The 288,358-nt window shown below is 38.8% G+C and overlaps 9 protein-coding genes and 1 long non-coding RNA gene across 29 annotated transcripts in view; 4 read left to right on the top strand and 6 right to left on the bottom strand.

The window, feature by feature from the left end:
• The window catches only part of LOC148651470 (uncharacterized), a 38,333-nt gene extending 17,633 nt beyond the window's left edge, over positions 1-20,700 (bottom strand). The window contains exons 1-3 of the long non-coding RNA XR_015925756.1: positions 20,403-20,700; positions 20,055-20,090; positions 14,055-14,112 (exon numbers count right to left, since the gene is read on the bottom strand). This is a non-coding gene — a long non-coding RNA (uncharacterized LOC148651470). The remainder of the gene's footprint in view (positions 1-14,054; positions 14,113-20,054; positions 20,091-20,402) is intronic.
• On the top strand, positions 13,559-26,125 carry slc39a4 (solute carrier family 39 member 4). The gene is made up of 12 exons (XM_088601780.1): positions 13,559-14,035; positions 15,972-16,262; positions 17,460-17,670; positions 17,974-18,095; positions 19,282-19,456; positions 19,662-19,834; positions 20,918-21,076; positions 21,345-21,440; positions 21,885-21,939; positions 22,208-22,360; positions 23,018-23,205; positions 23,881-26,125. The coding sequence occupies exons 1-12, from the start codon at positions 13,823-13,825 to the stop codon at positions 24,007-24,009; spliced, it is 1,965 nt and encodes a 654-aa protein (XP_088457906.1). The 5' UTR covers positions 13,559-13,822; the 3' UTR covers positions 24,010-26,125.
• An 802-nt stretch (positions 26,126-26,927) lies between these two features.
• On the bottom strand, positions 26,928-69,045 carry mroh1 (maestro heat-like repeat family member 1). Of its 3 annotated transcripts, none has more exons than XM_088601778.1 (43): positions 68,903-69,045; positions 67,730-67,832; positions 66,562-66,707; positions 65,159-65,290; positions 64,556-64,718; positions 64,018-64,116; positions 62,933-63,084; positions 62,313-62,453; positions 61,080-61,172; positions 60,541-60,619; positions 59,545-59,658; positions 59,187-59,260; positions 58,398-58,517; positions 57,922-58,029; positions 57,310-57,454; positions 56,651-56,691; positions 56,426-56,567; positions 55,543-55,595; positions 54,867-54,974; positions 53,583-53,702; positions 52,600-52,722; positions 51,909-52,055; positions 50,912-50,938; positions 48,788-48,910; positions 47,924-48,003; positions 46,397-46,532; positions 45,990-46,085; positions 45,088-45,192; positions 43,334-43,469; positions 42,897-43,009; positions 41,362-41,514; positions 38,222-38,376; positions 37,369-37,534; positions 37,079-37,281; positions 35,909-36,046; positions 35,104-35,218; positions 34,283-34,429; positions 32,730-32,918; positions 32,275-32,424; positions 31,533-31,667; positions 31,312-31,414; positions 30,777-30,842; positions 26,928-29,363 (listed from the first exon to the last, which is right to left on the bottom strand). In XM_088601778.1, exons 2-43 carry the CDS (start codon positions 67,749-67,751, stop codon positions 29,281-29,283), a joined length of 4,941 nt encoding a protein of 1,646 aa, XP_088457904.1. In that variant the 5' UTR covers positions 67,752-67,832; positions 68,903-69,045; the 3' UTR covers positions 26,928-29,280. The 3 variants fall into 3 exon arrangements, with proteins under 3 accessions (XP_088457904.1, XP_088457903.1, XP_088457905.1); XM_088601777.1 differs by having other exon boundaries at positions 68,730-68,988; XM_088601779.1 differs by lacking the exon at positions 50,912-50,938 and having other exon boundaries at positions 68,730-68,988.
• Positions 69,046-71,516: 2,471 nt separating this feature from the next.
• recql4 (RecQ helicase-like 4) lies at positions 71,517-94,840 on the bottom strand. The gene is made up of 24 exons (XM_088601776.1): positions 94,424-94,840; positions 92,227-92,260; positions 91,666-91,790; positions 90,840-90,986; positions 88,775-89,868; positions 88,539-88,638; positions 88,155-88,302; positions 87,107-87,223; positions 86,621-86,770; positions 86,112-86,204; positions 85,860-85,996; positions 85,347-85,430; positions 82,148-82,336; positions 81,140-81,322; positions 80,187-80,385; positions 77,866-78,143; positions 77,429-77,566; positions 76,551-76,737; positions 75,758-75,887; positions 75,013-75,179; positions 73,850-74,045; positions 73,079-73,247; positions 72,654-72,762; positions 71,517-71,839 (listed from the first exon to the last, which is right to left on the bottom strand). The coding sequence occupies exons 1-24, from the start codon at positions 94,505-94,507 to the stop codon at positions 71,718-71,720; spliced, it is 4,380 nt and encodes a 1,459-aa protein (XP_088457902.1). The 5' UTR covers positions 94,508-94,840; the 3' UTR covers positions 71,517-71,717.
• A 340-nt stretch (positions 94,841-95,180) lies between these two features.
• hgh1 (HGH1 cochaperone) lies at positions 95,181-102,928 on the top strand. 3 transcript variants are annotated; one of them, XM_088601773.1, is made up of 7 exons: positions 95,181-95,278; positions 96,194-96,816; positions 97,465-97,565; positions 98,874-98,972; positions 100,224-100,315; positions 100,713-100,835; positions 101,961-102,928. In XM_088601773.1, the coding sequence occupies exons 2-7, from the start codon at positions 96,275-96,277 to the stop codon at positions 102,159-102,161; spliced, it is 1,158 nt and encodes a 385-aa protein (XP_088457899.1). In that variant the 5' UTR covers positions 95,181-95,278; positions 96,194-96,274; the 3' UTR covers positions 102,162-102,928. The 3 variants fall into 3 exon arrangements, with proteins under 3 accessions (XP_088457899.1, XP_088457898.1, XP_088457901.1); XM_088601772.1 differs by having other exon boundaries at positions 95,248-95,314; XM_088601775.1 differs by lacking the exon at positions 95,181-95,278 and adding an exon at positions 95,320-95,339.
• A 752-nt stretch (positions 102,929-103,680) lies between these two features.
• On the bottom strand, positions 103,681-110,909 carry LOC148651465 (testis-specific serine/threonine-protein kinase 5-like). Of its 3 annotated transcripts, none has more exons than XM_088601769.1 (8): positions 110,481-110,909; positions 109,446-109,553; positions 108,695-108,897; positions 108,145-108,200; positions 106,618-106,750; positions 106,258-106,373; positions 105,224-105,394; positions 103,681-104,449 (listed from the first exon to the last, which is right to left on the bottom strand). In XM_088601769.1, the coding sequence occupies exons 1-8, from the start codon at positions 110,679-110,681 to the stop codon at positions 104,034-104,036; spliced, it is 1,404 nt and encodes a 467-aa protein (XP_088457895.1). In that variant the 5' UTR covers positions 110,682-110,909; the 3' UTR covers positions 103,681-104,033. The 3 variants fall into 3 exon arrangements, with proteins under 3 accessions (XP_088457895.1, XP_088457896.1, XP_088457897.1); XM_088601770.1 differs by having other exon boundaries at positions 110,486-110,909; XM_088601771.1 differs by lacking the exon at positions 103,681-104,449 and adding an exon at positions 104,456-105,078.
• Positions 110,910-143,787: 32,878 nt separating this feature from the next.
• On the bottom strand, positions 143,788-221,026 carry bop1 (BOP1 ribosomal biogenesis factor). The gene is made up of 16 exons (XM_088601766.1): positions 220,886-221,026; positions 219,039-219,290; positions 211,080-211,229; positions 161,943-162,097; positions 161,317-161,434; positions 159,466-159,567; positions 157,775-157,987; positions 157,181-157,342; positions 156,935-157,015; positions 156,185-156,254; positions 149,744-149,876; positions 148,349-148,529; positions 146,740-147,028; positions 145,972-146,056; positions 145,558-145,665; positions 143,788-144,857 (listed from the first exon to the last, which is right to left on the bottom strand). Exons 1-16 carry the CDS (start codon positions 221,000-221,002, stop codon positions 144,704-144,706), a joined length of 2,370 nt encoding a protein of 789 aa, XP_088457892.1. The 5' UTR covers positions 221,003-221,026; the 3' UTR covers positions 143,788-144,703.
• Positions 181,554-192,393, top strand: scxa (scleraxis bHLH transcription factor a). Its single transcript, XM_088601765.1, has 2 exons — positions 181,554-183,345; positions 190,886-192,393. Exons 1-2 carry the CDS (start codon positions 182,830-182,832, stop codon positions 190,922-190,924), a joined length of 555 nt encoding a protein of 184 aa, XP_088457891.1. The 5' UTR covers positions 181,554-182,829; the 3' UTR covers positions 190,925-192,393.
• Positions 221,027-221,320: 294 nt separating the features above from the next.
• On the top strand, positions 221,321-247,315 carry hsf1 (heat shock transcription factor 1). 2 transcript variants are annotated; one of them, XM_088601767.1, is made up of 14 exons: positions 221,321-221,776; positions 227,313-227,421; positions 228,876-229,012; positions 229,544-229,668; positions 234,619-234,694; positions 235,012-235,073; positions 235,397-235,493; positions 235,835-235,971; positions 236,245-236,448; positions 238,728-238,799; positions 240,597-240,702; positions 241,107-241,172; positions 241,332-241,395; positions 241,537-247,315. In XM_088601767.1, exons 1-14 carry the CDS (start codon positions 221,645-221,647, stop codon positions 241,731-241,733), a joined length of 1,584 nt encoding a protein of 527 aa, XP_088457893.1. In that variant the 5' UTR covers positions 221,321-221,644; the 3' UTR covers positions 241,734-247,315. The 2 variants fall into 2 exon arrangements, with proteins under 2 accessions (XP_088457893.1, XP_088457894.1); XM_088601768.1 differs by lacking the exon at positions 238,728-238,799.
• A 518-nt stretch (positions 247,316-247,833) lies between these two features.
• On the bottom strand, positions 247,834-281,397 carry LOC148651461 (uncharacterized). 13 transcript variants are annotated; one of them, XM_088601752.1, is made up of 43 exons: positions 281,325-281,397; positions 279,481-279,545; positions 278,782-278,850; positions 278,255-278,290; positions 276,605-276,646; positions 275,156-275,197; positions 274,920-274,964; positions 274,740-274,775; positions 273,756-273,806; positions 273,606-273,650; positions 272,249-272,287; positions 271,292-271,348; positions 270,934-270,972; positions 269,205-269,249; positions 268,944-268,982; positions 268,400-268,444; positions 266,556-266,600; positions 266,330-266,374; positions 265,503-265,547; positions 265,261-265,305; positions 264,612-264,656; positions 264,480-264,509; positions 263,676-263,714; positions 262,872-262,910; positions 262,377-262,415; positions 260,583-260,624; positions 259,790-259,834; positions 259,631-259,681; positions 257,797-257,859; positions 257,519-257,563; positions 256,995-257,039; positions 256,621-256,665; positions 255,838-255,882; positions 255,491-255,523; positions 253,985-254,026; positions 253,611-253,649; positions 253,402-253,449; positions 252,596-252,640; positions 252,334-252,378; positions 250,619-250,654; positions 250,303-250,338; positions 249,102-249,146; positions 247,834-248,370 (listed from the first exon to the last, which is right to left on the bottom strand). In XM_088601752.1, exons 1-43 carry the CDS (start codon positions 281,333-281,335, stop codon positions 248,336-248,338), a joined length of 1,863 nt encoding a protein of 620 aa, XP_088457878.1. In that variant the 5' UTR covers positions 281,336-281,397; the 3' UTR covers positions 247,834-248,335. The 13 variants fall into 13 exon arrangements, with proteins under 13 accessions (XP_088457878.1, XP_088457879.1, XP_088457887.1 ...); XM_088601753.1 differs by having other exon boundaries at positions 252,596-252,631; XM_088601761.1 differs by lacking the exon at positions 252,596-252,640.
• Positions 281,398-288,358: the final 6,961 nt, after the last annotated feature.

Below are 288,358 nucleotides of genomic sequence, written 5' to 3'. Positions count from 1 at the left end.
TTTAAAATTGAACTACTGTCCCACTAGTTGTACAGTATATAAACACCAATAATTGCTCAGCATCATCATAACTGGAACTGAGTAATGAAATGGATGGATTAGGAGTAAAGACAACAAAAATATCATATTTCAACTGTCATATTCAACATCATATTCAATCATTCTTTGCTTATTTAAATCATAAGCACAGAATAATCAAAACTGCTTACTGTTTCTGACAAATGTTTCTGACTTCTTCCTGTTTGAAATAAAATATTTATTTGGTATAGTACAGTTTGGTATACCACATGGTATAACACGGATTTCAGAGTTCAGCTTGAACAGTTGTTTTCCACAGTAGCTTTACTATTTTTTCAGTTTTTATTTATCTTTATGACACTGAAATTGGGTTTTGAAATATGGGGGATTTGACAGGGAAATTACAGAACAGACTTAATAAAATGGTCTACAGCTCCCTCCTGTGGTCAATACTGGTATTTTCCTTTGGTTAGAAGGAAATGAGAACAACGTTCAAAAAAAGTACACGAAATCCTTAATTTTGTGACCTGATTGAATTACACTGCAGAAACACATTTGTTGATAACAGCTGGCACATCGTACCCATGAACTCTACTGCACGTACAAGTCAAATATGTGCAGTATGTGACGAATATGTGATGTTTTTATTATTGTACCTACAAGCATTGTCCAGGACTGTAAGCAGATGAAAAATTGAGCTAAACACCCTTTACAGACCACATTATGGGCACGGCTAACAGCTCCTGGACAGTCTACCAATAACCACCCAAGATATCAAAACAGAAGCTTGCCAAGTACACAATGGTTTCAACTTTTACCCTTTGGACCAAAGTCCTGGTACGATGGAACCATAAATCCACATCACTATGACACACAATGGTGACATAACAGAGGAACAGAGGGAACACAACAGAAAAGGGACTCATATAACAACTGCATATAACTGCATATAACAACTGCAGATACTATAACTGTGGAAATAATTGCAAACAGTTACTGTTGGCTGACAGTAAGATCAACAGTTCCAGAGGCCTTTCCAGCTCATATATCTACAAAGCAGTCTGGGGAGAGATTGGGAATTCCCAATTTATTTTGTCACAGTGTGCCCAAACACTTTCCACTATGGTGCAGGCCAAGGCTTCTCTGCACCCAGTGACCACAGCTTGTGTCCTGCTCTACTGGAGCTATACTGCCCAGTCCCTCAGGACTAGTTGTATCCTTAATGGGGTTCTATCAGATAGGCTTCTTCATTCTTTCATTCTCCTAGTAACACCCATAAAGAGCTACAGTTAGTAATCTGTGTAGTGTCTCTACTCACCTTTCTTCATAGATTTTGAAAAAAAAAACAACAGCAATGCCAGCAGCTGAAACTAAAAAGTCAGATATTACCTGTTTCTCAGAAGTGACAAACTGTTGGAAATGTGTTAAAGTAACCATTGAAATGGTACAGCTAAAGTCGAATACAAAGATTCACCCTTTAAGGAAAGCAGACAATGAAGGAATGAGAGAGAGCTTAAGAGAAGTTGAATAGAATTGTCCACAGTAAGTATGCAATCAATCAAGAAAACAAATTGCAACAACTTATAGCTATTGTGTAGATTTCTCCCATGGAAATGTAAATCAAAGTCTGGAAGCAATACATCAAAAGGTTAAATAAATCAATTTAGAATATAATGAGAAAGCACTTTTTAATGCACTGAGAAAGAACAAAGCTTAGTTAAGGGAAATGAGTATAATGAGCTGCAGGCACAGATTAAAAAGGATATCTGAAAAACCATAGGAGAGAAGAAGGAAAATTACAATGGCAAATAAATTGAAAATTTGTGGTATTGCAAAACAAAAAGAACTGTGAAGTAAACTGTCTGGAAATTAAAGATGGGAATCTTTTCTAGGTGACAGAGGCGGGTGTATCAAATGAATGTTTCACGCATGTTTCAAAAAGGAGCGCAAAACCTGCCTCAAACCTAAGAAAAACAAAGCACCATAATAAAGAATGCTAGCATGAAAGAATCAGAAGTGTTACAGGTACTCAACGCACTTACGATAAAGAAATCTCCAAGGCCTGATGGTATTCTATGAATTGTACTTACTGAAATAAGAGATGTTATTCATAGGCCATTAACAAAACACTTCCAGCAGTCTCTGGAGACAAGGGTAATACACACTGACTGGAAAATTGCTAATGTACTGTAGCACCATCATTTGTAGACATCATTTTCTTCTTCCAGACAATGGGAGGAGGCAATAAAAACCCAAACAAAACATTAGGGTATAAATCAAATCCAGGGATGTTCTGTAATATTAAATCAGTGGAAACCAGTCGACCTTATTTAGAAAACAATGCACAATTTTGCTCAGCAATGCACAAGAAAGAAATCGCTGCGTTGGAGTATGTTCAGAGAAGAGCTAGCAAATATAGACATGAGCTCAAATGAATGTCTTACCCTGACAGGTTAAAATAATTTAACCCCTTTAGTCTTGAACAGAGAAAACTAAGAGGGGATCGGTCTCAAGCGTTTAATAGGCTCGGACTGTAGGTTTTGACAAACTCAGTCCTTTGACTTTTTCAGAATCAGCACTGCTACACAAACAAAGGGACGCATGTGGAAACTACGTGGAAGTGAATTTAAAAACATGAAGGAAAGAGATTTGGTTACACAAATGGTTATAGGAGTACGAAACAAGCTGCCAGGACAGATTTGTGAAGATGATACCCTGGAGTCCTTCAATAAATAGTTGGATAAGATCCTTGGATCAAATATCAACTGAAAAAGATAAATAGCTAGATGGACCAAACAGACCCCTTTTGTTTGTAACCATTATTATGTTCTTAAATGGAGTAACAATTGGCCATAGTAAAATAAATAAACAATAGTGCTCCTTCCCCAGCCTAACTTTGGACAGTTTTCTAATGTTATGTGTTAGTTTGTATGTTAATATACATTGCCATGCAAACATATTCAGAGCCTTGCAGCTTTCCAATTTTGTTTCTCAAAAGCTTGTAGTCATGACACTTTGAAGCAGTAATTAACATTTCTTATACACACAACCTACTCCACAGATTCAAAGTAATAAGAAACAAAAAGAAAGAACTAGTGTACTTACATGGGACCTACATAAACACAGAGACAGTACAGAATAGTTTTCAACTTCAACAACAACAATTAGAATAATACCCGAACTAAGATGATGTACGGTTTCCTTTCTTCCTTAATATTGTTAATCAAACCAGTTTTCAAAGTTCTCTTAATTGGTTACCACACTAAACGTATTTGCTGATAATAAATATCTCCTGCTTGTTCCTTGAGACACCTACAGTATGACCACATTCTAGGTAAATTACTGTCATTCCAATCCGGGCACCTGGCTAAATTATCAAGTATTTGGTGTTTACCTAGGGCTTTGACCTACAGTATGTAGGGGCTGGGATCTGAATAGTAATTCCACAGATGCAAATTTACCTACTGCAACTGCAAAGATTTTGAGTTTGTTTCTAATACAGTTAAGCATAATATAGTATGTACAGTATGAAGGCAGCATTGTGGTGCAGTGATTAGCACTGAATCCTTACAGCACTGGGCTCTGTGTTCAATTCCTGGGGAGCTAGTCTGGAGATTGTATGTTCTGCCTATGTATGTCTTTCTTCTGGGTGCTCCAGTTGCCTCCCTCAGGGAGGAAAAAAGACATATCGGAAAATTGGGCCTGGTGTGAGTGTCAATGCTAATCGCTGTGCTGCCCCCACTATAAATGTTTTCTAGAAAAAAATATACCTCTTTATTCACTGCCATTGTTTGTAATTTCCTGCAATGAAAATAATACATACTGTATACATATACAAAGTAAATAATCTCAAAGGAAGCTAACCTTTTTTCTTTTGCAAATCAGAGGGTCAATTTCTTCATTTAGGAAGGTATTGATGCAGATGTTATAGGAAGAGAGGGAAATAGAGAAATATTAGGAAAAGGTAGGAGATAGAAGTAAAGAGAATACAAGAAAGGGTAGGGTGTGTCACAGGGAGACTAAATGGATTGAAATCTGGGGAACAGATTTTGATGGAAGTCTAAAATTTATAATATAGAAATGAATAGGAGGATTAGTCTATAAATTGATATGTTACCTATTATGAAAAGTATTAAATGTCAAACCACGGTCAATGAGTGCAATATTTCTTTATAGCATTTTTGTGGCTACTTATTAACTTCTTTAGAACATCTTGAAAATATTTAATTTTTATTGCTATCAAGTTCTTTTTTTATTACTGTAACTTGCACAGCATGTTGGTACACTTCCAAAGATGCAAACGGCACTTGATTCCTATCCTGCCACCGAGTAGAAGCCTTTTGCCAGAAATACTGCCAGTGTCAGTTCAATACCTGCCCAATACAACCTCTCCTGCCAGGTTATACACACTGTAGCTATTTCGATCTGTCATAAAACGTTATATAGCAAAAGATTAAAAAAATGCACCACCTTCTCTGGGCAGGCACTTCTGTGGTAGAATTAAATGGTTCTGTTTTATACAGTAGGTGTGGCAAAATTATTTATACAGACTTCTATTGATAATAGAATAGAGGTCTTCTCCCTTTGTTAACCTTACCCAATTTAACCTAATCTGAGATGTTATAAACAACATATTATTCAGAGAGCTTTGGCTGTTTGAGAGTTGTTGGACGTGTTCGGGAATTCTGAAAACAGTCACTTTTCATGTGAAACAAGTAATTTTAAAATAAAGTGTAAAAGCCTCCTTATCAGAGAGAGCCTGGAGAAAAAGCCTGCAGAATGCAGCACACCTGGACTAATTGTATCATTAGCACTCAGAGGAAACGAGATTCCACAGGATGGAAAGGAACTGATCAAATAGGCTCTGTGTGGGTGTGGCCACTCCTTTGGGCCAATTAAGAGATCTATATGAACAACGAGGACAGTGGTTCCCAATACAGGTCCTGGTGATCTGCATATCTGCTGGCTTTGATTCCATCCAACCTTAATTACTGTAGATAATTGAAGCTTTACTTGATCTAAGAAGTTGCTTCGATTGAATAGTTTGTTTCTAGTCACAAGTTTGGGATTTTATTTCACTTACAAAATGCAATGGCTAAGGCTCCAATATCTTTAAGAGCTGGGAACAAACAGTTCACATTAAACTTATTACTATTATTATTAAGTCAAAGGAAGGATTTGATTGTGTGACTGAGGGCTAGAACAAAAACCAACAGGTGTGTGGGTAACCAGGACCAGGGTTGAGAACCACTGAGCTAGGAGTAAAAGGGTTTGGGTCTTTGTTTAGGCTTTAGTCTTAGGGGTGAGAGCTCCAGAGGAAGATCTCATAAGTAAAAGACTGAGCTGGATTACAGGCCTGTAGGACTAGGCAGAATGAGGGATGCTTGAGAAAATATCACTTAAGCTGAGGAGGAATCACAGGTGTTGGACAGATAGGTGTGTTAACTCCGCAAAAGACCAATGAAGGTGAGAGAAACAGTGTAAAGATGTCCTGAAAGGCCTGAAGATGAGGGAGGGACATCCTCCATTTCTAAGGTGTAGTAGTTCAGTTGCCAGGCTCGATGGAAAAGGAATAGGGCTGGCCAGCTGAGCCAGGGGTGATGAGAGATGTTACTACCTGGAGGAGTAAGGTCGTGCCTGGCAAGGTAACAGCATACCTTCTCCCACAGCTGAGGGAAGGGAGTCTAGACAACAGATACTCTGTTTTTACCATGCAGCAGACAAGTGAGCGGTCTTGAAGAGCGTGAGAGAAGAACTCGCAGCTGCAGTTCCAGGAGTGCGAATGTTCATTTCTAGAGAGGCGTCTCTACATCAGATGGTAAGTTACTGCTTGTGAGTGAAGATCTGGTGCTTGCTGAAAACAAAGGAGCAAGTATTTGAGTGCAAGTGAGCATTTTGGTGAACTTTATGATTGGGCAACACAGAGGGAGTCTAACTGAGCGGTGGCTCTGTGGCTAAGGATCTGCGCTTGTGGCTAGAAGGTTACCGGTTCAAATCCCGCAGGGGGTGGAGGAATCCTATTCTGTTGGGGCCCCTCAGCAAGACCCCAACTGCTCCAGGGGCGCCGTACAATGGTAGACCCTGTGCTCTGACACCAGGCTTCTCTCCCTGTCTGTGTGTCTCATGGAGAGCAAGCTAGGGTATGCGAAAAGATAATTCCTAATGCAAGAAATTGTAAAGGGTTAATAAAGTGATGTTAACCTAATACTCCAGAGACTGGTGACTAATGCAGTGAAGAGCTACTGTAATGTGAAGGAATAAGACTGTACAGACCTTTGATTGTGAGAAAAGAGTGCTGAGATCCCAAAGTGGGTTCGAAAGATGAATGTCAGGTCACTTAAATTATGGAAAAAATGAAAGTGACACCGTTGGAGAAGAGATAAGGGTAGTGTGTGTGTCAGCAGTTGTCACACTTGTTTAAAAACTCAATGCATGCTTTAAGATGTGTAGTCAAAAGATGTGATTTTATGGATTTTAGTAGAAGGCTGACTTGCACACCCTTTTTATTTTAAAAAATTTTAAACAATAAGCAAACCACAAATTATAGAAGTATTTGTGCAATATAGCAGAACTTCTCTAGAAAGGGAAGAAAAGCACAACACAAGCTTTTAAAAATCATTATGCTGTGTTGGATTACAGAATGCTAGTTTTACATACTGTAGTGGAGGGGAGACCCCATTACCTGTAAAGCACTTTGATTGGAGTGCCCAGAAAAGTGCTATATAAGTACAGTATAAGGAATTATTATTATATGTGTGGCTGCTGCTAATGTCAATGAGAAGCATTTTTCATTTCCAAAAAGTTTAAATGATTTAATTCCTTTTCACTTAATTATAATTGCACTTACTACTACTTATTAGATTGTATATTTTATTCTTTGGGTAGATCTCAATTTCCTACTGTATTTTAATAAAGAAGTACTTGAGATTCTGAAGATGGCTAAGAGGTTACAATGAGTGTTTTTATCCTATCGTAGAAGAGTTGAGTTACTTTTTAAGAAAAAATTATAAAAAATATCACAGCTTTTTTTGTTTGGGGATCACAAAGGGGTATAAGGGGTAGGTTGGCCCAGGTTGGGTATTATGCTACCATGGTTAATTTCAATCTACTTTGTGGGAAAAGTGTCCTTAACAGGTAGAAGATAGACTGATGCTCACAAGAGAGACCCTCCAGGTGATACCACTAGTTGCACTGTTCCAAGATCAAATCAAAGAGGGCGATAAATCCAGCAAAGAAAACATACTGTACAGTATATCAAGCAGGTAACGGAGGCAACCAATGTCTATTTATCAACTGATAATAGAAATGGGCGGAGGGCAGTGGTTCTTTGTCTAAGGATCTGTGGCTGGAAGGTTGCTGGTTCAAATCCTGCAGCTGGCAGAGGAATCCTACTCCGTTGGGCCCCTGAGCAATGTCCTTAACCCCAACTGCTCCAGGGGTGCTGTACAACAGCTGACCCTGCGCTCTGACCCCAGGCTTCTCTCCCTGTCTATGTATGTGAAAAGACGAATTCCTAATGCAAGAAATTGTATGGGGCTAATAAAGTGATGTTATGTTAAAAATGTTTGAAGAACAGAGAAATGACACAAGGCAGAATTGTAATCTGTGTATTTCAATAGCTTCATGATTTGTGACACAGGGTTTCTAAAACTGAAAGATAAACTGTGCAATTCCATTTTGGGAGAATCTGAATTTTAAGAAGCTCTATCTTCTCTCACTAGAAAACCCCTTTGACGGATCCAGGGAAATGATTTGCCAGGTTTTGACCTAATAAGATGTGCACTGACTTTTAGCATTTGCCTGAAAAACAATCAAAGCCTTTTGCTCAGGGGCTAAAAATGTCTGGATTTTGAAATGTAGTTCATTTTGCACATTGGCTTTAAAGCAGTAGTCACAGTATGTAGACAACAGCTGCTTGACTATGCTTGACAAAGACAAAGTTAGATCATTTTAAAGTGTAATTGGGTTCACTTTCATCCTTACAGCTTCAGTATGAAACAGATCTGGGATGAATATTGGAATGGTCACAGTGTCAGATGCTCTGACCTAAGCTCATTTTCAACACTAAGTCAGGAGCTACTCCAAGTGTGATATATAGTATGACAGAGAAGGAGAAGTAAAAATGTGCCTTGTGGTTGAAAAGGAAGTCTGAACAGGTATTCTGGTAGAAATCTGTTCTTTCATTACAGGAATGTGCTTCCTGTACATTTACCAAACTACATTGGTCCTAAAATCAGGTTGGAAACAGGGGACACATTTTGCTGTAATTTCACTTTAAATCTTTTCCCAGTAATATTATCCTCTAGTTAGCCATCATAAGGGGGTAGTGTAAGACTGCCTGTTATTGGTTTCCATTACAGCTACATTTAAGCTGAAAGGGATCTCAGCTCATAACTGAAAGACTGTGATTGTTACACCGTCTCTCACTCTCAGACCAAACACTAGAAGTATTTAACAACAATTGCAGTGAGGGCTGGATATTCCACATTCCTCATTTCTTGCTTTTTGGGTTGTGGTGTTAAGGCAAGGCTGCAGGTACAGAGAGCTCCTACCACAACACATACTTTAGCTAATCGTGGCGTGTATCCATAGATGCTTATAAAGATTTTATTCAGCGTGATGGAAAGGCTAAAGTTGTGTAAGATTGAATGAAGAACCGTAATCAATAGATATTGAAAATGTAAACTAAAGACGGATAAAGAAACAACTGAAAATCAAGGCAGTCTTATTCCGATCAAGACTCTACATGCTGATGTTTGATGCAAGTCTTTGCTGAAATGAGGACGGTATTAAATGCATCCACAGCACAAAGACTTGGCACTTATTTTCAAAAGTACATTGTTTCATACAGTATGCCCATTACTGTTCTCCAATGTCAGCACATTCTGTTCTCTGATATTAAGAACAGAACGCAGAAAGAAATCTATACCAGAGGCTGTGAAACTGTGTAGTTCTTATAATAAAGGTGATAAAGCAGCTTTTTCTTGCTGGATGTACAGTGAGGAGATATACCCTTTCTTGAAAATCCTGCTATACTGTTCATGAATACATATTAAAGGGAACGGTTCTTGAAAGGAATAGACCAAACATAAACTTTGAAAGGGATGTGACCAAGGAGACTTTCAGAATGGATAAGAAGGAAAAAAATGTGACTTATCCGGACTCATTATAAAGACTCGGAGTACTCTCCACGTCCTTTAAAACATTTTGGTTGCCAAATGAACTCAACTAAACTCTTAAGTTTTTGCTTGTGCTTAATACTGCAATAACTCCTGCCAGTTTTTGGCTTATGTTACAGTTACATTTAAGAACACTAGAATATAAGAAGGATTACAAACGAAAGGAGACCATTCAGCACATCTCTCTTGTGGTCTTGTCTGTTTGAAGACTGGAAAGTGTCAACATTACCCAGCAGCCATATCACCCTGCAACTCACAACTGGCAACCCACTGAAGCTAAGCAGGTGTGAGCCTGGTCAGTACCTGGATGGGAGACCTCCTGGGAAAAATGAAGGTTGCTGCTGGAAGAGGTGTTAGTGGGGCCAGCAGGGGGCGCTCACCCTGCAGCTCATGTGGGTCCTAATGCCCCAGTGTAGGGACGGGGACACTATACTGTAAACAGGCACCGTCCTTCGGATGAGATGTAAAACTGAGGTCCTGACTCTCTGTGGTCGTTAAAAATCCCAGTAGGGGTGTAATCTATTTGGCCTGGCCAAATCGGCCTTTATCAATCATCCTAACAATCCCCCTCTATGAATTGGCTTCATTACTCTGCTCTCCTCCCCACTGATAGCTGATGTGTGGTGAGCTAGTAGTTCTGGTGCACTATGGCTGCCGTCATATCATCCAGGTGGATGCTGCACATTGGTGGTGGTGGAGGGGAGTCCCCATTACCTGTAAAGCGCTTTGAGTGGAGTGTCCAGAAAAAGCGCTATATAAGTATAATTATCTGTAGACTGTTGTAGGATATTCCTTTGAGCCAGGGACTGATACACGGGACTGATACAAGTTTAGCATAACATTCCTAGATTCCTAGATCCCTAGATCCACAGTGTGTACTATTAACTCTTATATAGCTGTATCCTAATATTTTTATACTTACAATTTCTCTAAATTGTGTTGGACATAGAACTGATGTCTCCATAAATACTGCAGTCATTTTCACAAGTAACTCTTTCATTAGAGTTTTCTATCTTATGCTTAAATGGTGCACAGATCGTAAAAATACACTCTGCACTTCCGTATATTAAATGTCTTTTGCTTGTTGTTTGACTAGTCTTCACTTCTGTTTTTCTGCTACTCCTCCCCTTTTGAATTTGGCAAATTGCACTAGTTTACAACCTATACCACAATCTGAATCATTGGTGTACTGTATATTAGGATGAGCAATATGAATCCCTGTAGTACTGTGCTACTTACACTCCTTATTTGTACTCTCTATTAACCAGTCCTTAATCTATGTACATGCATTATTGTGAATGCCTACCACCTGCAATTTTAAAATTAATGGCTTATAAGGAACTTTACAAAAAGCTTTCTGAAATGATCAATTCACCCTGTCTTATCTGTTTGAATTTACTACTGCGGTTACTTGTTCGAAGAACTTTTACAGTACTAGTTAAGCAAAGCTAGTCTTTTCTACACGTTATCTCATGAAACCATATTGCTATACAGACGATCCTTCTAGTGTAGTTCTTCTTGGTTTTTATAGTTTTGCGTATGATTGAAGCAAGACATATTGGTCTATGATGCAAAGGAACAGGTAAAGGTTTATTTCATGATGAAAGGAAAATAGACACAACAGATGTCTCGGATGTAAAGTCTTCAAGTGTGAACAGACCCTCATACCTGAAAAAGGCCCCACACTGGAAATATTGTGTCTCTTCTCTTTTCCTTTCAGAGTGGAATAAACATTTACCTGCTCCTTTTCACCCTACACATGATGACGCAGCTACCTACTCAAACGTCTTTGTCTATAATTACTTGGTTCAGTTTTGCCACCTTTTTAAATAAAATTTCCATTTTGAAACATGAAAAGAAAAAAATCTTTAGCCACTATCGGAAGTATTTTGTTAATTGCCAAGTATTTTTGTTAAACACCATTAATTTCTAGAGATTTATTTTAAATTCATCCAGTACCTGTAACACGACTTGTCTCGTCTTTGTTTTGAAAGAGGATGCTCTCTGCAGTCATGTTGCCAACATTTCCAATGACCAACTCTTTTTACACATAGATACACAAAATAGCGGCCAACTGTCCGTGACGGTTTATGGAGTTTATTTAATGAAAGTTCGGGAGGGATGACAACAACCTCGCTCAATCATTCCCAGCTGTCAGTGATTAGCAATCACTCCCTTCGTCCTTCCTCCACCGAACGCTGTAAATACCAAATGCGATATCTCCCTCCCTCGCATGCGACTTTTGCATTCCACCTCCACCCCAACTCCACCTCTGCAGCTGCCCCTTGGTTACCTTGCGGGGGGGTCCTGGCCTCCTCGGCCTACGGCCAGGGGGTCGGCCCTCAGCCAAGCGTGTTAAGCCAAACACTCGCTCCATAATAGTTCATTACGCTTTGATTTGGGGCGCTTTTTCATTCCTCGTGAACCAGTAATCGTATTCTTCTGTTCCAGGTACAGGTGGATCTAGAGGACTCAATCCCCCAAAGTGAAATATTATTTCAGTTAGGTTAGATTTCAGAATATGATAGAGGAACGAAATATGTTGACCATATTTTGAGTGAAATATTATTTCAGTTAGGTTAGATTTCAGAATATGATAGAGGAACGAAATATGTTGACCATATTTTGAGTGACTCATCTAGCTGAGGGTGTGCCAGCCCAGCCATGAGATTAAGGCTTGCCTAAACTTCCCTTGACTATTGTGAGAACTACGCTTAAGAGTTGCTGCAAGGATGTAGGTAGGGTGGTGGGAGGGGTGTGAGTGAGATTTGAGATGTGACATTTGGGATGCGTGATTTATATACACACTGCAGGCAAGTGGAAATGTGTAAAATTAGGATTTAACCTTCCTGCAGGACTTCATTTAATACAAATCTTTGTTTTTGTTTCTCATTTTGCTGTCAGTTTTTGAGTTAAATATTCATCTAATAAATTTACCATGCCCTTGCATCATCTAAGCATTTTCTATTCCTATCCCTCAGACACTTCATTTACTTTTCCTTTCCTGCTGTAATACTTAAAAAGTTTGTTTTAGCTCCCATTGTATTATATTCCTGCTTTTTCCTGTATTCTGGAGAATTTAAATTGTATAAATGGCTTTCTTCTTATATCTTTCTTATTTATATATTAAAGAAGCTGGACTACAGCTTTATTAGCATTGGATTTACTCATTTATCTTGTCCAGTCCGCTTGAAAACCACAATAATTCAAAGTTTTGATGTAGGCCAAGATTGGGATTTAGTACAGTTTCCAAATATATTTGAAAACACCATATGATGATCATAGTTTTCTAATGAGTCTGTCACCTGTGTGGTACTTATTTTTATCTAGAAAAGACCAGATCAATGCTGATATTTCCCCTAATAGGTGCTCTTTCATGGCTATTAACCATGTGTATTTTCAGTTTCTGACTCAAATTAAATCCCCCATGATAACAGCTTTTACTTACAAACATGCTAATGATTTAATTATATGGGTTTAATTACAATTGATATCTGAAATATCCACAAAAGTAGCTTACCCTATTAAACATTAGATCTTTGCAACATTACAATTAAACAATATTTTATGTAACTTCCAAAGCTTTTACAGGCACAGTACCCAGACTGGTTGATTCTATCGGAATTGAATTCTATTGAAATTGGAATGAAACAGTATAGGTACTGTAAATATTTACATATTGAGCAAATACACGAGTGCAATACTGCAATCATATGTGACAGCTTAGTCACGCTCTGCATATAACTAGTTGCTTGCTTTTCAAACCTTGCAATTCCTAAAACAATGATATCTTCACACTGTGGTAATTCAACAGTAAACATCTACAGTCTGGATGCTGACATCTCCTTCCCAAGACTTATTGCAAATAGAGGCAACACAAGAAAGGTACTGTACACCAGAATTTTTTTTACTGTACTGATATATATAAACCTTTTGACCATGCTTTTGTTTTTATTAAAAATACATAAAAATTAAAAAAGTAAATAACATTTTTTATTCTCAAGAAGATGCCTTCTTTGTTTTAGAATTCTTCATTAATGAAACAACATGAATCCGTTTCAACACTAGTTCTAATTTGTCATTCCCCTTCAAGCATAAACGAGAGTAACTACATCACTAATAAAATATGGTTTGTTTTGATATCAGTTCCAGTGAGAATACAGTAAGTCTGCAGAAAACAACCACAAACAAAAAGAACCTTAATCTGCTGTCTGACCAGCAATATGAATAAGCACATTGAATGGGTATTGTATTTAAAGAATGTAGGGAGGGGAGAATAGTTCACATTTTTTTTTATTTGACTAAGACTGGCTTGGAAGAGCATTAGTCATTGAAGACCGAACAAAATAGTTGTAGGGTCTCATTTCATAATCTAGGTGAAGTTTTGCAGACCTTTCAGTTTTATGGAACAGAGAAGAAGCATAAAGCTTCCTCTGAGCCAATCACATGAGAGTGAGGAAGAAAGGGAGAGAGAATACTTGTTGGAGATTAGATATACAGAAGTATAAGATTCTGTAAAGGGACAAAAACGGTCTCAGAAGGACCCAGAATTCCATCCTAAATTCATTGGAAGGCATCTTTCTTCATCACATTTTGTCTTCTTTTGCCCCAAAACCTTCATATCAATGGCTTTACTACAGGTGGTTTTCCCATTTTTTCTGTGGTTTCTTGTTTCTTTGGACATGTACAGTGGTGAGCAGTCCTCTAGAAAAGAGGTTTTTGTAAAGGTGGTGGACCTGTTGTCAACCGGAGAAGCCTACTTGAACGAGAATGCTGTTCACTCCTTTTTAAATATCTTGAAGAAACGTGTGCAATGCTCTGATGTGTCGTGTGAAAAGGTAAACTATTTTTACTCACTTCAGCTCCTTCTAGTCGGTTGCAGAGAGGTCGAGGTCCAAATCGCCAGCCAGCTTGGCTTTCTTTGCCTCGAAGGGTAGATAGTGCACACTTCAGAACAGATTTTTAAAGACTTCTGCTTACAATAACCTGACATTTTTATAGAAAATCCCTTGCAACCAGTCATTCCAAACAGTGACACTTTAAGCCATCTCTTAACAGTCAGATCCTATAGCAACATCTTGAAATGTTGTGATAAAAAAACTGTGCCAAGCCCAAAACATGGTATATTTTTTAAATAAAAGTACTGTACTTTTTTTAATATTGCCAAAGAAGCCTGAGTTTCCATTGTATTCTATGAAGAAAAGCAAAAACATTTTAAAAAATGAAGAAAGACTGCATATTGAAGGCTGATGAATTTGTGAAAATGATAAAAATGGACAAAATATTCCTAATTTTTTATTAAAAACTCTTCTATTACTGCTTTGGATTGATGTTGCTAAGTACTGTATGTATCCTCTGCATTGAAACATAAATGTATTTTAATTATGTATTAAACCTAAAAATGTAATTGGGGAAAAAATCCCTCCATTTTATAGAACTTTGTATATTTTTGTTTTCCTCATTTTAAACAGGAGTATGTTATATATTATTGTGTTATAAGTATTGAGACTGATGTTACATTATAAATACAGTTATGTGAAAATTTGTGAGGACAAACTATTAGTTAAAATGTTTTCAATGTTAAAATTAAAACTAAAACCACAGCCTTACTTTTCCAGGAAAGGTGTGCTAGATATCTTAGATATCTACAGTAGTATCTTGTTGCAAAATGAAAAATGTGAACTTCAGAGGTTGATACCCATGTTTAACTGGCATACTGCACTGGTGTACTTTCTCATACCTAATACTTCACTTTATACAAAAATGGATTACTAACCTCTTAAAACAAGATCCACTACTGTGACTTCATGTCTGACATCTTAAATGATCATGAATAATAATCAATATCATACACTCTTGCACTCATGCTCAGTTTTGCTCTCAGTGTGGTTTTCATCTCCAGTTGCTCTGATCAAACACATTATCATTTTAGTTAACACGCAATTTCACAATAAGATAGCTAAAGTTTTTTTAACCTGACTTTAAAGGCATCCACAAAGACTAATAGCTGTAGGAAATATGTAGGAAAGAGATGATGCTTACAAACATTGACACATGATTCAGAAAGTATGGAGACAGTAAGATTCATTGGATCAAACATCCAGATATATCCAGACTGTTCTATTTTCCTCATATTTTGTTCCCCCTGCTATTTGGGTCATTGTAGAGTTAACCAAAATCCTTTTTGGGTTTGGCAGAATAATATTTAACTAAAGAATTGGCTTTATAATTCCTTCCCAGCCGGACTACAAAACGTTAGCTAAAAATTACCCTAGACTGGCCATGAACTCCAATGCAGGTATGAAGTATGTATTGATTTTACGTAATCAGAAAAGCATTGTTTGGACAGTCCAGGATATAGCAATTTGTCAATACTCCCACATCCAGGCAACTAATGAACATTTTATTTCTCATACTACTGAATGGCTTGACTGCTCAGTGAATGGAATAGTGACAAATATGGAGGCATTTCACTTACTGTGGAGCTCAAATCACGAATATTATTAAAATATAATATTTGTGTTTTAGAAAACTTCTTTTTCAAATTTAAAAATACAAAAAAAAATAGAAATAAGCAATTATCTTTCTTAAACATGCCTATTGGGGGTTACAATTGGAGAGCTGATATTGAATTTCATATATAGTGATAGTAAATAACCATATGAAATGTAGTAAAGTGCTTAATGGTTTGTCCAAGGTAGGAGAACAGCAGCCTGAAAATAGTGATTTAATGCTGTTTTTTTCCCCAATTGTTTTATTTCTGTTCGCCTCCAGTGTCTTTCTCCTGCTGATCTGGCTCAGCTTTATCCTGGCTTTTCAACAGCCAGTAGACTGGACAGTGAAGGGTTTTTCAAGGTCGCGCCTGGGTTGTGCTTCTACATGAGCGATCCAGCTGAAGCGTGTGCTGCTGTGAAGGAAAACCGGTGGCAGAGGGAAACCGAGGCATTCGTGCAGGGCATTAAAGCTACAGGCAACCAAGGAGATGGTTTTGACCTCAGTCCTGTTGAGTTAGATCACATGCTCCATAAAATTGAAAGGCATTGCCTTGCAATGGGCAAAGATCAGGTAAGTACAGTGCTGATTCAGTGCATTACACAGAGAACTTCCAGCTAAAGGCCTTGAACTGCCTGCAGCATTCCGCTGAGAACTACTGCATGCACGTTCTCTAGATTTGTGCATTACCTGTATGTGTGATTTGATTTGCTTATATTGCAACAACAGGCTTATCCATACCCTGAATATTTTTAATCTCTCCTCCCTAACTACTCTGCTGTGGTTTCTCCCTCAAGCCATGTTCTGCTTATATATTTGGTTGTATAAAACATGAACGTAACAAATGAAGTAGGCATGTTGGCGGCAGGATTGAGCTCTCAAGGTACTCTCCAGATACAACAATGTGCACACAGGGGAAAAGGTTTGAAAATGTCTTTACTGAAGACCGAATGTATTTCTTTGCTGGAACCTGTATTATTTAAACACCTTGTCTAAGGTAACACATCTGAAAGGCTTGTCTTTTTAATGTGGATCTCGTCCAAGAGAAGGAGAAAGCCTTCTCACAAGTATTGTTTTCACATAAATGTGACGATGAGTCCAAGTTACAAACTGGGAGAATTAAAGGTCACTCCTTCTTCATTCCCAGGTATGAATATGTCAGTCATAGTAGATCAAAATATTGAAGTCATGGCCAGGAGGGTTCATGTTGGTGGAAAAGTACATGATACAGCTTGCAAATATATATTTTTTGACTATTGACCCACTAGCAGTACAGTTATTAACCTACTGAATAACATAAAATCCCAGTGGTGTAAAATATTTCCACAGTTTCATTGTAGGAAAAAAAATGCTTTCTCCATAGCAAATCAAAAAGAACTGTGATTCGATCATGTTTTACCAATGATGAAAACTAGGCCTTCACTTTCTTGGTAGTAGCAGTCTAGATTTGCATCACAATCCACTTTCTGTACCAGATTAAAGAAATGACAGGCTGGAGCACACTGAAGTGGACACATTTCCTTTTTCTAAATTTCACTTTTTCAGATATACAGGTATGTTCAATTGAATGTGCCCTACACACTGAATATATTAGTCTTCACCAGCTGTCATTTACACAGATGCAAGCAAGCAAGTGAGCAAAATACACATCCATTGAGAATAGCTGACTTTGTTTGGTTTGTTGATAATAGACTTAACTGAAATTGAAAGGAGACAGGGTGGCATCTTTTGTAATTTGAGCTCAAACTAATCTACTGCTAATGTCTGTAGGACTGTTTCACGGGACGTCTTATTCTCAAGGAAAGCAATGTGTCTTCGACTGACAAATTCCTACATGGAATTGAGACAGTCTTTGGAAGCATTGTTTACCACAAACTCAGAGGGGATTGCATGAGCGTCCGTGTGTTGCCAGAAGCTCAATATTTCCTGGATTACATTTTCCATCACTTTCAGAATGGATCTGACATCATGACACTGGAAGGTAAAACATCTCAGAAAAGTGCTGTTCTCTGTGTACCACTGCTGGAATTAAGTTTACAAAGTTACAAACTTACAGGTACTGTATTATGCTGCCTGAATAAATTAGGATAAAGTTTGTTTCTTGGTATGATAATCCTGGTAGCTTCATGGCAGCATAAAAACTGATTTGTAAAGCTTTAGATGTGACATAAGGTTAAATATACATGGAATATTATAATACTGGGGAGCTTTGCATGTAGGATGTGACGGAGTTCATTTTCATAGCACTAATGGTTGTTGCACATGCTGTAATGTCTCCCTATAGATTTGACACATCTCATGCTTGAGCTCGATCTGGGAATCTCCAGAAACGGCAACGGAGACCATGAACATCAGCTGAAGCAGAGTCGCTCTGAAGTTCATCAAGGAAATGGCAGCTTTGACTCGGTACTTACTGTAACAGGGTGTCATGTGTCGTTAGACATTGGTCGACCTGCTGCACTGAATGTGCCCCTGAACACTTAACTGTTCAGATATAATGATTTTGCTTAAGCCTGGATTGAATCCATGCTACCACTGGGTCTTAAGGTAACATGCATGTGTAAAGCTTCATTTATTACTGGCCCTTCTGATTTTCAGTATTGGTCAGTATTTAGTGTGGCTTTTCCTCCAAAATGACAGCTTTTCTTTCTTTCTTATTAGAACCTTCTTAAAAGCAATATCTGTTTCAGACCCTTTCAGACCCTGTTTCAGTAAATGGCATGTCAGTGTTACTGTAAATTATTAAATGATACTCGATGTGACATGCATCCATAGTCTTCTCTCTGGTTTTATTATAAAAAGGTAATGATGTGTTTTTCTCATTTGTTGTGCCATTTTTAAATGTTCTAGCCTAGCCTAGAGTCTAGCCTCTTCTTTTTTGGCTTTGTCGTCCACATCACTCAAACTGTCACTAGAACTGAAGGCTAAGGAGCAATCGTCTCTGATGTCCTTACGGCTTTGCATTACGTGATCAGGAGAGGCCTCAGAATGCTTTTGACATTCATTTCACTTCATTTTGTATGTTTAGTCCTTGATTGAACAATTACTGGTTTTAAGTTTTAACCTACAAACTCATTGTGAGGCTGTCAATCAAATCGCTTCTGGCCGACTAAATGTGAGTTGCGTATTTCCAGACATCTCTTAATGTTCTGAGAGCAAGAATGAAATAGCTGTGTGTGGACATTATTATGGGTTTTGAATTTTGGTGTTTTCCTCTAGCCTTTCTACTCCCCTGTATTTATTTCAACTGATCCCACTGTAACTTTTACATAGGTATTAATAGCACAGTTGATGTATTGTCAAAGGTCTTTACATCTTTTAACAAAGTTCAGGGAATATTTAGTTTCTCATTTTATTGACCCTTGAAAGGCTTTTTTTCTGCTTGTTCCATTATCTTCAGGCTTATCCTTGGAAAATCGCACACAATGTTAAAGATGCAAATGGTTTTGCAGTGACGTATTCGTGAAATTGTCATTTTGCTTCACTTTGGAATGGGGGCATATCTGACATTATTCTTAAGTGGTCTCTTAACTGACCTGTGAGAAGTTAGAACTCTGGCAGCTAAAGTTGTGGTTTTGTGTCATTTTTTCAGATGTGTTTCTCGGCCAAAGAGATATTGGAAATTTATCATGTTAATAGCAGCTCTGAAATCTCAGCCGCCCAATTTACACAGCTAAGCCCAGCTCTCATCCAGCAGTTGCTCAGCCAAGCATGTACCCAGATACCTGACCATTCGAACGCCAATGGAGACCTTAGCGTTATCGAAAGTAAGTACATGTCTTTTCTCTTGGAGTGTTGTTGAAAATGTCTTGGTATAATGTAATTTATACCAAAAGATTGAGGCTCTGCAGGCAGGTTAAAATCTTGTATTCATTGGTTATGGTACATTTATGGATGGCCCATAAAAACAATACCTTTTATTTAAAGCAACAATGACTGGTTCATTAAACCAATTCTATGCTTACCTTTCAGGGTACATTTATGCATCTATTGCAACTTTGGTGATTTGTCTGTTTGCGCTTTTTGGGATTGTGGTTCTGCTGTGCAGCTCCTGCAGTCAGGCCTACCAACACATCATCCAGTTCTGCATCAGCCTGGCTGTGGGCTCTCTCACTGGGGATGCTATACTGCATCTCATGCCTCAGGTAGAGAACCCAATCGGTTACCTTGTACTGCAGAACTTTGTTACAATGTTACATATAGTACAGACAGAAATTTCAAAGTTTCTTTCATAGTATGGGCTAATAGAAAAATGTATTTTTTATATTGTTTCAAGTGGCTCTCTCGGCTTTAAAGTGCACAGGAAGAGAGAAGCACACACCTTAGGCACAGTAATGCCTTGTGAAATTGTGATTAAAGTTGTACTCACCAGCTTTTCAGTTTGTAAGAGGGTCAATGATGCTATCCAAATAAAACAGAAAAACAAGGAATTAACATAACATACGGGCTAGTAAAAGGACATACACAAACACTAAGGCACAAATTAACAGTGATCGTACAATAGTGCTATTGCTCGACACTATAACAAATAGTGCTGAGCCTATAACAAAAAGTAAAATAAGTAACTCATCAGCAGAATACACATAATAAATGCAGTGTAAACGTTTATAAGCACTATAAAATGCTGAAATGATCTTTAGGCAGATTTTAGTAATGTCAATAGGCTTTAGCTTATTATGTCTGGATGCTAACCCTTCTGATTTGGAGACTTACAGTTCAAAGCCTTTGAATGCAATAGAGTAAAGGTAAGGTAGTTTAGTAGCACATCAGACGTTCTGCTGCTGTTCAGATCATTGCAGATGTGAGTTCCACACCACAGATATTAGGTAAATATCAAGTTTCAGTTTTATAGTAAACCAGTTTTGTAGTTTCATAATGTTGTAGGATAGTCATCTTTTCCTCTAATTTTTGCATTGTGATACACCAATAGCCAGCAATTGGAGTGAATATTCAATTGGAGTGACTTGACTGGTAGACTGATGCTTCTAACTGAACATTCAAGAGATTGACATTCAAATATTTCTGCGACTTTTGGAGCATCTACTTTCACCCCAAAAGATGAATGTGTTAGTGAGGCTCCCTTTGCTAAGTCCTTTGGGATAGCCATCCTCTGGTAAATACAGCGATGATGTTAATATGACACCATTCAACTGACGATTTTGTACAAGCTAATGGGTCCACAGATGACAGGACATTGAGTTTCTGTATTCTTCTGTTTGGCTGTGCAGATTCTTGGTCTTCATGTACACTCAGACGGGGAGCACCATGATTCTGGAGACAGCACAAATTACATCTGGAAACTGGTTCTGCTCCTCGGGGGAATCTACTTTTTCTTCCTGATGGAAACTCTTTTCTCCATCATGATCCAAGAAGATACACAGCAGTCCGTATGTGTTGTGCACCACTAATCTAAATCTATCCACCCATAACTACAGTATCTGACCGTCTTCTTATCATCTCTGTTAAACTACAATGCCATTGGTGGAACCAAGATAATGTGATAACATGGTTTCTTTCTACGAATAATTATTATGCTGTACTGTATAACCCCCTGTGTTCTGTAAGGAGTAATCATTAACACCAAAGTTGGCAGGACTGCCAATGTATTAAATGGTTGTGAATGATAAATGCTGTGTGTTGTGTTTCTGTTTGCAGGAGGGATTGGATACCCACCACTGTGATCATGGAACAGTTTTGCAAGTCTACCATAATGAAAGAAAGAGCCATCAGTCCTCTTCACAAGCTGACTTGGTAAGAGGTGGTTTCCCTTCAGGTTATGTACTGTACAGTACATTCTGTGGCAACAGACGGCTTCTAATACAGTTCTATCTCTGCCGCACCGCAAAACCAAAAGATATTTTGGACTCTGATTTTAAAAAGTAAAAAAAAAAATATGATTAATGGAAATATTAAATAAGAATCTAAGTTCAATTTCTGTCAGAGTGCTTTTTCTCTGAAAAACTAATAGCGCAGGTCAGTTGTTTTCAGCCAACGCACAGCTCAATGGTGTGCAGACAGTACATGATTCATCTGGTATTAACAATTCATGTGCCCATGGTTCTTTCATCGAATGCAAAAGTGGGAAATTTTGTATCAAGTTTCAGTGTGGGCGGAAAATAGAGTCAGAATAAAATATTCAGGGAAAAACATAAATCAATAAAACTGGAATTAACATTACTATTTCTCCTGAACTAGGTTAAACAAGAAAAGACAGAAAAATCCATTCCAGCCACAGAGTACAGCAGCAGAGGTAAGATTAGTGGTGCTTGAGCAAGGTCTTACTACTTGTTCCGAGGGTGGTCACTATGGTTTAATTTTTAGTGGATATTTTGCTCATTTACAATTATGTCATTTGAACAACATCATAGTAAGGAACTGTGCCTTACAACAATATTGTAATACCACAATGTTGCCATTTCTCATATATTATTCTAATGTAATAACAAGAAAAATATTGGCAGCCGCGTGACTGGTTTTCAGTACATCTGGTTTGTTGTTCATTATATTTCCTCACCCAGAGAATCGCTTACTCCCCTACATGATCACAATTGGCGATGGGATCCACAACTTCGCTGATGGCCTTGCAATTGGAGCCGCTTTCTCTGTTTCGTGGAAATCAGGGCTTGCCACCTCCCTGGCTGTGCTCTGCCATGAAATCCCTCATGAGCTGGGTAAGTCTGTGGTCAGGGCTTCCTTGAGCTGGGTGTTTACAGCTCTACATCAGGTATATGAAAACCAATGTATTGAATTCCACTGTATTAGCATCAATGCCTTGCAGTGCTGAGGCCCTGGTTTCAATTCCCTGACCTGGGGTGCTATCTGTGAGGTGTTTTTATGTTCTCGTGGTTCTCCCCCAGGTGTACCACTTTCCTCCCACAGTCCAAAGACATGTTGATAAGTTAAATGGCCTCTGGAAAAACAGGTTCCAGTGTGAGTGTGTGTGTTCGTCTTTACCTGCCGTGTGGTGGACTGGTGTGCCATCTAGGACATACCCTGCTTTGTGCCTGTTGTTTGGCGGTAATAGGCTATAGTTTCCCTGTGACCCTGTCTTGGATAAAACGGTTCAAAAATGGATGGAGTTCCACTTAAATATTTAAAGATGTTTTTTTTGGGGGGGGGAAAAGCTATAAAATGCATCAGAGCCTCAAATCTTCATCTGTGTTTTTGAATAAATGCCCCTTGAAAGCAAAACTACTTTACAATTTAAATCATATACAACGCTGTGAGTGTTTCTATTTGTATTTTGTTGGCCCTGCTCACCTTGAGAGTGCTTAGGTTTGAGCACAAAGCTGAAACATATTTCAGCTCGGATATTTGTTTTTTCTTAGGTGACTTTGCTGTTCTCCTCCATTGCGGAGTGTCCGTAAAGAGAGCTCTCCTGCTGAACTTGGGCAGTGCCCTGACATCCTTCATTGGACTCTACATCGCCCTGTCAGTCGCCACCAACCCATCAGCCAAGGACTGGATTTCTGCATTCACTGCTGGTCTCTTTCTTTATGTGGCTCTTGCAGATATGGTAAGTCTAAGGATTTCATTTTGTATTCCTACTGCAACGTTGTACACTATACTGCATGGGAAGTATTTTAGAAGATTAGTGAAGTCGTGAGACTGGAGATGAAACTGTGTAGGACAGTTACCAGTTATCATACCAGTAGTTCAGGTGGGTAGCTGCGTCAGCATGCGTAGGCTGCAAAGGAACAAGTAATAGGTTTATTCCATGCTGAAAAAAAAGAAAAAAGAAAACGCAGCGTTTCAGCCGTGGAGCCTTCATCAAGTGTGAGAAAGACAAGGCAGTAGGCAAAGGTAATGAAGCAGGAGAACAAAGGATGGGAGGGAGGAGGAGTGAGAGGCGGGAGCAGGGGACAGAAAGAGAGGCCAATCAAGATGTGTGAAGTCAGAATAGGTGTAGAGAGGTGTGAAATGAAACTTCCAATGGGGAAAATTTAGAAGGAAAGTAGTCTGTCGTTAAGAGAAGGGGGAAGGTGTGATCCTAGCTGCAGGATAATTTGGGTTTCTGTAGTCTTTCTGACGTATGAGTCCGGAAAACCGTCTTTGAGATCACAGACGGAGAGATTAGAGTGGTCATGGCCATAAGTGGCCATCATACCAGTAGTACCACTTATTCACGGATTTCTGTGCTCAGTGCTTCAGAGTAACATGCTTCCCCATTCCGTATTTTGTTTCTCCCCAGCTGCCTACCATGATGCACGTGAAGAGTAGGAGCCCCTTGTTTGTTTTTTTCCTTCATAATCTGGGACTGATGGTCGGATGGGGAATCTTGCTACTCCTCTCTTTCTATGAGGATATCATTGGCTTTTAAAGACTCCAGCAAAACAGGGGACTTCTGGCACATGTGACAGGCAAAGGGTATACTGCATAAAGGTTTAAATGCATTCTACAGAATGTAGCGTCTACACAAGACCCACTTTTTATATTTTCAAAACAGCCCAGCAATGTTGATACCACCAATGACCACATTTAAATGCACTTGTTTTTGCCTCCAAATGATACCTGTTTACATGTAGCATGAATTATTTTTACAGAGTCTTTCACTTACAATCACGGAGCATCATCCCCCATGTGTTTTGTGCATTCCCTTTCATATTTTCCGGTGATGCGCTTCACTTTTTAACACCTTTCTCAACATAGAAACAAAGAAAATATATTTACTTGGAGTAAGTCAAATAGGCTAAAGCTTCTTGGAGTTACTGATCACGTCTTGGTCTTGCAGAAACCAGAAACATTATCTGTAAATGTTAGGAAAAGGAAACTTCAAAATAAAAAATAAAATAAAATTAACAGCTGCAATGTACATGTAACGATATGTACTTTATACAGAGTTTGAGAAATGTTATACAGTGTAAGTATTGTTTTACAAGATAAAACACTTTGGGGGAAAAAAATGAGCAAAATTACATTTTTAATGTTCCCTTTAAACCCCCTCAAGGAATAATGTGGCATTATTATGCACACCAAATCCTTGCCTGAAAGTTTTCTTTAGTATCTTTAGTCCAAAGAACTGCATAATAATCTTATCGTGTCTCCCAGCTTTACCTGTATTGCCGTGTTGTACTGTATTGGTTTATATGGGGGCATCAGGAGATATGAGCTTAAAGTTCATGTCAAAGACATCTTTGTAAAGATAAAATCAATGCAATCAAAGGCAAAGGAAGAAAGCTAAGACAACAACATTATCACAGCAATGCTAAGATGAAACAAGACTCTCTCACAAAACCCTTTAGGGCAGGCTGGCTAGGAGTCCAGTTCTCAAGCTATTAAAAAACTGAATTGCTTCTTCTAGAGGAAGGGTCACACTTAGAGCTGTGACATTTTAAATCGAACAAGACCTCCACAAAAAGAAGGAGGCAAAAGCCGACAACACCCTTTAATAATCCAAAGTTCAATGTTTGTTTCGGGATTTCTTTTCAACGTCATGCCACATTAAAGTTAAAATTAAAATATCAGTAATTAAATATTTAAATATTTATATGCACTTGATCTTGGTACATCTCTCAGTATATTTGCTCTGTACAGTAGATGGTTTGACTTGCAGGAAAAATTCCTACTTAGACAATTTATGATTTAGAGATGGTCTAGTAGTAGCATATACTTGTATAGTACGTTTTCTTCATCATTAAACCTTCTGTTCTTATTGATCATTTATTAGTTTCTCAGACTAAAATGTGCATTAAGTCCAAGAATTACCATTCTGAACTATGTTAGAATATGTGATAACACTGCTAGATGGTCGTGACTTTTCACAAACATTCATTTGAGTTTATTTTGATGTCAAGAAATGTATTTCTCCTGTTTTATAGAAACTGTTTGTTTTTGAATTATGTGGCATTTAAGAATGGTAGACTTATAGACAATTTCTATTTTACATTATTTATCCTTGTTCTCCAAGTGTCTGAGTTCTTATGGGTTGATCATGCTTTGTTTACTATAGAACAGTTCTTACTCCTGGTCCTGAAGTTGGCAAGTTCAGGTGACAGGGTACTGTATAAAGTTCTATGGGCTGAGGTTGTTTGAAATAATGCACTTTAACTACGATATTTTTTAAACCAAGTGAAGAAAAGACTAAACCAGCACACAGATCAGTTAGAGGTACTAATTTGCACTTTTGATTAAAAGAAAACAGCAGACACTGGTCCAGGATTGAGCATTACTATTTTGGACCATGCTGAAATGGTTGTTTACAGCTATGAGTAAAATGTTTATATTTGAAACTTAAATTTTGGACAGAACTATAGCGCTAAATGTTTTGTTGTTCTAAAACGGAAAGTGAAAATATTTTAATACAATATGACAGAACAAGTGGAAATTTAAAAAAAAAATCACCCAAACTTGCACAATACTGTATGTTTATACACAAAAAAGCAAATGCTTCTGATCCAAATGCCAAAAAATAAAGGAATTACTTCTTGCAAGTTCAACAGTGCCAATGTATTTTATTTTCTTTCTTAAGTCATAATTAATTGATAGTAATGTGGGACTATCTACGTCAGTGCTCTTCTGTTAAAGTAGAACAAATCTGAAAAATACTGGTTTACTTAGTGTCCAGTTACAATCTTAGTTTCTACATATTTATTTACAATTGTACTCAGTTTCAGTCTCTTCAAGCACAATGGTGTGTTGACTCCATAATTATCGTATAACAAACATACATTTTGAAAATTGTGGACCTATCACTTCTCACACCTGAAATGAATTCCTTGAGGTTAAACCTTTTCAGAATGCACAAGAATGAAAACACTAGTAAGCAGGTCTTAGTGTTAAATTTACCTATATAGCCTGACATAAATTACACAGACGAATGCTGAGGAGGCAAAACATTCCTCCTGTGCCACAACACCAGAACAAAAATTAAACAAAAGCAAACACTGAAGAATGTTATAAAAGGCGTTTGTGGGGATCTTAAAGTTACAGAATCACTGTAGTGTGTATATATTCATAAAGTGTGAAATATACAATACTTCTTCACAATGTAACACGTGCACAGGACATTGCAGTAATCTAGACTTCCTCTGATTTTGAAAGTTGTCGTTTCCTGCTGATGTCAGTGGAAAAACAGCTGTTTATGAAGTAGTTTCTTTTGCATAGTTAACACACTTATACAGTACATTGCCACCATATGTATTACTATGCCCCTATTAGAGGGAGCTTAGTAATAGGTATGGAGGCAATGAGGACATACAGATTTTGAAATAATCAATGGAAAACGACTGCAGACTACACCCAAGTTAACTGTATGCATTTAATAGTTTTGAACAAAATTTGTATCATATGCAGTTCTGAGGCATTCAGTACAATTCTTAAATCACACATACAGACACTCAAGTGCACCGTGTAGCACATACAAGCAACACAATGATAAAATATTGCACATTTCTTTGAAGTGATATCTTTGTATGACAACCCAATCAACCAGGTCTACAATGCACTTAAGAAGAAAACCTTGTAGATGTTTTAAGGGGTAAAATCATAATCTTAAGATTAACTGAACTTTCGACACTTTTCAGAAGTTATTTCAGAAACTGTGGTAATGGTGTTAAATATGTTCAAGTTAGATAATGCTAACCCAACAAAGCACATAACAAATTTCATGTGCTAATAATGTTTTAGCCATAACTGTACCTGATGACCTGACGTACCAGTTGATTCCTTTATATCTGGTTTTATAAAACCCTCCCCGCTTTATTTCATGGTAAAATAAAACTAAAAGAGCACGTCTACGCTATAAAGCAAGCCCATCATAGCCATACTGGACCAGTTTTGGAATGCCAGCAATTCTGACCATGTTTGAACAGTCTCTGGCTCGTGGGGACCAACCTATGGTTTGGCTGCAACACTCAGGAATGCAAAGATATGACATTTTAAGGGCTCTTCTGGAACAGAATAAATGGCAGTTGTTCTTTATCTTAAAACCAAAAGCTGCAACCTTCCAGCATAAATACAATTAAAGCTTAGTACAGATGTATCTAAATGGGTTGTCATTCCACTGAGATTCTACTCATGCATGAAATGTGTGTTTTGTAACATTTATTATGAATTTAACCACCTTGTAAAGGTTATTATGCAAAGAGATTGATTTTTCGCACAGTAGGCTACTATTTAGTGGAAATAAAAGACTTTGAGTCTCCGTCATCATCACTTCCACAGTGAAATCAAAACTAACACCAATCTCACCTGAACTTGGAGCAAAGAGTTCAGTTCCGTTTCAGACGGAACCAGCACACCAAACACAGGGAAAAGAAACAAGTTTAAGGCGGTCAAAATGCAGCAATGGAATTCAACGGAAAAAAGAAAAATAAAATCAAACAAATTGACAAAAAAAGTGCCTTTTTCATACTGTTGCTGCATTGTATATCCAAGATCAAATCAACATCTAAAGGTTCCCATGACTAAACCCTTTTGGTCATGTCGATTATTTAAAATGGTCTCTAGACTAGCACACCTCTGACAAAAAAGTTAAAAGGTCACAGATTCTCTCCTCTTGAAACAAGCAGACATGAGATACCAAAATACTTTGATTTGTACAAAAGCCAGATCATTCCCCACCGTGAAACATAAAGGATTGATAATTAACACAATGCACAGCTGTGAACATTTAGAATACATACTTCTGATAAGAGATTGGTTTACAGCAGGTCAAGAATGCTACTTTTTAATTGTACCGACAGTGATGTCAGGGTTAGAGAAGCCCTGTTTCCTCTTCATTGAGCAAGAGCAAGGAGGCCTGCATGTGAGGCCAAAGACAAAGTACTGGTATTGACCAGAATACTGAACAATATGTATAATCACAACTACAGCCTTGTGGAGAGTGCAGCTACATATAGAAAACGGGACTACCGCTGAATAATGAACACCAGGACGGCCATTATGAGGACCAAATCTCCTCCACTACGGCTCTCCCTCTCTTAGTATGGCACTTTCTCAGCTGGCAATAGACTACAATTTGCTACCCCATGCACACGGAAGCTTGAGAAAGTCACCACAAATAAAATGTGAATGCTGTCACGGTGCTGTCACCAATTCTCACAGTGCTTGGAAAGGCTTCTAAATGAAGAAGTCCAAAAAAAGGCATCTGGCTTTATGTTTTCCTATACCATCTTCTTACAGTTATGAAGCTTGCTTCCATACTTCTGTTTTGTCAGTCACACAATGCCCCTTCCTCTTTTACTACTACTGGTTTTGACAACCTAAGCAGTTCTCCGGCTATTTTTAAGACTCAGTAGATGATGCATGATCCCATTCACTATCACAACACTCGTATTAGGTACTGCAGGTTTCTCTGTGGTGCTGAGATTAATAGCTCAGACTGCAGTTCAGCCCATCACCAGTTCAAAGGAATACAATTATATTTTCTGTCACCACAACCAGCCTAAAGCTCTGGGATAAAAAAAAAAAAAACAGTCACAGTATGACAAAATTATTTTCAAGGGGCAGGAATGATAATGTCCTTCCTATTTTGTTTGTAAAGACAGTCTTTGGTCACTATACTGAATGAGGGGCGATTTAAGTACGACGCGAACTTCTATCACTTTTTTTGTGAAGCAATGTTGCTCTTGAATCGGTGATCCTGTCGGTTTTAAAACTGATGGAAATGTCCCATGGCTTCTGCAGCTTTCGCACGAACCAAAGGCTCAGGGTCTTGAAGTAACTGAACCAGACCTGAAAGGAGAAGAAAGTAAAGTCAAGACCAATGCACTGTACTTATCTCCCTGGTAACCATGCAGAGTAACTGACAGATTCGGATCGAACGTTTCATCTTTGAAGGAGATCACAAATAGAATATGCATTCCCATTACAACAGTTTTTGATATTTTAATCGTTTAATTATGCATTTAAAACACTGCATTTTTAAAATGTCCATAGTTTTAGTCCATCTAATTTCCAGCTGTGTAACATCATGTGATTTATTTGATCGTGCAGAATGAAAATACACCGTGAGTCATTAAGGAAACAGGCTCCTGTATGTCTTAAACAGTGAAGGCTTTCATACAGGCCTTGAGCACTGCTGTAATCATACAGCTGATTGGAATCTAAGCTATTTCACTGTCCAGGAGGTCCAAAACCACAGCACACACATGGCTAAGGTTTAGATGGCTTGAGTCAGCCAGGATGTCCTTTTCTTGTTTCTCATCCCCAGTGACTCACTCGGTGCACATGTGAGCGAACACTGAGCTATTCCTCCACCGGATGCAAAGTGTGTAGTGTAAAACTTCACGCCTGCAAGATGTGCTGTCAGAAAATGGCGGAGCGGTGTGCGAACTGCACTTTTTGGAAGAGAGACTGCACTCTCCTCATCTTCCTTGGTCTAACACCAAGGTTGAAGTGCTAAGGTCAACCTGGTCGCCAAAAGGCAGTCCTGAAGACCAGGGCATAAAATGATGGATGGGGATTCCACATTTAAAATTAGAAAGAACACTACAAAACCCAGCAATCAGCTCATTTAGCACAATATGCTCCTTTCTAAGTTTTAGTTAATTCAGATAAGATAAGATCACTTTATTAACCATATACAATTTCATTAGGAATTTGTCTTTCCGCATTCCCCAGCTTGCTCTCCATGAGACACACAGGCACACAGACGGGGAGAGAGAAGCTTGGGGTCAGAGAGCAGGGTCAGCCATTTATACATATGCAAAACCATATCTCCAGTTAACTCCAGTCCAACACTTTGGACCTGTCTACAGCACTGTTTACATGAAATCACTGGCTCTTGGCCAATGACAAGTAAATGACTAATGTTCTCGGAACCGGTCTTTGAAGGAGAGCAATATTTGCAATAGCTACATGACGCAAAAAGCAAACTTCGGAACTACTGTAAGAACAAAAACACAACAGTGTGGAAGCGTCAGTATTATCCGATATGTCAGTAAAGATTTCTTGGAGATGTAGCAAGTAAGCTCTCTGTGAAACAATGTGTTATTACTTAAACAACAGGTAAGTCATCACTTTTCAAACATGCTGTAAGTTACTAAGCATATTGAACAAACAATAAAAATTGGATTAGCTACGCAGCTAGGAATGCCAGAAGAAATGTCAAAAACAGCTACTCTACAAATAAAAAGAAAAACCTACCCTTGGTAACATTCCCCATGTTCATGTGTGAGAAATATTCTTCTGGAAGATTTGCCAGCAGAAATCCTAGGATTTGCAATAAGAGAAGAAACAAGTTTCTCAATGATTTTTATTACAAGTTTTTATACTCACAGAACAAATGTGCAGTACTATAACAATGGAAGTGATACAAGATGTTCTGAAGCCCATTACAAAACCATACAATTACTTGTCAGTATCACTGATAGTTGAAACTGGAAAAGATCAGCATAAATCTGCACTGTGTTAAGGTCTTTCTTAACAAAGTCCACTTTACATTTGCTAACGGAGTATGTCTGATCTATCCATTATGCCATAAAAGTTGTACACTAGTTGTTTAAAGGAAAAGATCTGGTCTGATTCAGTTATGAGTTCAACAGTACAGCTTTGGCGTTTTTATTCATACACGCTACAAGGTTTCCCCCACCTAATGTGGATCTCTTCCTGAAAGGACAACTAGAAAAAAAGAAACATGTAATCATGAGAAAATCAGATTTTTCTTAATCATTCTTCTCACCTATGAACATCGCGGCGCCGGCTCGCACTTCAGCCCAGTTGCTTTTGAAGAACTGAATAACTGTGATATGGTAGAAGTTCAGCATACCAGGGAAGTCCTGAATCTACAGATAGATAGACATAAAAAGAAAATGTTCTATTTTTAAAACACCGCTAGGAGAATCAAACAAAAAAAAAGGTTCATTGTCATAGAAAAATGTCTCCAAGAAAAAAATACATTACTATGTATTTAGTCAGGTCATTAATGAACTCCCCGTAGTGCAATCCTTTGTCTTCATGGAGGTGGTTTTGAAACATGGCTGTGATCTGCTCAGACCCCACAACTGGAGCGCACACACGCATAGCAAACTTACAGGCCTGGTAAAGAAAAAGAAATGGCAATATGAACGCTCACACTGGTCAGCCCTTTCTTTAGCGTCCAGAAGTCGCAACATTTTTATACAATGGTTTGTAAGTTGGGGGAAAAAATGGGAACATCTAAAATTCTGTGAAATGACAGATGGTAACGAGATGTCTCCACAATACAGTGCAAAAATAAGTACAATGGCAATTTGCGCTAAGCTATCCAACTGTACCCCGTAGATCACAAAGTTCAAATCTGATACAACAACTAGTTACAACAAATAATTCATAAAGATCACTAAGACATTTTAGCATTTGGACTTAATTTCAGTGAGGAGGTTGGGCTACTTAGTTTAGAAATTGCTTGTTTGAATCTTTTTCATAGGACAAGAGATCACAACTCATGGATTCCAGTTACATGGATGAAAACAACATGCATAGAACGTAGAACATCTCCCCTTCACGTTTACATTTCACCAACTATGTTTATTTCAAAACAAACCTGTTTGTCCTGTTATGGACAAACCTCTGTTTAATTTAACATAATGAAAAAGGGGAAATGTGCCTTTGGTGTAAAACAAGGTGCTGTGAATAACACACATATGCTTTTAGGTGTTCTCACCTTGACCACCTCCGGGCTGGGGTCGTTGAGGTGCAGGAGGAGGCTGACCAGTACATTGTGGAGCTGGTCTTTAAAGACAGGCTCTCCTGCTCCAAACTTAGAGAGGTTGCCCAACAGTGTTATGGAGGCACATCGGATTTCATCATTGTCCTGTGAATTCACAGCAGTATTAGGTTTCTTTTGGTTTTAACGGCCCTTATCTTTTACAAAGGCTAACAGCTGGAGCAGTGTTCTTAAAAGAAGGACCAAAGCCAAAGCACAAAATGTTGTAACAAGGCACAAATTGCAGTGTCTTTAAAACACACATTATGATATTTGCAACAGGACACCAAAACGGAAAAAGTGGTATTGTGTAAACCTTTCTGGGATGCTTTAAGATGTTTAAAAAGGAAATCCATTTCTGTAGGTTTTTTTTCTTAATTTACCAGTTATTGTATAATGGGAACAGAACTTACATTTTCTAAGAAAGGTTTAATCTTCATGAAGATGTACACCACTAGGAGCTGGACGTTTTTCTTGTCCAGGTATACCAGGACTTTGGAGAGGCCAGACATGGCCTCAAGGGTGATCTGTTTATCGGGATCATCTTTCTCCTCCATTCCTGAGCTCATTGCCGCCAGCAGCTCTTTGGCGTACTTGTTCACCTGTTAGTTTGGAACAAAGAGCCGTGTCAGGGTCCCCCCATGGCTCGTGTACAAATGGAGCACATTAAAAAAAAACAAAACAATAAAAGGAAGATTATGGATATAATACTTACGTCACCGCAGTTCATGTGAGACAGATATTTCATTACAGTGAATATGAAAGACATGCACAGTGCTGAGAAAAAGTGTGTAAACCCCCAAAAGAATTAGAGGAATTACACATCTTTACAATGATTCCCTTTGTTTAACAGAAACCAGTTAAACTGCTTTTTTCTTAAATAAGCAACAGTTTATATCTACCCAACGTTTTGAGACACAATGTATAAAGCAGAAACAACTAATCACTTAGAAAAAGAATATGTGAACTAACAAGCACACCCTTAGCAGAATTAAGGCCGTAATTAGAATCAGGGCAATAAATAATTGGATGACAAGTAAACAAAAGAATGAGGCTGGCCATCTCCGTTCCATACAAACTTGGTATGTGGACACGTCATGCACAATCAAAGCTCATAGCAGAGGGCAGAAAAAGAGTTGCTGACACTCAGTCTGGTCAGAGTTAAAAAAACATGTCATCCTTCAAGTGACAGATAGACTGTCTACAAGTGGAATATTAAAGACCATGATGTCTACCTAGGACTCCCCAAACAGCCCAGAAAACCATCAGAGTAACATCAGTTACTCAGAGTAACATGGATCTTCAGGTCTTTCTCACAGCAGTTTATGACAGTGTTTATGTGTTAGCTAACAGAAAACTGAAAAAATGAATTAATTTTGTTCTTGGGAGAATAGCCAGGAAGAAACCATTGCTCTTTAACAAAAGAATCTTACCACACATCTCTCACCAAAGAGATGCTCACCAAAGAGCACCCAGACAATCCACAAGACTACTGGAAACAAAATGTATTTTGGATTGGACAAGTCCAGCCTTAAGCCCCATTCAAATGTTATGGTAGATTCTTACATAGTCTGTGCAAGGAAACCACCAAATGTCTTGAAACATTCTGTAAGGAAGAATTGGCCATAATTTAAAAATGCAAGATCCAGGAGACTAATACACAGTTAAAGCAAAAGTCTAGTTGAAGGCATTGCTGTTCAAGGGAGATTCACTAGTTACTGAAACTAAGGGCTTACACATTTATTCACACAATATTTAATGATGGATCATTTTGATGATTAAACCTATCTTGTACATGTTTAAGCGGGTTATATTCATCTATTTAGACATTTGTGATGATCTTATTCCATTTTAAGTGAGGACCAAATTAAGGAGTTCATACACTTTTTCTCTGCACTGTTCATGCATTACTCCCTTTCTTGTCTTACAGAGGAGGCAGCTGAAGACCAAGAGGATGGTACTGTACCTTTTCCGGAGATCCTACAGCAATGTTCCCCAAGCCTCGCACAGCCAGCATGCGGACTACACCACAAGGATCAGAAATCCTTTCCATCATGTTGTTCATGAGCATGTCCATCATCATCAGCTCTGTCACAACGTGGTGGTTCAAAAGCTTAGGAACGAGAACATTGAAGGAGTGAGAAAACAGCTCGTTTATACAGTACCTGCCAGTTAAGGTACTGTCTCAATGCAATCTTGTACTAGACTACAAATTAACTGAAAAAGAATGGATGGATTTTTCACACCACATCTCTATGTAAAAAAAGCACTTCAAAAGAACACAGAATGCCAATAAATAAAAGAGAGACTACCACTTCTAACACAAAAGAAGTCATGTTGGCTACCAATCTACAAACAAGGACCTCTTTAAACAGGAAAAAAAATCAGGACCATGTCCTTAAGTTAAAAGTAAATAGGTGTGTTAGTATTTTATTGTGATATCTTGCTCGGTTTTCATCTGTGATTGTTTCTAATCAATTCCATTCATATTCATGTAACTTCCATTTTCAAATGAGGCACTGCGATGGATATATACTGTATGGCACAGATCCCTCCCTCTATCCCCACCCCCAATCACTAAGCAAAATTTGTAAGAAATTAAACATTTAATAAGAAATACATTTAGGCATATAAGCATTTTACTTTTGAAAGTATAATTCGGTAGGACTTTCTCGATACTTGGAAGATGCTAAACTAAACTGAAGTGAAAACCTGACTGTGACAAAAAAATAACCTTATTAAATAACTACGGTTCACTGCTCTCTCATTCCCAACTTCCTCACTAACCTCTGAGAAGAAAGCTGTGATGGTCACCCTCTGGCACTCATAAATGTTGCTAAGGCTTGGGCACAGGTTTTCCACAATGCCAGGCAGACGTGGGCCAGCATGTTTTGCCATAGCCCTGTTGATAAATAATCACTCAAACTCACTTTGCTGCACCACTGAAACAAACTGTTAAAAAAACCCTCTACAAAACTGTTAGGAAACTGTAGGCCTTCATCAAAGAGGCCCTGTTGAGCATTAGATTTCTGTAATTACAACTGGTACAAAATCTTAAAATGTCTGCACACCATGGTGCCTAAAAATCAAGATTTAAACTGTAAACAACATGATTCACCTGTGGAAATTGCAGAAGGCTTTTCAGCATGACAAAAACCAATTATATTCTCTTCGAAAATGATGGAAAATGGACTTTCTTTAGAATTACTGCACATGAACTCGCACGCTAAGAAGAAAAGCAAACACGCTGGGAAAAGGTTGTTGAAGTGGACATTGCAAAACAAAGTGAAATAAGTAATGCTCATGCTTCCAATATTGTATGTGAACAAACATTATGGAAACAAAGAAGGCAAATATCTGTACTATGATAAATACTTGAATTTTGTTTAATGTTCTCTTTAAGTCAACTGAAACAATAAATTGAGTTACTGGAAAAGAGAGACACATTCCCACATTTGAAATCCTTTCCTCGGGAAACCTACCTGGCGAGTTTTCGACATTCCATGCGGCAGTGTCTTCCTACTTCGGGGGTGGTTTCCCCACAGAAAGCGAGTTTACCCTTGCACGTTTCTATCGCACGAGTCGCTCGTACCTGGCCAGAAGAGTAACGCCAGCCGTGTGCTGCGGAGGATCCTTCATCTTCTCCCAGGCTCCCTCCAGGTCCAGGGGCTTCACCACCTCCTCCAGCTGAGCACGGGCCAACAAGATACGCAGGGCCTCCACTGCCACGCTGCAGCAAGGACAAGCACGGCCCAAAAATGTTGACTTTGGGGTGACTGTTACACTCTTACCTTACCAGAGGCTCAAAAATGAGAAAAACACTCCACAGCTCTATAGTGTATACTTCCCAGGCAGGGTAAGGCAAACATAGACCAGCACTGTTCAATCCAGCGTATTGTGTCTTTAAAGCAGAAGCTCCTGAAGAAGCTGTTTAACTGGTCAGATTAATAATAATAATAATAATAATAATAATAATAATAATAATAATAAACTTTATTTTATATAGTCCCTTTGAAGGTGGCATCTCAAAGTGCTTTACAGAATGACAACAATAAAAAAAATACACAAGATGTACACAATGTAAATACACAATGAGAGGACATGGTAGATGGTGATACTTAACACAGTAGGAGCAGAGGGATAAATAAAAGAACCGGATAAGTAAAGGCCCTTCTAAAGAAGAAGGTTTGAGTCTGGATTTGAAGGAGTTTAGGAAAGGCGACTCTCTGATACCCTTGGGGATAGAGTTCCAGAGCTTTGGGGCATAACAGGACAAGGCCCTGTCACCCACAGAGTGTAGAAGGGCTTGGGGGACAGTTAGGAGATGAGAATTAGAAGAGTGAAGGTTGTGAAGTGGGGAGTAGGATGACAGTAGGTCAGAGGTGCAAAGCCATGCAGAGCCTTATAGGCGACCATGAAGATTTTGAAGTCAACATGAAACCTGACAGGAAGCCAGTGCAAGGACTCCAGGACAGGAGTGATGTGATCATTCCTTATCACTCATTAAGCCAGTAACCAGCTGGTTTAGTGCATTAAAAGCATCAGGTTAAGGATCGGCCAATCCTGATGTGGACCATTGAAGGGCCACGTGGATACCTTGTGGTGAGATTGTGTGTTCTAAAAGCAGTCAGTCCATAGGAAGTAAAGAAATCAAAATGCAGTCTTTGCTATTTAATTTGAAATGGGAGAAAATCCTTTTTGCTAGGACCGCTTGAAAGATCGCAGTCCAGGTGGAGGGATCATAGATTTGAGTAGCACTCACCCACACACATCAAAGGTAGCTGGGGGCTTGCCAGACGACCTCCGGTCTTGGCTAATGCAGTTGCTGTTGATGTCCTTGGGGAGCTGAACCCCAACGCTTGAGCCTAGGCGCACGAGCAGAGCACTGAAGAGCTGAGGAAACATGGCCAGGACAGCCTCCTGGGTTTGGCCATTCAGCATCATCTCACGCAAGGCACACGTCATCTGTCAAAGGCACAGAGATTGAATTGGGCACAAATGCAGTCTTGACTGAAAAACTCAAGAGTCTGAGACATTTCCACGATTACTTACAGCTAAGGGATGACTGGTTGCTAGTTTTGCTACAGTGGATCTCAGCATGGATTCCTTCTTGTCCACAAATGGCACCATCACATTTAGCTTCTCAATTATTAGCTCCATGATCTGAGATGCCAAAGTGCTATCAGCACCCAGAGCTATCCACATTTCACAGCACCAACTTAAGAAAAAATAAAAGAAACTAATCATGTAATATATGTCATTTCTTTTCAGAAGAGGCACAACAAGAGTACTTTGATGCATTTAATTAAAATGATGAACCAAAATTCACATTTGGAGGTGTAGCAGATCCTGGGCAGAATTTACCCAGTGGGTAAAAATGCTTCTAGCTCCACCAAACTAGCTCACTAATATTAGAGTAATAAAAAACCTTAAAAGAACGTAACGGCGCATGGATTGTACAGAGTACTTCTAAGCACAATGAAATTGCCATATTTAAGAGAAAAACAGAAGAGAAGATCACTTTATTAGCCATATATAATTTCTTTGTCTTTTTCGCATACCCCAACTTGCTCTCCATGAGACACACAGACACACTCAAACAGACAGAAGCTTGGGGTTAGAGCGCAGGGTCAGCCATTGTACAGCGCCCCTGGAGCAGTTGGGTTTAAGGGCCTTGCTCAGGGGCCCAATGGATTAGGATTCCTCTGCTGGGTGAGGGATTTGAACCGGCAACCTTCCAGCCACAGGCGCAGATCCTTAACCACAGAGCCACCGTTCCGCCCATTTGTTTTTTAAGAGAAGGAAGATAATATAAATTGTGCAAGTTAAATAAGGCTTTTTTCAAGGAAGCTACAAAATGAATACTAAAAAAATCGTACTTGGCTTTGGAATATTCAGTTCTTACTTGTCAAAAGGCAGAGGGTAGGAGATAAGGGTGTTTACGACAGTCTGCAAGTGCTGGGTGGCCAGAATGAGAATGGACTGGGCCACAGCTACTTTCACTTGCTCCTCTGCAATCGACTGGAGTCGAATGTGAAGAACCTCAAGGATTTCAGGAACCTGTAATAGATCAGAAGAGATCGACTTTCCCGGTTACTGAGGGCTGATTATACGGCATTGCCGAAGCCCGAATTGGTTACAACTTGGGTTTATTGTTAAAACAGTCTAAATATAAATCCAGTAACAGCAATTCTGAAACACAGGGTAAAAATCAAGGACAATCTCTGTGAAATCAATTAAAATTTAGCAGTTTTGATACTTATATCTATATGTTAAAATCAAAGCTGAAAGTTCTAGGTGAAGCCGACAGAATGAACCACCTGTCGATATCCCATAATAATCCTGTCAATGTGTTCTCAATGATGGCACAAAGTCTAGTTTTCAGAGAGGGCAAGCTGACCTTTTACAATATGTGGCAAATACATTTGATGTGCAGTTTTGTCTTCCAGCAGAAACCTGGAAAAACACAGAGTCAAGCTAATCTAAAGCAACACAGCTCTCCCTTATCTTCAACATACAATCAAAATCACCGAATGCCAGGGATATCCCAATGTAAACAATGTGATTTTCTGTACAGAAGCTGCTTACTTCCCATAGACATTGCAAAATGCAGTGTAATGTCTGGTGTGTGTTACTGCGTGCGAATTCTGCAAATCAAGTGTATTTAATTTTCTTTTTCATAAATATACAGTGCTTTAAACCATTCAAGTGAACTACAGGAAGATCCGCATTAACCTGTATTGTACAATGCATTTTGTCAAACATGGACAACAAAAGCTATAAAATTACAGTATATATTTTCACAATGTTTTCTGAAATTGTATTAATGAAACATAAAACAAAACAATAACTAAACCATTTCAATATGTCAAGAAAAAACACAGACGTGACACAAACATGAAAACATCATTAAACTGTTTATAAATGCTAGAAGTGTGTAAAAAAAGTATTAAAATGTGTAATAACTCAATTTTTGTAGCAAATTGCGTGAATTTCTATCCTATGTAGTAAGTTATGTTCAATGCTTATTCTCTACTACAAACAAAAGACAATGGCGCCCCCTGTGAAACCTAGAATGTATTTTAAATGCCATTTTTTCTAGAAGCAAAAGAAATTGTACTCACTAGTGACTGTGAAATAATACATACAGTAACTTGCAAAAGTAGATCTTTGCACATTTTTCACATTTTGTTTTTTCAAAGCAAAAACAAAAAAGTAAATAATTCATATGAAAGAAAAATGGAAAAGTCGTGATTGTATAACCCTTTTGCTGTGGCCAACGTGACTTGTGGTGAAAAATTACCTCAACAAGACAGACACTTTTAGCTAAGTGGTCTCCGTCTGAGTAACAATAGTAGTTCACACAATTTCAGAATACTGTACAAATGTCTTTGTAAGGTCCTTCAGCCAGTGAATTTCAAGCAAAAATCAAGGCAATTTCAAAATAACTTAGGGATAAAATGGACTTTATCGCTTCACTTTGATAATGAGCTTTAAGAAGCCATCTTAAAGGAGCTATATAAAATAAACTTTTACAGAATGCCAACAACAACAACAACAACAAAAAAAGACAAGATATGCACAATGAAAAAACACAATAAGAGGAGACAGTAGATGGGGGTACTGAAAACACTAGGACCAGAGGGGTAAATAACAGAACCAAATAAGTAAGGGCCCTTCTAAAGAAGAAGGTTTTGAGGCTAGAGAACGTCTTTGAGAATGGTGAATTCAATTATTATGAAGTGGAAGGCACCCAGACACTATCCGAGTCTATCAAAGGCATCACGAGGCCAATAGCAACTCTGAAGGAGTCCAGTGGCTAACAAGGGAGAAAATATCCAGGGGTCAACATCTCTCAATGAATCCAAAAACATTTAACATAACTTTCCACATAGTTTGTATGAAACTGAAAAAGAAACCCCTCAAAATCTCAAATCCCACACGAGGTTTGCAACAAAGCATTACTGCAAACGTGGCAAATCTTTTGGTTGAACTAAACTGGAACCGTTTTGGTCTAAATGCAAAGTGTTGCATCTGACACACAACCCAACCCCAGTGCATCACTCAGTCAACACCAGCCCTACTGTCAAGCATGGAAGTTGTAACATTTTATTTTAGATCTGCTTCTCATCAGCAGGGACTGGGAAGCTTGTCAAGACTGATGGGGAAAAAGATGAAGCAAAGTACTGGCAAAGCTTAGAGGAAAATCTGTTTCAGACCTTAATCTGGGACAAAAAAAAAATCACCTTTCAGCAGGACATTGATCCAAAGCTACCCTGGAGCGACTTAAGAATAAGAAAGTGAATATCCTTGAGTGAAGCAGGCAAAGTCCTGACTTGAATTCTACTGGGAATCTGTTGAAAGACGTGAATATTGCCATCTATAAGTGACCCCCAAGTAAACTGAGTTTAAGCAAATCTGCCAAAAAGAATGGGCAAAAAATTGCAACAAGCTCATGTTCAAAATTCGTTAAGACTAGCCCAAAAACACTTGTGGTTGTAAATGCTGCCAGAGGTGCTTCCATCTAATATTGAGGTCATGGATCTGAGTCATTTTGCAACCAACATAATTAACTTTTTTCTTAAGATATTACTGACAATCGGTGTAACTGTATCTTACCCTTCTGATCAGTCCTCAGTTTGAGCCTTCAGGTTTGGAGTAAAATATTAAGATGAAAAAAATCTGTATGCATCAATTGAGGACTTCACAAAATGGGAGAACACAGGAATTGTCCGAGAGCTTTTTCGAGACACCGTATATATTAAAATTAACGAAAATCTCTCCTTCACTCTTCTCATTGATACACATTATAATCCATGGTTGAAGTTATTGTCCACTGACAATATTTTGATGACACATTTTAATTCAAAATAGACCATTTAAGCCTCATAAGCCTTTTGGTATTTACACCCATAATTTTTACATATACAAATAAATGCTACAAAAAAAAGGTCATGCTTACCATGCATTTACAGCACCAAGTTCTTAAAGCTGCTGAACACAACAGGGGAACAAATTACGGGAGACAGAAAATAATTCGCTCACCAGGTCTTGCAGTCCAGCACCACGGGTTTTGAGAATAGTGTTTAAAACCACACTCGAAGCTCGAGAGCAGTTGGGCTGCAAATCAACCAGGCCTTCAAAGAGCATGAAAATGAGCGTGTTCAGCTGCTGTTGGGGCAGGCGCTTGCTGATGATCTGAAGGTGAAGAAAACACGTTACCGACAGGAAAACGATTAAACTCCAACGCAGCGCAAAAATTCTCCCACGAGATGCGATTGTGTCGACACGGTTTTGGCACCGTGCTTAGGAAATTCGGAACTGGCAGGTCACAGGCTCAGATCCCTGACTGGGATAGGGCCGCTGTACCCTTAAGGAAGTCGCTTCACTTAAATCGCTTCAATAAAATATCCACCTGTATGAAGGGGTACAGATGTTAAGTCCATATTACTTAATGTGTCAGTCAAGTAAATTAATAATACACACACGCAGCGGAGAAGAAAAAACTGAAACACCAATGTAAAGTCACTCAAGATGGCACTGGGCCATTGCATGCAGCCATTACAGTCTGTATAGAGTCCATCAGTAACTGGAATTCAGAAATAGGGTTGTGACACCATCAAGTCAATCAACTCGCACCTGGTTGATAGAGGTAAGAAATGGTGTCTTAGGCATTTCACCAGAATATTCTAGAAATGCTCAAATGGCCATGGATGAATAAGATCAATGTTATTCAAGCCACTGGGAGACCACATATCTCTGCGGATCTGAGCATTGTGATTCTGGAGATCAGCCCTCCCAACACAAAAGAACATGAGGTGAAGATGACCACTCAGTACATTATGTAATGATAAGCATTGACCAGGCCTCCTAAGGGAATGATTGCTCCTAAACCATGCCAGGAAAATGCGAGTCATATCATTAGGAAGGTTGGTGCCACATGTGCACTCATCTGCAACATGGTGAGGAGTCTGATATCACATTCCTCCCATGCTTGATAGCGCATTGCACTCAACGAGCAAATATGCTCTGAGGAGTAGTCAGATGAGTAGTTTTGATCAAACTAGCTGCTCTTGCCCCAGGTCGAAATTTGTAGTCAACCGATCTGCAGTTGCTCACCCATTTTGACTTGCAGTTCCAAAAAAAACCACAAGGACATCCTGATCCTGAAGTATGTGTTTCAACCGACTGCTGCCCTTTATTGCTGATGTCTATCCCTTGATTTCCAAGCTGACAATGCCTTAGACACTATCGCTTCTGAATCATCATGCTGGGCTGTCTTGGTCACTGAAGCTCCACACCAATGCACCCCAGCATTGAAACCCTCTTACAAAGTCACTGATATCTCCCCTCTTGCAGCCAGACTAAGTATAATTATAGGCAATGAGGCCTGTTCGGCATTTTTATACCTGACTTTGAGCATGCTGGGATGTTATCTGTTTAATTAGCGCATGAGCCAGGGCTTTGAGGAAGCCCTTGCTTTCAATATACTTGATGTCTCTGCATCCATTTCCATTTTGTTTTAACCCACTGCCTGTATAAACACATATCCACACTCTTAACAGTACTGCACTCTTTACCTTTGTGAGCTCAGAACATGTTTTGTACAGGACAGAAGGGTCAGGATTGTCCAGTTTATCTCTCAGGATAATCAGGCTTTCAACTGATTCATCTTTGTGGTCTAGCGCAAACCCTGAACAAAATAAAATCTCAGTTAGTGGTCCACAAGGTGAAATTCCTAATATTAAGGAAAATATCACAACTGTTCTTTGTTTCATAACTGGGAGCAGGCTCCTTTGTTAGAAATGTATTTCTACATTGTTACACACAACCTCCAAAAGTGAAAAACAAATGCTGAAAAAAGTTATGACAAATGAAATCCTAGGCTGTGAGGCTGCAAAATGTGTTTCTTGGTTAGCGGTATGCAGACCTCCTATAGTCACTGTATCCTGGAATACAATTTTGAGATACATTTCAGTATTTTAACCTACAATAATTATGCGTTTGATCCCCATACCTTCGTAACGAAGCTGAATGTTGAGAAGAGTGTAGATGCAGTCCATAGCGGCCTTGCGGACTACCGGATGTGGATCGGTACATCTCGGAGCCAAACGGCCCAGCAGGGCACCCAGGTTATGAAAAGATACCATGTTCTACCGACAGAAACAAACAAGCTGTTAAACTACTGATTTATAATACACTAGTGAGTCCGGATATTTGCAACACTTACCACAAAACAAAAAAGTAAAGTGAGTACTACTTTATTCATCACTGCATAAAAAGACTACAACTGCTCTTCATAGTAGTTCACCCTTTATAAAACCATTAAATGAAATCTGGTATGTAAAAAAAACCCAAGAAATTAAAAAATGTAATAATTCTGACTGGAGTCGACATCACATAAATGGGCACTGGTGTTCTAGATTCAGTTTAAAGAAAAGCATTAAGGTTACCTTAATGGACAATACTTTTTTGGAAAATCAATCTGTATAAACCTATGCACATTTTGCACATATTCTATTGTTTTTACAGTTACTATGATCATCATATTTTGCACACACCTATGTATTTATTTTAGATTTATGTTGTATAATTTTTAGTCTATTCTGATGTCTGTTTTTGCTTGTTTTGGGCTGGACTGCTGTAACACATCAATTTCCCTTCGGGATCAATAAAGCCTTATCTATCTATCTTACTGCCTGGACTTAAAACATTACATGTCGATTTGGCCGAAACTCTTTTGTATTGAATAGCGGGAACTATGTGTAGATGTGAGAATTCTGAAAGACGGTTCACAAAGTCAACCCACAGGACTACTTTAGGACTTCAGGAGAAACGAGAACCCACGCATACATGTGGACATTAAGAGGATGTGCAGTGAAGAACAAAAGGGAGGTCACAAACGAGAAAGGTCATTTGGATCACGTAGCTTGTTTGGTTTCAAGGTTTAAATCCAGTCAGTTCTTAAAAGAAACCAAGGGTACCAGCTTTAACAACATGTCTGCCTACAAGCTTTGTTTGTCTCACAGCCTCTAAAATAAACTTCCTCGTATTTCCCAGCTGTGCCTGGTTCATGCTTGACTGCTGCTCCTCAAGATTCCCATTGGGTTGACTTTATCAATGTCTTTGTGCCTACTTGAATGAACGTCACTCATAGTCATACCTATTTAAAGTTTAAAAAGTGTTATACTTTCACAGAAGGACATTTCTTTAAACCTAGAATGTATGTGGTTGCTCTTCTCTGGACTGATTCCGGAAGCAGTGATGTTATTTTTAACAGCATTTTAATCAAAAATGTACTCAAACGTCTTAATTTATCTTACAAGCACATTGAACAATAATATTGTAATATCCCTATTCTAACTTTAAATTATATATACGAACATTTTGGTTGCTTTTTTTAATTGCTTCCATACAGTCTACAAGATGAAAATGAGGCGCCAACACAAACCTTAACTCTCAGACAGCTTCTTCAAGTTCAATGTTTAGCATCTTTTCTTCAGTCTGTATTAAAAGTGTGTTGTAGATGCAACAATGGAATTCTAATTCTTCAAAAAACTACAAGTTGAACACCGTTATTATAATTGAAATGAGCTAAATGGGTGAAAAATCTACTTTCTAATGTTTTTCTTCCTTCTGAATATGAAAGTCCAAAAAATATTACATACAAGGTTTAAGGTATACAAGGTGAAGTGGATAATCTACATGCTTATTAACTAAATACACACCTGCATTTATCAACAAATGGGTTTAATAATGAGCTGCTCCTACCTTGACACTGAGATTCTCCAGATAGAAATCCAGCATCTCTGCTGTCATCTTCACAGCCCTTTCACGCTCAAAATCCTGCGCCGAGCTCAACCACCCCTCAATGTGCTTAAGGAGCAACACCAAAGTGGACTTTAAAGTAGCGCGATCATGGAACATATACTGTGCAAGATCAGGATTTGAGTGTACAGGCATCTCTTGATTTCCAAACGTAATTTGTTCAATGAAAAGTATTTGTAAGGAAAAATAATTAATCGACATTTAATTCCAATTAGATTATAGGAAATTCTTTGCTACAATTTTCAGACATACTTTTGTGTAGTACTTGAAATAAATTAAAATTAATTACATAAATTGAAGTAAAGAACGTTAAAATACGGTACAGCTTTCATTATTACAGATGCAGCCATTCAAAGTGTTAAATTTAAGGTTTTACTAAGGATATAGTAAACTGAACACTTTCTAGAAAGCTGACCTTGATAAGCAGGAGTTATGAAGGAAGTACTCTCGTTGTGGCAAAACCAAGTTTGTATTTCACAAAATATGTACAGTCTAAATCTGGACACTTTGTAACACATAGTGCCCAATTAGGATGCTTTGACCTACACTACTGCACCGAAGTAAATTCCTACAGTGGGATGCTCAACAGCAAAGTAATTTTGTTAGCTAGATCCAAAACATGCTCATTGGTTTAAAAAAAATCTGTATTAATTTCCACACTGATGTAGTAAAAATTTGTTAATCAGATGGTCAGAAATAAAGAGATACCAGTTATTTATAAGCTGTATTAAAACACATTCCAACTGTTATTTTAGTGTAAGCAGAAAACAATGTTACATTCAAGAAATAATTAGAATAAACCATATAGCACTTTACAGACATATATATTTCCTCAGCGTTCTTACCTTAAATATGTTCTGGAGACCGTCAGGACTCAAATCGTGAGCCAGAATGTTCTTTAATAAATCCTGTAGAGCACTGAATGTGTCTGCGTACAGGGCCTGTTAACAAATCCATGCAGACAGACAAAGCTAAGTAATTACAACAGATCTAAAATAACATGTTTCATCTTCAGGTTAAAACTATAAGACGATGGAAGGGATTTTTTTGCAGAACTGCTAGTTAAGTATGTGGTTATCTATAAAGTCACTGATTTAAACTGTGAAATGTCCACATCTAAACTGCAAGGTTATGATTTTATTGCCTCCGGTCTCTTTCAGGAGCTCTCGGGAGCTTGGTAGTGTCAGGATAAAGAGCCACTGCATCAGGCCCTTCCGAAAATATCACTACAAGGATCATGCTGAAACCTCACCTCTCTCTGCTGAAGGTCGTCGGCTTCCTCATCCTTCCCCCTGTCTGCATCCACAGGGGGGAGCCCAAACACACTGTTTAGACAGGTGCGTAACATGTCAAAGTTTTCATTTTCTGTCAGCGCAGGCTCTAAATTGCTGCTCCATGAGTCAAAGACAAACAGCTGTTTTTGTCATAGATAAAAATGAAGGCTGACTATATATATATAATTTAAGAAACCGTTATTAAAACTGCATCCTCCATATGGCTTTGATAGGTACAGTAGATCATTTTTAGTACCAATGATCCATTGGTTTAAGAGTAGTTTAAATTACATCCTCCCTCAAAGACCAGTCACCAGACAATTAAAACAAACTTAGGATTAATATTTTTTTCAGCATGGCATTAACCTGTGATTAATTAAAACCAAAACGGATCTTCCATCCATCCATTTCTAACTGCTTTATCCAATACTAGGTTGCAGGAGAGCCGGAGCCTATCCCAGCAAGCAATGGGCACAAGGTAGGAGGTACCACAGATGGGAACGATCCATCATGGGACACATAGAGACAAACATGCACACACTCACACTAGGTCCAATTTTCCCAGAAGCCAACCTACAAGTACGGTGTGTTTTGTGTAAATATAACCCAAAAAAGTATTCCTTTCTTCAAAGGAACAAGTAATAGGTTTATTCCATGCTGAAAAAAAGAAGAAAGAGAACACAACGTTTCGGCCGTAGAGCCTTCTTCAGGTGTGAGAGAGACAGGGCTTCCTTCAGCTGAATTCTGAAGTGAACAGATGCAAATTTTCCTTAAAAGAACACCTTCAATGTATAATTTGCATAAACTTCCAGTATTTGGTATTAGTAAATCCTGTATGTGATTTATCGAAGGGAGAGACAAGGTGACTGCTGGGGTTCAATTCCAGACTTGGAGTGCTATCTAGGTGGGGTTTTCCTCTGGGTTCTCCAGTTTCTGCTCACTATCTAAAAACATGCCAATTAATCTACCGGCTTCAAGCTGTGAGTGTTTGTGTCTGCACTGCGATGGACTGACGTCCCATCCACGGTGTATCCCACCTTATACTCATTGCTTGCTGGGATAGGATCTTAAACTGGATTTAGCAGTTAGGAAATGGATAGATTTCAAACATCTCTTGGTGCAAAAAGCACCAAAGATGGCCAGGTAACGATTGAACATGGAACCTTTTTTTGACATGATGCTCGTTTCATTCATGAAAATTATTAGCTATTTTATGGTTCACATTAAACAGACCCTTTCAGACATCTAGCTATATGGGCAGTGCAAAATGTGACCTTTGTTTCACCACAGATGTAGAGTACAAAGTGCTTCTTTTACTTTGACCGCACAAGACTAAGAAAAGCCATTTAAAGCTACACAACTACTGAAAGAAATTTGTTTTACAAGACAGGCTTCCATTTTGACATATACAAACATGACATTTTTTGCCAGCAGCACTGAAAGTTTGAAAGGTCTGAAAGTTTCTATTGAGGTTTAAGTATTATTTGGTCACCATGTAAGGATACATCAGGTTGGCGCAGGTGGTCATGGCCTGGTGGCGAATGGGAGTCTTCAGCACTTCTACTGGTTCACTTTTAATGAAATCCTTTGAACAGGGGGAAAAAAAATCAGGAATAATGATCAACACACAACAGTCACTCTTCTTTTAAAATAACAAAAGGCAATGCATGCTGTCTGTCCTCTTTTGTGAATGTGTATATATACGGGGAAGAAGCAAATTACATGAAAGTAAGGAAAACCGGTTTTCCTAAGGATGGAATTCATACTGGTTACATTTTTCTACTCACACATTGATATTTGTTCATTTGTTCTCGGTTTAATGCTGAAGAACTGAAAATGAACTGTTTACGTCTTTGTATTTCATCACTTTTAATATAAATTCCAATACACACAAGATTTGTGAGTCACGTTAACATGTTATTCGGAAAACATGTACTAGAGCAACGTATGTCTGACAGCTCTTATTGATACATCATTTAAAATACTTAGGAGCTGTTTTTCATGCTTCATTGATTCTAAACCAATATTGGTTTCTGCGAAACTGGGTGAATAGGACCATCATACATGGAATGGATTAATGAAGCAGTGTTACAGATTAAATAAGAAAACACAGCTAATTGCTTGAAGAGGAAAAGTGATGAATTTAAATGCGTATAGGGCCCATTAGAGGCTGACCTGAATGGCACCAGGCACACAAACATATTGCAAAAAAGACTGAGAGAATATGAAAAAAAAGAGAAAACAAACAAAGTTGTTCTCCTAAGATTGGAAGTAGTGGAGGAAAAAAAAAAAAGATAAGAACTCCCATCTGCTGATCTATATGGTCTTGAAATCAGGGATGAAACTACATTCCCGTGAAATATACTGACCATCATGAGACCCATCAGCTCCTGCTTTCGGGAAAACATGTAGCTCTGTCTCCGCACACAAGCGCTGATGGCCCTGGCGATCAGCCCCACACTCTTGATCAGGCTCAGCTTCATGGTCAGATCCTGCACAGCGTCAAACACACACACATACCGCCTCAGCCTGATATTTCAAGGTAAGCGACCGCAGAGGCTTAAAAACAAGACTGTGGTCCTCGCAACATTGCAATCTATTGGCAGGAGGAGATTCATTCAGCAAAAGGCTCTGGAAATGTATTTAATATTACAGACTCGATGCAATTAAAGAACAAAACCTTTAGTCCAGGTTCTCAGTTAATTTGTGGGATCAAAACCTGATGTTCAAGTGCACAGGAAGGAAAGAAAAATTCAGTATCCCTACTGACACATCACCCTTAAAAACAAATGACGCATCAGGTCAGGCACTTGGCCGGAGTCTCCTGGCCAATCTCTCCTCAAAGACCAAAGGGATAACAAAATTCACCTCCAGGTGTGAACAATTTAGGAGAGGAAACGCATTCAATAGAGTTCGTTGGTTGTACTGTAGTGGATCCTATAGGGCATGCACCTGGCGAGACGAGTTAAACTTAAGGTTTCTAGTGTTTATCTAGGCTGATCATTGGGTCTGCCAGATGCAAAACCAAATTTGTAAAAAAAAAACGTATAATGTTTCCTTAATTCTCATTTTACTTGCCAAGAAACTGGCTGAAGAATCAGAAACAAATGTCACAATGAAACTTCTGTGTAGCGTTTCCGATTCGATTTAAAAATTGTTGTTGATTAATGTTAGACGCTATCATGAATTACAGGATTTCTGCAGGTGATCAATTATTTTTTCCATTTTTGTCATTTATGACCACACACCCTTAAATGGAATCCAACGCAGAGATCCTGGCTTCATTTTAAATTGTACACACAACAGATTTCCATCGCAAATCGTGCATTTAAAAATGTAATTTTAGATATGAAGGACACCAAAAAAATCTGTTCTTTCTCCAACAACAAAGGTGGCCACAGAAAATGCAAGCTTCAACTGCACTTAATGCTACTGGAGGAAAGATGTGTAGAAGAAGAAAATATTGCAAAAGTAAAACAATAAAAGCAAATACGAATACCAAACAGTCACCTCCTTACCTGTATTACATAAACTCAGGTTTCCAGAATATTCATTTTGTTCACAGTTACATTTCGATCTTTTGATCATGGTTCTTACTTATAAATAAAATTTAGCTTACACATGGACAAAAGATAGTATGGCTGAAAGAGATCTTTAGTAAAGCTTGAGAAATAATCAAACAAAAACTAAAATATTAACTTCACATTTTAATACTTTTCTACAAAATGTATTCAGATTCTCTAAGTAAAAGGCAAGGATGTAATCTGAAAACATAAATTAGCCATTTTTAATAAAATTAAATATTTTATGTAGGCATCCCATTGGTAAAGCTCACCTAAAAGGTGACTATTTTTTAAATCTAAGGAATTAGTAGAAAACAGAGAAACTTTGAATTCATTGGGTTAGTAAGATGCAATAAGATTGAGAGGGCTCTCTTACAAAACCAGCAAATTCTTCTGAACTTCCTAAAATGCTATCTCTTCTCAAATATTTTGGTTTCTATGGGAAGGTTAGAAAAGAAGAGATAATTATTCCATCGTGTTTTCATAGATCAACAGAATACAGTAGAACGTAGTTAACTTGGAACTGTCCGAGACACAGGTGGTCAATATAGAGAAATTCTTGCCAAGATGTAGTATGATTCTTTCGATCAGTGAGCCTCAAATATAAATGAATCCATAAGACATTAAAAACAGCATGTGGTTCTCACTGTGTTATCCTCTGGCTGTCGGTGTCTCCCTTCCAATTATAACAGTTTATAGGATGACTTCTAAAATATTGCACGTCTTTAAAACCGGCAGTTTGTGTTTTCTTTTCTTTCCACACAGGAAATCCAAAGTAAATGCAGGACATGTCCATTAGCCGTTTTAGGAAGCTCAGAAGCATACTTCTCAGACCTTGCTACCCTCATACCAAGATTTAGAAAAGCAATTTAGAGACAGTTAAGATTTTAGTGAAGAAAAAGACTTTGTGCACATTTCCTCACACTGTACCTTGGTCTCTACTTTAATTCCCAGAACCTGCATAACATAAAAGCAACATTTAAAATTCACATTCACATTCTTTTGACCGAAACATATGTTACTGAAAAGATTTTTGTTGAAAAAGTTTCTTTTACTTTCATTCATTAGCAAAGTAGCCCCTTTATATCTACATTATTGATCGGCAAATAGATATTAAACTCACTCAACAAAAGCAAGTAAAGCTGAGCTTACAAAGCAGACATATGAACTATTCATTTATTTTAGTTAGGAAAATACTTCCTCAGTAAGAGGAAATGACTGATGTACGTAGCCACTAAACCACAAAAAAAAATTGAAAAGCTTCCTTTAGTTACATTTAATGGGTTCCTACTTTTTGGACAGAGTGGTTCTTTACAGTAATTTAGTAGGTGCTTGTTACTAATGTATTATGAATTGTAAGTTAGTATCTGTTTAGTATCACATGCACATAATATTCACAACCCATTTAATAAAGCTGGTCTGCAAGCTTTGTAAAATGGCTACGTTGAAAATACCTACTGTATTCCTATACTGGTATGTTAATATCACTGAGTATTTGATCTGCATTTAGTTAAACCTCACTTCAGTTATATGAAGTCATCCAGCAGAAAGCCAACTAAATCAAGAGCAGTGTTCCAGCAGCATTAAAAATTGATTTTCAAGCATAATGTTAAACCACAGTCATTTTGACAATTTTCCTTACCATTTAGGAAAATATTACAGCGTTACAGCAAAAGTCATAGGTATCTGCAGGCCTATTTTTAAGCCACCAAAAATGTACTATTATTATGATATTTTTACATAACCAGAAAACTACAGTCCAAAAGTGCTCAATTGTACAAACCTTTTTTTTCTTCTATTTTTTTAGCACATGACAATTTACTAAAGAAAAACAGTGTCTATCCATGGATAAAGCTCAAGTGGCAGTTAGTTATGGTGGCTCACAAGAGCCTTTTAGTTTTTCTAAGTCCCAGTGTATGTAACCTACCTTGGTGTTAAAGTGTTTCCCGATGCTGCGCAAAATGTCTGAATCAATCCGGCCTAGAATCTTATCTTCCGGGGCACGAAGAGCTACATAGCCGTAACATAAAATTAAGGTGCTTTTCATCTTCTCAATATCCACATCATTTTTGTCCTATAATAGAAAAACATTTCAGATATTACTGCTTTAAATAGAGTGAGGTTTGTTTCCATACCATACGTGTAATACCAAACATGTAAACCAGGCAATTCAAGAATTTACATGTTCCACTACTAGACAAAATTCTCACACTGTATCATTGTAAGTTCAATACATCAAGCATGAGGAGCTTTATGAGTGTGGCTAACAGGAAGCAACTTTGAACTGACATGCCTTTGTGGACTCTTGCCCAACAGATTCATAGTTACAGAAAGACATTCAAGAACAAGCTGCAAAACTGGCATTTGGTTGGACAACAGACCAATTTCATTAGCCAAATCTATTGCCAATGCAAAGGAAAATCACCATCAAATACTGTCATGGAAATCTGCGATCAGATCATTTGAAGGTTGGATTTAATATGAATTTTAAAAAAGGACAACAGTGAAATGTTACCAGGAGATATTTGATCCGAAAAATTAACAAAAGGACAGAAATGACACATACTGTATCTAGCACAGCCAAAACTATTAGTTTGATTCAGCCATGTTTCACCTACCTTTAGAAGACCAAATATTCCTGAAGCTTTCTTAAAGACATCAGATTTACCAAAATCTTCAAGCTTTGCCAACACATCATCAAGATGACTACTGGCACAGAGTCCAACTCCCATTGCAACCCCCTGTAAATCGGTTATTCAAAACACAAATTGTTTCATTAAACCTGATAAGTCTGGCCATGGTAATATCCTTGCTGTCTTTCACTGCAGATTTAAAAAAATCATCATTTTCAGTATTCTCAGAAATTAAATACAAATCCTGAAGCTACAACTAAGGCCAAGAAGACAAGAGAATAAGATTCTCTATTTGAGAGAAGCAGTCACAAGCTTCCATTCATGAAGCAATTAAGCTGAGAGGCCATGGGACAAGAAGAGGACCATCCTCTTATCTGCAAAAACTATAAACAGGAAATGTATTACTGTAAGTAAAAAAACAATCTGCATTGTTTAATCTATATTTAGCTCTATTTAATGGCATGTGCAGCTGCATGCTTTGCTCTGTGGTCATTAAAAATCCCAATGCGTTTATCGAAAAGAGTAGGGGTGTAACCCCTGGCCAAATTTATCATTGGCCCTTACCAATCATGGCCTCCTAATAATCCCCCTCTCTGAATTGGCTACATTACTCTGCTCTCCTCCCCACTGACAGCTGATGTGTGGTGAGCGTTCTGGCGCACTATGGCTGCCATCACATCATCCAGTTGGATGCTGCACATTGGTGGTCGTGGAGGGGAGTCCCCATTACCTGTAAAGCACTTTGAGTGGAGTGTCCAAAAAAGCGCTATATAAGTATAAGCAATTATAATTATGAGCAGAACCAAACAAAAATCAACAAAACAAGAACCCAGCCCAGTTTAAACAAGTTTTAAAAAGAGAGAAAATAAAAACTTTTAGAATAAGACACAATCTGTATTTACGTAGTTGTATTCACAGATTATGGCAAGAATGAGAATACCAGTGGCTCGGAAGTCGGCGTGTTTTACCTCTCTTTCAATGGCATCATTGTGTCGTGCATTGACCAGCATTTCCTGCAGCTCTTTTCTGACAACATCGTAATTGTAACACTGCCTGAGGGTCACTCCGATGCACTTGTAGAGAAATCTCTATGGTGGTGAGGACAGAGAGCAGGTGCACTTGAACATACTTTTTTTTTTACATTTAAATTCAACAGAATGAGTGTTCCATCTTTATCTGAGGTGAGCGATAGTCTTTTCCTTTACCACATACAGATACAGTATTGACACAGACAGGAACATAGCTTCAGGTGTGGATATAGGGAGAGTACGTATATAGGTACAGGTATCAACACTGACTTTACATGCATGACCACGACATACTCCGTGTAGAAGGAAAAGGAAGAAAAAGGAGAGAGGAGAAAAAAGAGCACTAGTTACTTCAGAAGCAGTTTCTATCATTCCCCTCTTCCTTTTTAGTGCATATACGTCCATATGAGAGAATAGTCAATTTTAAAGTGTTAATGAATGGAACTAATTATTTTCAAGGTGTACAAATCTGATTCTTGAGAGATGCAATTCATTCTCTCCATTGAAATGTATTCTGTAAGAAGGCTAAGCCATTGAAAATGTTTAGTCTCTAGATATCCAGTTTAAGAGGACACATTTCTGAAAGTAGCTACTGTACATCGTGCATAACTCCAGCAACTCATAACTGGCAACCCACTGAAGCTCAGCAGGTATCAGTACACGGGTGGGAGACCTTCTGGGAAAGCTAAGGCTGCTGCTGGAAGAGGTGTTAAAGGGGCTAGTAGGAGACGCTCACCCTGCGGTCTGTGTGGGCTCTAATGCCCCAGTATAGAGATGGGGCACTATACTGTAAAAAAAGCACTGTCTTTAAGGTGAGACGAAAAAAAGCAGTCCTGACTCTCTGTGGTCATGAAAAACCCCAGAGTGTTTTTTTTTGTTTTTTTTAAAGAATAGGGGTGTGACCCCAGTGTCCTGGCCAAAAGTTCCCCTGGACTTTGTCATAACAATCCTATGAATCCCTTTCTATGAATCAGAAGTTCTATTCTCCTCCCCACGGATAGCTGATGTGTGGAGAGCACACTGGTGAAGTTTGGCTGCCATCACTTCATCCACTGAGATCACTGATGTCCTCTTGTAAAGAATTTGATGGTCCTTGTAAGTATAATCGTATATAATCTGAAAATGTTTTCATTTCATACACTGACGGACAAAAACACAAATATCTGAAACGATAACCACATTCGGCATTACAGTGGTGCGACTTCTTGCTTTAAAGACACGTACCTTCTCCTCCAAGAAGTTGTTGTAAGTTGTGTGACATTTGGTCATCTCTGAAGCCAGCTGACAGGTCCATTTCTCATCGGAGATAGTTTGAAGAGTTTTGGAAAGGAACTACAATGAAATAATAAAACTAGCCTGAGCATACTTTGATGGAAAGCACTGCCTTTTTTTAAACGTCTGTTTCAACCACCGTATTGTAACTTAACACATTTCCCTGCCTATCAACACTCATTTTGTGAAACACATTTGGCTTATCTGTGAATTGTACCTGATAAGCTTCATTTTTAATGTTTCACTTGGTAATTAAATTTTCAGGTAAAGACTGAATGTAATATTGCACTGTCAATCTTGAAATCTGGAAAAAAAGTGTAAAGCTAAAAGAAAATTACACATTTTCTTTGAGATAAAAAAAATCTTTATTAAATTCTGAAAGTTGTTCCCACTTAATGAAAAGATCATGATTAGATTCACATATCAACTTAAACTGCATCCCTAGGAGACAGTGCATTTAAGAATTTGCAATTTACATATACAAAGGGATGGCTTTAAAACGTTCACAATTTAAAAGCAATATAGCTACTGCATTAATGTGAAAAAAATGTATTGCGGAACGAAATAACTGTAATTACTGAATTACTGGGAGCGAGTTTATTTAGGAACAAAAGGAATAATGCCACACCTCAAGCAAGCTTTCCTCCCATCTCTTCATATTTATTGTTTCCTCAGTTGATTCTGAATGCCAAAAAAGAGACAACTTTAAGACGATATCCAGATGCGTAAAGATGGAAAAATGAACAAGAATTTAAAAAAAGTGTAAGGCAGGACTACATTCCCAAGACACCTGACCATCACAGGGCTGTAAACTAAGCACTGCAAATCAAATATTTATTTTCATGGGGGAAACAATTAATGGCACAAAGCCAGGTGGCTGCTTGTGCAGACGAGCTTCCTTTCACTAGTTTAGCTTTTTGGACATCTTAGGAAGAAAGCCTAAAATCAGAAATGTATAATGGTGTTGGTGATGATGATGATTATTTTGTACTATCATCATCATCATCATGTAAAGCCTTTTCCTGGTTTAGTAAGAAATTAAATATATAATGAGTATCTTAAGAATCACTACTTATCAGTTCCTTTCCGTTCACCAGCTCTGATATTCAACAGCGTCAATGACCTCACCTTCTGTGCCCGATCGACTCTCTCACTAATGAGGTAATTCAGCACCAATGCGACCATCAAAATCACTCGGGTGTTATCAAAAGTTCATCATGCAATGATCAATTAATTAATGATTCCAAAAATGATTCTTATAAAAAAACCCTGCACTTTCTTCTTCCAAAAATATAGAAAGAGAAATTGAGTGAAATGGTTTCTTTAAAAGCTCAGTATATATTATGTAAAATGTGGATACACTGTATGCTGGTATATACTGCATTAATAAAGGGGAGATTATCAGCAAGTCTTCCTTTTTTGCATAAACAACCTTATTTAGGCATGTCCCAAGTAATAAAGTAATAAACTTTCTGTTGTATTCAGTATGCATTCAGTTAAAAGGCCTTTACCTTCCAGGTAGTGTACCAAGACAGGGATCTCAGCCTCCCACAGTTTCTCTGTGAGAGGGTGGATGTTGGGGCTCATGAGCTGGAGCAAGTTTAGAGAGGGAATACCCCGACCTCTGTTTTGGAATGGGAAAGAGGCAATGACCTAAAAAAAACATTCAAATGCCAGAGTTACTTAACATTACCAAACATTTAGAGATTGTTTTATTTATTTTTTCCTTCACTTACCAACAGCCTGGTCATTAATGCTTGTGGTGAAGGAAGGTGAGCTAAAACACAAAACACAAAACAGTCAATTATAATCTTGCATTGCTTTCCACTTGTTAGTCATTCTGTTTTCATTATGGAAATGGCTTAATCATTTCATTTTTGTTCCATCAGATGTGATTCAACTTTCATCACCTTTTGATGGGCTGCAAAATAAGGTTTTGATTTTTATATGTAATGATTGTTTCTGGGGGTTCAGGCTACTGAACTACTGAAGATGCTTGTTCAAGAGCTCATTGTGCCTTACAAGTTTGAATGTGGGCTGGGTCATTAGACAGCTATGAGCAGGACTTCAAAGCAAAAACAACATTATCCACTTGAAACCAGTTAAGGCAAAATGAAAACAGAATCTTAGGCTTGCTGTCAAATAATGTTGTCAAATACACATTTGTGTCTGGTAAAGCGCCATAATAAGGCTGTATTATGGATTTTTAACGTGTCACAATGGGTACAAATGCATTGAATTTGTCTACATTGAAGTCTCCCAACTTGGCTTTTGGTATTCTCCCAAAAGTCATATTTTAAAGCATTAAGTGTCTTAACACACTGTTGCTACAGTGAAAAGTCTCCCTATAGAGAAGCTACCATAGCATGGCTATGAAACCATTATAAAAAAATACCTTGCTCATTGAAGTCAATAATAAAATTCGACTCTTGGGCGGCTTTCTTCTTGTTCCCCAGCAAGATAAGGCTCTTGCACAGAGGAGTCAGAGCATTCGTACACTGGACAGTGGTCAAGTAACAAAGTAAGCTGGGCCACAGCACCTAAGAAGGAAGACGGAGAAAGCAGCAAGAATAGACAATTCATTCCACCTCAAAAAATCTTGTTTGTAATTGCTTTTCCCCCCAATATTACCTCCACTTAACCTGCAACAGAATATAATATATAAAGATGAAAAATAGATATAATCCATGTATCCATTTTCTAACCACTTCAGCTGGAGTAGCTGGAGCCCTGTTCTGGTTAGCAATGGGTGCAAGGCAGAACACACCCTGCTAACGACTTCATTTCTGGGCAAGACCCCGAGAGGACCAGTCCAAAATGATAAAAGTGCAAAGCAATAAAACAGAGAGCTGATGAGCCCTGCTTTGTTTTTGCTTCCGATGGGGTTTTTTTTTTCTTTTCGAAGAGATTACTTCAAATAATTCAAAGAAATGTAACAACATGGCCTTTTCTTCCTTCTACTGTTTGGTACTTGTGTTGCGGGCTGACAGAGGACTAGACTACCTACATCCGTCATCCTGCCCACGGTGGTCGTAAAGAGATGCAGAGTGTTTTCACACATGCTCCGGAGGGACTCGTTGGACACGTACTCAGGATCGGGTGGACGCTGGCTGTGCTAAAACACAAATGAGAGGATACAAAACCCAGTTTCAAATCTTAGGACTACAAAAACCTGGAATTGGGTCGAAGCGCCTGTTCTTGGCCTTTGAATAGCCCCCAGCTCTGCACTGTCTCCTTTATTCTGCCTCTGTTTTGTTCTAACCTGTTTCTTGTCTTGTATTGCTTTGGTTCCAGTATATACAGCGTTTATCTACACATTATAATCCCATAAGAAACTTCTACTGCTTCAAATTAGGAAAGACAGTTTTTAGAAACCCTTTTTGTACTTCTCAAATTGAATATTTTTTACTGTACTTAAGAAAGGTATAAATCGAACAAATCTCTTTGTACTTTATATTTTTACACAAGGAGAGCACAAAATACCTCTGTGTCTGGAAGAGCACAGTGAAACACAATAAATTTCACCAGCATTTCTCCACCCTCAAGCTCAAGGAAACCATGGTGAGCCATGGCACTGATCACCTGGACAACCATCTTCTTCACCTGCAGGAGGCAATGAACAACACTCTGAATAAAGAACAACAATAACGCACGGAAGGCTTTAAAATAGGATTACATGTCATTGTTTTCTTGTATTTAGGTACAGAAAAGTCTTTTGGAGAACAAAGTCAGAACAATTGCCATCTGTTATATTAAGTTTAAGTACAAAAAAAGAAAAATATTTGCCAGGTTTATCATCACACAGCCGAGAAGAACTAAGTGCAATACGGCACACTGATGCATGTCTGAGTAAAAAGACCTAGCTGTGCAAGAGCATGGTTTTTAGTGCCTTCACCATTCTTGGGGCTTGAGTCTAATTGCAGACCGGATGTGTGGAGTTTGAATGTCTGAACCTTAACTTCACCCAGTTATCATTTCTGCTACTCTCAGGGCTCTGAAACTAATTTCCTTTAGCAGTAAGCTGATCAGCCATCTGTACTGAATAAGCACACAGGCTTAAACTTAATGGTTTGTTCACTGTAATTTCCATATTATCATGCTTAAACCCAAGGGATTCTTATCTTTGGGCACAGCGTAAAGAACTAGTGTAAACTGCAGAACTGAAAATGCCAATTCACTCTACAACTTTGCCAAGCACATAAAAGAAGATAAAAGGGAAATATTTTCTGTTGATCTGGCCAACAGATATCTTCTAGCCGAGCGGAACTCTACCTTATTACTTTGGTCCTGCAATGGCTGCTTAATGCTGGCTAGGATAAGAGGTTTCTTGATCTCCATAATTGATGCTGGAAAACAAATGCAGATCAATCCTTGAGAATTTTTCAAAGCACTTCTAACCACATTGAAGTAAAAAAAACAACAACACTTTAGATAAGAATTTTCTCTGCTCAAAACCAAAGCTGTCTATTTCTTGCTACATCTGCAAGAACACATTTTCAAAATAGCAGCGGTAAAGTAAAACTCTTGGGGAAATCATCTTTTCGCGACGCTGAAAACATTTCACTGCTGTCGTGTGTGATATCTGAGTCTTCCCTTCAGAAATGAGCAGTTTCCTTGTTCTGGAACTTACGAGTGGAATTGATGAGGTGCCTCAGTACTGCGAGGGAACCGATGCGATTTCGCTCGTTGCTGTTTTCCAGCTTCTGGAGGACAAATCCTATTAAGCGGTCAGGAAAAGTGTTGGCTGTCAAAAACAGAAAGTTAAAAAAGGTCAACGGACACATCTTATAGAACACAAATATTTCAATCACCCCTATTCGCAGCTGAAGTTTTCTTTGGAGGTGCTACTCTACAGTTTATTCAGCGCCAAAGAAAAATGAGCTCAACTATTCTTTTTAAAATACTTTGGGTATCTGTGTTTATAGTTTAAAGCTGTTAATGTGCACACGTTTGAAATAAAAATATGTTGGAAATTCAGTACTAAACGTATTAGGTCTTATTTGTACATATATTGTTGTAGGCCTTATATAAAAATCCAGACTTTCCTGGAAGCACACAACTGAATACCAACAGAGGTGTTTATTATAAACAGTTGTAACATACAGACTTTAAATCTCATGACTTTATGGACATTACATAAAAAAACACATCATGAATAATATTGCCTGCTAATTTGTTTTATTTTTAAATGAAGGATCATTAACTAATTTAGAATATGTTCTATATTTGTGACAATAGCTGGAATTTTGAAATGTGTTGCACAATGTGCACAGAACTGCACTCTCTTCAGAAATAAAGTCACAAAGTGGCATGGTGTTTCCTCAGAGATCTATTCCATCCATTTTTAGAAAGCTGTTTATTTGTGCCAAAGGATGTGGCAACCAGGAGCCTATCTGGGTAGTGTAAGGCACAAGGAGGGAGAGAAGAAGGAGGTTCATCACAGGACAGACGCACATGATGTAACCAAAAAAATGGTCAACTGACTATGACTAAGCACAAAAGTCTGCACGTTACTTAATAGTCAACATGTAAAACTAAATTCATGACCTAAACAGTAACATAACCAAGTCTGAATTGTATTGTATGCTATACATTTTTTAAAAATGTCACAACATAAAACACCTACCTAATATGCTGAAGCATCGCAATATCTCATTATGATTTTTCACAGTTGGTGGATTACTGTAATCAACTGGGGTGCATACCTAAAGCAGTAAAACAGTTGCATTGAAAGTTAATTGCTTTGCATTTGTTACTTTTTAAACTTCTTTGCTGAAATAAGCTTACTGCAATACTGTATTAGAATTCTAAAATTATTATAATAATAATGCAATTACTGAAAACTCCCTTCCCTCTCAATTCCTGCCCTGTGCCATTTTTAATGCATGCAATGTTTAAATTGCACTACTATAAAGGATTTCATTCTGCTGTTTGAGTGTCACAAGGCACAATCCTTCCTCTTCAGTATTTTCTATAATATAATTTCAATCAGAAAATGTATAGTTCATGTTAAGACTTCAACACCTGGCTAAAATATTTAAGTATGATATCTGACATCTTAGTTAGACTATCTACATTTTAATAGCTCATGAATAATGTGAGTACTATAAAGAGGTAACGTATGGCTCATTAGCAGAACGGTTTGTTTTTTCTAAATGCATTTACCTGCTGATGTAAGGTGAACAGCAGGCTGTCTATTTGAGTCTCCAAAATACGACTGCCCATGTTCACAGAGGCATCAAGAATCTGACACAGACTCTGCAGACAATAACAACAACGAATGATGTTCGTTGGTTAAACAATTTAACCGGTACCGAGATTTATTACCTCAACATTAGTAAACCCATGCAGCAACACACAAAACAGACACACCAGCATAAGCAGTCACACATTACAGGAAGTTTCGATATACTTCAGGGTTGGGGACCAGAAAGTCACGGTGTATAGCAGAACAACTTATAACGTGGAATTTCTTCCCATTAGAACAATGTAAATATGGAGGGATTTAGGACAATAAGAGAGTAAACTTTACCCATGTGACTTCAACCAGGAGGCTGCTTCCATGAGAACTGAAGGAATATAGTCCCTACACTGATTCTAAGTTAGACTGAATGTTTCACCTGTTGTTAAAATACAGCACACAGGATCCTCATGTTCCTATAGAATGCAACTGCTAGCACAATCATTCTGGGGAATTAATATCCACAAAGAATAATATAATTAGCTTGGGATACTTGAGATTCTTTTATAGATTTAATGTAACTCAAATAAAATAGAATAGAAATAGGTCATCAATGCCTTTCAAACTGGGGTATTGTCAAAACCAACAAAGTTATTCACCGCTTCAGAATAGATATTTTCCACACACTGTTCATGCATTTAATGTTAGAATAACATCTTGATCCACTGAATGAATCAGCGACGCAGTGTGTGGTGATAAAAACTCAGCTTGGATGCTGGGGCCTCACTCCTAATCGAAGCCATGTGGCAACAGATTGGTTTTTCAAGAAGAAGAATTATTCATGTTAGATTTTGCTCTTCACAATTTTTAATCAATTCCCGAACAAAATGATCCACAAACTGTCTATGTTGCTGGCTTTTGGTGCCTTGAAAAAATACATATGAGGGGAATTTGTAAGATGTCGGTTCTCTCCATTCATCAAACACATAAGTGCAAACCAATGTGTAGCAGGTTGACTGCCTGTGATAACGTTTTACGAAAAAAACTCTCAAGACACATCTGCACTCACCTTAATACTCTAAGGCAGAAATATAGCTATGTATTCACTTTATTTCACTACAGAACACTAACTAAACAAGGCTGCAAGACTTGTCTTTGTTCAAACATATTTCAAAACCTCCTAAGCCAACCTTGCTTACAAAACCACAGAAACTGACCTTGCTTAAGATGTAATGCTCCGAGTTCTTCTTATACAGAGAGAGCACTGTGGGGATCAGCTTGGGCAGTTGTTCTTCTAGTTTATCATGGGCCATCAGGTGACTCATAGGACCCAGAGCCTCAGCAACAGTCAGCCTCAGCTTGAGGACAGATTACAAAAGACCTTCAAGATCTTATCAACATGCACAACAGTCATGGCATATGTGATATCTTCTTAACGATATGAAAACAGGGAATATTTTGATTATTTTTTGTTTTGAATTTCTAGGGAAACAAAATTGTATCCAGCACCTTCACATAAGTATCAAATTCTTTGTCAACATGTACGTTATGAAGCAACTAATCAGCAGGATCACCCACATTTTAACAAGGTTCAAAGAAGAAAACTTCCACAAAGTGAAATCTACAAGTTCTTCCCTATACAGGAGCTTCACTTAAGCGAACTAAAACGGAAGATTAGTTCTTGACAGCGTGACCTGCTGTGAAATTACTTCTTCGCATTCAGTAAAGCAAAGAACAGACGGGCTTTCACAACTGGCAATTCGGTAACAGAAGCGCTGTTGAAAAGCGTAATCAAGTCATTGCAAATTGGTCCCACTGCATTTCTAATTTCATGTACCTTAGCCTCCCTGCTCTGCAGCCAGCTGTTGAAGAGGATGTCGTATGCAGCGAAGATCTCACTGGAGAAAGTGTCCTTCCTCACTGTGGGGTCAGGAGCTTTATCCAGGTTTGCCAGGTATTCCAAAATACTCTCACTGAAACGTGACAGCGCTACAGCATAAAAAGGAAGTACAAAAATTCCATTATCAGATACCTTTGCTATGTGCCTTGGTGAGCACCTAAGCCTTTACAACATGCATGCTTTGTACGTATCCACTATATGGCGTCTGAAGACAGGATCCCATGTATATCAAACTAAAACACCCTTAATTCACAAAGATACAAGGTGCTTTTTCCTCTTCTTAAAATGAAATAACTATAACTCTTTGTAAGGAAACAAGAAAGACAAGAGTCTTTTTTATAATCCAGGAGTTTCAAATTTGATTACCACATTTCCCTGAAACTAATTCCTGTGGCATTACACTGTATAATTCACTGGCCTTTAACTTTCTTCAAATTCAGACCCCCTAATTACCCCCTACAGTATATACATTATTGCCTGTTACTGTATGTGTCAATTAGGATCCTTTTATCAAGGTTTCTGCTTAGAACATCAACAATTAAGTTAAATATTTAAGCCCAAAGAATGTCAGAAAAAGATTTTTAAAGATTACTACCTAGGAATAAACAGAGATAGTATGTCAAAAAGCTGAGATCTAGAAGAATAAGTTTAGACCTTTCAAAACCTCATCACAGATCCCTGTAAAACCCAACTTGCATTAATATTAGTATTATCTCCTCAAAAAAGTTAGGATGCTAACTACATATTGTACACAGATTATTCCAAACATTTAATAAATCCTCACTTTCATTCAGTTCTAGTGTTTCTTGGACACTCTGAAAAGCACTCTGAGGGAGAGTGTGCTATAGTTTTAAACGTATATCAGTTTCATATGATTAATTTACCAAGCTATTTTTTATTTTAGTCATTTATAAAGTGTATTCATTATTAATTAGCTGCGTCCATCTTTTTATTTTGTATATAGTATGTTTAACAGCATATCTCTGCAGAAAAAAAAACATGTTTCGTGTTTTTGCTCTTACCTGAAGAGAACACCCACTTCATGTTGTCTTGCTTGGCCATACCTAACATGGGCAGCATGGTACCCAAGATAGCATTGAGAAAAGGCACCATGCCATAAACTGTAGGGAAAAAAAAAGATAGTGTTGACTTAAGTAGACTTGCCCAGAAAAAGTTGAATTCATATTTTCTTTACTACTCTGTTGTTCAAACGAAACATAAAAACAAAGCTGAAGTGACTATGTGAAAATTACAATTTCATCAACAAATACATAATCTAATACTTAAAATTCCATCAAATTAAATTGTCTACTCATTGCCCAATGCTCACAAAAGGCCTTATCAAAATCCATCTTCATGTACTGTTTCACTATGCCCTTTGAGCAGTGTATAATGATTAAAATTAATACCTCAAAAGCGCACTTTAAATTAAGAAATATTTAAATAATTAGAACCTTACTACAATTTAAGAAATCTGATTCTGAATCCTATTTTTTCTTATACTTCACCTGAGGTGGTATAAAAAAAAAGACAGGGTGTCTTTAAAAGTACTTTGTTTACCGTTTGAATCAGACAGATTTGCTAGTGTTTGAACTACAAAGAAATGAGGCAGGACTCCTGGCTGGAATTTACTCAGAATTTCCTCCATAATATCATTGATGTGTTTGTTGCCCACAGCAACCAGAATGTTGCTAGCTGCCTGTTGCCAATCAGGGACAACTTCCTAGGTGTAAGAAAAAGCACAAGTCACAACAGGGTTAATTGGCAGCCGTAGGTATACGTTTTATTGTACTATTGTATATTGCTCTCTATGGACGGAACAAAGGAAAATCCCTCATTACAGATCACAATGCAAAAACCGTTTGTAGAAACAACCCAGAATATGGGGAAGTCATGCCAAACTCAATGTAATCTTGCATATATAAATAATCAGAAGTACAGCTATACTTTGAAAAGAAAATAATTAACTTATAATAATGAAAAATCTCAGTTTCTTTACTAACCTAGGAGTCTCCCAAAAGAAATTACAGTTCCCCTGAAAGGTTTTGGAACAGTTAAGTATAAACTGGGATTTTCAATAATAATTCTAATTCAACCAATTTTTTCCCCATTCCCCATAAAAACAACTTGAATTAAAAAAACCTTGCAAGTATCAAGCCTTACCTTTGACCTTGTCATTTCATCTGAGGCAAAAGAGATGACACTCTTGATTTTTTTATAGCTGATTGCATCCATCTTGCACTTTACCACCAACTCAATGGTTTGCAGTATTATAACCCGATGCCCTATGATGAGCTGAACATATAAAATTAAAGCAGTTAGTGTTTATATGGAGATTAAACTTTCAAGAAAAAACACTTTCAAACATGTATATGCATAGCATACCTAACTGTACAAAAAAAGAGGTAGAAATTACTGTTATGTAGTGTGAGGTTAATGCCAAAATAAAGATTTCAGATTTCTAATCTACTGTATGACTGTGCTATCAATAATCACTCTAAGTCTAAAATTCTGTTTCAAAACACCTGTACCATTCCCTTGTAGGTATAGCAGATATCATCTGACTCACTTCAAATTTAAACTCAAGACGCACCTTTTTAATAGGGCCTACAGTATGTCTGATTGCGCTACCTTCATTCCTGTATGTTTTTGTTTGATTTGTTCTTTTACTTTTTATTTTTTTTGTCTTTTTTCTTTAGAACTATGTACAGCATCCTTGGGCTTGCAAAGACGGTTTATAAATAAGTTATTGTTTTTATTATCTTCACCATCATACTGAAATTATCTTTGTCAAGGTGAAGACATTCATTCTAGGCCAGATCAGCATGCTAAACCTGCTTCATACGAGTTTCTTTTTACCCTGACAGAAGTTGCTGAAATTGAAACAGAAGTGCCAAGTTTCCCCAAATCACCTAGTGAAGGAGGAACTGCAGAGAAAATTAAATATCAATATTTCTGTTTGGCACAGTAGCCCTGGTGTCTCTCTTCATAACACCATGAGTTCCCTTTTCTATAACTATGAATATCACATGAATCCCACGCAAGTGCAGATTTGAATCATCAGCAGAAGAGACTGATGAGTGACAGTCTTAAACTACACAAGCCAAAGCATGCTCCATAAACAATAAAAATACACCTCTGTAGAATTCATGCCAAGCTAGAACACACAACACTCGGCTGTCACAACATTTGCAATCCATTTTCACACGAAAGGACGAAACAAGAGAAAAAAATCATGTCAATCCACTGAGGGTTTGCAAATGATTACAATTCATGGATGCAAATTAAAAATAAAATTGGGCGGAGTTCTCTCTGAACCTCCGAGTTCATTATTTTATTTTTATTAAAGAGGTTTAAAAAATAAGTTTCCATGTTTACAGCAAAATCCCACCTTGCATGTTTGTATGTTTTTTTTTCCCTGCATTTTTCCAGACTGGAGTGTCGGAGCGACGGACAATTACCACAGTGCAACTATAACTGAGAATACGGTCGCACTTCACTAGAGAGAGGTAGATATTAGGGAATTTCTAACAACAAAATCGGTGAATGATAGAGACTTACAGTACCTTGGGGTGTTTGATGAGGTAGCCCTGGCACATGCTCAGGATCTTGTCAGGATGCTGTCTTCCCAGAGTCAGCAGTGACTTCCTGACTTGGTCCTGGACAAGAAGATCCTTGTCAATGGCCGCATCCATCAGAGCAAGACATATGTCTGAAGAAAAAAGGGCAAACATGACTCGGAAATGTAATTTTGTCCTCCAGGAAATTCGTTTGTAGAACCTACTAGCAAGTAAGTCTTTTTTTTTCTCATCCAAATTAAGAGTGCCCAGTTAAAAATGCTGTGGGAAATGTATTCCTGGGATCCATGATTATCCAACAAATAGGAGACCATGAAGTAAAAAAATAATAATTATTCTTCTTAAAACTTATATTGGCACATAAAAACAAATAACAGATCAGAAAGACACACAAAAGTTCAGTGTTGCAAAAATGGCTGTGTTCTTGAACCTTCTGACCAGAAGACAGAGAACATCTCTAACACTGTCAAATAAGGCCTCCTGCAACAACACATTACTTGCCAAAACTGAGCTGGGTGTGGCTTGAAGGGTATATGTCACGTCTTGTAGTCGAGCATTGCAACACTTGCCTTGTTACTTAACATAAGCATGATGGCCCAGTGTATATAAATCGTAGGTTCAGAGATAAAATTAATTACAAGTAGAAACTACAACTTGAAGTACTTGTAGCAGTAAAAAAAATGTTACCTTCTATCAATGAAGGTTATATACTGGAAAAAAGCTCATATATTAAAATGAATAGTAAACTAAAATAAGAATTTGCATGTTCCCTGCCCCTATGTTTGGAGACTTTAGGCCAGAAAACCCTGAAGGTATTTCTACGTTACTGAAAAGTGACTCCAGGACATTTCGTGAACATTTACATACTGCAAGGAAAAATGTCAGGTACAGTACACAACTCTCTGTAAGAGCATTTCCAAGATGAGCAGTGCATCAGTTCTTCTTCCTGACTACTCTGCCACTTTTTTTATACTCCTTCCAGATTTTGAACAGCAACAGAAAAGTGATTCATTGCGAAATAAAATGAAATGGTCACATCCTATCTTTGCTCACAGATGGCCAACTGGAAATGTTTCTTGTAAAGAAAAAAAAGAGGGAAGTTCAATTCATCAGCGTCATCTTTTACATGAAAGCAGCCAGGTTGATATGTACTTACGCTCGACATCCGATTCCTCCATTTTCCCTGTTGAGAGGCTTCTCACAGGAATTCAGGAATGCATCTGTCACCCTCAGAAGAATTAAACCTCCAAAGTGTTTAGCTTTAAATGGGAAAAGGTTAGGCACAACACAAAACGAGTTACTTTTTTATCTGTAACTAAATGATACAATGCCAGTAAACATTACAACCCCCTAAAATATACCTGTACACATCCCAACTGTGTTTGTAACATTGAATACCCTAGTTTCAAGATTGGTTTGCAAGGGCAGTGCACTCAAACCCCTAACTGCTTTATCTAATTTTGTGATTCATTTTAATAAACAAGGCTAATTTCGAGAAATGCATGACCCAGAAGAAACCTAGTGGAAATGTCCATGCCAGCTGTTTTTTTTCGTTGTCCCCTATTACTTTAGGATGGAATAATTCCAAGAATTAAAAATCAGCCTAGCAGATAAGCACTGATTTCCTTAGCGTGGGTAAAAGGTTGTACTGCTTCCGTGCCCCATCAAAACACTTGTTTTCGCTTCTATAGATAGGGAAAAAATATATTTCAAAATAATGTATAAAACAAATATGACTTATTGTTTTAATAGAAAGCACAGATACGAATCCTAGACGTACATGAATATACAGAGCGTATTATTTGAAGAACAATTAGCAAATTACACTACAGTTTCTCAAACGACTACAAAGGCGATATGGCTGCAGCACAAAAAAATCCAGACGCTATATTTAAAATCATAAAAAGGATTTGTCTCACTTTCCCCTATTGAGACTGTTATCTTTACACTAGCTATGTCTGGCTCCGCTGTGCACTTCCTCGAGTCAGGAACGGTGTGTACTAAAAGTGGGATAATGCTTTTATCGGTACTGCATTACGTGCTCCTTATTTAAGTTGTAAAACATTCAACTACATGCTTCGTGAAACCAGAAGTGTTTATTCCGTTTATCTTGTTTAATCGATAGGTTGATGCAATGCAGCAGAATCGCTTCCTACCTTAACGAAGTATGCACAAGACCTACCAAACCCTCCTCCCCCTTTTAAAGCTCCACTGGAAAAAAAAGGCTGATTTCGCAATGGATATAATCGTTCAGATCTCCGGAAATGCAAAACCGTAAATCCTAAACCGAAATTGTTACACGGAGATATTCGGATTCTTTTTTACACACATTTTACTTCTCTCACATTCCCTGCTCGGTACTACACCAGTTACGTTGCAGTTGCAGTTGCAGGATCGCAGGTAAACACGCCTAATCATGTGCTCTGAGTCAGCAGGGACGTACAGAGGAGGCGTGTCGCCATCGCAGTCCGCCAGCCGGCCTCTCGGCAGCGTTTTCTAGGCACCATAGAGCTCGGAATTACGCGTGTACGCACTTCCGCTACTTTAGTTTTTAATACGCTACTTAATACAGTCTGAATGTCGCTAAAGGGAAGGTAGATTAGTCTCTGAGATGTATTTAGAGAAAAAAAAAGAAGCCTGCGATATTTATCTTGGAGCGTCTCTGCAACGGGTTCATCATCATTCAAAATGTTTCTTGCAACTGAAGTCTGAAGTACAGCGACATGTGAACGTGTTCAGTTTTGGCTGAATAATGAAAGCTTTTCGAGTTAACAAAATCGTTTTCAGTACACGCTTTCCTTTTAATTACAGTTCTAAAATAAAACAAACTTGAGTTTTTGCCAAACTTTCCAAATCGTCTACAAGAAGTACGTTTGTAATCTGAATGTGATCGTTGATAAAGCCTTGGGAGCTGAATGCACAATGAACAAAACGTTCACTTTATTCCTCATTTCCTTAATCCGTTATATTACTCAGATTAACATATTTCAGCGTTACAGTACCCACACCCCCTTTCACAGGATTTTACATTTCACAAATTACAATAATTGGCACACTTAAGGAAATTAAACTGGGTTATATAACTTACACGTGTAACTGAACTCAAATGAGTCAATACATCTGTTCGCTCTCCTGGATTTAAATACTAGTGTAATTTAATCATTTGAGAATTTGTGCTGGCAAGTCAGTTACTAAAGATTGGATATTCTGTAAATGCTAGATGATCAAGCTTGGTCCAGGAGAGAGACAGTCTCAGCATATCATCAATTTGTAAAGATGTGAAATAGAACAAGTAATAGGTTTATTCCATATTGAAAAAAAAAAAGAGAAAAAACACAACGTTTCGGCCGTGGAGCCTTCTTCAGGTGTGAGAGCCGTCAAATGTGAAATATATCAGTTTTGATTAATTTATGAAGTTACATGGTTCCATTAAGGCAGATGTGTCCAACTGTGGTCCTTGAGAGATACAGGGTGTTGTAATTTTCTTTTTTTTTTAAATAACCCATTTTAGGGTGTCATGGCAGCACAGTGGTTAGGACTGCTACCTCAGAGTGCTCAGAGCCCGAGTTCAATTCCAGACCGATAGTGCTATCTGTGTGGAGCTTGTATGCTCTCCCATTCCTCCAGGTGCTCCAGTTTCCCACTGTAGTCCAAAGGCATACTGGTAGGTTAATCGGCTTCAGTAAGTGAGTATCTTGCCTTGTGCCTGTTGCTTACCAAGATAAGATGGCTCCTCCCATATCTCTGTATTGGATGAAGCAGTTAGAAAATGGATGAATGGACAGATAACCTCTATCAGGGCAGAGCAATAGTGCAGTGGTACTGTAGCTCTGCTGCCTCGCAGCTCTTGGATCCTGGGGTGCCTTTTGTGTGGAGCTTGTGTGTTCTCCTCACAACCCTGTGCATGGTTTTCGTAGGCTTCTGCAGTTTCCTCCCCTCATCCAACACGCTGTTCAGCTCAGTTAGCATCTTTAACTTGCCCCCTACAGGTACGAGTTTTAGCACTCAGCCCAACCACTTTGCCCCGCCGACTGCTTTTTTAAAATTTATTTTTATCAGTGATGACATTACTGTAACAGATTATGTGGGTGCTGGAGTCTGCTCTGTCCCATCTTGTAACCACTGTCTGTGAGGCTAGTCTCTGTTTCGCTGCAACCCTGAATTGGACTGAATCGTAATATTAGAAAGTATTTAGAAACTCAGTGATTTACAAAGACAGCTAGATTAGGGTGATCACCCTATCTTACGAAAAGGTGTAAAACAAGACTAGTGCAAATTAACGTTTGGCAACCTTTTTGCAAATTTCTGATGTTTACATATAAAAGGCCAGTGAGTCTGCTATTAGTAGGCCATTAATCCCCCGTCAATGTTAAATTAAAACCGATAATTAGATTTGTTGTTATTCAGGAGAGGAGATGGAATGGGAATTTGTTCATCCCAGGTTGAAAGAAAGTGGAGAGGAGGTCTCTAAGGATGTACTTCAACCTGGGAGGTGAGGCCAGACGTACTGTAGTAACCTGGCTGACAGGCATCCAGTTTCAGGTGATTGGGGAATCGCCAGTATCCCAGGAAGAAAGGTTAGTGGTGGCACAGGAGAAGCTCAGAAAGCTCCAGCTTTTGGTGGATAAGCGTGAGACGTAAGGGTGGGGAGTCCTGGTTCCTCACACCAGTTGGTACGGAGGGCTCAGAGGTTTCTCAGAATTTCAGGGACAGCAAGGAAGAGGCTGAGGGAGAAGATGGGTCAAGAGCCAGAGGTGCATCGCAATGTCTATGGAAAAGGAGAAGTGAGGACTGAGCTAGCCACCCAGCTCCTGCCTGCTAATCAACTCTGTCTGCGTACATTTCACAGGGTTATCAGTGTGACTCGTGACATCTAGTGAAGATAAGATCTCACCTGATTCATGATGGGAAGCTGTTTGCAAGAAAATGCACTGTATCCCAAATTTTATGTTAGAAAAATAATTTAATACTTGCATAATGACATGAAAACAATAATATAACTGTGAAATGCAAATACAAATATACTTCTCAGCTGGTTCAAATGAGCCAGAAAGTCCCTTGAGCATGTGTAAAATAATTATTACAGTATCACAACTTGGTACATGCTCACTTTAATGTCTCTTTTATAAGAAGTCTAGTTACTTTTACTTTGTTCGTATTATTTCTTGAGTTGCCATGCGGATGATTTCATTGAAATCAAAGTGAAGGTATTTCCTCCAGAATCTTCTGTCCTTGCCAAATGTCTGAGCTGGGTAACAGGGGCTTCCTGCAGATTGAATTTGAAGAGGGAAGTAAAAAAAAAAAAGAATGAACAGGTTGTAAATAATTACTTGACAAAAGTTTGAGTTTGTAGCCGTGCTGGCATCCGTAGGCTGCAAAGAAACAGGTAAGGCTTCATTCCGTGCAAAAGGTGAGGAAAAGAAAATCGTTTCAGCTGTGAGCTCTCTTCAGGTGAAAAAAGCAGGAGCCACCTGAAAAAGGCTCCGCAGCCGAAACAATTTGTTTCTTTTCTTTTCAACATGGAATAAACTTTTACCCGTTCCTCTACCTACGATCTTTACATCTTAATCGTATTCCGCCAGAATGGCTGTTTCCTTTAAAGTTTACAACTAAGAACCTCTGTATTTACCCAAAAATATTCCATAAATCTCAACTGCTATGATTAAAAGGTTTCAGAAAAATGACAGAAGTTTCCATCCATGTTTTAAACTCTTCTTCCAATTCGGTGTCGCAGGGAAGCCAGGGTGAGAACCATCTGGTGGACAGCCTAACCAGTCCATCACAGGGCACACACAGACACAAACATGGTCACACTCACACCAGGGCTAATTTTACCAGAAGCCAATTAACCTTCTAGTATGTTTTTGGACTGAGAGAGGAAACTGGAGCATCCAGTGGGATCCCACATGAATATGGGGAAAACAAACCAACTCCACACAGAGAGCACCCCAGGTCCGGAATTGAACCCAGGGCCCCAGCGCTGCAAGGCAGCAATGCTCACCACTGCGCCACCCTATTAAAAAAAATAAATAACGCCTCGATAACGATAAAGTCAAACCAATGTCTTTTGGACCGCTCACCAATTCCATGAAAAACCCGGGCAACAGCTCTTCCAGAGAACTTCTCATCACTGTGGCAGGAAAGGAAGCTTCGGATATCGGCTCGAATCTGATCTTCCCAGTCTTTGAGCTGAAATTATAGACTCCGTTTAAGAATATGTTTTATTCTCTCCTCAACGTTTCTTCAACAATGGAACAGTTAGCAACTATGCATACTTTTAAATGCAAAATGTCCAGAGAATGAAATACACACTAGGAGGTAGTTTTAAGAGGGCTCTCTCAGTCTTTTGGCACATATCATTATATACAGGTCTTTTTAGTAAGACGGTGGTGTACATGCAGTCTATTTAGAAAAGAATATCTTAGAAAATACAATTTATGTGCATTTATCAAAGAGTAGAAAGCTTCAGCCGAGGCCATCTAAGGCCACATCACACAAATCAAACCTTGGATTCACTCAGCTCCTCGTCTTCTTTCTCTTTATCTTCCTCATATTTTTTGCTCAGGTCTAGATCCATCTTCTCATCGAAATAGTCCCTTAGCAGCTTCTTCAACTTGAGGCTCCTTTCCTCGTCCATCTCATCGGTGCAGAAGCTGCAGTTTCGATACGCGACGCTGGGAGAATGGAAGAAATAAAACCAAAAAATCTTGCTCAGGCTGACCAATTTCTAGGGTTTCCTTTAAAGGCTTGTTTGAGTGGACCTATATCCTAAACACATAAATACATGCATGGAAGCACAGGAAATTACTGTGTGTATTAAATTAATAATTAAAATGAAACCGATTAACTAGAAATTTGCAAGCAGCTTTAAAGCCTTCCAAGAGGTCTTCCCTGCTCTCTTACTTTAACAGTCTAAGCGCACTTCAAGTCAATTAATGGCTAATTTACACTGGGAGAGTTTGCCCATGGGGAGTCAATGCTGTAATCCATACTGAAAACCTGTGGGTCTGCATCCTATTGTGTATTTTTAAGCTTCACGTCTATTTTCAGGGAGCACAGTAGTTAGCTTTGCTGCCTTGCAGTGTTGGGGTCCTAGGTTCAATGCCTGATCTGGGGTGCTATGTGTGTGCAGTTAGTATGCGTTTGTGTGGGTTTTCACCGGGTGCTCCGGTTTTATCACTCCGTCCCACACTGGCCCACACTACACACAAAGAGAAAGTCATCTGCCAGTATCGCTGTGTAAAGCCCATCGGTCCTGCTTTCCTGTTGCTCTTACCTGCGGAAGGCTTTGAAACAGGCTTTCAGCTGGTACAGTTGCGTTCTCTCCTGAGCCAGCACTCGCCGATGCAGAAACTCACACACCCCATCCAGCTCCTCGGGAGTCAGGTCACCATAGGAACGGAAGTGGAAGGAAAGATTCGAGAACTCCACCAGAACCCCACTCCTTCCTGTGCCACTGGATCCATGAAAGCCTGGACAAAGAAGAAATAAAAGCATAAGGTGAATCTCTTTATATTCAGAGGACATAAGCAGTTGTCACCTGCTGATGCTTTGACCAGGATTTTGAAGCTATTTTGTTACACAGCGATAGGGTATGTAACAAAACAATATGTATTGTCTGTAATGAAACTGAGTTGCATACTGGATTTCACCTCTCGTCCAAGCTGACCTCTGCCGATTTCCTGCTACTTCAAGCAATAGGCTCCAACACAAACCTGGTGGCTTATGGGGCCCAAAGACTTTAAAACTCACAATGACGTGAAGAAGTACAGAGAAAGTAGTCTTTATTTCATCCAAACAGTAGCAACACAACTCTCAAATTACCATACTCAAGTTACCCAACTATTCTACAGTGTCCAATAAAGTTGCTTCAAAAAACCAACTAACACTAAAACCCTTTATGTACCCAACCATCCCTAATCACATCCAAGTGAAAACGTGTCTTTCATTCACATTCACAAATTAATCCAGTTCATATTTGCGCGGTGTGTCTATTTACAGTGATTAGAGGTCTTTAATGGCCTCTAGTGCTAGGTCTGCTAAAAATGTCCTAACTTGGCTTTCAACACTCCAGTCCTTCTCTTAACAAATGTTCTCCTTGTTTTCTCCAAGGATCATGAAATTGCTGTTCACAAGGAAATTGTTTTAGGTCTTGAACTGTTTAGGAGATGTAGTGAAAATCTCTCTTTGTTCCGTTTTCAAACAATACTGTCAGCCCACTGTGTATCTGTGTAACAATTTTCAATTATTATATTGTTTTCCCTTGTGCAAAAGTAACTTGTACTATAAAAGAGTACCCATTTCCTTAAAGGACGACTTGGTCCTGACAGTAACAGTTAACATTTTAACAGTTGTGTCCCAAAAATGAGCTTCCTGTGGTGAAAAGAAAGGCACGAGAGTGGGAGCAGCCCAAATAAAAAGGACAGAAGGAGTCTGTACCACTCTGCATGCTCCATTGGAGCTGCCTCAGCCCTCTCTTCACGGGGACGAGCTCCCAGCCCATGGTGTCAGCCAGCTCCACGACATCGAACTCCACCGAGCTGCAGTGCTCCACACGGACTCCTGACAGCCGCATCCGCGCCAGGGTCACAGCTACAGGCGGGCAGCTGAGAACACAACACCCAGAGGTGACCCCACCTGGCAGGCGACAGTACTGCGCACTGAATGTTCCTAGGACAGCTGAACATCCACAGGATTTTGGTGGTGGGGAAAACTCTGAGCTCTTTTTTTAATAAATAAAAAATCACAACATAAATCAGAGTTTTATTTTTCTTCCCTAGAGATAAAAGAAAAATCATAACTTGAGAAGAACAAAAGGGACAAAAATAAGTAAATAAAAGCACAGTAGATTCAAAGTTCAAATACCAAAAAAATTCTATAAAGCAAACTTGGTTTAAGGAAGAAGGAAAATCTTAATATCGCAATCTTACTGCGCACCTTTCCATATTCTGCATGGTAATTACTGTATTGCACATACACCTTGTTTAATCAAACAAGTCAAGCACTGAATAGTGTCATGGGAAGTCTACAGAATGCCAGAGTGCACTCTTAAGACTACTCTAAGTGTTCTGTGTAGTAATAAAGCCCAGTGAATTGTCCATTCAGCATTTTCTGCAGGCCCATTGTGTAGATCGTTTATCGTGGCACCATCCTAGGACAACTCAGATGAATAAGATTCTCTCACATTTTGGTGAGCTTCCTGAGCTGCTGGGGCCCACCGTAGCAGACCAGGCGGCAGCTGGAAAGAGTGGGGTGCAGCAGCTCAACCCACTGCTGGGGATGCAGCTCCAGGTAACACAGCATAGTCTCTATACCTGAGGGGAGACACACGCACACGAAAATCCTACTGTCTTAGTCTTTAGAAAACCTCACCGGTATCCGTTAAATACCTATATTTCTATATTTAACACAATCTGTACGCCTCTATTTTAAAACCAGGCAAACCGTTCAGGAGAAAACTAGCAAACGCATCTCATGTACTCAGAACTTGTTGGTGACTGTTATAGAGGATTGTGTCTTCCTTGAACTTGCAGAACTACAAAGCCAGGACTGAAGCCTTCAAGAATCCAAAATAAACTTCCGTCCATCCATTTTCTAACCACTTTATTCAATACGGGGATGGAGAGGAGCCAGAGCCAATCCTGGCAAGCAACGAAAGCAAGGTGGGATACACCCTGGAGGGGGCGCCAGTCCATCACAGGGCAAATAGACACAGCAACAAACACACACACGATCACACCAGAGCCAATTTTCTCAATTTATGTACAATGTTATTGCACTGCAGGTGCAAATTCATACAAACCCAGGGATAATATACAAATCTCATGCAGATAGCACCCCAGGAATTAAGCCCAGGGTCGAAGTGCTGCCCAAAAATAAACTTCACAACATTAACAAGGAATTCCAGGTTAATGAACCATCCATACATGCTCACAATAGACTGGAGTTTCATTCGTTTTTCAGAGCGAACTTCCCACCTTCCTCTGTGATGTCAAGCGTCTCCACCGTTTCTTGGATAGGAATGGCCCGTTCGTGTGTGAGGCACACTCGGGACACAGGCTGGCCGTCCTCGTTCGTCTCTGGCTTCTGCTCCTCTTGCTCGGGACTTGCGTCAACGGGGGGATCTGCCAGTTCCAGCATCTCCTGGTCATCCACCTCTCCAGCCTGAAATCACAACGCACTCTTCCATGAGGCTCCTGAGGACCGGGATTTCTCTCTTGGACCACCCATGACGCTAAGGTGGCAAATGTAAAAACAAGGGTTCAATTTTGCCTGCACAATTCCATCCATCCGTTTGCTAATCCCGTCTTGGGGGGGGAGAGCCAGAGCCTATTCCGGCAAGCAACAGCCCCTCGGTTAGGATACACCTGGACAGGACACGCCAGTCCATCTCAGGACAGACACCGCCCACACACACCAGGGCCACTTCTCCCAGAAGCCACTTAATCTACCCGTATGCAGCTGGACTGTGAAGGAAGCTGGAGCTCTTGGAAGGAAACCCACACAGACAGCACAACAGGAATTGAACCCAGAGCCCCAGCGCTGCGAGGTAGCAATGCTTACCACGGCACCACCATGCTGACTGTTCTCCACACTTCTTACTAACTAGAAAATTGGTTCTACTTGTTATGCCTATATTTTGTTTTTACCCATAACCAAACAAGTGAGTCCATTCGATGGGTAAGCAAAACCGTTATAAAAACTCAGGATGATAAAAACTGACAGGATGATAAGTCAGAGTATAAAGACTACATAGCAGAAAACTGGAAAAGCTTTTTTTTTTTAAACAGAGAACCGTATGCAAGAACATCAAGACGATGTTAAATACAGAGGGCAAGGCCTGTCTTGATGTTACCTGCATCATGCTCAGCTGCTTCTGGTGGATCTGTCTGCACTTGCAGGGAGGAAAGGCCTTCTGGACGAGTTTCTTGACTGTAAAGTAGTCAACTGTGTCAGCATAGATGTGTCTGCGAAGCTCATGGAGGTCTCCGCCCTGCAGGGAGAAGGAGTTACAGGATTTACCGTAGGTCCAGCGCTTACTGAAGTATACTCCTTACTCAAACCTACTAATTTTATACACACTGTAATGTTATGACACTTACCTACATGGCCTTGTTTCGTGGTCAAAGAACATGTCAGAAAGAAACGTTTGCTACATGCGTGAACTAACACGCTGAACACCTGACAAAGCAATGCAAACACTGTTGTGGTCATTTGGGAAAAGCCATAAGGAAAAGCCCACTACTGCCATTCAGGTTTTTCCCCAGACTGCTGTGCTAGGCTTTAACTTACCTCTGGATCCAGAAATAAATGGCAGTGGGCTGGCTCTCCATCCCTCCCAGCTCTGCCGATCTCCTGCACATAGCTCTCAAAGCTCTTGGGCATGTTATAATGGATAATTCCCCGGACGTCTGACTTATCCAGGCCCATGCCGAAGGCCACCGTCGCAACAACGATCCGCAGCTCCCCGCACATGAAGTTGTTCTGCACCCTACGGCGCTGAGCGGCCGACAAGCCAGCATGGTAGGACTCCGCTATCCACTTCAAGGGCTTGCGGATCTTTTTCTTGGCTGTGGAATAGAGAAGGTGAGAAAATGGATCGCAAACGCTAGCGTCCGAAAGCTCTTTTTTTATTTATTTTGAATTTCCCTGCATTCGTAAAATAGCAGCTTCCATAGGCTATTCTGTTGTCCTTGTTCAAGCCAGGCCACAGAAGCAGAAGAGGCCAGAATGAATATGTATTTTCATTCTCCCACAAAAATAAAAAGTTTCCACATCAGAGCCCAAAACCTACAGGCAAACAGCTACAACCCCGTTGTAGGAACCCTCAAGCAACATGGCTGTCACAGTTGAGGTTTGCATGACACAGCTCATCACTGATACCAAGTTTTTACACGTTCCTTAACAATGTCATCAGGATAAGTCAGGACCCAGTAATGCCAGCAGAAGGAATACCGGTCTCCCAATGCAGAACCAATAATTTTTCAGATGCAGTCAAATCAGGTACCTAAATTTGTTTCTGCCACCAGAGGCCCAGTTGTTTGGGAAAAAATGGAAACCAGAAATGTCCCCATTTAGAATAACAGACAAACCGGAACAAAAAGTTTCTAGAGTGCTATCTGTAGACACACCTAACATGTAAAAATGTACCGAAAGGATCCTCTAAAGTGTATTCAGGGAGCTAGACAAATCACCAAAAGATAAGTCTATAGAAGGGGTGAAATACAGACTTAATTTTCAATGATAGAGAATTAGTATTTCACCAGGAATTGACATTATCTCCACCACTCAACTCCCTATTTAAAATGGTAAACACTTCCAGGGGTATACAGTATATGAAGCCTGTGATTGAAAGCTATAAACAGAAAAGACAGATTGCTTATTCTGAATCAAACAGGTTATCCAAACACCTCACCCCCCAGGGGAATACCAGGACTGTCAGGAGATGAATAGAAGGATGAGACTTGATAATAATAATAATAATAATAATTGCTTACACTTATATAGCGCTTTTCTGGACACTCCACTCAAAGCGCTTTACAGGTAATGGGGTCTCCCCTCCACCACCACCAATGTGCAGCATCCACCTGGATGATGCGACGGCAGCCATAGTGCGCCAGAACGCTCACCACACATCAGCTATTAGTGGGGAGGAGAGCAAAGAGTAATGAAGCCAATTCATAGATGGGGATTATTAAATGGGAAATTTGGCCAGGACGCCGGGGTTACACCCCTACTCTTTTCGAGAAACGCCCTGGGATTTTTAATGACCACAGAGAGTCAGGACCTCGGTTTTACGTCTCATCCGAAGGACGGCACCTGTTTACAGTATAGTGTCCCCATCACTATACTGGGGCATTAGGACCCACGTGGACCACAGGGTGAGCGCCCCCTGCTGGCCCCACTAACACCTCTTCACTAACACCCCACTAACACCTCTTGATGCCTTTATTGCAAAGAAAGAAGTATTGTTTATAAGGAGTCCATGATGAAAACCAAAAGAATCTGCATGACATATATCCACCATAAAGTTGGGAAAAACTCACATACAAACTACCCCCAGTGGCATAACCCTTTGCCAAAATGGCATACTGGCAATCCTCTGTGCTAGCAGATTGCAGAAGCCTAAAAAAAGTGGCATAAGTGAAAGAATCACCCAAAATGTGCTAGTATCCACAAACAGAATTAAACTTTGCAAGTCACACGAGTATCTTCAAACCATGCCCGAGCTACCGCTCTTCATTTTAATTTGACCACATCCTTACCACAACTACAATGAAACTTGAAGCCAGAGAGCCAAAAGAGCTACTCCTGGTGATTGCAACAACTGATATTGTGTTATGAAGACAAGGAAACATTTTTTTTTTTAATGGGGCTCAGTACTTCAGAAGAAACCATTCCATTTCAAGCACATTTCATGTTCAGTTAAATTGCATTTAAGAATATAAGAAACATACTGGATGAATGGTTACAAATGACGCCATCTATCCCATCTGGTAGTTAGTAGTTAATGGATCCAAGAGTCTCCCCTAGACATTTCTTGAGAAAATGGTAGTTTGTTCCATACTCCCACAGCCCTTTGGGTAAATACATCACCTAATACAAAAGCATACCGAGAGCTTTCTTCCTCTTCCCTGGTGTGTCCTCCTCCGTCTCCCCACTGAGCGGTCTGGACGACTCTCTCAGCATCACCCCCTGCAAGCAGGTGCGCAGCAGAGCAGAGATTCTGGTGGTCTCCTCTCGTCGGGTGCAGTAGACAATAACAGAGTCCAGGGACCCAAACCGCTCCCCTTTCAGCAAGGACACCAGCGACTGGGAGAGTGCAAAAAGGTGAACTTCTACCACACTATTGCACACAATTATGAGAGCGTCTTTTTCAAGTACAACAGCCTTTTCCACGTTTTCTCACTTAGGTCTTAAATCAGTAATTAATTCATCTGTTCTTCCAACGTCTAGGTTATTTCTCAATTGACACTGTTCACCTTTCAGAGTCACTCTGAAAATGGGGAACACTTTGTTCTCTTGTGCGTGAAACTTTACAAATCCACGAAGCCAGCTTTCTTAAAGATGACAAGAAAGCATCTTTAGTGTTCCTGTATGCTTCTACCTAAAAACAAAGACATTCCATCCATCCATTTTCTAATTATTTTATCCAATACGGGGTCACCGGGGAGCTGAAGCCTAACTCAGCAAGCAACGGGCACAAGCCGGGGTTACACCCTGGATAGGATGCCAGTATATCACAGGGCAGATACAGACATGAGCCCACTCACACCAGGGGCAAGTTTCCCAGAAGTCAATTAAATTACAAGTATGTCTCTAGACTGTGGGAGAAACCCGGAGCACCCAGAGGAAAACCACATGAACACAGGGAGAAAATACAAATTAAACGCAGATAGCACCCTAGGAATAGAACCCAGGGTGCTAGCGCTGCGAGGCAGAAATGGTACCACCATGTCGGCGCACACAGACATCCGTTATTCAGAATTCAGACATTCTTGGTTCTCAATTCAGGGTGTGGAAGTACTCTCGGCTCATGCCCAGGGACCCAGTGAGGGTGACGCACCTGATCCTTGTCCCTGTCCATTGACACGGAGAGCTGCAGATTGGGTGGGACAGCAGCAGACCGGACTGCAATGCCCTCTCTGTCCCTGATGTCTAGGTGTTGGGCTATGTCCAGGGCTGTGGCGAGCGTGGCGGTGGCCGTCAGACCCAGAAGACAACGCACCCCAAGCCGATCTCGGAGGACCTGCAAAAGAACCACAGCCGTGACTCTGCAGCTGAAGGTGAAAGAAGGTTGACGATGGTGGTATGGACACAAGATGAAACCTGGCTTTCATACATTTTTTTTGAAGAGACAACATAAAGATACATCATTTCTTTCATTCTTTCTGTCCATAATTATCTGGGGAACAAACATACCGTTAGGGGCATAACTTACACCAGGAAAAAATACTTTGAAAAAAATCCAATCTGATTGTAAAAGACCAAACCAAAAGCTGAAACGTATGATTAATTACAAAGTGACTGCGAAACACTATAAAAAAGACGCCACCCTTCAAGATAAGATGTAAAACCCAGGTCCTAACTCTTAATGACGTGGTCATTAAAAATCCCAGGGTGTTTCCAGGAAAGAGTAGGGTGTTAAGCCTGGTGTCTTGGACAGATTTTCCCCTGACCTTTACAAATCATGGTCTCCTAATATAATAATCCCCATCTCTGAACTGGCTTCATCACTCTGTTCTCCTCCCACTGATAGTGTGGGGTGAGCGTACATGTGCACTTTGGTGTAGGTGGGTGCTACACATCGATGGTGGTGGTGAAGGGGAGTCCCCATTACCTGTAAATCACTTTGAGTGGAGTGCCCAGAAAAATGATTAGTGTAAACTTAATTTACACCAAATGTATTCTTACATTTTGTTTTCAGCTATACTCTTAATTGACATGGAAGTGGGATATTAAAAAAAAATTAGGGATCCCTGGAAGAAAAACAACCAAAGACTCTTGGCTTAGCCCAGCCCGAGAGTCCAATTCAGCCGAACTTTGTCAGTGATGAGCCCAGCACCAAGCTCACCTTGCACAGCCTCAGGTAACAAGGTCGGAAGTTGTGGGACCACTCAGACACACAGTGGGCTTCGTCGATGCACGCAAAGGCCACTGGGGGAAGCTGGTCAGCCGGGGGCAAGCAGCCCGACCCTCCGTGACCCCCCCCAACCAAGGCCTCAGGAGAGAGCAGCAGGACATGGACCTGGCCGTCTTTCACCTGGAACAGCAACACAAGAACAGGCCGTTCAACACGTCTAGCCTGTTTGGCAGTTTGCAGCTTACAGATCCAAGAATCTCATCCTGCCGTTTCTTGACAGAAGCCAAGGGAAGCAGCTTCAACACCATGGCAGGGTAGCGTGTTCCATGCTCCCACAACCCTGTAGGTAAACAAACTCCTGATCTCGGTTTTAAATGTGACTTTCACATAGTATTCATTTTTGTCCTCAAGATTGTGTTCCACTGTTGATTTTGAAGAAATTCACTTCTTTGATGATTTCGCCTACACAGAGTCCTCCTGTAGTCATCGCTGTTCAAAGCTAAAAAGGTTTCGGTCTGTCATGTAGGATGGTCCTTCAAGTCCCAGAGGGGGATTTCAATCTCATATCCTTCGACTTAAATTCTACAATTTATACACTAATGTTATTTGCTTTTATTGCTTTCCACATCTAGAAAATATCTAGTAGGTCTAGAACATGTAAATGATGTGCTCACCGTTTTCCATTTTGTGTTTATCTACCTTGTCTAAATCTTGTTAACATCTTGTGTCCTTGAGTACAACTGATAAGCTACTAAAAATCCCTGGGGATTGATTGATCTTGAGTGCTTCTAGAACCCAAAACACTTCTGGATCTTCAATACTAACACTTTCGAAAATTACTTTAAAAGACGCAGTCAAAAAAGTCACATTCTGAGACAGGTTGATGACTTCTTCCTTAGTGAACACCTGATGAAATAGTCATTTAGCATATAAGGTATTCCCCCCGTCATCATCTATAAGCTTTTCATTTTTGTCCCAAATATGTTTTACATCATACGTCGGTTTCCTCCGTGCTCTGGGCTGTTGTGCATGGTTTGCAGGCTTCCCAACTCAGCCACCTGTCCATCCAGCAGCTGGGTTCTTAACACTCCTGGACTGTGCTCCCAGACCCACTTCCGAGCATGACATTAACATAACAATGTATGCTTCAAAGCACACCACGTCACGGTTACCATTCCCTATTCGTACTACCACTTCTGTTTGCTTTGCTCTGTCTTGAGCATTAACTAACATTTCAGTTTTTGCTTCTTGCATTCCTGTTGTTTTTTTTTTCCTGGTCTATGTGGGGAAAGTTGAAGTCTTCCATAAAGCTGACTTCTTTTGCAAATAAATTCATTATACAGCATTCAACTATAATTGACATCAGCATTTGGTGATCTATGGCATACTCCTACCACTGTACCTTTAGAACGGTTCTGTCAAGTTTAACCCATATATTCACAGACTCCCGACTCCTCTATTTTTAGTTCCCGAGCCGTAAGACTCTTTTTGATATATAGTGCTACTTCTCCCCCTTTTCGTTCTTATCGCTCTGAAATCTGGATTTCTAGAGTGTGTCCACTAATGTTACATTCATCCCCACTGTTTTGGTTAGAGACGTTTCTGTGTGTGTGATTCCAATAATATCACAACTAAATGCTTACTCCCCTGGGCTCTTGTTCTTCCCTTTGGTTCTCCTTTTGTGTACTCCCGAAATAACTTTGACATTTTCTTTGCCTGCTCTATTCTAGTTGAAATGTTCTTGGATTGCTTTGCGTTTCCTTGTGCCCAACCCATTGAGGTGTAATCCAGCACATCTGTACTGATATTCTTTGCAATGGAAAGAATTCTCCAGTGGTGAGGAAAGCTGAAGCCTTCTGCTGCACACCATGTCATCATTCATGTGATGTGTGGACAGATTAAGTGTAGTTTATTTTGTAGTTGTACACCTTTGCCTGGTGTTGGTAAGCTTCCTAGGAAAACCCCTAATTCAGTCCCATTCTTCAATTTGTTGCCAGGTTGGATACATTTGTTCAGGAGGGACAGAGCTGCTGGATTATATCAGCCACCTTAACTCCAAGAAGACAGCAAACAGTTGCCGTCTCATGGGCTTCGGTGCAAATCTCCATCGCAGTGTTCCCATTAATGAAGTTTCCCCAATAAGCAACACTTCTCTTTTTGGATTCTTAGTAACACCGGCTCTGGTTGCAGTCTAGTGTTTGAGGTTTCCTGGTCTGGGCCTCTCGCATCCGATTCCAAGTCTTGGAATGAGTCACATTTGTTCGGTGTTCCGAATCAGGGTAGTACTGCTTGGATGGACTGGCGGAAGTTCTTCCTTTTCACCCTCTGGAACCAAATTCTCCAAGTTAGTTTCTCTGTATTGTTTCTCTGACAGTCCAGGGTAAACACTCCCACTGTCCTGCTGGTTTTGTCACTTCTTCAGTCTCCTGGAACCCTTTGATGTCCCTCTCCAGTGTGTTAACTTTTTCAAGCAGGACCTGGATTTTGGGATGTATTACTACAGATGTAGCCTGGCTACTGGAGCTTCTCCAGAATACTCCACATGTCACGCAGACTGCCGACCACAAATTTAAACACCATTGGCAAGCATTAAATGTAGTTTATATCTGATGCAACAAAGTGTTTAAGACTTGTAGTTTTTGGAACACTGTGCTGTCTCTCTAGAGCTGCTTAAATGTTGTCTCCCTTCCTGCCTACAATAAACACCTTTTCATTTCCTCCCACATCACCATGTCGTGCTAGTCCCTAACGGTCAGCAATATATCTGCACATCCTTCTCCTACAGCATTAGACATTTCACAGTGCAATTGAAACGTTTACTCTGTAGAAACAAATCAGAAAATTGACTACAGTAACTGCTATCTGACACGGAAATTCACAAATGAAAAGAGGAACCTTTTCAGGGTTCAAAATACATGCAGTCAGAAGCTATCCTAAGCTGCGGAATAATAAATGTTAGAAAAATAAAACTAACGAATCACCTAGATTAGTTGCTCATGCCTTTTTCAGTGAAATTAACACTGACAAACTTACAAAATCCAATATCAACAATAATTAACTTGAATAGGTAAGTGAATAAGTTAAATGGGATACCCAAGCTGGACTTAAGTTTAGCTTTAATACAAGACTCAGACCACTACAGTGTTTTTCCACTGTCAATGCATTCAAACAAGAAAGAAAAACTTTCCACCTTTTCGATAGCCGCCTCCCTCTGTTTCTGTGTCATGTTAGAATGGATACAGACAGCCTTGAGCTTTGGAGGAAGTCCAGATAACTGGGGAGAAAGAAAAAAAGTTACACGCAAGAAAGAACATGTAATACTTCCCTAGTACTTAAGTAACAATGTTTTTAAATGTGCGTTATACACATTTTAAGGTTTGCCCTCACTTTCAGGATAAACTTAGACAATAACCATCTTATAACACAAAATGCAACTTAAACCCAGTGGTGTTAATATATAAAAAAACACTTTAACAAATAAATAATGGTATCATATTACATAATGTAATACATAATTTATTATATTATATAATAATTTATTACATAACACTGTTTCATTTCACTAGAAACCAATGTTTTACATTTGGACATTTTTATTGGTGGGTAGTGATTTAACTCTAGATTGACATGTTTGTGTGCATAAACATCTAAATAATCATATAGATACAGAACACAAAATTTACAAAAAGGAAGGCACTGCTACCTGATCATCCATCAGGGACACTAAAGGTGACACAACCAAGGCAATACTCTTTGACCTTTTGGCATAGAGGTAGGCTGGAAGCTGGTAGCACAGAGATTTCCCCATACCAGTGGAGAGCACCACCAAGGTAGACAAACCTGCATGTACAAAGACACTGTCAAACCCTTTTAACATTTTTCCCCAGTTCTCCAAGAGAAACCTTTTTGATTATATCATCGGTAATTCATATTTACACTTTATGTCTTTTCCTACCTGAGAGGATTCTCATGATAGCCACTTCCTGTCCAGGTCTGAAGGATTTGTAACCAAAGTCTCTGAGAGCTTCATAAACCTCTTCAGGTACATCTAAAAAAACAAGGTAATTAGAGAAGAAGCAAGTATTTTAATCATACCAACGCAACCATGGGCGGCCATTACAACCTTATGCACCATGGTATAGACTCAACCAGCATCAGGAAATTTTCCGTCAGGAATGTGGCACCATTCTTCAGGAGAAAGTCAATCAGCTCAGAATATCCCATGAATTAAAGATTCAGTTCAGATCTGGCCTAAAATACAGCACGGCTAAAGCACTGAAATTCATTTGGGAATTCCTGCAATCCCAATTCATGTTGTCAGCGACACTGGAACTGACGTGCATCTTTAATTCACAGAATAAAGATTAGGAAAGATTAAGAACAGGAATGAGCAACGGACAAAATCTTAAGGACATGCCAAGTGTTCAGCATTAATTCAGAAAAAGACAAACGCAGCTCCAGCACCTCTGACTTTGCCATCTTCCCCGAGACTGTAGAGAGGCTCCATGGACGGAGGGGGACTGGGCTTCTCGTAGTCAGGTCGGACCACATTCAACAGTACGTCATCTTCCTCTTTGACCTGAGACTCTGCCTCCTGACCGTCGCTGGAGGGCACTGGGCGGACAAGATGACAAGAGGCAGGTAAGCTCACTCCAACCGCAAAACCACTGTACCCATCGTGATTACAGCATTGCCAGGTGAAGCAGACTTTTTTGTTGATGTTTACCAAAATACGGGGTCCAACGAACAGTAAAATGACACATTTGTGTCCTGCAAAGACTCCAATATATCATCCAATAATACTGAGAGCTTACATTCACTGGATATTCTCATTCAAGTTAACCTTTTGGGAAAGAAGCAGTTTTCACTTGCTAACTTTATACACCATTAAATGTAAAAAGCCGAGCCGAGCACAAGGGAAGTTCGCTAGCAGTGCTTATGGATACACACCAATGGGATCAGAGCGCAGTGTGCTTGTGGCCCGAGCTACCTCCTCTAGTGTGGGCAACTCGAAGGGCTCTGCGTCGGCCTCTTCCGCTGACTCATTCTCCACAGCAGGGGCAGGAGCTAGAGGAACACAACATCCATTCGATCGAGAAAACCCTTGCAATTTGATGCACGAGACCTTCTTTTGGCCATTTCAAAGAGTGTGCAATGCGAGCTCACAGCTGTCGGAATTGGAAAGGCACTCGTCACTCAAGTACAGAAGACTCATGTTTTACGCTGAATGTTTTCACGCGAACCTGTGAATACGTGGTTGGCGAAGAAAAAATCCAAATTAAGAAGCAAATCCTGCGGGACATTTCCCTAATTTAAGTCTTTCACGGCACGCACCTGAGCTACATTTTGGGAACTAGTTACAGAGGCTATAGCACGCCGGTACTTTCTTTAACATGCAGCATCACTCTCAGTACAGCTCGTAAACCAAAAACCAGTATCAAGGGGAAATTCAAGTCATGAAAAGTGCCTGATTTAGGTAAAAAGTGAGTTAAGGGGTGGGAAGACGGTTACCAGTTTGGTGTTATGGCAAGAATGAATCTTCGATTTGTGCCATTAGAGCCATCAGAGACAGAGAAAAGGCTATTCGTACACAGTTATCCACCTACTGTGTTCCCTGCATTTTATTTTTACATTTGATCTATTTTGGATACTGCGCAGTACTGTATTTGCTGTACTACTATTTTCACAATACTTTAAACTACATACACTTACGATTGATTTTACATGATTTTGGGTATACACACTATGTCAGGAACCTACTGTAACTAAAGCGTAAAACACAAGTCTAATGTACAGGCCAAAACTTACTTAATTTTGATTCAGTAAAAAGGTAGTCAAACTGTTTTATTTCAGTACTGAAATGGATATTTATGAACCAACAGGAATTCTCAGCATGCGCGGCCTAGCGATGTATTCCACAGCCCCGAACGCAGGCCGAGAGGCATGTGGCAGCGCTCCGTTTGTGTTGGCGTTCGTGTTTTCAACAGTGCCCTCTCACCTCGGCCCCTGCAGTCCCGGGCCCAGTGGCCTGTGCCCCCACACTTGAAGCAGCTGTCGCCGCCGTGACCCGCCCTGGCCCACCTTCCTCTGCGCCCCCCTCCCCCGCCAAAGCGCTCGCCCTTCAGCTGGAACTTCTCCATGTACAGCTGGGACAGAAAGAGAGAGAAACGCCATTATAAAAGGAACGTTTTGGTCTAAATGCTCTTGATAACTTGCTCGTCGAGTAAGAGTCAGACGTTCAACACTACTTAACGGCGCTCAACTGCACAGTCTGTTTTTTTCGGGCTTCCATTTTTGTAATTTTCCGACATTTTCACAATAACTGACGATTCCTACAAATGAGAATCAGAGTCACGACTCTTCAGTCAACGGTCAAGCCTACCTGTTTGCGAAGAAAGGCACCTTTCAGTGCATAGCCTTTCACATGAGATTTTTTCTTCAGATTAATTTTCACAAAGTTGCCGTCTTTATTCGATGAAGCTCTGCAGGAGCAATGACACGCAAGTATTACTTTGATTTGCGTAAAACGACTGAGAAGAATGCAAAAGATGAAGGAAAGCTCACTCCCATGGCAGTCTGTAGTCCAAGGTTAAGAAAAATTGTTATGTCTGACCCTACCTTGGTCTACCTTTGTTCTGAACTCGTGTAGAAACAGGAATTTCTTCTTCAGTTTCTCCCAGGAGATTCTCTGCGGGAATTTTTTGTTTCTGTTTCTTTCTTTCTGAGCCAGAAGTTTCCTCCTTTTCTCCATCTTCCCGTTGGGATGGCCTAGCGTGGCTCTTCTTCACACGGGGAGACTTGGGGCTGCCTGAAGTTTCCCTCCTTGTCTTTCTCCTCTTTTTAGCCGTGCCTTCCTCTGGAAGTTCGGCCGGCTTCTCTCCTCCGGCCCCAGGTTCCCTCTGCCTCTTCCTACTCCTTTTCTCTGTCTCTCTCCGGCCTGTGTCACTCTTAACCGGGCTGTACCTATCCTGGGAAGGCAATTCTTTGTATGAAACTTCTTTTTTACTCTCCTTGGCCGCAACACACGCAGAAGGCAACCCCGATTCATTTCCACAATCTTCTCTCAACGTCAGCCTAGTTTCACCTTCTTTTTCTTTAACATTATCCTTGAATGTGAAAGTGCATTCACTTCGGGCTGAAGTGTCCATTTCCGAGGCAGACAACCCATTACTGAGCTGCACGCTTCCCTCTACTGTTAAAGGTTCCTCCTTGGAAGCAGTCTCTCCCAGGAGCGCAGAGTTCTGCTGGGCTGCTGCAGCAGAAAGACTAGGGTGAGCCACGTTTCTGTTGGCTTCTGTCAACGGCAACATTCCTTCGCCAGCGGGAGACAACAAATTGCCCGTGACCGGCTTTTCCGTTTTCTCGACTTCATCAAAGACCTGGCATCGCTCCAGCCAGCCCTTGTCCACTGAAGACAGTCGTTTGGTGATGGATTCACGCAAGAGATGGGCTTTGTTGCAAAATTTCTCTTTTGGAAGAACTGCAGGTGAGCTCATCTTGGATGGTGTAAACCCTGGTATAGGTGCAAATAGTTCTTCGCTTTCCTCGTGAACCGAGGTTTCTGCTGAGGTGCTGAGGTTGGGGCTGGTGTTGGCTGGCTTGAGCTGTGGAGTTGCTGGGTCCATTGAAGCTCTTGGACTAGAGCCCTCTTTCAATGACTTTAAAGGCGTTGTCTTTGGGGTAAAAGACTTCTTTAAAGAAAATGGCCGGTCCTGCAATTATAGGAAAAAATATACTTAGAAAACGATCTATTTAATTGACAAGGTAGCTATATTTATTTAATAACCTCTTAATGCTGGTCATGGACGCAAGCGCCTATGGTCTAAGAAAAACGTGACTCAAAAGGAGCATCTCACTTCATCGTTCCAAAACCACAAAATCTTTACAGAAAACCTTTTATCAATCCAAAAAGGTTCACCTAGAGCTTCACAAAACTGTTTCCAGAACCCCCCCAAAAAAACGTTCATATAATCAAACGTGTCCCATGCTTGGCGTAGTCACAAGCGTCCATGTTGTAATGTAGAATAAATGTTCTACATTTAGTTTAATAGAGACTGTAAGAGCAAACAGCAAGAAAAATAATTCCAAATATCTAGATATTAAAATCCATCAGACAACTCCTTTGGAACTAAGAGTTTTTAAAGAAATACAAATGCAGCAGAATTAATATTTCTTGGTTAGAATAGTTTAACTGCACAATAAACCAGAATACATCCAGGGGACTGTTTTAACATGCAAAGAAAGGCTACATTAAATATAAAATGCAGCAAATTAAGGTGCCTTTTAGAAATGTATGAATTTCTTCAAGAAAACATACTGTAGTAGTACACATCCAAATTAAATAAAGCATTTTATAAGTATCCCCAGAGAACCCAGACTACCGACTTTCCAACCAATTTCTTCACTGCTAATGTTACATTTTTTTAAAATTCAAGGACTGAAGCAGCAGTCCAAGTCGAACATGACTTTGCAGGACACCACACTGAATATCTGATCAACGTTATAGAGAGGCAGGGCTCACTGCACTGCTCCACCTTCCAACCTCAAACAGATATGTCCCACAAAATTGGAAAACTCATAGCACACTGATCTATCGAAATTCACAGCTGATGCTTTGGCTAGTTATGAGCTTATTAATTTATCATTAAATATAGGATTAAGAATTAATACCTCCACCGCTTACCTTTATAGAAGCCCCTAGGTTTGACTTCAGCTTCATCCCAAAGTACTGGGCTGAAGCCTTGAGAGCATCACTGTCCTTAGGTGTCAGTCTCTGGGTGGACACTGGCATGTTTTTGCGATTCAAGTGAGATCCCCAGCAATCCATCTCCTTTTCAAATAGAAGAGTTTTGAGATTGGAAAAAGCTCTGTCACAAAATAAGGCTCAAACATAACTTCATGGTTTGGGACGTTTCATAATTCTCACACTTTACCACTTAGGCAAGAAAGAATCCATAAGAGCATTAATTAAAAAGAAGAAAAAACACGTCTAGATGATACCAAATATTTATTTTTTATTATATAAGAGACTGTTATAATACAGTACTTGTGCATTAAACAAATCAGTACTTAACAGGAATGCACAAGAGATTCAGTTCCTATCTTGCACAAGTAATAACATTCACTATGCTTTTCCCTTATTTGGGTGTAAAACAGACTGCATCATTTTCAATTACATGCAAGTTTAAAACATTCCTGTCATTCTGCTCTTTACCACCACTCATTTATACTGCACTTGCTTTTTAAAGCACTTTGAATTTTACAATAAGCCCTCGAATAATAAAACAAGGTAATGCTGGAAAAAAAAAGCGTATAGACAAATTGGAATTTGTATTCATATGGTTAATCAATTCAGCCAAATCACAATTCCTGAAAAATAAAAGAGCTAAGATCTTCTGAGATTATCAGATCAATGTATAGGTCACATATTCCTCAACTGTCAAATACGTCAAAAAACATGCAGTTTCTTGCACGTCTCTTTTCCTCGGCAGCCTGTGTGCTTTGCCCACCTTTTCACCTGACTGGCCCGTCGTGGTGGGATTCTGGCTGACATTCCCAGAATTCTCTTTACAGCTCTTTCCCACACTCCCCTCTTCTCTCGCTTGCTTGAGCTCCCTGTATTCTCTGTACAGATCTACAGGTGAAAGAAAGCAAAATGATATTACAGCCCAACCTGAACATATAGAAAGACTAAGGGGAGGCCATCCAACCCTTCTAGACCGTCTGGTGGTTAGCAGTTGATCCAAGACTCTCATCCCGACATTTCTGAAAAGAAACCACGATAGCTTCACCAACAAGGCTGGCCAGCTTGCTCTAGTTTCCCACAATCCACCGGGTGAAGCGGAGGCTCATTCTTTAAGAGCTAAAAACTGCATTCTTAGAGGCACTTTCCGACAAATACTAGACATTGGCAACCTCAATTTAACACCTAAACAAAGAGAGATCCAAATGTAATTCAAAAACACATTGAAAATCGGAAGGGTATGAAGACATACGAAAAGGAATCCTTTGCTCAGTCACATGTACGCAAGACACTGCACAGCGTCAAATATTGTTTACAGCATACTTACTTTTAGTCTCTTCTGATGCTCTGTCTATGTCATCCTGAAACAAAGAAGCAAGCACTCAGAACCACATTCAAATCTGAAACATTTCAGAATCGCACACAACCCACAAATACTCCAGATCTCCATGAGCCTAAGGTATGGCCCTTCAAAACCACCTGGATTTTGAAAATCAATATGAGAGTAACTATATTGTCAACATAAGGCTAATCAAATAAATCCCTCCAGATTGATCAGAAGGCTGCTTATTATCAGTAATGGGCGGGACAACTTGGAAGTCAAACTTGGAAACAAAAATGGGATACAAGGCAGGAAATACTGCTGGATGGGACACCAATCCATCACAGGGTCCACAGTCCAAAACATGCACAAGCACTTAAAAACAGCAGTGAATCTAGTCAGCATGTCTTCGGAGGGTGAAAGGAAATTACAGCACTCAGAGAAAACCCAGGAGAACACAGAAAACTCCACAAAGAAAGGTCTGCTGAATCCCACCCAGGACCCAAGACAGGTGAAGCAGTAGCCCTAATCACCACGCCAACTGCAAACCCATAATTTAATAACGAAACGGAAAACGTATATCTTTCTCGTTAAACGCCGGCTTGATCTTGACAAAAATGCATGAGGCACACCTCACGGTGAACAACACTTGGCACAGTTTCATTCACCACGTTATAACAACAAGATACATAACCTCAAATGTGTTCAAAGATCGTTCGCTAAATTGGTCTAACAGCTTTATCACAGAAAGCTTAAAAGCACTCTTTAATCACAAGAAGGGGAGATTAAGAGGGGTTTTGATAAAAGCATTTCAAGTTCTGAGTGGTCCGAATGTGAATCCAACTGATTTCAAGTTGAGCAATGAAACTGAGGCCCAGGTACACAAATAGAAAATAAGGGATTGTGTATATAGGAAGTGGCACAGTGGCATACTAGCACTGCATAGCATTGCTGCCTCACAGTTTTGGGGCACTGGGTTCAATCCCAGACCTGAGGTGCTATCTGTGTGGAGTCTGTATGTTCTCCCTGTGTTTGTGTGGGTTTCCTCTGGGGGCTCTATTTTCCTCCCACATACTGGTAGGTTAACTGGTTTCTGAGAAATTGACCCTGGTGGGTGGGTGGGTGTGTGTGTGTGTGCCCTGCAATGGACTGGTGTCCCATCCAGGTTGTACCCCACTTTGTGCCCATTGCTTGCAGGGATAAACTCCGACTTCCCCACGACACTGTAGTGGATAAAGCAGTTAAACGATGAATGAATGGGTATGTTTTTATACTGAGAACAAGAAGTACTTCTTCACACAAAGGCTGGTGGAGCAAGCTGCCCTGCAATGTTGTTGCAGCAGATTTCACCAAAACGTTCAAGAAAAAGCTAGATGCGATCAACTATTAGTAATTAAGCAAGACGGACTGAATGACTGCTTTCTTGAGCAACTTTTGTTACTGTATGATGTTGTGTAGAAATGTTTATAGAATCTGTGAAATGATACAAAGTCAGATAAAGTTTTTTTAAAAGCTTCCCAGAGACTTTTTTTAAAAAAAAAAACTCTTTCCTAGTAAGCCATTTAGAAAGAAAATCTCACAGAGTATACTTCTCCTGAACAAGGTTGACGTTGATCTTTGAGAGTCAAAATTCACCTTTAAATAATCAATTCTAAGAAACGTGGAGCAATTTTGTTTTGAACATGCGCTCTTGTTCGCTTAAGTAATTCACAAGTATAAATACAAACCCTGTGGCTGTGAAGGACTGCTTTTGTCCCTTCCTGACTTAACTGAACCAATTAACGAATAGTGCTTATTTAAGAGTCACCTATAAAGTTGATTGTTGTTCTCTGGGGCACCGTTGTATAAGAAACATGAAACTAAAGCACAATAAGAAGCATCCATAGTATAATTAGCATGGTGAAGTTTGAACGTTAGCTCATCTTGACGCTGCCATAAACTCAAGGAAAAGATCGCATATTAAATACGAGTTATAATAATCACTTAAGAATAATTTAACAGGAAACAAAAGGATGACATCATGGATTTTTGATCCAGTAATTCAGCAGCAGTCACTGTACATTAGAAACCACTTCTGTAACCTGGTAAAACAAAATAATTGTCTACGTTGTCCACATTATTATGTAGTTATTATATAATCACTTACCTCATTAATTAATGCAGATCTAACAATGAAATGACGCACAGTTTATAAGGCACGTACCTTAGTCGGCTTTCTTTTGTTTTCCTGAACGAACGTCAGCTCCCAGTTCTTCAACAACATTTTCAACTCATTGTAACGATCCATTCCTCTTATTTATGCGCTGTGCTCTATTTGCACAACAATAAGTGCCACAATAAAAATAAACTACGACTGCCCATCAAACAATTTAAGGTTAAAGAATTGCACTCTGTCTCAAAGGAAAAGGAAAGTCCGAAAATCGAAAGAAAAATATTCACACGAGAAGTTGTGTATATATAACTGTCACAGGTTGCTGGGCTTGACTAAACTAAAACGCAAAAATATTTCCCCATTTCCAGCTACACTAAGGACAGCATTAAACATCAAATGCTGAAATCTTCATGTCAATTTCCACTGCAGTATTAAAGCCAAATTTTAGCGCGTCCTGCATGTGAATTCTGAATGTCTACCAATCACGTTTCTCGCTACTTGTCAGGAGCAGCCAATCAGATTGTGTATTCCTCATAGTCGTCACTTCATCTGACCAATTACTGCCTGCCTAAGCCCTAAGACTTCCTTTCTCTTTTCCTTCGTCCACCAAGTTTTGCCTAAAACGCGAATGAATGCAAAAATCTGGCCTTACCTCCTTAACATATATACATAATACCGCAAATTATACATCTTAAGGCTTCCCCCAGTAGCGCAGACACGGCTGGCGTGTGTTTAGTTTTTAAAACATTTGCATTCAAGTGAAAACTCCAATTCCCAGAAAGCATTGTGCCAACGAGACACGGGCTGATTAGAACAACCAATCGCGTAATCGCTGTCATCCACGTCGCGTTCTGATTGGGCGTAACTGCGTCACTCCGCAGTCCAGCGGAAGCGCGTGTAGACATGGTAAGTGTGTGACATGTGGACGCTGAATAGAGTAAGGTTAGTACAGTGTATTAATATCAAGGTTTGAAGCCACAGTTTTTAAAATAGAGATGTTGTGATTCTTGTTGTTGTTAAACAATGCAACGTGTTCATGATTTTAAGTGTAGTTGTAGTTCAAATTAAGTGTTTCAGTTATTGTCGCTAAACTGTTTTTGAAACGGCTATTAAATGCGGTTCATTGCTAAATTACAGGATAACTTTTTCACCGAGATCACAACAAAGTAATTCCCAAGTCACTACAGGAATGTAGTTTGATTTGAGCTCATTATTAGTAATATGTATTAATGCTAATGACCTAATGTTTCTGTTGTTATTACGTATAATATACAGTAAAGTGCTTAATTGTACCAGTCTATTTATGCGGTCTGTGGGATTGTATAAACAGAAGTAATGCCAGTCATAGGCTTTGCTAAAGCCAGTCCAGTCGTTTTACAGTATTGTATTGAGATGTTATTTAATTATTGGCGCAGAACTATCTTGAATCCTGTTGTCTATTCTTGCCACAAAATAGAAACTACCAAAGTGTACAAACTGCATTCTGATGGAGCAGACACGTGATTTTAATCTCACTTTACGAATAATATCATTCCTTGCTCCAGTCACCTCTCCTATATTCCAAAGACAACCGGGCAAAATCAGTAAACCTGCTTTGCACACATACTGTATTGAGTTAAGTTATGCAGTCACAGCCTCTAATGACATATATCTGTTCAGAGCATATGTAGAACACAGAATAGCTGGAGTATGCCAAGTAAAAGGCTCTTTGGGGGGAAATATGGTGATTTTCCATTACTGTTTGTTCTACATTTTAACACTCCCTTGAACAGTCTAAAAAATTGAAAGCTGTGATAATGTATCTTTTATTCTGTGTTTTAGGCCTATATTCTAACGTTTTGGATGCAGTCCGCTGTGTAATCTCCCAGAAGACTTTGTCTGGACTGCTTGAAAAGGACAAAGATGTTAAATGACAAGGAGGCACAGGACCTCCTGGGTTTTCTTACCCCGGAAACGCGGCCGGATGTCAAAGGTCAGGCCACGGCATACATTCTCGGCCTCACTGGCACGAAAGATGGCTGTAGGTACCTGCGTGGCAAACCAGACTTCCTCAAGGCTCTCCTGTCCCTGACGAGCGACGCGTCGGTGGCCATTGTGAAGGACTGCTACCACGCTCTGATCAACCTCTCTGCGGATGAAACGCTGCATGAACCAATGGTGAAAGAGGCCAACGTATTGCCACGCCTGTTCCATAACCTCTTAGATCCCGAGTATGCCTTTGCGGACCGGATCTGCACCATTCTGACCAACCTCTCACGGCACGAGAAGACCTGCAAGGCTGTTTTCCGGGTGCTACAGGAGGAAGGGATTGGCCTGGCGAAAATAGTGGAAGTGTTCTGCACAGAGGGATACAACGCAAAGGCTTCCCTGCACTACCTGGGACCTCTTCTTTCCAATCTGACTCAGCTACCCGAGACCCGGCAGTTCATACTAGATAAAAACAGGTAGACAAGACAGACCACCTGTGCTCTGTGGAACCACAGCTTTGTATTATTACTTATGGATCAGGAGAAGAGTTTTCATGCATAGCGTGTGCTAAAACGTTTCAGTAGTGTTAGATTAGAGCTGCTTTTTTCAATCTGTTCAATTGTCTGGTTTTAAGAAAAAATCTTCCATTCATATTCATGTTTCAGCATCTTCTTGCCTCACATAACTTAGCAGGCTGGCATATTTTTTGCAGTCAAAATTACATCTATGTAGATCAAAAGAGAACAATCCACTACATGCACCACCAAGATGAAACATACCTGCAAAGATAATAGAATGTTAGCAGTGTGTGTGGAGTTTGTAATCTGATCATACTGAGAGGATGGTCACCAGATAGTATTGTCTTCTTAACCTGATAATTCTATCATATCATGTTGTAAATATCATCAAATAAGCTTGTGTCAAACATTTTAAATATAGAGGAATCTGAAGTGAAGATGTCTGGAATTTTAAATGTCAGAATTCATTAATAAATTATGTTCTCTCTAAGGAAAAGGTTTTGAAATCAAAGTGTACAATATGGTCACATGGTGATCAGATGTATTTGAAGACATGAGTTGGCAGCCTGCTAACCCTTCATGTTCTGATGGTTTCCCCTGCGCCAGATGTGTGGTTCAGCGACTCCTGCCCTTTACCCAGTATGAAGCTTCGACAGTCAGACGTGGTGGCGTCGTGGGCACTCTGAGAAACTGCTGCTTTGATTATGGTAATCAATTAATTCAACAAGACCCTCTTGACCCTTTAAGTCATTTGACCTCAAAGTAGTATAATTAAGTTTTCCTTGCTGTACTACGGAAGCCTATTAGTGCCACAGAGAAAAAAAACTTTTTGCATTTAACCATGATAACATTGTGTTAAAAAGCGATAATTACTTTGTGACAATATTGTCCAATATATTAATACTGTATCTTGCTATATGCAATAATATTGTCCCATGCAAAGTGTCATTGTCTTTAGCAACATGAATTGATGTAAAGGAGTTTGTGTTCTGTTTTTTCTTTACTGTGCAGAACACCCTGTCATTGAGCATTCCTGGGTTAAACGTGTGTCTTTATCACCATTTCCTGTGAAAAGCAGAAATGACACGGCTTCACAAATGCATTTTATTCTTCACACAAACTGCAGAAACAAGCACTGTAGATAGGCTTTTCACCTTATCTTTAAAAATTGAAGAAAATATATTTACATTGACTTGACAGTAATACAGTACCTAATATTATCTTACTGTTGCCATTACTGTTGGTTAACTTCAAAAGCTTTTAGCCTATGCTTTCATCAAATACATTCGAATTTGGAATTACACAGCAAAATTCTGGAAACATCATTTTAAGGGAGAAGAAATAGTATTACTGTGTCAGTTTGCACACACATGAATGTAAAAAGATACAGGTGTGCAAAACAAAATGAAAAACAAACACAAGCCATAGTCAACAGAGTTTGCATTTGTGGTCCTGTTGCTGGTGATGCGTTTACAACACTACCTTGTTTAATGTATCACATTTAAACGCAAAAATTATCTTGTTTAAACACAAAATACAGTTTTTCCCATGTGGTGTTAATGAGCTTCCTTATTGTACACTGCAAGGCATATGAACATTTCTTTCTTGCTTTTACAAATTAGACTTTGGTATTTTATATATATATAAAGTATAGCTAGGGTAATCGGTGACCAGTATAACCTTGTGAATCTCAATATCCATAATCAAAGAAACAAATTGAGACTGGGTTAAGAAGAGACTGGATTCTGCTGGGGACATTAAAGTCTAACCCCAAATTGTGACTATGAAAAGACAGAATAATATTCATTCACTGACTCTATGTTCGGTTTCATTCTCCTCACCACAGCGCCAACAACAAAACTGGGCTGTGACCTTCTAGAATCAGTAACTAATAGTAAAAAAAGTCACATCTGCTACATTTTCTCTTTTGTTTCACTTGCCCATCATCTCCGCCCCCTGCCAGTAACTGGCCCTTCCAATCCAGGTGAATTCCTGAAAGATTTCTGTATTTCCAGCTTACCATGAGTGGTTGCTAAGCGATGCAGTGGATATCCTCCCGTTTCTGCTGCTGCCTCTGGCCGGCCCTGAAGAGCTCTCAGAGGAGGAGAATGAAGGTAAAATAAACTGCTGGCTTGCAGTAACCCGCAGGTCCCCATTTTTATTGATAGCATGGGGAGTTTTCTTAAACCATTTTAGAGATGTTTCATTTTGAGTTTTGTGGTAGCCTCATTTAAACAGGCTGTGGGAAATCCGAAAAGTGAAGTCTGTATACTGTAAGATCTCCACATTTGCCCAGCAGAGGGCAGTATGTGAGTATGGGGGTGGGGCGGGGTAGGGAAGGAGTGTATGCTGTGAGATTTTTCCTTTGGCACTGTACATGTTGTGTTGGAGCGCACTCCAACTTCACAGCTGAATGGAAACTTAAGGAGAAAGAATGCCATGCAAAGATTTATTGAAGTGTGACCACAAAATACTGTGTGTGTATAGATAGATGCAGACATATAATGTTGCCTTCTTGAGGTTCTTGTTTTCCATTCAGTGAGATGTGATGGCAGAAACAATTAGTTTTCCTTCTCCTGACCTCAGAAGGGATTGAACAAGGAATTTTTAGCTTTGTCCAGCGTTTAAAACTAATAGGTAGTAGTTATCTTCAGGGACTCTCCATTTATCCTGTTATGTTTATTATTTTATTTGGCCGAAGCTTTTATCCAAAGCAACTTTAGAGAGGTTATTATAACCTATTTTTTTATAACCTATTTGTCGCAGAAGTTCCTGTGAATTTTGCCATCCATTTAAACAGCTAGAGCTGGAGCAGTGTGAATAAAGTGTCTTGCTCCCGGGTACAGGAGCACTGTCTCCACATGGGGTTTGAACCCACAACCTTCCAGTTAGGGGTCTAAAGCCCAGCTCACTTGACAGCTGCTTATTGTACTGTCCGTTATTAAAAAGCATGACAAGTTAATCCAAAGATGCATCGACCTCTTGCTCTTCAGCATTTTGCAGTAGCTTCAAATATGAATTCAGTCTTGGAAAAACCATGGAGCTTAAGAGTCTATAAACCTGTGCAATAATTAAAGCAGTCTGTGTAGATGATCGTATCCCACACAAAACACCCTTGTCATTAACAAACAGAGCCTTTATAATCTATGGTTATGTGCAGTAATACCCAACAGACCCATTCACATCTTGCATATGTTTCCATTAATAACATGTACCTAATATGACAGTGGACTGAGTTGAGCAGCGGGTCTTCCTTAAGGAGCATTTGTTTTTCATACCTTTATACTAGTCTCTCAAGATCCTTGACTGAAACCCTTGATAAACCATGAGAAAGAATAAAGATGCTGCTTGACTGTCTGCTACAGGACTGCCTGTGGACCTCCAGTACCTGCCTGAAGATAAGAAAAGAGAGGAAGACCCAGATATCCGACAAATGCTGATAGAGACAGTGCTCCTGGTGTGTGTATTTATCAATTATACGTTAAAACGTACCAAGGAGATGTAGAAATCACATCTGTTAAATAGTGTGTATGGCCATGATCATTCCCAAACTCATGTTTATACCTTTGCAGTACAATAAAGACTGCGGTTCTAACTATAGCCTTTAAACAAATTGAAATCTGTCTTTATATAAACATTTATCTTACAAGGGAATTGTAAAATGGCTGGTTAGTTTTGATTACTTGATTGCAGCTCAAGGCTCAGATTACTGTAATTACTACTGTTAGGAATTATTCTGATTAATCTCAGTGCAATTACTGAAAGCCCCCGGAACATGTACAGTACGTTCTGGATGGAAAAAGTATGCTCTTTTTGTTACAGATGTCTCAAATCTTTTTGTTTCTTTTCTCCAGCTTACTGCAACAAAGACCGGTCGACAGATTTTAAAAGATAAGAACGTTTACCCCATCATGAGGGAGTTTCACAAGTGGGAGAAGGATCCACATGTTGTTTCTTCTTGCGAGAAGTTGGTTCAGGTAAGCATTTGGACCTTAAACTTAAAACTTTGAACCTGGTTGTTTCAAGCCATTTGTACTCCATTACATGAATGTTAATTACATTCTGTTTTCATAGAAAGGTTGTCATTTGACCAAGCACTTGCATAAAGCAAATACTGAGATTTCCCCTTGACTTTGAGCCTGTGCTGCATATTACACATGTACTGTGCTTTCTCAAACATTCTTAAGTGTCCATTGTTATGCTTGGTAAGGCACCAGATACTGAAATTAAAAACAGTATTCTCTACAGACATTTACGAGTTTGGCTGCAAACGAGATACTCCAATTTTCTGGAAAAAACGTAGTACCCCCCTTCTCCAACTGTGGTGGTGTGGCTGTCCCTTAAGTGGGAACTTCTGAATGGAAAAGATGTCACATTGTCTTGCATTAAATCTTGATAGACCTAATAACATCTGGGGTCCTTTTGAACTGTGGTCCCAGAAGCCAAGCGGAGTTGTTCCATAGTTACATTTTACCCAGCCCCTTTCATCAGTTCAATAAAACATAAAATAAGAAAGCCTTAGCCTGATATTTCCTTTCATCCTTAAAAATTAATGGACAAAAAGTCCCCCATTTTTAATACGAGGCTTTCAAGCAGCTTTTGTTTCACTTCTGAAGAAGCCTGTGAAAAACAAAGCTATAACTTCAATCATTTATTTTAATGAAATGTTTGGCTAAATGACACTTAATTCGTTTCCTGCTCATTTTGTTTGAGATTGACTTAGTATTTGTTTGTATTGGCCTGTGACATTATTCTTTTTATTTCGGTTCCCTGACATCCACCAACTTATTAAGGAGAACAACCTGAATTCTGCCATCAGCTGTCATAATTAACATTTTGGTTCATGTTTTCTTTAGAACAATTAGTTTCTAAGTCTGTTTGCATGATGCTTAAATAACCTCTGGAGGTTAAAACTCACAGTATAGTTTCACTGTGGCTTTAAAGTGGGATCACATAAACAAAGTTATTTGAATGAGTTCTGACATCAAGCTCCTGTCCACAAAACATATGGTTTGTATTTAGGAAAGCCACCATGACTTTAGACCATTATTTTTCCTGTTTCTTCTCTCATTTTTTTAAATTGTGTTTGTTAATATCCCTAGGTCTTGATTGGGGATGAACCTGAGCCGGGAATGGATAATCTGTTGGAAGTTAACATTCCGGAAGATGTTGAAGAAAAGCTCCGTCTTTGGGATGCAAAGGAACAGGAGCAGCTTGAGAAAGAGAAGGAGGAGTTTTTAAAAACCGGGTGTGAGGGACGAGCAGAATCGGAGAGCAGCAAACATAAAGAACTTCAGCCGTGAAGGCTGTATTCACTCGCATAGGGGAGTATCGCACTGTACTTCGAAAGCAACCTGCCAACTGGAAATACAGTATATAGAAAAGTCCGTTTGCTCTGTATGTACAGTCTGAAATGAAGAAAACTGCGTTATGCATAAATAATAAAATTAACGAGCGCCATCTTTAAATCAGGCTTTTCAATGTAAGTGATAGCTCCCGAGGCAATAGATTAATTCTAATTAGAAATCTGCTATTTTAAAACAGTGTTCTAGTTTTTAAGAGCAGCCTCCTGTCCCTTAATGTCATGTAATGTCACTTTAATGTTATATACAGTGCACATGTAATATTATGTATATACAGCATTAGGAAGAAGTAAGATAAGATAAAATGACTTTATTGGCCATATACAATTTTTGTTGTATTAGGAATTTCTTTTTTTCACATACCCCAACTTGCTCTCCATGAGACACACAGACGGGGAGAGAAGCTTGGGGTCAGAGCGCAGGGTCGGCCCTTTTTATACGGCACCCCTGGAGCAGTTGGTGTTAAGGGCGTTGCTCAGGGGCCCACCGGGATACGAACCGGCAACCTTCCAGCCACAGGCGCAGATCCTTAGCCACAGAGCCACCGCTCCGCCCCAAGTATGGGCATTGTGGAGAACATGAGTGTAAATGCTAATAGTAACCTAGCTGTAATCTGATACAAAATTCAGTGCATTATCAACTGTCATTGAGGCAATCATAAATTGTTTAAGGATGATGAAATTAAAGAGGTACATGTTGATATCTTCGTATTGAAGTAAAGGCTTCTTTCTGCATCAGATTGCATGAGACACTGAAGAATGTTGGTGTTGGAAGAAGAAGGAGCTGAGGCAGAAAACCTAAACTCTACAAATGATGATAAGCACCTCAGGTTGTGTTCTGCATAAAACCCAGACTGTTTTATCAATACTATATTTTCTAAAACATTCAGTTGCAAATATCAATGTTAATGTCACTGCTAGAACAGTGACACATATGTGCGAGTACAGGCATAGTCATTAGTATATGTATACATACCTATACCAGAGATGAATCACTAAAGAGGAATTCACTTTTTAAACAAATATTGAATTTTGAAGGGGTGTAAAACTAGCATCGAACATAAGGTATCCCAAACTTCATTTCAGAAGATCAGTAGTTAGCTCATTGTTTAATAATTCCATGCTGCAAAACTATTCTAAAACTGAAAGATGGCTTTCTGTTGTTTCATGAAGAGAGGCAACTTGGACTGGGCAAGTGTCCAAAAAACTTCAGTACGTCGGCAATAGACACACTGAATGCTTTGGGTTGGGAATGACATGGGGCAAAAGTAGTCGCAAGAAAGTCTCTTGCATCCTGGTCATATATAACCATGTCCTTGTGCTCACTTGACTCCTTCGGATGAAGAGATCAGTGACTTAGATTGTTAGATGCATCCTGCGTCTGCAGAAGACAGTAAATCGGGACATTTTTGTCAATGTGGCCACCATCAGATTCATTCTACTTTATTCCTTTCAAATAGTAAAGAGCAATTAGGTTATTTTTAATGGGCATTGTACAGGCACATAGGATCATAGGAATATACAATGATTATACAGTGGTCTAATACAATACGAATTCCAGCTTAGTATGATTTATTATTTATTTATTTTTTGTTTCACAGCAGATTTCCTATTTGAGTCACCTATTGTAAATCATGTCATGTATCTGCGCATCATTAAACCACAAGTGTAACCGGTAATTAGTCAGTCCATTAGGCATTTAGTTAAAGATTATCCTAAAATCATGAATCACCACGGCTTTTGGGCTCTCAATTTAAGTTATTAAGAAAAAATGTTGACAGCCGAACACAATTGGGCGACTGCGTTTCACTGTCTAGAAGTGCGCGGCGATTTTTCGAGACTGTCTGAGGCTAACTGGAGGCTCAGGTGACCCGTGGGAGAGGCTGTGCTGTTGTCTTTGAGTATGGGGGCCTGCAGAGCCAGGTTTGTGGAAGTTGGGCAGGTTGCAAAAGGGTTTGGGGCTAGAGGGCAGCCTTGGTCTACTGATGAAGAGCCTGTTGGGATTCGGAGACTGGTGTGCAGATCGGAGGAAGAGACGGCTTTGAGGGACTCCTCCTGCTTTCCGAGGGGTGTCCCATACTTCCTTCTTCTTGTCTTGCTCCTGGGGCCTCTTTCCTCCCTGCTCACTGCATGCTGTGTACCTGTGGCCTCCCTGTTTCAGGTGCCTATCAGGGATGACTGGGGCGGACTGCTGGTAGGGGGAACTCCTAGCAGTTGACGTGACAACACCTAAAAGATATATACAGGGCAAAGCAGAGTTGTCTTCTCAAAGTGTGTGACCTCTGATTACTTTTTATAGCTCCTAATTTGGAATCATCCAACCGCAGGAGGGACGAGGACCGGCAGCTACTTTGTCAGCACTGTACAATGTTTATATGTTTCACACTGCAAGTTGCAACACTGTCAACTATAAGAGTCATGTGATTGTCACTGATGTCACAAGCTCAGAAGTGCTCGACAAATCACTTCTTGCACAGCACGTTGAGGAGACTTACCAATAAAAATCAATTTATGAAGTGGGATAATAATTCAGGTGGGTATTACAGTGGTGCAGTGGTTAGCAGTGCTGCCTTGCAGCTCAGCGATCCTGGGTTCAATTTCTGGGGTGCTGTCTGCATGTAGTTTTATATGTTCTAACTCTGTTGACAAGGGTTTCCTCTGAGTGCTCCAGTTTCCTCCCACAGTCCGAAGACATACTTGTACTGTAGGTTAATTGGCTTCTGGGAGAACTGGCTTTGGCGTGAGGGTGTACAGTACATGTCTGTTTGTGTGCCCTGCAATGGACTGGCATCCCATCCAGAGTGTACCCTGCCTTGCACCCGTTGCTTGCCAGGATAGGCTCCAGCTCCCTTGAGACCCTGTATTGGATAAAGGGGTTTGTCAATGGATGGATGGATACCATTGAAGTGTTAGGAAAAGGCAAACAACAAACACCTCCATACGGACGATCATATCGTATTTGTTCATTTTGGAGCACCAGGTGTCTGGAAAATGCAGGGATACCTTTCTTCTCTTGGACTCTGTTCTTGTCAGTGATGTCGCTCCTGGATGTCCTCAGTGTGTGAAAAACGCTGGACATCGCTGGCGCCATCCAGTGGTGGATGCATATCTGGCTCAAACCCAGTCGAGCAGAGGGCTTCCACTGCAAGAGCTTCCTGATCAAATCCTGGCAGCCTGGATAGAAGGGAAAGAGTGATTGAAAAGCAGCACTACTGGGGCCAGTCTTTCCATGACCCCAGGCAAAGAGAAAACTCTCCCAGTACATTCCAGGCATGACTATCTCTACTCACAATCACTCTTTCCAATATTCAAGAAAGTGACCTTCAGATTCGAACGCGCCAAGGCAGGAAGCCAGCATTTAACAGCAATAGCTGTGAGCCCGTACGTGACTAATAATCATATACTGTTGATTTCTATTTCGTTTCCCTGCCAGTTAGTGCAAAATGTGTGCTGTCTGAGTAGATTATCATTTGCTGTATCTTGAGCTGAGTGAATTGGCTCAGGGTAGAAATTTCCACTCCAGCTCTGAGGGGCTGAGTCCCTGTTGTGAGAATTTAAAAATTTCAAACCTAATTGTTACTGGCAAAAAAATGTTTTCCTTAATTTTACATGATGAAGAGTGTGTGACTTTTACTGATGCAACTATCAGCGTATTGTACCAAGTAGTGGAAATCAACTGTTTGAATAGCAGACCTTCCTCAACATCGGTGCCAACTTGAAATATGGGCCAGTGCTTCAGCTTGAAGAGATTTCAGTTCTTTTCTTTTTTTTTTTGGAGTCTGCTTGGGGAAGGAATCGGTCTAAAATTTCAGTGATGAGGGAACTTGATGGATTCAATACTAACCCTTAATCTGTGGGAGCCTCCAGAAAATTCAGACGTTTAAGGCATAAAATTCCCTTAGCATGGGAGGCAACACATAAGGAGAGAGTCCTCAAGGTTTTTAAGGGCCATATTAGCAATTCTAATTAGCCGGCTGTGCAAATGTGATTCATTAGCGTTTCTTTTTATTTGAATAAATTGAAGGGGTGGATGGTACCGGGTGAGACTGGTTGATTGAATGGCAGATCTTTCCTCATGAGTTGGACCAGCTTGCGGGGGTGTCTTTCATGATAGGGAAGCTTCCCAGTTACCATGGCATACAGAATCACTCCTCTGCGAAGACAGACAGAGAGGTCAGAAGGCCTCAGCATAAAAATAGCACCTGGGCAGAAGATTAGAATTTTTACTCACATTTGTATTGAAATAAAAGCATCAATGCCTATTTTAAAGCAAAGGACCACAATGGTCCACACCTACTGTACACGACAATCATGTTTTAAGAAGGGGATAGAAGATGCTAAACCAGATACAGACTCTGTAGGAATAGAATGGAAGTGTGAGGCTTGCACCTACTTACAAACTCCACAGGTCTGCCTGCTCGCCGTTGTACGTCTGAGCCAACAGAATTTCAGGTGCCGTGTAAGCCACGGAGCCACAGAAGGTGTTCATCAGCACACTCTTATCCGTGTAATTGTTTGCAAAGCCAAAATCTGTTTAACAACAAAACAAGTTATTGAATTGCCGACATGTTTTGTACTGTTAGATCAAAATCATTACCTCGTGTTACCTGGTAACACATTCCATACTGTTGCTTGGAGAAAAGGAGAAGAACCTCCCTTTGTAACAAACTGTCACCGGCCAAGTGACCAGGCTTGGCTCAAAAGAAAAGAAACTCCCACAAAGCAGTCTTCAAATGCAAACAAAACCGGACTTATTGCCCCAAAAAAAACCCTCACAGGAGTACTCTCCACACCTTTCCTCCATACTGAGCTCTCCCAGTCCCTTTTATAGCCCCTCCTATCCCAGGGCCCTTCTCTCTTAAAGGGACTTGCTCATATCTGGTGGACAGTTTTTAAACAAATAAAGTACTTAATACAAATCCAGAGTAAGCTGTAAAGTTGAACAAAGTCATGCAACAGCTTTTATACCTTCAAACCAAACAAATAATCATACATTAGTTATTTATAGATGGCCTACTAGAAACCTTTCCCTTTAAGATCAGCAGTGTTTTTAGTACTGCTGATTTGGCAGTGTGGGGAACTACAAACTACAAACAGAAAGTGACTGGTGGCCATGTTGTCCAACACAACACAATACTCCAACGGGGAACACTGCAGTGATTTTAGGGGAACAACAAAAAGGGTAAGTATCATTCACACTTTCTTCGTGTCACATACACACTCTCAAACGTACCAGAAGGGTAGAGGGAAATATTGGAGTATTTCACATTGTAAAAGAAAGAGAAATAACAAGCACTCTGTCACACAAACTCACAGCGTAGTATGAATGTAACCACATTCTTCTTCGGCTTGTGTGCTATAGGTATCTGAAGATGTAAATACAAGCACATTTACAGTGGGTATCTCTCACGATCAAGGGATATCATGTTCATGATGATTGATCTCCATGAACTCAAAGGCCAATAAGGACTCTGCATAGTCTCTGGTAAGGTTGAGTAGGTGTTGTCTCGGGAGATATCTGCACAAACTGCTCATAGTGAGCTCCCTTCATCAGTCTTCCTTTGACTTCCAGTTCTGACATCCTTGGTTCTTATAGTGCTGGGCTTCATCCCAGTTGTTACTCCTCCATTTGCTTTAGTTAAGCACCATTATCTCCGAGAAATTGAGGATGTTCATGTTCGCTTTTACTATATATCGTTCTGGCCTTCTCTAGTGCAATTGTGTTTAGCAAATGACATACATGTAACCAATTCAGTCACTAATGGCAAATGATCCCAGTTTCAATGTTTGTGGTGTCAGAGAGAGTACTCAAGAGAAATGGATTAAGTTTCATTGTGTTTTTAAAAGGCTCTGAAAACCTAATGAAACTTGAATTCAATGAGAAAAGAATCAAAACAATGAAAACATAAACACCATGCACTTACCTGTTAATTTTACATATCCCTGCGCATCCAATAGTATGTTTTCACATTTTAAGTCTCTATCGGGGGAAAAAAAGCACCAATAGGGAAACCAGTCAGGATTTTCTTGTTGTGGGTTGGAAGAAGTTAATTACTCTGCATTTATACCCAGTTGAGGTCTTAAGCACTCTTCATGCAGCCTTTAATCCAATTGTGCTGCTAAACTTTAACTTTAATCAATTTTTAACACAACTTTAATCCAGTCTTTCAAATTTAAAGCATTCTGCATATTTCAATTAATTCTTAAATTACAGAAAATTATTATTTTTTTACATTAAAGGCTGTAAAAAGAGCTCTACAAGCTAATGAGTGCGAAGTTTTAATACGAAGAATTTAAAATCAAATTCAAGCCCTGCATATGTTTGCGGTTCGTTTTACAACAAAGCATGTGGGAAAAAATGAAAGCATGAAAAAGCTCTTGGTGCTTTCCTTACCTACTCTTAACACTTTATATTCACACTGTTTCCATCCTGCGACGCCACAGTTGCAGACAGACGTGTGACCTACCCCGTACCTGTGTACAATATGATTCCTATGGCAGTGCGTCACGGCACTAACGATCTGCTTAAAAAGACCGCGGGCCTCCTCCTCGCTCAGGCCAGGGCTGCCCTTGGCCCGGGACACAGCATTGACGTGTTCCAGTAAGTCCCCTTGCGACGCCAGCTCCAGGACCAGATACACCCGCTTCGGAGAGCGGAACATATCGTACAGCTGGATCTGTGCAACCGAAAGATAACCGCGTCATGCACACGAACTTGAATCTCTCCGTTTGCGTTCAAAGATTTTGAAAGCTGAGCTGCCGCTCAACCTTAAAATAAACCAGACTGATTTCCCCCTATTAGTCGTTTTGGTAGATGACCCCAAACCTGTCTCCATTTAAACCCCAAGACGCATTCAGGTGATCCTTTCAATGCCATTGTACTGCCCAAGCTGTCGTTCAGATGTTGTCAAGTGGATGCTGAACTGAGTAAACGCATGACAATAATCTCCCTCCACCGATTATCCTGGATATCAGAAGTGAATAATGACATTTATATTTCCTGACTCAATGCTGATGTAAAATACTTAATTTTCAGACTCTTGTAGGTAACAGGTGGCCTATCGCAGTGTCTCTAGATACGGTTAGTAAGGACATTTTCATGAGAGACGTTTTCTTTAAGTACGTATTCTAGGATATAGGATGCATTTCGCATGAACAATGACATTTCTATGAAAGCGCATATATATTTAAATCTGTGAATGCAAATTGTAAGTCTAAACCTTACCACACTGGGATGTTTGTAGGTTGCATTTAAAGCATAGATTTCTCTTGGCAGAAACTTTCTTGAATATTCAGGGGGAGCTTCATGTATAGATATTATTTTGATTGCAACCTAAAAATATGAAAAATATTAAAGCAAGTGGCAAATTCAACAGAGTAGTATAAATTGTAAATACTGTAGTTAAGCTTCATTACAAAATACAGAATAATAGCCCGAACAGTTATGTTAAAGACATATTAGGCAGGACACCTCTAGCCAGCAAACAAATGAAAACATAATCTTTTTAAAAAGCATTTATTTCGGCCACACAGACTACAAAAGCAGGCAGTAAGGCTCAGAGAATGTAGAGCAGAGTAAAATAATCCTTAGTACATCTTTCTAATTCAGAGATTTTGTGAAAATTCGAGATTGAGCAAAGACGAGCAAATGCACATTTTCTTCCAATCAAAATTATTGTAAATTATACTTTTCAGAAAGTTTGATGGGATTAAACATTTAAGCAAATTGGTGATTTTGTGTCATTACAATATGTAATGTCAACTCTACCTTCCTGTTGCTGTGCTGCATTCTGTAAATGAACCGTCGGTGTCAATACTGCAGGCCAGCATAGATAACCAAGCAAATACTCTCCTGACCAAATCCTTTCATAAACCATAATTGTCCCGGAGAACAAAAGAGAAGGATTTCTATAGTCACACTACAAGGCATCTTCTCTGCTGACTTTACATCCATATAATTATATTTGCATTGGATTTATCTAAATCCAAATCCAACCCCAACTACATACAACAAGTACTGCACATAACTAATGCAGATCACCTCATTGAGGTGTCTTTTAGGCCTATTCCTTGTTGCTCTTAAAACGTGCAGGACTGTTTAGAAAAGAATCCAGCAACTGATCCTGGTGGAAAATAAAGGCAACAACGAATGATGTGCTTGGGTTTTCATGATAAGGAAATATGTTCCATATTTCTTTAAATGTCTTTCATAGCCTGTGATGACAAAAATCTGTATTTGAGTGCATCAGCAGTACTGTACCATACTGTGGTTTTTGCTCCTGAGGTCCTTGGCCAGCCTGTAGTTCTGGCAGATCTTATCTGGTGTTGCATATCCAAGGTAGACTTTGGAAAAAGCTCCAGTGCCGATTTTCTTGGCTGTGAGAAGATATCCATTCTCCTGGCACTCAACGGCCTTTTCTTGCAGAGACTTCCGAACTTCCTTTGTTTTAGAGCCACTCATGTTGAAACACTTAAATCCCAACTTATTTTTTTATATGACCACATTTCTTTATATTATATTTTTTACAGTGCTTTCATACGAATGAATTAAAGATGCTTCCTTCTAGTGCAGATATTCTGCTCCCGATTTAATTATTTCGATTCCTCGTGTCTTTTCACATTCTTGAACCAACTGGCAGTTATTAATTTCCTGAGCTACAGTAAGTGATATAAACTCGCTCTTAAAACCAAAACAAACCCAGAACAATGTTTGGAAATGTTACCATGGTGATTGCCATTAAATAGTGTAGAACATTCTAGAACATAAGAAAAATTCTTTCATTGTTAAAATAATAAAATGAAACATTAGTATTGTTATTGTTATTTTTGCTACAAGAAGGATAATGAAAGTATTAGCCGTTTCATTGTATTTAGTTGCAATGTGGCTTTTTCTGTAGATTATGATGTAATATTCTCTGTTGCCGTTTGGATTTAAAAAACTGATGATCAAATTAACTGGTGTCTAATATTTTCTAACTGTTGTAAAAGTAAAAAGTTGCACATTACACAATGCTCTTCTGAGTTGAGTTTTATTCTTGTGGTGTCTGTGTGAGAGTTGTAAAAGCCAGTCTTTTCCCATTTAATGTAACACAAGTTGATTTGTGAGGCCTGCTGTTTATGAAATGCTATAGTTTCACTGCTCCAGCTATGCACTCGGAACAGAACTTTAACAGGCTAACTTTCCTGCCCATTGAATCCTCTGGAGTTCATACAGCATGTATAATGAAAGGTTTAAGGAGGCAAGTGAGACAAAGAGACGGTTTAAAGTTTTATTAATCAAAATTAAACAAATTACAAGCCAACGGACATCATTCCGAGAGACCATTTTTAATTAGGAATGCATAACACTGAATAGATTTGGCCTTGATTTGCCTTATAAGGGGGACTTGGTGCGATTTAAGTCCATCCACTCATTTCCCAAAAGCAAGAATATTTTTTCAGGGGAAATGCTTAGGTTGCAAACTCCTCAGTAATATATGTACGTCTCTGCAGGGAAGTTATTCATCAGCTTGTCTCCTTGTTCTGTGTCTTTTATTATTTAGAATCTAGTTGAAGAACAAATTTTCCTTCTGGGGAAACGAAATGATGGAAGCCCATTAGAGAGCCAGCTCAGAATAGGTGTTACCACATTGCCTTAGAGAAGCTGAAACTGCACCAAGTTTTGTGGATTGAATTATTAATTGATTGAGTGTTACTGTTATTTTTATTTCTGTTCTGCCATTGAAGTCACCCTGCTCTGCTTAATTACTTTGGATTGCTGTAGAGGGGAATAAATTATATTTAAAAGTGTGATGCTGTGAGGATATTTGTTTTGCTTTTTTTTTGTTTTCCCCGGCATCACAGGTACAGGAGCCTTGTTTTATTTCAAACTAGTTATAAACTGTAGGAAGCACTGTTACAGAAGTCTCGATGCCTCTACTGCTCTAAGCTGACACATCTACAAAAGAGTTGTCTTAGAAAACCAGCAACAATAAGGTTAAGCTTAATGGTAGAGGTGTGCAGGTCAGTACAAGGACACACTCTTGTCTCTGAGTGGAGTGCGTGGGGTGTTTTCTCAGCTGAATACACTGAGCTGAACAAACCATTAAAAAAACCTCATCTCATGCAGATAGCCAGGGAATTATTACCTTTGGCAAATCCAACAGGTTCTTAACTTTTTAAAAGTTTATTTTTTCCTGCAAAATTTGTATTAGTGAGGAAAGTTTTTTTTTTTTACCTTTCCCCATATAACTCAATGCACTTGCTCATGTTCAAAGGTTGCAACGTCCTTGGTGCTGTGGAAAGCTGGATTAATGCTGGCCAGCTGGGGTTGTTACACTCTCTGCAGGAGGTTAGTCTCCTCTTAAAGGCCTAGTCACATCATCTTTTTGTGGGTTTTGGTTTTGGTTTAGGAGACCTGGGTTGTGAGTCATCTATCTCTCACTCCATTTCCGCATTGCCTTCTGTGTGGGACGTTAGACGATGCCTGTGTCCTCCTGGTAAGCTCCTTCTGATTTTAGCTGCTCTTAATCTATTTTGCTTAGCTAACTTTTTTGTATACACTTCTTTTTTGCAGTCTTAACAATAACAAAACAGCTTTACAAATAATAGCCTCCACACCCTCCCCCCAAAAATTAACCTTTCCCTTTATCCTTAACACCTTGACCCTCCCCCCTCCTTTCCTCAAGACTCAAGACCTCAAGACCTTTCCCGAACTCCTGCCTTCTCCTTGAGCTCACCCCTTTTCAGATACCCAGTCCCTTGTGTTCTGCAAAACCAACCAGAGAATTGTGGCAGGACTCGCCATGCTTTTAGATTTTCTATAGAAACTTTGGGGCAAGCTCCTGAACGGGGGAGACTCATGGGCTGGGGCCTCACTGTTTTCGAAACAACCTTTCTTAGATAGATAGATAGATAGATAGATAGATAGATAGATAGATAGATAGATAGATAGATAGATAGATAGATAGATAGATAGATACTTTATTGATCCCGTGAGGGAAATTGCAGTGCAACAGCAGCTTAACACACACAACACAGCCACAGTGTAACGAATTATATACTAATAGTACAATACATACAATACAATACAAGAGTTACTCACAGTCCGGACACACAAGAGGAAACTAGAACAGAACAGTACACAGAAAATCGTATCACACGTATGAATATAAATATAGATGTAACCATAGATATAAATATAAATATAAATGTATTGCACAGGTCCCTGGCATATATTGCACAAAAGTGGTTGTAAACGGGAAAAAGAAAAAGAAAAAGAAAGAGAACAGATGTAGCAGTATATGTGTATATGCGTTTAGTCCAGAAACAGGTCACTGTCGCTGTTGCCTCTGCCAAGACGCAAGGTGGATGCGTTGTACAGTCTTATGGCAGACGGCAAGAATGACCTCCTGTAGCGCTCCCTGTCGCACCGCGGATGAATCAGTCTATTGCTGAACGTGCTCTTCATTCCTGCAAGCCTGTCATAGAGGGGATGGGAGAAGTTGTCCATGATGGCCTCCAGTTTGGACATCATTCTCCTCTCAGCCACTACCTCCAAGGGGTCCAGGTCAGACCCAATGACAGAGCTCGCTCTCCTGATGAGCTTGTTCAGCCTTTTGGAATCTACTGCTCTAATCCCAGAGCCCCAGCACACCACTGCGTAGAAAATGGCACTCGCTACCACCGACTGATAAAACATGTGTAGCATCTTACTACACACATTGAAGGACCTGAGCCTCCTCAAGAAGTAAAGTCGGCTCTGTCCGTTCTTATAGATGGCCTCGATGTTCTTAGACCATTCCAGTCTATCGTCGATGTGCACTCCCAGGTACTTGTACGAGTCCACCATCTCCACGCCACTCCCATGGATGTAGACAGGAGTAGATTTGACCTTTTTCCTCCTGAAATCTACCACCAGTTCCTTTGTCTTTGTAACATTCAGTTCCAAGTGGTTCACCCCACACCACTCCACAAAGCTGCTGACCAGTCCTCTGTACTCCTCCTCCTGCTCACCCTTGATACATCAAGGATTGCTTGACGCTCCACATTAATCATCCCATTGTACCGCCGGTCTACACTTGAGATGTATGGCACTGCATTCGTTATGCTAAATGTGGACACAGATTAAAAGACACATAGATTATTATGTAGAAGTGTTAGGATCCTATTGGACTGAGTTGGCTCTCTACATTCAGTGGGATGCCAAGATTCTATCATGTGTGCTCAGAAAGAAACTAAAGAATGTTATCTTACAAAAAGTGTTAGCAAAAGTAACTGGCTCAATGTAAGCAAAAAGAACAAATGGAATTGTCACATAATGTATATAATTGTCAGAAATCTTTGAATCACCTTATAGCTGAAAAAAAAAAACATGAGGGGTTGTTTCCCAAGAGTTCAATGACCTGTTGAATACTGTTATATATCAAAGGGTAAACTATTTGCAATAAAGTATTTCTGTGAATGGACCGGACCACTGAAAAATACAGCCAAACTGTCTACAGTATATTGTTGAATAATTATACATTATTTCTCTTCTTGTGAAATGTACCAGGCCAAATATTTATTATGGAATTCACATGGATACAACTTACTGTATAAAAGCTTACTTTTCCAAAACACATTTTAGTTTCCATACAACAGAAATTATTTGTGAAAGACAAAGAACATAACCCCACCGTGTGAAGGTTCTCTCTATAGAAATAATCCTAATCATTTTCTAGACATTCAACAAACATTTTGAACACAAGGCATTAGGTTACAAACGAAGAGAAAAAACGTTAGGAGCCTGAGCAGAACTCAGAGCTCAGTACTCTATGGAAACTTTAAAATAAAAATTAAGCAAATATGGAGAAAATTATTCTCTATTTTTTGGGGGGAAAAAAGACAAAAAATTGAATTTGACAATGAAGTGCAGAAGGTTGTGTTGTGAGTATCTTGTCTCCCCCCAGTGGACATATATGTGTCATATGTCAACTATCACATTTCTGCTACAGATAAATTACATCAAAAAAGGGGTCAAAGACATATTTATTAGTTATATCACTCTGGTACCAGTAAGGAATTTTTATCAGATTTGAATCCTCTCTAAAAACTGGAACTTGCTTAATGAATTTGTGCCCTAAGGCAGGGATTTTCAATCTTTTCTGGCAAGTAGACAACTTTTCTAGAAAACCCTCTTAATAAAGGCATTCATATAAGCACAAAATCAAATTCAAACCTGGATAAGCCTCAAAAATATTAGAAATGTTTATTATAATGTGATTACTTACAGTATTCAATATTTAAAGTATTGGATTAGAGTGGAAGAGAAAACTTTGCCTTGTTCGGGGTTCCCTGAGCTACTGCCTTAAAATTGCTGACGTAAAGTATAAATGTAACAAAGTTTAAGATATTTCGAAAGTTTGATTTATTTAGGTTGAGGAGTTGTACAATAAACTGAACCATGTCTTGGATCCTTTAGGACACTGTAAGATATTTTTGTAGATTCTCAATGAATATAAATGTGAAAGATTTTATCCAATGCTGGAAAAAAAACATCTTTATAACTCAAAAAGTGAAGGGTGGGTGGGAATCAGTGGGTTCGTGTTATGGAGGATACACTCTCAGTAAATTCAATATTGCATATCTTCTTCCTAAGAAATACATGAGTGGCTGAGTCCCTTTGATGGAGGTGCTCCATTGAACCTGCTTTTTTAAAACTATTTATCAGTTAAATAGGGAGCTGATTATAGTGCTGGAGTAAAACATCTGTAAGGTGAAAGAACTGGAGTAAGAGCGTCCCTTCCCAGCTGTGATAGATCTGACGAAGAAGCAACATGGTAAGTGTGGATTTTGAAGGGAAGGAGGGGGAATAGATCTGGTCTATACAATAGAAGAAACAAAAAAATATATTCTCACTTCGCCAATGGGTCTGATGCTACTATGAAGGGTTAACTGGTTCATGTACAAAGCTGGGGACCACACTTTGAATACCAGTGCTGCTGGCTTCTTTTCTGGATGGAAAATCTGCACAGAACATGGCTCAGACAAGCACATCTAAAATATCGTTTCTGGACCAGTAACACTACTCTAAGCAGCAAGGTTTTGTTTTTGCAGAATTATCAAGATATTTTCAAAAAGTCCTTTGTGCCGTCCGCTGTTTGTTAGCTGAATGCAGTGAGCCATTTGATTTTAAGCTGACAATGGGTCTACAAAGACCAGTGACCTTAAATGCAAATAGTTAAATGCAAAAACAAGCTGTAAAGTATGTGTTTACACCCTATTCTCCTTCGAGATCTCATGTTTTTCTTGGCAGTGTTTTTGACTGAAAATTACACTTAGCTAGAAGTTTATTTCGGTGCTTTTCATAGGAAGAAGGTCCTATTAAATCTTGAGATTACTTTGGCCACTTCTTTTGATGCTTTCTGTCTGATTTACTAGCATTGCAATTTTAGAGATCCTAAATTCTTTTCCTTTTGCGAAGAAAACACAGAGTGGGAGCTTGGATTTTATCTCATAGATATTTTCTCTAATCTTACCTTTATGGAGTCAAAATGTATAAGAATTGGATCTGACCACATTAATCATTTTTGAAGGTTTGATATAAAGCTGAGTTTTTCTAAGATAATTCGAATAAATTAGTCATTGGGCAGTTTTATGATTTTAAAGTCACAAAGTATAGGCGAACCAAACACTAACATTGCAATAAGGAACTACAGTATCTCTGTACTGTACTGTTAGTTGCTAAATTCTTTGCCTTGTCTCACAACAAACATCATATACAGATAAAAATATAATTAGTGAGGCCCACAACTTAGACAATTCAAAGATGTCTTATCAATACGTTACACACAAGGTTACTCAACACAAAATAGTTACACTACAAACAATGGTTACACTATGCACAAAATTCGGTGAGGTACCAAGCCCTGCCTTCTTCATATAGTCAGTTCAGAATCGTACCCTTATAATCTAAAGATGTCAAAAACTTAATAAGCCAAAAAGAGAAATGCTCTATTTGGCTTATTAAGTGTTTAATAGGCCAGCAGTTGTAGAAACAGAGAGCCAATTTCTCTATCCCAACAAAGTAAAATAGGAGAGACATCTTTAACCTGCATTGTCCACAGGGAAAGAAACTAGAATTTCTGAATAAATAAGACTGAAAAGGGTGGTGAATGCATGGTGGATAGCATGGCTGCTTCACAGCATTGTCTCGGGTTCAATCCCAGGCTGGGGTGATACCTTAGTGGAGTTGGTATGTTCTTTCCTTTGTTTGTGTGAGATTCCTTGGGGTGCTGAGGTTTTCCTTCCATAGGAACACACAGGTTGGTTAATTGGCTCTGAGGGCTCTGATGTGAGTGTGCGTGTTTGTGTCTGCGTGTCCCTGTCCAGCTCAGGCTCCCCTGTGACCCTGAATTGGATGAAGCGGTTAGAAAATGGATAGATGGATGAGGCAGCAAACTCTCTTACGTATTAAAGCTCAGAGGCCAGTACATTTGAAAACAAGCCAGATTTCAAGTACTATATAAGCGGGAAGAAGCACTCTCTCCAAGCACAAGCTTCTGATGAAGATGAGGATGATAGATCACGATGACAACTCCCCTTCTTTCTGTCTGTTCTCACTTGTCCTTGTTTGCCCTTTCTATGCTGTGGTCCATTTCTATGTTGACTTAATGATCTCACTAGGGGTGGCCCAGTCACTGTTGAATATTTATGTTTGAACATTTTAATATGGTTGATATGATGATCTTACAGTGACCTTGTTAAACCTGAGTTTCACATCTTTCAGCGTTTTTACTCACTTAAGGACAGGTACATAAATAATAATAGCCATTATTCCAAACCTTCAGAAAAAGGCGATCAAACTTTGAAGTTGCTTCCAGCTGAATCTCAGCTGCAACCCCTGCTCCAGTCAGAGATTATTTTTCCTTTGCTGATGTGCTATTTCAATTAAGAACATGAAAGTGAAAACAGGCATTGTATTAACAGTTTTCATATAAACATGAATGTATGGCTGCAAGTAGAATATTTCTGTACAAAAGAACATTTGGAAATTGCAATTATTTAAGAAATTGTTTTTCTTAACCCGTTTTCCGATAATTTTACACATTGCTAATGTGAATTTTGTATGGGACAAAATAAAAAGAGCCACCCACGTATGATTTGGGAATATTTTGCAATTTGTTTACTGGATATAGAAAATGTGAAGCCAATTCTCAACCGGAGAAACAAGCTGTGAAGCGGGATAGTAAACGATTTTACTGTACATGCCTGTCTTTTTCCATCAACCATCAAAGTTTGGGTTGATGCTGTCAACATTCGCTTTCAAAGTGTTGTCTCTAATGGCTCCACATTTAAGATCGTAGTTCTTCTATTTTGTTTTTTCTAGCTAATATCTGAAAAGAGCTTTAAAATGCTCTTTTAAAATACATGTACAGTAAATGGTCCCTAAATTTAATCCAACATTTGCCAAATGTGGAGGTAAGCGAAGAAACGAAATTATCACACCATCTACAACTATAATCACTTAATCTAATTAAAAATAATCTGTGGAATTAATTAAATAAGTGTTTATCAGTGATTTCTCGTTTTTACTTACCCCACAACACTGGTAGTAGTTGAGAAATAGTGTGCGTGTTAGCAACAATACAGGCTGCACAGGCTCACCTCATTGATCAAATCAGTGTCTGACTGAATGCCTGGCGTTTCCTGTTACAGTCTTGGACAAAACAGACTTTAGGTGCTAAGGAGCCTGTGGTGACAGGTGAACTTGAAGCTGATGGGTACTCATATGGTGCCATGTCAGGTAACAGTTCAGATCTCAGTCTTGTTTCAGCTCAGGGAACGCTGGAATGTTCTAATATTGGAGGCAGTCCTACTCTGTAAAAAGCTTTCGCCCCATGAAAAAATCTCTCAGCTTCACATGGCCAGACTCCAAAGCTCAGTCTTGCATTAGCTACTTTTTTGTTCCTTTGAGGTCATACATCCTTCGAGTGCTTAGTAAACCGACGGGGAGAAAATACGAAAACAACTTCTCCTTCAGCATTCTTCATAACTCACATGCAGACTGACTGCATAGTCATACTGTCTTTGATGATGCCTAGGGTAAAGCATTCTACATAACACTTCCCACACTGCTAATAACATTAAAGACATAGTTTTCTATGACATTTAACGAAAGGGACATAACATTGGTGGTGCAGAACAAAACCTAGTCTGTGTAAGCAATTCTAGAATAAATACTAATATACCTACTGTATATGAAGATGAGAGTGTTATTTGAACTTCTGCATATGCTGTAGAAGTAAACCTATTTTGTTAAACATCAGGGACAAACATCTGCATTTATCAAATATTTGCTTTTAACAATTTTGAATATGTTTTTTGAGTTTTTCTTAAGGTAAAACCACACTTTCACTGTGGCCAAAATAAAAAAAAGCACCAGAAAAATTGTTTGTTGCTGTACCACTACGTAGGAATTTGTTTTTCGCTGTTATGTTTAGAATTGATCCGTCTGGGGTATTTTTGTAGTTTCCCAATGTCTTATCGATACGTTATATACAAGGTTCCTCAACATAAAACAGTTAATCTACAAACAATGGTTACACTATGCACAAATATTTTCTCTGAGATAAAAAGATAAGACTCAGGGGCGTGCCTGTGTTTTTGATTTATTGCATTGTCATTCCATTGAATAGTTTATTAGATGGAAATAAATCATTCTTCTGTCCAATATTTTTTCCCAACATCAGCTCTTTTGTATCTTTCCTGACCACACTATCGGTATATGATATTTATGCAAAGTGAATCTGAGAAAGAACATCAATCATGGTGAGGTTTGCTATGCCAAGTACTGTACAATGTTCAAATATGGTCCAAATTAAAAATCTTAAAACATGTCCGTACACAACAGCAGTTTTGTGTCTGTCATCTTTTATGAACAATTTCTCTTGTGGAACCAAAAGAAGTATAGTGATAAAATAAAATTTCTCCTGTTTTATGTCATTATAGTAGTCTTGTCTTATGATGTACTACTGTATGTATAGAAGAAGGGATAAACTATTTGCTCATCAAAGTGCTAAATAAACAGTAAGCACTATTTCAAGATGTCAAGGAATCCAATTGCAGAGGAAACAGAAAATGAAAAACCTTATCTCCTTCAACAGGAATGCTCTACGAACGCAGCAATTTCTCTTTATGTGTGGATGAAGGTTCTGTCATACTGGAACCTGCAAACCTTTAACTCAATATTGCCTCTGTAATATGAAACAGGCTATCACATTGTGGAGTTCAAGGACATACATTCTACAAGAAAGCATTAGGAAAATTCACCTCTTTAAGAAAGCTTTGTTCATACTATCTTATGGTTGAGATTTAGGTAAATTACATTTATTCAAAATAGAACAGGACAGAGAGATATTCAATTTCGGCATTGGTATTGCTAACTCTAAGGCCACACAGGCTTATGGCTGGAAATGTAAGTTAAAGGCCACTTTAATGCTATGCTTTGTTGAAAATAATGATAATGGGCATGTTCATGAATCTAATAACCCCTACCATATGGTGCACAGACTTGCTGTCTTAAGGGAAGTAATGTGCTTGTTCTACACAGAAGGTATTGCTTCAACCAAAACACGAACCCTTTCTCTCACCTAGCCAAGTCTAATCAACCCCTTTCCTGTCTGTGATAGACATTTGCTTGTTTTGTCGGCCATCTTTCATAAAAAAAAAGAAAAGATTATTTGCAGCGAGTGATTTCAATCAAATGATTTAGGAAACGATAATACTTCAGACTGCTCTTGTGCTAATAGTGCGGTTTGGGGCTTTTCAAAACTTGCACCTGGAAGTTTCCGTGCCAAAAACATCTTCCTGTCATATAGTTTCTGTCTTACTGGAAAACATACTTCTCACGTTCCAAGTGAAAAGGGATGAAGTAGAAGTTGTACCTGTTCAGATTATAAGAGAAGGTTTGTGTTCGATTTCTAAGTTAAATGCAGACATTATACACTAGGAATCCCTTAGGGAAACACACATGTTTGGACTGAGAATTGGTTCACATACAGAAAACAGAGAATACAGATAAAGAAAGAAAACTCAAACCAGAGTGATGCAATTAGTCGAGTACTAGGACTACTGACATTCCTCATTTCTATCAGATATCTACATTCTGGTAGAGTTAGTAAAATAGTCATGTTTGTAGACAATAATTTAAAAATGAGGATTACTAAACACTTTAGAAGCAGCACATGAAATTTGCAAAGATTTAGGTAAAGTTTAAAACTGGGCAAACACCTGGCAGCTGGCATGTAATACTGGAGCAAGTTGAGGTTTATTCCATGCCGAAAAGAAAAGAGACACAACGTTTCGGCTGTGGAGCCTTCTTCACATCAGTGTGACTCCACAGTCCAAACATTGTGTCTCATTTCTTTTCAGCATGGAATAAACCTTAACTTGTTCCTATACATGCTGGCACAGATACCTACTTGGCATTTAACATTGACAGGTACAGAATGTTATGTGCGGATAGTGAATCCATTAACTATAAATATGACTCGGGAAATGCTGTTATGAAGAGGCTACTTATGAAAAGGAATTATCTGTTTGTGTTGACACCTTATTTGTGTCTTCTGGACAAAGTATGGAAGCAATAAAAAGACAAAACAAATGTTCAAATTTATTATTATGAGTGTAGAATTGGGATGATATGGGTGTTATGTTAAAATTGTACAATACACTAGTAAACCTTTATGAAGAATACTGTGTATAAATTTGGTTATCACCTTATAAAAAGATGTTGCTGCTCTGTAATCAGTCCACAGGAAGACTAACCATATGAATCAAAGGGCTTAATAGGATGTCCTACATTGAAAGGCAGAAAAAACCTAACCTTATTAGTCTCATACAGAGAACATTTCAAGTGACCAAACATTTGAAATCCTCCCAGGCATTAACAAAACCAATCCAGTGAAGTTCTTCGGGAATAAACAGCGAAACATAGACCAGCAAGTGCAGAGTTGTGGTTGTATGGAACAGGATACCCAGTCATAATAATGTTGAAGCTTAAATCCTTTGCCTCCTCTCTTTTGCAACTGCTCTTATGAATTTTTTAGATGGTTATGTAGCATAAAATGTGACTGCTATAAGTAGTCTGGAAACTCCAATGTTCCTCCAATGTTTTCATAAGCTTTTACCTACAAGCTTATATAGCCTGACTCAACACCTGTAGATTTAAGTTAGTAATAATTGTGTGTGATGGTTGTGTAATAAATAAGAAAATCCATACATTCTACTTTCATGTCACCACTGCACTGCTCCAACAAGGACAGAAAAGACAAGTCGAACAGGCGGAAAGAAAATTAATCAGGAAAAAGCCAGAAAACCAAATGGATGGATGCCACTGAAAACAATCTTCTGCATTTCTCTGCAGAATGAAAGACAGGGCAAAAATCACAAAATATATAACATAAGTAAAATCGCATTACTGCTAAAATAAACATCTGCGGAGTTTTCATATTTCTTCAGGCCTTCTGGACGACTGTTGTAGTGTTGTTTGTTTTTATTTGATTTTATCCCCGAGAGGTCAGGTTTCTTTTTTGCCAAGCTCTGGAAATGGAAGGTCATGGGTAGTTCAGCTCTCAGGATAGACAATGTGCTACTGTTGCGCAATCATTGAAATATAAGTATCAACTAAAACTACCATTCCACTTGCAGGGTGCTGGTAAAAGACATCATCCTCTAACATCCAATAGATCTCAGTCAGCAGAAGTGGTTACAGACCTCCCGAGACTGATGACCTCATTTGTTCTTTTAGTCCAATACGAGAAGAGACAGTGAGCTAGTCCTCAAAAATCTTTTCAAACTACAGTATCAAACAATTAAAAACAGAACCAAACAGGGTCGTTTGGGGATAAACCTAAGATTTAATGTTTGTTGTTAAAAGAAGTAGTAAAGAAATATTACAGGGACAATGGTATTTTTAACCTTGGAAACCATTACTATTATTAGTAATTATTTGCAAACACTGGTCATATTTTAAATAAAAAACAATATTGCACTGAAATTGTGACATAAATATATTTCTTTGATATTAGCTACAGAACATTAAACCCAAGACACTTGGGAGTCTCTTTGACAGGGCATAAGAAAGATGACACATGGATTGAAATTCAACATCTTGAGGGACATTTGAGCTAGTAGAGGTAGATGACATGAGGAGAGTCCCATTTATTTCTTATTCAAAAGGATTGAATGAAGTGTTATGTCATATTATGATAAACTCCTTTCCTCTTATTCAAATAACTCATCAAAATTCAGAATGGTGCTTTCTTTGGACCATCTGCTCACGTTCTCCATGGGGAAAGCTGGTTTGCCAAATGGATACACAGGGAAAATACTGAGTTTCACACCAAGGCTATCTCATGCATTATTTGCCTGTGTTAAGATCACAGCTTAGCCACTTTTTATTACATGTTATTTTACAACCTAATTGGGCTTTCTCTTATTAACCATGTTGAAGGGGTTCATGTTTTAACAGCTGTTAACTAGAATTTGACATCTCAAGGGTGCACTCAACACTTCCAAAATATGAGTTCTTTCTCTCCTTTCATAATGACCCTTGCCAGTTTGTAAATCAGAAAATCGGATCGTATAAAATTTTATTTCGAACCTCAGGCCACCCTTACGTTGGGTGTCTGTGTTACACAAGCATGCCCTGAGCTCATGTGTTTGTCTTGGGCAGCTTTCTATTTAGTGACATATATATAGAGTCGACATGCGATAATGTTTGGATAGCGAATCCCTTAATTGCTGGTTTAATCTCCAAATACTATAACTCATATTTCCCCTTTCTTAAAAATTTTCTTTTTTATGAGTGTTACTTAAGGCACAAAAAATGTACTGGTTCGGAAACCTTAGTCTCACACAAAAAGACAGGATGGGGTTAGATTTCATTGTTATACTTTCACAACAAATGCCAAAGAGTTGACAGGAGGCTACTGGGGTTGAATTAAGTCATACTGAATAGGCAGGTCTTTTTTTTTCTTTCTGAATGACTCTAATTAAGTGCTGTCATCAAAACCACCATATACAGGGCATTAGTATGATTTGCTCCTACACTGGTTTAGAAAAAAGCTATATTTGTAAAGTTTCTTGTTAGAACCATTCAAATTAAATGATATCCTGTGGGGATATCTGTATCTTTATCTTGATACTCCCCTGATAAATCCTCATAAATAAAAAAAATAAAAGAGGCACAGCATTTTCAGTATAGCATACACAATTCAGATCTACATATTATAATATTAGTCTATAGAATTCCAAAAAAAGGATGTTAGTGGAGTATTTTGAAGGACAAACATGTAAAATACATAACATAAGCAGTGTGGATTGGTCAGGCCACTTCTGGTTTAACAACAGAAAAAAAGATTCCATTTGAATTTCTCAAGTGTACCTTATCTGGGGACCCTTGGATCAGAGACCTCCTCTATTTCTTGCAGTCCTGGACTGTCAACATTGTAATTTCTTCATAATGGCCTTGAGGGTCTATGAAGCACTTTCTTGACTCTCCTCTTGAGTGTGTGCTGTATGACTGAGCTAGGAGAAAATGTCAGAATTCAGAAGTCAGAAGTCCAGATTTAAGACATCAGATGGCTCAGCAAGTTTGATGGGGCACAATCTTTGCATTGATGCTTATCGGTGTCAAAGGATGCTCATCCTGATATGTCTTCTGGCTATATTTGACAGCTTTGATGATATTTTTCAAATTCTTTGAAGTGTGTTCCATAAGTTGTCCACATCAAAGCTCTGTAGAGTAAGTAGGTTTCTCTATAGACCATTAGTGTGGTATTGGATCTGCTGATCTTCAAACACCCATTCCTTCGGATGGCTGAAAGTTGCTACCGCAAAGTTTAGGCAATGTTGGATCTCTTCATAAAAGTTTTTTGAGGCAGGACTGCAGACTTTTGAGCTTTAGGCATGAATCCTAGTTTTCTGAATGTCTCAGTGACTTGCCTGAAAATCCACTTCTGAGTGAGTATACACTTCAGAATCATCAGCATACTAGTGCTAGACAAATGACATCAGAACGGTGTTTGTTTTTGACCAGTATCTACTGATGCGAAGTAGTTTACCTTCTTCTATGTATTTTAGCTAAGTCCAACTCGGAATGATAGTGGTCAGCTGCAGCATCATGTTATGGAATATTGAACTGTGCTGGGTTAATGACGCAGTCTTGCATGATGTAACGAACAGTTCTTTCCGGACCCTATGCGGACGACACAATCCGACGAAGTGGGGGAACACTGGGGAAACGTCATGCAGGAAAACAGGGCTGAAGACAGGGGGGCGTGTCCAAGGTGCGCTGGTGCACGGGGGAGGTGTGGGCCGAGGCGAACAATCCGAGAGTAATCCATAGAGTATCCAAAAACACACGAGAAAGTCCAAAACCAGGAGATCCATCAGAGGAAAGAATTAAAAACCACGAAGGCCGGGTCGGAACCGGCAGACAGGGACAAGGAACAGGAACAGGGGGGTTAAAACCTTAACGGGACCAGGCGCTTCCTGGTCCCGGACTCCCACGATATGGAAATCAGATGCAGAGCCCGGAAGAGCGTCAGCGCCTGGCTTTTAAGGTGGGCAGGGAATGGGAAACAGGTGCAGAGAATGAAGTCTTTAGTGAAAGGGCTGGAGCACCCTTAAGGAGGGGGGACTATAGTCGTGACACATGACTACTGTTGAAACAGGAAAAAGACTAATACAATCAATGAATGATTACTGGTAATCACTGGTTACATATCATTGTAGAGCAAATGAAGAATGGTGACAAACCACAATCATTATTTTTCAGCTGATAGATTTGGCGGCTTTTCAGATCAAAGAATACCAGTATAGAGAGCTTTATATCGTTCCCAACATATTTCCTGTAGTTGACTATTTGAGAAATCATGCCAGTTATGCCTATTGATGGTCTAAAACCACACTGAGATACTGGAAGGTGCAACTAGAAGGAGGCAATTCAAGAGATCTCTACCCTGTGATGGTCAGTAAGGTAATCCTTCTGTAACTGTGGGATTTCTTCATCAATCCAGTCCCCAAGAAACAGGTGTGGAGCCATGATGTGAGCTCCACACTCCCCTGTTTGAAGACCACCAGAGATTCATGCCATTCCAGATGCCCTTTTTATTTTTCATCTGCTTAATGGCTTTTCTCAAAGGCCTTCACGCTTTGTCACTTTGTCAAGTGTTAGGTGGATTCCACATTTATCTCAGCTCTATTACAGCAATGCAGTCTTGATTGAAGAGGTCTTCAAAATACTCCATTCAATGAGATTGGACAGCTTCTGTCCCTTTGATCAAATCTCCACTCCTAGCTCACAATGGAGGTGCTTGCTGTAGATGGCTTTTGATGGTTCTGAAAAACAAAATACACATAATGGGGACCATCGGGTGAGATGTTGCATTTGCTATGTATTATCTTCCTACCCTCCGTTCTTCAACTCATAGATCTTGCTTTGAAACTCTGCCTTGAAAGTCAGTGGTGTTTCAGGGTTTTTTTTTTATTTGGGGCTGCCAAGCACAAAAGGCTTGATCCTGGACATTGTCATCAAACTAGCGCTTGATGCTTCCTGAAAGAGAATCCAAACATCAGTTGGGCAGAAGGCAATGCTGGAATTGTGGCACAACAAACAGTGCTCTTGCTTTGCACTGTTGTTAGTTGCAGTTAAGTCTTGTTTCACTGGTCTTTGGATCCTTCAATGTTGATCTCCTGCTTCAATCAGAGCTTTTGCTTTGTAGCCAGTTTGATAGAAATAATCGATAAGAATAAGTGATTGCTTTGAAGTCGTTGACAAACACCACAATACAAAGATTAAGGGTGTCTTCTACAGTAAGTCTCTGTTCCATCCAGTGATGTTCAGAGTATGTATTGTCCCATATAACAACAAAGTCTGACAGACATTTCACTAATTATATGTAAATCATTAGTAACAGGTTTCTAAGCATGTAACCCCTTTTTATTTACTAATCCAGGAAAACATTATTATAAGAACTTTATTTTATATTGGACCTTCCATGTCATGTCATGAGTTGTCATGAAATGAGGTGCTTAGAAGAAAAAACAACAACAATTACCTTACTAGTCCCTGTCCTACTCAGAATCTTTGGTTCCATTTTGTTATTTTACAAAATTGTTATTCAAATGTTTGGAGCCAAGTATGACATCTTCTGATACTTTAACTTGGAACCAATGAGAGAGAAGAGCACCTTAGTAAAATGAGCCTTTTAATGTCTTAAGACAATGTGGATCAAAGACATGTTCCCAACATTAAAAGTGAACTTAGTTATAAAGAATTAAAACTTTATGGCTAGCAAAAAAGCTGAACCACAGATCACTTACCATCCATCCCTTTATTTTCACCATTTCTTTATCCAATATGCATGATATTGTTGAGCAACAACAGCTGCCCTGATCCTGTACCACCCTGGTGGTATTCAAATGAATTTAGGTAGGGCTATTGGATTTCCACTAACAAACATCACAATCATGATTTGAGCCTGTGACCTCAAGCCTACTTAATGACAAGCAAGAGATAAACCCTTGCTGGATGAGTCACTCAGGAGCGCAGGTCTTCCATTAGTTAAATTTAATCACATAGAAGAGGGCTGTGCTGCAACTCAAGAGTCTTGTTACAGTTGGTAAAGACCCATATTAAGATTGAACAATTGCCAGTTTTTTTCTTCTGTGCCCATGTAGTATAAAAAGGAGTACTTTATGTTTCGTTTATTAGAGACGTTCTTTCATTTCTTTGCACTCTCCAAGAACACAGTATGTAAAAGCCGTGTGTAAAGCTGCAGTGACAAGAATCTCCTCCGTCTCAGACAGCATCTGTGTTCCATTTATAGCACATAGCCTTGAACCGACCGCGCTCTTGTCAAGTGTGATACTTTCTGTAACTAGTCTCCAGAGAATTCAAGGCAAAGGTCCATTTCACTACAGTCTAGTCTTCATCTTAAGGTGGCAAGATTGAATGTATTCAATATGCATTGTATTTCTTTTTCTTATATATCAGGTGTTATATTTCTCGAAGTTTTATAGCTGTTGTAAATTTTTATAATTGTTGGTGTGAAATTCCAATAATTTATGCTTTTACTGTTTTTGGGGGGAGCAGAAAGTCAGATAGCATGGGAACCTTCCTTCTGAGGGCTGTCTTGGAAAGAGCTGATAGTCCACAGTTCCTAATTAACCTTCAGCTGAACCCTTTGCTCTGGTCTATGCTTGCTGCTCGAATGCCCTGTATTTTAATCCCGCAGTTTCCAACACTGTGCTCTGTGTGTCTCATGATGAATGTGTGCATTTTGCTGCACATATACACAGTAATATTTAAAATAAAAATAACAAATCCCTCTTGTTCTACAACAACTAAAAAACGGTGTGATGAGAACACCTGGTATCTCCGCTCCCCGAATATTTCAACTCTTCAGAGTTGGAAACGTGCGTTAAGCACCATTTTTATTTCGGAACAAAATAAATGAGGGTTACCAGGTTTTCCACAAATCCTCTCAAATGAAACCAATGGAATCTACCAAGTGCTGAAAACATTAATTTCAACTCCAATGTCAGGCCACAGCCCTGTGGATACAGGAACAGGGTAGAACAGAAACATTTCCATTATCTTAACCCAAAATCTTTCTTTAAAGTCCTAGGGGAGCAGCTGTAACTGGAGAAGAGATAACTGACTATAACCAGGAGGCTGAAGGGCCATTTGTCACACTGAATGGAGGAGTATTGATAAGTAAAGGTGAACAAAAGGAGAGAAAAAGTCCTGCAGCTCTTATGAAGGCGTTACACACTGTAAGATCTTATGAATGACTGGAGCAGGCTAAGCCACAGCCCTATAATTACTGCAAGCATAAAATTAAACAGTTAAGTCAAAATGTATGTTATATAGCAAGGTAATGTGGAACAGATGAGTGCAGAGTCTTCAAACATGTCATAACCTCAGCGAACAGTTAAACTATAGCTCAATTAATAGCATAGAAGGTTCAAGGGTCTCGATTCATAGAAAACCCACAGAGTGGTCCTATTAACTTATTTTAATGCTAAACACGGGCAGCAATTGCATAAACATACACGGTTAATTTTCAGTGAACCGTGGGTATAATTTGCAGTAAACTTTGATTGACACAAACTCTAGAAAGGCTGTTTCTAAAAGAAAGAAAAAAAACACAACTTCCTACCCAGTTCCCCCTCACAGCACATTAATTATCACCGGCAGTAGAGTAATATGAACTAGGGATTATGCAATGGTGAGATTGCCATAATGTTATCGTCTACAGCAACAGAAACACTTACAGAGGAAAAACGCGTTTAGCAGTTCTGTCTGCCTTGGAATGAAAAGAAAACTGTCCGTTGAAGAAAAAAAAAACAAGGATTTCTATCTGTGTGATACGGTTAAAAGCTAGCTTAGGGATCAAATTGCCCCCAAGCTTCCTGGAGTGAGCACAGTTTCTGAACACTGTCCAGGTAAGGATTTAGTAGCTCAGATTTATGATCCCATAGGGACTCCACAGCTGGGGCAGGGATTACTAGAAACTGGGGCAGGAAGGTTTTGGGGAAATAAATCAGGGGAACTCGATCAGATTGCTGGAGAGTGGATGACGAGAACATAGGGGTAAAGGGGAGAGAGAGCTCCCCTGGTTTTAGAGACTGAAGAAATAGGTTTGGGGGGGGTGGGGGGGTCTGTTATTTCAAAGGGGAAGCTCTGTTGTCCTTTTGTCCTGAACACAAATGTTATTTACAGTATTTGCATTCGAAACTTGAAAAAAGCGGCGCTTTACAATTCACCTATGAAGCCAAAATCAAGTAATGGAGCAAAAGTCACAGTAAGACAAAGAATGATTTTAGAAGGTTCCCAGGGTAGTGGCCTACACACCTGAGTTTAATTCTAACGTTTCTCAAGGAAGTAAATCATATTTAACTGCAATATATTCTTTATCTTAAGCGTTTCTTAAAGAATCTTTGTTTCATTTTGAGTCCGGCGTTACCAGTAGTCTTTTTTTTAAACCAACTGACGAAGCCAGTCAATTTGACCTTTCTGAATCCTTGCAGACATAGCCAGCCTGCTGCTGCAAGTCTTGTTGGTAGACCAGTAGGAGGCAGCCTTTCCTCCGAAGAAGAGAATATCAATTGGAAATGTAATTGTAAAACCAATGCCCCAGTGTGGTGGCTGTAGAAGGCACTGTCATTAGGATGAGAGGTTGGACCAGGGTTGAGTCTACATGTTCATTTAACGTTTCGGCGTGGAGCCTTCTTCAGGTGTGAGGGCTTCAAAACATCCTCACACCCTCACACCTGAAGAAGGCTCCACGACCGAAACGTTGTGTTTTCTTTCTTCTCTTTTTAACATGGAATAAACCTATTTCTTGTGCCTAAAGGGTATATATGTCCCCACGATACGTGTAAACTGCTTTGAGATCAGTTAGAATGAAAGACACTAACGTAATGACTTACTAATTATTTTAATTGAGCATATCACAATATTCAACTAAAGTTTTACCCCATGCAGGAATGTCCTTTGTTCTTCTTTAAAATGTAATGAAACTGTAGATAATTAGAGAAGGTCATACCTAAGGCTCTTTACCTCTGTTTATGACATTAAAAGTACTAGGAAACTTCCAGACTGTTTTGAAACTGGGTGGCACAGTGGTAAGTATTGCTGCCCTTGCAGAGCTGCCCTTGGTTCAATTCTAGACCTACAGTACTACAGTATCTCCTCAATGAGCCCCAGTTACATCTCAGTCAGCATCGAGGGCACAACAGTGGAAACTGTCAGCTGCTACAGAGTCCTCAGTCTGCAGAACTTGGCCAGTTTTACTTGGTCTCACAACACTGTAGCGAGTCTGAAAAAGGCACCACAGCACCTCCACTTTCTGCGGTGCCTAAAGAAATGCGGTTTGGGGAAGCAGCAACTCATGAACTTTTACCGCAGCACCATAGAACGTGTCCTCACTAGTGGTATCACTGTGTGGTACAGCAATGCTACATTACATGAGAGAGATGTTCTACAACGGGCTGTGGCGATGGCACAGAGAATCGCAGGATGTGACTTACCATCAATCAATGAGATTCACACCATCCATTGTCGCAAGAAAGCCCAATCCATCATCCAGGATCCCGACTATCCTAGCTACAAACTGTACTCTTCCCTGCGCCCTGGCAAGCGGTACGACACTATTAAAGCCCAGACCACCAGACTTAAGAACAGCTTCTATCCCACTGCAGTGCGCATCCTCAACAGCTGACTGCAATGCCTCAGAATTCAACACACCTCTGCACTCTAAACTTTTGACTTGGCTAGTACCAGATATTCATTGTTCTGTTTTTTGTCTGCACACACTGTCACCACTTATTATTTCCTGTTCTGTAAAGTACGGTGTTGTCTGTTGTATTGTGCATGTACCGAGAGAATGGTGAGAATAAGAATTCCATTGTACACATTCCAGGGAGATTGGCCCTGGTGTGTGAGTGTGTTTGTGTCTGTGTGTTTACCCTGTGATGGACTGGCGTCCCATCCAGGGTGTGCCCTGTGATGGATTGGCGTCCCATCCAGGGTGTACCCTGCCTTGCGCCTGATGCTTGCAGGGGTAGGCTCCACTCCCCCATGACCCTGAATTGGATGAAGTGGTTAGAAAATGGATGTTTGGAAGCTTTTTTTGGTCTTTCTGTATATTTGACAAAGCATCAATTTATATACAGAGAATTCAGTGTATATATACTCTAACAGACATACTCTATATACAGTATGTATAGACTACATTATACATGTACCGTATACTTTAAATGAGAAATCTAAAGAATGTCACAAAGAACTTTGAACAAGAAGTACTCAATATTCTTAGGATAATAATATATTACAACTTTAAGAGGAGAATGTATTAAAACGCTTATAGACTCGCCAAATAAGCTACTAATAACCTAACCAGAACAGTGCTTCTGGAAGCCAGCCCCTTCATGAATTGTGGCACAAATTGGTCCTACCACATCCTGTTTTTAGAGAAACGCCACTGTCAAACTGCTTAAACACGCAAGAACTTATGGACAACACTTGGCCAGAAGTGGGTCCAAAGGTATTTTTTATCGGGTTTTGCCATTTGTTCTCGTGTTCATTTTTACTTTGGAACCCACTTTTTAGAAATGTGAGAGACTAAAATGAAAGAAAGCTGGAAGTCGCTGGGTGCTCAGATCGATAGTGAGGTCTGATTAAGCCCAAACGGAATATTCACAAAACAGTCAATTGTGGTAACAATCCTGCTTGCTTTAGGGAAACTGCCTTTATATCCTTACGTAATACTTTGTTTTATGCTTTTGTTCAATAGTACAATATCACACCACATGCAATAAGTGCTTATCCAGTTTTGGGTCATGATGGCCCAGAGCCTGTCCCAACAAGCACTGGACACAAGGTGGGGAAAACCCTGTACGTAATACTACAGGGTACAGGACACACACAGACACAAATACACACTTACACCGGGACCGATTTTTTATAGAAGCCAATGAACCAACCAGCATATCTTTGGACTGTGGGAGGATCTTATGCTGTAAGGCAGCAATGCTAACCTCTGTGCCATAGTACAGTATATGATGATAAAAGTTAGATGTTCTTAATAGCAAATCTATTGCATGAGACAATCCAATTCGATCCTATGCCTTATAATTTTTATATATTTTAATGGAACAGAATAGTTTCATGGTAGTTACAGCATGAAAGTCCAGTGAAATTTTTATAATTTCCACAATGTTCTGAAAGAGAGGTTTCCAATCCTATTATTTGAACCACAGGAGTAAGAATGCCCAGACTTGAGTTTTATGTCATGGGAGCCAAATGTGACCTACCCAAAATAAAGACAAATTATTTCAGATGGGCCACAGCAGCCTGTTACTTGTATTTGGAGGATGAGGAACTGCCTTTCTTCAAAGCCACCCTCTTCTCATGGTGTTTAAAATAGTTGGAGACCTGCTGTTTAACGAGCAAACTCAAATCAGTTCTGCTGTGGTTTACCTCTATAACTGCTTGTATTGCAAAATATGATGATGTCATTGTATGTTGCAGACACATATGGAGCAAAAAAGTGCTTTATTTTGGGTAATTTGTAACAGATCTGAATAAAACTGGCTGCCAAAAGTTCACAAGACTGTTTTTTCTCCAATTAAAAGACTGTAAACTAAAATGTTAACATGTGCAGGTGCCACAAATTGGGGTCAGACAGTATCAAATCTGCTAGTTTGCTGAAAGATGTATTAGTGAATTGGATATGCAGAGTCGCTATTCTTCCCGATTATTCAGAAACACACAGGAATGTTTAGTTCAATGTCTGCCAAAGTCTTCAAAGTGGAAGAAGGGTTCTTTTGTCAAGAAAGGAAAGGACAGACTAAACAAGACTCAGGATGTGTGAGAATGTATGTGTGGTGCTTATTTTTTGTGCTTAGTATAATTTTCTATATGGATGGCTCTATTTCGTAGCCATTGAAACTGTACTCCACTCTTTCTATGCTGGAGTTGGCCTTTTAAATCCTGTTCCTAACGAGACATCATCTGTCTGTTGGCTGATTTTAAGAGGGTTTAGTAGGCTTTCATTTGGAAAAGTACTTAGCAGTTGCCTGGGTGTAAAAGTTTCATTATAGTAGGCAGAAAAAAAAGCATGAAATCGAAGCTTCACAATCCAAAATGCCAAAAAAATTAGAATGATTTCAATTCGATGTCTCAATACCGTACATGATTTTCTACTTGGTTTTATAAGAAGAGGATGGTGCATGTACTGTAAACATTTAATACGCAAACATTTATAAGATTAAGTAAACTGAGCTTCATAAAACTTGATTGAGGTAGCAATAAAACAGTGGATTTCTGAGAAAACGTGTTAAAGTGTTAGAGGGAATAAAAATTCAGTGTAAGTCTGTAAAGATGGAATTGCTTTTAATAACATGACTCACCTCAACAGTACTCTAGGGCTGTGACTGTGAAAACTAGGATTGCCTGATTATGTGGTCACCTAAAAAAGCCAAATGACAGACACAATGGCACACAGATGCCAACCCTTTACAGCCACGTCACTGGCACCTCACAGCTGTGTATAAGCACCCTACCACAAATGTGAAAGACCCTGTGCCTTACTCCAGTAAGCCCGCTTGACAATGGGGACTCTGCAAATAATAAAGCTGAGCCCTCAGTTTTAAGGAAACGCTCTTGGGATCTTTTGGGCTTCGGGAACCCCAGAGATCTTTGCCCATTTTGTGGTCACTTTCCTTCTTGCTACAGGTGATAGCAGCCCTGACCAATCTGGACTGGATATTAGCACTTCAGGAGTAGAACGAAAAGAAAACATACCACACACTAGATCGCTACCTGTCCCTCCCACACCCTCCTCACACTGCAACAGCCCCAGGGCCAGCGTACAGAGTGCAATGGCAGGGTAGCACTGTTGCACAGGTGGTAGGGTCTGTGTTCGTGTGTTGCTTCCCTTTAGCAGGAGGAAAAGCACTTGCCAAATTAAGGGTTTTCTGGCAGCCACTGCAGCTTTCTACATCACAATCAACGGCACTGACACTGTGACACTGTGGACTCACATCATCTAGCCTCTCAGCTCCTCTGAGGAGACGTGAAAGCTTAGCCCACCTACCCTAAACTGGATTGAAGAAACGTTTCAGCTGTTTTGTTGGGCTCGGGTTTTTGCTGGGTTTGTTGATCGATTGGTATTAATGTAATAGCTGTCTAAATATATTTGAGTCACTGTGAGTTGCTCAGGAATGAACATCGCTATAATGCCTAAGATATGCCCTGCATGGGGCCTGTGGGTACATACTTCCAGAGACTGCAAGCTGCCACACTACAACTGGACCACTGGGCACTTTAAACTGGTTCACTCCACAGCCATATCTAAAACCTTGTAAGTCTCTTTGGTTTACTGAATCGAAAGTGTGTATATTTTATAGCAACAAATAATAAAATTCCTCTGTGTTGCTACAAAGTCATTCAGAAACCAAAATTTACTTAAAAATATGATCTCCCAAATATAGACAGGAAGCTCTCTACTGCTAACTGCGGTCTCGATTTAGGAAAAACCTCAGAAGAGTCTGCAACATACCAACTGCAAGGAAAATATTAATATAAACTTGCAATGTCAATAATGTGCTTGGCTGCTACTGTTCTTAGTGACTCAACCTTTGAAAGGCATAGCAGCAGAGCTACCAAAGCCATCTGTCTCTGGGATTAAACACTCTTTAGAGAAACCCTTCCTGTTCCCTGTCGCTTATCATTGCCATATTTCCCATTGTGCCATGGACATAGTCATTGAATGCCTGTTTTGAGCTTGCCTCTTCCAACATGAGCATAATCAAAGTTTATTGACAGGATACAACCCCTTGAGATCCACCATCTCTTTTACAATACATATATATTACACAAACAAAAAGATAAAAAGAATTACATAATCTAAATGGTTGCGTACTTTCTCCCGAATCCTCTGTTTTGTGAATATTGCTTGCTTGTCTACTACATACATGGCAGTTTTGCAAAGTCAGTGGCAAACTCATTACTAGAAAGTTTGTTGAAACTAATATACTGCAGCACTTGTTCAACCAGGCTCATTTCAAAGGTGTTCCTATGTCTCTGAGCCAGCTAACCCATCTGTCAGCTCAACAGAGTTGATGCTTGCTCTAGGGATGTGGCTACAGAACTCTAGCTTGCTCTAGGGATGTGGATCATTGGATTAAATCTGAGCTCCAGGTGCCCACAACACATTGGTGATATTACTGAGACCATGACGACTGCTGCCTATCAATCACTGAGATGTTTAGAAGGGAAGAGCATAACAGGAGTGGTACATACAGTGACATCTGCACCAGAGCTCCCAACAGTATTTGAACTAGAGTCTGAAATGTACCCATAAAATCTTTGTTGGTTACATGCATGCTGCAGTATTTTTTAGCTTGCACAGTAAGTAAGCGATGTAGATAGCTTTAGCTCTTAATGATGGTGACACTAATGGAATACAAGACTACACTGGAAAAAAAGGATGGTACCTTATCTGGGACAGCATTTGTATATCTCAAAAACACAGCCCCAAAGAGCTTGCTATTGGAGCAACACGATAACTGGGAAGTCTCAAAGGCTATGGGCATTAGAAAAAAAGAAAAGGATAGCATTTTTTTCCCACTTTGAGAGAGCCTTTAATGACCTCAGTATGTCTACAGTGGATATTAGCTTTGACCTTTTTTTTTTAATTTGACCATAATACCCCCACCTTGCCAAAAAAAAAAAAATTCCTTGTATGGAAAGCATCTTATTCTGCCAGGCCTATTTCCATAGCTTTAAACTATTCAAAGTGATGCAATATGAGTGTTATTGAGTTTCACTGAGAGGAAAACCACAGGTACACAGTGCTTGGTGTCTTTAAGGGCCAGACACGTAATAACAACAGACCAAATATTCTTAAACGTTTATTTTACAGCAGAAGCAGATTATTGTACTTTACTACCATTGCCTGTGTGGAATCTATGCAGGGATCCGTGTAACTGCTATGGAAACAGAAATGGCACAGAGATGAACCTTGTTTTGAATTGTACGGCATTCTATCATAATCTATCATGGAATTCTTAAATAGGACATAAGAAAATAAATAACCTTTTTATTTTTAATAGAGTATTGCTATGAGACGCCGCTTTTACACACCTGACCACATTGGCAGCTGTTAAACTTTGGATAGTTGGAAAAGAAATCGGTATTCACTAAACACAGTACGGCAATATGTACTGTAAAATAGAGTACAGTTCCTGGAGCTGCACAAATCTGGGTGTGGTGTTTTGTATTGCCACAAAAACCCGCTCTTTTATTTTAAATAAAATCCAAATGGAAATATTGCCAGCATTATACATGGGCAAGCGTGAGACTCACAATGGTGCTGCTTATTGCTCCATTTTCTGATCTAGGAAAAACGTGCCCTAGCATTAATCCCAGCTCATTACCCAGTGAGACATATAGAGCACCTGCTCAGTCGGGGTTTCTATACAGTGAATCAGCCCTTGAGGATTTTCAATGGCTGACTGCTGAAAGCCAGTTTCGCCCTCCCCACTTCATTGCCAACTCATTGCCACGCACTCAGCCCTGCCCACAAAAAGATGAGGCAGAAAATTTATCATATTTAACTAAGGAAAGACGTAGGGTCTTTAAATATACAGTACGGACCCATGGCATATACATGTGGACTATTAGGAGGTCAGACAATGTAGCTGTAAGATTTGTGTCGCATTTTCAGAAATCACAATCTACCATAAGGTGAAGCTAATGGATAAAATTGTTTTTGAAGTTGGCATCAAATTTCACTACAATACAACTTAAGCTTACAAAGAGCAGTATTCATACAAACCATCCATGCAGAATAGTTTGTAAATTACTTAATTGTGTTTTGTAAATTACGAAAAAACAATTACAAACATCATCAATAAATCCAGTGTAGGTAGCAGTACGTAAAGCACACGCATAAACACATTAGAATTATACAGTATCTACACTAATATTAGAAGCTGAAAATGATCATTGATCAAAAAAGTGTTTTTATCTATGACTTTCCTCTTCACTTTTAAAATGTATTAAACCTTAGAAACTTAAAAACACCTATGATTTTATTTTTGAGTGAATGAACACCTGACACTAAAATAAAATAACTAAAAGTATTCAAATGTATTAATTCTAAAACAGCTAATGATGGTGACAGATCGGAGCCTTTTTAACATTACATTTTAAATTCCTGTCGCCAGTTGTATGACTTTGAGTTTCTGATGGTATGCATGAGGTAAAAGTTCGTCCCATTGAGGGAACTGCACAAACAAACAAAACATTTTGGCTAGCACTTACTATGAATATATGTTCTGCAAAGATGTTTATGATAAGGGCCTAAATATATGATATATTACCAGCTGAGTTGGAACAAAGGGAAAGCTGCAGTCAATCTGAGTCTCTTGACTCTTCTAACTACTGCTGGTGTTAATTGATAAATGTGGTAAAGAGAATTATGTCCATGTCGTCTGTGAAACTTCAAGGAAGAAGCACATTAAACAGGAGACTCTAAGTCAGGGAGCATACTTTTCTTAAGCATGCACACTTCATCACTCGTGTGCTGTATCAAAGTACTTCCGTCTCATGAGGAGTGTACCTTCTTCAGTGACTAGTAAAACATTTTGAACTTTATTGCTCAGTGCTGTCTAGTGGGGGAATTGCTATCTAAAACCTAAAACACTGGCAGTTGCTCATGTCTTGCGAATGTGTGCTACATTGAATTTGCATTACTTTTCTTTCAGAATTTGCATTTCCTATTGAAGGGATACTAATTTACTCTCAGTGTGCAACAAAAATGCATCATCTCCTGCGTTGTATCATTGGACACTGTCCAACAGTGAGCAATTTCGGTTTCTGTGTGGGAAACCACACTTGTGTTCTCCTTTGGATGAGCAGTCATCTCAGTCATCTTTAAAGCATGATAACATGAGGGGAAGTTGGGCACGAAATGATCAACAAGTATCCCACACCTATTGTTTCAATAGTACATACTATACAGAATATATAATATATGCAAAGTGACAGTAAAATTCACTCAATTTACTTTTGTGTAATAAATATAGTCCTTAAGCATTTTTCAGGGTCATGACAAATCATTCCTTCTACCATACATGGCTATATGGCAAGTTACCTTACTGAATAATAATTAATTAGAAATGACGTACGTATTGACAATTACACAACAAAGAGATCTGTTTTATGTCACTAAATATGTAGCATTTTTATCAGCCTTCTTCTGTACTGAAAACCACATTCTGTAGAATACAGGTTGAGGACTTTGAAGTTGTATGCTTTGTTTTCTGTTGTGCTTGATTAATGTTGCCCCAGCCAAAATGAAACCACTCAGTTGCTTCACAGATCTCATCCAGCTGTTTCTTGAAGGAATCCAGTGTATGGGTTTCAACAATATGGCTGGGTTGCTTGATCCAGATCCCCACAGCCCTTTATGTAAAAAAATAGCCTTATTGTCAGTTTTCCACTCACTTCCATGTAGTTTCCACTAGGGACTCCTGGTTTATGTTTCACTGTTGAAATATTGGTTTTCACAAGAAATCCAATGGGTTTACTTTGTCAATACCTTTGAAGGTTTGACATACTTAGTCAAATGTTTAGTTCTTAGTATAGGGCACTCCTTAAAACCTGAAGATGTATAATTTTTTTCTCTGGGAATAATTCCAGAGAAACAATGTTTTTTGTTGGTTTTCGTTCAATATCATCACCGATACAAATTGTTAAGAGCTGCAGACAGAAGACAGATCCATGAAGTATTCCACGAATTAAATCACCCACATTGGAATATTCACCCCTTACTTGGACTCTGTCCTTACCTTTTCTATCCATTAATTCTCAAGCCAAACAATTCGATTATTAATTTCATACCAGGTACTTTATCAAAGACTTTCTGGAAATTGAAATATGCTGTATCATTTGTTCTGCATGTGTCCCTTGGTGTTGTTAAAAAATGGACACTACATTAGTAAGTTTCCAGTTAAGGGGTTTTACCAGTTTTGAATGCATGTTCGAGGAGTTTTATTCACGGCATCTTCTTTTCTTAAGTAGACATATTAAAATACCAACAGGCCTTAGGTATTTGTTAAATCCCTAATGCTATTTGTAACTGTAGGACTTCTATTAAATATAATTTAATATAAGGCTTTGATCTTCCTCAGCCCAAGCCATGGTCTTTCTTACTTGACACCTGAATGAAGACTTAATTCAATAATTCAAGTCATTTCATCTGTTGCTGTTAATTTACTGTTTGTTATAATGAAAAACCTTTTAGAAATTATTTAACTTCCAGAGCAATACATTTTACTATTAGTTTTTTTAAGTGGAACTGTCATTTTGTAAAGTTCTTATATTTTTTCTTAATAGATTTATTACACTAAACTTACCCTTCACTCCCCACAGGGCTGATATCAATACTATGTCATTCTGCTTCTCTTAAAGTTTGTCTCACTCCTCCAAAGCCTGCTTCCCTGAAATGATAAACTTGTGAACTTACTGACTAAAATAGACTTTCAAACATAACATATTAAGATCGCAGTTCCTTAATGGTTCTCATTTCTGTTTCCCTCACTCGGTCTTGATTGCTTGAAACTACTACATCAATTCAGGCAGTCTTGTAGGCTCTCTGACAGACTGAGGATTTGAATAGTCATTAATCATACATTACCTACCACTCCGCCTCAGTTTCTACTGATGACATTCCAAATAGCTTTTCCTAGCATAAGTGTGGAAAGTTGAAGGCTCCTAGGAAAACAAGTATATTCTTAAATAGGGCAGCTAAGTGGTGCAGTTTTTAGCATTGCTGCCTCACAAAGCTGGGGTCCGGGGTTTCATTCTGAACGTGGGGTGCTATCTGCGTTGAGTTTGCGTGTTCTTCCAGGATTACAAAACCCACCCCCCCCAACAGGACAGGTGATGACTTCTTGGCAATACAAAAATGTCCATGAACCCCCCACACTCCACTACCCAGGCAACCGGCGACTTCACTGATGATCCTGGAGCAGTTTCCCATGATTCACAACGTGCGTTCTAGCGATTCCAATCCTGCCAACTGCATCCGCGCAGTGTTCAGGTGTCTAGAACTCCTAAAACCGAACTATCCACTTCAGAAAACAGCACCCTCATTCAAAGTTAGGCTGGAAAGAAAACCTGCAGACACACTGTTGTGTCTGACACATGCTGTCATGTTACGTATAAACTGTTCTCGCTGACCAATGTTCTGTAACGGCTTCCCATAATTTTTGAACCAGCTTTTGCAAAAAAAACTGAATTGGGAGTGGTCCCTACAGTGCAATCCTAAAGTGGAGAAAGAGGAAAGAATCTAAGTAAATAGCTCAGCAGCAAGCTATAATATTACAGTCAAAAGAAACGACACCCAATTTGTAGCATGCACTATTAAAGCAAAGTCAAAAGATCAGTGTAGGGTAAACCTCTAATTACTATGTATTAATTCCAGACAGAGACTCGATAATTGGGTCATTTCAAGAGGGAAAATGTGCTGACAAAAAAAATCTGCAACTGTATGTTACAAAGCTGCACTTCATTACTGATATTGCACCAAGATGGAAATGGGGGAAATTACTGTTTGATTAACAGTAATGAAGTATAGTGCCTTGCAAACTTATTCACACCCTTCTAACGATATGTCATTTGGTTGAATTAAAGATGATGTATACATATTTTGTGATTGAATTTTTAATCCAAACCTGAAAACTCAAACTGAATCAAAATGTCTGCTAACGTTGAGAAAATAGCAACCCGATTCAGATGGTTAAAAGCACAGCTGGAATGAAAACCTGCAGACACACGTGTTTCTCCAGAGCCTGGTACATGCTGTGATGTCACATATGAACAGTTCGTGCTGGCCGATGTTCTGAAGGTGCTGCCCATTATTTCGGAACCAGTTAATGCAAAACAATTGAATTGGCAAGGGTGGGGCACTCTCAACCTCAACCCTAAGATGTTGTGAACAACAACAATACTGTAAAAATAATTCACTCCAATCAGTAGCACTGAACAACAAATAATAGAAACAGTATGCACTACAATAATACAAAAAAAACGAAGGCCACAGAACGGATTTGGGAGCAATGAATGTCACTTGCATCAATTTCTATTCCTGGTTTAGTGGTTTTGACAAGTGTACCTGTTTATCCTATTTCTAATGCAAGTGTCAATGGAGCAGTTATTAATACGCATGACTGACCTGGCCAGTGAGGGGACCCCCCCCGAGGACATGTGCCTTGAACTGACTGGTTTCCAAAGCCCTCTGTCTAGACCGCCACGACCGGAGTTCCCTGCCCGGCCTGGGAGGTTGGACCTTTCCGCAAGTGAAGCCTACTGCCTGGACGAAGCACAGCCGCGGGGTTAGGTGGCTCATCCCCTGCACTTCAGTCTGCCCGCTCAGCTGCCTCCGCCCCGGGGGTCTCCTCTTCAGCAGCCGATGAGTGTGACACCCTGGCGGCCCCAGCTCCCCGACTTCGGTTTGCGGACTTTGGTGGACAGGTTCGCTTTCGGCTGGCGCCGTGCTGTGCCACCTTCCCTTCTCCAACCGAGGTCCAGTGAGCTGACCCCTCCCTGGACTGACACACCCCAGCCTTTTTTCCTTACTGTCCAGCCGGACCTATCCAAGCTCCGTACAGTATAGTGCCAAACTCAGCCAGGCAGTACTATTTATTTAATCATCACATTAAGCGCTTATCACTTTCCTTCTGTTTTTCCAGTGCACTCAATTCCCTAAATGTTGAGTGTTTATGGGCTGATCTGTAACTCTTTCACGCTTGAGTTCTGACCAACCACAACTGTGTACAGCTGAGAAAGGTTTCAAATGAGAGGAGGGTATTTGGCTATGTCATTGCTCCTCTATGGTAGCTTATTACCACCACTGAGGGAAAAAACAATTGCGTTTATAAGAGATAGTATTGCATCTCTACAAGAGAATTATTGCATTTAATTGAGAAAATTATTGCGTTTAAAGGCGTTAATTTGTAAACAATGCGGCCTGCTATATTAATATCTTGAATTACATATGCAATAATATTGGCCCATGCAAAGTAGCACTGACTAACAACAGTAGAATAGCGTCAGTAACAGTAACAGTAACAGTAAGCCAACAGCAGCTGTAAGTCTGTCAAGTCATCGTGATTGTATTCTGTTCAATGTTTAACACGTAGGCAAATATCTATGTACAGTATGTCCCTGCAGTTTCACGTTCAAGAATAATATATATTATATATAATATATAATAATATAGTATATATAATATAGTTTGGAAAGCTGTGTCATTTCTACTTGTCACAGACATGGCAACAAAGGCATGTGTTTAACCCAGGAATGCTCACTGACACTATACTCTATTTCATATACACAAAAGGCACTACATGTGCTCCTTTACATTATTTTTTTTCCCCCAAAAAAAGGAGTGCGAGTCTTATTCTGTGGTTAAAGTCAATGCCTACTTTGCACATGACTATCATTGCATATATAATGCAAGATGTTAAAATAGTAGGCAACAGTGTTCTCAAACTATTTATTGCATTTAAATGTAATAATTTTCTTGTATAAATGCAATACTTTTTTCTCCGTACTGCTAATAAGCTTCCTTATTAGACAGTAAAGTGAATCAATTTTCACACACTTTGCTGGGAAATCTTTTGAATATACTTCTTTACACAAAAAGTTGTGCGTATTTCCTATTGGTAATTTCCAATTGTGATTCTGTGTACTTGTTTCACTACTAAGTCTGAAGTAGTAAATTTAGAATAAAGGGCATTTTGTCTATGTAGACTAAGTGCTGACTGAAGCAGATTTCTTAGAGAAGGTGCTGAACATCAGCTTTTACATGGTGGGGTAGCTCTATCAAGATTCTCACAACTGTGTAAACATTTACTGTTCTCGGTCACAAATCCACTTGCTGAATTTACTATTCATGATTTCATAATTCAGTATCTGTGCACAAGGACATGAGACATAAAAACCTCCAAACTTCAGGTAGTTCTCATGAGCAAGTTTTTAATTAAAAAGTCATGGTTCTCAACAGGTTTTTATAAGAAAAAGAGGTTTTACACATACAGCAAATAAAAGCAATGTGTCATCAATTGAATATCACTTACATCAACGCAAATATTCCCTAAAGAGCTGTCTGTTATAATGAATGGAGACCTTGCACGATCAATTAGTTTACATCACAGCACTTTAAACCCAGTTCTGCTTTGGTCGGTCTTTTCAGATGTTTCCATTGGCACAGTTCACTATGCACAAATTACCTCTCGCTGGCAGCCTAGTAACTCTGTCAAATTTGACATGTCACGTGCACTATTATGGTAGCTGCATATTTCAGCAAAGTAGCCTTCCCCATCCAGTCAAGACCGGGGTGCTGCATGAAAACTAAACATGCCCCCCTCCTCTAAGTTTAACAAGACTTACAGAAGAAATGGTACAGCCTGGTGTCTTTCTCAGCTTTTTGAGCTCTTGGCTCTGAACTTTTTTTAGATAGAAAACTTGAACAAATCACAAGGGTCAAATTTTTGAGGTATGAATTTATATATATATGGTCCTGATAAAACCTGTGGAAACTGTAGAATGACACTTTCAACAGTACCGTGTAGAGATATTACATTATTTTCTCCACAGAAGGTTAATATCTTCCCTAATCATATTCTTGACACTTTCAGAAAATAATAGGATACTGGTTTTAGGTTACAGAGTTCTATAGTTTGCTTTTCTGGTTGTAAATTTTGCAGAAAAGTAAGGATCCATACTGTATCTTCCTCATACAATTTCTGAGTGAGCTCATCTCTGCAGAGTTCCTGGCTGACAATAACAGAAGAAGCCAGCGCATAACTATTCTTCACAGGTGCAGCCATTAAGCACCCATAAAACTCAGTACACCTGTGCCTGCAGCTGCTCTAAGTGAAGAGTCGGATCGTGGTATCAGCTCCGGAGGAGAAGACCCAGGGCTGGGTGGGGTGGAAAGTCACATCCAGGACGCCCAGATCATGGGAGATCTCATGGCCCTTCAAGACCTTGACTGGAACAATCAGTGGGTTCTGGAGCAGGTCACTAGAGACAAGGCAGACACAATGGGTTCAGGCATTGTGAGGCACAAAGGAACAATAGTGTCTGTGCAGAAAAGACTTTGTTCAATTTTGATCAGCAGCGCAAAATGGAATACCTTCTCTTACAATAGGAACAGCAGGTTTGTGGTTTCTCATGCAAACATGTACACAGCAGAAAGCAGAAAGGATTGTGAGACTCGCACATATACGAGATGGAAAAAGTACATTACGGATTGTTATAATTTGATGATAAATTAAGCTGTAAAAGTGCTACTGAGTTTCTATCTCAATGTTTCTCACCAGATCAGCTCTTAGTCTCCTTTGATGAGCTGCAGTTACAGGAGGATTGTGCTTTCTGATGGAAACATTCACTTCTAGAGCCCACTGACACTTTTCATGCGGTGCAGGCTTGCTTGGGTCATGATATCTGACATGATCTGACAGGAGAATCAGCATCAACTGGAAGGGTGTCAAGACAAGACAAGCCTACACATCCCTCACAGTACTCAGCAAGTTGCGTCTCGCTCGGTGTATCCTGGGAACACAGACAAACTTGTACTCCTAACTGGCACTTTTGTGAAGTCTCAAGTACTTGGGACCTCTGGACTCTTGACTACAATCCAAATGCCAGCATCTTAATGATAAGCTTTGCTGGATGATAAGGTGAGAACAGAGGAGTGAGGAAATAGGAAAGTCTGACTTACTTGTAGACCATGCCATGGCAGACTATAACACTGCCATCGTCGGAGGCAGAAGCTAACAGTGGGTAGTGCTTGTGGTATGCCACACCTCGGAGAGCCTTCTTATGATGCCTAAGATATTCAAACACGGTATCAGAATGATGATAATGCACAAAACAATCACCGCTTATTTTAAAAAAATCATTATCCAGGGTAAATATTAAGTGCTTTCTGGCAACATTTTTTCACACGGACGTACCTTGACCACCAAGGATCAAGAAAAGAACCGAGGAAAGTATTTAATTAAAAAAAGGCAAGATATTTAAACTAAAGCTGGACTCTGCTGTCTGGTCACATAGAGTATGTTACATCACTGATTTAATGAAACAATAAATAGACGTAATCCAGTTTTCATTTTAACGTGGGGTGCTTACTCACCGGAGAACTTTGTAAGGTTTTGTAGAGAGATCCAAATCGAACCACACTAGCCGGCTGTCGTAGCTTCCGCAGATCACATTATCACCTGCAACAATCTCCATGTTGGTCACTCTGGACATACCATAAGTACGCAGACGTACTTATCGAAGGCATGCAAACAACAGTAGTCCTCCAGCTTTATCTGTTGCTTCTATGAGGCTTCTAAACACACACAAACCACTGGAGGAATCCGTAAGCTGACGGTTCCAGAAATTCCGATCCCATCCGTCTATTTTCTAACAGCTTCATCCAATTCAGGGTTGCGGGGGAGCTGGAGCCTATCCCAACAAGTAATGGGCGCAAAGCAGGGTACACCCTGGACAGGACACGAGTCCACTGCAGAGACACGGGCACACGTTCACACCAGGGCCAATTTTCCCAGAAGCCAATTAACCTGCTATGCATGTCTTTGGACTGTGGAAGGAAATCTGAACCCCCCCGTGGAAACTCACGTCAACACAGGGAGAACATACAATACCCACGCAGGTAGCACCCCAGGTTTGGAATCGAACCCAGGGCCACAGTGTTGCAAGGCAGCACTGCTAACTACTGCACCACTGTGCCACCGACGAGTGCTATTTTTTCCACATAATGTCAAATCTTAGTTTTGGTTAATGTTAGTGCTTACACAGCAGGCAAACCGTTGGCTCTATCTACTTTGCAGCAGTATTCTGCCACTGTCTGGCCCCTTTCCCCCACAACAAGGAACAAACGCGGAGTTCTGCAGACCTGCAGGGTGAATGGCCATGCTGGAAATCCACTTGCAGTTGGCCATGAGCTTCTTGGTGAGCTCCTGCTTGATGAGGTTGTAGACGCGCACGTAGCGCTGGGTGGCCACGAAGAAGTACGGCCGGATGGGGTGGAAGGACACGCACTGCACCAGGCCCTTGCTCTTCCGGAAGGGGTTCTGGCTGCGGCGCTTGGTCAGCTGGTGGATGAGCACCTGCATGTTGCCGTTGTCCGGCAGCACGGAGGCCAAGTAGTCACCCTTCCCGTGCCATGTCACCTGCTTCACAGACTGCCCGGGTAGAAAAGGCACACACAGGGGTTAAGCAGCGACTTATACAGACTTATATAGCACTTTGCAGGACACTCCACTCAAAGCCATTTACAGGTAATGTGGACCAGTTTGTAGCGCCCACCTGGATGATGAGACGGCAGTCATAGTGTGCCGCATAGTCACCACACACCAGCTCTCAGTGGAGAGAAGAGCAGAGTGATGAAGCCAGTTCATAGGTGGGGATTATTAGGAGGCCAATTGGACGTTTGGCCAGGACACGTTTTCGAGAAGTGCCCTGGGATTTTTAATGACCACGGAGAATCAGGACCTCAGTTTTACAAGTTATTCTAAGGACGGTGCGTTTTTAACAGTATAGTGTGTCCCCATCGCTATACTAGGTCATCGGGATCCACACAGACCGTAGGGTGAGCGCCCCCTACAGGTTCCACTAACACCTCTTCCAGCAGCAACCTTAGTTTTTCCCAGGAGGTCTCCCATCCAGGTACTGACCAGGCTCACACCTGCTGAGCTTCAGTGGGCTCCCGATTTTGAGTTACAGGGTAATAAAGCTGTTGGCTATAGAATCAGAACATGTCGTTCAATCCAGTGTTGTATTACCATATTGCACATTAGTTGAAAACAGAACCACCAAGTCCCACAAACGTGCAAAGCCTGATGGTAAACTGCAAAACATACTGTATTTTCCTAATGTGGATTTTTTTCAACTGAAATTCTATTTCTGCATAGTAAAAATCACAGAAGACAGATTTATTAAAAGAAAATGTAACATCTTTTTCTTCAGATTTAATTTATCAGTAACCTAGCTTATCAACCAACGGTCCTTCCAGCTGGTTACAGACCAGGAAAAAAGTTCGAGGACAATTTTCTATTATTATTACTTCCAGGATCTCCATTGGCTCATATTTCATGTCAACTATATTTTTTCCTTGCGCCTTAATTCAAACACTAGTGGCTTTTAAAACATTTTTTTCCATAGGAAAAAAATACCCTAATCTGCCTGCATAGTGCCAGAAACCTTACAGTTTCCCGCACTACAAATCATGTGAGAAGCTACAGGTTCTTTGGAAGGATTTCGTCATACAGCCATGCACACAAACCTTGATCCCCCACTGAAATTACACCCCCTAAGGGAAACAAAACCCTTCGAGGTGATAACTCCGAGTGTAACAGAGTTGTCATCCACAATGCTGGACGGGAACTGGGTTGTGATTCACTGCTGAAGCAAAGTCCAGCCTCAGAACAGCCTTGTTAATCTAGGGCCTCACATACTGTGAGGAAGGTTAAGTCCCCAATATGTCCTTTAACCCACTGTGGTACCTTGGGATGGCTGATGATGAGGCGCAGTCCTTTCTCAAAGTCCTTGCCTTCTGGGACGATCCACTGCACGGGCTGTGGCTTCTGCTCCTCCTGCTCCTCGTAGGACGAGATGAGCTGGTCGGTGGCACTGGAAACCAGTCGGTCTCCCAGGCCGGGATTCACCACCACCACCTTTTGCCCACTGCAAAACCAGCGCCAGGAAAGGACTTTGTCATATGGTTTCCACAATGAATAAAACGTACTGCATCATTCTAAAGCCTCAGCATAGAAATGAAATGATTATACAGATATGCTGTGGACTAATAAAACTTCATAAATACTTTAAAAAATAAAGCAAATGTATTTTGTTACGTTAATATGTATTTACCTAACATTTTATAGGTTTCCTTATGTTATTATACATTATACTTATGCTAATGATATTCATGGAAATAAAGTGTCAAAGCATGTAGTAGCAAAAAGGAATGTAGAGACAAACTGGATTTCAGTATTCTGTAAAAGCTAGAAAACATTAAGTAGTTAGTGCATTTCTACGGAAGAGCATTGCTGCTGTCCAAAAAAAATCCTGTATCTCGTAATTATGAGATAGTAATTGTGTACTTTATGTGATCACAATAGCCCAACTGTCATACCTACAATATCATGACCTGATTTTCCTTTTTAAGTGCTGGAAACCATTTTAGGGCACACCTGTTCTTGCTTGAGGATACGTGTGAGTGTCCTCATGGTTAAGACAGTGTTTACGTGAGGTACAAACTGTAATGTCATCATGGATAAACCCGAGGGGGAAGAAAGTCCACACGCATTTTGCTGCATTGCACATTGTTAGGAACACTAAACCTACAGAAAAGGTTTAAATTAACTATTTAAAAGCTATTGGCAGCTTGTAGGTGCTGTTGTAGCACAATGTAACAGGTTATTCATACACTGAATCGATGGTTGGTATCTCACAATTACAAGATAACTCAGGATCTTTAGTTTTCTTTATGGCAGAAATGCGCTTTTGAACATTTCTAATTAGTCGTCTCACTTACTTACTGTTTGCCCGTTACGCCTTCAGGCACATAGGCGCAGCAACATCCTGTTCCTGTTTCCATAACATTGTTTTCTTACGGGACAGGGTTGTTAGCCTTGTGCCCAACCTGGTGCCCGACGTGGGACACGAGCCTACTACCCTGAGATTACGAGTCTCATGCTCTACCAACAGAGGTAGTCGGGGCCAATTAGTCCTCTAGAAATCTTAACACATGCTCGGGCACGAACAAGTGAACACTTTTATCAAATCACTATCAACAATAATCAATATTAGGAATTGAAGTTCATTTCATATCAATTTCAGCTGCTTTCACTTCGACGGAGAAAAGGTTCGCTACAAGACAGAGCAAGAAGCCTTACAGACTGAGCGCTACGAGGCAGATGGCTGGGTTAGGGTTCCAGGCCACGCTCTTGACTGCTCCTTCCACTTCAAGTGTCTTCATGCACCGGGCCGTGCTGACCTCCCAGAACCGCACCGTGCAGTCGTCGGAGCCTGAGTACAAGGTGGGGCGAGGGTGGAGAGGTTAGTCAGAATCGGAGAACCCCTTTAAAAAAAACACTACAGTGGCTGCGTGAAACAAGGGGAAGCAAGCAAGCAAAGAGTAACATCGCTTCCATGAACTATAGAAGCCGGCTTACTGAGAGCGCTCTTGAGTACTTTTGTATACTACCACTGAGCAATGCAACTCTGTCACTTACATTTGCTTGAAAAACGAACCTTTTGGAAACCACACATTTAAGATGCCGATAATTTTTTGGTAAAGCCCTAGAAAGCGATACGAAAAGTGCTGCATTTCTCCTGAGGCAGATGAGGAGAGAACGAAAGGGAAATGTTTATGGACTTGATCTGCTTTCTATTAGCGCTCCACCATGGACTGAAGGGGGAACTGAAAAGGGATGAAAGACCTCTTCAGGCTTTGAGCCCCAATGCATGGAAGAGTAATGAAACAGTCCTACATAACCTAGAGTGAAGCCAAATTCAGTTGTATGTTGGATAATTTCTTAATCCAGTGTTTATACCGCACACCTCATTACTATGTTTGCCAAATCTGGTCCTGAATAAAGACAGGATAAAATTTCACAAAACACTACATTAGGAAACATTGAGGTCTTCCAAATTACCAAAGGTACTGGGACCGCGATGGTTATTTATCAGGCCAGACTTTCTTTGATAGACTAGGCAGGATGTAGTGAATTTATACAGGCTCCCGCTTGGAAACGTCACTATTTTCTGCTTCAAATAATGGAATCAAATCAGATTTATGCTTCCTATCTAAGAGATATCTAGGCTTTCAGCATATGTTTCTATTGAATTAAGGAATACTGCATTATCTAACATGTCCCTGTGCACAGATAGTCACAGCATAACCAAATATATGAAACTATTCTACATAAGGCTACTCCCTTTGCTCCCCAACACAGACTACATTATGTTGACAAAAATGTTACTGATCCAAAATGCAAAGTACTACAGATCTCCCAAAGAACAGTGCTGTTTATGCCTTTTAGGGATATAAAACCTGACTAAGCTGTGGACATGATATAATGTTTTGTCATTTTTTTCTCGTTATCACAAGGATATTCTCTTTATTTGCAACTTGTTGTGGGCAACCCAGTCAAGGTGCAAAAACCCAGACAAGCTCCATTTGACTCTCCAGCTTGGCTTCCTTCTTCTGCTGTCTTTGGGTCTCAAAGTGCTGGGATTCTTCCCAGATATTCTTCCAAGAGCCATCGTCTTCCAGGAGCAATCACGAGAAAATGTACGTGCTGGGGGACAACTTCAGCACCTGCATCATAATCTACCTGCGCCATAAGCGATACGAAATTTTGGAACCACTCTTTCTCTTTTTAGATGAGTACATAACGACGTAAAAGACATGGATTCCTAAATATAATTTATTTTGCGGGACAGAGCACTTCTTAATACTGAATAGATGGAATGAACGAAGGTGTCCACTATCAGTCTGATGTTCTAACTACTTTGCTATTCACCTGGTGCTTCTTCAACTCAGAACACCACAGGGGACATCACATGCAACTTAATGAATGAATGTAATTTTTCTTCTGTCTTCCAAGTGTTTATTCCTTTGGCAAATCCAGTAAGAGATGAACTGGCTTTTGATTTGCCGCGTTTAACTGTTATAATAAATCTTGAAGATTTCATTTTGTAGTCATTATTACGCCACTGTTAATATATTAATGAAGCAACAAGAAGAAGAATTTGGAAGGTATACCCATCTTTGCAACTTCCGTTTTCAATTTAATGGGTTCTGTACCCTTCAAGTAGTTTCTGAGTCACTGGGGATTGTGCAGGTATAAGAACAATCTTGATTAATAGATATAGTCTTGGTGCATTCCTGTTATGTCAGCTAAAAAGGTGTTGTCACCCTGCTTCTGTGGACAGTGCCACAATTAAAACTGAACATTTTAAAAATCAACAAAGCTAGAGAACAATATATTTAACACACTCACAGTGGACTACAGACTTTGCCTGCAGAAAAATAAATTACATCTGTCTTGGGGATATGATTAACCGCGGTATATCCAAAACCTCCTTCTATAATAAGGTTTTACTGCTTGCTATGAACCACGGTCAAACTCTACCTCTGAAATCGACTAGACTATTTTTTTAGTGCTAAAGCGTTAGTAAAATTATTTTTATACCTGTATGCCTAATAAAAAAAAACAAAAAAAAAAACAAGTAAAGCTTGGTTTTCTTGTACAAGCAAGCTTGAGGGTGGAGTATAATAACTTGAAAACCATAATCACTTTTTAAGTATTAAGTGCTTTCACTACAGATATAGAAAGAGGAACTGCTCATAAGGTTATGTCCTGTTGGTGGTTAAAAAATCCTGTCTGGCATGTATATTTGTGGTAAGCAATTGAAATGCAGTGGAAATACACAGGGAATTGCCAATAAGGGTCAATTAAAAGATGCTTGGTTGGAAAGCAGGCAGTTACAGAGCAAATGTAGCTAAATACATGTGTCTGATATGGTCAAGACTCAAGGCCCCCACCACACTCCCCTTAAAAAATCTGAGCCTAACAGCTTTCTGACAAATTTAGTGCTTAGACTTTGGAAAGTATGAAAACATTTTTGAATTAAAGAAAAAAAAAACAAATTTATGGTCTTTCATCAACTGTGCTGTGGTTTTTGTGTTGTAAAGATTTTTTTCCACTGTTTATTTTCAGTTTTGCCTTCTCTGTTATACAGTCTTTCACGAACACAGTGTAATGATTTTCAGCTCCTGAAAACCATCCTGGCTCATATCCAGGAAAGAAAGCAACGCTCACCAGGATTACAGCTTGAGAAGAGCAGCATGACTCGGACTTAGGTAAACAGAAAAAGATGAAATGCTAATTATATCTCTGGCGTATTAAAATAAGCAATCTGCATAGAAAGATAACTGATAAAACATCAAAACGAAAGTGTAATGCGCACACAGCCACCTGCCATCGAATTATCTAATTATCAATCTAATCATTGTATATGTCATATAACGGTCATGGCATTCATGTTACAGATATGAAGATTTCCACTACTTAGGGGATTCTGATTTTAATGTTGTGGCCCTGTTACATACACAAGTAGTAATATGGACACAATGTTTTCAGAGATATTTTGCTGAAACTTAATATTTTAAGGCAACTTAAAAAGAAACCATTCATCCTATTAACTAATATAATCATTGGGCACAAACCGCACACAAATTGCTTGATGTCACTTCTTATCTTGGTTAACACCTTAGTGAATTCCAACATACAATTCTGCCTCTGGAAGTATACTGGACATTCATCTTTATTTAAATATCCCATTGAAATAGAACTCCTACCCACTTCCAACAAATGCAGGCCAGAAAAACTATTCAAGGCAATGTTTTGTCTTGTGAAAGGCTTCTTCCTTACATGCGATGGAAACCTCCCAACGTTTTCGATTTGGCAAGTGAGTCAAACGTGGACTTCAGGAGTCCTGGGAGGCCAGCAGAGAAGGGCAGAGATATACAGTACAGTGGTCCTTCATGGTTAGGACAATTTAAAAATGTCCCTCCATAGGACAATAAATGGTGGTGGTGTTTGGGGGGGGGGGGGGACTAAATTTATGAGGGTATAGTTTTGGAAATAAAAAAAAAATCCTCCGGGGCTGTCAACAGTACTTTTTTACTATGGGAAAGAATGTTTTATTACAACACTAATAGATTTTATAGAAAGACAAAGACCGGCCATGACTGTAGTGGTTTTTGTTTTAGGGTTTATGAAGTCCTTTGTTATGGAGGGTATTGCCTCTAAATTGAGGCCAGCTCCTCAAAAGGTTTGCTGCTGTATTCACAGCCTTCAATTGTTTGTATGTTTCCCATATGATACTTCAGTTTGAGCAACATCGACCACCTTCCTGTTTTTGCTGGGCATTTTTAGATCGTAACCCAAACACTAAATTTAAATCTGTTTAGCCACATTTCCAAAAGCTTAAAAATATATCTTATACTTCACTTTTTTGGAAAAGCTTGACCAAGGTTCTACATAGCTTTAGACTGAGTATTCCCCTGGTTCTCTAAAGCTTCAAGATTCAGTGAGTGTAAATTTTAGTTGTGATCTCAACCATTTATTCTCGTATTCTATTTAACAACTCAGAATGAAATAAGTTTTCAAGTGATGGCCTCAATTGATCTCAACACCTGAAGATTTACTTCAGCTTTTCTAAACACTGAGAAAAGCACTTCATCTAATACTAGTCTCCTATAGCAGGAAAGCAGAAAAAGGTTAATTTAACTGAAATATGGAAAAAAAAACAACACAACAGAAGCTAAGACTTGTCCTTCACGAAAGGCAGGAGGAGACAAACAAAAGATTGAAAAATGAGTTATCTCTTGAGTGATGAGGGGTTTACGTCTTATGAAAACACAAAATGGACCACATTACAACAGGTGCGGTGCAGGATGTCGATACTGTTAGCCTTCGTATACAGTATGCCCGACAAAAACTCTGCCTATCCAATCAAAATATAATTGACATAAGACTTATAATTCTCCCACACTCTCTAAACCCCTTTTAAGTAGATAATCATATGCACGTTGTAATTCCTACTTTTTACCGTAAGAACAGCAGTTGACACTTAGGTTTTTAGTGAGTACACTATTTTAAAGAAGTTTTAATATTTAGCATTTTTCAACTCTACATATGTTACTCTGCATAGCATTGGCCTGGCTTATTCAGACGCGAATCTTAGCATGGATCACTTAAACCTAGGAGTAATTTTGCCCTTTTTTGTTAAACTACCCTTAAAGTTTAAGGTCTTTCAAGCATCACAAATCTTGAGGCAGAGACCAGGTATAAAATGTTCTCATAAGGCCTTCCCTGAAAGTACTGAAAATCATTATTTCTCACTCCCGTCATACAAACAATTGAAGGCTATGAATTAAAAGATCATTTAAGGGCTGTTTCGCCTCTACTGACACAGCTGTGCTCATGCTACTTCATTCACGCCCTGCATTGCAAGGCTTGGTTAATTTACATTCATGTAACCATTTTTCTATGATCCCATGCAGAAAAGTAAAAAGAAAGATGAAATGGAAGGTTTCTGACAAAACCTGCATTTGCCCAAGTGCAGGTTGGGTTTCACGATCCAGGTGTCATGGGTTCTAGTTCCTGTCATATCACTAGCCAACCATGACTGGGATTCCCCAAGTGGCAGCTCATAGTTGGCTGAGCGCTGCCAAGGGATTGACTGCGATTAATGTTCAGGTCTTTCCTCAGGCTAGCGTTTAACCTCCATTAAGGTATGTGTTAAAAATAATAATAATAATAATAATAATAATAATAATAATAATAATAAAAACTATTTTATATAGCGCCTTTAAAGGTGGCTTCTCACAGCGCTTTACAGGATGACAATAACAATAAATAAGAAGACCACAATAATAAATATGAGCAGCTCAAAGGTGGCAACACTGGAGGAGTCTGTCTGGACTCCCTCATTCTTCCCCCATGCGAGCTTGAAGGGTTCATAGCCACCCACAGACACAGCTGGCTAGTCCAAATCAGGTTGGCTAACAAAGACTTTGTGATAAAAAAGGCTCCACAGATGAAACTGTTATCTCTAAATTCTTTTTACCTTTCAGCAGAGAAGTAATCTTTACACGCGCCTTTACAGCTCATATGCTGACACACAGGTTTTCATTCTCGCCTAAAATTGTGTTTTTTATGATCACCCCAGTTTTCTTACGTATATGGCCACTGCTTTAACAGGAGATGCTGCTGGTGTCAGCTGCACACATACTGAGGTGGCAGTGCAGGGACACTGCAACGTAGGTCAGCCATTTGCGTTAACTTTTAAAGCCAAAGCCTCAAGGGTTATTTTGCAAACCATTTGAACATTTACAACCTGCATTAAGGGTTTTCATATTGTTTCCTGATGTGGTTCACAGTAAGATTAGGCTGCCAAAAACTATTAAAAAAGACCAAGGAGCCTTCAATTAGGGGCAAGGGGGACAGAGAATATTACATCTTTTAGGTTATTTATTTTATATTTAATGTGTGCCAGTAAGTTATTTTACCCACAATGCCTCTGCTCCTTTCCTCTATTCTTTCAAGACGAATCACTTGTTTTTTACTATTAATCTCCGTTTTAAAGCCAAACACATTACATCATGGCTCGTGCTGTGGGGATGATATAAGCAGGCAGTTAGCTACTGCTTAAATTACAACAAACCACAAAAAATAATCTATCGAAGAGCTCTGAGCTTTTAAAAATAGAATCCCAGCGAAGCCTTCCCCACATCAAAGAGGAGGAACTTTGGCACTCACCCGAGACCAACCACTGCCCACTGGGGGACACGCTAATGCATCTGACTAAGCTGGAATGCCCACGGTAGACCTGGAAAAGGCAAAAGTCACAAACAGTCAGCAAAAGGTGCCAAAGACATTAGCAAAAGTTTCATTGCTCTGTTAAAACAAAGCGATCGTGTGAGGGAGAAACACTCAAGTTTCTGGACCTAAGATGCTCGCAGGTGTCCTAGCCCACCGCGATTTAACAGGGGAAACCATTTTCAGGAGATTTTAAAAGCTCTAATCAAAGGATTGCAGTCTTTACACATGGAATCCATCAACAGCTCTGCTCTGGAGCTGAAAACTAAACAACCAAGAACAATCTCTTTTAAGATTCAAGGCCCTTTGTCTACTTGCCGGACCAAGAACGATTGTATGTTTTCTTGGATATAAATAGACCCTTGCTCAAGCCAGACAGAATGCAGTATAAAATAGGTTTCAAAACTAACTCTTGCTCTTTACTTAGGGTTAACAAAAAGGAAAATCCTGAAGTCTGAGCTGACTGGATGCGACTGACAACTGAGATTTTGTAACATCATTCAACCTTTAACTTGCATATGGAATTTCTCAATTTACATTATTCCCTCTGATGAAGTCACTTTCACATTTAAAAGTTTACATCACCATGGGGAGAATTCACTCAAATTCACTAACACAAACCAAATGATTTTTGAGCAGCAAACAAGAGTTCAATCTGTGAAGTCCGGATTCCTAGAGCAACAGTCATACCAGTGACTGAGTGGTGGGGAAAGGCTGGAGATCTTTCGGCTTTGGCAGTCTGGGGATCAGGTCCTCTGGATCCACATTCACCTGGAACAGAAGACGACGATTACTGGAAAACTGTCATGGACAGTTGGCCGCCATTTTGTGTATCTGTGTTAAAAGCAGTGGGTTGTGTTTGAAATGTTGGCCACACAAGTGGACAGCGCATCCTCTTTCAAAACAAGCCTTGGAGGCCCGACGGCCTGCACTCACCCTCATTTTGCGTTGTCGGGGACAGAGATAGAGGTCCAGGCAGCGCTCAAATCTCTCGTGGATGAAGCGGGAGAAGGCAGGGACGGCTCTCAGACATGAGAATTTCTGAGGGATAAACTTCAGCTTTCTGTCCTCTGGATCCTGCTGTTCCCATGCCAGTTTCTGTGCAGAGAGTTTGACACACGCTTCAGAGAACATCACGATGTGATGTGTGACGTTTCTCAAACTTAAGGACATTTTGCAGATAGAAATCTTATATTTACAGTTTAACTTTTAGCATTACGATTTATATTCTGCTTAACCATTTTCTTCCCATCAATGGTTTCGAAGGCCAAGAAGTAAAGACATTCATCTTGAAGTAGTCATACAAACTAGTCAATAAGTGAACAGTTGAGACTCACACATCCAGACAGATAATACAGAGTAACTACAGCCATGTTTTCATCCTAGACGGATAGCCAGTCAAGCAGGCAGTTAATAAAACATTAGGTTTGTCCTGAGTGAGCAGTGAAGCTCACCGCCAGTTGCATATTAGTATAACATCATCAGCCCGCCATATCCGCTTCTTTCCAGAGGCAAGTCAATGAGTTTTACCTCCTCCTCACTGAAAAGATATTCAGGTGGGGGGTTGTAGGACTCCTCGTGTCCAGGCAGCTTCATCTTAGGTGCGGGCACATGCATCTTGTGCCTCCCGAGGATGGCATCAGGATCCTCCTTAGCCCAGAGGTCATAGTACTGTGGAGTGCTGTCCTTGGGCTTGCGAGGCTTGATCCAGCCCATCTTTATGGCATGGACCAATTTAGAGACCTGGAGATCCAACACAAGCAGGATTACTAGTTAATCACCAAAATAAAATATAACTGTGGGGCTCTGTACATAACTGGGACAACCGATTCCATTTCTTATCTTTTAGTGATTACTTAGACCTCCTTAAAAGAAAAATAGTTTCAAGCAGAGTAAAGTACTTTAAGATTTTAACACCTTAAGTCAAAGTTTGGCTAACAGTTTGCAAAGACACGGCCATGAAGAAACCCAACTTTTCTCACATTCCAAATAACTTTTGTTTGGTCTATGCCAACAAAAGAACAGCCATGCTGGCACAACAAGAGTTTTTGCTGTTGGTATATATTAATACTATTGCAATAATATTGCAAACATTGGTCAACCACTTTTGCAACAACAGAAAAATACTGCATGTGTTTTTAAAGATCAATGACAAAAGAATTTAAGTGAATAAGAGACTTAAAGTATTCATAAATGTCTTACTTTATAAAAAAGGATTAGTAAGTAACAGAAGAATCGATGTGATATTTGCAGACTCACTTCTTGTGCCACTGTCAGTGAGCAAAAACCCTACAATTTTATTTTCAATTGGAGCTCTAATTTCTTTAAGCTTTCAATTTTAAAGCCCCATTATTACAGAATTTCACCTCCGATTCCACTTTGAAAACTATGTGGGAATCATTACATTTAATACTACACATCTGGGAGCAGTTATGTCTCAAATTGGTTGAAACATGAAAATTATGTATCATTCAAGGCTTATTTATGGTGACTATAAATATCAATTTTCAACATTTTCAAAAATCATAAAAACACCATGCAAGGGTGTCTGTGTCTTCTCAACCAGACCACTACGAAATCTCAAATAGAAAATAAAATATTGTAATGTATACAATAGAAAGTCTGTCACTGGGATGAGGGACTGTTTTGATAGGTTAAGAGCTTATAAAAGGCATTAGTGTGTAGTGCTTTAAGTCTTGCAAAAACTTTATGCGAATCTCAGCATAAAATCTCAGCAGAGGTAAAGTTTACACAGAAGAGAACTTGGTCAACTGATTCAAAACTATGAGGCTGGCAGGCTGGCTCACAGTACATATAGTATCTAAGTGCTCTACAGAACATGGCTCCTATGACATATTATCACTGAAGTCTTCTCCCTGATTTTACCTTCTCTACAATGCATGCTAATCATGAAATATTTGGCTGCTGTGAAGAAACTTCCTGTGCAACGGATAGCTCATGAATCATGTCGTGTCAATTTTTCTAAAAGAAGGTATAACATTTACAGGCATTGTGTTGATGACCTCACCTAATGCTCCCTACCTAAAATGTACTTTTTTATAACAAAAAGAAGACAACCCATGATTTATTTGTAATGCTTAAGCATTCGTACTCTTGTACACTAACGTGCTTTAACGATCAGGCACTGAACATTCTGGCTGGGATTATACAGCTCTACAAGCCACCGTGAGAGCAGGAGTCCATTGAAAAGGCTCACCCACCTTCTCCTTCTCAATCAGTGATGGGATGAAGCTACGTTTGTCCTCTGGGCGGTTGGTCACTGGGTGGATCATGGTCTCGTGCGTGAAGAAGTCAACATAAGGCTGCAAAGAAGAAAAATCAAAGAATGCCATAAAAGTAATAAAAACAACACTGCGTTTTTCACCCTTATATAATGCAAGAGGGCATAATCATTAATTGCCTTTTCACAAGATGCCTGTAAAACATTTTCTGAAGGGCTTCCAAATAGAGATAGAGTATAAATGCCATGCTGTCTAACTGTACAATTTTCTGGGTCAGGGTTGCTGAAGTGGGGAAAACCTCATACTGAGGCTGCTGACTTGAAATGCTACACTAGGATACAGCACAAAAATAAAAAAAAGAAAGAAGAAAGTAATTACTTGCAAACCAGCACAGCTTTAGTTTTAATGAGTGGCAAAACAATCTCTAAATTGCTCAACTGAAATTCGAGGAAGGAATGAGTATGCGACCAAAACTACACATCGGAGAGGAATTTAATACTGAGGAGCAACACGAGAAATCACATGGGATTATTTAATTAGGATTTGGGATTTCATAAAGTTATTTAGAGCATTAGATTTTAAAAAGATTAAATAATGCAATACTAATTGGTAGATATTTGGACCAAAAGCTACTTTATTCATCATCATGGGACATTGGCTTATTAGCCTCAATCAGACCCACTTGAAATTATAGGTATGAGTAGAGTCAGATGCAATTTTTCATTGCCTTCAATGTGCCTGGCAGAGGGATGACAGCCTGGGTCTGAGGATGAGGTAGTTGGAACCCCCTGATGTGCAGCTAGCTCAGAAAGAGCTGCAAAAGCTGTGATCAGAGATTTAAAGCGGCCGACACCCGAAACGCAAAGACTTCCACATTATTACTAAGTGGACGGGAAGGTAGGGATATACGTGATGTAATACAGCACTGCAAACTTATAAAGACAAGTGGCAGAGCTGGACAGGAAAAGGAAGAGGCGCTTCTTGATGATGCTTTGAGATGGCACTTGTTAGCTCCAAAAATTATCGCCGGATGAAGGCCTTTGGGTACAAATCATTTTATTCAATAAAAATAGCAAAACAACTCTGTACATCTTGTCCTTTCCAGGTTCAGCCGAGTTAAAAGCTGTTTTATTATTTCCATGGTCTACCAAAAAGCAAAAAACAAAAGACCATCCAGAAACTACTAATCTTGAATGTTGTATCATCCATAAAATAGCAGCAGCTGGACTATTTTTATTTTACAGAGGCATTGCTACCCTGTTTAAGGGCAGTTTAAGACCATTTAACTTGAAGTCAAAGGCTTTAAGTATTATTGTACAGTTTTTTAATGGTTTCAAATGAAGTTCAAAGCTGGTGTCAAACATTTGTTTTTTAGCAGCTACAGCCTCTAATGTCTGAACCACATTTCCGTTAAAGTGGAAGTGTAAAGCTTTACAATGAGCATTAGTGTTAATGAAAGTTGAAAAATCTTCAACAATTATTTCAATCACATGCCTGACAAAATCTAAACCCAAAACACACCCTGAAATCAGGACATGCCTTAGGACACAGGACAGTTTATCCATATCTTTCTTCACTACACATCACGAATTTGAAGGCCAATAATTTTGCATTTCTTAATCAAGAGGATAGATACTTGCCTTTCATCTTAAGAATTATCAAGCGTATTACAAATACACACATTGATTCCTTTAAGATGTGGAAACAGTTAAAAACCACTAAAAGATTTAGCAACAGAACAACAGCAATTAAATTGTAGTTGTTATTTTTTCCAAACTGTGGAGAAATAAAACCAGCAGAACAGCTACAGCAGAATTCCCTATGTTTTACCTCATACTGGTCGAAATTAGCATCTCCAAACTGTCCCTTCTGCAGGCGATGCACAAGATCAACTTCTTCATCAGAAAGACGGATATCCATCCCAGTCATCTTATCATGGACTGTGCGCCTGGGGAACAGAGAAGACGACACAGGATAACTTTTAGTAAAATTCTTATTGCCTCCCACTGAAAAGGACTTTACTAAACGAAGCAACCCAGGTAGAAATCACTGCTCATCATCTCTTTGCTTTTCCTCATCATTGTGCAGCAATCACTGCAGTGTCTGCTGAAGCCACACATTTTTCAACACAACTTTACAAAGATTATCACACAGTAAAACGTTTTATACCTGGAAACCTTTTTGAAATGCAGGAGCAAATTAAAAGAAAACCCCAGAATTCCTTAATAAGCTGGGGCACTGGGATCTCCGTTATAAAATGTAAAGCAAGAAACACATTTATAAAGATAGTAAACTCAAGAAAACACATACTAGTAATTATCTAAACAGTTGCTGTTCTAAAAAGTACAATTCAGAAATAAACAAAAAGTTCTACATCTTTAAAAGGAGGAAATTGAAACTTAAAACCTAAGGTTGCTTTTTTCCTGAAACGCTACACATCGCTGTGAAATGCATACCAGTAATCTGGGTTTTCCATCTTGTCCAGGAACTCATCCAGTTCATCTTTGTTTCTTATTGGCTTGTAGATCTTCTTCCCATCCAGGTCATAGCCAATATGGGGATAATCCTTGTACCACTCCATAGGAATATTACCAACAGTATTGCGGATATCCTGAAAAGGGTAAAGTTGAAGATTATTACAACATTATTTAAAAAATGTGTAGTTGCAAAAACTCTCTTGGTTAAATATGACGTAGCATGCACACCGACCACAAAAAATGGCTTTTATTCAATGACCACTCGCCTCTACCAAAATGTACATTAGATTAATTGCTGGACAGCAATGTTTCCTTTATTCTCTTTTACAGTGAAGTCTTGCTGTTTAGATTTCGGCTTAAGCCCTTCGATGAGCAACCAGGAGACCCTTGTTGCCATGTTGAAACCATCACATTCAAACTGGCTTCCATCACCACAACATAATGCAAACCTGTTACATCACACTGGTCAACTATAAAAAAACTATATTAACAGTATATATATTTAAAATAATTTTTGAAACAGAACATGCAAGAGCAAAAAACTTGGAAAGTTCTTTATTCTTTAAATTCTACACTACAGCTGTAAAAGACCCCCCTGCCCCCAAAAAAGGGACAAGCAGTTTGCTTTGTCATGCTTAGCCGCATTTTAGTGGTGCTACGTCCTAGCAGCGAACTGAACGTGCAAAAAGCCTATACTCTTTGAGCTCGCTCACACTCATTTCATCAGAGAAAAATTCAGTTTAACAAAAGAAAAGTTGTTCTGCTACTGACCAAACCGTTAATAACTTCTGTAAAGTGTTATTAACATTTACAGGGCAATTATAGCTAAGAGGGAAATGTTATCTTCAAAGCCTGATTTCTAAAAACCTAATGTTAACACTGAAATCTCCCTGTGGGTACATAATCAATAAAAAAAAATCAAGATCACCAGGTTAACTAGCCAGCCAAAAAGATTCTAAGACAGAAACAGAAAAAGACATTTACTTTGCTGAAATTCACATGCTTTGGAGTATACTTAAAAGCATGACTTTGTGATTTTAACTGAGTCTAGATTAGAGGGGGACATACTGAACATCTCTTATGTGTCTTATTTCAATCCCAAGCACTTTTAAAGGTATTTTAATAATAAAACAAACACCGGGTATTTAACTATGTCAAAATCAGAACTAATGCCTCAGGTTCTCAAAAACATTCGTTTGAAAACAAAAACTAAACTGTTCTTTAAGACAATGCACAGAAACTTCATTTCACAGTATTCCCCTGTGAATGTATTTCATTTCCCCGCACTAGGAAGCAAATAGTGCCGATTTAATGGTGAGCAGGCTCGGTGGGCAATTCCTTGCCTTTTTGAAAATGGGTAAATTGTGAACCTTCCACCATTCCAGAGACCTGGAGCCCCACGGAATTCGGAGGGGTCTCATTTCCCCCTGAGTAAGCTCCCAGGCCCAGCCGCCAATGGCAGCTCAAAAACATGCCTCTCGGCACTCAGCTCTGTCTTTCTAACAGTCGGGCAGGTAGGTCACGTCCAAGTCGGTCAACGAGCATGAATAAAATCACCTATGCTAATTTGAAATTTCCTGCCTGGAAACTCAAGCCCTTATAAAAAGAAGTACACCTACTGTGAAAATCATTTCAGAAGTGCCTCATATCATAAACTAACCATTTCCCTTCGCTCAAGCCATAGGCAAGCAATTAGTGCAGGCAACAAATGTGCCCTTACAACAGCTGAATAGCAGGCTTCTATGCTGCAGTAGTACTTCAAGACCAGAAACTTTACTTTCACTTGTCAGTCAGAATGAGATACAACTGGAAAATAATGCCAAAGAAATTCACCAAGTTCAGAATTGCACACTTCAGTACAAAACTGAATTGCAAGTTCATTTCTCCTCTTCTTCTGGGGAGGAAGTGGTCATACATACAGTATGCAATTACTGAATGAGGGGCAAATGCAAATTACTCCCATTGCATTTATGTTGATTGCTTTTATAGTGACGCCAGTCGTGTTCAAGAGCGTTTTAATTGATGTGATGCCTGTCAAAAATTTTAAACTGCTTACTACATGACTGTGTTGTAAAAAACAGGTAAGTAAAAAGACAATGTAACATCCTTTTCTGACTGGAAAGGATACAGCAAACTGGTTAAATAAACCTCAGATCTCATTGAAAGACTAGAAAATAGAAACATAAAACATATAGTACAGTTATTAATGTCAAACAGAGTTAAGACTTATTGGGTATTAATCCGTTGGTTACTCTAAATCTGGAAACCCAAACATAGAAAAGAAACTAAAAAAGCCATCACTTGGTTATTTTGACCAAATCCTCACAAATGGTAACTCTTGTTATGGTAAAATCCTTACTTTAGCTATTTTTCTGAAGTGAGAGCGGGAGAGCACTTCGAAAAGTGACCTCTAACAAAATAGAAAATCAAATAATTTTGTATATTCTGCTAAGATCTGAACCGACATTCAAAATAGGTCATTGACACGGATAAACCAAATCGCAATACTGACGTGCGGACACACAGAAATGTTTTTTTTTACTGTTGGAGGCATTTGTGATACCCAGTATGGTTCAGGTGTTTTGTTGTGAAGAATATTTTTTGCAAGCATATTCAAAGAGCTCATCTTGCCACCTGGGGGCCAAGAACCAGTTTTGAGTTGCATTCTGGGAGGAAAAAAAATAAACAAAAAGAATCCCACTTCCGTTTCCAACAGAATTCCGAAGTTAGCCGAAGAGCCTTGGCAATGCAGCGGACTGGGAAAGCTGGGCCCTGGTTTTTCTTCCCCGGAGCGAAGCTTTATGAGGCCTGGCTCTCCAGCTGCCACTTTACAACACGACGACATCAAATAGAGGGGGCCGCGGGCAGAGCTGGCCTCACATTTCTCCCAGATTTCCACAGCCGAGTAAAACAACACGCCCCGCGTTTCACGAGCGCCGACTTTGTTTTTTAAAAGACATTTCAGGACTCTCTAAATCCTTTGAGGTCTCTAGTACTGTCCCAAAAAAAAAAGACCTAACCTCTCCACTGCTGAGGGCATAGAGGGTATATCCCTTTCGTTTATTCAAGGTCAGAAACATAATTCCATTATAAATTTGGTGGTAACCAAAGACCGCATTCAATCAAAAAACAGTGTTCTACGGTAGTAGGTTATTTTTCTTTTTGCAAAGATTATACAATGAACAAAACTTGAGTATTCAAGCCATTTGGGGAGACAAAACAAAGATGCCGGTGGTGAAACCATAATGTCAGATGGTGCTACAACAATTTTTCTTTCAGATCGCAGAGGATATTAAAATCACAGGGTAAAGCTGATGTAAAGAAAACCGCAAAGACATTGGTTTGACCTTCAAAAAGACAACTGACCTGCGTATGTTGGCTAACCATGTAATGGGAAAGCAGGGACTGTGGACAAAAGTGAATATCTTTTTTTTCTTTGACCCGCCTTCCTGCGAGTCCTTCTTTCACAAGGACAAACTGCAATGCTTTATATATTAAGGCAATTTTAAGAACTGTAACCAGCAATGAGCAAGTATTTCTTGATGAGTGTCTTGAGTGTGTTGCTGTGCCGGTCTTCATGCAATGACAACTGCAGAGCTCATTTATGTTGTCACGATTAAGATTTACACCTGGCATGAATGCTCACTCAGGAAAGGAAAAGCTTTTCCTTCCCATTTTTCAAAAACCCTTCAGAATGAATGAGTTCACTATGTCAATTATTCTTTGGTGAATTAACTCTCCCTAAGAGTTTGGTATAGTAATTTAAACCGCTAATTTTTAGGCTGTTTTGATGCAGACCACCAGAAAGATTGATCTGACGTTTTACCACCTCCCCGGTGGCAATGCTCTAATGGGAAGTAGGAGAGTTCCTGCCAAAGGCCCAAGTTTGACCCCTTATTCTTAAACATAATTATATTCCATTTGTGCTATTTTAACATACACATTTAGGACTCAGCTTTATGTTAAAGTACAGAGCATTACATTATATGTGTTTCTTAAAAACAGCATGAAGAAATCAACTACATAGAAAAATCATACAAACTCTACCATGTTTTGCCATTTTAAGCCTCTTATTCCAACCGTTGTGGTGACAAAAACTTTTCGAACCAAGAATTGGCTGAAGATACCATTAAGCTTCTTCCGATATTTACTGTGGATATTACACAGCACGGAGGCCAGCAGTGTGTTCTGAGGGGTACAGAATCACGAACACACCTGTTGATGTGATGTCCTCACATGTGTAATGTATTGATGTCCATGGAAACATGCTCCCTGCGGTTCCATTTATACATGTACCGAATTTCATTGCTCCCCAATGCATGGGTCTCACGATACAACTGTTTGAAGTGGCTAGCTTACTCATACCCACACTCACACGCATACATTTGTACTTGGAAATTCACTGCATTGAAAAAGGCGAAGAAAAGTAATCGTTACTGTTTCGTTTGAAAACCTCACACACCTACATGCACAGTTACGCTGGCGTACTTCATTACTGAGCTGAAAATCCATAACCTGTCTGCACGAGCATCTAAGAAGTGAGTGCTGGGAGGGCAAACTAGACTGATGCCCCCAGTGAGGGCTAATTAGAGACAATTAACATCAAACAGGCCTTGAGTTGCAGACCCCAAGGCTAGATAAAGATAAAGCACAGCATATAGGTAACATAAATACACCACTAAATATGGTGAGATAACAACTAATCAGGATTTTTTTTAAATGAATATACATTATTATAATGAAATATGCAAGTCCAGGGACACAAGTATAAGAACAATGGAGGCTTGTTCTGATGGTGACCTCCACCACTTGTGAATGTGAAATTCTTTCAGAAAACTGCCTTAGTAACAATCTTCGGGTCCCTCAGCCAGATAGTGTGCTATGCCAGGTGTGGCTTGGTTAACTGAAATAACCTGTCCAACCCAGGATATTGACATTTCATGGAAAACAAAAATTAAATCAGAATTCCCTCTTAAAAACGAGTGTTAATCGGTTCCGCTTTATTACCCCTTTAGAAGAAACGCAGTAAAAATAAGCTGGTGAGCCGTCGGAATAGCTGTGGTTGGCAAATAAATTCTCGAGCCTGTCTTTCAGACAGGCGAGCAGCTCACTTTTTCCATTCCTCAGCACTGCTGACCCACTCGAATGCTGAATTCCTTGGCAGGGGGATAACAGAAGAATTGCAGCATGGAATTTAAGAAGAGAGTGACTTCATCTTTTATTACAAAAAAAAATGGTGAAAAATAGCCCAAAAACTCCAATTAGGTATTTAGAAGCTGGGAGCAAGATTGACAAATTATTACTCGTGCTTTCAATCAACTGTGGTACCAAAGGCGACATGACCGTGACTTTTCTGAGCTGATCACAGCAAGCAAAGCTTCTGAAGTTCTTGTTTATTCTTTGTCTGCGTTCTTCTACACTTTTTTTGTCCTCAATATAGAGTGCCCGACTGTACAGCACATTAAGTTTTCTTTTAGTGCCACTGCCAGCAAAACCAGCTGTGCAGGCGGGCGAGATATTCAAATATTACACCAGCTATTGGATGAGACAGTAATGTTTCTTTTGTCTCTCATAAGAAGGATATTAAATGTATTCCTCATTACCAGCTAACATTTCTATTTAAGATATTTCTTCCTTTATGACAAAAGTACAACAAATTGCAGCAAACAAAATTTAGGATTGTTTGGTACAAGTTGCCTCCTAGTTAACAAAAATTCCTTGATTTTATGTAGCTCTTTTCACCCCAAAAGATTTCAAAGTGCTTTACATATAGGGGATCCCACTTCATTCCCTAATGGAGTGCTGTTATTACTGGAGTGACATCTGGCAACTCTAAAGTAAACAAAATTACAAAATGATTTTTTTTGTTGTTTTCATCTTTTTTTGATACAGAACCCAACTAAGTATTCACTTTTTTCCCCAACAACAGACCTCTCAGGAATGTCTTTGATTTAGACTGAAACTAGCAAAGTGTATTATATTTCTCTGCATTCTTGAGTGGATCTCAGGATTTCTGTTCCCAGTTCGTCAGACAGGAATTACATCACTAACGTACCGGTTATGTCTAGTAAAAAATATATATATTGCTCACAACCACTACTTTAAATACACACTATAACCTGAATCTGTCTAGACAGAGGGCAAACGGCGACCACTACAAACGCCGACTACTACTACCAAATGATCCAAAGTTCTCATATTAACATTTCTGCACTTGCTTCATAATGAAGGGATCATTTCATGTTCTGATTGATGACTACAGCTCACAGCTTATTTGCTCAAATCTGACTTGTCCATTTTACCTAAACCGCATAACAGTTTCAACTTCATAACTTCTAAATATGTTTTGGAGGTATGCTTTTTGTTTTGCAGAATGACAATACAGATTTTTTTCTGATGTCGCACAGGGATATTTTAAGTAGAACTGCGTTCTTGGGTATGGTGGTGCACTGTAAACCATCCAATAAATACTTTTTCTTTCCTTCTTTCATTTACATCTCCCCACAGAGGTGTTTATAACTAAATTTAAAAGCAATGGATCTTGAGGTACTGCATAATGAATACAAAGAAATTTGTGCTCAGCCTACAAATAGATAAGTACATTAGAAATGGAGCAAGTAAGAGTAGGCCGTTTGGCCAATTTAGCCCATTTGGGTGTTAAGGAAAATAAACATGAGGCTATAGTAGATTATAGTGGAGTTTTTTCAACAGAGTAGATTACTGTCTAGTTGTTCCAGTTCTGGGTGGCACACTGGCAAAGTAGGTTACTTTGCTGCCTCACAGAGCAGGGGCCCTGGGCTAATTTCCTGGGATGCTATATGCGTGGCGTTTGCATGTTCTCCCCGCATTCGAGTGGGTTTCTTTTGGGACGGTTTCCTCTCAACAGTCCAAAGACACACCGGTTAATTATTTAGCTTAATTAGTTTCTGGGAAAACTGGCCCTGGTGTGTGCGTGCGCATGTTTGTTTCTGTGTGGGCACTGCGATGGACTGGTGTCCTGCCCAGGTGGTATCCCGCCTTGTGCCCTTTGCGGTAACTTTGCCAGGAGAGGCTCTGGCTCTCCCCACGACACTGTGCTGGATAAAGCGGTGAGAAAACAGGTGGATGGATGTTCCTGTTCTGATTGTACCAAAGGAGCAGATCCATTTCATTAAGGCTCCAGAGTCTTTTACGTATCACCATGAACAACAGACGAACCACTATGACACTGTTTTCCCAATTTGTACTTTGCTCAGTGATTCATCTTTAACGGTAACTCATGACTGTGTGTCACAAGGAAAGGAGAAATGTTGTCGGCGTTTTCCAAGTATTTGAAACCACACATAATAAATTCAATTTCTTACAGAATCAGAATGTTAATTTTTATTTGCATGCTCACGTATATACTTTTTAACACAGGTGTGAAATTAAATGAAATTCAGTTATATAACCTTGAAATCTGTTGGGATGTTTTTATTCTATGCATTTAATTTTAAATTGGTACTTTATTCTAAACTAAATGGATAATGACAACAGACAATACTACTATAACGTCAAATGATGTATATATATGAATTAAACTTAAAAAAAATAACCAGTCATGCTGGATCTAGCAAAACGTGAATAATTTTTATCCCCTATCTGCACACAAAAGACACAAAATACCACTCTTTGGGGAATTGCTACGTTTATTTAAAGCTTAAGCTGATTTGTATGGAAATATACCACTCTCCTGGGAATTATTAAGTTTATTTAAAGCAGAAAGAAAGCATAATTTTAAACATGCTTGATAAAATTGGGCCCTAGGCAATCTGTTCCTTCAGTTTTTTTTTTAAATTTAACTAGCAGTCCCCACTACCCTCTGGGTACAGACAGTAGCTTGAAAGTGGCTTTTAATAATTATGGAAGACAACTTTTATGCTGTAAAGAAATTGGGGGACAAAGGGCTTAGGTCCAGTGTGGCTTCATTTCCTAACACCTCTTGAACCCAGGAGCTTCAGCATTTCACCTGCCATAAAAGTCAGTTTCTCGTTTTGGAAAGGAGTGCTTTCCTCGCCTCCCCAACACCCCCTTCCCTGTTCTCTGTCACTGGGGAGCTCTTGTCTGGAAGTTGTTTTTGGACAGGGAGACACATTCCTGGAAGTGCAGCATACCCAGCACTTGGACTTAGGCAAGAAGGGAAAAGGGTTCTTGAAAATAGTTTCCCTCAAAATATCCGGAATACGTGTACAGCTCAAGGGACTGGCGGCCGCTCCGGGAAAATTAATTGCTACTTGACTTCACTTCTCTTTCCTTTTTTTACATTTTTATTATTTATCTTGAATGTCATGATTTTTAGTGCTTGTGAAACCCCCCACCAGAGTGGAAAGCGGCACCAGAGACTTTAAAAAAAAAGGCTGCATCTGCAGATCCAGAAGGCTTGTCTGTCCTGCTGCAATGTCTGAGTTATCATCAGGAGAGATCAACAGAATATTTTAATCCTTTCGTGCAATAGTATTGACCTTAACGACAAGTAAAAAGTTTCCACTGGTGTTAGTAAAAAAAAAACCCAAACTACCATTCCCTGAAGGGGACAGTAGCCAGTCCTGCAGCATGTGTTTCCTGCTAAGTGGTTAAAGTTTCACACAGATATATACACTTATATATATGCATACATACTGTATGCACTTGCAGGAGTCTTAGCTGCACGTTGAGCAAAGACCGAAAAACTAGAACATTTCTACTTACAACAGCCCTGGGGGAAGAAAGTTAATTGAACTTTCTAATGCCTTAAACGGCAACTTAACATATGATCCAGAGGTCAAAAGCTTTAATTTTTTGCCAATTCCCTGCCAACCTCAACTACAGCATGATTTAGGACTGATTTCCTGACTTGGAAAGAACAAACAATACATCTTTGGGTTCTACTTCAACCTTTGCTCAGCCTATCAGCTTTTCTTCACCAAAGTAGCCACTGTATGCGTTATACACTATAGCATGCAATAGCTAATGAGGAATGCCACTTACCGTGTTATTCTAAAGACAGATGAAAAGCAAGGCACTTCCAACCATAGTTTCTCAGTAGTTGGTAACAACAAACCATTGCCTGAATTAACACATTAAAATAACAGACAATGCAGAGAATAGGGAAGGGGGGGAGCAGAAATCAATGCCAGACGCATATAATGCTTTCGACAGCTGGTAGCGGATGTGATTTTGCACAAGTTTGCACAGCGTCTTTCTGTATGCACAGAGGTCTATTAGTAAAGTGTGTTTGATATTCCAGACGTTTATAGACGGGCTGTTTGCTTGGGGAGATCCCTGGATTTCGGAGGGGAAGGAGGGGGGGCGGCTTGGGTTTCGCGTTACAGCACCTGTACATCACACACGCACACTGAACGCCCATCTGTCATTACCGCTGTCTGCAAAGGTGGAGGAGGAAGACCCTCAGGGGAGCTAAAGAGGACCCCCTTTCCCCTTTAACCCGTGTAGCTGCACAGCCTTCAACAAGAACTGACATGGTGCAATAACACAGGATCTGTCCAAGAGGCAAGAGGAGCAGACAGGCAAGCAAGGAAAATTCAGAGGGAAAACTTGTAATTGCAAAGACAAAAAAAAAAATTAGCTTTACACACAACCAGAGAAAAGGCTTAACCAGGGCAAATCAGTGCCACCTTAGTTTGGGAAGTTTTGTAATTCTCTGCATACCTGTGGAGGAGCACGTTTTATAGTGCTTTTTGCAGATTCACTCGGTGCCATGCTGTCATTATCAGCAGGCTCTGCATTCACATCAGATCTAATCACATGCAATGAAACTTCCCAACTTGAAACAGTTAGTGGAAAACCACAAATTTCAAACAATTTTCTTTTCCATGACTAAAGGAGACCTTTAAAATTTTATTAGTAGGAGGAGAATTTACCACTGTTTTATCATACCGAATAAACTGTCACAAAAGTGTTTTAAACATGCATATAATTAAGAGAGTCACATCATTGCATTACTTCATCAGTTTCCGGTTCTGTGGGTATTTTGATCAGAATCAGTGTTGTCCTTCACACCAGATTCACTACCCTTACTCTAACATTTCCTCGATAGTTACTTGTTTTTGCTAAAGTTGTAAGCACTTTGTAAAGCTGAAATGAGAAAACTTTACGTAACACCAATATGTACATTTATATTAACCTTTTTTGTTTACTTCATAAAGACAAAATGATAAAAAACAGATATGGATCCAAGCATTTTTGGTTTGAATGACAACTTCCAGCAAATCATAACATATTAAAAATAAAACCCATTGTATTTTTTAGTCATTTTTTCCCCCAATGTCTATGATTTAATGATAAAGTAGCAGCCAATTATATCTGCATGAACTGCAGCGCAGAGGACTGTAAGGCTTTAAGAGAGTACTTGTGTAGGAGAATGTAGAACAGTCACCTTAAAATTAACTCTTTCATGACCACTTACAGAATTTTATATAAATACAGGCAATATGTGGAGAATTGCCTTTCACTAGAAGCAATAATAAGTTCATAATGGAGCTTTATCACAAAGACACATCTACGCGTTGTCTTCCACATAGTGTATAATAGTGACAAAGTACAAAACTAAATGTTATCCAACATTACATTTCCTATAATGCAGAACTGATTCTGTGCTTTAGGTGGGCAAAAAATGAAACAATATATCTATTTCTCTACTAAACTTGCCATATCACAAAGAAATTTCTAAAAGGGGACTGAGGGAACCACAATGCCTTCAGTAGCAACATATTCCTAAGCGAAGGGTATAGAGATGTCTGGAAAAAGCTGTAATACTGCTGTCTAGGTTGAAAAAGTGTACTGCACATATAAAAGTCTCTCCACAAGCACTGAACACAAGAGTACAAGCATACACCACTGAAAACCAGAACTTTTCGATCATTAAGCCATGGCTGTTTAACTCTGTTCCTCTGTAGGAATCCGCTCCCTCTGCCTTTTCACTCCAGCACTGCTCTTTCCATTACCCGATACCTCAGCTGAAACTTCTTATGTTTTAAGTTGAAAAATAATCACAATGAGGTTTGGACAGGCAGATAAGAATGTCAGTCGGGCAGCTGACTAATTCAGACTCTACAGGTTATTGGACCGTGAAAAGCACATAATAAGTAAAGAATTTTAGTCTCTATAGATGCTGCAGCCCTGCCCCCTAGGGGTTGGGGTATGGGGAGCCCTGAGTACTGTTTGGCCTGCCTGAGTAACTTTCAAGTCATATTCAGCAAATGGGATCTGTCTGAAGTGCGACATGTCTGGTACAATACACATCACCTTCTGTGGAAGAGATACACTTTCATTAAAGTATGCAAACATCCTATGAGAGGCTGTGTTAGTGGAAAAGATGTGCCGTTGCATTTAATTAATTGGATTTTTCTAACACTTTCATCTGCTCAGCTTTATATCAGTCTTGTAGTGTAGACCATTTTTGGCTATTTATACAAATCCCATCTGAGGTTGTATTTCATATATTGTGTATTGTAATTGTATTGTCTTCTGGTCTTCTGTTTTGTATTGACTTTGTATTGACAAAATGTATCATCAATTGCATTGTTAAGCGTCTTGGGGCAACCTTGTTGTGAAAGGCGCTATATAACAATAAATTGAATTGAACTGAATATTTAATGCAGCTGTAAGTGAAGTTTTTTTCTGTAATATATGTAATGCACATTCCAGTTATTGACACATTTTACAGAGAAGTATGACATCATGCTTTTTGTTACTTTTTAGGCTTCCACGTCATTTTATGACATTCTGGTATTTCTGGCCGCTTTCTGTCTTCCTCCTTTTTGGTGCTGTGGACTCTACATTAAAAACATTAAAATGTATTTTATTGCATTGCAGATCAGATGCATAATGCAAAATCTTGCTGTTATTATAAAAGGTGCTGCACTGCTCTGCTTGGTAGTTAATATTTGGCACTGTCGATATCCCCGTGGTCAATGTGGTCTTCTGTCCAAGTAAAACTTGCATGTTTGGGAAATCCAACACACCTAGACCCTAGACATTAATGCAGATTCAGAAAAGCATTACGGGAATAACGAGAATATTTTAGCATTGTTGATGCATATACTGTATATAGGAAGACACTCAATATAAACCAGTCACTTCACTTTATATGAAGCTTGCATGGTGACTTCATACTTCACGCTAACATTACATTGTATAAAGTCTGCAGTGTGATTTCATACTTGTGTTGTTTTATGCTGATGTCAATCACAACTCAATGGCAGTTAATTCTCCAAGACACGTGCTCCTGGGAGAAATAATGAAGGACCTCCTGGTCACTATCAGCACTTTATAGTACGAAGTACTGTAGTACCATAGTCATTTATAGTACGCTGTAAATGACTGATCTGAAAATGCTAGATCAATTAGAAACTTAATATTGTATCTCAGGGACAGTAATAATGTACACATCGTGCAAAGAAATTACACTCCCCAAATCTATCTGCCATAAAATTACACAACTGGCATCAAGCAATTTTATTTTCTTCTTAAAAGATCATTTTCATAATTTTCATCTTGGTATTGAACTTCTGAAATACATTTCGGACACTGCTCCCATAGATCATCCCATTCTCTTTCCATTATGAATCATCTGACTGGTGATCTGACTGCTGCTGGAATGTGTATTAGTCAATACGTAGTGGGTTCTACAAATAACTGCAGTGCACAGCCTGTTAGACAAAGTTTTGCCGTCACCACTAACAAGGAAAGATTGGCACAGGGCTGGCGGTGAGTCGTACGAAATTGGAAAAGATTTACAGTGGAAATGGTCCAAAACGCAAAAACAAAATACTGCTTGAAAAAACGTGATGGATAAAACATTCCAAAGCAGGGGTTGTCATTTTTATTGTATCATCAGACTTCTATTTAGGAATGTCTCCTTACATCACACTTACTGACAATAGTGAATGAAAGCTTAAGCTACTGTTTGTAGGAAAACAAAACACATTTTGGCTATGTCTGTATATGGTTATTGAGGGTACAAACAAATAGTTTTGTTTTTCCATCACTAGTATAATAATATCATTTAAAGAACTATACCGGTGCTTTGATTTGCCTGTTGATCATATAACATCCTATAAACTGTGATAGTCAGTCTAACCATGAAATTGCAGTCCTGTCCTGTTGTAATAAAACCAAAGCAATCAAGGACTTCAGGAAAAGTGTAATTAATGTCAAATTATTAACAAAGCAGTCCACCAGCAACATATGAAATACACAACCCTCTGCTCTTGAACAGGCACTACATAGTAGTACACAATATGGAACATCTTTATACACACTCATGTTAAACTCCATAATGACTTCATTTTATATATGCAACTTGGCATAAATGTTTAGACATTTGCCGTACACAATAAAAAAACTGTACTTTATGTCTTTTTGTCATTACAGTTTTGTGAAGTTTTCACGAGACACTAAGCTTTTTAAAGGCTTGATTTTCATTCCAACAAGAAAATATCTTATTAAAAGATGCGTTTGATGTTGCTGAGCAAGGTTTTGACAAACGAACCTCCCTTTGGGACCACAGATCATAAGTGGCTGTAATATAACCCTATATCATTGTTTGCCATCCTTTTAAAACACTTGTCTGGAAACGCTGTCAAATGCCCCTATTACCAACTCCTTTAGTCCACATAAATAATGGCCCTAAAGACACTGCAAAAATAAATAAGCTCACCAATAATTGTTTTCTAATGTTTTGGAATGTTTATTGCAATGTGATGTCATCCAGCCCTATTATGAAATGTTGTATAATGCGTTTAAAGACAGCTGTGGAAAACACTTAATGTTAAGAATCTATTATTCCAGGTTAATTGTGATTGAAACGAAATATTTTTCCAATTTGTAAGATAAGTGATAGTAAATTCCATTTCTAAGTTGCTTATCCATCTTCTTACTGCTTCATGATTTCAGAGTCACGGGGGAGCTTGACCAGTGAGCGATGGGAGCCAGGCAGGTTACACCCTGGACAGGACACCAGTCCACTGCAAGGCAGACACGCCCACACGCTCACGCCAGGGCCAGTTTTCCCAGAAGCCAATTAACTCCCAGTATGTGTTTAGACTGTGGGAGGACACATGGAGCACCCAGAGGAAACCCACAGGAGGAAGAGACCAACTCCGTGAATATACAAGCTCCTCGGGTCCACAATGAAACCCAGGGAGCGATGCTAAACACTGTACAATTCTTTTAAGTTATTTATAAACTGCGAAAATACAATTAAAAATGGAATACAACTAAAGTACTAATAGAGTGACAGATATGGCGGCCAACCTATACTGTAGATTAACTGCACAAACCATACCTCTGACCCTGTGGTTATTTGTAGAAGTTGGCTTGTTCTGTCTGTAATACTTTATGAATGCATTAAAAGTCGGCTTGTTTTCCAACATTTATACGGTTTATAAAGGCCTGCAACCCTTGACGTGTGAGGAGAAACAATGGGAGTTGTACATTATGAAACGGCTGAGTAAAGGATTGTTTTGAACGAAGACCAGAACAAAATGGATTTGTTCGTTAAGTGCAGTTCCCCCCTGCACAACTCCCGTACCGCCACCATTTAAATTAATTGTAGACATCAGTTTTCCTGACCCTAACAGGTTCTCTGTTCCCAAGTCTGCACTCCCACCATTTTCCTTTTAATAACTGCAGCTGCTGTATCTGCATCAAATTAAAGCCAAGGGAGAGTAAAAGGCTGAAAACAATACAGCGAAGTCCAGACAGCTTCACTCTCCCTTAGCTGCACATCAGGCAGGACAACAGACATCCTAATGGCCCAGTTGGGCCATCTGTGGTCCAGCCCAGGGAATTATTTCCTAATTTCGACAGGTCCCTGACCCGCGACAGACCCGCGTCAGAACAGTTCAGCAGCTCCAGGATTGAGCAGGGGGAGAAATTCACCAAGAGCTTTTTACAGATGGGCGTATGGATTAAATGTCAGAAGACAGAGGAGGAAGTAAAAGGAAATAATTACAATCATATGCCAGACTATACTTCCACTTTAAAGAGGGGGAAAAAAGCATGCATTTCTATAACTAGGAGATAATAAGCATTGTCATTTGTTACTTCAAATGTCAGTGTTTATGAGGTAACAAAACGTTACATCTGAGGAGAGGACTGAACAGGTCTTAAATATGCTTAATGGAGGTTGTCATTTTATGAACTGATTCTTTCTTGTATAAATTGACTGCTACCATAAGGGTCACCATCATAAATGTTGGGGTCAATGTTTGTGTCTTAAGAAACATTTATGATCATTTGTTGGTAGCCGCTGCCTCATAAACAAGTCTTAAAGCACAGACGAAAATGAAAAGAAAAAAAAAAGGCTGCAGCAGCAAAACCTTGTGTCGTATTCAAAATGAAGGCGTGTTTTGAAAATCTAGAAAATAATCTAGAAAATCACCAAATTGTAAAATTAACAATAAAAACTGGATACACCAAATTATTCTGAACACAACATAAAAAAAAACAAAGACAACTTTCAGTTAGAGAAAAATACACACCAATACAAATGATGATGAAAAGTAAAAATGTTAACTTGTATGACAGCATGAAGCACATTATGGAAGGACTGAATGTCATCTGCAAGGGTGTGTTCAGTAAAATAAGGGAAGGAATACCTTACAAGGTTGTGGGTTCAAAACTCAGATAAGGGAACAGCCCTGCATTGCTGATGTACCCTTAAACAGGGGTATCTGACATAGCTTGCTCTAGTAAAATGCCCTACAAGGGTCCAAATATATGGTGCGCTGGATAAAAGTGTCAGCCAAATAAATAGTTATATAATTCAGACCAACAATTGCTTTAAAAATGTATTTTTTACTTGGCTCTCTCTACAATCCCACAGCCAGTACTGGTTTTACTGGGACAAAACACCCTAGGGATGAAATCCTCTTGAACTGGGAAGGTTTCAAAACAGCCAACATCAAACTTAACCTGCATGTCTTTATGATGTAGGAAGAAACTAGGACAATTAAATTCACCAGGACCTTTTTCTCCAGGTCAAATTATGAACTTGTACACCTTTTGAGCCCAGAGCCCTTCCTGTTTATTCAGCAAGGGAACACTTTGAAAACCAAACAGCTCCTGGTGCCCATATTTTACTAGTTATGCAAATGAAATAAAAAAATAATAAGCCTTTTGATAATACGAGCCAGCAGGTGTGGATTTGAGTATTGTTTATTAAAACCATTCTTCCACAGTTTCACATTTACTTTCTTCCTGAATGTGGCAGAAGCAGATTAAGCATTAGTGCACAATGCAAAACGACCGTTCTGAGGCAGGACAACGGAAGACGTGTTTGAACACTGAAAAAGCCTAATTTCTTCTTCTGATTATTTAGACAATATTCAACTGTGGAAATGAATCACAATATTCATAAAAAAGTTGCCACAGAAAAGTCACACACCACCAATAAATATAACCAATTACATATATTTCATTTTAAGATAATGAAGTTCACATTGTAGGAACAGAAAAAAGTAATTTGAAACCACAAAAGCAAAATTTAAATGTAGAAATACATTCACACGTACATATCCCCCCCCCCCAAAACACTTATTTGACAGTTTTCTCCAACAGTGAATTCCGTATTGAAGGCAACTGTTAAAGCAATTCTGATTTAAAATTGGTTTCACAGGGAAATGAAATACCAGATGATTTTAAGTTTTTCCAGTTCTTTAAAAAAAAGAGAAAAGGAATATTCTTTATTTGGAACATGATAAACAAGCATGTTTCTACTTGAGGAAAACATTTAATTACTGCTGTATTTAAAAATGAACTGGTGATTTATTACTCCCTGTAAAGGAATCTTTTAATCTTTGCATGATATTAAGAATTTAAATTAAGGAATTTTCTAAAAGGAAAAAAACAGCCCTGCTACAAAAAAAGGCAATTAAACACATATTGTGTCCAAAACAAACTCCAAATGTCCCTGACAAAAAAAAGCTTGAAAAATGATTAACTTAAAAACTTTATTTCTTTAAGAGAGCCACAAACTAAAAACATTGTAAATGAGGTATAAAGGATAACCTATGTAAAAATGATTTTTTTTTCACACAAACCAGAAGTACACCCATACCTCAGATCACAACATGTAATTAAAAGTGCAAATACTAATATGGATTAATATGGATTTTTTCTTATTTTAATTTTTAAATGAAGTCCACCCTATCACTTCCATGACTGAACCATGTATAGAACATAGTTTCCTAGTGCCTTAATTTATTATTGTATATACTGTATAAACCAAAACAATAAGTTCACAATTGATCTTTATTGTACACTTCTCATTGGTGTTTTGCCATTTTAAAAAAAGTAAGCATGCCTCTAATTTCCCATGTATTTGCAAAGGCTGAGATCTTACTTAAACATTAAACTGCGAGAAGTGTGAAACCATAGAGTATTTTGGAAATGGAAACATGCAATAAAACAAGCACCAGCAAAAACTGGCAGCCAGTGAACTTTTTGGAAAGCGATTCAAACTAACAGTTCATACAGTATCTTTGATAATACTGCTAAAAGTGTTACCTACAACACTCCTCAAATGCCACTTGGAAAAAGCCATCGTAAATGCTTTTAGTTTGGGGTAAAAGTCATATAATTCTGTATCAGGAATACCCTTAAGATATCTCTGACTTATCCAATGCATTGTCTTGAAGTGGAATTCGATCAGGCTCCATGCTGTTCACTGCCGCACATCAGTGAGCATCAACATCTTTTATTGATGCACGTGAAGACAATGATGCACAAGACAATGATTCTGATCTGATGCATCATTGTCAGGGCGGAGGGCAGTGGCTCTGTGGCTAAGGATCTGCACCTGTGGCTAAAAGGTTGTCGGCTCAAATCCCGCAGACAGCACTAAACGGTTAGATTGGGTTTAAATACTGAAAAGCTGTGCAGTGTGAAATTTCGTCACAGAAATGGCTCTGTGGCTAAGGATCTGCGCTTGTTGCTGGTTCGTATCCTGTGGCCAGCAAAAGAATCCTACTCCGTTGGGCCCCTGAGCAAGGCCCTTAACCCCAACTGCTCCAGGGACGCTGGGCAATGGCTGACCCTGTGCTCTGACCCCAGGCTCTCTCCCTATTATAACTAATAAAGTGATGTTGTTGTCAATGTAAAGTGTTTCAGACCTCCATTAAAGTATGCATTAGATACTGGATGATTCTGCTGTTCATTTGAGCTAAAAGGTCACAGAAAGAGAGGAAGAGGCTCTCCATTGTTTAGGGCTAATGGGTCCTACTGGCTCGAAAGACAAATTTGACTCAGAAAGTCCTCAGTGGAAACAGTACCAAATAGAAGGTCTATATTACAGTGGATTTACAATGTCCCCAATTATGGGGCTTGGGTTTCAAATTATGATTTGAATGGGTTTCAGATTATGCTATTATCATTACTTAATTGAAGCATACGTTGTCATTTGCAAAGAAATGGCAAAAGTAAAGCTATACCAAACCACATCATTAAACTGCAGGCAAGACCTTATATGTTAGACATTTATATATTAAGTCTCTGGAAAAAAAAGTCACAAAATATCATTTCAGATTTTCCAATGAGACTTGAAAGATTGAAATAATATGGAAAGCATGATGAATAAGACAACTAAAATCTACAGGTACAACTAAAACATATTTGAACAGAACCCTGCTTGTTAGACGATGCATCTCTTTGCTCAAGATTTTGCCAGGTTTGAATTACAGGTGGATTGTGGTGGGTTTATTTAAGAATTCCCAATACTTTGTAAACCTCACTAATATCACAATTGTTTATTGAAATTTAAGATAAATTCCATTTATGAAAACACAAAGTTTTCAGCACAGTAAGGTTTAGATACATTAGTATTATACAGAATGAATCCTTTTGCAGTTAGAAAAAAACATTTTATAACCACATCTTCCAATTCAGGGTCGCAGGGGAACCTGAGCCTATCCCAGAAAGCAATGTGTAAAAGGCAGGGTATACCCTGAGTCAGACGCCAGTCAATCGCAGTGAAAAACACAGACACGCACAAACTCACACCTAAGGCCAATTCACAGAAGCTTATCAGCCTCCTGAACTGTGGAAGGAGACCACAACAGCTGAAGGAAAACCATTTAACCACAGGGACAACCCCATACAGATAGCACCCCAGGTCAGGAATTGAACCCAAGGCCCCAGCACTGTGAGGCAGCAATGCTCATCACTACATTGCTACTGTGCCACCCATTTTACATCATATAAAAATAGAAATATTTAGAAAGAAACGTTTCAAACAAGGCACTGAATGTTTGCTCTAAATAACATTTGACAGTAACACACACAGATCTTATGAAAGGTGACTAGTTGTCCTCAATTTGCACAGCAACATTCCATTTGAAGATATAGAGAAGATAAACCATGGGGGAAAAAAAGAGAAAAAGAAGCTACAACTAAAAATTTAAAATAATGAAGTTTGTCTATTTTTTTTATTGATCTTCTGTATCAAGTGACTCAGCAATGAGAAGTTGGCATCTGTGTTTTAGGCTCTGTGTATTTAAAAAAATGTAAATATCAATTTGGAGTTAAATGGAAAAGAAAAAAAAGTATTGCATGCAGGTGTAAACCATTAAACTAAAAAAACTGCATAAAAAGTGCACTGCATTAATCGGAAAGAATAACCATGTAATAATTTCTAACTTTGGCTGTCACAACTTTGGATCCTTCTGTGCTAAACTCTGTCAAGCACATCAAACAGTAAATAAAACAGTCACTGTATAGTTAGTCACATTTCAGGTATGTAATTTTCTCCTTATTCTTTTAGAGCCTTTACTTACACCGATAGACAGTTTGCTCTGCTCAAATCATTATTCCCACTTCCCAAGTTCACTTCACTTTTCAACACGTCCAGTGGTGTGTTTTAAAGCTACTCTTGAGCCTTCTCTGTTCCTCTAAAACATTATGACCTAATTAAAAAATAATTTATCCTGTTGTCATCGTAACAGATGAAGTCTTTCATCTTTAACTTTTTTTAGGAGGAAAATTACAGATGAGTTGTTCCACTGCGCAAGGTCATGTTTTAATAATTCAAAAGGTTATTTTACAGCTTTTCCACTATTTAATAATACAAAGAACACAATCCTTTCACCCTCCACAATTCATATTTTCTTTTGGAGGAGGTGGGGAGGGAGTTAGGTCTTAAATACAAATATCTTTACTTTGAACTGCTGACATTTAATCTACCTTGAACCTTCTGGGGTTTTATGGTGGAGCCCAGGGATAGTTTAGGGGGCTGCGTTTTGTTTTTTGTGACATGCTGACTCTCTACCTTCTACTGTACATTATAATTAAAAGCAGTAAAGCTGTACTGGAATGGAGATTAAACTGGAGGGCAGTGCAGCTTCGAACCCCAGACAGAATCCTAAATGAATGGCTTTGCAATTTGACAAATTTAATTTTAAGCTCCCCCCCCCCTCTCTTTTTCTAAAAAAAGCAAGCCGTTTGAGGGTTAAACAAGTATCAATAGCAGCACAGCAGATAGACTCTCTCTTAGCCAGCCCTGGGATTTGCATAAACAGCAGAGGGGGAGAGACACACTGGACACTCCCACTGGCTATAAAATCTAACCATACTGAAATACTCAGACAGAAATCACACGTGTATGTGTATCGTAGGAAAGGCATTCTCTTAAAAGCAAACGGCAGAGGGAAAGGAACTCATTCCATGTTTTCCATGCCACACAAGAGCTTCAACTGAGATCATGTGCAATCTATGTGCTCTGAAACTTAAGGATTAGTTACACAGATACTGTTTTGACGTTTCTTAAAGAGCTTGTCAAAACTAGAACCTATACATGGTAAGGGCAAGGGGGCACTAGTTATATCGCAAACAAAACTCAAACCAAGTCAAGATGTCTTTTGCCATGGTGCGCGCAGCCCCCAGCAGGTTTCTTTACTCCGACATCAGCATGCTCTCGGAAGACGAAGAAAACGGCAGCGAGAGCTCGGGGTCTGACGAGAAGTCCTTCCGCCTGGACGACTCCGGCTACGAAATCAAGGTTGGCGGCAAGCGGAAATCCGGCAGCCGGCGGCCGCCGCCAATCGTGGGCGAGATCCGGCAGAGGAACGCCGCCAACGCCAGGGAGCGCGACCGGACCAACAGCGTCAACACCGCCTTCACGGCTCTCCGCACCCTCATCCCGACGGAGCCCGCCGACCGGAAGCTGTCCAAGATCGAGACCCTGCGCCTGGCGTCCAGCTACATCTCCCACCTGGGGAACGTGCTGCTCGTGGGGGAGGCCTGCGGGGACGGGCAGCCCTGCCACACCACTTCGTCCTACTACCACCACAGCAGCCCGGGCAGGGACAGCGAGAACTCCCAGCCCAAACAGATCTGCACGTTCTGTCTCAGCAACCAAAGGAAAATGGTGAGTACCCCACTAACACAGGAGGCACTGTAGCAGCTCCTGGTTATCATCATCATCATCATCATCATCATCATCATGGCAGTCTTTTTTTCCTGAACTTTATGCACCTTCATCGCTCCACACTACTCACACCTCTCCAAAGTACATACCTCTGCACCTTGAAGTCACTATGGATAAATGGATCTGCCAAATAACATATAACAAATGTAACGGAACTTGGGTATAATTGTGTCTCGCTGTATTTAAAATGTCCTTAGATGAAGTGTGGGTGTCAGATATGTAGCCTAAACAACAATATTAGGTGTTAGACATGGATTGTTACAAATTCAGCTTGGAATAGAAATAACTCCTTGAATATATTCTGCATCAAAGCTAAAGACAGCTGAAAGGTTTTTTTTTTTTCCTTCCACAAACAAACATACAATATAAATGCATGCCTTATCTAAAAAAGGGGGACAAATGTGAACTCAAAACTAAAATTGAAACAAAAATAACAAAATAAATAAATGTCTCAGCACTGAGAATGTATAATTACATTGTATAAAATTATAATAATAAAGGAATCCTTTACATTGACCTTTATAACATTCATACAGTAGTAAAGAGCATCATTCCAAACTTGACAACGCCAAAGATTATTATTATTTTGACCATACTGTGTTACAATTATACTTTAATTATACTTTGAGACCTATACTAAAATAGGTATCAAAACTTGCTTTGAGTTTTGAAAGTTGACTTTTTTTTAAAACACATCTAATTTTACACAATGTGTATGCATGCATACACAGTTTCTACACAGTTCTGTGTTCTGTGTAGAAACATACATATAGAAAAAGAGTCATACATGAATAAAAACTGAAAAGCACACTTATTATGTGGAGATTTCAGTTATCCTATAGAATAAGCTGTTGTAAATGGGATACACTGACAAGAAGCTCAGATGCTACACAGAAGCTATGCTCATTAACCCCGCAGTGCACCAGTGTCTTCTGTGGTCTGTGGTGACTTCATTGTAATGAAAGGTGTTGAAAAGGAATATAGTTACGGTCGATATGAACATAAGCTCACCATAGTTTTTTTATTGCATATGTGTGTTATTTTTAAACGAGTAAAAACTAAAAGAAAAAATGAAGCCAAACATCTTAATCTAATACAGCAAACACACCAAAAATAACCAGCACGCACAGCACATGCAATAAAAGCAAAAGTAAATCAGAAAAAACAATAGCAAAAAAAGAAGCCTTAATTAAAACTTATGAGTAAAGATCTTTCAAACTTGAAATTTGCCATATGTTCGAGAAATTTCAAGACAAACATGACTTGGTTACATTTTTGGTTATATCATAACCACAAAATATTTTTCATCCAGGGAGCATGAAAGGTTTCCAGATTGTATTATTATATGTAGTTAAAAATAAATATAAGGGGGAAGAAAACTTTAAAGGAGAACGGTATTGCAGAGAATAAGGTCACTTCAATAAATTCAGAATAGAAATACTCACACTTAAGAACGAAAAGCACAAGAGGGGTATGTATTTTGCACATTAAAAATAAACTTCAGACTTGTAAAGCCATTTCACAAAACTCTAAATATCAAACCCATATGACTGTCCTAACATCTGTTATACTGTATTTTCAGAAGTGCCTACAAAGGTACCCTGAAAGACTTAAATGCACATCCTGTGTTGATCTAAGGCTTGTCCCTGCCTACTAATTAATAATGCTGTCAGGTCAGTTCACTAAGTGAATATCTCTGAAAGGTTTTGGTACTTGACATTAGATGTTACCTTTGAATTAAAACACTGGATATGATTAGGGATATGTTACTATCAGAGAAGGTAGGAAATAGTTTTCAACCTACAGTTCTTCTAAATCATGTGCACTGAAGTGTTTTCTTAATTTTAATTATTAATTATTTGGATCATATTACAATAACTATTTTTAATGGAGTTTCAGACATTTCATTACAACACATAACACTTTCCTGTATTTTCAGATAAGCATTATTTTCATACTGAAGTGTTCCAAATAAACATGTAGAAGTGCACAGAGCACCTGTGGAAACCAATCTCATTATGCTCACCAAACCAAAATGCATTTGCATAATAAGCGATGGGTTTCCTTTTATACCAGGTCATTAAGTTAATCAAGCAGAGCCACCAGTTGGCACTTGTTTTACTTGCGTTCAAAAACAGCCAAATTAAACTTTCTATGCTGCTAATGACAAGACCACAGATACATTATGTTCTATAGTAAACTATTTGTAACTTACAAGATGATCTGTAACGCCTTCAATTGGTTTAGACAAAAGCCTAATTAAAATGTCATTTTACGTCAGGCTGGTAACAGTATGAATACCCAAAGTTCAAATATTTCATTTGCAGTTTCATTTATTGAAATATAGGATTAAACTGAAATGCCTCCTAACCTTTATTTTTAGTCCCTCGTTAACATGCACACAAACCTGATATGAATCCCAGGCTTGTGAAAAGCATATTATGAAACAATTCTTACACTTGATTCTGTGGTGTAAGATGATACAGAGCCTTTGCCTACGAATAGGAAATTTGGGCTTCCCATTGATTTTCAGTAAAGTGTTAACGACCGATACAAGCACCCTTGCCTCAGTCTTTGGATCACTAGAGCACCAGAACTGCTAAAAAGCTTGTCAGATTTTTTTTCTTTCTTGGAGCTAAGATATTTTTAATGTGATCCTCCATGATGCAGACCTTAGGTAACGGATTTGTCCTGCCACAATCTCCTCCTTTTATCTACAAACTCAGATGGATCACGTAGATCCAAAGCACCCAAACAAAAAACGGTATGATGAGATTTGTGTTGGTGTTCTATCTCGATGTCCACATCTAAATATTTCTGTCACCATGTATTTGAGAAATTGGAGCTGAAAAAAAAAATCAAATGTGGACTTTCAACATTTTAGCTATTATATCTTTAGAAAAATTACCAGTGGGGCTTCTTTCCCAGTTCCTTCCATTTTGTTATGAATTTATGTGCTCATTTGGCACAAAGTTCTCATTACAGTCATATGGAAATGTATAGAAACTAAAACTCACACGATTACCAACAATGAAACAATAATGGACAACATTCCCTTGGCTGGAAGCAATCCCATTTCCCCCCAGCTCTACCAGAGTAAACCAGCAAATGAGATAATAACACTTTAAGTGTCTTTATCCAATATTAAAGCCTTGTCTATACAGTTTTTGCTCAGCTGATATTCGAAACAGATTGGATTTTGCTTTGATGTTGCCTTTTAAAAGCTAAAACCACTCTCTTTAACCACACTCGCTCCTTACCCATATTAAGTACTCATTACCCACTGAAGTGCAGTGTTCAGCCAAGACAACCTTTTTTTTCTTTTTAAAGAAACATACGGGGGATATTTCCACTTCCACAATCCAAGTTACATATATGTGAATTTAAAGAAATATGCGTGCTTATTAGTAATGGAGGACAACAGGTCAATGCAAATTTGATTAAACATTAATTACAGCAATATCAAAATGTCAAATCAGTGCTCATCCACCTCTCTACAAATAGGACCTTTCCAAATAAATAACTGGCTAAAACAAAATCCCATAGGTGCTCAATATATTGGACCGTATATTATATACTATATAAGTAAAAAGTATATCAAAACAAGAAATAAAAGTATTCAAAACTAAGTAAATAAAGTCTATAAAAACAAGAAATATATTTTTCTACTTTAGCTTTCCTATTCTAGATCAGGAACAGTCAGGTGTTATTTTTTTAAACTTTGTACTTTTTTCCCCGCTTTTTTTATACTTTATGCTGACAGCAGTCTCTAATTGTATATTCACCTGGTATCAATCAACCTCTCACCAATAACAAGCTGTGGCACATATCCATTCAAGAAAGTTTAACTCTGTAAGCTTATAACTACAAGAGGCTGAACAGAATCTTCCAGTTTTTATCTGTTTGGTCATACCAGACATTCTCCTATTAAAAGTCTGTCACAATTGTAATTTACAGATTCACCCAAGGGGTGACCATGATATAATTTTTATTATTTAATATTCAATTAAACACAACATCGACCACATTTTATACACTGACAAAGTTGCGGGTCATATATCGGACACACTGAACTACACAAAACAGACCGCCATGAAAATGAACCTATTCACGTACAAGGCTAGCAATTTCAAAATTAAGATGACATCTAAAATATTTCTTCTTTCTTTACCTTGTATAAAACAATGTAGATTACTAATGAGTGACCAGAGCTGCATTTCTAAGAATAAACAAATTCGCTTCCATCTCCTTTTATAATCAAAAGCTGGTAAGAGCTAACAGTTCAAACCAGTATACTACAGAACTCAATCTCTTGCTGGGAATACAAAATGTTTTACAAAAGTCTTCAGATTAGCTGTCATGAAGAAACTCCAAAAGACACGAGAATGAACCACGCATAATTCAGCAGTAGCCTTGGTTAAAAGCTAGGCCAGAACAAACTATCATGAATTTTAAAGGGTTGACTAATGAGCAAAAGTTGAATTCATTATAGTGGGGAATTAAGTATTTGATGTCAAGACCCGAACCGTTCACAAAAGAAAAAGTTTTAAGAGACTTGCAGGTGTTCAGACTGGTTCCACCGCAATAATGTTCGGTAGTAATGAAAAACATCCTGCAAGTGTACAGGGTACTGGCAGCCCCTCTGGCCAGTGTGGTGAGTCACAGCCAATTACCATACCTGAGTGAGCAGACTATCACCTTGCAAAGAGATTGGCTGGGTTTTGGAAATAGGCGCTTCACTCTATACGTGTACTGAGCACTATAGGATGCTATACAAATAATGACATCTTGTAGCATGAAAGGGGCTGCTCTTTTTTCCTGTAGTATCCTAGAGTGTACCACTAATATATTCTACAATAGCATTAAGAAATGAAAGTTAGCAAGAACACTTTTTGTTAAAATAAGAGTACTACTTCTACGTTGTTTATAGTTTTTTTTGCAGATTTCATTATTGGTTATTGCTGTAGGAAAAGTTACTTATTTTAACATCTTGAAATATCCCTATAAGCCACATCTACGCAAAAAAAGCTGGTGTTAAGAAAGACTGACTGCATTGATATTGAAGGTTTTTGTACTATAAATGAAAACATGGGAAAAGTCCATCCACAGTCTTGGTTTGTGCTTTTGCATACTCTATACACATCCAGTGACTACAGAATGATCGTTATTTCTTACAGAATTAGATATTAAAAACACTGATTTCTGCGGTTTCTCGCTGTTCCTCGTTATATGAAGAATGAGGACACACACACAAAAGCCTAACTAGGGAGGGGGATGAAAGACCTTGATCAGAAAATCCCAAGAGCAGGAAACGTTGTAAATGTCTAAAATATCATTTTTAAATGTACACATAAGACAGAATGTCTGCAGTTGTTTGGCATGTCCTCTCAGCTTCTTTTTAAAAACCAATCAGGAGTTTTAGATGAAACTTTTGAGTTGGGTTTCAAAGTCGAAAAGCCCCTCCCCCATTTTCTTTTAATCTTTTTTATTTTATTCAAGTTTTTCCATGCTTTTCTATAAATAATGACAGATCCTCTTCTTCACTGAACTGCCTCCTCCCAATTGAGAAGCTTCTTGTTGGCTATTTAATGCATTCCGACAAACCGACTGTATGGGCGGTTTTTGCTTTACAGAATCAAATACGTGCTACGCTTAACACTTGACCCTTTACACCACCATGCTGCGTACTAGAGAGAAAAGATAACAATCAATTGCAAATACATAGGTTTATTTCGACTAGTACTTACTACTGCTAACAGCGGCATTATAGTTGAATCAAATGTCAGAAACATTATAATGAGCTCTGACGTGTCTTGGAGTGGCACATGATTAAAGCTGTTAAGCTGAAGCAGCCATTTCATCGTTAAGGGTAAAGTTACAGGTATAGAAATACATCAACTCCAAACACAGCGGGAGTAACTGACAAGTTACCCCCATTGTAATCATTTACCAAGCTGCCAACACGTTCTGTCAGGCTGGACTAAAACTAAATATTTGTGTTAAACTTGAAGCCCAAGTGAAAAGACGAGGCACACTTCAAAAAATAAACAAATAAGATTAAGGGCTGCTGCCTTTTCTCAACATTTGAAATTCATCCCCTGTTTCTATTGCAAAAGTCCAGTTGCAGACACCGCATTCTAAAAGTCTTCTGCTGCCTCTCCCAATATTAAAATTAAAAATTTGAAATCAAGAAGTATTTTTCAGATCGCCCAGTTTTTTTTTTTAAACTGGTAACTTTTACAATTAAGGCTTAAGTTCTGTAGAAACACCTAATAAAGTGTGAGCTGAATTTTAATTAGAGCTCTTTTCCAACTGTTCCATTGCTTGTTCTGTGCCTTTCAATTCCAGCTATTCAAATTAATTTCTGCAGACAGAAAATTCAATCTCACAGCTTTGTCGAAGGCGCACGCAAAATAAAGCAGACTAAAAAGGAAAACCTTCTAATTAAAAATCCCTTCAAAATTGCTGTCACGATACAAAAGAGTACGGAGCAGAAAAAAAAAGACACAGATTTGTTTTCAAATAAGATTCCATTTGTGTTAATCAGTTTAAATGGCATGTTTTGACTGCGAACACCAGCCTACATCACACACGCTGCAGCCGAGGAAACAATGACATTCCAATTACTTTCTTTCTCACCAGCGCAAACAAAAGTAATGTAAGCCAGGTGTGTGCCACAAAAAGAGGGAAAGGTGAGAACGGAAAATATGAGGCTAACTGTTTCCAAGCTCCACTTCCTGGCCAGACAACCTGGACTCAAGGAAATACAGTCTCAGAAAAATGTATTTCTGAAAGAGCCGAGGGGTTAAGCTTCGCATTGATAAATGGGCGACTGCTAGACATCCCATCTATTAGGTTGGAATTTCATGCTCATTTTCTAAAGGACAATCTGAATGCAGTAACTACACATGAGTGGATGACAGGAGAGTTTTATTTGCTTTCTTTAATTCTGAAGTATGCAATGACGATTAAATTCTATACCAAATAATACACCATTACAATTGTAATCAGCATAACCAGCATTAGCTCTTTTTTTTTCTTAAGAGTAAAAGCAGAATTAATATGAGGAAAGTGACAATTTACAATGCTTGAGTAATGGCACTGTAGTGCCATTAGTGTGTAATTAGGTCAGATAAGTTTCTGTTGCTAAGAAATGCTGGCTTCGTTGTTTTGGGACCGAAACTTAATTATTTACCTCTATTATTTAATTTTGGTTCAATAAGTGTTCAACATAAAATTGAGAAATGTTGACATACGGCACGTATACAGTGAATGTATTTGCCCAAGCTGTGATGAGTCATCCACCTCATAACACCCTATGATTTTCAGCAGTCACAATTAACGATGTGTAAGAAAATGTCACAAAGTTGCTGCGAGTTTAACTTTGAATAATATAATTGCAGAAGTCATTTTGGAAAAAAAAATCTACACTGGCATTTACACACTTTGTAAGTAACTACATTTTTCCGTTTTCTTTCAGAGCAAAGACAGAGACAGAAAATCTGCCCTGAGGAGTTAATATTTATTTGAAGGAAGAATGAAGAAAACAAATTCACCACAAAACTTGTAAAGAAAATAACTATATTAATAAGCAAGCTTTTTCATGTCCACTTACTCTTGGAAAAGACATGTATTAGTTGTATATACAAACACTGATTTAATGTCTTAAACGGGAATTTCATCTTTTCTCATGGGATGAACGCTGGACTTCTCGGAATATGCCAGTATGTGTCTGACACAGGACGTATGGATTCTTTTTCCGTTCTTCTTAGCTAATATATTACATCACATTCTTACCCTGGGAGGCAGGCGAAGTGCATGAATTGTAAAAAAAAAAAACTCCCTCTGCTTCTATTAACACCCCCATTTGTTCCAAAACATAAGTGCCTTCGGAGAACTATTTACACTAGATGTCTTAAAAGGGAAGAACTCGGTTGTCACCTCTGTTTCTACAGTACCTTCATTCAAAACTCTTCAAAAAGGCTGCAATTAAAACAAAAGGACCAAAAGGCGTGAGAGCAGAATGGGGTGTAAGTACTGCATAAAAATTTACAGAAACCAGCATCAAGCTGAAACGTGACGGGATGTCTTGGCTTTCTGCCTTCCGAATACCCACCGGAGGCACCTCTGCAAAATGGCTCTAAAATTAATTCTCGGAGCTGTAGAAGAGTCAAGAGTTTAATTGCTGACCATATCCCCTCCATCAAAGAGCACAGCTGATCTCAAGCGCCTGATGTGGTACGTTCAGGACACGCTTCACAGAGACTTTGGCGCTTATTGAAGTGCAACCAAGACAACAGGATCACCCTTTTGCTGCTCTCTATTTCTCTCTTACCAATACATGCTGGATTTTCAGGTCGTGGAAATTGTATATTAAAATGGTAAATATTATGTGTGGAAAAATAAATTACATTTCTATAGAAATATTACGGAGACATTTTTACTTCATTTTCTGCAAGGGGAGGACTGTAATATTAATTTTTGAAAAAAGCGATTTGTTTTTTTTTTCAGGGTTTTGGTTCTGCCTTGTAACATTTTCTATCAAAATGCCAACAACTGTGTTATGCAATTAAGACAACACAAAACACTAACAAGTCATAACAATAAGTACAATCTTAAACACTAAACAGTATTTTTTTCCCCAATCAACATGGTGTACATAAAATGGCTTTTCACAGAACAAAAGGGGTGTGAATTAATTTACGTTATTTACAAATGCTAAACGATAGTATTTTGTTAAAAAATTCAAGATTTGACTGTTGACATTCCTTTGCCAGCTTCATACCCAATTTTAAAAGTATTTCTACAGCTTCACCCCAACAATAACAGCCAAAAATGTCTTCAATTAGAAACAAAGCCATTTTCCTCCATACTTGAATTATACATTTACATCCCATGTTTTTCAGAGAAGCAAAGAGCTCAGATTACTCCATTACCAAAGTGACTTCCTTGTCTTTTGTTGTAATGGAGGGGTTTACTTAAAGAAATGTTAAATTGTATGAAATAAGATTTCGGTCTTGCGTCTATTTAATACTTTCTTTAAAATTTACATCTTTGACGGAACGGTCATATTGAAAACCGTCAATATGCTGTGACTGACACTGAACACAAATCCAGAGATATCAGTCGGACGGAAACAATAATAATTCCGAGATGAAAATATTACAAACATTTTATGGTTTATTTTCTGGCTCAAGCAGAGGATTTGCAATTCTGAAGCAGCAATATGATATTGCAAAGATATTACTCCAGCAGCAGTTTCATTACTGTTAAAGGCGATCCAGAGATTTAAGGAGCAGACACCAAAGAACCAAAACTAATATTCAAGCAGCGCTACTTTGTTCAATACAGCACAATTTTATTAATTTTTAGTCACTTTAGACTTTGGAGTATGTGATTTATTTGCCCTATTTTTGTCATGGGTTGCATTTTTTCTAAAGCCAGGAATTAGTCAAGCACTTTTCGATGGTTGAAATTCTCGAAGGAGTCAAGCAAACAGCAGCACTGCCTAGACCGTTTTCATGGTTAGCACAGTTAAGATGTTAATTTCTTGTTTTCTAAAATTTAATATTTCAATCCCAATGGATCCAAAAGCACCTCATACACATATTAGGGCACCTCACCAGCAACCCCCCTACTACAGTTAAGTAGTTTAGCCAAGCCTGGCTGTGGAAGTCCGGTGTTAAAATTAGCAAGGACATCAAGGTTAATGGCCCTACTTTTACAAAAAGTGCCATTGGATCTTTAATAAAACAGTTAGGATTTTCTGCACAATGTCAATAGTCACCATACTGGGGAACTGGTTTAGAAATTCCTGGTCCAGGGATAAGACTGCTGGTCCACTAACAACACTGAAAACAATAACCCGGTATTCCTTAGAGATCTGCCATCCCAGTACTGTGGTTTAATAGATATAAAGCACCTACACTGTCTCTGCAAGAACCTATTATAAATTCCATTAACCCCCTGTCTCTCTAAACGATGTCTAAATCCCACTTTGCATTCTTAACACACAATGCTGTTTAAACCCATATAGTACTTTTCCGGTCACATTTCCCCAAACAATAAATACAAGAAGCTGCAGCAGTAGAAACGAGTTAGGATATCAACTCGGAATTCTACCAACAAAATCCAAAACAACCCGAGAAAAGGGATCTTAATTCGGAATCTGCGATATAATTTTACAGGTGGTCGAACGAATTTAGGTCATCGTCTGGTAACAAGTTCTGATTATGATTTGAGGCGGATATTCCAAATTGAACTGGTGAGCATCCTTAAAAAAAAAAGAAAGGGAAAGCTGATAGCAATCAGAGAAGAGCTCCAGGAAACACCAGGAGCAGAAGGGCTAATGCATCACCCCTTAAAAGGCCAGCTGTGAGACTCGGCAGGACAGATTGGATCTGCAGGTAGGGTCCTGGCAGTCTGCCCATCTCCTGACTGTCCGTCTGGTTAAGGAGGAAGCCGTCGCACCTCTGGAATTCCGCGCCTTCTCCCGATTCCTGCTCTCCTTCCCTCCTGGGAGCACACTCACAGTCTCTCCTGGTCGGATTACAATGCATGCAGTGTCTGCTCATTCCCCTGCTGCATCTTAATTTTACTCCACTGTCTCTTTACAGCGGGGCTCTCCTTCCGTGACCCGCTGTCACTTTCCTCCTCTCCCTTCTCTCAAAAAGACTGTGCTTTTTCTCCGGGAAACATAAGGGCTACTACTCCGCAGCTTCACTTTTTGCGGCAAAGAGAAATATTTGAAACTACGAGAAAAAAAAAATAAACCACATAAAAATAGAATACACTATGAGCTTTTTTTTTTGTACACTCCCTATAATCATTACACCACCCAGGAATGACTACCTTGCTCATCTCTGATCCAGTCCGGAGTACTAAGCCCCCTTGAACACAGATCATGATCACTCTCTTCTGGCACAGTGTCTATACAGGTACACACAGGTATCAGCTGTGATTATCTAACTGCAACGCCCAATGCATGACAAGTGAGAACACAACAGACACAAAGACTACATTTCGCTCTTCCTGGTATAAAGACACTGGTGATGTGGCACCATAGAAAAAACAAAGAAAAAAAAAGTATAGAAGTTTTCATAAAAGAATAGCACTCATTTTTGGCATACTCCCCTATTAGGTTGCGAGCATGGCTGTTACAATGGTTAACACTGACACTAGTCTCCATGCTGCTCTCGGTCTTCAGAGCTCACCTGCACGAGACGTCACAAATGAAAGTACGGTCCATACCCCAAAAGTTAAAAGACATCTGGTTTCAGTTGCTAATATTGTGCCCGATGTTACTCCTGTGAACGGTGAACACTATAATTTGACCGTTTAAACCACCTTTCCTTTTTCTTTTCCCACATTATCTTCCAAACGCAAATGTTCACAAACAGCCAATAATAGGTGGGCAGGATTGCACAAGTTTTTCAATTTGTCACACTGCTTTCAGCACCATGAGAAGTGGTTTAGTGGTAAGCGACAGGTGGTGTCCGCTTGTTCTTTTTTTCTCAGCAATGCGTTTTATCAGTGAAACCAAGTACATAGTACAACTTTAGTTACATTTCTAGATATTTTGCTAAAGTTGAGATCCTTTCTGAGAACTAAACCCTGATAAGCGTCCTATGGTTACCTGTCCCCAAAACAAAATAAGCCATTCCAATCTCTGCTATAATTACTTGCATCTCACTTTCTCTATGCTTTACATTTTGCTCATGTTACTTTTTAAGACGAATTAATGAAATGAGTTAATGAAAACAAATCCCAATAAGGAGAATGACATCAGTCTACATGATTTAAGGAATAGGAATGGCTTTTTAGGATATACGTTTTTTTAAGAAATCATACATTTCCTAGACTGAATTCTAAACTGATGAGTATTTGATGATTTTGTTTTTGGTCATGTAAGCTTAAGATTTCAAAAAGTAGAAACCAGATGTTAAGTTCTTTTAATTTCTCTAAAACTTAAACTTTAAGATAAGTGTGCTCCTAGCATGCATGTGTTAAAAAGTTATACGCCATATTATTGTAAAGGATTGTTCACTTGTTCTTAAAATGCCTAAACCAAATATGATTTATTATATTATGACAGTTTGTTTACTTTGGATAATTACATTTATTTACAGAGGTTTGTAACATTTTTAAGGGTTAGAATTTCAATAACCATAATATACCCAGATTACTTGAGGTCAACAGTGAATATATTAGATGCATATTACATACTTTGCAACATGTAAATAAGAACAGGACCTCAAGTGACTTTAAAATCATAATCTTTGCCTTTTTCCTCTTCGGCCGATACTTTTTTCTGTGCAATGCATGGCAAAGCAACAGCATGTTTACGGGAGGAAAATAAATGTTTTTCTGTTTTTAAGATTTAAAACCCCAAGTATTTTTTTACAAAAATAGAATATTCATTGGTACAACTTCATTTTTCCCTCACAGCAAAGTATGGCTCAATGAATGATATCTGTCTGTATTTTGAAAAGAGGAAATCAGAAAGCTGCTTGTTAGTTTACAAATAAAGTGACCCATTTGTCCAACTTACTTCATTCCTAGACGCATTAAAACAACTTCCAAGGCAATACCTTTTTTTTAAGTCTCAAAAGGAAAGTGTTACAGGAAAACAGACTATCCTTTTTTTATTCCCTCAAGGTCTCTGAACTCTGTGAACTTCTTGGGGTTTTGTGGTGCTTGTGACAAGGACATTCTAACGATTTACATTCCCAAGAAAAACAACTGTCAACGACCTTTTTTTCTTCTTTTATATATTGAAAAATAGAAAGAAGAACAGTTAACCGTTCTGTCTTTCTGCACCTGTCAGCCGTCACTGGTCATCCCCAACGAAGCAAACTGCCTAACCACTATTGTTCACAGCTCTGGGATTACGCAATGGCAAATCTGGAATTGCACGTCACAAAAACTGGAGGACATCATTATTCGGGACTCGGTGCTTACTCGGGCCATCTCCGTAACTTGTGAGCAACTCATTTTCTGGAATTTGAGGTATTATAAATAGCATTGGAGTGCAACACATTTTTCCTACCGTTTTTTCCTGTTATACAGGCGTCTTCAGCTTCTGTAATACTCAGCAGAGTCTCCAAACTCCTCCTTTTGACCACCATCTTCAAATATGTGTTCCTCTAAACTCGAACTCTGTGGTGGTGGGGGGGAGGTTTAAACCACTTTTGCCATGTATGCCAGGTGAAGTAGGAAGACTGGTTGGACAGGAATGCTATGCCAAGACAAGTCTTTCTCTTATCACCCTGAGAAGCTAAGCAGGGATAATCGGCCCAATGCAGGACACTGGGCTGCTCAGTGTGGCTTCACACTGTCGTCTCCACTCTGGCCTCACAGGATCCTGGTCCGTATGCACCCGTGTGGGAGACTGGACCTACGGCATTTTTTTCTAACTGAACGCTGGGCTGTTGCCAGTTGCGTTTCTTCAGTGGAGTCAGGACACAACAAACCAGGTACTCGCAGTATTTGGTAATGGATGTCAAAAATATGCTGCTGTATAAACCTGCAAACAGAAACTGAAATCATCTTTTTCTGTGTAAAGACCAAAATTCACTTTCTTAAAAGTGCAAATGCAAAAGCGTGTAACAAACTACAACCTAGTAGGAACAACTCGTACACTATGAGCTGTGTCCGCCTTAGGTTGGAGGACTAGGAAAAAAAGTCAGGACGCCAGATCCAGTACATGGGGGTTAACCCACTCATCCGCATGTGGAAATTTGAGTTCTGGCTATTCAAATTTAAATGATTTTCCACCTGGACTAGCATCCGTTATATCATTTTGAGAAGTCATTATTTATTGAAAATTAAATGTCTAATGATGCCCTGAAGCTTTCAGTGACAGAGCTCAAGATTTTGACAGAAGAGAAAACTATTTCAGCTGTACACGTAGTTAACCAGAGGTTGCCTATTAGGGTTTTAGCAATTGACAACTGTCTGGTAGCAGATATAGAACTGCAAAGAAACTTGTTTTTAAAACAAACAGTGGCAATGCTGTCGGAACGGTCAAGCAAATCAAATATAAAACGTCCTTTAGTTAATTAAAGTGCTTTTATACAAGTTTTACTTATTTTTTGACACCAGGTCACCAGTATCTATCCTTTCTCCCTCCCCTACTCACAACATTATTTCCATCACAAAAATGCCAGGAACTGTTGCTCCACAACATTTCCGTATGTGATCTACTCAATCCGAAATTAAGATTGACCGCACTGTTACGGCTTTAAATGAGCTCTAGAGCTTCTGGAGAGGAACTATTTTGATGCCACTGAATGATTTTTGACCAGACGTCCAGAACGAACGTGCAAGGGTGCCTGCACTGAAGTGCCCCCGTCCGAATGAAAGCTGGAAAGTGGCGGAAAATGATCTTTCCGTCATGTGTGGGGTTACTGTCTCGGCTCCCTCCTCTTTTGGCCCCGAGCTCTCCTCCTCCCAGGGGCTCACCTAGCGAGCCCCGCTGCACAAGGCAGCCCCCGCTTCCAGTTGGTTTCAATCAGGACTCTGGCAGGACACATGCTGGGCCGACTGGGAGCAGTGCGAAGACCGGATGAAAGGAAGTCCTAAAAACCACAGAACGACAGGTGGCTAGTCTGGCAGGCCTTCACTCCCCCACCACCCCCTCCCGAAGCGCACACACAAACACACACACACACACGCGCGCACCTGTGTGGGTCCCCTGCACCACAGCTCGGACTTGTCTGCACAGAGAAAGCCGCACGCGATTTATCCCGCCACTTAGGAGACGCTGCCAATGCAACCCCCCCCTCCCCCGATGGGTCTTCTGTATCAACATTCCCCGACTTAGAAAAACACAGCTCCGCTCGCCTTAAATAGACTATTAAAAAGAGATTTCCTGCTGACAGAGCAGTGATGGGCCAAGACTCCAAATAATTTACTACTGATCTGTCAATTTTATCACCATATCAATTTCAGGAAAACAATACAGCTTTAAATTGGATGGAATACAGACCTTTGTGTCCTAAAATGTAGGCTTCAGAATCAAACATTGTATCCGTTTAGTTATGGCCAAAATAAAGGTGGAATAAGGTCCTAAAGCACCAGGTAGAAAGATCACTTCCTTCCGAAATTACAACAAACACTGAGCAATGATGCATCAATTCAGTGATCGTTCTTTAATTCTCCGTATTTCCTACTTTTTTCCCCCCAAAAAATGGCAGGATGAGATCAATCAAATGAAATGATATCAAATCAAATGAGATCAAATAGTTACTTGCTACCAAATGAGCTGAAAGGAAACCTCCTTTTTTTTGTAAATTTTCTTAAGCAATCGTGAAATAGCTGGATATATAAGTGACCTAGCAAGACCCAAAACTAGCTCAGTGCTTTCTCACCCTTAACGGCAATTTTAGATATGAAATTGATACCGCTCTAATGCAGCATTACTAAAAAAAAATCTCCAACTACTGTGCTTGTGCCTCTTCAATGTAAAACCTGTTTAAAGTTAACACATTTTTTCCTAATATGACAGTATCATATCAACTCTTAACATATCCCAGGATATATGAAACCAAAACTGTAAAGATCAATAGGGACTGAGGCCATCTGGAAGCAGCACAACAATGGAGATCGCTCAGTGTTCACAAGGCTGTGGAGAACTCAAAGCTGGCAGGCACTGCTCCTCTTCAGAGAACTAGGCATACAGAGAATATTGGATCATTAGCATTGCCTTTCCTAGAGGCAGATGTTGAAACTCATTCAAGTTGTTAAGATTTTACAGAGGTCATGGTATAGTTTTATAGCAACTGGTGTTTCATCCCTCCCAAAAAATATTAATTTAGCAGAAACCCAATTGAAAATGTCTATTGCACAAAACCCCATATGGAGACCAGCAAGACGTGGGAGTGAATCACATTGCCTGATCATTAAGGAACAGAGCAGTTTACTCCATTTAACTTCCAGAGAGTTTTACCACTTGTAACTGAAAACCATTCATGTTCTCTTAATCAGTTTAATTTGATAAACCCAGAGCAGGTTCAATCCAGTGGATTCGGGAACAAACGTACTCTTTGTCTTAAAAGCGGTAGACGTATCATAAAACCATACCGTGTCTGCTGTAATTCAAAATATATTAATCGTTGAACTTTTTTTTTTTGCAGAACATTTTCAGCCAAATGGCTTGTAGAGGGGGAAAAAAAAAGAGAATAAAATCTGCACAAACCTTGGGCCTTCTTGTGCCTTTAATAAAGATCGAGTCCACTTATGAATGTAGAAAAAACAGTCGGTAAACCTAAATCAGAAGCAGATACAAGAAAAACACTGATGGTTTCGGGAAAGGCACAACCACCTCCGCTTCATACACTCTTAACGGCTACATTGACTTTCATAAAGGAAGTTTTAGTGGCCGCTGAGGCCTGGCAATGGTTATTTCATTCCTGCTCAGTAGCAAACCTCTTTTTTCTCCAGTACCGATCTACCTGGCTTACAGTGCCCAACTGTAACCCTTTTGAGGTCTCTGGAACTTTTCTGCATACAAAAGCCTAAAAAACGTCATATTTGAAGAGGATGCAGGATGAAGTCATCTTGGGTCTACTGGTGGGATTAGCATTCCCAGGTCCGGCTAGGACATTATGCTTAAATCCAGGATGCAAAGGCCACATAAAGGAGTAGGAAAGAAAATGCAGTTTAAACTATTTTCCTTGTAAGGCTGTTCCCTTTTAACATAACGCAGATAAACAAGTAACATGCATTTTGTAGGTTACTTCTTGCAGGATCAGAAGAACAAGCTCAAACTCCACTGGTCAAAAAAGTAGATTCAATCCATATCCATTTTTTGACATTAAATTTGTTTCATGGCTGAACCACTACCTTAAATGATAAGAGACAGTGACACCTGCTGGGAAAAGCAGGGATTCTTTTACAATACAGTACTAGCTGCGCTGTTCACACAATTACGTTTTCCTGGCAAAATAATCATTAGTTGTTTGAAATATTCTGCAACAAGAACAAAAAGGGCATTGGAAAGACGGTGCACCAAATTCAGTTGGCACACTATGTGAAATAAAATTCTTCAAGGGGGCAAGCCTTGCTAGATTTCAATCTTTTTCACAGCATTAAATGGAAATGAATTCAGTACTTTACTTTGGATATCTTATACAATTAAATACGTCTGCTATATAAAATGAATATATATATATACACACACATTTTATATATAATACGCTTTTTTTTTTAAGACCAGACAATTTTACACAAAATTCTCCATCTAAAAATATTATAGGCTAGAGAGAAAACAGCTTGGAACAATTCTGAAAAATTGAAAAACCATCACTGCTCTCAAAGTATATTTGGCAGCTGAACATTTGACCATGAGGAGCCTTTTCGCATACCTAAAGCACAGAGGGAAAAAAAATATGAGGACACAGAGACTGCACACATGACATCTGCCTAGTATAGCAATTCTGTGAATTTTACCTTGGGTATACATATGGTTGCTGTTCAACACAATTTTACCTGTGTACTAATGATGAATCAAGACATGGCCAACAACTGTTTTCCATAAAACTGACAGCACAAGAGAGTTTACATTCCTCCTGCAGAAACCAACATAGAAGTAGGTAAAAATCTTCAACTCAAGATAGCCATTTAAACAAAGGATCATCACTTTGACTGCCTGAAGGTCAAAACTGGTCGCACAAACACAAAAAAAAATCTCAACTGGCTGATTCGTCCAACTGCCCCATGACAAAAGTCCTTCCAAAACCTTCACAAAGATAAGACAGGAGATTTATAGAACAGGGACCCAGTTGTGTAATGCAGAACCGACAACACATTTGCTCTTAAATGAATTGATTACTTTAAGGAAAAAAAATGTTTAAATTAATAAACCATGACATTGCCATGCCCCCGCTTCTTAGCGTTGCGGTCAAAGAGCAAAACAGCTCAGTACAATAAATTACGCCTATGGAAGAGTTAGGATTATCTGTGCAAATCAATTTCGTAGTGCATGTTTAACCCAATGCTATATTGTGAATCAAAAGAATATAGAATTAAAATAACAAGTAATAGGTTTATTCTATGCTGAAAAGAGAAGAAAGATATACACAACGTTTCAGCTGTGGAGCCTTCTTTGGGTGTAAGAAAGATTGGGCATCCTTTCTGACTGTCCTATCTTTCTTAGACCCAAAGAAGGCTCCACAGCCGAAACGTAGCGTTTTCTTTCTTCTCTTTTTTCAGCATGGAAAAAAACTATTACTTGTTCCTTTGCAGCCTACGCATGCTAACGCAGCTACCCACCTGAACAGATCTAAAATAGACTTAAAATACAAAAAGATTGACACATTTACCCTGGCACATGAAGCACCAATGAATTATTTGTGGCAAAAGTATAATTTGGCAAATCACAGTCAAAACAAGGGGTCTGTTAACACTACTTTGAAAAAGAAAAGGGATCATAAACTGGTATTTTTAATCAAGGCCTTTCATTGACTTTGTCTTGTTTACAAATCCCACTTCCAAGAACACTGTTCGCAATTTTTTTTTACATGTTCCATTTAAAGAGGCATCTATCATTCCTCGCCTGCTTGCCCATGACAGGAAAGAAGTAAAGAAGCAGAGACTGAGTTTGGAGAAGCAGTAGACCCCAGAGCGACCAACAGCTGGAGGCCTCAACTGAGTGCACCATGTCCTGTTCAATTGGGCCTGTATTTTAATACTGGAAAAAAAATTTCCCTGCTGTCAATCTCAGCCTTTAATAAAAACATAAAGTATAACGTTGCGGTCTCACTCGCTCTCGTTACCCTCAGAGAGTCTGAGCACGAGGGTGTCTGCGGAACTGTGAAAATCCCAGCTTTTATTACAGACGGCCGGTGCTGGAAAATTGTGATCGTTGTGAATCCCATCTGTTCTGCATTAACCAACCACCTGGATCTCTCCCAATCACGAAATTAAACTTCAGGATTTAAAAAGAAAAAAAAATAAACAATTCGCTGTCATTTGTGCCACTTTACAATCAATTTAACCCCCCCCCCCAAAAAAAGAAATGTCTCGCGTTTAATGGGATACCTTAAACTTTGCATTAAGACACTGATGTAGCCTTAACACACACTTGCCCTTGAGTACATATAAAAAAAACAAAAATGGACAAGTATTTCATCTGTATGGTTAGGAAGCAGGCAAACAGAATGACAGGCCATTATTCTGTTCCAGGCTGTTTTTTGGGACTAACAGTAAAGATACAACTGCCTACAGTAAATCTTCTTCTCTAAGCTCAACAATACAAATTGTGTACTTGCAAAGATTCAATGCAAAATCAAAGGAATCCATTTAACTGGTTGGACAAAACTAATCTGTTTGAAGACTATAACCCCCTATAATGTTAACTGAAATGATAAATGAACTAATCACACTTCCCGTTAAGACATGTATTGTGATAGTTTTCTGTGTTGAAAGTTTCCATATTAAAGATTGCTAGAGAAACGCATCACAAAACTATTGAATATCCCAACTAATTTTTTAATGGTGAAAACGAAATCAAGTTAAAAACTGTATATTTCAGAAGTGTAGATTAATATTGTACCCAGAATGTTCCCAGTACTTTCTTAAAAATGCAGTCGATTTTATTAGAAAGAAGGTCTACACTCACAATTGTACGTCTACACATACAATTGTACATAAAAAACAACCACAGATTCAAATTTGGTCTTACAAATATCTGGTACCTGTGCCAAACCATGTTCTACATAAACTATATAATATTCTGCCTAAATCTGCCTTAAATTAAATATCCCTAATATGCTGACATCAGTAAAATAATAATTCTTAACACAATGACATCCACATTTTTATTCATACTACACACTAGATTTCTACTACCTCTGACACATCTCTGCAGACAACAAATCATAACAGCAAAACACTTTGCTGAGAGAAGTTACAAGTTATGGATTTATAATCCTTTATACTATAGTTATACACAATTGACAGATTAAAGAGCACCCAGCCCAATTCATGTCTTCAACAGGAACCAGCAGAATGAGGTCACAATTAAATAGCACCAACTTTTCAAATTTATCAGGGGTATTCATCTTCAACTGCTCACATTGCCAAAGCTATGCTCTGCCCTCACTCACCTCTACACTCACCTGAGCTCAAAAAAAAAAAAGACGAAAAAACAGCACTACGGAAAAGGTATTTCCTCACGTTGTGCCCCTAATTAATTAAAACATTATTTGTGGCACCTTCCATGTCCAGTGAAACAATCTCTTTGAAAATGCACTCTTGCAAGAACATCCAGTCTTTCTTAGCTTTTGCTCCTATTTTTTTTTTAGATCATTGAAATATCACTTTCTAACTATCAGAAGTCAAATTAAGTCCAGTCACTTGAATCTGAGAATTTCTGGGCTAGGGATGGTTTTCCAAATCAAAAATGTATCCATTTCTGAAATATACAGCTCCTGTTAAGTTTACTCATTGACAGCAGCCATTCTGCAGACACATTTCTTTTCATTAAACAACGAATCAACTAAATTAATTAGTCAACAGTCAGATTAGAAGACTACAGAGTCCAGGACTAGGTATAAAAGTAATCCTATGATAATCTCCCTAACACATTTTTAAAAAAGCATTCACCCTTGGTTTAACAATTACGCAGTCCAAAACATTGGAGGTGCTTAAGCACACCCAGCTTGCTGGCCACTGTAACACATCAAACAGATAAAAAAGGACAAATTGATTTAGCAGTGAAACAGGCCGCTTAATTCAGAATAAAACAACTCACAAACAACTTACAAAATCAACTTATACCAGCAAATAGAGCAACACTACAACAAATTAGACGTAATGTCAAAAAGGTGAGTCTAATAAGCTAGTAAAGCTTGGGTTTTGTAATACAAAATGACCAAGTAACCAGAAAGTATGGCCTTTAACCTCCAGGACTTGAATAAAGGAAATGTGTTTAGTCCCGCTAAGCAAGTTTAACTTAAAAAGAAGACATGCATCTTAAAAACTGAATTTTAAATGTACTCAAATTTGAGTACAAGAATTTTATTGAGCCTAAAAACTAAACTGGGTGGCTAAACCTCAAGAGAAAAAATGTGATGTAAATTTGAGACAAAAAGCAAAAATGATACAATTGATACATTTTTGGGGAACCAGTGTAAACCCTGTATATTAAGAATTACAGAGAAGGACTAATGTAATGTTATGACTCAATGAAGCTGTTCAGAAATGTGTGTTATAAAAATTGACTATTGCTATTTGCCAAAGGACATTTTAAAGTCAAATTGATCCTCTGTTAAGATTACCTAGGGTTTCTGGGTTTGACCTTCAATGAGATTACAGGTCAAATTTAAATCTATCACAGAATTCCATACAGAATCATCTCTGGATTCGCGACAACACCTGCCGAAAAGGAATTATAGAGATGATCAAAAACCTTGTAAATGACAGCTTCCGTGATAGTGAGGACAGTTTATAAGAGGAAAACTGGAGAACATTAGGGTCTATGCATTCATTCAATAAATTAGTAGCTAAGTACTAAGCAAACAAAAATATTATTTCAGTACTGATGAATAAAAATGGCTGGCTGTAGGAGTTTAATATTGCAGAAGTCCGTGCTTGAAGCTTGATCTTGTCAGACCTCAGCAGTTTAACAAGGCAGAGCCTGGTCTGTAATGGGAGACCTCCACAGAAAACAGGCTGCTGCTTGAAATGGTGTTGGCACACCAGTAGGTGGCACTGCCTCTGGGACCATAAGCTTCAAACCTATGCCCCATCTTAACAACTGAGCTAAAGGAGGTGACTCCTTCAGATGAGATGTTAAACACAAGTCCTGACTATTATTAATAATAATAATTGCTTACACTTATAGAGAGCTTTTCTGGACACTCCACTCAAAGTGCTTTACAGGTAATGGGGACTCCCCTCCACCACCACCAATGTGCAGCATCCATCTGGATGATGCGACGGCAGCCATAGTGCGCCTGAACGCTCACCACACATCAGCTGTTAGTGGGAAGGAGAGCAAAGTAATGAAGCCAATTCATAGATGGGGACTATTAGGAGGCCATGATTGGTAAAGGCCAATGGGAAATTTGGCCAGGACGCCGGGGTTACACCCCTACTCTTTTCGAGAAACGCCCTGGGATTTTTAATGACCACAGAGAGTCAGGACCTTGGTTTTATGTCTCATCCAAAGGACAGCGCCTGTTTAGAGTATAGTATCCCCGTCACTATACTGGGGCATTATGACCCACATGGACTGCAGGGTGAGTGGCCCCTGCTCGCCCCATTAACACCTCTTCCAGCAGCAACCTTAGTTTTTCCCAGGAGGTCTCCCATCCAGGTACTGACCAGGGTCACACCTGCTGAGCTTCAGTGGGTTGCCTGTTGTGAGTTGCAGAGTGATATGGCAGCTGGCTATTTGATATCAAAGATCTCATGGCACTGTACAAAGAGTAGGAGAGTAGGGGCGTTAACCCTGCTATTCTGTCTAAATTCCCCTATATGTTTTAACACTCAAGTTACTCCTCAACTCAACAAACGAAGCACCTTCTCACATCTCTGTGATCTACTGGGTAGTGGATCTGTCTGGCGTATATTGGATGCTGGGTGTCACCCATATGGTGCTGCAATTCTGTGGAGGATAAAGTGGGTTCCCTGCTATACAGTATGTAAGGTGCCTTGGGATCCTTTGAGATGAACTGGACTATACAAATGCAAGGATTCATTATTTATTACAAATACAGAGGGGAAAAAAGCAGAAATAAATTACAATACTAGTTAAGCTCTGTCAGGGGGAGATATTCTCCTTATAGGAAAACCAGCTCTTCTATTTTATAGGTAAAAGGAAGAGCTGATTCGAGCAACATACTGTAAGAAAATAACTGGTATGTAAAAAAAAGAACAGGTATTTAGAGAGTTGTATAGCGAGAGATCTATTATGTACCGAAAGCTCTTTGGGATGTAACAGTTGCTCTTCCCTTTTTCAAATCCTAATAATGAATACGCTTTTGTTTCATTTGGACCCCGATTAGAATTCCAATTGTAAAACGTCCCAAAACTCAACACCTACTTGAGCAGGCATGCATCTTACACCCCAAGCAACAGATGAGACAATGGAATTGCTTATCAGTCTCATTTTGCACTGTAGCTAAATTTACATCATTAGGAACATTTACCGTAGCTTTGGTAAGAACACACAGGCTGGAAAAAAAAGACATTCTGAGAGGAAGAAAAAAACTAAATATCAATCCTGTCCCTGAGGAATCTTTCTCCGACTCTCTGCTCTGTACCCAGACACATACGATTTGTCTGTGACCTGTCAAGCACACGGGCAAATGACTGATCTGGAAGAAATCGTGTCCTGAACCTCGGATGAATATGAACTGGTTCCAAACGGAGAGGGAGCCCAGTTTCACTCTAACTTGTTAAAAACTTGGCTGCCTGCTGTGTATTTGTGATCGCGATTTCCCCCCCACCTCTTCCCCTCTGCAGCAGCTACTGAATTGAGTTCTCCTGCACTGTGAAGTCTCAGGTCAGTAGCAGCGCAGGGCAGGAAGCTGGTTTAGAACTGCAGCCAGGGCTTTTTTTTTTATTCCACAATGTGTCTTCATTCATCTCGCACTACACATGGAAAAGTCATTGTGGAGAAAAACCTCTTCCTCCCAGTGAGCCTTAGGACAGACACTACAGTCTCACATATTCCCTTTCAATCTGCTAGCAGGAAATGGCCCTTTATTGCAAAGGAAAAACGCAGAGCGTTTTAAACTCTGCAGAGCTTTATTTGTAGACAACGTCTGCTCAGGGCCATTCGCGGCACAGAGGCAACCCTATCTGGTGTACGCAGGCGGGGGGCTAATTTAATACAAGCCAAATGGCTCAGGACCACCACCATTAAGCCTACATGCTGGAGTATACTATGACCACACATGCCTTAACATTTTTAATCTGTGCTACTCAACTGAGGAAACTGGAAACTTTGCAAGATCACAGAAAAAGATAAGGTTAAAGACCACCTATCTTTCCATTTGATCTTATTTGCACCAAGGTCTCCCAACACTTTGCTATGGCAAAAGCTCAAATAATAAATCCTCTGAAAATAAAATTTCAAGACGGAAACCGCAGAAATGTTTATCTTTTCAGTACCATGACGACACTGGTGGATTCAAATCAAGTTTAATGTATTCCATGTCAGGTTTGCATTAGTTTTACTTTTTAAAAGGAAGTTTCTCAGTTTTCCTTCAGGCAGTCACGGGCCATATATCCCAAGACGCTCGTAGTCTGCTGCAGCAGCAGCAGCAGCAGCAGCAGAAACTGGTCAACACAGCAGCCTGGCATGAGCCAGGACTCAGGACAAAATTCACGAGGTGTCCAGTGTCTCACTGCGGGATAATAATAACTGATCCCATTGTCCTGACAGGGGTCTGTTCCTTACCACCCTCCACAAAACTAACACCAATCTCGCAGACCTCTCCCCTCATAAACACGACCACAGTAACAGAAGACTATGTTGTTAATAAATTAGTAAAAAGATAAGATTTAACTGAACCCAGAGTATAAATCCCTGGGCCCATCAAATGCATGTGATGATTCTATAACATGGCTGCCATGATACTGCACTCTTCATTTCAGCTGGGCTCCTTATAATTTCCACAGGGCATTTAATCCACACGTTTTAGCATATCTTAGGCTATCCCAACAACAATACTAACTTAAATAATTCACTGTTCCAAAGTAAACAGCCAGAAACTGACTTGCATGGTCGATATTTTAGGTTCTATGGCCTGGTAAATTATTTAAACCACAGCATTTTCTGGTTGAAAGACGTTCCATGAACCTTGTCAATAAAATAGCTGAAAAAGAATGTTCTAATATCTAGAAAGACAGCTCGGCTTTCGGATGGGACTGCTTTCTACAATATTCTGCTGTACACGGGCACTAAATCAACTCTACAATTTCAATAAACACCACATGCAGCATACAATTAAAGATAACAGTAAATAATCAAATTTAACATTGCAGATAAATTCTTTTTAATACATTTATATATCAAGTCCTGTCCTGTACGTGTCATAAACCTACACTGTACAGCCAGCAGCCATATCACCCTGCAACTCGCAACTGGCAACCCACTGAAGCTAAGCAGGTGTGAGCCTGGTCAGTACCTGGATGGGAGACCTCCTGGGAAAAACTAAGGTTGCTGCTGGAAGAGGTATTAGTGGGGCCAGCAGGGGGTGCTCACTAACGCACAGTATAGTGTCCCCAGTATAGTGACGGGGACACTATACTGTAAACAGGCGCCGTCCTTCGGATAAGACGTAAAACCGAGGTCCTGACTCTCTGTGGTCATTAAAAATCCCAGGGCGTTTCTCAAAAAGAGTAGGGGTGTAACCCCGGCGTCCTGGCCAAATTTCCCATCGGCCTCTATCAATCATGGCCTCCTAACAATCCCCCTCTATGAATTGGCTACATTACTCTGCTCTCCTCCCCACTGATAGCTGGTGTGTGGTGAGCGTTCTGGTGTACTATGGCTGCCGTTGCATCATCCAGGTGGGGCTGCACACTGGTGGTAGTGGAGGGGATTCCCCATTACCTGTAAAGCGCTTTGAGTGGAGTGTCCAGAAAAGCGCTATATAAGTGTAAGCAATTATTATTATTATTACTGTTCTATAACTAAACACAAGATACACATTGAATTAATAATAATTAATATTTCCTTACACTTATATAATGCCTTTCTGGACACTCCACTCAAAACACTTTTTAATGGGGACTCCCCTCCACCACCACCAATGTGCAGCCCCACTTGGATGATGCGACGGCAGCCATAGTGCGCCAGTGTGCTCACCACACACCAGCTATCAGTGGGGAGGAGAGCAGAGTGATGAAGTCAATTCACAGATGGGGATTATTAGGATTATTGTTAATTTTCTGCTCAAAGGTATCACACATGACGTCTTGGCATTACCAGGGCACCCCTGGAATCATGTGGGTTATTCACAATTTCCAGTGAAAAAGCACGGGGTGGCATCGCATTGTGCGGGAGAACAAAGTGAGAGGGAGAGTGAAATGGAGCGCGGACGGATGCCTGTGGCAGCCGCCCTACCCTTATTCCGCAATATTCCCCTACGGAAGGAACTAACCACAAGGCTTGCTTTTCACGTGAGCGAACGTGGACTTTCCGTGACCCAAAAATCTGCGAACCTCTGGGAGGTTTTGCGTAAAGTCAGATTTATGTACGTTGAGTTATACTCCGCTAGGAGAAGGGGTATATTTACACAGTATGTAATTAGAAACAAATTTTTAAAAATCTGCTAACTTACTAGAAAGGTCTATAGCCGCCTCATTACAATTCAATTGCATGATGTTCCAAAATACTGTCTACACTTGGTACTGCCTCGGTTTTCAGAAGGTGTACTCGCTGCTGCACTATCTCTGAGCTACAGTAAAATATAGTATACTTTTTATGTGCATGCACCTTTGTATTAGCGGTTCAACGGCTTGTATAAACCTATCAGTATATTGTCAAATACCTCGAATTACTTGTCAGGACCCACAGATTCTATAAATCTAATTCAGTTGTTTTCCAAAAAGTTTAAGTGCTTTATAAACGCAAACACGCGTCTGTCATTTTGGAATTACAGAACACTTGCTCTTACCTCAGGATCAAATGCATCGTTAAACGTGACCTTGACACGACTGTCTATCTGAACGGTAATTGAGCGAACAGCTGGATAATTAGATGTCTGCTACAGGTCACAAGGCCACATTCTGTGATGTGGTCCTTTCAGGAAAAGTATGGTTCGCCTCTGAACTAAGAAGCACATGCATTTAGATTTGGAAATCACTCAAAATTGCCTTCTTAAAGGCATTTATTTTTAAAATGTCCAAATATTAAATAATTGGGGGAATCAAATAAACGAACATAATATAAGAACAGGTTTATATTAGCCCTTTAATATGGTTTGATTTATATAATTGATTTTGAACTAATTTAAATTCAGTAAGTACACACTAGGAATCAGATTTCTATATTTGACAATTTTTTTCCCCAATATCAATATATTCCATAGTTAACTTTATACACCATTAGATCTTCAACTTAAAAAAAAAATTACGGTAAAAATTCTCTGAAGGTGGGCTACCAGGTACAATCCAAAGTCACTGGCAAGCAAAGCACTGCTGTAACATATTGAGACGCAATCCGAAATCTCACTTTAACAGCAGCACCACTTAACTTCAACATTCAGGAAAAACACAAACTTCTTTATACCATTTGTTAGCTCCATTCCAACATTGCAAGAGTGTGTAAAGTATTACAAAGAAAAACACTGCCATCTTTTTGCATGTTAAGTACGGCAGCGTTAGTGCAGTCTTTAAACCACTGCAGTTTCTTCAGTCTGACCTCACAGCTGCTCAGCTGTTCAGAGAACAGAGCATCAGGGTGAAACGTCAACTTCATCCTCTCTTGTAGCATGTGTGTAGGCACTAGCAAGATTGTAAATAAGAGTGCCAGGCGTTTATAAAGTCCAGGGTGGACCTGAAAAGAGAGCTCCTCCCCATAAAGCAGACAAACGTGTGCTGTTCTTATGTTACAGGGAATGAGGTGCGTGCTGGACACGCAATCGTATTCTCAGTCCGAGTGCTGATCTCTGCCCCCTGGGATACACTCAGAGAAGCGGAGGTCATCTCCTTACCTCCTCGTCCGAGGTGTCCTGCTCGTACTCGTCTGGTGGAGGGTTGCTGGGCTGGCGCGCCAGGTCACTCTGATGCTCCGTATTTCCACGCTCCCCTCCTCCAGCCAGAGCTTTCCCTTTCCCCTTCTTCTTATGTGCCGATTTCGGACTCTGGAAAAAAAGAGAGGAAGGCTTATTTCAGTTTGTAGCAATTGATTCTCCTTAGCGGGATAGAATTGGCAAAATGTAGATGCTTCCAGCAAACCTACATGCGCCGTGTCAAGGAAGAGAGGTCTTAGGGATACATCTTAAGACAAAGGGCACAAATATAAAGAATGCGAGTTCCATGATATGCTACTATTTTATTAATATAATTGAAGGTCTTCCAATTCCTTTGACAAGCAGGAATGTTATCTAGACTCCAAGCCCAGCATCCATAAAGTCTTAACAATACGCAAACAATCGAACAATTTCTTTTGATGAGTGATGGATCATCTTTTAGAAATATTTACTGAACGTGAATGCACTCCTTTTTCCTCAGAGTAGTATCCCTGGATAAAACTGGAGTGGCAGGACAAAGAATATAGTTTCAAATTAGAAACTAGGAAGCCAAGCTATTCAGAACATAGTAACTGAGACTTTTGTCACAGCTTCAAGGCACATTCCAAGCGAAGCTTGTTGAAGTGATTCAAATTAAGCAAATGAAGTGAGAAGTTATAACAAAGCAGCTACTATATAAAACAAGTTCGCCTCCAATAAAAGAACAATTCTTTTTAAGAGATCACTTTATTGGCCATATACAATTTCTTGTATTAGGAATTTGTCTTTTCGTGTACCCCAACTTGCTCTCCATGAGAGACACAGACACAGACAGGGAGAGAAGCTTGGGGTCAGAGCGCAGGGTCAGCCATTTTTATAAGGCGCCCCTGGAGCAGTTGGGGTTAAGGGCCTTCCTCAGGGGCCCAACGGAGTAGCCACAGAGCCACCGCACCATCCATTTCTGTTATGAAATTTCACACTGCACAGCTTTTCATTATTTAAACCCAATCTAACCGTTTATTGGAAAAAGAAAAAAGTACAGGTGAATTTCTCCAACAGAAACATCCACAGCGACTACAACTCAAAACTCTGGACTTGCAATCAATGCTGGTCTCCTGTCCACTTCACTACAAGGGCCAGGCTGTAGTGCAGGGCCTTTTATTTGATCATTAAACAAAAACCTCCATGGAGAATCGTCTAACCATTTTCAGATCCACTGATCCAGTACAGGGTCACCGGAGAGCCGGAGCCTATCCTGGCAAGCAATGAGCAAGAGGAGAGATACACCCTGGGCCGGACACCAGTTCATCACAGGGCTCATAGGCTCACACCAGGGCCTGTTTTTTCCAGAAGCCAGTTAGCCTACTGGTATGTCTTTGGACTGTGGGATGAAACCCTCGCAAACATGGGGAGAACTTACAAACTCCACACATATAGCGCCCCAGGATTGAAGGCCCCAGCGCTGCAAGGTAACAATCCTAACCAATCCCCAACCTTCTTGGAACCAATTCAGAAAATGTTTCTCCTTGAGCACTGAGCTCTTGCCGTTTGCAGTGTTAACAGAAACACCGTTAAAGCGAATCATTTATATTGTGGAAAACAAGGCCGGAATCCAGAGCCTCCTGCAGACTTCTGTGCGTTTTCAACGTCAGTTGGTTTACTGTCATCAGAGCTGCTCAGAAAAGTCACAGGCCCTAGGCCGCCCATAAGCCTTTGCTGCTCACCACTGCCAGTAGGAAACAGAAACAGAACTTAAGCAACTTTTAACTTGGTCTCCACTTTTACTTTTCACCTTTGCGAAGACGCAGAGGAAAAAAAATAAAGTCTGACACGAGGAAAAAAAGCAAAAGCTTTGCCCGGAAGAGACGGCTGACATTCGTGTATAAACACACCTCTTCTAACTGAGCTGGCCTGCGTCTTAGCTCAGTGGAAATCTCGGAGTTGAAAGGTGTCTGCAGGATAACTTTCCTGCGTGGGTGCGTATGTAAGAAACAGTGCCTTCCTGGAAAACTGAGCCCCTCTGCTCTCCCACTCACACGGCAGCACAGCCGACACAACGTAAGCTGATCCCGCCACTAAGGAAACCCATCCCTTTGGGACAGTAAACCCACACTGAGCTTCATTTACTTCTGCCGTGTGTTTAACTTACATAGCTCACTCCAAATACACGCGAGCAGAAGAAGCTTTGACTAGAACTTGCAGACGAGAAATGTCTGCTGCTGATACACTAATTCCAGACAAAGAATCCCAAGCTAGGATGGAGTTCCAGAATTCATAAACAGCTGTGTTTTCACTTTTTCCTTAAAATGTTCTTAACTACTCGCTGAAATTTTGTTTGTGAATAAAATACAATTTTTGCCTCCCGATAAGAATGGAACAGCAAGGACCACAAAATAGTCAAAGAAAAATGGTGCTTACACCACTCCAAGAGAAATAATAAGCCTGAAAGGTGTTTACCTTTAAAAAAATAACAAAAATATAACTTTCTGTGAAAGCTAAAAACCGTCTAGAGACCCGTTTACTTATCTAAATGAATTCAAATAATCGAAATAAAGTTTTTATACCATTTTTATTTTTTTGGAAGATGACTAATGTGCGTCATATACATTTAAATTAAACTACCTTTATAATCGATCCATTAACCTCTAATAACTCCGGCTCTCAGAATCGAAATATGGTTTTATTTCTTACTGACAGCCAGAATTGATCAATTGTGGACTAAAAACTCGGAGTAAATATCGCTGGCTGTGTGACTAGAAATCAAACAGATCCCAAAGAGATCTAAGCAATCACATTGTCTTCAAAATAAGCCCTGCAGGTTGAGAGACCATGCTGCCAGTACTGGGAAAATGACTACGTAGAGTACTCGGCTTAAAAAGCACTTTCTCATTGAGGTTGAAACAATTCTCACAATCCATCTTCCAATTCAGGGTTGCGGGTAAGCCACAGCCGTTCCTTGCCAGTGACAGGTGCAAGACAGGGACCTCCCTTTTCGGATGTCTGTCCATCACAGGCAGACACACAAACACAACCACAGACGCACACACTCACGGCAAGGGCCAATTTTCCCAGAAGCCAATTGACCTACCAGTAGAGTTTATTGTCATATGCCCAAGTGTAATGAGATGCTTATTTGCATGTATGCACCTATACAAAGACATCAAGGAAACGCCAAAAAAACAAAACAGCGGCATCAACAACAAGTCAAATAACATACATCTGAGAGGAAAAAAAACGTCAGTGTGCGCCAGTGGTAGGCGTAGAGTTCAGTAATCTGACAGCCTGAGTTGTATTCTTTGGACTGTGGGAGGAAACCGAATCACCTGAACAAAACCCACACAAACACACTTAGAACACACAAACCACACAGATAACACCCTGGGGAATTGAACCCAGGGCCTCAGTGCTGTGATGTAGCAATGCTAACCACTGCATTACAGCTGCCGTCACATCATCCAGGTGGATGCTGAACATTGGTGTTGGTGGAGGGGAGTCCCCATTACCTGTAAATTGCTTTGAGTGGAGTTTCCAGAAAAGCGCTATATAAGTGTTAGCAATTATTATTATTATTATTATTATTATTATTACAGTGCCACACCACTCTCCATCCCTATTTAGTAAATAGGAATTCATTCTTCAGAATCTCAGCAAACCATTTAGAAATGCGAAGATTCTTTTTCAAATCCATCTTAACATCTTGGTTTACCTAAAACTGACATTCACACCCTTGTCATTGGTTTAAATTTGCGCGCTGCTCTCACTAGCTTAAGAACTAGGATTTGTCCTGAAAAGGGGGCTGCACTTAACAATCAGACCACAGGGGGGCAGCAATATCAGAAAATTATATATTGTTCTATTGCTTGCAGAAGAAGCATCTAATTGTTCTGTAAAAACATTTTTTTTTTACAAAAATCAACATTAAGAACACAAAATTCAAACAAGACCACCGGATCCAGTTTAAACAGGGGACAATTTTTGTGCAACCTGTTTCAGTATGGATAATAAGGAGTATTGTTCCCTATTTAAAAAAAACTGCCTTATCTTTTATATGAAAACATTTTCACAGACCACTTAATTACCCGTTCATTTCCAAGAAATGTTAAAAACAATGTTTCATTCTTAGCTCGCTTCATCTACTTCAGATTAAAAAATGGTTATATGTAATGTTCAATAACTGTTCAATGACTCCTGACATTATAAATAAACATATAATCAACTGAAAATAGAAGAAAAGAAGCACAACGTTTCAGCTGTGGAAGCCAAAACGTTGTGCTTCTTTTCTTCTCTTTACAGCATCGAATAAACCGCATGCTGATGCAGCTACCTTCTGGATATAATAAACATATAAGCTGTGCCATGATTAACATAAAAATGTAAAGATAAAAATTATTATTATAATAATAAATACAGTTGCAAGAAAACGTTTGTGAACCCTTTGAAATTACCTGGATTTCTGCATTAATTACTCATAAAAATGTGCTCTGATCTTCAACTAAGTCACAATAACAGACAAACAGTCTCCTTAAACTAATTACACACAAACAATTGTACTTCTTCTTGTCAGTACTGTACACATCGTTTAAACGTTCACAGTCCAAGTTGGAAAAAGTATGTGAACCTCTAGGCCAGTGGTTCTCAAACTGTGGTACGCGTACCGGCAGTGGCACGTGGCGTGCCGCCAGGTGGTAAGCCAAATGACCCTGGAACTGTGTCGTGTGCGCTGAAAAATCGGGACGGGTTTTCATATTTTGTATTTTAATACGTGTCGAATACGCAGCCTACGTACTACGATACAGTGCGCGCTAATACTTCAGTGGACTCAAGAGATACTCTGTAATTCTATACCACTCAATAGGAATGCGTGCTACGGATGCAAGTGACCAATTGTATTTAAAAAAAGCTACTGTATCTCCAGCAAATAGGGAGAAAGGAGAATGTGCGTGATTTTGGAACAATGCTAACGTTGTAAACACAGGAATGCATAGAAATACGTGCTACGAATGCAGGTAATCTTGTGAGCACACGACAGAGTGATAACAGAAAAATATTTAAGAACTGTTCTAATTTGAGAAAAATACACTGAGCGTCTCTGTGTTTTGTTCCCATGCGCATGAAATAAAAACTTAAAATAAATACGGAAATAAAAACTGAAACGCGGAAAAATGCAAGCTTGCGGATTGCTAAAGCAGGTAAGCTACACTATTTTTGAAGAACCTTATTTACTGTTGGCAAAAGAGCTGACACGTATTATGTGTAGAGAAAAAGCTGCTAAACAGCTCGACCTGCTGCCCCCCTCCCCCTGAAAGACACAGTCATTCATAGAATTATTGATATGAAGGATTATTTCAAAAGTACACTGATAGAGCGCGTTAAGATGAGCAGATGTTTTTCACTGCAATTAGATGAGTCTGTAGTCGATTTGGCCAATTTGCTCGTTTACGTTAGATACGAGTTTGAGGGCATGTCCCATGAAGACTTTCTGTTCTGTAAACCGCTACCAACAGGAACTACAGGAGAGCACATATTTCAGCTTCTGAATGAATTTACCGAAGAGAATGGCCTCGACTGGATAAAATGCATCTGAGTTTGTACAGACGGTGCTAGAGCGATGACAAGCCGACATAACGGTGTAGTTGCACGAATTAGATAGGTTGCTCCAGAAATTACCGCGAGACCTTTGCCGTCAAGAAAATGCCTGACGATTTAATATCTGTTAGACTCTGTTGTGAATTGTATCAAGGCTCGAAAAATTAATTCACATCTGCTTTGCTCAACTAAACAGGCTCACCCCTCTCACTGAAATGGTGCTTTTTTTATTAGTTGTTGTTAATGTTTTTTTTTCTGTAAAACGCTTTGAGAAGCCACCTTTAAAGGCGCTATATCAAATAATGTTTATTATTATAATATTTATTATATGTATGTGTGAGTGTGTGCATGCGCGCTCATGTTGGTCATTGAGAATTTCTGGGGTTCCTATGAGAAGATGACTTGTAGGTGGTACTTGGATGCTTTGGTTGGATTAGGGGTGGTACTTGGTCCAAAAAGTTTGAGAACCACTGCTCTAGGCTAATGACTTCTTCAAAAACTAATTGGAGCTAGGTGTTCCAATCAATGAGATGAGATTGGAGGTGTGGGTTGGGGGTGCCCTGCCCTATAAAAAAGGCACACAAAGGGTGGTTACTAAAAGTCTGCTCTTCTCAGAAAGGACCTTAGTAGAGATGCATAAAGCTGGAAATGGCTACAGAAGCATTTCTAACAGTCTGGGTGTTCATCAATCCACAGTAAGACAAATTGTCTTACAAATGGAGGAAATTCAGTACTGTTGCTACTCTCCCTAGGAGTGGGCATCCTGCAAAGATCACGGCAAGAATGCAGCGTGCAATGCTGAAGGAGGTGAAAAAGAACTCGAGGGTAATGGCAAAGGGCCTGCAGAAATCTCTTGAACTTGCCAAAGCCTCTGTTCATGTGTCCACTATAAGAAAAACACTGAACAAGAATGGTGTTAATGGAAGGACACCACGGAGGACCACTGGTCTCCAAAAAAAAAACATTGGTGCACATCTCAAGTTTGCAAAAGACCACCTGGATGTTCCACAACGCTTCTGGGACAATGTTCTGTGGACGGAGGAGACAAAAGTTGAACTCTTTGGCAGTAACGCACAATGCTATGTTTTGAGGGGAAGAAAGCACTGCACACCAACACCAAACCCTCATCCCAGCTGTGAAGCATGGTGGAGGGAGCATCACATTTTGGGGCTGCTTTGCTGTCTCAGGGCCTGGACAGCTTGCCATCATAGAGGTAACAATACATTCAAGTGTATCGCGACAATTTACAGGAGAATGTCAGGGTAGCCGTCCGTCACCTGAAGCTTAATAGAAGTTGGGTGATGCAACAAAACAACGACCAGAAACACTGGAGTAAATCAACAATAGAATGGCTTAAACAGATGAAAAAATGTGTTCTGGAATGGCCAAGTCTGAGTCCAGACCTCAACCCAGTTGAGATGCTGTGGCATGACCTGCTCACACAAGGAATCCCAGAAATATCAATGAACTAAAACAGTTTTGTAAGGAGGAATGGTCTAAAATTCCTCCTAACCATTGTGCAAGTCTCATCAGCAGCTACAGGAAGCGTTTAGTGGAGGTTTTTGCTGCTAAAGGAGGTTCTCCCAGTTACTAAATACAAGGGTTCACATACTTTTTCTAGCCTTGCCTGTGAATGTTTAAAAGATGTGTTCAATACTGACGAGAAGAAGTACAATTGTTTCTGTGTTATTAGTTGAAGCAGATTATTGTCACTTAGTTGAAGATCAGACCACTTTTGTACGAGTAATTAATGCAGAAATCCAGGTAATTCCAAAGGATTCACAAACTTTTTCTTGCAACTGTATAATGAAGTGATGCAAAGCAGAAGACGAAAGAAGAATTTGAAGTAGATGGGCAGACAATGTGGTTACCTCTTGATCACATCAGAGAAAAGAAGGAGTTCATTCATCAAGAATCCAGGGTATCAAACGACAGGTTTGTGAATTATGTTTTAAAAAGTTGCTCACCAAACATGTAATTTCCTTAACAAATCTAAAGTTATGAAAGTTGCAGGGTGATATAGCTGCTGGCATATCACCCTGCAACTCACAACTGGCAACCCACTGAAGCTAAGCAGGTGTGAGCCTGGTCAGTACCTGGATGGGAGACCTCCTGGGGAAAACTAAGGTTGCCGCTGGAAGAGGTGTTAGTGGGGCCAGCAGGGGGTGCTCACCCTGTGGTCCACGTGGGTCCTAATGCCCCAGTATAGTGACGGGGACACTATACTGTAAACAGGCACCGTCCTTCGGATGAGACGTAAAACCGAGGTCTTGACTCTCTGTGATCATTAAAAATCCCAGGGCGTTTCTCGAAAAGAGTAGGGGTATAACCCCGGCGTCTTGGGTTTAGACTTACTTTTTCCAGTAGTTTACTCAGTTTTCCTTCGGTGTTCTGTCTCGACCCTGAAGCCTCAGCAGCACTGGAGCTCTCGCCATTTTCATCTGCACTGGAGTGTCCTTCGTCTGATTCTCCCTCCTCCTCTTCCTCACTGTCACTGTCGCTCCCCGAGTCCTCCAGCCCTGAGAAAACACTCTCTTCGCTGTCAGACAGGTCCTCATCTTCCTCAGCATCACTGCCTCGAGATCCAGCCTTTTGGAACAAGGGGAGCTGAAACAGAGAAGGTTGCTATATAGTTAAGCAAAATCTAATCCATCCATCCATTTTCTTACTGCTTCATTCAGGGCTGAAGGGGAGCCAGAGCCTATCCTGGCAAACAAAAGGTATAAGGCAGGGTACACCCTGTACAGGATGCCAGTCCATCACAGGGCACACACAGACATGCCAAGACTCACAGCAGGGCTAGTTTTCCCAGAAGCCAATGAACATACCCAGTAAGCCAGCAGCCATATCACCCTGCAACTCACAACTGGCAACCCACTGAAGCTAAGCAGGTGTGAGCTGGAAGAGATGTTAATGGGGCAAACAGGGGGCATTCACCCTGCAGTCCATGTGTCATAATGCCCCAGTATAGTGACGGGGATACTATACTGTAAACAGGCGCTGTCCTTTGGATGAGACGTAAAACAGAGGTCCTGACTCTCTGTGGTCATTAAAAATCCCAGGGCGTTCCTCGAAAAGAGTAGGCGTGTAACCCCGGCGTCCTGGCCAAATTTCCCATCGCCCTTTATCAATCATGGCCTCCTAATAATCCCACTCTATGAATTGGCTTCATTACTCTGCTCTCCTCCCCACTGATTGCTGGTGTGTGGTGGGCGTTCTGGCGCACTATGGCTGCCGTCGCATCATCCAGGTGGATGCTGCACATTGGTGGTGGTGGTGGAGGGGATCCCCATTACCTGTAAAAGTGCTTTGAGTGGAGTGTCCAGAAAAAGCGCTATATAAGTGTAAGCAATTATTATTATTATTATTATTATTATGTCACTGGACTGTGGGAGCAAACCGGAGCACCTGTAGGACATCCATACGAACAGGGGGAGAACATACAAACCCCACACAGATCAGTACCCCCAGGAATTTACCCCAGGGCCCTAGCGCTGCATGGCAGCATTGCTAACCACTGTGCCAGCAAATCCTAATGCTTTACTGAAAACATACAACATTTGTCCAGCACATGTACATTGAGAGGCAACTACAACATTTGTCACTTAACTAAGGCTTTGAACCTATGAATTATACAACCCTATTAAGGTCCTTATGATGCCGAAATCACAAGTAAATTAAAAAAAAACACCTGGATATGAAACCAGAAATGATTATATTATTTTCTTCATAAATCTTTCGTTTACAGACGAAAGTGGCCACTGTCTCTGTCAGATAAACAAGTGGTTACGAACCTTACACTAACATATTAAGAGAACATAAGGCAGTCAGTAAACATTTAGTCAAAATATGTACTTTTTGTTATTCCCTTTAATAATCAATGTATGAGACTATCTAAGGTAGTGAAAAAACCATCTCTTAAAATGATACTCCAACGTTTTAAGACTCATTCCTTAAGGCAAATTGTAGGAATTAACTATGCGTTCCGTTTATAAATGAATACCTCAAATTAGAAATATACATTGTAATAAAATATTTTCAGAAAAGACACGCAGAAGTAAACACTGTTTTTCGAAGTTTAAATATTTGTTTATAGTGCTCTATAAACTGAGAAACATCTTGGCATTAAACGGTCCTGAAACTAGTTCATACTACTAGAAAGTATTTTGAACAAATAAAAAAAATAATGTTTATTATTTTACCTGTTCCTCATCTTCTTCCGCTGTTCTTTTGAAACTTTTTTCTTTAGCTTTTCTACTCATGCTGCCGTTTTGCACAATTTCACTGAAGGCTGCAGACATGCTGTGGAGACTGACCATGTGGGACGCAGGGGTCAAGGTTTATAGTTCAGAGTTGAAATAAAAAAATCGTCATTTATTACTACTTGAAATGAAAAACATATTAACCAAAAAATATAAATAATCTGTCCTGCTTTGAAAATATCTACATAACATAAACAATTTTTCTGCAAATTGGGGTTAAAAGTCAAAGGCTCACGATATTTAATTTTTTAATCAACTCAAATTATGTTTTTCTAAAAACTACGTTTTTTCAATAGTGAATACTTCTACGAAATTCAGTATACAATATATTTAATTTTATTGCTGCCGAAACCAAATGTGTATTTTGGGGTTTTTGGTGATGTCACAAAATGGCGACTACCATGCTAGTGTGGAATGTTTCGTTTCTACGCAGTTCGTAAAAATCCCTTTTTGGTGAAAAAATCAATGTCTTGATTTTCGATCGGCTAAAGGCAGGCCAGTGATAAGTGTCATTTAATTTACTGAAGGTCGAGAAGAGGAATAACACAACGTGGGATTAACGTTGCGTCCCTTCAAGGCTGCTGTCTAGTTTTGAACTTCTGTGGTCTGCATATCGGATCTGTTTGTTGTTTTGTTTAGATTCTGCTTTACTTTGTGTTGCTTTCCTCCCTTCTTCTTTATTGTTGTTTTTCTGCTTTTATGGATATGGAATTTCATGGGGGTGGCTCTGGTGGAGGTTTGGTCAGTGGAAGTAATGTCCCTGCTTTCCTCACGAAACTTTGGACTTTGGTGGAAGACCCCGATACCGATTCGCTCATCTGCTGGAGTCCGGTAAGTGGGAGCACTGAAGGCGGATCTGGGCGACAAGAGACCAGATTCAGTTGTGTGAACATGGTTCAGTGACAGTAAACAAGCTGGGATGTTGCTTACTTTTATTTGTTTTGCGATCCTTCAGTGCATTTTATTTTCAGTTTGTGTTTCGGTTTGACCCCCACCTACACACGTTCGTCTTATTTATAGCAGGTTGTTATAAAAAGTGTGTCTCTTTTCATTATAAATGTCATTTTGCCAGTCAGAGGCGAAGGCTGCTGATCATTTACCACAGGGTGATCATTTACTTGAATAAGCTTATATCTGTTGCAGTTTAATGGCAGCTGCCGGAATGGTTTGTGTTATCCTAAGAGATCTGTGAAAATCACTCTTATCTCGCCTTTTCGGATTTGTTTTCTTGAGTTTCGTGGAAGCGGGTGCGAGTTTAACCCCCCCCCCCTTGTAGTTGTGAAAAGCAGGCAGACGACACTTGTTGCCAGTTGAGGGAGAGGCCATTTCATTGGGAAAAGGGGGTGTGGCCGCTATCTCTAACCTGAAATCGAAGTACTGGTTACCGACTCCGCGAATCCGAAAGGACAATCGATTAGTGGGAATCGAAACGAAATGATTGGTTTTGGTCTGCGGGAAATTGGGATTGGGATTGGTTTAAGTAGACAAACGCAACGTTAATGCTATTTTTGTGGGGCCTAATGGAGGCCTGGCCCGTAGTCTAAACCCCCCCAGATGAGCTGCTTGCGCTCATTGGGAAGAGCCCCTGCAAATTTCGGTTCCGCACGACCTTTTGAATTAAAACGCGACCGATTCCTTACGGTTTACTCGCACCGTGAACCAGACCGTTCAACATCTTTGGAGCTCGGAAACTTTATGGGCAGTAAATACTGAGGAGGGGAGGAGGGGAGGAGGGGGTCTGTCCAAGTGCGTTTCGGTTGGTTTGAAGTATGAGTGCGAACTCATTGCTGTTCAGAGTTCGCGCAGGATGGAGGCCGTGCGGGTGAAACCGCCGTTTATGCGGCTAAAGGTTCCCATATGCACATAAAGGATTATTTTCGGTGACTTTAATTGGGCCCCCTTGCTCTTTAACACAGGTCAAGAAAAATGTCATCACTCATTTTTACTGCTTTGCGTCACAACCTATTATGGACTACTTTTGGGAGAGCATGCAAATTTAAAAGTAGTTTAAAAGTCCCCTGGTGTCAATTAACCATTTGGGCAGAGCGAGTGAATTTAAGATGGCGTTGTATTCCTCACGTATCGCTTTAAAGGAGTGCACGTTTGGACAATAAGTCCTTGGAAATGTTGGTGTTTAAAGTCTGCCTTCTGTGACTCTACAATTGAAAGAAAGGTGTGTTAACTCTATTTTGAGTTTTGAACGTGCTTGCGAATTTGTCCAGGAAGTACATATCATAATAGGCTTCACCTCACATGAAAGATGATATTATTGTCTTGCTTAGGTTAAACATTTTGCATAAAGCATTTATGTGAAGTCCTAAGCATAGATTTGATAAATGAAGAGAAATAAGATCCGGGAAGTTGTAGCTCGTAATCGTCTCTACCTCTTCCTTCACTATGTTTTGTGGTCTTCTCCCCTCTACTCTGGCCATTATTGTCTTGCTTTGTTTCGACTACTCCCCCTACCAAAACCCGCCGGTACTGCAGCGCGTATGTTGTCATGGCCTTAGTTTTGACCAACTTTTCCCCTCGCAAGATGGCTACCATATATGAAAATGTAAAAGAAAACACTTGAAGAGTTCAAAATTAAATTAGTCATCCATTCATTTTTTTCCGCTTAAAGCATCACAGCAAATATTTGACAGTCCTGTGTGTTTTATATATCATAAATATTTAAAATAACCAGTTTTTTTTAACATGGTGTGCCACAAAGACATATTCATGCCACGCAGACTGCATGAATTACCAGGTCCTACATCAAGATGTAGGACAGAAAGACAACAATCAATAATTAAATTTAAGTTATATAATTATGTGATTATGCATAATGTATTGATTTATATAATTCATTTAATTTCATTCAATATTTACTTTTTTCATTAGCTGTTTCCCCTAATTCCTCTTTTGTTTTGTTCAGTTACTGGTGAACTCCAAGCATTTGTTAAGGCAAATAGATATAATGTGTGAGGCCAAAATTAGGTAGGAGATGTATGGAGTTAACATGGACCTAAATGTGAAAGAAGCTTAAAATGGAAGTGATAAAATGGTGTCTAGCACCCAGTGCTCAGAGCAGATTAGGCAACTACAAAAAAGTCCGAAATATCTAAAGTTTTCTTATCATCTGAGAAGTGGAAGGAAATCAGCTCAGGTTGTGTAGGCTTACAGTTGAAGAACAGGACTATTCAATCCTAACATGTAGAGTTTATTGTGGCAATCTGGTACAGAGAATATCCCTTGATCTGTTTAAGAGAAGCAAGGTTTTACAGTTTCAAATAACCATCTTCCAGAGGGAAGCTCTTCACTTAACCCATCGTTTAATTGCTAAGTGTAGCGCCCTTCACAACACTTTGTCACAAAGCTCTTCACAAAGACTTCATCGTGACATAAATTGCTGAGCCACTTAACACTGAAGTGTGAATGGCTAAAACGCAGATGAAACTCTGCATGTGGGGACATCGCAAAGAAATGCGGAGGTCCTGCAATTTTTGATTTATTTCTGCTGGGTTTTGTGAAGGCAAGAAACAGCTGTGTACCCGTTTGAGTCCGTGAGGCTCACAGACAATGGTGTTCCACTGGTGTTTTTAATTTGTTCAAACTGGAACAAAGTGACGGTAAGGTTTGTGATAGGGATCATCTTATCTCAGTGTTGAAAGACTGTAGTGTTTTTTTGGTTAATGGATATTACAGCATTTATGTTAACCGATTGACAGATACTTTTGGGATATCTGAAGAGTATGGGACTAAAGACTGCAGAAATATGTCTATGTTCTTCAAATAAAATTGTTGAGGGACATCTTTTGTGCTGACAGGCTTACAACAGGTTAAAGGTTTATTTTGTCCATAAACACAACTGGACCAAAAGAAAGGGGGTGTCAGAGCTGTGAGAGGCTTCAGTCTGACAAATATCACAAAGTAACATGACGCCAGCACAAACAAATGAGATTGGGACCTCTGTTATTGTAGGTGGGGCTGTGTGGCATCACTCCCCTGAAAGAAAATCATTAATATTGAGACGCTCGGGGGCTTTGTCTGCCTAGTGGGGAAACAAATTCCTATCACTGGTTCCAAGCCAAGTGAGTGACCTCAATGCCAAAATGTCCAGACCCGCTGGCGAAGCAGAGCCTGACCTTATTAGCCCCTCGAACCCTTAGAGATGTATCCATTACCTCATATTAAAAACTCCTAGCAGCCCAGAAATTGGTTTGAACAGCACAACCCAATAACATTGAGAGAATAGATGTTGCCTGGCACATGTGTCAAAGAAGAGCAGCCTTTTTAAAATTGGCTTAAGCCACATTTCTTTGAGGGGTAGGGTTCTGGGGAGCTCTAAAAATAGTTTCTAAAGCATCCACTATGTGGTATGCCTTAGTAGATGTCTAAGATTTTCAATAACGGTTAGGATTCCTCTTCCAGGCATTCTGTATTCACAAAATGGGCTGAAATAGAAGGTTGACATTGCACAATGTGCATTTTTATCTTTATGTCTAATAGGAAATGGTGATTTATATTGAGAGTGAATGATGCAGTCATTAAAGTAGTTTATTCATCCATTTTCAATCCAGTTGTCCTTGTAAGTATGATGCCTATTACTGCATTAGTAGTGAACAATAGTAAAAACGATAGCAATACGTCCATCTGCATTTGAAATTTCAGAAATATAAAAAAACCATTGGATCAGTCATAGCATTCACATTTTAAGACAAATTCACCATCTGTTCTTAAACCTGGGCAGGTAGAGGTTGTGGCCTAAATGACAGCGTGTTGAGTGCATTTACGTAAATGAGTGAAGATATTTTGAAAATATGTCCGGAGTTTATTACACTCCTGCACTAAGATAAATGGCCAGTATCAGTCTTTTTATAAATATGATTCATATATGAAATTGAATCTCTTTTTAAGCCTCAGTTTCCCCTCTTCAGTGTATAGTTTGATGGATTAATGTTCTCCGGTAGGTGACAGTATTTTGAGGGTTTGTTTTGCTCTTGAAGTTAGACTCAGTTTCTAGAGAGTGAAAGGATAAAGGAAGACAAGTATTCCAGTCTCAGAAGTTTGACACCGTCTCTCAAGCATATCTGTTTTTTTTTTTTTTTAAACCAGGTTTTGTAATGAGGGAGATGGCAGAGTTTTGTTCATTTTACAGCATACGTGCTATAAAATGTCCACAGGCTATAAACCCGTGAAGTTTTTTGTTCTTAAAAATCAAAAGAATAATCACCAGCTTTATAATATAAATACTTTATAGTATTTAAAGTATATCGCTGCCCAGAAATCCTAACCTGGGGTAAGTCCTGTTGCATTTCTGTGTTTAATGAAATGCATTTATTTAAAGGTTTATGAGTCACAGACATTTGAAGACAATGTTCTAGCAAGTTCGCAGACGGCACGGTTTTTGACCCAGCTGCGTTTTCTCCTCTCAGGCTATGTGGTGTCTCGGCCGGGATGTGACTCCTGAGCTATGAGCACCTGAAAAAGTTTTATGGCCAATTTCACCTCCTCTCAAAGAAAGTGTACACAGTTGTGGGTAGGGCTGGGCGATATGGCCAAAAACATTATCACGATAAAAATTTTCATATCAGTCGATATCGATAATTATCACGATAAATGTCAAATCATTATTTCTTTCAAGTTTAAAGGCAGATTTTTTTCTCCTAAGTGAAAGTTGAAGAAACCAGACAGTTAATTGGTAAATTAAACAACTCTTTATTTTAAGAACACAACAAACACTTGCCAAACAGCAGAAACATTAAACAAATCTGAGGTAGAGAGTATTCAAGTGTTTTTTATGTCAAAATATGCATGAGTAAAATTTACAAAATAAATATCTTAATAGAAAAATGAAATACTGCAGTGTGATAAATCACACATAGAAGATGGCTCAGATAGACTGCAAAGTTTAAAGTGCTCTGTTTGATGTCTGATCGTAAAAAGCCAAAATATCTCCAAATTACCAAAGTTGAATGACCTTTTCTGTCGACGATGTCATCGTCCTTGGCAGCTGGTCGTTGGCAGCACTACATTTGCTTCAGTGTCGCTCATTTCTCCACTCTAACTACAAATCCTGTCAGCCACCACTGTGTGGGTAAACACCACCACGTTAGCTGCCCGTTAGTAGCTGCACATTAGTATTTTGTGCGCATGCGCAAAGCATAAACATATATCAAACGTTTATCGAACTTTTGTTAAAATTATATCGAGGAAAATTATATTGCGATAATTATCGTTATCGAATTATCGCCTAGCACTAGTTGTGGGGGTTAAGTTTCTTCCTGTTGTCCGCTACTGCCGAAGGCTTATAATGTTGATTCACCTGTGGCATTTGCTGTGTCTAATGTGTGCGGAATGATTTTTGTTTTCTTCATTTTTGCAGAATGGGACCAGCTTCCATGTGTTCGACCAGGGCAGGTTTTCCAAGGAGGTGCTTCCCAAATACTTCAAGCATAACAACATGGCCAGCTTCGTCCGCCAGCTTAATATGTGTGAGTGTCATTTCATTCTTTTAAAAGTTAACAATTCAAAGAGCTTGGCTGTATTCTTGTGTGGCCGGTTGCTATGTAAGCGCACTCACCCAAAAACATGGAATTGTCCAGTTTTCCTATAGAATTACTTATGTCTCCATAGTGTAGATATCAGACCCCCTATTTCAACTCATAAACGGGGCCAAGGTGCCAGAACAGGTGCCCCCTTCTGCATTGTTGAGGTGCGTGTGGAGGGTGCCATTTCAATATGGCTGGGCATCATTATTTTTGTCGATGGTCTCCACAACAGTTTCTAACAGCATGGTAACTGTCCCCGCAAGCAGGGACGTGGTGCTGCTATATGAGCATGTTGGAGTCAGGAGCTCTGAGGTGATTAGCAGAGGGTTTCACGCTGCATTTTTCTAACCAGCACGGCTCTTTCATTTGTGTTCGAACACACGCCCAACTTTGCAGACGTTTCAACACATTAAATAATTCCCTATAAATCACATATCAAATATTTTGCATCTGCACTGCATTCTTTCACGTTTTGGAGAAAATCCTTGTGAAAAGTGTAGTTTTTGCAGCTTTGACAGAATGTTGAAGTAGTTTTATCATCTTTTTTTTTTTTTTGCCAGGATCTTGAATTTCACTAATACATCATGTCTAAGCTTAGTCACCTGTTTCAAGGTAGTGATAAGAAGCAGGAATTGGGAAACAGTCTTGTATTGGTCTGGAGATCTATGTTATGGTATTAAGGCCCTCCTCAATTCCTGATTCTGAAGAAATTGCAGATCCCACGATATTAAGCTTCATACCTGTATAACAAGATTGCATTACAAAATGCAGAACTGCAGCAAATGTTTCAGTTCAGTGCTGAACATTTACTTCACAGCACTCGCTACCAGCTGCGGCATTTGACAGCATATACTGTCAGTTTTTCCTGGCTTCTCTCCCTAACTGGAACAGTAGGGTTCCTGTCTGTAACCCACACTGCTTTTGTATCAGGGCACAATTTTATCCCTCAGAATCTGTGATCCGGTACATTTTTTTGAAGAATTCCATTTAAATAAATAAAAATCCTAGAAAAAAAGTTAGAAACGGTAGCTCCTCTGCTGTTAATAGATGTCTCCAAGTGAATACAATTAAAGTCAAACTCTTTAGATTGTATAAAATACTTCTGTAGTTTTTTTTGCATTCTTTAAAAAAAAAATCCAATATATTTGATGTATTACTACGATTATTAAAGAATGATAATCACGGCACTCCTGAGTTTTCTTATTTTACCCTCAGCTGAGCCACAGATGTTATTATATTATTACCACAACTTAGGTAGGGACCTAGAGATATATGTTTTGTTTTTAAAACATCCGTTGTGCTATTCAAGTATTAGTGTTAAATACATTTTGTTACAAATCTAAAGGATGAAGAAATATTTGATGCCCTCATTCACCATTTCATTTATTTCTGAACAGATGGGTTTCGCAAAGTTGTTCACATTGAGCAAGGTGGCTTAGTGAAGCCGGAGAAAGACGATACTGAATTCCAGCATCCGTATTTCACCCGAGGGCAAGAGCACTTGCTGGAGAATATCAAAAGAAAAGTAACCAATGTAAGTAGGCAGCTTTTTCAGATGCATATCTGTGTGAAAGGTTCTGCAGAGACATTCTAGGCCCTGAAGCATAAAGTCCAAGGGTATCATTTGTTGAAAAGAAGAAATCAGCTGTAAAATAAGACAGTGTGAAATAATCATTTCAAAAATGGCTAGTTAGTCATTTATGTCTCATTCTGTTCTGAGAGGGATAAGCTTAACTACACAGTATCTGAAGCGCCTCGTTTTCTGCCTGTTCTTTAATAACGATCTTATCGTAGTAGCCAAAGGTTTGATTATCAAGGGAAGATATTTAAATGCAAAAGCTACATTTTCTCTCTTAAGTTGCAAAACGTTAAGATAATTACAAGGTTATGAAAACTTGTGCTTGGCTGTGGATAGGCAGAGTTTTGTTTCCTTCTGCCTTTCTAAATGTTATGAAATGAAGGGGAATAAAAAGCCATAAATTATCCTGTGTTTTGCTGTGGGTTCAGGATGGGCTGTGTCAGACGTTACTTGGGTTTTTACAAGTGTCATCTTCCTGTCTCTCAGGTTTCAAATATCAAACACGAGGACCTCAAACTGCGCCACGATGATGTTGCCAAACTATTGAACGATGTGCAGTTTATGAGGGGAAAGCAGGAAACCATGGATTCCAAAATTGTTGCCATGAAGCAGTAAGTTTTGGGCTGAAAAGGGTTCAGTGGCGAGAGACCATAACAGTGCAAATAACTTTTTTTTTCTTTGCTTCTGTTGGCTGTGGTCTTCTATTCAAGAAAGAGTTTCTGTCCTGGTCTACTGAAGAAAAAAAATCTGTGAAATGTAAAACAAATGGAGATTACAAAACCACCGAGGGCTTTATTTGGATATTCAGTGTGCTTCTACGCAAGAATCAGTTCAGTAACCAAAACGAGAGACATTTGTCCATTCAAATGTGCATATGAATTTTGGACTCTGGACATCACAGAATCAATCAGTTTCTTTGATTGCAGTGGTAAAAAGGAATGCTTTGGCTGCAGGAAAAATCTCTGCAGTGTAACTTTAGATTTTGCACGGGCAATGGATGGAGTTTTTATATTGTGACCCAAGATATTTAAGTTATATTTTGTCTATATACATGATTTGTTGATTTGTCATATCACATCTTTGTGATATGCAAAACCCATTGTGCATTTTCTATTTATTCTATGTATCCTATCCCCGGCTTTGTCGATTATATCTGTAAAGCTGACTTTCTGAGACAATGCCATTGAAGTCCCTCTCACTTACAAAAAGAATTAGTCACTGATCTAAATCAGAAAGTCGCTTTCATTCTGCTGTAATGCAGTAAGTCAGCTGTCTCTGAGCTGTCAGTGTTCTTGTCAACTCTGCAGCATGTGGGCGAGCCTACTGTCTCCACAGCCTTTTTTCAATTTCAGGATCTTACTTTTAGTGTGACTGTACCATTTTCTTTCTGCTGTACTGAACTTTACCCTTATTTTATTGTATAAGAAAATCTATTATATACAACCTGAATCTATATTGGTTGGTACAGTAGCACAGTGGTAAGCATTGCTGCCTTCAGTGCTGGAGATCTGGGGTACAAGTTTTTAATAATATTTAATAATTTCTTACACTTATATGGCGCTTTTCTGGACACTCCACTCAAAGCGCTCAGATAATGGGGACTACCCTCCACCACCACCAATGTGCAGCATCCACCTGGATGATGCGACGGCAGCCATAGTGCGCCAGAACACTCACCACACATCAGCTATCAGTGGGGAGGAGAGCAGAGTAATGAAGCCAATTCATAGATGGGGATTATTAGGAGGCCATGATTGGTAAAGTTGTTGTAATTTGAAAAGTATCTTTGAATGAATATATAAACGAGTGCTTACAAACTCTTTCGTTGATTGAAATTAGCCCAGTAAAGTTGGGTTTGTTATATATGTTTTGGATGTAGCCTCATTCGTAAAGAGATTACTAGCCAAATAGTTTGAAAGTCATGTTTGAAAAGGGTTACATTGTTCAACTCTTGCATTGACATTCTTGCATGGGCAATCAGTACCTTTTTTTGTGCACTATTAGTTAAAATGCACGGTGTAAATTTAGCAAACTGTTACACATGGACCACAGGGTTGTGCCTTTGTGCAGTGTGTAATAGCTGATAGACTTAAAGATCACTCAGTGAGCCAGTGTATGAAGCTGAGCCCAGATTGAGCAGAGAGACTTTTATGGAACATTCGTAGTGGATCCAGCATTTATGATTTGTAAGATTAAGGCATTAGTTTAAAATTAAATTTTGCAGTAACAAGTGAAGCAAAGGTTTCAACATCATTCCACATTAATGATGTAATACATAAGTGAAGTAAGCTCAACTGTGATCACAACAAACTGACTTATAAACAGTGCTGCTGCCACCAAATCCAGTTCATTTTTTTCAAAGGACTTAGCTTTCATAGTTTTTCCTTTATGCAGAAGCACAGCCATCATCTAATGGAGAAATAGAGCCTGGACTAATCAGAAAGCACTGCACTTTTTCAAATCTCTACATGTAAATGTGCAACCTGCAGATGTGTAGCTTCATTGAATAGCATTGATTCTTCATTTTTCTTTCATGAGGCCCAAATATTCTTCATAGCTGCAGATGTCGATGAAGCACTCCATCCAGTGATGATCCTGTTACTAGCGTTGGACTGGATCGGAGTTGCTTAATCCGAGCTCGTACCTGTCATTTAAAAGCACTGTTGGAGTATTGTTCTGGTAGTTCTATATACCTTAAAATGTGACATCCCTTCCAGCACGTTCCTTCATTTCGCCAAACCATGGCATCAATAGCATGTGATAAAAATGCTAAAAGGGCTTTATTGTGCTTAGCTGAGAAGCACAAATCACAGTTTTTGGCATTTCATGCTGAGAAATTAACAAGGGGTGCAAACAGGGGATGTGGTTTCTAGTTGTATAGCATTGTATAGTAATTTGTGATTAGGAGTGAAAGAGTTGCTGTTATAAGAATCTGTTGCTATAATTGAATCTGTTGTATTACGAAGTATATATAGGCTATATGCTGTGTGTATATCTACACACACTTATAATTTTATAATCCTCCCGCTGAGGATTAAATCGGAATCCTCTTTGGGAGTTCGGGAAAATGGTCAGTGTCTTGCAGTATCTGCACCTGTACCTATAAACTGTTTTACTGTTGCCCACTGGGAATGCTCTGTCCAAGTCCAAAGCACGTAGTTTTCCCCCCCGAGACAGCACAGATAACAGAGCTTCCTGCGCAGACCGCTTTTATGAGAATACACTGTTTTATAGAGGAGCAGAGCTGACAGATAAAGCCTGTAAAGATAAAGAATTTCATCCACCACGATCACTATAGTTGGTAACACTAAAGATGGAGAGCAGTAAAGTTTCACTGTTAAGGCAATGGAAAGCATAATGTTCTTGCTTTATTAAATGCTTGTTATGTTGTGCATATGTTTGTGACCCAACTGTCATGTTAATACGCTCTATGAAAGCAACCACAGCTAACAAAGTAATCCATGCTTTGACAATCGGTATGTCCTTTAGAGGAAAATAAAAGATTAGACTTTTTGACTGGAGTGCTCAGCTTTTACAAAAAAAAAGTTATTTAGACAGCACCCCTGAAATCTGTTGAAATAATTGACAGTTGATCAGCATGACTTACCACAGCATGTTCTTTTGTAGGCAGATGTTTCATGTGTTTTACATATTAACTTGACCATCCTGCAATGAATGCTGTAAAATAAAAATACTTGCTTATTAAACAATAATATAATATTTTATGGCATTAGACTATGTAAGAAAAGCGCAAAACAAAGTAATTTCAGATTTAAACAATATTGAATAGATTTCTTTGATTCATTTAAAGTGGAAGTCTGAGGTATTATGCTATTTTGCTTTTTTTGCCAGTGCCAGTCGTATTCCTCGCTCTGTCACTCAATTTTTTTTATTCTTGATTATATTTTCACTTAACATTTGTGGATGCCTAAAGAACTGTTCATTTAACAGACATTTCAATAACGTAATTTTGTGTGATTTGCATGTTAGCTCTAAAATGTTGCATGCTGAGCACTTTACATTCTTAGATAATACTAAAGGTGAAATATGCAAAAATGACCTGTCTTTTCATATTCTGCTTATCTGCATAGTAGTAGTATTGTTTTTTTTGTTCTTTTCTTTTATGTGGGCTGTAGCATGAGCACACGCAGAAAGCAGTTTTAAGAGAGCCTGGAGAATTTAGTTTTAAGAGGGTCAGGTGAAAGGAAAGGGTTTATAGACTGTATTAAAAACTAGAATAAATAAAAGCTTCTAAGATCTTTCAATAATCATTAACTTGAAAAGTAAACGTTCTGAAGTATCTTTCAAATCTCTTTTTGACTGTTTTACTATACCGTATATCAAAACCAACTTGCCTTTTTATCCTTGTTAGAATTCCAAAGCTCAGGTCAGTGTAAAGGTAGTTGCTTTTTTATTTTGTCTTTAGGAGGCCTTTTTTTCTCATCAGTGCACCAACAGGAGTTTGCTGCTCACATACAAGTATTTATAATCCCGTATCTTAAAATAGAGTTTGTAAGAGTTTGTTATGGGTGTTGCATCTTAAATTGTGAAAACCTTTATTTTAATATACAGAATCACAATTTAACTGTCCCACTTTTTAATTGCAAACAGTGTCCAGTTCTGCAGAGGTTAATAAGTCTTGGAATAAAAAACACAGCAATTCCATAAAATTGTCAGCGCTCAATCAAAACATTTTTGAATATGAAGATCTGTATTGGTCTTTCTTTTCAGTTTCATGTAGGCTTAAATGTAATACATACCGTAGGTCAGCAGTTAGTTTCTGTGGGGAAAAAAAGCCTTTCTTTTCACTTCCGCCCAAGGAAGAGCTTAAGAAAGGTTGTATGTGAAGCCCATCTATCTCATTGGTTGCTATGAGCACCTAAATGATCCTCTTACTTGAAAGAATCCTGAATGCTGTCTTCAATAGCCAGGTTGTGTCACCTGTTGTTCCAGACTCCCAGAACCATTTGTGTGGGAAATTGCCTTCATGTCTCAGGTCTAAATACACTTCTCCATAGTCTCCACTTGTGGCCTCTGGTTCTTGTTTCACTGTTATTTCTTAATAAAATGTGCAGCTGGTTGACTTGGTTTTGTATGTTTTAAGTATTTGAATTGTGTCCCCATTTTGTCTTCTTTGATAAAGACTAAACAGATTCACTTATTTTAGTCTGTCAGCATTAAATATTCTCTTAAACCTGGATATGTAGGAATGTTTCTGGTCATTCTTTTCAAAATAATTATCTAGAAGCAAATCTCTTTTGTATTTGGAGACCGGAATTGTACACTGTATTCTGAATGAGGTCTTGGTCTACTACATTGTATAATTGTTCTACAACTCTACCTGATTTTAAAGTATATTTTGAAGGTGTAATCTTACATTAAGTTGGCTTTTTTATTGTTATTCCACATTGTATTGAAAATGAATGTTATCTCTTCACATAAGCACCTAAGTCTTTTTCATAGTTTGCTTTTTGAAGACTTAAGTCAGTATCAGCATAACAAGATTTTCCTCAGTGGTCTGATGGAAATGATACTATAACTTCTGAAATGTTGCTTTTCAGTGAGAATGAAGCTTTATGGAGGGAAGTGGCAAGTCTGAGACAGAAACATGTCCAGCAGCAAAAAGTTGTGAACAAGGTAAAACAGCACTTAACATCTTTAGCTAAAGGATTCGTTTTGGTGTGAAAATAAATACAGTTCCATGAAATGAGTCTGGCAAATGGGTTTTACAGTGCCTCTTCATTGTGTTGAAATTACAGGCAACCCCTTTGTATAATATACACTTCAAGACTTTTGCAATTTAAATATGAAGAATTTATATATACTGTATATCTTTTTGTTCATTGTATTCGTGGAATGGAATTTCTAGCTAATCCTTTATTGTACATTGGTTGGAAACAACTTGTTTCCACTTGTTCCCCAGCTAAGCTGAAAATGTTCTTTTATTTCCACAGCTTATTCAGTTTTTAATTTCACTAGTACAGTCTAACAGAGTTTTGGGAATGAAAAGGAAAATGTAAGTATTTGGGATTTTATTTTGGTAAAAAAAATGTTTATTTTTATCTGAATAGCAGATCTCTTTATCTTCTTGAGAATCTTTTCTGGTAAAAGGAATACTTGGCTCATAATAGTACAGATTATAAAAGGACTATCAGACTTTTCAGCCATTCTTGTTTTGTGCTAGATTTGTTTAGTATTTAAATACTCACTTTTGTTTATAATTAGTCAATCGTGATACCTTATGTCTGAAGTTGCGATGCTAAAAGTTCAAAATTTCTGAAACGTCTTACTATGTTTCACCATCATTATTAAATAAATGTTACCTTTTGTTATTTGCAGTCCTCTCATGCTCAATGACAGCAGCTCAGCACATTCCATACCTAAGTACAGTCGGCCGTATCCTCTAGAGCACTTACAGGCGTCTTCTACATTCACGGTGAGTGTACAGTTGAAACACTGATGGTGAAATGTGTATATATATGAGTTTATGTTTTTTTTTATTAAGTCATGGTTAATAAAAACCTGCCTTTCTAAAATGCTCACCTTTATCGTAATTAGTACAGCTGTCAGTCTTAAACGTGTATGTGCTTGATAATAACTTCAGTATTGTAGGAAAGTCTATGCAGGTAAAATGTAGTGTACACTTTTGTCACATCTGTAATTTCCTATCAAGACTCTTCTCCAATGTCAACCATGGATTTATTTTAGTCTTCCATTACAAATAATAGATTTGATCCATGTTTGTCTTCAAAACTTTTTTTTTTTCTTTTTTTGTAGTCGTCTGCGCAGCCATATACAGGAGCAAATCTGTACTCTGCAGACTCACCTGTGAATTCTGGTCCCATAATCTCTGATGTCACTGATGTGGCTCAGTCTAGTCCTTCTGATACGGCAACTGAATGGTCAGAAGAAAGGTATGTACTGATATCCATATGCATCATATCTTTTTTGTCTTTTTGTAAGCGTAGAGATTCCTATTTCTTCCCTTAAAATACCCTTTTATTAGTTTTGTTGCATAAGTTACAGTTTTTAATAAGTGAGTTTTGATTTTGCAGATGAGTGATTTTAAAAGCACAAAGGCTTACTTTTTTTTTTAGTTGGACACTGACTATTTGTTTATGACAGTTTTTTTTTTCCTGTGAGCCAAATGTTAAATTACCACGGGGGTGTTCTGCTTCTGCCAACAGGACGAGCCCATTAGTTCATATAAAGGAGGAGCCCGATAGCCCTGTTCATAGTCCACAAGTTGAGGAGGTCAGCCCAGCCACTGTGGCTACAGATACCCCTTTGTCTCCCAGCACCTTCATTGACTCTATACTGCGAGACAGTGAAGCCAGCACAGCTCAACCCTCATCTGAGGAGAAGTGTCTCAGTGTTGCTTGCCTAGACAAGTAAGTTTTCAGGCGAATGTGTCTGCCCTTTGAACGACATTGTTAAAAAAATGAAATATTTGTGTGTATGTATAAATACAGAAGAACGTCAAATATCCAGAAGGTCAGAGTAGTGTAGATGCTCTGGTGAATTGATTTGTCCAAAAATTAGAGGTTGGGTTTTAAGGTGAAACATGGGACATGCATCCATTTTCTAACTGCTTCTTCCAAGTCAGGGTCACGGGGAACTTGGAGCCTATTGCACCAAGCAGCGGGCACAAGGCAGGCTACACTCTGGACAGGACGCCAGTCCATTGCAGGGCAGACCCACAGACACGCACACACTCACATCTTAGGCCAGTTTTCCCAGATGCACTAATTAATCTGCCAGTATGTTTTGGGGGCTATGGGGGGAAACCAAGACCACTCCTTCACACAGACTGTACTGGAGTAATTGAGAGCAGAGGAGGGGAAACATTATTGACTGACAACTTCCCAGCCAGTTGTAGATCTCCTCGTCAGTGTCAGGAGTTTGCTTGCCTGAGGCTCGAACCTGTGATTTAAGAGCACAGCCTGTCCTCAGGCAATTGCTTTTATCAATAAAGCCACTTGAGAGGCCCCTATTTATACTTTTAAGTTACACAGCAATGTATGAGGTGGTCTCTCCAAGATGTGTTGACTGTCTCTAATACAGTGATATATATTTTTAACTGCAATCAGTGTCATTTCAACATTTAGGTTAGGTTAATGAATTTAATAGTTTTTTCAAACAAGTGAGCAGAAACCTTTTTCTTTTACCTGATGCATTTTCATGGACTAATATTTTAAATACTCACTCATAGGGCAATTATATTTTAAACCAAAAAATACTTATGTTTTGACAGAAAGAAATACTCAAATACAGAACTTTCCACTGTACATGAATAATAATGTTATTATTAATACTGAAAATAGCACAAATTACTATGACATGTTACAAGAAGAAGCTACTGAAGATCTTAACTCCTGTTCATGAAATTGGAATCTAGAGATTGCTTATGTTATACATTCATTGATCCTTCTCTCATTGAAATGCTCCATGATTAACACTTGTATGCCTCCATCATTATATCATTCCTCTGTATCTGCAGATTGTGGTCACAATGGAAAAGCAAAGTACCGCTGAGTAAATTGCCACAAATTGTAATTTGTCTGTATCTGAGTTGATCTGGTTGTTTTTCTTTCTGGCATTATGTAAGACATTATTGCCGAGCATACAGTTCTGTGAAAAAGTGTTTCCACCCTTTCAGATTTTCTGATATTCAGGGTAGTCTTAGTGATACATAAACAGTCTGTGTGAGTAAATAGCACTAAAGTTTGGTGCTTGTCTCATTTATTTCTTAACCAAAGTCATCAGATTGCCAGTGAGGAATTCAAGCAGAGGAGATGGCCTTGAGTGGCACAACCCTATCACTTCAATCTGCCATCATTTCAGTCTTTTCTCTTGTTATCTCTATCTCTTCCTATCGCTGTCTACCTTTATAACTAGTGTCAAACATGCGGGCTGGCTGATCTGTTCTAGACAGTTCCATGTTCAGACCTTCATAAGACATCTGTCTCCACTCAGCTGGGGATAGCTTATCTGATTAGACGGTCCCCTGAGTTGAGTAAGCACGTAGGTGATCTTATCCTGCTCTCAAAACTCCAATTACACTTGTGCCAGAGCAGCTGAGAAGCAAATAAAATAATCAGTTTACTCATCAAAGATATACACATCACAAGATTCTGAGTACCCTTTGTTTAGACCCATTAAACTCCTGGATAATCAACTTCCTTCTGTATGTACTCTATATGTACTTTGTACTTCTTTTGTGTGCAAGTCTACTTACAGCTTCTTGCTTCAGACTTATAAAGCAGCTGTTGTAATGAACTGGAGTGTTATAGGAGTAATGTATAAGATGTTCAAGTGAGTAGCTGTGTCAGTGTGTGGTGACTGCGAAGGAACAAGTAAAGGTTAATTCTGTTCTGAAAAACAAAAAGAAGAAATGCAACATTTCAGCTGTTAAGCTTCCCCATACCAGACAACAGCACAGCAGCAAAATCGATGTGTTTCTCCTTCCTAATGTATAAGTGCATATTTTAAAAATAAGGTACTTTATAATTACCTAAATGTCAAGAGCCCTGTCCTCAACACCTGCATTTTCTCCCTTGTGAGCTAATAAATATGATTCTTGAAAGTGTGATGTTAGAACATCACCTTCTTACACTTTGTCAGATGTATTAGTCTATTCCTAGTACGTTGTTGTGCTTGTATCTTTCAGTTCTCCACAGATGTCAGAGGTCTCTTGTGTTTTCCCCAGTCCTTCCTCTCTTCATCCCAGAACACAGCAAGGGTTAGCATTTCTGTGGCCAATGCTGTCCCCAGATTACTTAAGAAACTGTGCTTGATGACTAAGAGCCTCTTTAAACGTGTTATGGTGTCAGACCATAAAAAAAAATTATTGTCCAACGAAATTTCTGGTCACCTTTGACGCTAAATTCTTTGAAAAATTAGTAGCTGCTGATTTTTTTTGACATATTGAGGCATAAGTAGTTCATTCCTGTCACAGTTTTTATTATCTGGGGACAGACCAATGTGTATTATAGCTGTCTGTCAAGCTGCTTCTGGTGTGAACTGCCAATATAAAGATGTTGGATTTGGAGTAGATGGGCAACTTGTCTGTCTCCAAAATAAATTTCTTGCATACTTGGCAGTTTTTTCTGTATACTTAGGGCAGCTTAGGTATGTTAAGTAAATACGAAAATTCTCTGCTTAATATTTTCTTTTCTATTTTCACTGTCCTTTCTTCATCTGTTAGAAATATATGCTGATGAAATTCATCTTTGGAATACGTTTGTGCCAGAATGAATTTAGACTAATGTTTTGCAAGAGGTCATGAATTTAATCTGCTGGGTTTGCTTTTGGGTAGTCAATATGGTTATGTTTTTAACTTGACATCTGTGTAGTATAATAGGCATTGTAACAGATCTAAAACTCTAAATGTATGCAATACCCCAGTGACATGTAAATCCTTTAAAACTTAAAATTACAGTTAATCATTATTTTAAGGTGAAAGTGTATGAACTGTGTGCTTCCTGTTAAACAAAAAAGTAATCAAGTTTAAATTATAGCTCTCCGGATGTTCTCCAGAACTTAATTTAGTGCTTTAAGATTAACTTCATGTGAAGAGTTGTCTGCACAAGAATTTCTTATTACTCAGATGTGAGTTTCTTTGATGTTTTACAGCGAGACATATAACTTGCATAAATGATAACTTTTAAACTGTGATGTCGTATTTGTTACTTAGTTCTTGAGCTAGGCTAACAAATTCACTTATCAGTACCACCTTGCTGGGAAGAGCAGAGTAATACTGTGTGAAAAGTTCTGTGTCCATAGATGATACTTTGACATGAAATTCCCCATAATTTAACTGGTTACTAGTGGGTATTGCTTGTTACTGGTCTTTGTGATTTTCATTTTTCATTTGTTACAAATCTAGTTCCATTAAATTGTATTAAATGTTAGCCAACAGTGGGTTTCCCAAGCACGATTGGCAGAACCCAGCTGAGGTAGGGCTCGAATTTGTGTGTGAAGTCTCTCTTGGATTTCCATCAAACTGTGACTCCCATGAGTTTCTCAGTAGCTGCAGGCTTGCAGTGATGCTGGTGAGAGATGGCTTCTCCCATCGGTGTCATCATCGGTGCTGTGGTGCTTGCAGACTGTCAGATGATGAATGTTTCTGCAGGAGGGCATGTCAGAGGAGCTTGTCCACACATCTCATTTAGCAGGGTACAGGAGATCTTATCAAAGAGCCAGATCTTCAAACAATTGGAGATTGTAAATTGGGTTGGCTATGTGAAAGAATCTGGCTTCCATAATAACATTAGAGAATGTTGTCAATGAGGAGAAATTCCAAATTTCAAATAGGAACGCGTGTTTTAGTCTTGCTTTCAGGTTCTTCTTAGAATTGGGTACTTCTTTCTTTGGGTTTTCAGGCTAATGTAGTACTTGAGTAACAAGATATGCAGTGAAATTACACTTAATGTTGATGTCTGACCATCTAGTAAGACCTTTGAAACAAAATGTAAGTATTTTAGCCAGGTTTTAGAAATGTTTCTGCACATGGCTTACCTTATTATTTTCATTTTAGGAATGAACTAAATGATCACGTTGATAACATTGACACCAGTTTGGAGAACCTGCAGACAATCTTAAATGGGCAATCCATCAATTTTGATTCTTCACCACTTTTCGATGTAAGCATTTTTTTAGTTTTTTTTAAATTAGTTCGCATTCTTAAGGAACTTTAGCTTAACTGTACTGAAAGAAACAGGTGTACGACATAATGTGCCCAAAAAACACGGCATTGCACTTTTGTGTATCATAGTAAATACATGCATTTAATATGTTCTTGGTCCGTTGCGGTGGATTTCTGGGAATTACTTTAATTTCCAAGCGCTTATTGTAGTAAGTTTAAAAATCACAAGCTATTTCTTTAAAGACTAGTGTTGAATTAAATTATATGCGGCAGATTAATGTTAGCTTTTTATGGACAGTTTATCTAATTGACTTGCTTTCCATGTAAGTATAACCAAAATTGTTTAAAGAAATCATTTTTTTAAATGAAAACAAGTAAATGACTGTTTATGTCCATTCGCAGTTCTTCAACTCCTCAATGTCAACTCCTGATTTTAATCTGCCCGATTTGGACACCAGCCTTGCAAGTGTAAGTGTGGTCTTAAATTCTACGTTGTTCAATGTTTGTTCTTCCAAACGTTTGCAGTACAGCCCTTCTTTTTAATGACAAGCTCTGCGTTGGATCCGTTTTGCTTTTCATTTGGGATTTTTGTTTTGCACTGAACAATTTTCTCGCTTGTTCTTAAAGATCCAGGACTTGCTAACACAAGATCAAAAGGCCACGGAAACGACTGAACCCTCCACTGACGCTGGTGAGTAAGCTCAAGCCCCTCGTGTTGCTGTAGCCCCAAACTTGAAATGTTCTCCTTCAATATCATTTGTCTGACGTTGTATTTTTCACAGAACCTAGCTAAAAACTGTATGTCTTACCCATGTCTTAATGTGTTCTTCAGGGAAGCAGCTGGTTCAGTACACAGCCCAGCCCGTGCTCCTGGTTGACCCCAGCAATGCCGAGATCACAAGTGGAGAGCTGCCTATCCTCTTTGCCCTGGAGAACGACTTTGGCACTGGAGAAGAGGCGGAGGACCCCACCATTTCCCTCCTTTCAAACGACTACCAACAGAAACCCGAGGACCCCACGTCTTCTTAAGATTTGTCGTTTTTACGAAGGGCCGTAACGCACGGCGGTTGTTCCCCCCCCCGTTTTCTCCAAGGGCGCGTGGATGGCTTGTTTCGGATTTTGGCGACGGCGCTTCCACTTTGAGATGTCTTCGAGAGAAAATCGCCATTCTTTTTTTTCTGCCAACTGTCTCATGAGTATTATAACCGGTCACGTCTCTGCTGGCAACGTCAGCAGTTTGATCTCACAACAGGCTTGCTTTGTACTTTTAAAATGCTACAAATAGGATCTGTTGGGCACTTTTGCTTTACTTACAGCACAGAAGAGCGCGTCTCACTTCTAATAGTACTTTAGTAGTTCATAAAATATTGTCTTTTTAAAGAATGTTAAGCTCTAGAACATTAATAGAAAAAACGAAGGGTGTATTATTATTTTTTTAATGCAGTAGGTTGTGTTTGTGCGTTTAAAGGACTTAAATGCACTATAATTAGGAAATCTGATCAAATGGAAGAATTTCTAAGAAAATATTTCCGTTGTAGTGGCCCTTCCTAATTACATGGTCAAATGAAACACTACCTTTACATTTATGAGAATCCTATTCGAAGGAAAAAAAAAATAGATCCTCTAATCTCTGTTGTTTTAAGTACATGGATGAGGAAAAAAATCAGACTCGGAGAAAATCAAAAGTAGACGCGTATCTGTCGTACCTCGCTATAGTTCTTTACAATTTCAGTAACAATCTGTGCCTGTTGGAGACTAAATCAGAAATATCGTGTTGCTGGCCTTCTGGATAGCCGCGCGGATCAGTTCTGTTTTTTCTACTGTATTTGAATAAGTTGGGGTTTTTGTATTTACTTTTATGTATTATTGTATGTTTCATGAGTTGCCCTGGATAAGGGTGTTTGCTAAACAAATAATAATTCAAACCCTGATTACATGGCTCCATGATCTGCCTAAAAATCCTATTTGAAACATTTGTTTAAATTGAGATTATATAAATGTAAAATACTACATAGAACACAAAATACGTTTGGCTCTGAACACCAATTGAATGGGGATTAATGACATTATGACATTTATGACAAACTGTTCATAACTTTTTTTTCTTTTAAAAAATGGCCTTTTCTAGCAATAGTTTATTGGTCTAAAAAATCTGGTTTTGTACATAGCAGAAAGAGATATGTTGTTTGCTAAGGTCGTGCAACGTTTGAATGTATATATGTACAGTATATATGCATACATTTACAAAGTGGGTAAAAGTTTTGGGACTTGTAAATGTTTTCTGATTTGTGCTGGTTTTTTTTCTTACTATCAGTGTGTAAAGTAGACAGATATTTTCTTATTCATATCTGGAAAAGAAGGGAGCTGAGTAGGATTACTGGCAATTAATACTTTATCCCCAGTCATTTGTCATTGTAGCTTGAGTTCACACTGCTGTTCTGAAATGGCAGTCTCGATATTAAATAGTGAAGATGTCTAAATGGGGAAGAACAGCTAACCTGTGACCTATATACCAGTGCTTGAAGCTGAAAGAGTTTATATATAATCACCTATATACTACCCAACTGTTGCTAGGATATCGCTGAGCATAAGCAAACTCACCAGTTTCTTTTAATGTTCACGACATTTTTTTACACAATTTCAATTGAGGGAATAGAAATGTCATTTTCTGCCAATACTAGAGATTCCATTGGGACTTTATGATCGTTAAATGGTACAGAAAACCAGTCAGTTGGGAAATGACGGTCTATGAATATTCTCTTCGTTGGAAGTCTTTAATCCCTAACAAAAGTTGAGTTGTATGCGTGCAACCGTGTAAATGCATGTGCGTAGCACTTTGCTCTCTGAGATGTGCTACATTTGTTTTATTTTAAAATGATAAAAAGCTGTGCACAAAGTGGTTAAGCTTTTAAATTTTGGTTACAAGAAACTAAACTGTATTTGTTTGTGCTTTATGCTTTTCCATTGTTATTTGTATATTTACACTTTAATTTAATAGTGAAATTGTATTTTTGAATTTTACATAAAATACCCACTTCATACACTTAAATATTTGTGGTTCAGAGTTTTATTTTTGTAATACGATTCTGTTGTGACCTAAGCTTATGGTTATGTTATTAGAACCGTTTAAAATACAATTTCACTTTAAAATCATAAAGCACCGTTTTTAAGAAGATTCCTAGAAATTTATTGCCCACAGTTTGTGACAGTGGGTAACTCAAAATTAAAACATTTAACAACAAATACTTTCCATTGACTAATTGTTCAAATTTGTTTAATTCTGTTGACAGTTTCCTTTAAAATATCAAACACAGTGTTTTAAATCATTTAAGTTTAATTGATCTATCACCTTGTCCAGATATGTCTTACATTAAATGACACTCTGAACTTTGTTCTGCAGATTTCCGAATTGATAACATAAATAAAGGCTAAGCTTAACCATAAAGCACTGAAATTAAAAACCCATGCCTGACTATTTAAACATTTTAAGTGCAGTTGTAAATCTATATGTGTGCTCATATGGTGAAAGTGAAATAAACTTATTAGAATTTGTATTAAACCATATGTAATTCAGAATATTACAAATAGTTTTGTTTAACTGTTAGTGAGCAATAAATGCCTAAAAAGATTAAGGAAAACACATGTATTTACATTGAATTTTTAATAGAAGTTAGTTTTGTTTACCACCTAAGATTTACAAGTTATTTTTTAGATTTATTTATATTCACAAGTTTTTTTTTCCATCTGATAAGACATGCTCTGATAGGAACACACGAGACACATCTTTGTTACCGACTTGAACTTCAGATTAAATTAATTGTATATACTGTGGTTCAAGTCCATTCTAAAATTTAAAAATTTTTTTCTGTGATGATTTTTGGTATGATTTCTGTGATAGAGGATTTCAGACAGTAGAAGTTAAATGGAAGTGCTTAAGATTTTTGAAACAAAATGATACACTACGTAGAACTATTTTGCTTAGGCTACTGAGGAAACATTTTCTTCTGTATTTTATTTCATATTCATAGAAGGTTCCCAATCAACATTATGAGACATTACCAAATCACAGTAACATTCAAATTAGTAAGCCCTTTGCCGGGATTAATTTACAAACTACAGATGTGGTCCTTAGTTCATATTTATTACTCTATTAATTTGCACTTTAACCAAGTTAAACCAGCATGCACAAAACTGCATAAATCACAAGATCTGAATTGAGTGTAACACTCTTTGTTAAGGAAAACTTCCAAGATTGTTCTTCCTTTAATTAACCGAGTATGATATAGTTTCTTTTGATAGATCTTTTTTCATTATTATATCACAGCCGGCCTTTCTGTATACTTAGATGTGGAAAATTCATTTGGTGGGTTTCATAAGTCAAGGTCCTCCCTGAGGTGATCGTTTGAATGGTTTTGTTTCTACTGAAAAGTTTACCACCTTGAACTGTCTAAGCTCTTTATTCAAAACCTAATGTTAATACATGCTGCCTTCTGTAAAAAATGTACTTTTTCCTCAGGTTCATGTGAGGAAAAAGGGGAAATTTGTGTTTTATGGATCTGTTATTCATGTTGTGCTTAAAGCAGTGACGTCTAGTTATATTGGTGGCCTGTTACTGCTGAACTAACCCATGTCCTCAGACTGCATACACAGCATTTTAGAAAGTAGTATTTGTGGTTGGACCATTAAGTTCACAAGACCCATTTTTCAGTATGCTGAAGTAACAGTGTTTAGTTGCGAACACTCTGGTGCCCCAGCTACAATCCTTAGTCATTATTTGTCTTCCATGGTCAGGTCAAATACTGGAGAGGAACTATTTGAATGATGTCTGCTTCTTCTATCGCCAGTTCAAGATTCAGATCCTAGAAAACCAACTGAATCCCTGAGGTGTTTGTTAGCACTTCTACATATATGGATTTGAAATATACTGTACATGAGATTCATTTAAACTTGTTTTTCGGCATTCCCAAAGTAAAGTCTGTAGGCTTTAGTAACTGGCTGCACAAATATTTCTGATGGTCAGGTTGGCTTTTTTTTTGTAAATACATCGGAGACCGTTCTAACAGTTCTGCCTTTGAACCAAAAATGTATTTTTTTCCTGCAGATTCCTTTTTCTCTGTTCGCAAACAGAAAGAACCGTGTCAGAAGTGTCATCTTCATTCAGTCTTTTTTTTTCTTTCACAGTCAAGTATGTTTAAGGAATATGGTCAATGAATTGTGTTCCACCCACTAAAGGACACGAGCAGAGAAATTTGATGTTTTAAATTAAATAAAGCAGTAGAAAATCAAGAACAAAATCTGGGTATTAGAACGAAGCTGGTCATACAATTAATATAATATTTAGCAATTAACAAAATGCATATGTAATTTTAATAAGACAACTAAAAAGTATATTACTTGTCTAGGAGCTACATTAGACTTAAAAGATGTTTGAAATCTAAAAATGATCTTTATAGATGTTCTGTGATAATAGCCATTGGTTTTAATTTAGGTTTAACTTACAAGAACACTTTTTGGGGGGGCAGTTTCCTTTCTTGTGGCTAAAGCGACTTAACACATAGCATTTCCCTGTTTAACGATTTCAAAGTTGGTTATTGTAGCAGTGAGGCATCAAGGCAGGCTTCGGAAGTGAACAAAAAGATTCTAATGCCTGTATAAAAGCCATTGACGTTGTCGACATTTCCTAAGAGAGAGTACTGTTCTTTGCGTTTTGTTTCACACCAGTACGTCCAATACCAGACTAATAATCACATTTTCCATTTGCTTTTTCCACTCACATGGAAAAAACTAAATTGTGGCCTACCTCCACTATTACCCCGTTCCTTTTTTGCTGTACTGAATTATCGCATTTCATTGTGATGAAGCAGAGGATCTAAGAAACTGTTCAGTTGTTTGGTTAGATCCAAATGAATGCAATAGAGAGATGACAGCCCAGCCATGAGGATAAGGCTGCCCAAACTCCCTCTATTGCAAGGAGTGATCTACAACAGGGAGTTGCTGAAAGTGTGTAGAGAAGTATATATGCTGTATATACATAGGAGAGCAGTAGTGGGCAAGATTAGGATCTTACCTTCTTCCCAAACCTCTGTTATAAACTCCATTAATTGGGGGTTGAGCTGTGATGTGTTAGTTAACAAACACTGTTCAAAGCTTCAGCAAAAAGATGGCAACTTTATTTAAAATGACTGTATTAGGTCCACACTATTAGTTTAAAGAAAACACAAAAGAGTTAAGGAAACCCTGAATAATAATTACTTTTAAAATGTGACCCTAATTTTATCTGGTTATTTCATCTCCCTGTTCCCATTCCTTTCTGGCCTTCATCCCTGTCCAGCTTTCACTAAATAACATCCTGAAGCAGTAGAGCACAGCTCCATGTTTAGCAATACAGTTTGTAAAAATGTCTCTTTGGTTTTCCAATGAACATGTTCTTGTTTGGTTTTCCAATAAACAAAGGCAGCTATAAGTATTCCACAGATCCAGATTTATGATAGAAGTATACAAAGAAGGTTTGTTGTTGTATCTTTTACTGCAAAAGATAAAGAGGGGTTCTACAATAACAAATAAACTATGTATGCTACTATTTATTCATAAATAAATGGCTATATATGTAACTGGATTGCTCTGTTTTTTTATTAATTGCCTGTTTTTTGATTAGATAGCTTGTTTCTCGTATTTTTCGATGTAACACTACAAAGGTGACAGTTTCACATAGCTTTTTAAACCAATCCATTTCATTTCAGCAAATTCTAAAATAATCACTTTTTAGTCAGTTTTCATCTTTAGCACCAATTTATTAGCCAGCAGATCAAAATATATATTATTAAATATTTTGCCTTTACAATCTGAAACAAAAAAATTCAGCTTAATAATACTGAATCCACGTTTATAAAGTAAGGCAAATGGAGAAATTTGCATTGTGTTGAAATGTTAATATGAAAGTAGATAATAAACTAGCTTTATTGATTTTACTTTTTCATTTAAAATAATGTTGGTACAATTTCTTATAACTAATTTATGGCATGACAAGGAAAATATAGAAAAATACTCGGTCATAAGATGTCGATTGTATTAAAAAGGAACATTTTTGCACACACAAAATTCTGAAAAAATCATTTTTTAACTACAAAAATTAGTGATCAGAAGCATCACTAAAGTTGATGTTCCAAATAGTTTATTTTAATGTAAAGAATGCTTTCAAAGGACATATATGTCAATTTACAGTTTAGTACATTGTTAATCAGATCCTTCAGATATTTGCTAACAAAACTAACACTGCACTTGTGCACATTACAAAATAATAATAAAGCTTTAATAGTTTGTTTAACATTGTCATTTTTTTTACAAAATTTGCTAGGTTCCAAGGGGATGAGGGCTTCTTATGCTTTAAATACCACAATTGTTTCCTAAAACTGCCAATATTTGATTATCCAGTTGTCTTTTTTTATTAGACCTCATGCAAGATAAAACAAAAAATGCATATAAAAGATAACATTGTAACTTGGCTCTTTTTTAAATAGGTTCAAAAATTATATTATTAAACAGTTGGGTCACCACTGTCTTTCTTCCAGTCGGTTTGCTCTGTACACTCAAGGCTGTAGCGTAGGATCTTGACACGAGGTTTAATATGGAAATCAGCAGGTATCCTCCAATTCCACATTTTCTGCACCTTCAACAGTTGGAGAAAAAAAACAAGTCATATTAAGTGTGATTCACTTCTTGTGCCAATTTTCACAAGAAAGCTGTATATATTCTGAGAAGTAGCGTTTCACCTCTGTAGTGAATAAAGATGTTGAGACTTTGCAGTATTTAAGAATTTGCTTCAGAGGTGCAGATTTAAATGGCCTGTAATATGCCAAATTACGACTACAGAGTGGTCTTAATTCCTGCAACAACAGCATTTTTATCTACTGTACGTTCTGGCTTACCGATGTTGAGAGCTCGGAAGTTTCATTTAGTAATCGTCTGCTCAATCTAATATTAACCTTTAGCTCTTGTTTCCCCCCAAAAGTTCAAAAAAAGTGTTGAACTAAGGAAAGGTTTCAGATCTGTGCCAAGATCTACTGGAGTTACTTAAATTGTCTTACTTTCTAACTTGTTTAATCACATGCACAAGAATTGGAAATATTTTCTCCGTGGAATATGATATGTAGGTTTTTGCTGCTCACAACTATGGAGTAATTAATGATTTTATGATCCAACTTGCTCTTTTGACATCTAATAATCTGCAGATATAGACTGACTATAGGACGTGTCTAGTCTCGTCTCATCCTTGTCTAGTAATAGTGTTCTGCTTTTCAAGCAATACACAAGTGCAGTTTTACATAAGTCTACACATAGTCCATGAGAACAGAAACATTAAATACGAAAAGGGAAGAGATGAATTTCCCAGTAACCCACCTTCAGGACCCTGACCAGAGGTGATGTACTGTTCACCAGTGGAAACTGGAAAAAGCAGGCAAAATCAAGAAAAGAAAAGAGCTCTTGAGCAACTACTCGGGTTTCAACACACCATGACATATGTGCACACAGTTGCCGGATTAAACATTATAACTTAGTCTAAATGGTTTTAAATGGAAAACAGTTGCCTGAAGTGTGACTGCTGTGCAATATCCAATGGTCAGAATCAACTGGCAATGGTGTTTACTACCGTAGGGTCTTGACATTCAGGAGAGTTGGGTGCAGAGAACCATTGCAAATAGCCAACTGCGCATATAAGTCCATCCCAGACTGTTGCATAATGTATTACACGATATAGTATTATATACTAGTACAATACAGTATATAGCACTAAATTATGGTTATTATTACTAAATTATAATTAAGTAATAATAGTAGTATACTACAGTATACTGTATAGTACCAGTCTATGGTTTGAAAGTGGCAAGTAACTCACCCTTATATGATAATTAAAGTACTAATGCATTTACGTTAATTTAAATAATATCGATCAACTAAAGCTAAGAACAGATATCAAAGTTCTAGTAATCATCTAAAATAAGCTTGATCCCTCAGGCTGGCGCAGAATCGGGAGGGTTTGTTATAATATAATATTCATTTCATGATTCTAATTTGAAAGTTGCTCTTAACAACCTTCTGCTCAGTTCTGCTATTCGTCCATATAAGACCCCATTAGGCAGGCTGAATTGTAGATGTTAAAAGTAGGAGATGTCGACACCATACTTTATCATTTTCAGTAGGTACGCCCCTCATGCTTAATCAGTTGTGTTGGTTTCAGAGAGATGCGAAAGGTTTATACAATCTTTCAGAAGGTTTTCTGCATAAAAACGTTGCTGTTTTTTCCTAAAATTGGTGCTGAGAATTTTTTAAAAAATGGATACAATTTCTTTTTGGAAAACAAATAATGAGGTCATTAGCCAGTATGCCCCACTGGGAACCTCCATGTAAATGTGATGATGACTAAGGAAAAATATGCCAGTTCTGGAAAATCCAATTGTAACCTGTCATATGTCCTCGCTGTATATATTGATGTTACTATTTTGAAATGTCTGCATCCTAACTGTGCCAGCAAACACGCTTGAGGCTTTTAGAGAGTAATACCATAGATTTTAACCCTCAAATTAACTACCATGAAACTTACCAGCTGGCTCTGTCTGGGAAGTGGTGCCTGGATTACCTACCAAGGCAAAAAAAAAAACTGTTACAAAAATCAGTTTAATATTAATTCATATTACTCTGAAGTCATACTTTTCTTTGGAATTCATATTCCACAAATTTCACCTATTCTAGAATCAACTGTTATAGAATGTAGCATTTCTTAACATAACCTTTTTTCTATCTATTCATATCATATACATCCGTACATTTATAATGGCATAGGTATGTGTCCATGTAACATGTGAGGACAGATTGGAAGAATGACGAAAAGTCTTTAAAAAGTCTTCTCGGGAACTTACTTAAACGATCACGGATAACACGTGGGTCTGCTGTAACTGTATTAAAAAAGAAATTAATATGGGGTTAAAATATCACAACCATGATTATTTTAATTTGGTTCTAAGGTGAGACCTCAGGCCATTTTAGTGCTTAAATTGTGCTGCTGTATCACATACAGTAGTAACTCTCACTTGGCTTTAAGTTCAGAACATTTTGAAACTGATGGCACAAGAAACTTTTAGTCTGAAACTCATTATCAGCATTTCAGACCCTACAAGACCACAAGGTTTGTTAAACGGGTTTGTTAATTAATCGGTGGGATATTCTGAACCCCATAAATTGCTAACAAAAGAGGCAGTCGGCATCCACTATTTTTTCATAAATGTATTTGAACAGGGGAGACAGTGACCAGACACGGACTAAGAAAGTTTATTTCATAGTACTGTACACAATTTACACACGAGAACTGGGATGGGGAAATGTTCATAGATCTTGTTGACAGTCGAAAAATGTCTCCAGCGGTCTGGTCATTAACACTAAAGAGAGTGGGGGGACCTTTCTAGAAACTGGCAATCTGTCATCTAAGTGTGGGTTTGACTAAATGGTCTTTCAAGTAAAATAAAACAGAGAAGCAAAATGCTGACTGATGCTGTTGGGTTATTGTAATTTGTGTGCAATATTGGAAAGAGTCTACTTCCAAACATGCCAACAGCCCAATCTGCTAGCCTGTGAGGGTTCACTTGATATGAGTCTTCATAGCTGCTAAAATAAAAATATCTTAATTCACGGTCAAATGTGTGTCCTTATTCTTTCATTAAATGGACCTATGCATGAAATGAAGTGTGTGGGTTTGTTACAGAATACGGCAGAGGCAGGTGTAATGGACATGTCTATGACCAAGAACATCTAATTTCTCACTTGAATGAGAACATCACTACTAACACACACTATGCCTATAATTTCTGGGAAACTTTCCAAAACTATTATGGGGGATATCTATTTGTAGGGTTAAAAAGTCTAGTTAAAATGTTAGGGTCTATTGTTTTGTGTGTGTGGATGAGGAAAAAAGGCATAAGTGATTTAAACAGATAAGACTCCAAAATAGTTCTAGAATTTAGAAAATGTAAACATCTCATGACAAGTCTATATAAATATAGTGCGGAGGCAGTATAAGGTTAAATAAAAAGGTAGTTCAGGTGGGTAGCTGCATCAGCATGCGTAGGCTGCAAAGGAACAAGTAAAGGTTTATTCAATGCTGAAAAGAGAAGAAAGGAAACACAATGTTTCGGCTACCTCACACCTGAAGAAGGCTCCGCAGCTGAAACGTTGCGTTTCCTTTCTTCTCTTTTCAGCACGGAATAAACCTCTACTTATTCCTATATAAAAAGATGTTTACCAGATCCTCTTCTCCAGAGAGACTTACATTGATATCATTTAATAAAATTATCAAATAAAATAAAATACATGTACTCTACCCAGGTTTTGAACCACGATAATTCTAATTACGAGTTCAAAGCCTCTTACCACTACCACACACTGCTGTCAGAGTGTCTTGTCTTCCTTCAGCAATCCTTGTCAACATTCATAATGGAAAAAGATATTCTGGAATTCCAAACCCTGTGTGTGTGTTATGTGTGTTACGAAAAAGAAAGACTTGAATGATGAACATCTAAGAAAAAAAACAACATAAAATTGAAATTCAAGCTGTCTTTTAAAAAAATGTCAGTAGACCTACCCGTCGAATCCGTTTGAGAAATGGTGCCATGTGGATCTCCTGTAACTAAAATATCAGATTAAAACAATTCATAAAATGAAACAAATTCCTGCTCGGTGTATTTCCGAATGGAAATTATCAAATAGATCATAAGAGACATTTTTTGGAGGGTAAGATATAAGGGATAAAAAAATGGCACTTTCATTTTTTTATTTGTATTGCATTTTTATTATGTATTTATTTGTATTGTATTGTTTGTATTGTTATTGTAATCTTAACTTACTGGGTGATTCTGTGTGAATGATTGAACCCTGCTGTTCTACCAAACCTAAGACAAAGCAGCAAAAAGAAATGAGAGCAAAAGCATATTAGTTAAAAATAATACACACAGAACAACTGTACATATAATGTCAAGAGTTGCAACAAATGTATTTCCAGTTAAGAAGAGAAATGACTTTTATGGCTTAAACCTTGACGGGTGTAATGGAGAAGTCTAAGCCAGGAGGAATGTCTTTGGTTTATGTAAAATAACCTGGGGAAATTCGTTCAATGACTCTGTATTATGGCTCCTACCTACAAAGCCTACTTCAACCCTGCTCTTTTCCCATTTTACACATCAGACCAACTGGTCTTACACTGAGTTCTATTTACGAGATGAACCTGACTTAGCAAGGACACTGAGGGTATCCCCTGTAATCGTGAAATAGTTAGTCAAGACTGCAGAAAGCCTTGTACAGTATGTTTCCAAAAGTTCCGTTTTCAAGGGTAATGCAGAGACCCCATCTAGGAAATTGCACCCATAACACTATAGCCTACATGCTACTGCCTGCTTCAACAGGATTTCAGTAACTATGCACCAAATACATCATATTGCTATGTCAGTGTAGACCTTCACTATTGAGATACAAGTGCTAATGTCATAAATAATCATCCTCATCCTATTTTATTTTTGTGGTACACACAACAGGGATAAACAATTTATTGACAATGAACATTATGGTGAGCTAACACAGCTAGATCTGATGACAATTTAATCACTTTGCACAGTTATGGTTTTCTGAAGGTGAAAATGATTTTAGTTTGTCTTACCTGTGGAATCTGTCATGCCTGTGCTGGCTCCAGAGTTATCTTCTCTCCCTAAACAGTGCAAAATAAATAGTTATCCCAATAACTTTGCCACAGTGGAACGGCACAAACACTACACAACAAGTCTTTTTAGGGAGAGCTTATCCCTAAATAATCATTTTTAATATTGGAACTAATGCTGTCAGGTGTATTTGTGATTGAGTGTCACAAACCTGTTACATCACTCTGAGCCCTGGTTACAGCTGCAATCCCTGTGAAAGGAAAAAAAAAAGTTGCTAAATTATCAAATTAAAAAAGCTTTAGGAAATTATTTGAGAGATAATGTGACCCAATTAAGTAACTTCCCAAAGCATCAAACATTCCTTGCATTTCCTTACTGGCAATATTTCTGAGGTGAAAAGTGATGTTTTGACAATATGTTACACGTGTGGGTCAAATGACAAGGCTGAATCAAATATCACCTAACACCTATCACCATGGTGTAACTAAAATGTTACACCATTGAGTAATGGTTAGTGCTCTCACACCCTCACAAGAGGATTGTGATATTTGGAATATCCCATTGCTATGATTTGCCTCTACTTACCCATAGAATCTGGTGAGCTTGAACTCTGTAGCTCTCCTGGACCTGAAATACAGATTAAAACTATATTAATGCAATTTGAAATTCCAGTTATATCCTATATAGTAAGTATAATATACAGTACATTACATTAATGTATGAGTATAATATATAAATATATCAAATACAGAACTCGGAAAAGAGATAGAAGGCTTAATTTGGATAAGTAACAATGGCTCTATAGGCAATCTTTCATTAATATAAACACATAACAAGGACACATTGCTCTGTCATAGAGAAAAGTGACAAAAATACATGTGATGGAAATCATAATTAAATATCACAAAACATAAATATTCTACCTTAAATACAATATCTCATGTTTAAACACTCCATGTAAGTAAATATCCCATGTCAAAATGCTATAAAAGAATCCATCAAAATAACCTTGAAAGCTATCGAACCTCTCGGATTAAACGACACATGGAATTAACATGGTTGCAGCTGTACTGTAAGTGCTGTTTCTGGGCCAGATGGTGGCGATTGTCCCTGTGGAGCAGAATTTCCAACCCGATGCATAAGTAATGGGACTGTGGACATGAAAGACTCTTGGGATGTTAACGCCGTGTCCTCACTAGTTTCCACTTCAGGTTCGCTCATTGTTACTTGCTTAAATTTTCCCCTTAATTCAATTGGTGAAGTAATTTTAGATTATGGCCTGTTAGTGTGGCTGCTGGGACAGTATGCATGCTTCACATCTCTCAGATGGGTTGTACATAGGTATAATGATATTATATACTAGATTTATATATACTAACTAGATTAACAGTGTATGCACAAATGTGCCTATATGGACATACTGTAAGACATCCTAATTGTATCACATATAATTTACTTTTATTTCAAGCCATTTACTGTCTTTTTAGTAGTAATATTAGCTTACATATAGCACTTTACAGGTAATGGGGACTCCCCTCCACCACCACCACCAATGTGTGTAGCATCCACCTGGAGGATGGGACAGCAGCCATAGTGCGCCAGAACACTCACCACACATCAGCTATCAGTGGGGAGGAGAACAGTACTGAAGGTGGGGATTATTGGGAGGCCATGACTGGTAAAGGCAGATGGGAAATTTGGCCTGGACACCAGGATTACACCCCTACTCTTTTCAAGAAATACCCAGGGTTTTACATCTCATCTGAAGGGTGGGGCCTTTTTTTTTTTTACAGTGTAGTGTCCCCGTCACTATACTGGCTCATTAGGACCCACACAGACTGCAGGGTGGGCGCCCCCTGCTGGCCCCACTAACACCTCTTCCAGCAGCAACCTTAGTTTTTCCCAGGAGGTCTCCCATCCAGGTACTGACCAGGCTCACAGCTGCTGAGCTTCAGTGGGCTGCCCGTTGTGAGTTGCAGAGTGATATGGCTGCTAGCAATGATTTGTGTGATAATTTCCAAACGTTATGATAGTTTTTCATTACATTTAAAATTCACTGCAAAGTATGGTGACACAGCGGAAATCCATTACCTGTGAAGTCCGGCTGATGAATTGCGCCTGCTCCTAAAATGATAGAAATGACAATTTAGGAACAAGAATTTAACGAAGAAAAACGGATTACTTTGCTTGAACAGAGAAGGTCCAAGATTCTAAAAATATCATACAGTACATTCGCTTCAACAACCGCTCAAATCAAATGCAATGCTTAAGTGAGAAGTTTGATGAGATGTTAAGGAAAGTGAAACCAGGCCCCGTTGGAGTGTAACTCAAAACTTTGCATGCCACCAAGCAAACTAGGAATAAAAAGTTCATATTATCCCAAACTTTTAAGACAAATGTAGAAGGACAGTATCTTGTACATGTAATAGTTAACTCACCTATGTGTGAACCAGTGCTCTGAATATCTCCTGTACCTGTATCAACTGAAGCAATAACATTTAGAGGACAAAGGGAGAAAGTAAACATCTTAAATTCCCTCTTTTTTTTATTTGTATACCACAGTTGAGGTACTGTATGCATATACAGTACGTAACTTCTGCATATCCCACCCTCTATATCTTTTCGTTAATTTCTTTCTTGTTATAATAATAACAACAATTCTTTACACTTACAGAGCGCTTTCCAGAATACTTCCACCTAAAAATATCCATCATGTAAACTTTAAGAAAAATCCTTAGGAAAAGTTATTAGTGGAAATGCATTCCTCAATGCATTCTACAATTCACGCATGGTGTCAATGTACTAATTGCTTGATATATTCTGTCTCTGATTAATTTCTAGAATTTCAATAAGGAGGATTATGAATAAAAATGTGCATCAGTAAAAGGCTCAAAAAAACTTTTTGTTCTAGAGAATCCCCTGTATTAAGATATGGGATAAGTTAGTCATTGTCCAGAAAATTAGTTGCTGATTTATATTTAAATTCTACACATCAGAAGTAAAGAAAAGCTGCAATTCATATTTAACAGCTAAATTTGAAATTAATCATTTAAAGAAAATGTATTGGAAATCAAGTATTGAGAGAAAAGGAAAAATATTAGTAATATACAGTAATATGCACACAATTTATTACCAATATGCCGATACATTTATGCTTCCTTCACAAAAAAGGTTACTTAATGAGATGATGTGGGAATATCTGAAAGTTCATAAAGAAATACCTGCAGACTGTATTTCTGAGGAGGTGCCATGGTGATTCATTGTTCCTGTGTTAAAGAAAACATAACACTTAATCCATGCTAAGTGGAAGTATTACACATCTATTGTTTATTTGGAAAAAAAAAACAGCTCCATACTTTGTCTAGTCAATATCACTGCAGTGTTTAGAATATTACTACTGCAGTCCATTTTCCTGTGTGTGTAGGAACTATTACCAGGCTGATCCCACGTACGGTATGCACAACAACCAAAGAAATCAATGCAAATTGGTAATTGATGCAGCCCAGGCAATAAGAATCTGCCTAGAATGAAACATTAATTAATCATTCTGGAATTCATTATCTAGAGTTAATCAAGGTATCATCACTGGACGCACCTGGAAGATGTGTGTGTGATACAGGTCTTTGCCGGCTACCATTGCCTGAAACACAAATGTTTCAGAAACTGAAAGGCATTAAACTGCAACAAATGAGTATTTCAGTGTATGTTCATATATTTACAGTGTATATTAGTGGCCTTTTACATAACAGAATGTTGTCAATTGCCAGACAAAATGTAAAAGAACAAGATTCATAGGATTTAGTATCAAATATAACCACCTGATATAAAATAAAACAGCTTTACCTTCCTCATATTACACTTTCTTGTAATTAATGTACTAAGTCCTTTATTAAAATAACAGTCATTTTTTCATAGTACTCAAATTAAACAATATCTTTATTGATTTTTCCATATTAAATATGAAATGAGAAAATATGAACTATGTACAAAAACAAGAAAAATCTGGCTGTGGACATAGTAAGGGACTAATTTCATTTTAAGGGTATAAGCTCTGTATTATATAAAAAAATTATATTTTCAATGGTCTGAAAATATGCATTTTTCCATTTTTCTTCTTACCGTTGGAATTTGAAGAGTCATTACTGGCCAGATCAGTACCACCTTCTACAAAGCAAAGCATTTTACTGTCAGTCAGTAATAAAGTATAGCAGACGCTTCTGCAGAGTACCTATTAAGAACAGAACTAAGTCTGTGGTACATACAGTAGGAAGGATATCAGTGTCATTTGTGGCTGCGCTAAATTTAATTATTGTAAATATAATTAAAATAATGAGGGTCTCTTTGATCAAATGTTTGTCAGAATAAGGACATTTCGAAATTATGATTTATTAACATACCTGTAAAATCCATAGATGAAGGTTTTGTTTGTGAGCTTGTACTTGCCTGAACGCCCACATTATCTGAAAAGAAATGAATATATTCTTTGACAGCGGATAATGGTCTTACCAGTTAAATGCTTTTCTGCTTTCTCATAATTATATGGTCTAATAGGTAATGGGCACAAATTGTTTATTTTCATATCTCTAATTAAGAGTGGATTACTCTAATAATGTTATGCTAAGGATCTGTTGATGGTCATCAACCTTGGATTTCCCACAGAAAATCCATTAATTACACAAAGTAATTGCTCTCACTGGGTTAATGGAGTGTTTTGTTAAAGGTTTCAAGTGGAAAGCTGTGTCGTTTTGTGAGCTGCTAAGAAACAAGTAGAGATTAACTTTCTCCTAAAAAGTAGCACAAAAAGGAAGATGGCAAATCTCTGTCTTGTTTCAGAAATTGTTGTTTCTAAAAACTTTAACTTTCTTGAGTTTCAGAGAATGCCATTTTGTTCTTGAAAAAAACTAAAAATATTTATATTTTGCTGCTGTTGTACCTATTTTCATTACCATGCCTTACAAAGGTGTTACCAATGAAAGTACCAATGAAAAGTTTTATAATTACAAATTATGAATACAAATTTTTACAATGAATATAAGTATTAAAAACTTGAATATCTTTGAAAGAATTTCAATTTAGGTAGCTGCGTCAGCATGCGTAGGCTGCAAAGGAACACGTAAAGGTTTATTCCAGGCTGAAAACGGAAGAAAACGCACCTGAAGAAGGCTCCACAACTGAAAAGTATGTTTCTTTTCTTCTCTTTTTAGCATGGGATAAACCTTTACTCATATCTTTGAAAGAAGTTAAATATAAGAGAAACCTACAAAGAAAAACAAAAAACTAAAATATGTCTTGAGATATTTGTACAAGAAATTGTCATCAAGTTTTCACCCCTCTGAGTAAAAACCTTCTGGGAGCAAATACAGTTGCTTATCGTTTTGGATAACTCTGGGTTGGTGCAACTCTCGCCTATTCTTCTTTGCAAACTTGCTGGATACAATTTTCGAGAGTCACTAGACATTTTTTTAACCCTTTAAGTCAGGACTTTGACTAGGCTACCGAAGGACATGCTCTGTCTTCTTGTTAAGACACCCTAGTGTTTTGGGTCATTAAGCTACTGAATAAGGTTATCACCCATGAAACTCTTAAGATTGAATATTCAGTTTTTGATTAAAAAAATTATAAAATCATTATCGTCCTAACACTTCTACAACGCTTTTCTGAACAAAGCGCTTTACAGGTAAAGGAGATTCCCCTCCATCCCCATCAATATGGAGCCCCCACCTGGATGATGCGTCAGCAGCCTGTAAGCTCACCATACATCAGCTATCAGTGTGAAGGAGAGCAGAGCAATGAAGACAAATTCATAGATAGGAATTATTAGAATTATTAGTGATAGATAAAGACCAGGGGGGAATTTGGCCAGGACACCAGGGTTAAGACCCCAACTCTTTCCAAGAGACATATTTTTTACAATATAGTGTCCCCATCACTATAGTGAGACATCAGGGCCCACACTGCAGGATGAGCTCTCCCTACTGGTCCCACGAAGACCTCTTCCAGCATCAACCTTAGCTTTCCCAGGAGGTCTCCCATCTAGGTACTGGCCAGGCTCACACCTGCTTAGCTATAGTGGGTTGCCAGTTGTGAGTTGCAGGTTGATATAACTGCTGGCTATCTGAATGTGTGTTCGACATTATTGGAAGGAGGTGAATACATTTGCAAGGAACTATAAGTGAGGCTTGTCTTACACTGGTCTGAGATTATTTTAAAAATGTTATTTGCAATCATTACCTGTTGTATCTGTATGCAGACTGGTATCAGCATGTTCTCCTGCACCCAAAACTGCAATAGGCAAATAAAGGCATTGAGTGACTATCTAAAAAGTTACAGTGCTAATTCTGATTCAGGTTCTGGCTCAGTACATGCAGGAACCCAAGTGCTGTACCTCACCTGTAGAGCCTGTGTGGTTACTAGATATTATCTGATCTGTTGTGCCTGGAGATCACAAAAAAACATTACAGACAATGGAATCACGTTTTTACCATTGAAATAGACACACCCCTCGAGTACTTTGACATTGGAGATGTTAAAAGATGATAGAATGTTTATTCTGTGGGTGTAACTCCACTATTGAGTTGTCTATGTCTTATGTGTGGCAATTTGTGACAAAACAATTAATGCTGGGAAAGAATTTATTCTTAACAATATATTTATCCTTTAACATTTGTACCAAAGGGTTAGCCTTTCATTGTCAAACATCAGGGATAATTTCTATTTAGGAACAAAACTTTCAGTGTCTATGAAACATATATTTATGCACTGTAGGCTATGGTTTATAACAGGCCATAGATCTTTTACTTTTCACCTTTTTTTCTTCCATTTTTCTACTTCATCCTGGAATTTTGTGTTGCTACTATATTTTAAACTAGCACAGAATTGTGATAGAAACCCAATTAACACTATAGCAAAACCGACAACTAAAATATATTTGAATACAAATGGATTTGTAAATTCCACAAAAACACTGCATCAAATACAAATAATTGCTTTTTTAAGGAAATCCACCCTTTACAAAACTAAACTCATTTCCAGAATTCCCAATTCAATTATTCTTTGAAACCTGATATACACATGATCTGTTGATCCAAATAATCTGATGAGATTAGTTATTATTGGTTTAGCTCCTGATTTAATCCCAGAGTCAATCTGAGAGTCACTACATCAATGGGTTCCTCATGCAAACCTGTGGAGTCTGGTGTCAGTGAGCTGATTTCTTGTTGATTCCCTGGAGTAGAGAAAAAAGAACTGTCAGCACAAAAGTAAAGAAGCTGGTTTCCATGCAATCTGTTAGAAATGAACATCCTGTGCAGGGAAATTTGGAACAATGAGAGACACTGCATAAGGTATTTTCAACTCAATAGTTAATAGAATACCAAATAGCTCAAAAGTCTAAAAAGACCAGCATGCCCCACACGATCATATCATTCACTTAATATTATTTAATAACAATATGTATTACATATACTGTATAGCGTTTTGTTTTAGATCTGTTTTTTTAGACTTACATTTTAGATACTTTTATCAGTCCCACAGATTGCCGTAATTTTTGTAAAAATGTTTTTTATTGCATTGAAAAATCTGCAGCAAATATTTATCCATCCATCAATGTTTTTAGCACAATTTGGGGGAGCTGGAGTCTTTCTCAGCAAGCGACAAGCACAAGGCAGTGCACACCCTGGACAGGACTCCAGGCCATCACAGGGCACACACAGACACAAACACACACACTCACACCGGGGCCAGTTTTGCCAGAAGCCAATTAACCTGTCAGGATGTCTTCGGACTGTGGGAAACCCACTTAATCATATCACTGCTTTTCAGGGAAATGAAACTGTGCTACCGATTGATGTATTCATGCGGCAAATTTCGCATTAAACATTTTCATTTTTGAACAGAAGAAGAAATAGGAAGTAGATGATCTGCATTTTGTACTCATATATAAAATGGGAAATAAACAGCTGCTTTAAGGCCTTTTAACCTGAACTCAACAGATCTCAAAAGCTAAGTGAGCCTTACTTTGTTGGGAAACGTCTAAAGAGAACAAGATATCTGCTGTTAGTGGTGTTGGGAGACCAGTAAAAAAAATCCTTACTTATATTCACCCCACTCAAAGCACTTTACAGGTAATGGGGACTCCCCTCCACCACCGCCAGTGTGCAGCCCCACCTGGATGATGCGCCTGTAGCCAAAGTGCACCAGTACACTCACTGCACGACAGCTATCAGTGAGGAGAACAGAGTGATGAAGCCAATTCTGAGATGGGGATTATTAGGAGGCCATGATTGGTAAAGCCCAATGGGAAATTTGGCTAGGACACCAGGGTTACACCCCTACTCTTTTCGAGAATCACCCTGGAATTTCTAATGACCACAGAAAGTCAAGACCTTGGTTTTACGTCTCATCCGAAAGGACGGTGCCATTTACAGTAGAGTCCCCATCACCATACTGGGGCATTAGGACCCACACAGACTGCAGGGTGAGTGCCCCCTGCTGGCCTCGCAGTACGAGGCACTCTTCCCTCTGAAGCAGTATGCCCCAAACCAATGATGGCCAGAGACATTGTGCTCTAGGACATACTGTCCCTCTGATGAGACATTAAACCAAGATCCTTGTAAGAGCACCCTATAGTACCCTACTAGGGAAGTAGCTTAGCTTTCACTCTGGGTTTACAGACCTAGCTACCCAATTTTCCTTATTAATTCAGTGGGTGAAGTACGTTTTCACTCCTCTGCCTGATCTGTTGTCTAGTGAGGCTATCAGACATCACCCAGGGCTGCACCTGACTGGTGGAAAAAGTGGGCACTCTCCTACAGTATATGTCAAATACTTTAGGATCCTTTGGGGTGACATTTGCTATATAAATGCAAGGAATTGCTATTGCTGCTACTGTACAATGATATAAATGATCTAAATCTTGATATTCAAGGATTTTTGTAAGAATATTATTTCAACAGAAAAAAAAAAACATTTGGTCAACCTGATGTCTCTGGTTGTGTGGTACTTCCTGCCAGTTCTCCTGCAAGTATAAACAAAACCGTGCAGAAGATTGCTGCTTTAGATGTATTTTGACATTTTTAAGTAAGAACAATCAATCAATTCATTTCTTCACAATCTGTGACTCCTGTCTCCAGGCTTTAAATAAATTACATGGAGCACATGTAGAAATAATAAAAGGCACAGCCTGTGGGTGAGCTTATCTCTAAGCTCTGTCTGGTTTCTTACATAGAACTAAAATGTAACGAGGAGCTGTTTTTCATTTCAGTTTTTAATTAGGTTAAAATGGAAACCCTAAAATGGATGCACAGTTTAAAAACAAAATGAAACTGGCTAACATCAGGTTGTGCTGATTCTTTCAATAGGATGTTGACAACTACAAGAAACATCTTCAGAATCTTTCAAGGTCTTACAAAGCTGTCACTGGTGACGTTCCCTTAACATTTGATTGGGGAACGCTATGCAATGAAATACTGACCCAAGGGATCTGTTGGTGAACTGCTTGAAGAAGGATCCCCTGTAAAAACAAGAAATTAGCTTCTCCCTGCAAGCTTTTAGTCTATTTGTATTCTGATGGTTTTTTTTGCTTGTGCTGACTTTTATTTAAGTTGTACTCTACAGTATGTTATTTAACTTTGCTGTTGTTGCTGCTGCTGATCTGTGTTTATATTTGATGTTTCCTTAATGTCTTGGAGCATACATGCAAATAACCATTTCATTGAACTTGTGCATATGACAAATAATAAACTGAACTGAAACTGAACTGAAATTAATGAATGTAAGGTTGTTGCAAACAACACAATGTTCTTTAGGCTTGAAAAATATATTACAAAGCGGGACATGCAGATATGGTTTCTGCAACTTTTGATGACTTGTGAAAGAAAGTGACAAGCTAAAAATTGCGACTCTTCTTGTTAAATGTATTTTGACCAACGCACAACAGTTTTGTTTTTTGCCAATTCTTGTGGCAAAACTAAAAGATTATCCAGTTGGTTTAAAATGATATCCTTCTGACTGCCTTCATGACCGTTGATTTAATTTGCAGGTTAGGGAACTCTGCTACAAGCTACTTGTCTTTCACTGAAGCATTTAGGAGGGTCTCATTACATGTACTGGAGTGAATATCTTCTGTGATCCTGAAGAGATTTATTTTGTTACAGGTCTGAAAACAGTCTCATGGAGGGGTAGCATTAATAATATATGAGAGGGACCTCAGGCTTGACATTTCAGAAAAGCCATAAGCGCTCACTGCACCTTCTATTGTGGGTTAGTGTGACAGTACCTGTTCTGTCTTGTTGAGAGCTACTATTGTGATGGTCTCCTGGAGCCAAAACAGAAACAGACATTATAGAGAAACACAATCCTATGCCTGTTTTTATTAATAGGATTATTTTCGGGGAAAAGTACAGAAGGTTTAAAGTGGAAATTTGATTGATTTTGGAAAAAAGGCAGGCATACTCAAGAAGATTTTATACCTTCTTCTCAGAACTAAGCTAAACTCGAACTTACAGTAACTGTATCATTAATACACTAACACTAATCATTCCTACAGTGCTCTGTTAGGATATTGACAGCAGTCTTATTGCACTACCATATTATTAAAATATTCGACTGAGATCAAGGCAAAATTAATGATTGTATTTCTTTTCTTCAAATTTACATCACTTTTACTGTAATGAACAAAGTTCACTTTTTTGGATTTGTTAAACACCAATGCAGCATTTACTATGCATTTTTAAGACTCAGCTAATGCGTCTTTGCTTTTGTTGAATTTGGACCTTGTTCCATTGTACTAGAAATGCACAGGTTGAGTGGAGAACTGTGTCAGTGCGGACAGGCAGCAAAGAAACAAATGGAGGAATCTTTCTTTTTATTCTTCAGCATTAAATTAACCTCCACTTCTTCCTTTTCAAACACAAAGGCGGTTTCACTTTGGAAGCCCTAGATACGTCTATATGGTTGTTTCTGAAGAAGTTTTCTTTAAGAAAAACATCTGAATGTCTCATCAAATAAAAGTGATGTTAAAATAAACAAAAATAAAAAAAGGAGGTAAATTGTTTCAATTACGTTGATTAAAAGTACTCACCTCTTTGATTCATCTGTGAGCTAGTTGAATCTGGTGAATGTACAGGGGAAAAAAGAGCTTCTAATTTGTTATACTGTATATTTACATTTTTCAAATAGAAATATCTTAAGTTTTATTATTATTCACACAGACCTGTAGAATCTGTGCTGAAACTAGTGCTAAGCTGATGACCTGTATCTGAAATAAAACAAATCATGCAAAAATATAATACAGAAATATACATACTCAATATACAGTAGTACCTTGAATATATATTTGCAATACCTTTAAATCTACAACTGGAAAATGAAACAGTGAGACCTCTTTGAGAAAATCTAGGAAAATCTAGGAAAGTAAAGTAGGAGACCACTCAGCTCCTTATTTTTTCATTCACTCTTACTAAATAGACCTCACTATTCCTATGCTGATGATTTACTGCTATATCTTTGGAAAGAACTGGGGGAGTTCGGAATTAACCATGCAGTGTGTGCATTTCATCATTTGTCTTAAAAAAGATACATCTGTACAAGCTGGAGCAAGCTGGATATTCTTAAATTAAAATATACTAAAATAAAAAATAAAATAGTTCTGAAAGTTAATCCTTAATATACAACCACCAGAACATAGGTACATTACAGATAGTTCTCTCAGGTTCAACCAGAGGAATGAAATCCCAAATTACATGTTTTTTAGATTTAGTGTTTTAGACAATTATTTTTTGCTTCATGTTAATCAACATATACAAACGTGGGCATATTAGTCTTAAGAGAAAAATTAATCGAAACAAAGCAAAGGAACACACCTGTGATGTCCGTCTGGGAGCCGGTGTTGGTAGGATCTATAGCTCCTAATATCAGAAATAACTTAATTAATAATGATAATTATCATAATCAATAATGAAATACTGTACTTCACCATGATTAATTTATTTTTGCAAATTATACTGTAGTTTTTTATTTATGTGGCTTAAAGGGGGAACTGCAGTCCCAGTTTCTCAGACAGGTTATTAAAGTCTGATGAAACAAAGCTTTGAGTTTTACTTACCACTGGCTGTTGACTCTGTAAGAACCTCGGCACTTGATGCGTTTCCTGTTTAAAAATAAATATTTCAGTATTTCAGGGAGATGCAATGTCATAATATTAATATTGGCTGGATTTAAATAAAGACAGGAATAGAGAAAGGAACAGAGACTCATAAAGACAGGATTACTCATTTGAAATGCAGATTGATTCATTAATCTAGATTTGTTAGGACTGAATGTTCATATCTGCTTCCCTGCAGCAGAAATCATCTTCTATTTAAATGTCATTTCAGAATACAATCAGGTGTGACTGACTTGGAGCTGTTTCACATTTGACCTCCCTGTGCTTCACCCGTAAATGATGACAGATGCAAAGGCAATATGTCTTTTATTTTTAATGTTTTTCTACAAATGGTTGTAATAGTGCAAGTATTGTACAAATTATCATAAAGAACAAAACAATTGTTCATTATGTAGATTTATACATTATTTATGATATAAATAAATGTGTTTTTTCCATCTATCCAGTATCAATTCGATTTTCCCAATACAGGGTCGGTGGGGAGCCTGAGCCTCCGGCAAAGGCACAAGGGAAGATATACCCTGGACAGGACGCCAGTCCATTGCAGGGCACACACAGACACAGACAAACCAGGGCCAATTTTCCCAGAAGCCAATCAGCCTACAAGTATGTCTTTGGACTGTGGGAGCACCTGGGAGAATTCCATATGAACACAGGGAGAACATACAAGCTCTACACAAATAGCCCCTCAGGTATTGACCCTAGGTCACCAGTGCTGTAAGGCAGCAATCCTCACCACAGTTTCACCATCTTTGTATTTTACTAACCTGTCAAGTCTGCTTGGGCACTTGCAGCAGTTTGATCTGGGTAGTCTGAGAAAGAAAAGTGCAATACCGGCTCAATATAGTCTACAGCTTTTTGACAAAAAAAGTTACATCCGTGTTTGCACTGTTGCATAGGGAGTCAAAAAATTAAATAAGAATTCTACTTTTATATTTTGTGTTGGTGATAAGTTTTGGATGAATGTTACCAAAGTAAGTTAGATGACCATACCTGCAGAATGGGTCTCAGAAGGAATGTTTTGCTGATGGTCTGCTCCTATTGTGAACACACAAGGTATGAGTCATAATACATACGATGAATACATACTTCTCCTCGGTGCTATGATAATAATCAACATGTGAAGTGGGTTTGTGAAAAGCCACCATCTTGGCTCAAAATGCAAGGTCATTAGTGGGGCCTTGAACCAACTTGGCCATCTAGTAATTAACCTGTTGAATGCGACACAGCTGCTCTGGATGAGTCATTAATACTCAGATGGAGTGAAATTCCATGTGTGGGAAAGGTGCTAGTGGGCTCTTCATGTAATAATAATAATTAATAATTTTTTAGATTTATATAGTGCTTTTCTGGACACTCCACTCAAAGCACTTTACAGGTAATGGAGACTTCCCTCCACCACCGCCAATGTGCAGCATCCACCTGGATGATGTGACCAGCCATAGTGCGCCTGAATGCTCATCACTTTTAAGCTATTAGTGGGGAGGAGAACAGAGTAATTAAGCCAGTTCATAGATGGGGATTAATAGGAGGCCAAGATTGGTAAAGCCAATGGAAAATTTGGCCAGGACGCCAGGTTTACACCCCTACTCTTTTCGAGAAACAACCACAGAGAGTCGGGACCTTGGTTTATGCCTCATCCAAAGGATGGCACCTTTTTTGTTTTACAGTATAGTGGCCCCATCATTAGACTGGGGCATTAGGACCAACACAGACTGCAGGGTGAACACCCCCTGCTGGCCCCACTAACACCTCTTCCAGCAGCAACCTTAGTTTTCCCAGGAGGTCTCCCATCCAGGTACTGATCAGGGCACACCTGCTTAGCTTCAGTGGGTTGCCAGTTGTGAGCTGGAGGGTGATATGGTTGCTGGCGCACTGGGCTAGAAATAGAAGGGAAAGGGCTTCAGGCTTTATTTAGACTTTAGTTTGGATTTTTAGATCCCAAGTGGAGGGATGATTTAAAATGACTAGGGCTGTGGGGGATTGTGGGCTAGGTATGCTTAATTAAATACAGCATAAGCTATATTGTGAAGGGTCGCAGGAGCTGGACAAGGAGGCTGTTTCATAGGTAGCTTGCCAGGCACAATGAGGAAGAAGTATGTTGCTGAGGAAAAGGTGAGCTAGCTGAACCAGGGCTGACTCTAAGCATGAGGACATTGAGGAACTGGGCATAGCTCGGCACACAGGTTGACTCCGGAATACGTCCTGTGTCTTAACATCAGCAGACAGATTGAACGTCTCAGGGAATGTGAGATGAGAAAACAACAAACCCACTGCTGCTGTGTCAGGGATACAACCTTTTATTTATAGAGCAGCGGCGGCCCTGGCCAAACAGGATCGGCTGTTAAATACAGTGGCTGTGTTATGTAAGATCTGGTGCTTGGGAAACAGTAAGAGAGAAAAGCTGTTATGAAGACCTGGGCGTTAAAGGATAAGCTTCTTTCAGTGCTGTAGTGTCAACTTGTGTAAAGTGAAGATTGAGAAATGAGTGAAGTAGAGTTAATTGAGTTTAATTCTCCAGTGCCTGCTGATTAAAATGGAGGGAAGAGGGAGCAGCAGGGAGCAATGAAGTGAATGCTCTAGTATCTGGTGACTATCAAAGAGTTCTAGCTACTACCATCAGCTTTGTGTTGCCAAAAGGGAAGAGAACAATGCAGAATTCACTCTGAGAGGAGATGAGTGGTTAAGATTTAGGGCCCCACAAGCAGTCCGAAGAACAAAGACAGACCCTTTGAAAAAGTGTAAAATAAAAATGACACTTTGGCACCCCAAATATTGCTGGGGGTTTTAGAAAACACATTTCTGTAAAGAGTTGTTTGCTCAGGCCCCTGACTTACCTGTAGTTCCAGTGTAAGATCCAGCCATAAGCTTATTCCCGTTTCCTGAGAGTGAAACAAACTCTTTATAAATCTATAAATTTTATAATTCAGTAAAATGTATAACTAGAAATGTATAACTCTTTATGAGGAAGGGCTAATAAAAAAATCTTAGTTATTAAGGCTATATAAAACAAACCTGGTAAATCATTTTAAAATTATGAATTTTAATAAGTAGGATCCAAAGTTTGATACATCAGCACTTCACTAGGGACAGCAGCTTGGGAGGATTGAATACTTTGTGAATGTTTGGAAGAAACTTGGTAAGAGAAGTTTGACTCGAAGTTTGAATGGATAGCCTCCTGGCCACAGCACAAGGAGACTCGAACCCCGTTCAAACGGATTGAAACATGAGGTAGTATTAACAGGTTCAGTTACTGTATATAGCTGGTGAGGATGTTGATTAGATAGAGGTGTGTGAGATTGACTTGTCATTGTTATCCCTCCTGAACTTCAGAAAAGTAACTTCTATGTAATGTGCCAAATATTCAAATGATTTACTTACCATTAAACTCTGTTCGAGAGTCAGAATGTGCTTCTGAACCTAATGGAAGAAAACATATTTTCTAGTTATATTCTAAAACACAACATTGACAGTATTATTTAATTTATTTTTTGTTTTATAACATAGTTAAATTGAATTTTTCTTACCTTAGGACAACCAGGTATTATACAGATATCACATTTCAGAGATTGCATTAAATAAAATTATGATAATTTTCAAAGCCCTGGTCATATTTTTTTTTTTCAGAAAAAGGAAATTTACCTGGTTGCTCTATCTGTAAACTTGTGCCAAAGACACTTCCAGCACCTTCAATAAAAGAAAAATAATCTTTCATTATTATTGGGTGTCCAAATCTCAGAACCCCAAAAAAAGTTTATTTTTTTCTTTCCAAGTGTCTAACTGGCCCCGGGCAAACATGTAACTGATGAAGTTCAAACTTGGTGGATATATGGACAAATTTTGAAATGTGAAAAAATTGCAACATTTGTGTAATTGCATCTGCTGAAAGTAAGGCCCAGTGGCAACCAAGATGGTGGACAATTGGTGATGGTGTATTAATTTAATTAAAAGATTTTAACAATGCTTCAGATTTATTTACTCCTAACGGGTTAATAAATCTTTTTTATTGTCACAGTGAGTCATGAAATTTTGGTTGATACATTGCAAGTGTATTCTTATAAATCACTGTATGCTGGCCAATTATCTACATTCCTGTTAGGTATCATTAATTTTATATATGGCAGTAAGTGGGGTTTCTGAGAGGCTATTTAGCTACCATTTAATTTTGCTCTCTTGTTCAACCAGCCACAAATCTGCTACCATTCAAAGATTGTTTGGCCAATTTCTAAATTTGTTAGATTATAAATTTTAGTGATCGTACAATTAAAATATGGAAATAAGTTTCTGTATAAATCAAATTGGCTATGTACCATTTTATTCAGAGAATTCAAACTGTTTGTCGTTGAACACCCTGTAGCCAAACAACTTCAAAACTAGCTCCAATTTTTTCAGACATCATCCAAGCAGAACGAAATTGGAATTCAGAACTTGTATTCCTGGGTAACATGAAAGTGATCAGAATGATACATGCAGTATAAGTCAAAATGCTGCTGAGGAATTTTGTTTGGATGCTGTTAACCTACCTGCAATTCTAGTGATTCATTTTAGTAGTATGAATTTATATTTAGAGTAATTTGTTTTGCATTGTGGGCAGCATGATAACTCGGTGGTTAATGCCTTGTTACTTTTCTAATTACTGCCTTGTAGTTCTCTGTCCCAGGATTCAATTCCACATCTGGGAAACTATCTGTGTAGAGTTTGTATGTTCTCTCCGTGTTTGCGTGGGTTTCCTCCAGGTACTCTGGTTTCCTCCCACAATCCAAAAACATACTGGCAGGTTAACTGGCTCCTGGGAAAATTGACCCTGGTGTGAGTGTGCTTCTTTCTGTGATGGATGTGTCCTGTCCAGGGTGTATCCTGCCTTTTGCCTTTTGCTTGCAGGGATAGGCTCTGGCTCCCTCCCAGACCATAAATTGGATGTCGAGGTTAGAAAATGGATAATAGATGTTTTGCATTATTTATGTGTCTTAAATGAACACTTTAAATTCCCAACACAGCACTTTATAAAAGTGTTAATTGTTAGCTATTGTTCGTATATTGCTACTAGGGAAAGCTACTTAAAGCATTGAAAATGTTAACCTCCGTGACAAAGAAAAAGAAAATGATTATTTAATTCACATTAGCTTCTCATTTTCTGCAGGTTAAGGTGTTAATTCCCAGAAATATCAATGAGTGCTGCTTCTAAATGTGTGACGTTTCCTGAAATTTGACATTTTTCAGCAAAGTGACATAAAAATATTTAAAATGTTGAAAATTTACATTTAAATAAGTTATTATTTTTAACTCATTCTAAGGCCATTTTTCTGCCCAAAATGCCACTTTCCTGCCAAATCAAAATGCAAAGTCAAGCACAACATTGTTCATAACTTACCATTTGCATCTACCTGAGAACTGCTTTGCTGATCTGTAACTGAAAAAAAAAAGTTTAGAAATAGATTTTTATGCTTTAAGCAACAGGATTCTAGTGAGATAATTGATTTGTGGCGGATAAAGTAGTCTATTTTCTAGAAAGATTCATTTTCTTCTGTCTGCTTCCCATCTTTTGTATTTTAGATTATTTTTCATCAAACTATTGTGTGTTCAAGTAAGCTCAAAAGGAACGGCACAAAATGTAGTTTAACTAAGTGCCAACTGAACTAAGAACTTGGAGCGTGTCAGAGTACAGTGAGAAAACAGTGACCTTCTCAGTTTTACAGAATGCAGTAAGGCTCAATTCCTTATTACCGTACCTGTGGGATCTCCATCAATGATGGTATCTGCAGTGTTCCCTTGTTGACCTCCAGAACCTACAATAATGATATTGTTAATGACCTGCGAAATACTACATACCCTTTCACATTTATTTGGACACACTTCCAGCAGAACTCCGATCTTACCACTTTGCACTGACCGCAAAACTCTGAAACCCTGCAGAATGTTTCTAAATATTTGAAATGAATATTTCAGATGCCCCTTCTTGAGTTTAGTGGCTTTGTTTAATTAAAAATAATGTCAAAGCTTCAGTGGTATCTGGAGCTGATTTCTCAGCACAAAATGCACAGAATACATTCATTTTGAAATTACTGGGTTTCAAATTTTAATGGCGGGAATAAAACAATGTTTTCAGATCTAGTCTCAACAAAATTCAACAGTATACAGACTGTGGGAAATGTAAAAAACAATTTTCATATTTCGCACCCATATTTTCACACGTTCTCTTAGGTAATAGGTAGAAACCCAAGGAGATATCAACATTCTTCTCAGAATAGGTTCCAGAAGGCTACACTGTGAAGTACCTGCTCTTTTTCTAAAACCAAATGAAAATACACGAAAAAATACATCTTTTTCATAATCAACCAATTCCCCAGATTTCAAAATATTCAATTATTTTAGTTTATTATATTACCACCCATAACATCAATCTCACTCATTTGGAGATCATTATAAAGATGTATATGAAGATGGGGATGTTCAGCTTGATTTTGCGAGCATGTTAGCATGTTAAATATGTCTATAAAACTAAATGTTTGTTGAAAAAGTGCATTTTGGGGTAAGAGCCATACAGCACCTTTTGCAAGCAGCAGTGAATTCTGCTGCACCAAAAATGTGGCCGTTGACCATGGGAGAACAGAAGCTGACTTTATGGGACGTATCTAATGGGTTCAAGGACTGAACAAACCCTGTTTCACACGGAAGAGTTGCTTTACCTGTGGAGTGTGCTTGTGAGCTTGAGCTTCCTTGTTCACCTGTAAAATGTATAAAACACTTGGATTCAGCATACATGTTTTTTAAGCAAACTACAGCCCTCCAGACAATTCAGTCCTGAATGCCACAGACATTCAAAATCTTTTTCTCTCGAATCAGTGTTACCTGTTTTCTCTTTTGTCCAGTAAGGTGCTTTGTATAATAATGTGACCAAGCTGGTCTTTCTGTTTATCCTACTAAGCCTTCTAAGCCTAAGCAATGTTGAAGATCTATAGAACAGTTTCTCCTTCCTGACTTCCTCCCTAGTGTAATGAATACGCCCCTGCATATAACAGGGATCTCAGCCGCCCGGGCTGCGGGAGTTCTCCTTTAGCTCAGCTGGCTAGTTCCCTCTTGCGTGACGCCGGAGACCTGGGTTCGTGCCCAGGCAGTGAGGGACGAGCTGCCAGGGCTGGAGGGGCAAGGGCGGAAACCCCAAGAACCGTTACACTAGCAATGTGTTAGAGCCATCGATCCTCCACTTCTTCCAACTCAGTGTCGGGGTGGAGCTGGAGCCTGTCCCAGCAAGCAAGGGGCCCAAGGCAGGGTACACCCTGGACAGGATGCCAGTCCATTGCAGGGTAGACAGATGAAAACTCAGGACCGCACACAGTCACACCAGGGGCAATTTTCGCAGAAGCCAATTAACCTACCAGTATGCTTTTGAATTGGGGGAGGAAACCGGGGCACCAGGTGAAAATCCACATGAACGCAATGAGAACATACAAACTCCTCACAGATAGCACCCCAGGAATTGAATCCAGGGTCCCAGTGCTGCAAAGCAGCAATGCTAACCACTGCACTTTGTCAGCTGATATGTTAGAACCATGCACATATTATGAACTTTCCAATCATTTACTTGCATTGTTAGATCCATTGAAATGCCTGCATGTTGTGTTTGCTAAATGTCTTGAAGACAGGGATCTGTCAAGTACAACCTTTAAAATGTACCTCTTGTACACATTTTCTTATCTCTTTCAGTCTCAGACGTAATTAGTTTGAACTGCATTGCTTTGAAGGGGCTTTTGATTTACCTAATATTATTATTTTGAAAGAAATTAGATAAGTTCAATATGAACATTCAATCCAAAAATAGATAAGTCACTTTTCAGATAATGGGAACAAAATTCCTAATCAATTCTGATAGAGAAATAAAATGCACAAATAACTTATTATTTCAAGTTTGGCTGAAATCCATGATGAATCCAGAATTTATTGCCATTTTTAGTTTTAAATCTATAGGAACGTCAAGCCGAATTTTTAAAATGTTGCATCCTCGCCAATTTTATTTTCAGTTTAAAATGAACAGCGAGTAAACACCTGTTGCGGCTGTTTCAGTGCTCGAACCTGTCTGGATGCCAATATCTAAAATAAAAATAAGACAAATATCACTGATTGTACAAAATAGTGGAAAAGGGGCAATTCAGAATCAAGCCAACACAAATCACACAATGAAAAGAAGCCTCTCACCGTGAGAACTGAGGTCATAGGGCCTGTCAGTCTGGACTCCAACGCTGCTACCTGTATTGCAAACATGTCTCTGTCATGCTTTTTACAAGACGAAAAAAGAATGATTTGGGCTCCAACTGAGAGAATAAATAGTGGTGTTCCACACTTACAAGAAATGGTGTTTAGTTTAGCCAACAGTTATATCACCCTGCAACTCACAACTAGCAACCCTGAAGCTAAGCAGGTGTGAGCCTGGTCACACCCTGGCTGGAGAGACCTGCTAGGAAAGGTAAGGTTGCTACTGGAAGAAGTGTTAGTGGGGCCAGTAGAAGGCACTCTCCCTGTGGCCTGTGTGGGTCCTAAAGCCCCAGTACAGTGACGGAGACACTATACTGTAAAACTATAATGTAAAACTAAAGTCTTGACTCTCTGTGGTTATTAAAATACCCAGGGTGTTTCTCTGGGTATTACCCTGGCATCCTGGCCAAATTTCTCCCTGGCCCTTACCAACTGTGACCTCCATAATAATCCCCATCTATGAACTGGCTTCATTACTCTGTTCTCCTCCTCACTAATAGTAGCGAGTGCACTAGCACACTTTGTCTGGTATCACTTCATCCAGCTGGGGCTGCACATTGGTGGCAGTGGAGGGGAGTCCCCATTACCTGTAAAGCGCTTTGATCCGAGTGTCCAGAAAAAGTGCTATGTAAGTGTAAGGAATTACTAATTATTATTAGTTAACTAAAAGTTCGGAAAGAGGTCAGATTCTAACCTTGAACTTTCGCTTCCTTACTCATAAAAGCTCGCTTCATTAGAAGTTGACCAAACTATTGAAAGAATTTACTAGAAAGAATTTGACAACATAAAGAATGAGTTTACTGCTATTTTGGTATTCACGTGTGTAGAAAGAATAAATACTACATAAAATACTCTGTGAGAGACATTGTGACGAATGCCAGACCAATGCTTCAGTATTAGTGATGGAAAAAGTCAACTTTCACTCACCCTTAGTTCCTGCCTCTCCAGAGGTACTGCTTGATGCTACGTAAAAGTGAAGATTTAATTAATGTCTACATAAAATGAAATAATCGTACGACAATAATGATTATCGTGTTTTGAGTTAATTACAGTGTTTACTTGAAATAAGATTAGTAGTTTGGCTAAAATGATTAGAATTACACTTACTGTTGGGATCAGTCTGTGTGGCGCTGCCACTGCTCTGCTTCTTTCCTGTGGCGATGGCAAAACAACAATGCAATGCGGTGAAAAAGTAAAAACTAATTTTGCAGAATGGATTATACAGTTTTTAATTCAATTAAAATGTATTCATGTTGACAAGGCAGCGCAGATGGACTGCACATACAGTACTATAAAATTGCTCAATTGGAAATCTGGAGGCAAATGAGAATTGTATAACTTACCATTAGGATCTGTTTCAGAACTGTCCTGTTGACTTCCTGTACCTTGAACAAGACCAATGTTTCATTCAGAGGCCATTAATTGACAATTCACTTGCACACAGCTTTAATATGAAATGGCTATGAAGGGTTCTCAAGTTTCATCGTCTAGTAGATATGTACTTCAAGTGTACAGAGTTTGCCTATCCATTAGGTTTCAAGAAAAATGCTGCAAAACTGTCAATGCTCTTAATTAAAACATTGAACAGTTTGCTCCCTCAGTGCAACCCACAGCCTGTGTTAGAGCTAAGGAGTGTGTTGTTTCTCATTTATGGAATTCTCAATGTTTTATTTAAATTTCTATGTTCTATGTACAGAAAAAAGTCTTTCGTTAGTGGTTAATAAAGAAATCTAACCAGAGTACACCAAACGCTAAACATGTTGTTCAAAACGTCCTGGGCATGACACTGAGATAATACCAGAACAGAATATCCCCAATACCTGAGAAGGATAGATACTATATTATCCACTACTGTGAAAATGTATCTTTGGCGTCTCCCATAAAAGTACAAAACACACAAGCAAAAGATAAAAGTCACATAAAATCACATGAAGTACATGAAATCACAACAGTATGTGATACATATAGTGAGGAGAGTACATTTACATACATTCATCGAGCAGGTTTACTGTAGAGGGGACAAATGATTTCTTATAAATCTTTTTATTTGAATTTGGTACCCCAAACCAAGGGATGAAGAAGAGAAATGTGAAATTACTTGAACAATAGAATTCTATTCCTCCATTTTCAAACCACTTTATTTGGGTGCAGCACAGGATACACTCGGTACAGGACTCTAGTCCATCACAGGGCAGAGACAGACAGAAACACACCCACTCACACCGGGGCTAATTTTCCCAGAAACCAATTAACCTACCATAAGTCTTTGCATACCTGGAGGAAACCTATGCAAACGCAAAGAGAACATACAAACTCTGTGCACAAAGCACTCCAGGAATTGAACCCAGGGCCCCAGCAATAGTGGCATTAAGTGGGAAATTTCAGTTGATCAGATTGAGCAAAACCTAAATTCTGGACACATGTACTCTGTGCAGCACTGAGCAAGCTATGAACTCAGGAGCAGTGGCACTGTGGTTAAGGATCTATGCCTGTGGATGGAAGGTTGCCAGTTCAAATCCCACAGCCAGCAGAGGAAACCTACTCTATTGGGCACCTGAGCAAGGCTTAACCCCAGCTGCTCCAGAGGTTCTGTATAAATGGTTGACCCTGTGCTCTGACCACAAGCTTCCCTCTCCCCACCTGTGTGTCTCATAGAGAGCAAGTGAAAAGACAAATTCCTAATGCAAAAAATTATATATGACTAATAAAGTGATCTTAGTTAAACACCTGTTCAGAAGAATACATAGCAGTACTTCATTTCATAGGAGTGAGCAGGAATAGCTTTCTCTTACCTTTATCTTTCGATGCAGGGGTAGTCTTCTGAGTTCCAGTTCCTTAAAAAACAAAACCACAACAACTAGGTTCACATACAACCAACTAACTAATAATGGCAAAGCATTTGGGTAAAAAAGAAGTAGGTACCAAAGTTCACAAGAAAAGCACTAACTAATGTAGGCTTTGTCTCACCTGTTTCTAAACACTGCAGATTTGTTCACTGTATTAATAGATAGAAACTATAGAAATCAAAACTGAAGACTGCTAATAAGACAGCTATTGTTATGGAGAGGATGTAAAATATACTGGATATGTTCTTCATTAAGGTTGTTCTCATGTGAGTACCTGGCACTACTGAAACACCCATTTCTTCAGTACAGTACATTTCTGTTTGGAACCAATGCATGAATATTGTGCCTTGAAAATTGATTTTATGCACAACGCATGAAATGCAACAACAGAGATGTTCCTTTGCTTTTCGTATATGAGATAACATGAGTATTGAATTTAACTAACACTATAATGCTAATGATGTCAATCTCTTTGCACTAGCGATTCCAAAACAGACTTCACTGATTTCACAGTTAGCAGAAAAATGTTCTCATTTAATGAAGTTCTAGACTGAATTGAATTAAATCTAAGTCAGCATGATGTGAGAGGTGGTTAGTGTGGCTTCTGGGTTGTGAATTCAATACCACACTGGACTGGAGCACCGTCTGTGTGGAACTCTCATGTTCTCCTGTGTGCATTTGGGTTTTCTCCTGGTACACCTGTTCTCACCCAAAGACGTGGTTGTTAGGATCTTGTGTCTCTATTTGAATATGTGGCCTGCAATATTCTGTATTGTGCCTTATGTTCCTGGGATATTTTCTGAATTGTTGCAACCTTTATCAGGAACAAGCAGCTTTCTGATAACAGATGGATGATTCCCAATGTATAATATCCTAAAACCCTCACAATGCCACCTACACCAAGGAGATAACCTGTCTCTTCTTCCAGTACACTGTTTCGATTGACCTTTAGAGATACGACCGTATTATTTTGCACAATACTGTAACCTACAGTATATGTCCTTATAAACCCCCGTTCGATGTCTGCAAACAGTACATATATTCTGCAGTTACAAACCTTCCAATCAAAAATATGTCTGGTATGACTAAATCAAAAATGATGAAAGTAGATGCCATCAAATTATAAAAAAAGACAAACTTTCTAGAAACTTGTTCAGTATTTGGCAGCAACAAACCAGCATTTATGAGTTAAGCTCTTTTGTGTTTTCTTTGCATTTTACGTGTTCAGCTGATGGGTTAAGCACTTGGCCATGGAAGGGGGTATCTTGACAGCTCATTGACCTAAAGAGGAGGCCATGCCAAGGGAGGTTGAAGATGCAAAGATGAATCAGCAAATTGGGAGACAATTGTTGTTTAGAAAGTGATTGCGTAGTAATCATGAAGTGTTCAGGACTTAAATTATTTGTTATTCCTCTTTCTGTACTTCAGCTATGATTTTTTTTTTAAATGGACTTCAAACATTTTGTTTCTGTAAATGAACATTTTTTTAGTTGGCGGTGTCAATTTGAAAAGGATTCTGTTCAACTAGTTCGAACGTTCACATAACAAAACGCTCTCCGCCTAACTCATTGTGGTGGTAAGTTATTAACTTCTCACCCATATTCATATCCTGACTTTTGGTGTCATCATCATCTGAAAAGAAAAGGAAAATGATACAGTTGATAAAAACTGTTCACATTTTTCCTTCTTTCTGAAAAATGACTATTACAGGTGTTGGGAGGCCTGCTTTATCAGTCTGTTCAACTGGAGGGCTGAGAATATAATATTAAATTGATCAAATTTAAGTACAATTTCAAACATCCTTATTTTATATTTCAGTTTAGTCATTTGCTTTCATTTCCCATTTTTAAGGTCAATTGGGAAGCCATTTGGATATGTACTGTAGATGTGTTAGTTTATAGCCTGTTTATAGTTAGATTTTCCCTGTTGATTTCTGGTTTTGATATCAGAAGAGCTGATTGAAAGACTGGACAGCCCTGATTGAAAATATGCCAGACATTTGTTAACGTGTGTATAACACTACCACTCAGAGGCCTTGCAAAAGTGTGCTTGAAATCGATCCCTTTGGGAAATGCACAGTTTGTTTACAGGATGATGCTTTGTTTTTCTTCAGAATATCATACCTTCCTCTTCCTCTGAAAGTGCCTCAGTTTCTTCTACCTCTTCGATTTCAACTTCTTCGGTCTCTTTTTCTATAAACAAGGCATCGGTGCCAAAAAGATGAGCAATTATTCCTTAGCATTATTTTTAAGAATACAGGGCATTTATATTAATTTTAGCACCAGTGTCTGATTTGGATTTGTCATGTGCTTAATATCTGTTCTTCAGAAAAGATTCGACACAAGGCAGCAACACATGATTTCTATGCAGTTAATCCTCTGAACCTCTGATCTCTATTGACTGATTCATTTTAATTGTGTTGCTGCTCTTTAGGCACAAAGAAAAGCATTCAGTGACTAACGTTAAATTTTACTTACATTTTGCTTTATACCACAGATCGATTTGGGAGATTAACAGTTGTTCAGTAAAAGGTAAGAGTGCATACTAGAGCCACAGTGTTTCATGAGGTCAGAGCTCAGAGTATCAGTATCCAGAGCACAAGACATCCCCCCCAGAAGGACACTGGCCCATCGCAGGTATAACCCACCAGCAATGGTCACTGCTCACTCCTATACAGCTTTGTGGACTGACATAACTATGGTACCTCACTCAAGATATAACAGCAGGTTTAACAGCAGGTATAACGGCAGGGTCTGCAGAGAGGACATTGACTGGTATTTTATGATAAATAAATGGTTTGGAACATTGGAACAATGGCTTACCTTCTACAGGAGCAGTTGCAACCACAGCCGCAAGTATTAGCAGAGAAGAACATATTAAAAGATTTCTACAAAGAACAGTGCAGAAATAAAAAAAGATAATGAAACATCCATTTTGCAAGGGAAAAATATAAGTGACATCTCCAAAGTCCTTCTGTTTGCGAATTGTGAAGTGTTACACATGTCTCTAATATTTAACTGGATGAAATTTTGCCTTACCCAGAAGTAGGAAATATAATTTAAATTATAAACAAAAACATAGTATAAATTTACTAGTAGTAGCATTAGGTAGAGCAAAAGGAGTATGTATGCCACTATAACCAATATTCTCCTATCACTTTTACTCATTTAAAAGCCATTATTGTGTCCTAGTATCTATTTTGTAGTGATCTGAATTAAAGATCACCACAAAATAGAATTAAAATTCAACCAGTAGGACAGTAGCACAGTAGGACATTCGGTCATTACTAACAAGGTAATATCTTAAATACGTAGTTATTTAGATCAATACAATTATTTATGTTATTATTAAAATAACAAACTAAATTATCATTAAAATAATAAGTCTAGTTTGATGGTTTTTGAAAGTACTTTTGCATACATAGATATCCCTTCTATGAGAAAAAGTTTATTCTTATATTTCACTGATGCTTTTTTGATGATCAAATGGAACTAGTGCTCAAATAAGTCAATTATATAACATATATTATATAACTATATAACACTGCAAAAATATGTAATGCAGAGTGGAATAAAGAACAGAAGTTAACACAATAATTTAGTTAATAATTTAGAATAACCATAGAAAAATAAATTTAAGAAATTATAATTCTAGGAAACATCCTTGGTTCACAGAAACTAAAAAAGCAGTAAAAGTCTGTTAAAGCAATCTAATTATATTCCAACTCAATTTATGAATGGAAGGTGTTTTGGACATGTGACAATCGTTTCAAAATCAGAATAAGAACTATTCAAATCTAAGTAAGAATCAATATATAATTTTGGGACATTTGAAAATCTTCTATTGATGACATCCATGCTATACAACCACACTACAAAGGTGTGTGTTCTGATGTGTGTTTTACATTAACATGAAATTGTGAGACGTAGTTCTAATTCTGCTTCTCTTCTTAATTACTGCAGTTAATTGTGGATTTAAATGTCTCTTGGCACAATGGATACACTGTTTACAAAAAGTTATTTATTTTAAAGAATGCTTTATTCATTTATTCATACAAAAATAGACATCAATGTGGAAAGATGCAGCATATGCATAATTCGTGCAATTTAGAAACGAATTTAAATTAAAAATTGGTTAAATTATTCAAACTATTTACTGTGTCCAACTGCATGAAAACATAAAAAGAAATTTCTTGTCACATTTCTTGGAAACTAGCATAAAACAACTAAAATTGTTTTTTTGTGATATATTGATATAAGATAGATAAGAATTTATTAATCCCGTAGGGAAATAAACACATGTAGTGAAAAGTGAAAATGCAGATTTAAACAACAACAATCTGCCCTCATATGAAAAATCTAAACTTTGTACTGAACATAAGAGCAATGTCCCACATAAAGACCTCTGATTTGAAGTGTTGGATCACAAATTTTGAAATACATGATCTTAAGATGCCCAAAGCATTTGAAAAACACATACAGGCAACCCCCCCTAAAAAATCCCTAAAAAAGTCTCACCTATACCAACATGTGACTGAATAAAACAGAAATATAATCCCTTTTCTCCACTTAAATTTACTGTGTGTGCTTGGAAAGCCAAAGGGCATATACATTTTCATCTGGTAACAGATAACACACTATTTAGAGATTCTGCTTTGTTCACTTACCGGCACAACATCTTTTCAGTGAAGACAGATATCACAGGAACAAAGAAAGGGCAGGTAACACACAAGCTTTTGACTTGACTTCCCTGTGCCTGACTGGGTATCTCCAAATGTTTTATACCCTTTCAGCTCCCTTTCTCCAGAAGGGGCAGGGCTTGAGTGATAACCCCAGCCCCTAGGACCAAAGTGGCTCCCCCAGCTTACTTTAATTAAAATACAATAAAACAAAAAGGCTGTTCTGGGGGAACTTATAAGGAAGGGTGTTTTATATTGAGCTAGAATAACTGACTACATACTGTATTTACTTCTAAGAAAATTTTAAGAAAGAAAATGTATTTTAAGTTGCTCCATCAGCTCTCATTTTTATAAGCTTTTGTGTCTTTGACTCCAAATCACATTTCATGTCTTTTCTTGTCCGAGTTTATGACACACTCCAGACAACTGTGATGCAGACGTATTATTAATTGCAAGTCAGGACCAGGGTTTGAGTTAAACATTTTAGCTGAGCGGCCAGCTGAGGGCACAGCCATCCTTCTTGTGAAATGAGAAGACCATGTTTTAGCAATAGAGGGAAAAAGCATCTTAGAAACACGCCCCACTGAGGCTCTCTCATGTCTTACACAATGGAGGCTAAGACTCCCAGAATCAAGTCTGATTTTGAGTTTCATCCAGCTTCCCCTAAAGATGTTGACTAAAGGTGAAATAGCACCAAGTGAAATGAATCCAAACAGCAAGTGGATTTGTGCATTAAAGCCATTTGCTATTTTCTGAAACATCCAGTTCTTTAAGTGTGATTCTGAATACTGCTTTTGTTTTCTTCAGTCATTTCTATATTTTTTGCAGAAAGCACATTTAATGTTTTCTTAGTGTCTGTTATGCAGCTTCTTCAGTTGCATTTCAAATTGCTCGACTTAAACTTTGGTAAAATGGACCTACAATAACTCGGAGAAACCATTATGCACATTAATGCTGTATTTTAAATGTTATGCTTGTGTGTATGTATGTCCAAAAGTTGAGCTTTACAGTTTTAAATACATTATTGACAATATTCATACAATCCATTTGATTGTACAATTGTGTTTCTATTCAAACATAAGAACTTCTTTAGAAAGAGCCATGATTATGAAAGTATTAATCAAACCCAATATTCTATGGCATTTAGAACAGCACACAATACAGTCTAAGGTGTATTCTGTAAAATAAGTTTTAAGTTTGACAGTACAAAACCGCATCAAATCCATTCACTTGAGCAAATAAAGCTCTGGCATTCCTACTGTATTTAGATCAGGTTAATGAGTATCTGTTGATGACATGCTCGTTTTATGCAGACATTAATATAGTCATGTACGGAGACTGTTCATTGTTTAATGAATAGTCACTAATGAGTTTGGATAAACGTCTCACATAACATAAGCAATTGCTTCTAAAGGAGACAGGCCCTGATTGTTGCCCTGTGAAATGTAAGACTATCATTTCTGGGTTAATTATATATTACCCAGTGTCTCTGCTAAATCTGCAATCCACTGTGATATTGACGTATTTTATGTCAAAGGTTAAGATGCCACTTTATTTGCCTCTTTTAATTCAACCCTCCATGACATCTCTCCATCGGCAGTCTTTTCACGTTCCATTATTTTTAAGGAATGGTGGATGTGGATAGACATGAAGGCCTATCAAAACATTTTTAACTTTTAAAATGAGGACACTGTTCGATAGCACCTGTTCATCTACCGTTTTTAATTCAAAGGCAGGATGTTTAAGAACTGAACACTGAAAAGTCTACAGGCAGTATCTTAAACACATACCTGTATGCTCATTTGGTTTTCTTAAAGCAATGTCTGGGACACCTCAACTGTGACCAAAACACTGGATAATACAAAAGATTAGTTTAGGGTTAAGAAGTTTTAAGAGAAACAAAGGACTTATTCAATCTAAGACTGAATTACCATCTAACACTTTAATTTTAAATATAACTGGTCACCTTGTCATTTTTACTGTACATTACCACAATAAAGGATTGGAGTTAATGGAATTCTGTAGTGTGTTATAATCTGCACGAAAAAGTGGAGGTTCTGGGCTCCACTGCAAAATAATATTTGTATATTTTACAATATTAAAATTTGAGGTCGTAATTTTTAAGGGGGAAGACAATCAATTTCATGAAGAACAAATTAATTCAATACAAACCAGAGTGAAAATGTCAAGCTTGTTGTATTTTTTTTGTGAATTGCTGGAAATTAAAGTGTATATTGATCATGTACTGTATGTGTGAGGGAGACAAGTTACTGATTTAGACCTTACTACTAAAGCTTGCAAAAAATTACTAGACTAGGTTTTCATTGGCTTTTTATCTGTTGCTTTGTATGTTAATATAGTAGAATGAAAAATACTTTGTGCACAATCCAAGAAACTGCTGGAATACACATTAAACCTGAATTGACTGGTACTAAAACGGGCGCAATCTCTTGGCAGCTTAAAGCCAAGTAGGGGTCTGATTATCTACAATAAATATAATCAGAAGGGGATAGCCATAAACAGAAATTACAATACCTTTTGCAACAGTTCTAATATATAGGCTAAAACTTTAAAAAATTAAGAATAAGTAATAGAATAAACTGTCAATAACAGAACAAATAGTACACATATTAACTCATGAATATTGAGACAAGACAGTATAACTGCCCACTTCTATCTTTAGTTTAGTACCAGTTTAGTTTAGTCATCTGCACCAAATCCATTATTGGTCATGTCACGTCATGTCATTTGCCAAACCCCTTTATACCATACGGTGTCGCGGGAAGCTGGAGCCTACCCAGCAAGCAACGAGTGCAAGGCAGGGTACACCCTGGAGGGGACGCCAGTCCATCGCAGGGCAAGTGCAAGCCCATCATACATGGGGACAATCTGGAGGCCACGGTAAAGGCGGAAGAGGGAAATTTGGCCCGGACACCGGGATAACTCCCCACTCTTATCGAGAAATGCCTGGGGATCTTTAATGACCACTGAGAGTCAGGGCCTCAGTTTAACGTCTTATCCAAAAGATGGATCCATTATTGGTGACAAATTTAAATTTCAGCAATAGTTCTGTTAAACCGGCAATACACACAACCCCCCCTCTTCAGAACTAAATAAAACATTTCAAAACAAGGGCATTGCTGCCGGTACTTATCTGTAGATACCACTACTTCTACAATCACAGCTACAACAAGTAATACAAAGTTTGACATTTTTAGAATTGATATTAAAAATAGCTTGATACAAAGATGATGAAGCAAATGTTTTGGAACCCAATATGAGGCATCCTGCAGTGTATTTTTTCCCAAATTAAAATAGTTTGCAAGACAACTTACAGTAGCAATTTTCTCTCATTTTAAATAGATAAGAGATTACTGTACATTGACATGACTGAACTACAAAGGGTCACATCTAACCAATGTTGTCATTTCAGGTATTCTTTAATCCTTTATTATCCTTTATTATGCTGTGAATGTTGTTCTAATATGACTGTTTCCCTTGTTGTCTAAATGAAAAGCACTAATATTTTAATTGTAGTTGTGAATTAACAACTATGACTTCCAAGGCTGTACATTTAAGAAATAGGGATGGCGCATAGGAAAAGGAGCATTTGTTGATGGTCACCTTTGAGATGTTACTTTGACAAAAATGTTTGACAGAGTAGGCTATTTGGGGCTTATAGTAGAAAATCTTAACTCTCCCACTTTAGAGGTTAAAGAACAATGAATGTCTTCAAATTGATCATCTCCACAGACGTTTAAATTGCAGATAAAACCTCCAGTCGTCTCTAGTAGGCCACCAAAGCTAAAGTTAACATGCAGTATCAGTTTTTTTCTTTTTTTTTTTTACTTTTAATTAGAGAGTCAGATCATTTTGGATAACCAGGAAATGGAAAACATTTCCACAACATCCACAGCATGTATCGCAACCTTGACCCTTTCGTGGAATGAAAGGGGTATAAAAGGGTATATATTTTCTGAAGATCGCCTATAGCAACACAGATATCTGTTTCACAAATACTCATGTGCAACGGCCCTATCCAGCCTCTAAATCCTGTAGAGGAAATGGCCTTTAGGATTCCAGAGAAGTAGGCATTTAACGCGACCTGTACAATGCAGTGTCCATATCGAAACTACTGTGTTAATGGAAAATACATATAGAAAGGGTGCATTCTTACTTCTGGGTTCTTGGACCTCTCTGCCAAGTTTCCTCTTAGCTAGCTCCATGTTACATATCCTGCTGGCTCAGGTGCATCAGCTCATCTGAAGGCCAGACAATGAGTACTTGTTATCAAGCGAAACCATAGCAGCATAATCAGCCTTGGGTGACGAGTTTAGAAGATCAATCAAATTGATCCCCTATCACTGCAGGATATACAGACCCAATCTTACTAAATTCCTAAGGCTGCTGCCCCACTATCATGTTGTCAGATTACGTCTTATGAAAAGGCTTCTCTTTGAGCTCTTATGTACTTTACTTACGGATAAGCAAAGCTCAGTCCTCAATTGAAATCAAGTTTGGATTTAAGGGCATAAAATGCACAACACACTTCCATTTTAATTGATGTCATGGCACCTCTGTTGTCTAACAAACAGAATAAATTAGCTATTTCAATCCAAAGAATTCAACAGCCCACTGCAAAATAATGATCATTGCTTAACAACCTTAGTATTTATGCAGTATATTAAAGACATTGTGTCAAAAGCAAACAAGACATCTATTTCTGTGAGGCAAATCTTGTAACACCAGCTTCTATGCATTTATTATCCAGTTTCTGAAAGGAAAAATAGAACATCTGGATTCCTTAGGCTGTCGTCTCAATTGTACATTATTATTTTAGATGACAGCAAAAAGTCTAACAGACTGAACCAGACTGATTAAATTTTACAAAGTCATTTTTTAACTATCCTGTTAATCTAGTCAGCAGATCCCCAGTAGAAACCAGAGCAGCTCGAGAAAACCTGTATGTGGAACCAATTCTAGCTTTCAAGCCACTAAGTTACCAATTAGCAGCATTATTATTTCTAATTACAATATTTCAGCCGGATTTTATGTTTAACATGAAGTCTCTTAATACTGTAAATGGGACTTCAATCCAAAAATGTTGGAGTCCCTTCTACTATATATAATTAAGACATCCATCTAGCAACAAGTGTAACTTCTCATGGTTGAAAATGTGACCAAATTAAAGCAATCATGTTAAAAATGTTATTTTTTATTTAAAATGAGCTAAATCCTTTCATCTTATTCTTACTGTATGTACAGTATGAAAAAAAAGTTTGTTCACCAAATATGGGTGTCTATGGATCATACAGAGACCTATATTCCAAACCATACCTTCACAACGCATCTTTTTGGATCAGTCACTGAATATCTAGACAACTGTATATTCAACTGACTGAGAGTAACAACATATGTGTTCAAATATTTCTCTGTTGCATTTTAATGCCTCTTACGTATGATTACTGTTCATGATACAGCATACAGTATTACTTTACAGCCTATACATGCTGATAATAACATAACATCACTTTATTAACCCTATGCAATTTCTTGCATTAGGAATTTGTCTTTTCACATAACCCAGCTTGCTCTCCATGAGACACACAGACAGAGAGAAAGTTTGGGGTCAGAGCACAGGGTCAGCCATTGTACAGCGCCCCTGGAGCAGTGTGGGTTAAGGGTCTTGCTCAGGAGCCCAACAGAGTAGGATTCCTCTGCCAGCTGTGGGATTTGAACCAGCAACTTTCCAGCAACAGGTGCAGATCCTTAGCCACAGAGCCACCGCTCCGCCTTGCAGCTATCTGCTTGAACTACTGTACATAATGCAGACAATCTTCAACTAAAATTTCATTTCAGCAAACCTCAGCATTTACCTCAAACAAAACCACTATAAAACATCAGGATAGGCAAATAATTCCAGTAATATTATTTAAAATATTTACACAAGTCCAATTAAATTGTGCTGTAAGGAACAAAAAGATTAAGTTGGTGGACGGCGAATGACTTAATTGACACGGACACTGATTTCATTGTACACATTCCAGATCTTTTCTCATGTTACAGCGAATTGAACCCGAGCTTGAAACTTGTTAAGGCTTTTGATTTATGGTCACAAACAGGCAATGATTCTAAATTACTCATTTTGTTTAGAAACATGATCTGTTTAGAATTACAGGTCTAGGATTCTTTCCAGCATTAGATCCAATTACACCTTGACTTTGAAAACTTTGAAATATTTAACTACAGGGGGAAAGGGAGATTATCTGTGGAATGAACAGACTTCAGTTTGATACTGAATTAATAAAAGGTCTATTATATTTTCTAATTGCACACATATCGACTAAAAATCCAGTTTCAAAATATTGTTACAACTTACGTATAAAAGAAGAGTTGATGTTCTGGATTCAACCTCATGCAGAACAAATATGGAGATTTAAATCAACGCAAAGGCAAAAAAGTATGTGTCATTAAACTCACTACTTTCGTTTCCATCCTTCTTGATATCATGCTAAAAATAATGAGTGTCAAATATCGATGAGGGCAGAGTATTGCAGGCAAGTGGCAAAAATATAATGATAAATACAAAACACTGAGCTCGATGAATGAGTATGAAAAAGACAATTGTTCGTGTTGATACCGTAACCCTTTCTTCTAGACAATGTGGAGAATCATTAAAAAAGGTTAATAGAATGTAAGGATATATTGCTAAAAGCATAGAACAGAAATCAAGGATGGTTGACATAAAATAACAATAACTCACAGTAACAACTTACAATTCATACTTTATTTTGAATAAATAAAAATCTTGTGTTTAGTTTTGGTCCCCATTTTGCAAAAAAAAACAATATTACTTATTGTAATATTAATATTGGAATATTGGAATCTGTCGTTGAAAAAGCAAATATATTCCTTACAGGAATGAAAAGCTAAGCTTTTGGTCTTCAATAGAGAAATCTACAAGGAAAGGTGATAAAAGGATTCAACATCCTCAAAGGCATTGACAAAGTCAATGCAATGGA

The sequence above is a fragment of the Lepisosteus platostomus genome, chromosome 12 (genome assembly GCF_059453375.1).
Source record: "Lepisosteus platostomus isolate fLepPlt1 chromosome 12, fLepPlt1.hap1, whole genome shotgun sequence".
Taxonomy (NCBI): Eukaryota; Metazoa; Chordata; class Actinopteri; order Semionotiformes; family Lepisosteidae; genus Lepisosteus; species Lepisosteus platostomus.
Note: the sequence above shows the minus strand (reverse complement) of the source record. Positions and strands in the feature narration are given on the sequence as shown.

What these genes read in the sequence shown, in the direction of transcription:
- slc39a4 (XM_088601780.1), top strand. Translation starts at nt 13,823, where the DNA reads ATGGCTTTACTACAGGTGGTTTTCCCATTTTTTCTGTGGTTTCTTGTT. An exon ending in CTGATGTGTCGTGTGAAAAG is followed by an intron (nt 14,036 to 15,971) that starts GTAAACTATTTT and finishes GTTCGCCTCCAG; the next exon opens with TGTCTTTCTCCTGCTGATCT. An exon ending in TACTGCATCTCATGCCTCAG is followed by an intron (nt 19,835 to 20,917) that starts GTAGAGAACCCA and finishes TTGGCTGTGCAG; the next exon opens with ATTCTTGGTCTTCATGTACA.
- mroh1 (XM_088601778.1), bottom strand. Translation starts at nt 67,751, where the DNA reads ATGGAGGAATCGGATGTCGAGC. An exon ending in GTCTCCAGAACATATTTAAG is followed by an intron (nt 45,193 to 45,989) that starts GTAAGAACGCTG and finishes TTGCTCCTTAAG; the next exon opens with CACATTGAGGGGTGGTTGAG. An exon ending in GGCGTTACTCTTCTGGCCAG is followed by an intron (nt 35,219 to 35,908) that starts GTACGAGCGACT and finishes ATTTATCAACAG; the next exon opens with GGCTATGGCAAAACATGCTG.
- recql4 (XM_088601776.1), bottom strand. Translation starts at nt 94,507, where the DNA reads ATGGATCGTTACAATGAGTTGAAAATGTTGTTGAAGAACTGGGAGCTG. An exon ending in CCGGGACTGCAGGGGCCGAG is followed by an intron (nt 87,224 to 88,154) that starts GTGAGAGGGCAC and finishes GTGTTCCTCTAG; the next exon opens with CTCCTGCCCCTGCTGTGGAG. An exon ending in AGGAGCTGAGTGAATCCAAG is followed by an intron (nt 72,763 to 73,078) that starts GTTTGATTTGTG and finishes CTATAATTTCAG; the next exon opens with CTCAAAGACTGGGAAGATCA.
- hgh1 (XM_088601773.1), top strand. Translation starts at nt 96,275, where the DNA reads ATGTTAAATGACAAGGAGGCACAGGACCTCCTGGGTTTTCTTACCCCG. An exon ending in AAACTGCTGCTTTGATTATG is followed by an intron (nt 97,566 to 98,873) that starts GTAATCAATTAA and finishes CTGTATTTCCAG; the next exon opens with CTTACCATGAGTGGTTGCTA. An exon ending in CTCAGAGGAGGAGAATGAAG is followed by an intron (nt 98,973 to 100,223) that starts GTAAAATAAACT and finishes TGTCTGCTACAG; the next exon opens with GACTGCCTGTGGACCTCCAG.
- LOC148651465 (XM_088601769.1), bottom strand. Translation starts at nt 110,681, where the DNA reads ATGAGTGGCTCTAAAACAAAGGAAGTTCGGAAGTCTCTGCAAGAAAAG. An exon ending in CCTACAAACATCCCAGTGTG is followed by an intron (nt 108,898 to 109,445) that starts GTAAGGTTTAGA and finishes TCGGTTGCACAG; the next exon opens with ATCCAGCTGTACGATATGTT. An exon ending in CAGAGTCCAAGAGAAGAAAG is followed by an intron (nt 104,450 to 105,223) that starts GTATCCCTGCAT and finishes TATATCTTTTAG; the next exon opens with GTGTTGTCACGTCAACTGCT.
- scxa (XM_088601765.1), top strand. Translation starts at nt 182,830, where the DNA reads ATGTCTTTTGCCATGGTGCGCGCAGCCCCCAGCAGGTTTCTTTACTCC. An exon ending in TCAGCAACCAAAGGAAAATG is followed by an intron (nt 183,346 to 190,885) that starts GTGAGTACCCCA and finishes GTTTTCTTTCAG; the next exon opens with AGCAAAGACAGAGACAGAAA.
- bop1 (XM_088601766.1), bottom strand. Translation starts at nt 221,002, where the DNA reads ATGGTCAGTCTCCACAGCATGTCTGCAGCCTTCAGTGAAATTGTGCAA. An exon ending in TGAGTAAACTACTGGAAAAA is followed by an intron (nt 211,230 to 219,038) that starts GTAAGTCTAAAC and finishes CTTTTTTTCCAG; the next exon opens with AGTCCGAAATCGGCACATAA. An exon ending in CCCGACAACGCAAAATGAGG is followed by an intron (nt 157,016 to 157,180) that starts GTGAGTGCAGGC and finishes CTTCTGTTCCAG; the next exon opens with GTGAATGTGGATCCAGAGGA.
- hsf1 (XM_088601767.1), top strand. Translation starts at nt 221,645, where the DNA reads ATGGATATGGAATTTCATGGGGGTGGCTCTGGTGGAGGTTTGGTCAGT. An exon ending in CGCTCATCTGCTGGAGTCCG is followed by an intron (nt 221,777 to 227,312) that starts GTAAGTGGGAGC and finishes TCATTTTTGCAG; the next exon opens with AATGGGACCAGCTTCCATGT. An exon ending in ACTGAATGGTCAGAAGAAAG is followed by an intron (nt 235,972 to 236,244) that starts GTATGTACTGAT and finishes TTCTGCCAACAG; the next exon opens with GACGAGCCCATTAGTTCATA.
- LOC148651461 (XM_088601752.1), bottom strand. An exon ending in TTTACAGATAGAGCAACCAG is followed by an intron (nt 268,983 to 269,204) that starts GTAAATTTCCTT and finishes TTCTTCCATTAG; the next exon opens with GTTCAGAAGCACATTCTGAC. An exon ending in AAGCTCACCAGATTCTATGG is followed by an intron (nt 253,650 to 253,984) that starts GTAAGTAGAGGC and finishes TTCCTTTCACAG; the next exon opens with GGATTGCAGCTGTAACCAGG.